Source organism: Symphalangus syndactylus, chromosome 4 (genome assembly GCF_028878055.3).
Source record: "Symphalangus syndactylus isolate Jambi chromosome 4, NHGRI_mSymSyn1-v2.1_pri, whole genome shotgun sequence".
In the NCBI taxonomy this organism is placed as follows: Eukaryota; Metazoa; Chordata; class Mammalia; order Primates; family Hylobatidae; genus Symphalangus; species Symphalangus syndactylus.
The window spans coordinates 112433626-112721983 of NC_072426.2; the positions used below are offsets into that span (position 1 = coordinate 112433626).

A 288358-nucleotide genomic window follows, 5' to 3' on the forward strand; every position below is an offset into this window, starting at 1 on the left:
AAAGAATATTTCCCCAGGAGCTGTGATACTTCTGTTTAGGTCTCATTGGCCAAAATTAAGTCACATATTTACCTACAACAGAATCTAGGAATGTATTTTTTCGGTTGGACAACAACATGTCATACCAATGAGGAAGGGAAGAAGGAATGTTGGGAGGCATTAAGCACATTTGGTCACAGATCATCAGTTAGAGTTCTTCCCCTCTAGAACTTAGCAAAGCCAAACTGAGATGGCAGCCGCTACCTGACTCACCAGCCAGGTGACTCACTCCTGCCCACCAGCCTGTCAGCGAAACTGTGTTTCTACATGTCACAGACCTTCCACATTGCTAAAAATATTCACACCTCTGAATGTTACATTTTTTAATGCAAAGGGTCTACTATTTAGCATGTTCTCTAAACTTTCAAATTATATGTTTTTATATAAAAATTATTATCTATGTCAGACACTGAAGGTAAATACACTTAAACATTAACCTAAAAGTTTACAGGGATTATTTCCGGGTAGTAGAATCACAGAACATTTTTCTTTGTTGTTGTTGTTGTTTTCATTCTTTTCTGTAGATAAAAATGTTTCTGTGACCGGGTGAGGTGGCTCACACCTGTAATCCTAGCACTTTGGGAGGCTAAGGCGGGCAGATCACTTGAGGCCAGGGGTTCAAGACCAGCTGGGCTAACATGGCAAAACTTCATCACAGCTGGGTGCGATGGCTCACACCTGTAATCCCAGCACTTTGGGAGGCCAAGGCAGGCAGATCACAAGGTCAGGAGTTCGAGACCAGCCTGGCCAACATAGTGAAACCCTGTCTCTACTAAAAATGCAAAAAAATTAGCTGGGCGTGGTGGTGGGCACCTGTAATTCCAGCTACTAGGGAGGCTTGAGGCAGGAGAATTGCTTGAACCCGGGAGGCGGAGGTTGCAGTGAGCCAAGATCATGCCACTGCACTCCAGCCAGGGTGACAGAGCGAGACTCTGTCTCAAAAAAAAAAAAAAAAACTTCCTCCAGTGTATACACATTGCTTCTATAATTGGGTGAAGCCGTAATTTCTTTTCAGTTTTGTTTTTTTGTCTTTGTTTTTTGAGATGGAGTTTCGCTCTGTTGCCCACGCTGGAGTGCAGTGGTGCAATCTTGGCTCACTGCAACCTCTGCCTCCTGGGTTCAAGCGATTCTCCTGTTTCAGCCTCCAGAGTAGCTGGGATTACAGGTGCCCACCACCATGCCCAGCTAATTTTTGTGTTTTTTAGTAGAGATGGAGTTTCGGCAAGTTGGCAAAGCTGGTCTTGATCTCCTGACCTCAGATGATCCACCTGCCTTGGCCTCCCAAAGTGCTGGGATTACAGGCGTGAGCCACCGTGCCCAGTCCATAATTTCTTTTCAAGAGCCCAGTCTTACAGCCCTATCATTCATTAGTTGAGGGATTTATTTATTTACAACCCACAGTAGCTGAGACCAGAGATAATTTAAGAAATCTCGTGCTTGAAATAGTTCTTTGCCCCTCAACCACTCTATTTCTTCTCAAATAATATTTCTGGGGTTAAATATAAAAATTACATCATGACTGTTCTTAATATTTCAAAATTATGTCTTGTGGTTTAAAGAGAGCCTGAGAATAAATGTAACCCGCAAACATTCTGAAGTTCTGATCTGCTATTGCAATTATATATGCGTCAGAAGAAGGGGAAAGTTCTACAATTAAGACTTTGTAAGGAAAAATGAATGTTTTTCTTCCCAGAAACTCCCCAGGAAGAATTCCCCTTCTGCACTTTTGACTTTGTCTATTTGCCAGGGAATTTTTTACAACTGAAAGTGAATCCAGCAGATCTGGAAATAGCTGACTCCCAGGGTGTTGTTCTGCACTTGATCTTAGCCAAAAGGCCGAGAAGCGATAGGGTGTTGTTCTGCTCTTCAATCCCCATCACCATCCAGCCCTTGACAGGACCACAGGAACTCAGGAAGGGGATGGTGGCCAGCGCTGGTCAAGGAAGAAAATTCTGACACAAGCTAAAACATGGATAAACCTTGAGACATTATCAGTCCCAAAGGCAAACAGCATAAGTCTCTGGCTTCCAGAGGGAGCTTGTTAATTATCCTACCCATCCCGCACTGCTTTTTCTCCAGAAGGGACATTTACTGAAAGGCAATTCTTTTTGATTTTTATGTTTGTGCTTGTTGTTCCTACCCTAGAGCCAAAAGACTGACAACCAATTTATACACACCAATCCTGCTAGAAAAACACCCAAAGGCACATGTATAAATACATTAACTTCACATACAAAGAATAGCCCAGTTATATTTACTGAAGATTTACACAGTGTGAGGCAACAGATAAAACGGGTCTAGACTGGACAGAAGGCTCAATTACTTGTCTCAGGGAAATAAAGAGAAAGCTAATGATTCCATTCACTTGAATCTACTCCACATCTAGCTATTGATGAGTACAAGACAGGTGGTGGATCCCGCAACCTTCCTTGTAGGGCACACAGTAACAACCTTTCGCAGTGCAGCCCGGCTGTCATATTTGCAAGGCATACAGTAGCACCAGGATAAAATACAAAACTTTCATGATCAGCAGAAGCAGATTATCCTCAAAGCTAAGGAAGCTCATGCTCAGGACCTCTTACTTACACAATTTCTTCCTATTCTCATTCCAAATAAATATGTGCTTCCTTACCTAATTTCCTATTTGTATTTTTTCTATAAAAAGAACTCCAAATTCCATAAGCTTCAGGCCCCACAAAACCTGGACTCTCCCCTGTAGCAAACAAAACAATGGGGCTGGGTGCAGTGGCTCAGGCCTGTAATCCCAACACTTTGGGAGGCCAAGGTGGGAGAATCACTGGAGCTTAAGAGTTTGAGACCAGCCCTGGCAACATAGCGAGAACTCGTCTCTACTAAACATCACAAAAATTAGCCAAGCATGGTGGCATGTGCCTGCAGTCTCAGTTATCTGGGAGGCTGAGGCAGGAGCATGCCTTGAGCCAGAGAGATCCAGGCTGCAGTGAGCTATGATCACACCACTGCTCTCCAGCCTGGGTGACAAGAGCGAGGCCCTGTCTCAAAAAATAATAATAATAATAAGTAAAACAATGGGTTGTGTGTTCTTACTTTTTTATTTTTTGTTGTAAATTGTGCCAAAAAGCAAATAAAATTTACCAACTTGACCATTTTTAAGTGTACAGTGGTATTAAGTACATTCACATTGTTGTACAATAATCTTTACTATCCATCTCCAGAATATTTTCACTGTGTAAAACTGAAACTCTGTACCCATTTAAAAAGTCACTCTCCATTTTCCCTTTCTCAGCCCCTGGAAGCCACTACTCCGTTATACTTTCTGACTTACAAATTTGACTACTTTAGGTCTCCGCTGTGAGTGGAATCACATGCTGTACTAGCTGTCTTTTTGTAACGAGTTTATGGTGTCTCAAGATTCATTCGTAGTTGTAGCATCCCTCAGAATTTTCTTCTTTTAAGGCTGGACGATATTCTTTGTATATGCTACATTTTGTTTTTCCATTCTTCCATCAATTTGATTCAAACTTTTTTTATTTATACATAAATGCTTGTAACCATTTGAAAAGTCATGTAAAAAGTCATTTGAAAAGCACATTCTCTAGAAGGTGCATAGAGGTCCCCTGTCAGTCTCATCTACATGAGGATTCAGAGTTCAAAGAGGAATCACAAAGGGACAGTTACCTTTTCATTGCCAGCTTATGAATAGCTTCCACTAACAAATAACACAGTCTACATTTTCTCACCTGGGCATCCCACATTTCTTTCTGCATATTCTTTAATCAACCAATACATATGTATTGAGATGTGTGTGAGTGTGTGTGTGTGTGTGTGTGTATATATATATATATATATATATTTTTTTTTTTTTTTTGAGACAGTCTCACCCTGTCACCCAGGCTGGAGTGCAGTAGCGCAATCTCAGCTCACTGTAACTTCCGCCTCCTGGATTCAAGCAATTCTCCCTGCCTCAGCCTCCCAAGTAGCTGGGATTACAGGCACGTGCCACTATGCCCAGCTAATTTTTGTATTTTTTTAGTAGAGACGGGGTTTCACCATGTTGACCATTGACCAGGCTGGTTTTGTTTGTTTGTTTGTTTGTTTGTTTGTTTTGAGACAGTTTTGCTCTTGTTGCCCAGGCTGGAGGGCAATGGCACAATCTCGGCTCACTGCAACCTCAGCCTCCCGGGTTCAAGCAATTCTCCTGCCTCAGCCTCCCAAATAGCTGAGATTACAGGCATGCACCTCTATGCACAGCTAATTTTTTTAGTAGAGACGGGGTTTCACCATGTTGGTCAGGCTGGTCTCGAACTCCTGACCTCAAGTGATCCACCCGCTTTGGCCTCCCAAAGTGCTGGGATTACAGCCGTGAGCCACCTCACCCGGCCTGTATTGAGAGATATCATAGCCTTTTATTTTCAACTACTTTCAGCACCTTCAGTGTTCTGAGTGTAATATTCCACTTTGGAGAGTGAAAAGAAAAAAAAATGAGTAAGAGTAAGCCTGGATAAATTCACTTTCCAGAGGAGGAGATACACCCACAAATCCTAATACAGTGTAATCAGTTCAGTAATAGAGGTATTTATGCACAAGGTGCTGAGGGAGCACATTAAGGGAAGGATTATTTCAGTATAAGTGAGTCAAGACTACCCAGAGAAGGTTACATTCAAACTGGGCATTAAAAAAGATATTTGCTTGGTGAAGAAAGTTGCCAAAGGTGTTCTATGCAGAAGAAACAGTGTGAGCAAAAGGCTTGAAAGCTTTGCTACCTCCAGAAGAAAGCAAGTATTCTGGTGGCTAGAGGGCGGAATGCATTAGTAAGAGTAGCAATGGATGGGGTGCAAGGGAGATCACAGGGCTAGGCTGTGCATGAGGCTTGCTAAGGAATTAGTACTTTTTCTGGTGAGCAAAGGTCTTTAACCTGGCGGGGAGAGTGGGCACGGAGGGGAGCAGTGGGCGGAAGAAGGGTGCATCCTGATGAAATGTGTGCTTTGTAAAGACCATCATTCCACCAATCAGGATAGGTTAGCGTAAGAAGAAATGAAGAAAGAGAGTGAAGGCAAGAGAAAAAACGACCAGGAGATCCCTAAGTTTGAGTGAATATTTGACCAAAGACAATGTTTTTTCCTCCATCAGCAGAAATGAGAGCTGATGAGCAAGTGGAATTCAATTTTAAAAAATATTATATTTCTGTGCTTCTGCATTTTAAAACTGCTACTGTGTGTGTGTGTGTGTGTGTGTGTGTGTACAATGTTATACAAGAGAATGGTAATGTTGGCCAGGTGCAGTGGCTCACGCCTATAATCCCAGCACTTTGGGAGGCCGAGGCTGGCAGATCACAAGGTCAGGAGTTTGAGACCAGCCTGGCCAACATAGTGAAACCCCGTCTCTACAAAAAATATAAAAATTAGCCGAGCATGGTGGCACGCACCTGTGATCCCAGTTACTCGGGAGGCTGAGGCAGGAGAATCGCTTGAACCCAGGAGATGGACGTTGTGGTGAGCCAAAGTCACTCCAGTCTGGGCACTCCATCTCAAAAGAAAAAAAAGAAAATGGTAATGTTGGCTATCATTGGGCGGGAAATTTAAGGACGGCTTTAATTTTCTTCTTTATGCCCTCCTCTGTTTCTCAATGTTCTGTACTCAAATATATTTCTTTTAACAATAGGAAAATAATATTTTTTAAAACTGTAATTTCTAATCATCCCTAGCTCTTTCATGTTGTGGAAGTTATCATTTGATTGTGTGGTGAGTTGGGGAGCTCCACTCATCCCTAACCAAGCCCCAGAATAGGGTCCCAGAACAATAGGTATTCCCAGATCTTACTGTACCCCCAAAATAAATGCATGTGAGTAATGGGAGGGGGAAAGGAATATACACAAAAGAAAATGTGTGACCCTTACATCCACATGGGGAATATATATATATATATGTGTGTGTGTGTGTGTGTGTGTATTATGTATATATATATATATACACATATACATACACACATATATATATACACATAAAAGTGGAAAATGGTGGGCTTTGTACTAGTTTACTTTTGAAGGATAGAAAAAGTGAAGGAGGCCGGGTGCGGTGGCTCACGCCTGTAATCCCAGCACTTTGGAAGCTGAGGCGGGCAGATCACGAGGTCAGGAGATCGAGAACATCCTGGCTAACACGGTGAAACCCCATCTCTACTAAAAATACAAAAAAAAATTAGCCGGGCATGGTGGCGGGCGCCTGTATTCCCAGCTACTCGGGAGGCTGAGGCAGGAGAATGGTGTGAACCCGGGAGGCAGAGCTTGCCGTGAGCAGAGATAGTGCCACTGCACTCCAGCCTGGGTGACAGAGCGAGACTCTGTCCCAAAAAAAAAAAAAAAAAAAAGAAAGAAAAGAAAAAGTGAAGGATAAGAGGGCGATATTCCAAGCTGGGTGAATGGTGCGAGCAAATAGGAATGCATGGAGTGCTTGGCAGAAGGTAAGGGGACAGGCCATTTGGAACAGAGGATTCAGGGAGGAAAACAGGCTGGAAAGGTGGGTTCGAGACCAAGAATCCTTGAGGCAGTGGGAATCAATAGTTGTGAGTTACAGTTCTGATGCAAGAAACACAGGACTTTAGGAAGATCAGTTTGAGGGTGGTGGGCAGGAAACACTGCCAGAAAGGAAATGGGGTTGGAGGTGCGGCTTCCTCATTGCCACACCAGGAAGACAGTGTGTAGAGCAAAATGTACATCGCCAATGCTGTGTCTTCACCGGTCCCTTTCAAATGTGCTGTTTCTTTCTTTAAAAATAAAAACAAATGTATTGAGATGTAATTCCTATGCCATACAATTACACATTTAAAGCATAGAATTCATTGCTTTTTAGTATATTCATGTAGTTGTACAAATGTCACCATAATTTAATTTTAGAACATTTTCATAAAAGAAACCTCATACCCATTAGCAGTCTTCTCCCATTCTCCCCTAACCCTCCAGTCCTAAGCAGCCACTAATCTATTTTCTGTCCCTACGGCCTTTCCTGGGCATTTCATATAAATGGAATATATAGTATGCAGTCTTTTGTGCCTGGCTTCTTACACTTAGCATGAGGTTTTCAAGGTTTGTCCGTGTTATATATCAGTACTTCATTCCTTTAATGGCTGTATAATAATATTCCAGTGTATGGACATACCACATTTCGCTTATCCATTCGTTAGTCATTCTAGTTATTTCCACTTTTGAGCTATTATAAATAATGCTGCTATAGGCATCCATAGTTTTGTGTGGATATAGGTTTTCATTTCTCATGGGTGTATAGTGAGGAGTGGAATTGCAAGATGTATGTTAACTAGATTCAGTTAATCTGAATGTTTCTGTTTCTGACCTATTCTCTTACAGGCTCTTTGATGAATCTTACTGTTTATTTGTCCATTCGTTTTTGAAGCTGGCTTCTCACCCAGTGTAACTTTGAATTTCATTCAGCCAGTGCAGCCTTCACCCTAACTTAACTCAGCCTTTCTTGTGATTTTCAAAGCTGAAAAGGAAGTAGGTGTGTGCCAGAGCCATCTGCTCTTCTCAAGAAAGCAGATTTGGCCATGGAGCAAGTCGACTCAGCCCACATTCAGGCTGCCCTGTGCCTCCTACACTTTCATGGTAAAGAAAACCAAACATGTCTCTCTCTCTTTAGTCTAGGTAAATTGGGCCAGGCACAGTGGCTCACACCTGTACCTCAGCACTTCGGGAGGCCAAAACAAGAGGATCACTTGAGGCCAGGAGTTTAAGACTAGCCTGGGCAACATAGTGAGAACCCATCTCTACAAAAAATTTAAAAAATGAGCTGGGTGTGGTGGCATACGCCTCTATTCTCAACTACTCTGAGGGGCTGAGGTGGGAGAATCGCTTGAACCTGGGAGGCTGAGGCTGCAATGAGCCATGACCATGCCACTGAACTCCAGCCTGGGTGACAGAACAAGACTCTGTCTCAAAAAAAAAAAAAAAAAAGAAGGAAACCTGGGTAAATCAGAAGCATCCTATATGGAAGCAGGAAAATTTTGCCCAATCAAGGATCTTCTGCTAGAACTCTTTTCCCCCGTTGATTGAGACAAGGATTCCTTAAGGAAGGATCTCAGGATCTCAAAACCAGTAACTGTCAGAGCAAAGGCTGAAGCTCAATGCTTTAGAAATGTGTGTAAAGTTAGAACTATCAAGAGGGTTTGTTGTTATTGTTGCTTAGGGTTTTATGCAGGAACACCTGAGAAATAAACGACAACCAGAAGGAAAGAAAAAAAGCAACATTTTGCAAGCCCTAGGTTAAGGTGATGTCATGTGAAACAAAACAAACAAGTTTTTTTAAATACAGCCAAAGGAAAGATAAGAGACAGTTATAATAAACATCTTGTATCTTCAGATTCCAGAACATCTCCTCCCCTAGGAGCCAATGTGATGGCAACCAAAGTCACGTACAGTACTAAAAATGCTGAGTTAGCCAAAACCAACTAACTGACCTATGATCGATACCGAAAGCCTTCAATGGGTAGTTAAGCAATAGCAAATGATTGACCTGTTCCGAAGACTTGACAATGGAGGGAGCGAGATTTATACCTCAATATTGTTCTAACAATATTTCAGCATCCCTGCCAGCACTGTGTGATTATAAATGGATTCTGCTAAGAGTAATAACCTTACTCCCAGAATCCTATATGTATGGGAAATAGGGTGCCAGGGGAACAGCCATACTGAGAGAGAGGTGTTATAAAGTTTGAGTTAGGAAAGAGATTAATGTTCCAGGGTTATAGAACAAAACATTCTGAGGAACACAAGATGATGGCCTGTCTTTCTGTTATTGGGAACTTGTAACCTACAAAGAAACATAAGAGGTAACAAGTAACTTGACATTAGAAGCAGTGAACTACCTGCCTTAAGAAAGTAAGGATTTAACTCTTATGGTACAAAGTATGGTATAAACTGGAAAGTGTTCTGTTCAATCAGAAGAGGCAGATCCCCTCCTCCTCTTGTTTCTGAACTCTTTCATGCTGATGAACCAGCACGTCTTCTGGAAAAATCATTCAACATGGCTATTTTTAAATGTTCTCAGAAAAGAATCTTTCCAGGGAATGGACATAGGCATGGGACATCTGGCAACAAAATATGCTTGGTCTCTGCTTTGGAGGAGACCCCAGACAACAGGTATGCCCCTCCCAACCTTTCTCGACCATGACCTCAGTCCGTCGCAAGAGTAAGCTTTACCACTCTTGTCCAAAGCAGGCTACACATGGATAAGCTCAGGTTACAGCTGGTGGGTGGGGATTAATTTTTGCTTCCCAGTTCTGGTATGCTCAGTAAAAGTTATGGACATCCATGCATCTGTTTCAGTTTCCCCCGGTGCCTACTCTGCCTGGAAGGTGTAGGCATGGAGACGAGGCCCTTCCTCCATTTCCTCATAGAGACTGTCATTATTCTGTCCTAAAACCAAATCTGTTCAGTTGAGGTTTTGATATCTGCCAACATCAGATGGCCCTATCCTCCACGGCACCCCTAAACTGTTAGCTTTTCAGTGAGGCTGTTATCAAAGCTGTCTGGACCACTTAGGATCACAGTTCCGCAACTCCTCTGTTGCCAGATATCAGTTCTCTTGGTCTTCTGTTGCAATGTGCCAGCTCCACTGTCCCTCCCCATTCTGAATCTTATACTTTGATCATCTGGACACCCCCACTGGGCTCTTCCTTTAGCCAGGTGCTTTCCCAATACCTTGTCCCAGCTTCTTCCCTTTACCTCCTGGCTGGCTGCCTCGAGACTGGGTGAGGTTATCACAGTGCACCTAAGTGTAATAGAAATTCAAGAAAATGCAAGTACACTGTGAGACTGACCTCTGACCTTGCACATGTGGATCCCAGTTGCATCACTTTAATTTCCCTGCCTTTTTTTCTTCAAGGAGCCCAAGACCAAAACTATTAAAAAGAGAGAAAGGAAGTATATTAGTCAGGATTCTCCAAAGAAACAGACCAATAGGATATACAATTGACCCTTGAAAAATGCGGGGGCTAGAGTTATCGACTCCTCCACAGTCAAAAATCCACATATAACTTTTGACTCTCCAAAAATTTAACTACGAATAGTCTACTGTTGACCAGAAGCGTAACTGATAACATAAACAATCAATTAACACATATTTTGTATGTTACATGTATTATTTACCGAATTCTTACAATAAAGATAGCTAGAGAAAAAAAAAAATGTTATTTTAAAAATCATGAGGAGGCCGGGGGCCGTGGCTCACGCCTGTAATCCCAGCACCTTGGGACGCCGAGGCGGGTGGATCATGAGGTCCGGAGATCGAGACCATCCTGGCTAACATGGTGAAACCCCGTCTCTACTAAAAATACAAAAAAATTAGCCAGGAGAGGAGGCGGGCGCCTGTAGTCCCAGCTACGCGGGAGGCTGAGGCAGGAGAATGGCGTGAACCCCAGGGGGCGGAGCCTGCAGTGAGCCAAGATTGCGCCACTGCACTCCAGCCTGGGTGAAAGAGCAAGACTCCGTCTCAAAAAAAAAAAAAATTAGCAGGGCATGGTGTCGGGCACCTGTAGTCCCAGCTACTTGGGAGGCTGAGGCAGGAGAATGGCCTAACCCAGGAGGTGGAGCTTGCAGCAAGCTGAGATTGCACCACTGCACTCCAGCCTGGGCGACAGAGCAAGACTCCGTCTCAAAAACAAACAAACAAACAAACAAACAAAAACATGAGGAAGATAAAATATATTTATTATTCATTAAGTGGAACTGGATCATCATAAAGGTCTTCATCCTCGGCCAAGCACGGTGGCTCACACCTGTAATCCCAGCACTTTGGGAGGCCGAGGCAGATGGATCACGAGGTCAGGAGTTCAAGACCAGCCTGGCCAAGATGGTGAGACCCCGTATCTACTTAAAATACAAAAAATTAGTCATGTGTCTTGGTGGGTGCCTGTAATCCCAGCTACTCAGGAGGCTGAGGCAGGAGAATCGCTTGAACCCAGGAGGTGGAGGTTGCAGTGAGCCGAGATTGCGCCACTGCACTCCAGCCTGGGCGACAGAGTGAGACTCTGTCTCAAAAAAAAAAAAAAAAGAAAGAAAGAAAATTTTAAAAAAAGTCTTCATCCTCATCTTCATGTTGAGTAGGCTGAGGAGGAAGAAGAGGGATTGGTCTTGCTGTTTGAGGGGTGCAGAGGCAGAAGAAAATCCACTTATAAGTGGATCCATCAGTTCAAATCTTTGTTGTTCAAAGATCAACTGTACACAGATATATAGAAAGAGATTTATTATGAGGGATAGGCTTACATGATTATGGAGGCTGAAAAGTCCTGTGATCTACAATCTATAAGCTAGAGGCCCAGGAAAGCCAGTGGTGTAGTTCCAGTCCAGACACAAAGGCCCGACAACCAGAAGCACTGATGTCTGAGGGCAGGAGAAGACAGGTGTCCCAGCTCAAGCAGATTGCAAATTAGCCCTTCCTCCACCTTTTTGTTCTATTTGGGTTCTCAACAGATTGGATGATGCCCACCCACACTGATGACGGTGATCTTTTTTACTGTGTTTCCTGATTCAAATTCCACTCTCTTCCAGAAGCACCATCACAGAAATACCCAGAAATAACATTAACCAGCTATATGAGCATGCCCTAGTCCAGTCAAGTTGACACATAAAATTAACCGTCACAAGAAGGAAGTGACGCGGAGAGGAGGGGAGGGGAGGGGTGGGGAGGGGAGGGAAGGGAAGGGAAAGGATCCTCACTAGTGACGTAGGAATTGTCTAACTATTCCTAATGACCTTTCAACCTGAACTTAGTTCTTGTTTTTACTCATCAGAATCACATCAGGAGGGAGGAAATGATGGGATGGGAGGGAGAAATCTACCTCTGGTGTTTGAAATTTCATCATAACCCATCATACTCTACAACAGAGTTCAACCAGCTAGTAATATCTCTACAAGTTTTTCTTTTAACACTAAGTTTCCGATAAGAGAATCTTGCATTTAGTTGAGTTCTGCCTATACTCAGATTCCTTTCTCAAGAGCCAGGGTTGAAGGCCCAGCAGGCAACTTTTCCAAGGAGAGAAATAGCAAATGAAGTTGACAGACATTAATGAAAGTAAGTATTTTATCAGTGAAAAAATAATTCTCCCACGTATGATGAAAACTATTTTTTTCAGCCTGATGGATAAAAATTCTAAATCATTTCATATACATTGGCTGCGTTCTAATGTCTGCTTATGAAAAAAAATGCTGTATACATTATATGAATTACATTTCTCTTTTCATAATTAATTTTTTATACAATGAATGTGCATTTATTGTCTAAAAATTCTAACAGTACAGAGGTATACAGAGTACAAAAGTCAAAATCTCCATTCATCTCTCCTCAGGCCCAATAGGGTTGAGACTCAACATACTTTTTTTTTTCCTGAAAACATGTCACGTTCATAAGCACATCATACTTTTTATGGGAAGCAATGATTAGCTGTTCACACTGGACCCTTCCAGACTTTTTCTATATATCTCTATCTATTTACACATATAGGTGCTATGAATCTTTTATGTTTTTATTACATATGTTGGATTGTATTAAACATATTGTTCTGAAACTTGCTTAATATTAAGTCAGAAACATCTCCTGTGTCAATACATCCAGCACTGCCTGACTCTCCTTTGCAGATGTAGAGTTATCACTGTACCATAAGTGTTTGGTAGCTGTTTTTACTTTTCCCAGTTCAGCTATTTTCAGATTTTCTTTAATGCCAACTATGCTGTAATAAATATCCATGTACATTATACATATGTTGCTGAATCAATGCGTGTGAGCATTACTGTTGTATTTTATTTTTATTTTTACTTTTATTTTATTTAAACAGCCTCTTACTCTGTCACCCAGGCTGCAGTGCAGTGGCACAAACACAGCTCACTGCAGCCTTGACCTCCTAAGCTCAAGTGATCCTCCCATCTCAGCCTCCCGAATAACTGGGACCTGAATAGGCATACACTATGATGCCAGGCTAATTTTTTCTATTTTTTATAGAGATGAGGTCTTGCTATGTTGCCCAGGCTGGACTTGAACTCCTGGCCTCAAGCAATCCTCCCACCATGGCCTCCCAAAGCACTGGGATTACAGGCGTGAGCAACCACATCCAGCCTGGGCATTACTGTTTTGAGAGATATTCCCAAAGTGCTCTCCACAAAGGGTTACAACAATGAACACTTCCATCAGCTGAATGTGAGATTATGTTTTTACTTTATTTTGGAGAATGAAGGTAGCGTATTATTGTTGTATTTATTCGTATTTCCCTAGTTGTGAGATTAAATAATTTTCAGATGTTTCTCAGCCATTTATATTTCTTTTTCTGTAAATTACCTTAAGTTTGCCCTTTTCTTTTTTTTTTTTTTTTTTTTTTTTTGAGACGGAGTCTTGCTCTGTCGCCCAGGCTGGAGTGCAGTGGCACAATCTCGGCTCACTGCAAGCTCCGCCTCCCGGGTTCACGCCATTCTCCTGCCTCAGCCTCTCCAAGTAGCTGGGACTACAGGCGCCCGCCACCACGCCCGGCTGATTTTTTTGTATTTTTAGTAGAGACGGGGTTTCACCGTGGTCTCGATCTCCTGACCTCGTGATCCGCCCGCCTCAGCCTCCCAAAGTGCTGGGATTACAAGCGTGAGCCACCGCGCCCGGCTCTTTTCTTTTGACTTACTTTTTCTTGTAATTTGAAGAAGCCCTTTAAATATTATGGTTCTGTGAAAACACTTCCTCTCTCTGCTATTTGACACGTAGCTTTAATTATGCATCATTCATTAAATGGAAGTTTTTAAAATAGTTATGAGGATAGATCTGTCCATCTTTTCTTTATGGTTTTTGTGGTTTCAGACTTTTTTGAAAGGCCATCTTTACCCCTAAGTTCGTTTAAAAAAGAAAAAAAAAAATACAGGCCGGGTACGGTGGCTCACGCCTGTAATCTCAGCACTTTGGGAGGCGGAGGTGGGCGGATCACCTGAGGTCGGGAGTTCGAGACCAGCCTGACCAACATGTAGAAACCCAGCTCTACCAAAAATACAAAATTGCCAGGCGTGGTGGCACATGCCTGTAATCCCAGCTCAGCTACTCAGGAGGCTGAGGAAGGAGAATTGCTTGAACCTGGGAGGCGGAGGTTGCGGTGAGCCAAGATCGCGCCATTGCACTCCAGCCTGGGCAACAAGAGCAAAACTCTGTCTCAAAAAACAAACAAACAAACAAAACAAAACAAAACAAACAAAACAACAAACAAACAAACAAAAACGCTTCTCCTATACTACCTTCTAGTGCCTTCATGGAAAGTTTTTAACATTTGAATTTTTTTTTTTTTGGAGACAGAGTCTCGTTCTGTCACCCAGGCTAGAGTGTGGTGGCGTGACCTCAGCTCACTGCAACCTCCGCCTCCCAGGTTCAAGGGATTCTCCTGCCTCAGCCTCCCAAGTAGCTGGGATTACAGGTGTCCGTTGCCACACCTGGCTAATTTTTTTGTATTTTTAGTAGAGATGGGGTTTCACCACATTGGCCAGTCTGGTCTTGAACCCCTGACCTCAGGTGATCCACCCGTCTCAGCCTCCCAAAGTACTGGGATTACAGAATATTTGAATTTCTAATTCATTTGGCATATGCTTCTGAAAACAATATGAAACAAAAATCCCTAACATGATGACTGTGGAATTCCTGTCCTGCTCCCATCTTCAATAGAAATCTTCTGATGTTTCACCATTATATCTACAGTGGCTTCTGCCCTTATCAAAGCTTGTTAATAGTTTCTTTTCAAATAAAGAATGTACATTGAATTCTATTGAGTGCCTTTTCAACATCTAATGAGATCATCATTTGAGCTCTTTCAATTTATTAACATGTGAATTGCATTATTGGATTTCCTAATGTTCACATTTTATTGTTTCTCTAAAAGTTATATTTCTCAATTTTTCAATGTGTCTCAAATTTCTGATATGAAAATGATATTTTTCAGTATGAACCATCTTCTAAAAAGCAAAAACGAAATGACATTTTTATTCTGCATTATTTAAGAAGATTTCAAAATGAAAACCTAATTATTCTGCTTTTTCAATATCCAAAGCCAAAGCCATGTAAGTAACACAGAAGAATATGTTTTTGTTTTGTTTCTTTCCAGAAAATAAGTACCGAAATTGGTATTGTAGCATATGGCCCCAGCATTAAATTTAATTTTTTTGAGATTCTTGTTTCCGTGATGCTTTTCATTTGCATCCAGTTGTAGGTTATCTTGTAATGCAGAACGCATTTCTTAAGTGGCTCTCAATGTGCCAGGTTCTGGGCTTGCTTACCAAGAGTCACAAAATTTGTTACAGCCAATCAGTCCTCAGTCCACTGAAGCAATAGAGAATCATCAGGGTCTCATATTTCTATCTATAAGCAAAAAGATGCCATGTTTATGCTAACCTCATTCACAGAAGGCACAACATCCAATGCTTTAACAGCAGCCACAATTTGTGTTCATGAGTATGGAGTCATCTTTGTGTCTTCCATGTGTACTACCATGTAGAGTTGTGTGATTAATAAGTTATTTTCAAATAATGCTGATGGTGAAGAAGGTGTTAAAGAATAACGAGAACTGGCAACCACAAGAACCATTACACAAATTAATGTATGACTGTATATGTACATAAGGTCATCTAAACCATCTTTGTATTCTCACTAGTGACGTAGGAATTGTTTCGAAATAGTCTCAATGACCTTTCAACCTGAACTTAGTTTTGTTTTAACTCATCAGGATCACATCAGGTTTTTTTCTGTCAAGTATTCAAATAACATGAACTGATTGATATGTTTCATTCTGTCAGTAACTGATTATGAAACTTCCTATATTTGCTGAAAATATATCCTAATAATTTGTATTAATACATAATTTATTAAACAAACCATTTTTTCAGGCCTAGTTATTTGTAAAAACTTTTTGTAACCTTTCAAGAAATATAAATCAAAAAAGAATAGTCTCTCATAAAGACCTTTTCTATAAGCCAATTGGTCTTGAACTCCTAGCCTCAGTGATCCTCCTGCCTCAGCCTCCTGAAGTGCTGAGATTATAGGCATGAGCCACCACACCCAGACCCTCTATAAGCCAATTGGAAATTAAATGAACGATAATAATAAAATGATATTAAACCACATGTTCTCACAAGTGGGAGCTAAACAATGGTTACCAATGGACATAAAGATGGCAACCATAGACACTGGGGACTACTGGAGGGAGGAGGGAGGTGGGGGCAAAGGTTGAATAACTATTGGGTACTATGCTCAGTACCTAAGTGACAGGATCAGTCCTACCCCAAACCTCAGCATCACACAACATACCCAGGTAACAAATCTGCACATGTACCCCCTGAATCTAAAATAAAAGTTGAAATTATTTAAATATAAAAAATAAAGTTGTTTTTAAAGAGTTTTTTTAATAAAATAAAAAGGTGTTGAAGTAAATGAAATAGGGAATTACATTTGTTTTCAGTTATTTCATTTCCCAGGTATATCGCTAACTTCCTAGTTTATCTTTTGTTTTTCTGTTTTTTATTTTATTTGTCTCTTTTAACACTTTTGCTGGTAGGAAGCTAGTTCTTTAATAAGTATTTGTTACAATGGTGATGAGTAAAATGGAAGAATCTGCATCTTTGAAAGCCAGCATACACTCTTTTTTTCAAAAGCAGACATTAAAGTTAAGACATGGTATGTGATCCTGAGCTATGCATTCTCTGAAAAAACAGAACGTGTTGAGAGATTTTTTACTTTTTGTAATTTTTTTTACAGAGCCTGTGAAAGCAGTTGTTGAGAGATTTTGAAATAAGTTCAAAACCAAACTGTAGAAAAAAATCATTGAGAAAAAAAGAAAGAAAATAATTGAGGAATCATTACTAAAGGCAACTTTCATCTAAAAAAAAGAGAACATTTGCTTGCAATGCAAAATCAGGTTTCAGCTGAAAAGTAAAGCCTGTTAAAAACATTAACTACAACAGCAAAAATCTCAAATTTTTTTCAGCAATTCTAATTAAAGTATGCATCTTTTCAAAGTTTCTTCTGCTGTTTTCTTTCCCTAAAAAGGAAGACGAAGATTGAGTCTCCGCTATCTGAATAAGATATTAATGGGTTTCCAAAAAAAATTATAACCAGAGACAATAAGAACAAAAGTTCCTCATTTTTACTTCTCTTTTCAAATAATCTTTTCTCTATAATTATCTTTTCCAATTAGCAAATGATAGAGAGAAAATGGTATAGGTAAATTGTTTAAATTCCCAACTTTCAAAGTACCTGCCTTTAAAATGGGTGCCGGCCAAGAGTGGTGGCTCACGCCTGTAATCCCAACACACTGGGAGGCCGAGTCAGGAGGATCATTTGAGGTCAGGAGTTCAAGACCATCCTGGCCAACATGGTGAAACCCCATCTCTACTAAAAGTATAAAAATTAGCCAGGCATGGTGGCAGGCACCTGTATTCCCAGCTACTTGGGAGGCTGAGGCAAGAGAATCACTCAAACCCAGGAGGCAGAGGTTGCAGTGAGCTGAGATCTCGCCACTGCACTCCAGCCTGGGCAACAGAGTGAGACTCCATCTCAAAGTAAAATAAAATATACAAAATAAAATAAAATGGGTGCCTTTCTTCCCCCTACTGCCTATATAATTGCAGAAGCTTTTGATTTGTTTCAAATTGGTTCTTTTTTTTTTTTTTTTTTTTTGAGACAGAGTCTTGCTCTGTTGCCCAGGCCATAACGCAGTGGCACAGTCTTGGCTCACTGCAACCTCCACCTCCTGGGTTCAAACAATTCTCCTGCCTCAGCCTCCCGAGTAGCTGGGACTACAGGCATGTGCCACCATGCCCGGCTAAGTTTTGTATTTTTAGTAGTGACAGGGTTTCACCATGTTGGCCAGGCTCGTCTCAAATTCCTGATCTCAAATGATCCACCTGCCTCAGCCTCCCAAAGTGCTGGGATTGCAGGCGTGAGCCACCACGCCTGACCTAAATTGGTTCTTTAAAAACTAGAAAAAGTACACACTTGTTGAAAGAAAATTTTAATACAAATGTACCTGTAATAAAATATGAATGTCCTTCTCTCCCCCGCATCAGTTTCCAGATGAATTCTTACTCAGCTTTACAGTTTTTGTGTTAAGGATCCTTCCAGATCCTTTCCTGAGCAGATATAAATACAGTTTTTCATGTGACTATAAACATATGCTTATTTTATATATTGTTCTACAACTCTTTTTTTTTTTTTTTTGAGATGAAGTCTCGCTCTGTCACCCAGGCTGGAGTGCAATGGCATGATCTTGGCTGACTGCAACATCTGCCTCCCAGGTTCAAGCAATTCTCCTGCCTTGGCCTTCTGAGTAGCTGGGACTACAGGCGCCCACCACCATGCCCAGCTAATTTTTGTATTTTTAGTAGAGATGGGGTTTCACCATATTGGCCAGGCTGGTCTCGAACTCCTGACCTTGTGATCTGCCCACTTCGGCCTCCCAACGTGCTGGGATTACAGGCATGAGCCACCGTGCCCAGCCTACAACTCTTTTTTAATATGCCAAATTGACACAGCTGGAAAGACCTGGTGCTGAGACGTGACTCCCTGTCTATCTGACTCTAGAACCTACTTTGTTTCCAGTACACAAAAATGCCACGTCAATTTGGGAAGACCAGTTGGGTATTGTATAGTTATATGTCAGTTGAATTCTTGCTTCAATCAAGACATTCCTCATCAGGGATTTCTGACTATTCAACAACCAAGAAATAAATAGTGGCACATTGACTAGATCATCTACAGACTGAAAATTATGAAAACTATGTTGCAACATGAAAAAGTAATTGTGGTAAAATCTTAAGTGGAAAAAAAAAATGGTATCTTCTGGTGATTTTTTTTCCCAAACAAGAGAATTTTGCACCAAACCTAAACTGATATCTTCAGTTCCTATTAAAAAAAAAAAACACAAAACACCAACTAGTTTAAATGGTAATTCCCTCCCTTTACAAAAAAATATTAAGTCCCCTCTCCCTGGGCAGAGATAATAAAAGCACTCTGTAAACTCTAAAGTCACTATACAACCATTAATTATTGTTTTCCTGCAGACAATGGGAAACATTAAGGGTTTGACTAGCGTCCTCAAAAAAAAGTTTGACACCCCAAAAAATATATTGACACCCTGTGAATGTGATCTTATTTGGAAATTAGATCTTTGCAGATGTAATCAAGTTAACATGAGACCATTAAGATGGGCTTTAATCCAATATAACTGGTTTTTTGTTTTTTTTTTTTTGAGATGGAGTCTCACTCTGTTGCCCAGGCTGGAGTGCAGTGGCGCGATCTCAGCTCACTACAACTTCTGCTGCCACCCGGGTTCAAGCGATTCTCCTGCCTCAGCCTCCTGAGTAGCTGGGACTACAAGCACCTTCCACTTCTCCTGGCTAATTTTTGTAGTTTTAGTAGAGACGGGGGTTTCACTATCTTGGCCAGGCTGGTCTTGAACTCCTGACCTTGTGATCCACCCACCTCAGCCTCCCAAAGTGCTGGGATTACAGGTGTGAGCCACTGCGCCTGCCCTAACTGGTGTCATTATAAGAAGAGAGTAACTTGGACAGAGAGACACTCAGGGAGAAGAACACCAGGTGAATACACACACACAAAGGGAAAGCTGAGGTATGAAGGTGGTTTGCTGCCACAAGCCAAGCATCACCTGAGGCTGGAAGAGGTGAAAGAGGCAGGGAAAGATTCTCCCCGAGTGGCTTCGGAGGAAGCATGGCTTCGCCAACACCTTGATTTTGGGCTTCCAGCCTCTAGAACTGTAAGAGAATAACTCTGTTGTTTGAAGCCACCCAATGTGTGGGGATTTCGTCATGGCAGCCCTAGGAAACTAATATAGAAATAATTGAAGATTTTTAAGATTGGGGGTGAGGGGACTAACATTTGCTGGGAACCTATGATGTTCCAGGCTATTTGCTAGATGATTTACCTATTTGATTTAATTCTAAAAATCATGAGAAGAAAGCATTTTACAGATGAGAAAATTGAAGGTTGGAAGTTGATATGTTGTTGGGGAGGCCAAGGCAGGAGAATCGCTTGAGGCTGGGACTTCAAGATGAGCCTGGGCAATATAGCAAGACCCCGTATCTACAAAAAAATTAAAAATTGTCCTGGCGTGGTAGTGTGTGCCTGTAATCCCAGACACTTGGGAACCTGAGACATGAGGATCGCTTGAGCCCAAGAGTTGGAAGCTGCAGTAAGCTATGATGGTGCCACAGAGCAAGACCGCAGAGCAAGCAAGACCTTGTCTCAAAAAAAAATAATAAAGTTGATACGCTGATGTTTCCTCAGCTGGAAAAAGCTGAGGCCATGGCTTTGCTTCTAAAGCCAACAATGTTTCCAAGGGCACAGCATTAGTTTGAGAGGACTGATTCAGCAGAATTCTGTATAATGATGTTAAGCATCAGTTACCACACAACCTTTAACCAGGTGAACCAGACCTTCACAGTTTCCCTGAAAGATACATCAACGTTTCTCTTTTTTTTTTTTTTTCTTTTAGAGACAGGGTCCTGCTTTGTCACCCAGGCTGAGGTGCAGTGGCATGATCATAGCTCATTGCAGCCCCAAGCTCCTGGTCTCAAGAGATTATCCTGCCTCAACTTCTCAAGTAGCAGAGACTACAGTTATGTGCTACCATGTCTATGTTTTTTTTGAATTTTTGTAGAGACAGGGTCTTGCTATGTTGCCCAGGCTGATCTCAAACTCTTGGCCTCAAACGATCCTCCCACCTCAGACTGCCAAAGTACTGGGATTACAGGCGTGAGCCACCACACTTGGCCTCCATTTCTGGTCTATCAAATATTTTTGCTTATAGTACTGACTTTTATAATTTGCCAACTAGCAGTCAAACTCTATGCCTTTAACCAAAAGTTAACTGTAATGCTGAGATTGTGAATAAATAACCACATCTATTACTGATCGACCTTCATATTGAATGGTGTACTGGGGTGAATGATTCCTTCTTCAGCAAAAACCAATCACAGACAATATCCTAATATGTATATCAATTTTTGGTTTTAAAAAGTTTGCTTCAACCTTCACTTCCTAAGGCTTCAGTGACTGCGAGCTGGTAGATGATAAAGCTGGTTTCCAGGATATGAAAGCTCAGTCAGCTATTAGTTTTAAAGTCCATATGGTGTGTAGTTAAGAATTCTACAGTCAGACTGGCTGGGTTCTGATGTGCACAAAGACACATGCTGGGCAACAGTGAGCTGGATTTCAGGCCTCATTTTCCCATCAGCTTGCATCCTTGAGCAGGGCACAACTTGCACAGCCCTGCATGGCAGCCCCACAGGTAGGTTTCCACCTCTCCTGACTATGGGTGGTAGTTACTGTTCTCCATGCCATGCCAACTGATCAAAACATCATACAGGTAAAAAGGAAGCAAAGCAATCTGTGAGTTTAAAACATTTAGTGTATTTGATACTCATGAGATTGCAAATGAAATCATGAATCCTTCCGAAAAGGAAGTAGAAATTGTAGGTATTTCCCAATCACCATAGCTTCCCTTAGGTGGGGCCACTTTGGGAGAAAATGAAAGGACTGCAGCCGTGTGATACTGAGATTTTAGTCCTCATGGCTCCCCACAAATTTATCTAATTCAGCTCAGCAAGCAGTAGTTGGAACATGACACCCTGGATGTGATTCGGGATATGTGTCTCCAGGAGGACTAATTAGCAGCTCGTAGAGAAGAAGCTGTTCTCTGGTGCCCCATTAATTACAGTGCTCCTGGCAATTCAGGCGGGCCCACATGAATGCATCCTGCACAAAAAGGTCACATCCTGGTGTTGCTAGTCAGATCGGTGCACGATCTTATTGCTGTTCATGGTTATTTGCCTGATAATCGCTCCCCAGAGGCCAGTCTGGCTACAACCTAGCATATTTGAGCACAGTAATTTGCAAGATTTATGGAAAACAATTTTTCAGAAATGTGCTCTCAATTTTCATTGGGCAAATTCCTCTTTCTCAGGTAAGTGCTGGAGCATATGGAGCAGGTAAAGGTTTTAATGGACAGCATAAAAGTAACATTTTTCTTCTGAGGTTGATGATTTGCACTTAGGGCTTCCAATCCCATTTGTTACTATAGCAAGTGTTCAGTGCAAATTAAAGAGAGAGAGAAAAACTCCAAGCCTTCAACCTTGCTATCTCCGTAGCTCAGTAATGACTGCATCATTTCACAGATTCACATCACCTCCCTTTAGAGTTCCCATCCTCCGGGAGGAAACTTTTATTGAATTTCTCTACCCCAGGTTTTAGTCTCCTATCTGTCTCTTGTGTTATATACAAGGAACTCATTCCTTTCTAAGATTTAATACAGTAAGATGAAAATGGCTAAGGGCAGTCTTTCTAGTCTCTGGGAGGAAAGATTAATGGTAGACACAAACACCTAATGAAAAGTTAAGGGAAAAAAATGTAGTGCAAGTAAACATTACCCATGTGAATGTATACAGTGCCTCGTTGTTCCTTAGAATCAAAACAATTGCAACCATTATTAATTTTCTTCTTCTATGACATGAAAGAACAATAATAAGGGTCTTGGCATCAGCCATCTAGCAATTCAAAGTTAGAATAACAGCAATATGATTCATTTTGTAAACCAAAAATAAAATTCTAAGCCCCCCAGCTGGCTGAATGGACCCTTCCTCTCAGCCAAAGGGATTCTACAGAAAGCTGAAAAACTAATTCAGGCTATGGTGGGAACGGGGAGGCGGACATACCTCATTATACTCTCCTACCTTTGGAATTCAGGCACAACTGACCAGCATTAACTTTAGAACAGAGATTTTAGGCTGGGTGTGGTAACTCACGCCTGTAATCCCAGCACTTTGGGAGGCCGAGGCAGGCGGATCACGAGGTCAAGAGATCCAGACCATCCTGGCCAACATGATGAAACCCCGTCTCTATTAAAAATACAAAAATTAGCTGGGTGTGGTGGCACACGCCTGTAGTCCCAGCTACTCAGGAGGCTGAGGCAGGAGAATCGCTTGAACCCGGGAGGTGGAGGTTGCAGTGAGCCAAGATTGTGCCACTGCACTCCAGCCTGGCAACAGAGTAACACTGTGTCTCAAAAAAAAAAAAAAAAAAAAAAAACAGAAGAGATCTTAAGACTGACGCAATTCACTCATATAACCTGCATATGTACCCCCCGAACCTAAAATAAAAGTTGGAAATAAATAAAAAATGTTAAAACTCTGCCATTAAAAAACAGACTCTGTAGCAATAAGATACCAAATTCCAACGTGCCTCTCGTACTCTCGTATAGCATTGTATGACAGATACTAGGCCCTGAGAGAAATCAAAGTATTTTGCCCCAAAATATATTTCTTTGACATATTTTGAAATAGCCCTGCACAGTCCTCTCTTGTGGGGAAAATGTATATTCGGTAGAAAATTCCCTTCCGTTTCCAGGTCTTCTCCTGATCCAAGAGAGATTCAACTAAGAGTCTGGCACTTTTTTTTTTTTTTTTTGAGATGGAGTCTCGCTCTGTCGCCCAGGCTGGAGTGCAGTGGGGCAATCTCGGCTCACTGCAAGCTCCGCCTCCCGGATTCACGCCATTCTCCTGCCTCAGCCTCTCCAAGTAGCTGGGACTACAGGCGCCCGCCACCACGCTCGGCTAATTTTTTTTTTTTTTTTTTTTGTATTTTTAGTAGAGACGGGGTTTCACTGTGGTCTCGATCTCTTGACCTCGTGATCCGCCCGCCTCGGCCTCCCAAAGTGCTGAGATTACAAGCGTGAGCCACCGTGCCCGGCTGAGTCTGGCACTTTTTAAGGTGTGATGAGAGACATTTACCATCTATTCTCTCTGCAACCTGCTACCTGGAGGCTTCATCTACATAACAAGAATGTTGGCCGCCTGGTGGCTCACATCTGTAATCCCAGCACTTTGGGAGGCTGAGGTGGGAGGATCACTTGAGCCCAGGAGTTCGAAACCAGCTTAGGCAACATAATGAGACTGTCTCTATCAAAAAAAAAAAAAAAACAAAAACAAAAAAAAAACACCTTGGTTTCCACAACTTCTCTTATCTTAACTCCAAACATTTATCTCTGTTGATTTCAAATCTTTAGGCAAAACTTAACTCTTTCAACCAATTGTCAATCAGGAAATCTTTGAATCCACCTATGACCTGGAAGCCACGCCAGCCACCCCCCACCCCTACCTTACCCCTGCCCGCCCCAAGATGTCTCACCTTTCTGGGCTGAACCAACGTAAACCTGACATGTATTGATTTATGTCTTTGGCTGTAACATCTGTCTCCCTAAAATGTATAGAACTACACTGTAACCCAACCACTCTGGGCACATGTTCTCATGACCTCCTGGGACTGTGTCACAGGTCATGGTCCTCACCTTTAGCTCACAATAAATCTCTTCAAACATTTTACAGAATTTGCCTTTTTTTTTTTGGCCAACAATTTATTCACTCAGTCACATCCACTTATTAAGTATCTACCATGTTTCTACCATGTTTTACCTGCTTACTTTTTTTTTTGAGACGATATCTCACTCTGTCACCCAGGCTGGAGTGCAGAGGCATGATCTTGGCTCACTGCAACCTCTGCCTCCCAGATTCAAGCCATTCTCCTGCCTCAGCCTCCTGAGTAGCTGGGATTACAGGTGCCCGCCACCACCCCCAGCTGATTTTTGTATTTTTAGTAGAGATGGAGTTTCACCATGTTGGCCAGGCTGGTCTTGAACTCCTGACCTCAGGTGATCTGCCCACCTCGGTCTCCCAAAGTGCTGGGATTGAGGCCTCCTGCCTGCTTTTTTATATCTCCAAGTGTAACCCATTATACTACTCATATATGGATTATGTGGCCTTCCTATATTCTCTCTTAACACTGTCTATATATCTTTAGCAAAGCATTTATTACTTTCTATTGCAATAATCCAATTCCATGTGTGTCTTCTAAGTTGACAGTGGACTAGGAGGGAGGGAAGCACCAACAGATCCTTTTCTCCTTTGACTATTCAGCACCTGGCCCAGGTGTTGAGTAAATAAAAGACAGTATGTGTCAAATAAAATAATAAGACCTCACATAATAGCAAAATAAACTCTATTCTACTAAGGCCTGCTCTGAGAGTGAATAGGAAAGATTGGGCACTTGTGAGGAGTTAAAAAGTTAACAAACACATTCTCTAACAATGAAATAACAGAGGGCTCTTTAAAAGCTACTCTTAGATTTTTTTTTAAGCATTGGAAGGAATGGTAGAGATCATCTAGTGGACTCCACCCAATACTCTGCCCTTTTCTACAGGTAGAAAAATGGAGGTTATAAGATCTCAGCTGGGCAGGGCAGGGTGGCTCATGCCTGTAATCCCAGCACTTTGGGAGGCCGAGGCGTGTGGATTATATGAGGTCAGGAGTTCAAGACCAGCCTGACCAACCTGGTGAAACCCTGTCTCTACTAAAAATACAAAATTAGCTGGGTATGGTGGTGCATGCCTGTAATCCCAGCTACTCGGGAGGCTGAGGCAGGAGAATCGCTTGAACCCAAGAGGCAGAGGTTGCAGTGAGCCGAGATCACGTCATTGCACTCCAGCCTGGGCAACAAAAGCAAAACTCTGTCTCAAAAAAATAAATAAAATAAAAATAAAATCTCAGCTGGGCACAGTGGCTCACACCTGTAATCCCAGCACATTGGGAGGCTGAGGCAGGCAGATCACTTGAGGTCAGGAGTTCAAAACCAGCCTGGCCAACATGGTGAAACCTGTCTGTACTAAAAATACAAACAATTAGCGCGGCGTGGTGGTGGGCACCTATAATCCCAGCTACTTGGGAGCCTGAGGCCGGAGAATCACTTGAACCTGGGAGGCGGAGGTTGCAGTGAGCCGAGATCGTGCCACTGCACTCCAGCCGGAGCGACAGAGCGAGACTCCGTCTCAAAGAGAAAAAGAAAAAGAAATCTGCTTAAAATCCTACACGCCTTCCTTCCTTCCTTCCTTCCTTCCTTCCTTCCTTCCTTCCTTCCTTCCTTCCTTCCTTCCTTTCTTCTCTTTCCCTCTCTGGCCCAGGCTACAATCTACTCCGCTTGCTGCTGCCCGCGCCGCGGACTGCCTGGGACTGCCGGCGCGCGCGACCACTCCCTGCCTTTTCTCCTTTCGCTGCACGCACGCGTTCGCCATCTTGGCCACGCTGGTCGCCAGCTCCTGATGCCGAGTGCTCTGCCCGCCTCAGCCTCCCGAGGTACTGGGACTACAGACGGAGTCTCGCTCACCCAGTGCTCGGTGTTGCCCGGGCTGGAATGCGGTGGCGTGGTCTGGCCTCGCGGCAGCCTCTGCCCCCCAGCCGCCTGCCTTGGCCTACCAGGGTGCTGGGATTGCAGCCCCTGCCCGGCCGCCGCCCCGTCTGGGAGGTGGGGAGCGCCTCTGCCCGGCCACCCCGTCTGGGAAGTGAGGAGCGCCTCTGCCCGGCCACCCACCGTCTGGGAAGTGAGGAGCGCCTCTGCCCGGCCACCCACCGTCTGGGAAGTGAGGAGCGCCTCTGCCCGGCCGCCCCGTCTGGGAAGTGAGGAGCACCTCTGCCCGGCCACCCATCGTCTGGGAAGTGAGGAGCGCCTCTGCCCGGCCACCCATCGTCTGGGAAGGGAGGAGCGCCTCTGCCCGGCCACCCCGTCTGGGAAGGGAGGAGCGCCTCTGCCCGGCCGCCCCATCCGGGAAGAAGTGAGGAGCGCCTCTGCCCGGCCACCCATCGTCTGGGAAGTGAGGAGCGCCTCTGCCTGGCCACCCACCGTCTGGGAAGTGAGGAACGCCTCTGCCCGGCCGCCCCGTCTGGGAAGTAAGGAGCGCCTCTGCCCGGCCGCCCCGTCCGGGAAGTGAGGAGCGCCTCTGCCCGGCCGCCCCGTCCGGGAAGAAGTGAGGAGCGCCTCTGCCCGGCCGCCCCGTCCGGGAAGAAGTGAGGAGCGCCTCTGCCCGGCCGCCCCGTCCGGGAAGAAGTGAGGAGCGCCTCTGCCCGGCCACCCATCGTCTGGGAAGTGAGCAGCGCCTCTGCCCGGCCACCCATCGTCTGGGAAGTGAGCAGCGCCTCTGCCCGGCCGCCCCGTCCGGAAAGAAGTGAGGAGCGCCTCTGCCCGGGCGCCCCGTCCGGGAAGAAGTGAGGAGCGCCTCTGCCCGGCCGCCCCGTCTGGGAAGTGAGGAGCGCCTCTGCCCGGCCGCTCCGTCCGGGAAGAAATGAGGAGCGCCTCTGCCCGGGCGCCCCATCCGGGAAAAAGTGAGGAGCGCCTCTGCCCGGCCGCCCCATCTGGGAGGTGAGGAGCGCCTCTGCCCGGCCACCCATCGTCTGGGAAGTGAGGAGCGCCTCTGCCCGGCCACCCACCGTCTGGGAAGTGAGGAGCGCCTCTGCCCGGCCGCCCCGTCTGGGAAGTGAGGAGCGCCTCTGCCCGGCCGCCCCGTCTGGGAAGTGAGGAGCGCCTCTGCCCGGCCGCCCCGTCCGGGAAGAAACAAGGAGCGCCTCTGCCTGGGTGCCCCGTCCAGGAAGAAGTGAGGAGCGCCTCTGCCCGGCCGCCCCATCCGGGAAGAAGTGAGGAGCGCCTCTGCCCGGCCACCCACCGTCTGGGAAGTGAGGAGAGCCTCTGCCCGGCCGCCCCGTTTGGGAAGTGAGGAGCGCCTCTGCCCGGCCGCCCCATCTGGGAAGTGAGGACTGCCTCTGCGCGGCCGCCCATCGTCTGGGAAGTGAGGAGCGCCTCTGCCCGGCCGCCCCGTCCGGGAAGAAGTGAGGAGCGCCTCTGCCCGGCCGCCCCGTCCGGGAAGAAGTGAGAAGCGACTCTGCCCGGCCGCCCCGTCCGGGAAGAAGTGAGAAGCGACTCTGCCCGGCCGCCCCGTCGGGAAGAAGTGAGGAGCGCCTATGCCCGGCTGCCCCGTCCGGGAAGAAGTGAGGAGCGCCTCTGCCCGGCCGCCCCGTCTGGGAGGTGAGGAGCGCCTCTGCCCGGCTACCCATCGTCTGGGAGGTGAGGAGCGCCTCTGCCCGGCCACCCATCGTCTGGGAGGTGAGGAGCACCTCTGCCCAGCCACCCATCGTCTGGGAGGTGAGGAGCGCCTCTGCCCGGCCACCCATCGTCTGGAAAGTGAGGAGAGCCTCTGCCCGGCTGCCCCATCTGGGAAGTGAGGAGCGCCTCTGCCCGGCCACCCATCGTCTGGGAAGTGAGGAGCGCCTCTGCCTGGCCACCCACCGTCTGGGAAGTGAGGAGCGCCTCTGCCCGGCCGCCCCGTCTGGGAAGTGAGGAGCGCCTCTGCCCGGCCGCCCCGTCTGGGAAGTGAGGAGCGCCTCTGCCCGGCCACCCCGTCCGGGAAGAAACAAGGAGCGCCTCTGCCTGGGCGCCCCGTCCAGGAAGAAGTGAGGAGCGCCTCTGCCCGGCCGCCCCATCTGGGAAGAAGTGAGGAGCGCCTCTGCCCGGCCACCCACCGTCTGGGAAGTGAGGAGAGCCTCTGCCCGGCTGCCCCGTTTGGGAAGTGAGGAGCGCCTCTGCCCGGCCGCCCCGTCTGGGAAGTGAGGACTGCCTCTGCGCGGCCGCCCATCGTCTGGGAAGTGAGGAGCGCCTCTGCCCGGCCGCCCCGTCCGGGAAGAAGTGAGAAGCGCCTCTGCCCGGCCGCCCCGTCCGGGAAGAAGTGAGAAGCGACTCTGCCCGGCCGCCCCATCCGGGAAGAAGTGAGAAGCGACTCTGCCCGGCCGCCCCGTCGGGAAGAAGTGAGGAGCGCCTATGCCCGGCTGCCCCGTCCGGGAAGAAGTGAGGAGCGCCTCTGCCCGGCCGCCCCGTCTGGGAGGTGAGGAGCGCCTCTGCCCGGCTACCCATCGTCTGGGAGGTGACGAGCGCCTCTGCCCGGCCACCCATCGTCTGGGAGGTGAGGAGCACCTCTGCCCAGCCACCCATCGTCTGGGAGGTGAGGAGCGCCTCTGCCCGGCCACCCATCGTCTGGAAAGTGAGGAGAGCCTCTGCCCGGCTGCCCCATCTGGGAAGTGAGGAGCGCCTCTGCCCGGCCACCCATCGTCTGGGAAGTGAGGAGCGCCTCTGCCCGGCCGCCCCGTCTGGGAAGTGAGGAGCGCCTCTGCCTGGCCGCCCCGTGTCTGGGTAGAAGTGAGGAGCTCCTCTGCCTGGCCGCTCCGTCTGGGAGGTCTACCACGGAGGCCAGAAGCAATGTGGGGGCTGGACGTGGTGGCTCACGCCTGTGGTCCCGGCACTCTGGGGGGCGAGGCGGGTTGATCACTTCGGGCTAGGAGTTCGAGACCAGTCCGGCCAACTTGGCAAAACATGAAGAATACAACAGACAAACCAACCAACCAACTCAGTGACAACAAAACAGGTCTACCCTGGAGTCATACTCTAATTTTTTCTATTTTCCTCCCTTTCTGATCCTTTATCCCACTTTCTTTTTCTTCCTCTTCCTTCTCCCTCTTCTTTGTCAAATAGAGGATTGAGTTATTATCACTGATCCATATAAAGTCCCTCTCTCATTTATTTTAACTCCCACCCCCCATTTCTATTCCCCAACTTCCCATGTGCAACCTTCCTAATATGTTTGATACGCATCTTTTTGTTTGTATGTATTTTTAGAAAATGTTTATTGTTTTTGTATGCAAAAAAAATTAATAAAAAAAAAAAAAGAAAATCCTACACGTGGTTGGTGACTGAGGCATAATTAGAGTCCTAGTTATTGGATACTGCGCCCCTCCCACTCCACAAGTGTTGAAAAACAGAGCTGACCAACTGTGCAAGACAGACCCTTCGAGCAGTAACTTCTGCTTTCACAAATGCAACTCTCCATTTAAAAATGCAAATCAGAGGCTGGGCGCGGTGGCTCACGCCTGTAATCCCAGCACTTTGGGAAGCCGAGGCGGGCGAATCACGAGGTCAGGAAATCGAGACCATCCTGGCTAATACGGTGAAACCCCATCTCTACTAAAAATACAAAAAATTAGCCAGGCGAGGTGGCGGGTGCCTGTAGTACCAGCTACTCGGGAACCTGAGGCAGGAGAATGGCGTGAACCCCGGGGGGCAGAGCCTGCAGTGAGCTGAGATCGCGCCACTGCACTCCAGCCTGGGCCACAGCGAGACTCTGTCTCAAAAAAAAAAAAAAAAAAAAAAAAGTGCAAATCAGAGAAGAAACATCTCATGAGTTCTGCTTCCTCTCCCCCCGCGTCAATTTGTCATTTATTTGACCTGGTCACGTCCGCTTCAGGACCTTTGCATCCTCCCCTCCCCAGTGCAAACATCACATCCCCAGGAAGCCCTTTCTTTATTATTCTCTCTCACACACACCCCGGGCCAGATCAGATTCCCCTCGATACACCAGCAGGACACCCTGTATTTCTTCTTCATGGGATTTGTCACAGCTTGAAGTAACACATTTGTGAGATTATTTAATTAACATCTGTCTAATGTATCCCCCATCAGATTAAGAGGTCATAAATTATGTCTCTAGAGATAAGCGTTATTCTAAAAGCACATCATACCAACCTGGGGGTAGAAATGGGATTGGTGTATTAATATCAAAACTATCCCTTTGAATCTACCCCACCTGCTGCTGTGGGTCCTTCAAAGGCAATTCCAGACCCCACCCATCCAGGGTTCTAGGAGTCCCAGCGTATGCCTCCCATGGGCAAACCTGAGCCCTCTCAGCTCTCTAAGGCATCTCACATTTCCTCCCTCTGGGGTGTGGCTCCCTGCAGCAATGAGCTGCTGAGGCCTCTGTGCGCTTAAAAGCCACCTTCGTATTGTCAGATATGATATCTGGGTTCCAATCACAGAGATTTTAATCAAATAGTTCTTTCTTGTTTTTACTCCCAGTCCCTGCTTCCTAGAGCTCAAGACTGGGGTTGGCAAAAAGAAAAAAAAAGAACTCCCCATCCGATCCTGAAGCAAAGGCTTGGATGATGCTTGGGTGCCTTGGCGCCCTTTAACCTTGAGACAAATTCTTTTCCAGAAGCTTTCTTGGTGGCTCATCTAAATAATCCCCAGTACAGCCTACCAAATGAATCTTCCAGTGACCCCAGGTCTGTGTGCATTAAAGTGAAACAGAAGCCAGGGCATCATAGTGAGACTCCATCTCTATGAAAGAAAATTTTAACAAGTTAGCTGGGTGTGGTCGCATGAGCCTGTATTCCCAGCTACTCAGGAGGCTGAGGCAGAAGGATTGCTTGAGCCCAGGAGCTCAGGTTTGCTATGATGGTGTCAGAGGTGTTCAAACCAGAGCAACTCCATCTTGAGTGAGGACTTGGAAAATGAGGCTGGGACTTGCTGGGCTGCATTCCCAGAAAATTAGGCATTCCTAACCTCTAGGTGTTTACAGTTAAGGGAACAGATTGATAATGTTTACTAAACAGACCCAGACTTGAGAGTGTCCTGATATCTTAATATCTTCAGAACAAAGGCATTCCGAATTTTGCTTTATTTATTTATTTTATTTTATTTTAATTTTTTTTTTTTTTGAGACGGAGTCTCGTTCTGTCGCCCAGGCTGGAGTGCAGTGGTGTGATCTCAGCTCACTGCAAGCTCCGCTCCTGGGTTCAAGTGATTTTCCTGCCTCAGCCTCCCTAGTAGCTGGGATTACAGGCAGGCACCACCACACCCTGCTAATTTTTTGTATTTTTAGTAGAGACAGGTTTCATCATGTTGGTCAGGCTGATCTCGATCTCTTGACCTCGTGATCCACCTGCCTCGGCCTCTCAAAGTGCTGGGATTACAGGCGTGAGCCACCGTGCCTGGCCCGAATTTTGCTTTAAAGATAATAATATTGATTATTGCAAAATATAGTAATTAAGAAAATTAATCCTTAATCACAAACCCTCATATCAGAGCACGTCTCCCCATTATATATATATATATATATATATATATGATAATTTTACCTCAGGTGGACGTGTTCCTCCCCTTACTTTAGGGAACACCCTACTCTGCCAATGGAGTAGCTGTTCTCTCACCACTTTACTTTCTTAGTAAACTTGCTTTTTCTTTGCACTGCAGACTTGCCTTGAGTTATTTCTTGCACGAGATCCACAAACCCTCTCTTGGGGTCTGGATCGGGACCCCTTTCTGGTAACAATGGTGCCACTGCACTCCAGCCTGGGTGACAGCAAGACCCGGTCTCTGAAAAGTTTTAAAATACAAATAACAAAAATAAAATATGAAGGGGAACGGAACTCAGTCTGAAGTTTGGACCATTGTTAAATTCAGAGAAAACAGCAGAATGTCAGTGCCTATAGTAATAGAGGAATAGCAAGGTCAAGCCCTTATCCCGGCTTGGAGGAGAAGAGAACCTCCTCTTGCACCCATTCATTCAACAGCTATACTTAAGAGCAAGGTTTTCTGGAAACGGCCTATGCACAGGCACTGAAAATCCCAGCCAAGGTCACTTCATGACTTGCAAATCTTGGCAGAGTCATCAGGAATATGCCCAGGCATGTTCATAGCTCCCTGCAGCCTTGACCTCCTGGGTTCAAGCGATCCTCCTGCCCCAGCCTCTCAAGTATCTGGGATTACAGGTATGAGCCACCATGCCTGGCCGCCAATTCTTTAGATGAGGAAATTATTATTATTATCCCCAGTTTACAAAGAGGAAACAGGCATCCAAGACTTAATAATTTGTTGCAAGTCCTATATCCTGGAGGTGCAGCCAGGTGATTTCAGAGTGTGTGATCTTAAACGCTAGGCTAGGCTGTCTCTCCATTTACAGAGGTATGAACCTGGACTACTGTCCATGTGTTCTTCCCACAGCAACATGCCAAGGTAGAAAGAGCACTGGACTAGGTTCAATTGATCCGGGTTCTGATCCTGATGTTTTCTCTGTGCATTTTTGAGCAAATTAATCACTCTAGGACTCACCTTCCTTATTTGTAAACTAAATTCATCACTCTAGAACTCACTTTCCTTATTTGTAAACTAACACCAACTAACATAGGTTGATTTTGGTGCTAAAATTCTATAATGTACATGATATCAGAATAAGTAACATAAGCAAATCAGTAGAGAAAATTTGGCCATAGACACTCTTTCTCATCAAAGAGACCATTTAAAACTCTAAGGCAGTTTGTTAACATTTCCCTAAGCTAGAAACTTAATTTTTTTTGTTTGTTTGTTTTTTGAGATGGAGTCTTGCTCTGTCACCCAGGTTGGAGTGCAGTGACATGATCTAGGCTCACTGCAACCTCTGCCTTCCGGGTTCAAGTGATTCGCTTGCCTCAGCCTCCTAGGTAGCTGGGATTACAGGTGGACACCACCACAGCTGGCTAATTTTTGCATTTTTAGTAGAGATGGGGTTTCACCATGATGGCCAGGGTGGTCTCGAACTCCTGACCTCATGATCCACCCGCCTCGGCCTCCCAAAGTGCTGGGATTACAGGCGTGAGCCACCACGCCTGGCCAAAATTTACTTTAAAACTCATGTTTTACCATCCTAGAGAATGCAATTAATATATTAATTTTTTTCATTTAAAATTTTTATTTATTATACACATAGATAGATGATAGCCAGATAGATAGATGATGATAGATAGATAGATAGATAGATAGATAGATAGATAGATAGATAGATAATAGACAGATAGATAGAGAGATACAGATAGAGATAGAAATTTTCAAAACAGAGTCTTGCTCTGTCGCCCAGGCTGGAGTGCAGTGGAATGATCATGGTTCACTGCACCCTTGAATTCCTGGGCTCGAGTGATCTTCCTTCCTTGGCCTCCCGAAGTGCTAGGATTACAGGCATGAGCCACTATACCTGGCCTTTAATACATAAATATGTTAATTGAGAATTTACGTGCCATCCAAGTGAAAGGGACAGTTCAGCATATATAACATGTAGATTTTGTCAGGTGCAGTGGCTCACGCCTGTAATCCCAGCACTTTGGGAGGCCGAGGCAGGTGGATCATGAGGTCAGGCATTCGAGATCAGCCTGGCCAACATAGTGAAACCCTGTCTCTACTAAAAATAAAAAATAAAAAATTAGCCAGCCATGGTGGCAGGCGCCTGTAATCCCAGCTACTTGGGAGGCTGAGACAGGAGAATCACTTGAACCTGGGAGGCAGAGGTTGCAGTGAGCTGAGATCATGCCACTGCATTCCAGCCCGGGTGACAGTGTGAGATTCCGTCTCAAAAAAAAAAAAAAAAATGTAGATTTTTTTGTTGTCTCACTTTTGGATTTTTAAAGTTAACAATTACATTATATATATGTAATTACATAAAAGCATTTGACCTCTTCAGGCTCGGGTAATACATAAATATGTTAATTGAGAATTTACATGCCATCCAAGTGAAAGCGACAGTTCAGCATATATAATAAATATATATATATTTTAGTTAACAAATATACACATATTTGTTAACTTCAAAAACTCAAGGACTGATAGAAAAAAATGACAAGGATTACAGAGAACAAACCAAAAGTGAATTTAAAAGAAGGATTTCTTAGAGGCCACCATCTGAATTCAAATGTATCTGCCAGTAGGGGCAGGAGCAGGAGAGGATGAAGTCACAGTAGGGTTGCAAAATGCTGCCAATCCACTTAGAGTTGTTTACTGACCTCTTCCCCACTTGCTTCCTCCCAGTCTTTGGAGAACATAACTGAGAGTTCTAAATTCTGATTTTCTTCTCATAGACACTCCCATGGGAAATCATGATGTAATTGACAAATGTCCCTGTTGCCAACTTTAGCCATTTAATATCACGGAAATCTGCTAAGGAAATGTTTGTGCTATTTCCCATCCAGCCTGGCAAAGGGCAGGCCCCTTTGACATATTGAGAAAAGTTGCCAGAGACATTTTGTGGTAAACTGACACAGTTCCTGGGGCTCAGAAAAAGAAACAGGTCCCTCTAACAGGCCAAGACAGGCACCAAGAAAGGGAGCCAGAGAACAAGGCAAGCAGATTTTGTCTTTTTTAATTGAACTTTTTCCTTTGACATTATTATAGATTTATATGGAGTTGCAAGAAATACTACAAAGAGATTTCCTATACCCTTTGCACACTTTCCCCAATGGTAACATCTTGCAGAATGATACTACAATATCACAACCAGAATATTGACAACGAACAGTCAAGACACAGAACAGCTCCATCACCACAAGGATCCATAATGGTGGTCCTTTATAGCATCGTACACTTCCCTCCCACCTTCTCCCCCTCCTTAACCCCTAGCAATTGTAGATAAGAAAATATAATTTCTTTTCTTTCCCTTTACAGGTTCATAGTTGAGACACTCTCCTAAAAATAAAAATCAGATTAACAGAAGAAAAATAGGCCAGGCACAGTGGCTCGCACCTGTAATCCCAGCATGTTGGGAGGCCAGAGACAGGCAGATTGCTTGAGCCTAGGAGTTCCAGACCAGGCTGGCCAACATGGCAAAGCCCCATCTCTACTAAAAATACAAAACTTAGTTGGGCAGGGTGGTGTGCACCTGTAGTCCCAGCTACCTGGGGGGCTGAGAATCACCTGAGCCTAGGGAGGTCAAGACTGTAGTGAGTCGAAATCGTGCCACTGCACTTCATTCTGATCAATCATCAGAATGAGACCTTGTCTCAAAAAAAAAAAAAAAAAAAAGGGAACAAAAGGCGGGGTGCGGTGGCTCACGCCTGTAATCCCAGCACTTTGGGAAGCTGAGGCGAGTGGATCACCTGAGGTCAGGAGTTCCAGACCAGCCTGGCCAACATGGTGAAACCCCATCTCTACTGAAAATACAAAAATTAGCTGGGCATGGTGGCACATGCCTGTAATCCCAGCTACTCAGGAGGCTGAGGTGAGATAATCACTTGAACCTGGGAGGCAGAGGTTGCAGTGAGCCGAGATCACGCCATCTGCACTCCAGCCTGGGTAACAAGAGTGAAACTCCATCTCAAAAGAAAAGAAAACAAAAAATAAAAGAACAGAAAAGCAGAAGTTCAATGTGTGCTATATCTACCCATCATGAGGGAAAGTCCTCTATTCAAAAGTATTTCTCTCTCTGGGCCGAGTGCAGTGACTCACACCTGTAATCCCAGCACTTTGGGAGGCTGAGGTGGGTGGATCACATGAGGTCAGGAGTTCAAGACCAGCCTGGCCAACGTGGTAAAACCCCGCCTCTACTAAAAATACAAAAATTAGCCAGGTGTGGTGGTGGGCACCTGTAGTCCCAGCTACTGGGGAGGCTGAGGCAGGAGAATCACTTGAACCCAGAAGGCGGAGGTTGCAGTGAGCCAAGATCACACAGCTGTACTCCAGCCTGGGGGACAAGAGTGAAACTCTGTCCCGAAAAAAATAATAATAAAGCATTTCTTTCTCAAGGCAGTGGCTTAGGGACCTTGCTTAAGTAGCATTTTAACAAAGAACCATAAATCTTACATAGTGACAAGACAAGGGAGAGAGCAGTTCTAGTCATTTATTTATTTTATCTATTTATGACAGGGTTTCTCTCTGTTGCCCAGTTTGGAGGCATTGGCGCCATCATAGCTCACTGCAGCCTCAACCTCCTGGCCTCAAGCAATCCTCCCACCTCAGCCTCCAGAGTAGCCAGGACTAGAGGCATGTGCCACCACACCCTTCTCATTTTTTTTTTTATTTTTTTGTAGAGAGGAGGTCCTGCTCTGTTGCCCAAGCTGGAGTTCTAGGGGTTTAAAAGGCGGGAAAATGTGGGAAGATAGTAAAGTCTTTTCCAGATTCCTCTGGTGTCTGCTGGCCCCTTCTCTGTGCCAATACACAAGTGCTGTCTCCAGTAAGGAAGGACATATGTCTCACCATCAGGCAAAAGAGGCTGAGGCAGAGTGTTCCCTGGCACTTTCAATGCCTTTAACGTAACAATCCTCAATATTTGGGGGAGAAATATTTTGGTTTCCTTCACAATCATTCATCTGTCCATTTCTATAATTTTATCAGCACAGGATGTTATATAAATGGAATCATACAATATATAACCTTTTAGAATTTAATTTTCTGGTGATAAATCCAGGTGGCTTTGTGTATAGTAGTTCTCTTTCTATTGCTAAGTAGAATCCCATAGTATGAATGTATCAACTTGAAACAACCCAGATGACCTCCAAAGGGTAAATGATGACCATTAGAGTTCATCTGGGTTGTTTCAAGTTTTTAGCTATTTACTAATAAAACTGCTATAAATATTTATGTACAGATTTTTGTACATAAGTCTTCATTTCTAGGATCAATACCCAGCAGTACAATTACTGAGTTGTAAGGTAGTTGCATACTTAGTTTTTTAGAAAACTGACAAACTGTTTTCTAAATTGGCTGTAACATTTTAAATTTCACCAACAATGAATGAGTGGATCCAGTTTGTCCCCATCCTTGTCAACATTTGTTGTTGCCAATATTAGCCGTTCTGTGTGATTTCAATTTGCATTTCACTAATAGTTAATGCTGTTGAGCATCTTTTCATGTGCTTATTTTCCACCTGTACATCTCTTTTGGTAAAATGTCTCTTCATGTCTTTTGCCCATGTTCTTTTTTTTTTTTTGAGACAGAGTCTTGCTCTGTTGCTCAGGCTGGAGTGCTGTGGTGTGATCATGGCTCACTGCAGCCTTGACCTCCTGGGCTCAAGAAGCATATCCTCCCCAAGTAGCTAGGACTACAGGTGAGCACCACCAGGCCTGGCCAATTTTTTTATGTTAGTAGAGACAGAGTCTTGCTTTGTTGCCCAGGCTGCTCTAGAACTCCTGGCCTCAAGCAATCCTCCTGCCTCGGCCTCCCAACTGCTAGGATTATAGGCATGAGCCACTGTGCCCAGCTCTGTGTTTTAAGTGAATTGTTCTTTTTAGTATTGAGTTATTTAGTATTCTTTTTATAGTCTAGATGCTAGTCCTTTGTAGAATATATGGTTTGCAATTATTTTCTCCCACTCTGAGCTTCTCTTTTTATCCTCTTATGTCATTTGCAGAACAATAGTTTTAATTTAGACCAAGTCCAATTTATCAACTTTCCTCCCAAAAATGTGCTTTTAGTGTCAAATCTAAGAATTCCTTGCCTAATCCTAGATCCTGAAGATTTTCTCTTATTTTTTCTAGAAGTATTACAGTTTTACATTTTATATTTAAGTCTGTGATCCATTTTGAGTTTATTTTTATATAAATTATAAGAATTATAGCCTGGGCCAGGAGGGGTGGCCCACGCCTGTAATCCCAGCACTTTGGGAGGCCAAGGTGGGTGGATCACCTGAGATTGGGAGTTCAAGACCAGCCTGACCAACATGGAAAAACCTCGCCTCTACTGAAAATACAAAACTAGCCAGGCATGGTGGCACATGCCTGTAATCCCAGCTACTCAGGAGGCTGAGGCAGGAGAATCACTTGAACCCAGGAGGCAGAGGTTGCAGTGAGCCAAAATTGTGCCATTGAACTCCAGCCTGGGCAACAAGAGCAAAACTCCATCTCAAAAAAAAAAGAATTAGAGCCTGGGCAACATAGTGAGACCTTGTCATTACAAAAAAAAATTTTTTTTAATTAGCCAGGATTAGCCAGGCATTGTGGCATGCACCTGTAGTTCCAGTTACTTGGGAGGCTGAGGTGGGAGGATCTCTTGAGCCCAGGAGTATGAGGCTGCAGTGAGCTATGATGGTGCTATTGCACTCTGGCCTCGGTAGCAGACCAAGACCCTGTCTCAAAAAAAAAAAAAAAAGAATTAGGTCATTATGTCACAGTACTTTTTTTAGCCAATGCATGTCCACTTGCTCTAGCACCCTTTGTTGAAAAGGCTACCTATCCTCCATTGAGTTGCTTTTGTATCTTTGTCAAAAATCAGTTGGCTTATGCCTGTGATCTCAGAACTTTAGGAGGCCAAAGCAGAAGGATCTCTTGAGCACAGTAGTTCAAGACCAGCCTGGGCAACATAGCAAGACCCTATCTCTTTTTCTTTTTTTTTTTTTTTTTGAGACAGAGTTTTGCTCTGTTGCCCAGGCTGGAGTGCAGTGGCGTGATCTTGGCTCACTACAAGCTCCACCTCCCGGGTTCATGCCATTCTCCTGCCTCAGCCTCCCGAGTAGCTGGGACTACAGGTGCCCACGACCATGCCCAGCTAATTTTTTGTGTTTTTTTAATAGAGACAGGATTTTACCGTGTTAGCCAGGATGGTCTCGATCTCCTGACCTCGTGATCCACTCGCCTCGGCCTCCTAAAGTGCTGGGATTACAGGCGTGAGCCACCACACCCAGCTTTTTTTTTTTTTTTTTTTTTTTGAGACAGAATTTTGCTCTTGTCGCCCAGGCTGGAGTGCAATGGCGTAATCTCAGCTCACTGCAATCTCTGCCTCCAGGGTTCAAGCGATTCCCCTGCCTCAACCTCCCAAGTAGCTGGAATTACAGGCACCCGCCACCATGCCCAGCTAATTTTTGTATTTTTAGTGGAGACGGGGTTTCACCATGGTTGGCCAGGCTGGTCTCGAACTCCTGACCTCAGGTCATCCAACCACCTCAGCCTCCCAAAGTACAGGGATTACAGGTGTGAGCCACCGCACCCGGCCATGAGACCCTATCTCTATTTAAAAATTTTTTTTTAATCAGTTGGGCATATTAACATTGGTCTATTTTTGAGTTCTTTATTTTGTTCCGTTAATCTATTTTCTATCCCTCTGCTAATACCACACAGTTGTGATTACTATAGCTATTTAAGCCTTGAAATAGGGTAGACTGATTTATCCTACTTTATTTTTCTTTTGCAAAAATGTTTTAGCTATTCTAGTTCTTTTGCCTTTCCTGATAAATTTTTAAATACACTTGTCTGTATCTACAAGGAATTGTTGGAATTTTTATAGGAATTGCATTAAGCCTACATATCAATTTGGGAAGAATTATCATTTTTGTTATGCTGAGTCTTTCAATCCATGAATGCTGTATGCCTTTCCATTTATTTAGATCTGCTTTGATTTCTTTCTTTAGCATCGTGTGGTTTTCAGCATACCAGTCTTGCACGTGTTTTGTTAGATTTACAGCTTTTATTTTTATTTTTATTTTTTTCTGGATTGTTTGTTTGTTTGAGACATCTATCACCCGTGCTGGAGTGCAGTGGCACAATCTCAGCTCACTGCAACCCCTGCCTCCCGGGTTCAAGTGATTCTCCTGCCTCAGCCTCCTGAACCACCACGCCTGGCTAATTTTTGTTTTTTTAGTAGAGACAGGGTTTTGCCTTGTTGGCCAGGGTGGTCTTGAATTCCTGACCTCAAGTGATCCTCCCGTCTTGGCCTCCCAAAGTGCTGGGATTACAGGCGTGAAACACTGCACCCAGCCTTTTCTGTTTTTAGTGACTATAAATGGTATTGTTGGCCGGGCGCAGTGGTTCACGCCTGTAATCCCAGCACTTTGAGAGTCCGAGGCGGGCAGATCACAAGGTCAGGAGATCGAGACCAGCCTGGCCAACATGGTGAAACCCCATCTCTACTAAAAATACAAAAATTAGCTGGGCATGGTGGCGTGTGCCTGTGGTCCCAGCTACTCAGGAGGCTAAGGCAGAAGAATCACTTAAACCCGGGAGGCAGAGGTTGCAGTGAGCCGAGATCATGCCACTGCACTCCAGCCTGGGCGACAGAGTGAGACTCTGTCAAAAAACAACAACAAAAAATTTTTTTAAATTGGTATTGTCGCCCAGGCTGGAGTGCAATGGCATGATCACAGCTCACTGCAGCCTCAGCCATCTGGGCTCAAACAATCCTCCCATCTCAACCTCCTCCCCCACTTCCCCTAGTAGCTGGGTCTACAGGAATGTGCCACCGCACCCAGCTAATTTTGGTATTAAATTCCTGAGCTCGCCGGGCGCGGTGGCTCACGCTTGTAATCCCAGCACTTTGGGAGGCCGAGGCGGGCGGATCACGAGGTCAGGAGATCGAGACCACGGTGAAACCCCGTCTCTACTAAAAATACAAAAAATTAGCCGGGCGTGGTGGCGGGCGCCTGTAGTCCCAGCTACTCGGAGAGGCTGAGGCAGGAGAATGGCGTGAACCCGGGAGGCGGAGCTTGCAGTGAGCTGAGATTGCGCCACTGCACTCCAGCCTGGGCGACAGAGCGAGACTCCGTCTCAAAAAAAAAAAAAAAAAAAAAAAAAAATTCCTGAGCTCATGGCTGCCTACCTCTGCCTCCCAAAGTGCTGGGATTTCCATGCCCAGCCTGGTGTTATATTTTTAATTCCAGCATCTACATGTTCATTGTTGGTATACAGAAATCCAATTGATTTTGTATGTTTATTTTGTATCTTGTGACCTTGCTGAGTTCACTTATTAGCGCTAGGATTTCTTTTTGTAGATTCCTTGGGATTTTCTACCAAGAATATCATATTATCTGCAAATAGGAACAGTTTTATTTCCTCCTTTGCATCTGTGTGCCTTTTATTTCCTTTACTTGCCTTATTGCCTTGGCTAGAACTTCCAAAATTATAACTGAATCAAGAGTGAGTGAGAGTGGGTATCTTCGCTTCATTGCTGATCTTAGAGGGTATTATGGGCTAAAATGTTTCCCTCCTACCCCTCTGCCCAAATTCATATGTTGAAGCTATAATCCCCTTTACCTCAAAATATGACTGTATCTGGAGGTAGAGTGATATGATTTGAATCTCTGTCCCCACCAAATCTCATGTCGAATTGTAATCCCCATTGTTGGCGGTGGGGCCTGGTGGGAAATGATTGGATCATGTGGGTGGAGTTCTCATGAATGGGTTAGCACCTTCCCCTCCGTGCTATCATTCTCATGATAGTGAGTGAGTGAGTGAATTGTTGTGAGATCTAGTTGTTTAAAAGTGTGTGGCACCTCACTCCTGTCTGTCTCCCTCCTGCTCAGGCCATGTAAGATGCCTGCTCCTGCTTTGCCTTCCACCATGATTGGAAGCCTACTGAGGCCTCCCCAGAAGCAGAAGCTGCCATGCTTCCTGTACAGCCTGCAGAACCGTGAGCCAATTAAACCTGTTTTCTACATTAGTGTCACTAAAGTGGGTATACAATCCCCTCCACTACTAAATTTGACTGGCTTTTTTAAAAAAGAGAAAAAACAACAACAACAACAAAACTATTTTCTTTAAAAATTACCCAGTCTCAGGTATTTCTTTATAATAGTGCGAAAACAGACTAATACATGAGGTCTTTAAAAGGTAATCAAATTAAGAAAAGGTCACTAAGGCGGGCCCTAATTTAATATGGCTGGAGTCCTTATAAGAAGTGATTAGACCATCCTGGCTAACACGGTGAAATCCTGTCTCTACTAAAATACAAAAAATTAGCCAGGCGTGGTGGCGGCTGCCTGTAGTCCCAGCTACTCAGGAGGCTGAGGCAGGAGCATGGTGTGAACCCAGGAGGTGGAGCTTGCAGTGAGCCGAGATCACACCACTGCACTCCAGCCTGGGGACAGAGTGAGACTCCGTCTCAAAAAAAAAATAAAAATAAATAAAAGAAGAGATTAGAACACAGACTCATAAAGGGAAGACCACGTGAAGACACAGGGAGAAGGCAGCTATCTACAAGTCAAGGAGAGAGGCCTCAGAGGACACCAACCCTGCTGACACCTTGATCTTGGCCTTCCAGCCTCCAGTACTGTGAGAAAATAAATTTCTGTTGCTTAAGCCAACCAGTCTGTGGTACTTCATTATAGCAACCCCAGCAAACTAAAGGTGTAAAGCATGCAGTTTTCACCATTAAATATGTTGGCTGTAGTTTTATTGTTTTTTGTTTTTTTTGAGAGAGAGTCTCACCCTGTCACCCAGGCTGGAGTGCAATAGCACAATCTCAGCTCACTGCAACCTCTACCTCCAGGGTTCAAGCGATTCTCCTGCCTCAACCTCGCAAGTAGCTGGGACTACAGGCATGCACCACCATGCTTGGCTAATTCTTGTATTTTTAGTAAAGGTGCGGATTCACAAAGTTGGCCAGGCTGGTCTTGAACTCCTGAGCTCAAATGATCTGCCCATCTTGGCCTCCCAAAGTGCTGAGGTTATAGGCTTGAGCCACCATGCCCAGCCAGCTGTAGTCTTTTTGTAAATATTCTTTATCAAATTGAAGGAGTCCTTCTCTATTCCTATTTTTCTGAGCATTTTTATCACAAATGGGTGCTAAATTTTGTCAAATGTTCTTTCTCCATCAATATACTTATGTGGCCAGATGCAGTGGCTCACGCCTGTAATCCCTGCACTTTGGGAGGCCAAGGTGCGCTGATTACTTGAGGTCAGGAGTTCAAGACCAGCCTTACCAACATGGTGAAACCCTGTCTCTACTAAAAATACAAAAATTAGCCAGGCATGGTGGTGCATGCCTGTAATTGCAGCTACTCAGGAGGCTGAGGCAGGAGAATCACTTGAACCCAGGAGGTGGAGGTTGCAGTGAGCCTAGATTGCACCACTGCACTCCAAGCTGGGCAACAGAGTGAGACTCCATCTCAAAAAAAAAAAAAAAATTATGTGATTTTTCTTCTTTAGGATGTCAATATAATAAATTATATTTGATTAATTTGAAATATTGAACTAGCCTTGCATCTCTGGAATAAATCTCATTTGGTCATGGCATGTAATTATTTTTGTAAATTGTCTAATTCTGTTTGCTAATATTTTGTTAAGAAGTTTTGCATCTGTATTCATGGGGGATGTTGGTCTATGGTTTTCTTTTGGGTATTGTCTTTGATTTTGGTGTGAGGTGTGAGAAGTGTTTCCTCTTCTATTTTCTGGCAGAAATTGCATAAAATTGGTGTTACTTCTTTAAATGTTTGGTAGAATTTCCCAGTGAAGTTATCCAGACTTAGAAATTTCTTTATAAGAAATTTTTTATTTAATTTAGTTTTAAATTTGTGACTCAGTTGATTTAATAATTAAAGGGCCAGGCGCAGTGGCTCATGCCTGTAATCCTAGCACTTTGGGAGGCCAAAGTGGGTGGATTACCTGAGGTCAGGAGATTAAGACCAGCCTGGCCAACATGGCGAAACCCCATCTCTACTAAAAATACAAAAAATTAGCCGGACATGGTGGCAGGCACCTATAATCTCAGCTACTCAAGAGGCTGAGGTAGGAGAATCGCTTGAGCCCAGGGAGTAGAGGTTGCAATGAGCCAAGATCACGCCAATTCACTCCAGCCTAGGCGAAAGAGCGAAACTCCATCTCAAATTATGATTCTAGGCTGGGAGCGGTGGCTCATGCCTGTAATCCCAGCACTTTGGGAGGCGGAGGCACGAGGTCAGGAGTTCAAGACCAACCTGGCCAAGATGGTGAAACCCCGTCTCTACTAAAAAACAAAAATTAGCCGGATGTGGTGGCGAGTGCCTGTAATCCCAGCTACTCGGGAGGCTGAGGCAGAGAACTGCTTGAACCCGGGAGGTGGAGGTTGCATTGAGCCAAGATCGCACCACTGCACTCCAGCTTGGGCGACAGAGCGAGACTCCATCTCACAAAATAAATAAATAAATAAATATAATTTAAAAATAAATAAATAAAAACAAAATAATAATTATAGGAGTATTCAAATTATCTGAATTGTGATAGTTGTGTTTTTGAGAAATGGTCATTTCATCTAAGTTGTAAAATTTATGTGTGTGGAGTTCCGCCTTGTATTCTCTATTTATCCTACTCATTTTTAAATATGCTGATCTATTTAATTTTTGTTCCCAGATGGAAAAGAGCTTTATTGTTTTCAGTACAGTAAAAAATAGAACATACCCACAGTAAAGAAAAATCATATAATATAGAATATTTCCCAGAAAAGGAAGTAAATCTAACCAATCAAAGATGTTAACTTTCTAGTAAAGAACCTTTCAGACATCCATCTATCCATCCACACAAATACATGAATGTATATATAGATATGTATTTTATATAAATAGGATCATATTATACATGCTCATCTGTAACCATCCCTTTCATTCAACAAATCTATGTTGGTGTAGATCTACACCATCATTTATGATGAGCACAAGGTATTCCATTGGGTGAATATATTATAATTTACTTAACCCTATCTGATATTGATTGTCAAAAGGCTAAGTTGTTTCTAGTCTTTTATATAAACAACACTGTGGGTGAATATCCTTGTTCATTTAGCTACAGATGTGTAGCTAACTCTTTAGAATTATTTCCTAAGAGAAAGATTACTGGTACATTCATTGAAAATTCTGATTGATGTTACATAGATATATTATGTAGGAAAAAGAAGAAGAAAGAGGAAGAAGAAAAGAAGGGGAAGAAGGGGAGGAGGAGGAGATGAAGGAGAAGAAGAAGAGGAAGAAGAGGAGGAGGAAGAAGAAGGAGGAGGAGGAGGTGGAGGAGGAGGAGGAGGAGAAGGAAAAATTCTGATACATATGATCAAACTACATTCCACAAAAATATATTACCCTATCATCACCTTGCAAATACCGTACTTTTTTTTCCCCTCCTTGCCAAAATAATTTGTGAAAAATAATCAGGTTTTTTTGGTAGTACTGTAGTTGTTGTTTTGCTTTTCTTTGATTACTTATGAGATTGATGTGTTTATGGGGTTTTTTTGTTTTCTTTTGTCTTGTCATTTGTGTTTCCTCTTCAAGCACTACCTAGAAGCAGAAGGTTTCATTAGGCAGTCTGGAGCAGATGTCCCCAACCCCCAGGCTGCAGACCCATATAGTCTGTGGCCTGTTAGGAACCAGGCAGCACAGCAGGAGGTGAGCATGGGCGACTAAGCATTACCGCCTGATCTCTGCCTCCTGTCAGATCAGTGGCAGCATTAGATTCTCATAGGAGCACAAATCCTATTGTGAACTGCATGTGCAAGGGATCTAGGTTGCATACTCCTTATGAGAATCTAATGCCTGATGATCTGAGTTGGAACAGTCTTACCCCAAAACCATTCCCCAACCCCATCCATGGAAAAATTGTCTTCCATTAAACCAGTCCCTGGTGCCAAACAGGTTGGGGATCGCTGCTATAGAGGGTTGATTTAAGAAGCCCTCTTGGCCAGGCACAGTGGCTCATGCCTGTAATTCCAACACTTTGGGAGGCTGAGGCAGGAGGATCATGAGGTCAGGAGTTCAAGACCAGCCTGGCCAATATAGTGAAACTCTATCTCTACTAAAAACACAAAAATTAGCCGAGCATGGTGGTGCGCATCTGTAGTCCCAGCTACTCAGCAGGCTGAGGCAGCAGAATTGCTTAACCTGGGAGGCGGAGGTTGCATTGAGCTGAGATGATGCCACTGCACTCTAGCCTGGGCAACAGAGTGAGACTTCGTCTCAAAAAAAAAAAAAAGAAGAAACCCTTTTAAAGAAACCCTCTTATTGGAAAATAAGATCCAGCTTTAATACCTTTCCTAAAAACCATGGCAGCTTAAGTAGTTTCATGTTTTTCTAATTTTTCGTTGTTGTTTTTGTAGAGACAAGGTCTCACTATGTTGCCCAGGCTGGTCTTGAACTCCTGGGCTGAAGTTATCCTCCTGCCTTGGCCCCCCAAAGTGCTAGGATTACAGACATAAGCCACCAAGCCCAGCCCTCATGTTTTCTAATTTTACTGAAAAGTAGTCTTATATCCTTGATATAAAAGAATAAAATAAAAACCTAATTGGGGATGGATGGGTGATGATGATTGCATGACAATGTGAATATATTTAATGCCACTGAACTGTACACTTAAAAGTTGTTAAAAAGGTAAATTTTATGTTTTATATATTTTACCATAGTTTTTTTTAACCCAGTTGGGGAAGATAGATACAGATATAGATATTTTTGCATACAGACAAGAACTTTTACTTCATTAGTTTATGACAGAAGAATTGACTCTCAGTCTACTCTCCTTATAAGAAAAACAATGAGATTAAAGAAAGCGTGGCTAATATTCCACTTTCATGTTCCATATGCTAAGAAATATGAGTTTCTTAAAAATTTAAATCTATCCTTGTTTTATTTTGAGATGTATAAAACAGTAAATAATATCATCAATAAACTTAATAAGTAAAGTGTACATTAGGGAAACATAAATAAATGATATCCTCATCTTAAATACTTTGTTTATATGCCACAAATTTACTTCCAAAAATAATGATACTATATGTAAGTTCATTTATATATCAAACTATGTTTGAGACAAAATAATTTATCAAATCTACTGGGATGATGGCTTTTTTTTTTTTTTTTTTTTTGAGACAGAGTTTCACTCTTTGTTGCCCAGGCTGGAGTGCAATGGTGTGATCTCAGCTTACTGCAGCCCCCATCTCCCGGGTTCAAGCGATTCTCCTGCCTCAGCTCCCAAGTATCTGGGATTACAGGCATAGACCACCACGCCTGGCTAATTTTGTATTTTTAATAGAGACAGGGTTTCTCCACGTTGGTCTGGCTGGTATTGAACTCCCGGCCTCAGGTGATCTGCCCGCCTCGTCCTCCCAAAGTGCTGGGATTGATGGCTTTTAAAGTTCCTTTTATGCTTTGGTTCTAGTTCAAAAGGCTTAGAGTTCCTCTTCCTGCCACTTGCTGATGTTTTTTGGTAACGTTATTCAGTAATTTGCTCACATTTCATTATTGACTGTCATTTTCATTAATATCTACTAATATTTCCCCAGCTCCTGTTAGAGACTGACTACCTGGCTTGGTGACACAGGTCCTGTGGCCAGATCATTGAGTCATCACATGCAACTAGGACCTTCCAATAGTCTAGGAAACCACAGGTGAATTGTGGGAAAGTCTGGAAAAGGACTAAGAGAAGACCTTGCCCTTGCTTTGGGGGCTCTGATGCCCAAGTTCTCTTGTGGAACCTCTGCTCTCTTCACATATACACAGAACCTTCCTTACAGTGCTGGGACCCAGGAAGAAAGGATTCTTAGGGGCATGGAAAGGGGGTTGGAGGTGGAGTCTTCTGCTCCTGCTATTTGCCTGGTACCCACGGTCTTCAGGTAAGAGGTCGCTGAGGAGATAGCAGAGTCCAATTCCATTCTGACCACCTCCCCTTACAACCCATTCTCCACCCACATGCCAAATGTTTTATGTTTCATATTTTATGTTTCTTGATTTGCTTTATATTTAAAAACATAAATCAGGTGTAGTCATTCCTGTGTTCCTTACCCTCCAATGGCTTTCCATTGCTTTTAGAATGAAATCCAAACTCCTATGACAGCTGTGACCTGGCTCCGGCCACACTGACTCCCCTTTCTGTCCTTCAATGTCACCAGATGCTTTCCCAGCTCCAGCTCTTCCTAAAGGTAGGCTCATTCTCACCCTCCAATTCCAATTCAAATATCACTCACTCTCTATCACATTGTCTTATTTACTTCCTTCACAGCACTGACCACGCTCTATATCTATCATGTTTATTTTTATTTTATTGGATTATTGTCTGTCTCTCCTCCCTCAATTAGAATGTAAGTTCCATACAGACACCTTTGTCTGTCTTGTGTATTGCATCCCCAGCATCTAGCACTGTGCCTGGAATATGCTAAGTGAGCAACATGAGTGTTTGTGGAATGATCCCTATACCCTCCACCCCAAATCAGCATAATTGTCCATGAAACTGAGTTCCCCAGTACATACCACCTTGTGGAAAAACCAGTACTTTGCAATCCTAGAATTTATAATCTAAGGTTCATTCTTAAAGAAAAAGACAAATAGTTAATGTGCTAGAAGAGTGTCTCTGTCCTACCACCAAAACAGATAAAATCGAGATGAATTTACCATTTTGAAAGGAAAACACATAGTGGCCTATACCCACATCTTCCCAGGTGTGGAAAAGACCATATATTTGCTGAACTATGTAGGCTGTATCCTCAGGAAGATATAACTGGAATGTAGAGATGTAAAGCATAAACCTCTTTTGAGTTGTACTCAAAGAGACGTGGTTTGAATGGAGTCTAGAAAAATGCACACGAGAAGCAAGAATCCACCTGTGTGTATCAAACACTGTACACTCTAGAGGAAGGAATATCTGTTTTTAAATAACCTTCTTTAAACATGATTATTCCCAAATGCTGAAAAGAAATCCTTTCATAGCGAGCACACCAACAGGAACTGTGACACGCCCAGATGGCTCCCGTGCAGTCCCCTCCTGCTCTCCCTTCTATCCTGTTGACCGAGGCAATACAGCCAGCGGTAGCTTCTCCCCAGTTGCTCTAGGCAAGCTCCTTCCAAGGAAGCTGTAAGTTACCCAGGAGGTGGGGTGCTGGAAGTGAGGATGCTTTTTTCTCTCTTGTTTGAATGATTGAATGTCTTAAAGTGAGACTGTACTCATCTATTATTTAGATCAATTTTTTTAAATAAGAGAACATAATTTTACTTAAAAAACAAACCTCTAGCTTGCCTTCTCAGAATGAGACTCTCTGTCTTCCTGATTGACAACCACTTGAAAAACATTTTGTAAGTTTTTTTTTCTTTATATATATACATATTTTTTGGACAGGGTCTTGCTCTGTCGCCCAGAATGGAGTGCAGTGGCACGATCTTGGCTCACTGCAACCTCCGCCTCCTGGGTTCAAGTGATTCTCTTGCCTCAGCCTCCCAAGTAGCTGGGATTACAAGGCATGCACCATCATCCCCAGCTAATTTTTGTATTTTTAGTAGAGGTGGGGTTTCACCATGTTGGTCAGCCTTGTCTCAAACTCCTGACCTCAAGTGATCCTCCCACCTCAGCCTGCGAAAGTGCTGGGATTACAGGCGTGAGCCACCACTCCTGGCCAGAAGGGAACTTTTTATGGTGATGGAAATGTTCTCATCTGTATGTTGTGGTGATTGCATAAGTATATATGTTTGTGAAAACTCAGAGAACTGTGCACTTACAAATGGAGGCAAATTTTGAGATCACTGAATTGCGAGGTATGTCAGTTTAAGGCTGCTCATTTGGCAACTTGAAATGATCAGGAATCTGGCTGGGCACGGTGGCTCACGCCTGTAATCCCAGCACTTTGGGAGACCAAGGCAGGCGGATCACAAGGTCAGGAGATCGAGACCATCCTGGCTAACACGGTGAAATCCCTTCTCTACTAAAAACACAAAAAATTAGCCATGTGTGGTGGCAGGCGCCTGTAATCCCAGCTACTTGGGAGGCAGAGGTAGGAGAATCGTTTGAATCTGGGAGGCAGAGGTTGCAGTGAGCCGAGATCGCGCCACTGCACTCCATCCTGGGTGACAGAATGAGACTCCATCTCAAAAAAAAAAAAAAAAAAGAAAGAAAGAAATGATCAGGAATCAAGAGTCTTCCTGGATTGCAGACATATACTCTTGAAAATTTGGTTTTAGTAATTAGGCTTTCCCCTCATGACTGGTTGTCATTTTCAAAGTATATAGAAATAAAACTTTCCGCTCTCCAGCCCTCCCCTTGCTCCCTGTTAGGGCTTCTATTTAATTGATCTGATTGGGCAGTCCATGATCACCTCTCTAGTTAAGATACTGCCTTACTGATGTTGAGGATCCCCTAAACGAAGACTTTAACTAGAATCTGAGCCTTAATCTTAGAAAGGCAGCATTGTGGTGACTCGGGGTTGTCGCTTCAAACAGAAATTCTTGCCTTAAGGTTTTTTGGGATTGTCATTGTTTTGTTTTGTTTGTTTTTGAGACACTTCATTCTGTTGCCCAGGCTGGAGTACAGTGGTACCACTTATGGCTCACTTTAGCCTCCACCTCCGAGACTCAGGTGATCCTCCCACCTCAGCCACCTGAGTACCTGGGACTACACGTGCATGCCACTACGCCCAGCTAATGATTTTTTTTTTTTTTTATTTGGTAGAAATGGGGTTTCACCGCCGGGTGTGGTGGCTCACGCCTGTAATCCTAGCACTTTGGGAGGCTGAAGCAGGCGGATCATGAGGTCAGGAGACTGAGACCATCCTGGCTAACATGGTGAAACCCCATCTCTACTAAAAATACAAAAAATTAGCTGGGCGTGGTGGCGGGCGCCTGTAGTCCTAGCTACTCGGGAGGCTGAGGCAGGAGAATGGCGTGAACCCGGGAGGCGGAGCTTGCAGTGAGCGGAGACTGTGCCACTGCACTCCAGCCCGGGCAACAGAGCGAGACTCCACCTCAAAAAAAAAAAGAAATGGGGTTTCACCACGTTCTCCAGACTGGTCTCAAACACCTGGGCTCAAGCGATCTATCCGCCTTGGCCTCCCAAAGTGCTAGGATTATAGGCATGAGTCACTGCACCCAGCCTTAAGGTTTTTTAAATTAATGTTCGTAAATGGGGAAAGCATACCTGAAATTGAAATAGAGGATACTGGAGTAGATGTGTGGTTCAAATAAACTGGCTTACAGCGTAACAAATTGGCAGCCTTTTGTTGCCAATTTACTAGATCTGTATTTTGGGGTGTTTTTGTTTGTTTGTTTGTTTTTTGAGACAGAGTCTCGCTCTGCCCCCCAGGCTGGAGTGCAGTGGTGCGATCTTGACTCACTGCAAGCTCCACCTCCCGGGTTCACGCCATTCTCCTGCCTCAGCCTCCCGAGTAGCTGGGACTACAGGCACCCGCCACCACGCCTGGCTAATTTTTTTGTATTTTTATTGGAGATGGGGTTTCACTGTGTTAGCCAGGATCGTCTTGATCTCCTCACCTCGTGATCCGTCCATCTCGGCCTCCCAAAGTGCTGGGATTACAGGCGTGAGCCACCGCGCCCGGCCTGTTTTTTGTTTTTTTTTAGACAGAGTCTTGCACTGTCACCAGGCTGGAGTCCAGTGACATGATCTCAGCTCACTACAACCTCTGCCTCCCGGGTTCAAGTGATTCTCCTGCCTCAGCCTCCTGAGTAGTTGGGACTACAGGCACATGGCACCACACCCAGCTAATTTTTGTCAATTTCAGTAGGGACGGGATTTCACCAAATTGGTCAGGCTGGTTTCGAACTCCTGACCTCAGGTGATCCACCTGCCTCAGCCTCCCAAAGTGGTGGGATTACAGGCGTGAACCACCGCGCCCGGCCCTGATGCTTTTAAAGTTTGAAAAAGGCCAATGATCCCATTGGGATGGAGCTGCTATGTAATAATATTATTACTACTAGAAAATTTAATTTTCCAGTCCATTCATACAGGTTTAAGAATATTTGCTGATTTGCAAGAAAGGGTCTCAATTCCAATGTAAATAATTCTATGTCACCCTGAAGCCACACAGTTTTAACTCATGGCTACATGTACAGCCTAGCAGTTCCTTTGGTGCTAACCTTCCAGACAAAGTTCTCTGAGCTAGATCATTCAAGGGTGAAGCTCTTAATTGTGTAGCTTCGTGTCACTGATGTGATCCTATTATGGTGTCTGCTTGAAGGTTGTGGTTCAATTTTAAATAAAACCTTAGAATTACTAGCAATTTTAGTGTTTGCTCCCTACAATTATTTTACCAGCTAATGAAAAGTTTAAGAACACAATTTGGAGGACTATCAAATTGGTTCTAGACATCTGATAGATGGGTATGCAAATGAGTAGATTTAGAGACACACATGAAAAACATATTTCCTTTTTCTTTTTTTTTTTGAGACAGAGTCTCGCTCTGTCACCAGGCTGGAGTGCAGTGGCGCAATCTCGGCTCACTGCAACCTCCGAATTCCTGGTTCAAGCGATTCTCCTGCCTCAGCCTCCCGAGTAGCTGGGACTACAGGCACACGCGAGCATGCCCAGGTAAGTTTTGTATTTTTAGTAGAGATGGGATTTCACCATGTTGGCCAGGATGATCTCGATCTCTTGATCAAGTTTTGCTCTTGTTGCCCAGGTTGGAGTGCAATGGCGTGATCTCAGCTCACTGCAACCTCCGCCTCCTGAGTTCAAGCCATTCTCCTGCCTCAGCCTCCCAAGTAGTCGTGATTACAGTCATGCACCACCGTGCCTGGCTAATTTTTGTATTTTTAGTAGAGATGGGGTTTCTCCATGTTGGTCAGGCTGGCCTTGAACTCCCAACCTCAGGTGATCCGCCCACCTCAGCCTCCCAAAGTGCTGGGATTACAGGCGTGAGCCACCATGCCCAGCCCATATTTCCTTTTTTACAGATATACATATATATATATAGTATCATCAAGGTGTATCAACATTTGATTATAATGAGATACATGAAACATTGACTATTATTTACATGGACAAGTAGGTCAGAGCCTGACTCTCTAATATCAACAAAAATCAGGGTGGTTAGTTTGCCCTAGCACTAACACAGTTTGCTAGGTGACTGAACAGCAAAAAGGAGGGGAACAGGGATCTGAAATCTTAGACACAGGGAACTTCATTTTCTAACAGCGTGGTCTCTTCCAAAATGATGATTTATTTATTTATTTATTTATTTATTTATTTATTTATTTATTTATTTATTTTTGAGACAGGGTCTCTGTCTGTCACCCAGGCTGGAGTGCAGTGGCGTGATCCCGGCTCACTGCAACCTCTGCCTCCCAGGATCAAGCGATTCTCCTGCCTCAGCCTCCCAGTAGCTGGGATTACAGGTGCCTGCCACCACTCCTGGCTAATTTTTTCATTTTTCATAGAGATGGGGTTTCAACATGTTAGTCAGGCTGGTCTCAAATTCCTGACCTCAGGTGATGCACCCACCTCAGCCTCCCGAAGTGCTGGGATTACAGGCGTGAGCCACTGCGCCAGCCCTGATGATGTTTAAACCAAACAAAAAAGTAAGACTGGGGCCACCACGCTTGCTACACTGGAGGACAGAATATTTAGACACTAGGTTAAAAGCCTGTGAGAACGTCCTGAAAGTTAAAGAACTGTCATAGAACAGGTTCTATGATGAGCCTAGGCTGGTCAGCATAGGGCAGGGAAATCATAAACTTCCTAGTCATTATTAGGTCAAGAAAAGCAGATCTTGAAAAAGAATTAGAAAATGACTAGCTATAATTTTTACCTTTGATGAATGTAATTCTAAAATGTTGTTGAATTTAAGAGACCATTTTAATTTACAAGATGTTAAAATGTGAAAACAAACAAACATGAGTCTTAGAATTAATGACAGGCAGCTTGGTAGATAAGGGCTGGAATGAGGAACACATTTCTTTAATCTGGAAAGAAAAGACAAATGCATGTAAAAACATAATGACCGGCTGCCGGCACGGTGGCTCACGCCTGTAATCCCAGCACTCTGGGAGGCCAAGGCGGGTGGATCACCTGGGGTCAGGAGTTTGGGACCAGCCTGGCAAACATGGTGAAACCCCGTCTGTACTAAAAATACACAAATTAGCCGGGCATGATGGTGCACGCCTGTAATCCCAGCTACTCGAGAGGCTGAGGCAGGAGAATTGCTTGAATCTGGGAGGTGAAGGTTGCAGTGAGCCAAGATCATGCCACTGCACTCCAGCCTGAGTGACAGAGCAAAACTCCGTCTCAAAGAAAAAAACAAACAAACAAACAAAAAACATGATCACAAGAGCTGAGTTTAAAAAAAAAAAAAAAAAAAAAAGGCCGGGCATGGTGGCTCATGCCTGTAATCCCAGCACTTTGGGAGGCCGAGGCAGGAGGATTGCTTCAGGCCAGGAGTTCAAGACCAGTTTTGTCAATGTAGGAAGACCTCACCTATGCAAAAGAAAAACTTTTCTTTTTTTTTGAGACGGAGTCTTGCTCTGTCGCCCAGGCTGGAGTGCAATGGCGTGGTCTCGGCTCACTGCAACCTACGCCTCCCAGGTTCAAGCAATTCTCCTGCCTCAGCCTTCAGAGTAGCTGGGATTACAGGGGCCCGCCACTATGCCCAGCTAATTTTTGTATTTTTAGTAGAGATGGGGTTTCACCATGTTGGCCATGCTGGTCTTGAACTGCTGACCTCGTAATCTGCCTACCTCGGCCTCCCAAAGTGCTGGGATTACAGGCGTGAGCCACTGTGCCAGGCCAAGAAAAACATTTTTTTAAGATGACATCTCTAGTCATTAGAGAAATGCAAATCAAAAGCACCATGAGATACCATTTCACATCCACTAACTAAGTTGACCATAAACAAATAGACTGATAATAACAAGTGCTGGTGAGCAGGGGAGAAATGGGAACCCTCCTACACTGTTAATAGGAATGTAAAATGGTATAGCTGTGTTGGAAAACAGTTTCTCAGAAAGCCAAACAAAAAGTTCCTATATGACCCAGCAATTCCACTCCTATATACACCCAAGGGAAATGAAAACATATTTCTACACAAGAATTTGTATGTGGACAGGCACGGTGGCTGACGCTTTTAATCCCAGCACTTTGGGAGGTTGAGGCAGGTGGATCATCTGAGGTCAGGAGTTTGAGACCAGTCTGGCCAACATGGTAAAACCCCATGTCTTTGAAAAATGCAAAAATTAGTCAGGCATGGTGGCGGGCACCTGTAGTCCCAGCTGCTCAGGAGGCTGAAGTGGGTGAATCACCTGAACCAGGGAGGCAGAGGTGGCAGTGAGCCAAGACTGCACCACTGCACTCCAGCCTGGGTGACACAGTGAGGCTCTGTCTCAAAAAAAAAAAAAAAAAAAAAGTATGCAAATGTTTATGGCAGCTTTATTCATAATAGCCAAAAAATAGAAATAATTCAGATGTTCATCAACTGATTAATGGATAAAGACCACATGGTGGCCAGGCAGGGTGGATCATGCCTGTAATCCCAGCACTTTGGGAGGCCGAGGCAGGTGGATCACGAGGTCAGGAAATCAAGACCACCCTGGCTAACATGGTGAAACCCTGTCTCTACTAAAAATACAAAAAATTAGCCAGGCGTGGTGGCGGGCGCCTGTAGTCCCAGCTACTCGGGAGGCTGAGGCAGGAGAATGGCGTGAACCTGGGAGGCGGAGCTTGCAGTGAGCTGAGATAGCATCACTGCACTCCAGCCTGGGCGACAGAGCAAGACTCTGTCTGAAAAAAAAAAAAAAAAACACAGTATATTCATACAATATATGAAGTGGGTGAATCACCTGAACCAGGGAGGTGGAGGTGGCAGTGAGCCAAGACTGCACCACTGCACTACAGCCTGGTCTACAGGAAGACCACACCTCAAAAAAAAAAAGCCTATAGAGTCAAAAAGTAGATTTATGGTTGCCCAGGCATGGGGGTTTGGGGAGAAATAAAGAGTGGCTCCTAATGTCTATAGGGTTTCCTTTTAGGGTGATGAAAATGTTTTAAAACTGTCCTATGAACTCTTCCAATATATTAAGCACTATTAAATTGCAAACTCTAAATGGGTGAGTTGTATGGTCGATAAAGCTATTAAATCACAATCCAGGGGCTGAGATTAAAAGAGAAGAAAAAACAATCCATATAGTGTCTGTTTATAATTTTCATTTTTTCCTATACCCCCACCCCCCCATCCTCCTCCTTTTGTTTGAGACCAGATATCGCTCAGTCTCCCAGGCTGGAGTGCAGCAGCTGATAATAGCTCACTGCAATAAGCTGAAAATTGTAATATTAGTAGAATAACTATACCTTTTCTGTTTATTAGCTCCTTCTCCTCAACTTATAAATATTTTGAGGTTGAAATTGCCTTTGCAAAATTATGACAACTAGAGAAATCTGACATAGTTGACTCCATCTTGCTTCAGACCTCCAAGCTGTCCTTGGTCATTTCTGTGCATAGGCCTAGCTAACCTTGGGAAGAATTTAGTTTATAATTTAACTTGAAAGCAAGGATGATAACAGTCCCTCCCTAAAACTAATACCCTCCTTGCTTAGGGACCAAAAGCAGCCTTTGCAAGACTTTGGTTTTTGTTTTTTGTTTTTTGTTTTTTGAGATAGAGTCTGGCTCCGTTGCCCAGGCTGGAATGCAGTGGCACAATCTCGGCTCACTGCAGCCTCCACCTCCTGAGTTCACACGATTCTCCTGCCTCAGCCTCCCGAGTAGCTGGGATTACAGGTGAGTGCCACCACTCCCAGCTAATTTTTGTATTTTTAGCAGAGATAGGGTTTCACCATATTGGCCAGGGTGGTCTTGAACTCCTGACCTCAGGTGATCCACCCACCTCAGACTCACAAAATGCCAGGATTACTGTTGTGAAGGCCACAAAAATAGGATTATTGGAGGGGCCTGAGTTCTGCTAAAATGTAGGAGTAGTTTCTACAATCTCTTACTGCCCAGGAATCATGTGGCCAGAGATCACAAGATTTGTGACTTCCATAGATAACATCACTATTGTGGAACCTAAGATTGGTTTTTAAAGATTTTTTTCAGACTGACCCCACCTGGACTCATGACTCATGACTCAACTGATCCTTTGGCCCCACGAGAGCAGGACTCAGTGCAGGAGGCTTGTTTTCCACATCCCTATGATCTCAACCAGTCAGTAGCACTCATTCCCTAGCCCCGCCCAACAAATTGTCCATAAAAACCCTAACCTCTGAGCCTTCAGGGAAACTGATTTGAGTATTAGCTTTAGTTGAGCCTCACGGGCTGGCTTTGTGTCAAGTAAAAGCTCTACTACAATGCCATCCAGTAAATTGGTTTTGTCTGTGCAGCAGGCAGGACAAACTCTTCTGACGATTATAAGGTTGCTTCAATCTTAAGAGAAAAAAAAATTACCTAGTTCTTTCTCTCGTTGTTCTTTGATTGGTGTCCTTCCTTCCCACCTCATTAACCAATGCAGTCTGATTTCCACCACCAGGGCCCCTACCTGCAACTATTCATACTGAGGTTGAAATGGCCTTCAGGGCTGGGCGTGGTGGCTCACGCCTGCAATCCCAGCACTTTGGGAGGCTGAGGCAGGCCGATCACCTGAAGTCAGGAGCTCGAGACCAGCCTGACCAACGTGGAGAAACCCTGTCCCTACTAAAAATACAAAATTAGCTGGGCGTGGTGGCACATCCCTGTAATCCCAGTTACTCAGAGGCTGAAGCAGGAGAATTGTTTGAACCTGGGAGGCGGAGGTTGTGGTGAGCCGAGATTGCGCCATTGCACTCCAGCCTGGGCGACAAGAGCAAAACTCTGTCTCAAAAAAAAAAAAAAAAGGCCTTCTAGCCAGGCATGGTGGCTCATACCTGTAATCACAGCACTTTGGGATACCAAGGTGGATGGATCACCTGAAGCTGGGAGTTCGAGACCAGCCTGGACAAAATGGCAAAACCCTGTCTCTACTAAAAATACAAAAAAAAATTAGCTGGGCGTGGTGGCACACGCCTGTACTCTCAGCTACTCGGGAGACTGAGGCATGAGAATTGCTTGAGCCTGGGGGGCAGAGGCTGCAGTGAGCCAAGATCAGGCCTCTGCACTCTAGCCTGGGCAACAGAGTGGATTCTGTCTCAATAAATAAATAAATGACAAAATCCAAGGGATTCAGTCCCCATCTTGACCTCTTGGGATAATTTATCACTGTTACACCCTTCTAGAAGCTGTTTCCTTACTCCTATAAACCAAAAAGTATCTGAGACAGGTATCAATCAATTTAGTTTTTTTTGCCAAGGTTAAGGACATCCAAAACAAATAAAAACGGAATCAAAGAAACAGTCGGTGGCCTGTGCCTTTCTCCAAAGATGATTCTGAAGGCTTCAATATTTAAACGGGAAATGTGGGCTGCAGGGGACAGAGGGAGGGTACGGTAATCTACACGTTGCAAAAGAAAAGGAGCAGGGAGGGGAAGGGTCAATTATGTATTCATCTCACACTCAATAAATGGGCACTTTACATAAGATGAGGCCGGGGGTGGTGGCTCATGCCTGTAATCCCAGCACTTTGGGAGGCCGAGGCAGGTGGATCACCTGAGGTCAGGAGTTCGAGACCAGCCTGACCAACATGGAGAAACCCCATCTCTACCAAAAATACAAAATCAGCCAGGTGTGGTGGCAGGTTCCTGTAATCCCAGCTACTCGGGAGGCTGAGGCAGGAGAATCACTTGAACCTGGGAGGTGGAGGTTGCAGCGAGCCGAGATCGCGCCACTGCCTTCCAGCCTGGGTGACAGAGCAAGACTCTGTCTCAAAAATAAATAAATAAATAAATAAAAAATAAGGTGAATATACAGTAGCTACCTGTGGAGATATTTAACCTTTTATCAGTAGCTATCTGCTTAGGAACAAAAGCAAGCCAGTTTCTTGCATGACTTAGCTTTCAGCTTAATTTTTTTCTTTTGGCAGAGTGAACTGGGGTCCCAAGTTTATTTTCCTTTCATACTCTCAAGACACCAATCTCTCCTTGTTCTCCTCTGGCCAAGTCTCAAGTCTCTTTCCCTTCTACCAGCTCCTCAAAGGTACAACTTTCATAGGATTTTTATCCCTAAGGTTTTTTCTATTTCACTTAAGAGAACTTTTTCTGGGTCAACTCATTAGTCATGGCTTCAATTACTGAACTCCCAACCGAATTTGGCTCTGACCCTGCTATGAACTTTAGGGCAATGGCTTATTCTTATTTATTTATGTATTTGTCTATTTATTTATTTATTTATTTATTTATTTAGACCAGTTCTGGCACTGTCACCCAGGCTGGAGTGCAATGGCATGATTGTAGCTCACTGCAGCCTGGAACTCCTGGGCTCAAAGGATCTTCCTGCCTCAGCCTCCTGAGTAGCTGGGGCTACAGGCACACATCACCACACTGGGCTAATTTTTTTATGAGACAGCGTCTCACTATGTTGCCCATGCTAGTCTCAAACTCCAGGCCTCAAGTAATCCTTGAGCCTCATCTCCCAAAGTGCTGGGATTACAGGCATAAGCTACCATACCGGGCCCATAGTTTCAATTGTTTACAAAGTGACTCCACCTGTATGTTCCATGGACACATCACAATTATATGTTCACATATCAACTCACTATCTTCCCCTGAGAGTAGCATCTCCACCTGTTATCCCCATTTGGTTCCATTATCCATCAGTTACCAAAGTCATCACTACATTCCATTATCTCCTGCCTCAGCCCCGAGATTCAATGTCACTCAACCCTATGGTTTCTGTCTCCTTCGCAGTTCTTAAATCCATCTCCTTTCCACCATCCTGACCCCAGTTTATTTATCTGGGAGGTGGCATTGAGGGAGGAAGAGGGATGTGCATCAGAACCACCTGTGTAATGTTCTTAAGGAAATATACAAGCCCAGCGTGGTGGCTCACACCTGTAATCCTAGTGCTTTGAGAGGTGAAGGCGGGATGATTGCTGGAGGCCAGGAGTTTGAGACCAGCCTGGGCAACACAGCAAGACCCCATCTCTACACAAAATTTTAAAAATCACTTGGGCATGATGGTGCATGCCTGTAGTCCCAGCTGCTTGGGAGGCGGAGGCAGGAGAATCGTTTGAGCCCAGGGGTTTCAGATTACAGTGAGCAATCATCGCACCACTGCACTCCAGCCTAGATTACAAAGTGAGACCTCTCAAAAAATTAGATAATAAACACACAACCATTACGTACCCCACCCCATCTCCAGAGATTCCGAACCTGTATATACTCTTCCTCATCTTCATTGTCCTTACCCATTTTCAACACTGCTGGCAGAATGATCCAATGATCCTTCAAAAATGCAACCTGTCTGTTTAGCCTTTCAGTGGGTCTCTAGGATGAAAGTCCAAACTCCTCTCGAACCCGTTACCTTGGGTTATTGCCCACAGCTTCCACCTCATCTGCAGCCACTCCCTATGGACATCCTGCACTCAACCCTTATCAGATTGTAGTACTTGCTGTTCCTGGAACACGCCTTCTTTCCTCGCCTTAGTGTTCTCTGTGGATATCCTCTGTGATACCTTTCCACTTGGTAGTCACTTTGTTCAAAACGCCTCTCCTGATTTCTCTAGGCAATTAGTTATTTCTGTCAGAGGTGTTGGAGCCAGAGCCACTCTATTTTGAATAGAGGCTGAGACCTACTGGGCTGCATTGCCAGGAGGTTAGGGATTCCTAGTCACAGGCTGAGATAGGAGGTCAGCACAAGATATAGATCATAAAGACTCAGCTGATGAAACAGGGTGTGATAAAGAAACCAGCCAGCCGGGCGCATTGGCTCAGCAGACGGATCACGAGGTCAGGAGTTCAAGACCAGCCTGGCCAACATGGAGAAACTCAGTCTCTACTAAAAAAAATAGAAATTTAGGCAGGTGTGTTGGCACTCGCCTGTAGTCCTAACTACTCGGGAGGCTGAGGCAGGAGAATTGCTGGAACCCGGGAGGCAGAGGCTGCAGTGAGCCAAGACCGTGCCATTGCACTCCAGCCTGGGTGACAGAGCGAGACTTCGTCTCAAAAAAAAAAAAAAAAAAAAAGGAAACCAGCCAAAACCCACAACAACCAAGATGGTGATGAAGGTGACCTCTAGTTTTTCTCGCTGTTTATTGTACGCTAATTATAATGCATTAGCGTGATAAAAGACACTCCCACCAGTGCCATGACAGTTTACAAATGTCACAGCAACATCCAGAAGTTACCCTATATAGTCTAAAAGGCGGAGAAATCCTCAGTCCTGGGAAATCCTTGCCCCTTTCCTGGAAAATTCACGAATAACCCTCTCCGTAGTTAGCATGTAATCAAGAAATAGCCATAAAAATAGCCAACAAGGCCAGGTGCAGTGGCTCACGCCTGTAATCTCAGCACTTTGGGAGGCAGGTGGATCACTTGAGATCATGAGTTTGAGACCAGCCTGGCCTACATGGCGAAACCCCATCTCTACTAAAAATAAAAATAAAAAAATTAGCTGGGTGAGGTGGCACACGTCTGTAATCCCAGCTACTCTGTGGGCTCAGCAGGAGAATCACTTGAACATGGGAGGTGGAGGTTGCAGTGAGCCGAGATCGTGCCATTGCACTCCAGCCTGGGTGACAGAGAGAGACTTCATCTCAATTAAAAAAAAAAAAAGAAAAAGAAAAAGCCATCAGGAGCCCTCAGTGCTGCTCTGCCTATGGAGTAACCATCCTTTTATTTATTTACTTCTCTAATAAACTTGGTTTCACTTTATGAGCTCGTCATGAATTCTTTCTTGTGCAATATCCAAGAACCCCTCTTTTGAGGTCTGGATTGGGATCCCTTTCCAGTAACATTTCCTCTTCTCTGTTCCCACAATACTTTGTCCATATAGTGATTCTGTATTTATTAGCAGATAATTACAAGTATTTTTGTTTATACAATGTCTTACCCCCTAAACTGTCAATAGATTTTGTTCAATTTATTTTTGTATGCTCTAATATAGAGCCTGGCACATAATGTATATTCAACAAATGTTTACTGAATACATTTTCAAGGGAATAAGTTTTAATTTCTATCTTTCTGATTGCTTAGTGTTAATATATTATAAAAAATATGATTCAGGTGGAGCATGGTGGCTCATGCCTGTAATCCCAGCACTTTGGGAGACTGAGGGGAGGGGATCACCTGAGGTCAGGAGTTTGAGACCAGCCTGGCCAATATGATGAAACCTTGTCTCTACTAAAAAATACAAAAATTAGCCGGGCGTGGTGGTGTGCACCTGTAGTCAGAGCTACTCTGGAGGCTGAGGCAGGAGAATGGCTGGAACCCGGGAGGTGGAGGTTGCAGTGAGCCAAGATCCTGCCACTGCACTCCAGCCTGGGCAACAGAGTGAGAGACTCCATCTCAAATAAATAAATAAATAAAAATAAATAATATGATGCACTTTCAGGATAGCATGCTCTTTGAATCTCTTTAAATAGTGACAGTTTATATTTGAACAGTTATTTTTTCATTTTTCAAAGCACTTTTCCCCAACATTTTATTATGAAAATCTCCAAATATATGGGGGAAAAATAATTGTAAGTGAACACTCGTGTTGGGACTCAGAAACTGATACCCCAAAATATGGGGCTTTGACCTGTTGAATGGAAGCCTCAAGGTCTCTCTGACCTCACTGCCCCGCACCATCTCTCCCAAAGCACAGGATGAAGTTGAAGTTCCTTTATCTGGCTATGATCCAAACCCACCAAAAGGAACAATTGTTTTTTCTTCCCTTCCTTGTAAGACTAAAAATGTAACCACCTGAACAGACCCTTTCACAAGATAATGTGCAAGTTCATCCCTGCGCCCTGATCCATTCACTTTCCCTAGTCATCTCCTCAACAGAATGCCTCTGCTCCCCTCTCCCCAAGTCTGTTTACCAGGATGGTATACAAGCTTCTGAACCCCGTTGGGGGTGTGTAATCACTCTGTGACTCTCCCCGTGCACACATTAATAAATGCATATGCCTTTTCTCCCATTAATCTGCCTTTTGTGAGTTGATTTTTCAGCAAACTTCAGAGGACAAAGGGAACATTTTTCCCGTGGTCCCTATACCCATACATACCCACTACCTAGATTCAAAATCAACATTTTGCTATATTTGCAAAACACTTTTCATAGGCTAATTTTATTATCACCTTTTTAAAAAAATTCTTTTTACAAGTACTGCTCCTTATGGAGCAGGGCTACCCCATAGGCAGTGTGCCCAGAGTAGCTTATTATCACTTTTTATTTCACCTAATGACTAAGGTATGATTCTATGTTTTATAGATAAGGAAACTGAAACTGAGGCTTTAATGACTTCCAAGGAGCTTGTCTGCCAGAAGTTGTAATCAACTTGTGCCAGCTGATCTGTCCACACCCTCTATCCACAGGTGTTAGATATATAACCTAGGTCTGAAAAATATTTAGAATATTCTTGTGATGAAAAGCTTGCAATTCCACAATACAGGGGAATCAGCAAAATCATGGGAAAACCAATAGAATACATTTCTAACTCATGAATCATTCAGGGAAGAATCCAGTCTTGGGTTTTCCCTCCCCCTCATCCCATTTCTATTCCTGATTAGTCATCATTTCCTGCCCAGCCTGTCTGAGATGTTTCTTCCATCCTTTCTTTTCCAGTAACAGTAACCTGGTGCAGGTCTACAGTATCTGTTATCTCAGCTGATTTCCCTTCTGCCTTTTCATGAACCAGAGACATGTGATTTCCAATTAAAGCACAGCCCTGACCATATCTTTGCCCAGCTTACAAAACGTCAACGGCTCGCAGCTATCTACCGAATTAAGCCTACTATAATCCCCTTCCTTCTACACTACAACCTATCCACGCATCTGTCCTCTTACTCCTTAGCTTCCATCTTACATGACTAAGAGTTGTTTCCCCAAATACACCCTTATTTACTTTTTTCATTTATAACTCACCACCACCGCCTCCAAAGTTTCACGTGGGTAAATTCTAGACCTCCACGTCATAGGCCAACTCAAATGCCAATCCTTCTAATGAACTTTCTGGAGATCCCGGGCCTGTTGTCATCTCTATCGCCAATCTTTGGCATCTTGTGGCAATAATCTCATTCTACCTTGTAGAGCTTTCTGGTCTGACTTCCCTTGCCACCTTCTGCTCCCTTTGCCTAAGTATAACACCTTTGAGGAAAGGGACGCTGTTTTAATCAACGTCGCCTCGCACACAGGCGGTGCTTTATTGTGCTTAATATCGTTTAACGCAACACACCCTGCCGAGGGGGTCGGAGGCGGACGCCTTTTGCTGTATCCACACAGACCCGCGCAGGCACACACGGACGCCGTCTGCCACTCTGACAGACACGTGTCCCCTGGGCCACAGCCCTGGAACTGTCTCGGGATTCCCAGCCTGTGGGCGCTTCCATGCTGGCCAGCGGAAGGGGACATTTTTCTTCGGAACCGCTTCAACGGATACCTCTTATTTTAGTCCGCCTACGGATTCTACCCTATAAATCAGCCTAAGCCCTGCTTCCTTTTAAAACAGGATTACGCCGGGTCGAGGGAGCCTGGCGTGGTCGCGCAGTGGCCGGGTCCCGCGGATCCCCCCTCCAGCTCCCGCTTGGTAGCGCCCGCTTTGTCAGCGCGCAGCGCTTGCCGGACGCCCTGCAGGTCTCGCCAGGTCTCACAGCAGACGGTGCCGACGCAGCGCTCTTGTGCCTCGCTCTCGGGCTCTGCTGCCCGGGATTTCCCCAGGACCTGCGCCGCGCGAGAAGGAGCCTGGGAGCATCTGCGCAGCTGCCCGGACAGTCGGTTCGACTCGCTGCCCTCGGCCCCAGCCGGGCTCCGCTCCTCGGGCGCGCGAGGGGCCGCGGTGGTGGCGGCGGCGCCCGGCATGTTTCATAGTCCGCGGCGGCTCTGCTCGGCCCTGCTGCAAAGGGACGCGCCCGGCCTGCGCCGCCTGCCTGCCCCAGGGCTGCGCCGCCCGTTATCCCCGCCGGCGGCTGCTCCCAGGCTCGCATCCCCCCGGCTGCTGGCGGCGGCCTCGGCGGCCTCGGGCGCCGCGAGGTCGTGTTCCCGAACAGGTGAGTGCACCCCAGTTCCGGGCCGAGAACGCCACGGCCGCTGACGCGCGGCCGCCACCTGGAGACAGCGCGGAATGAATGGGAAGCCCGGGGCTGCCGGTCGTGGTGTCTGGCCTGAAAGTGGGTCCTTTCCCGGAGCAACCTTCTCTGTTCCCTTTTTCCTCTTTCCCTGTTCCCCGACTTGCCTGGGGCTTGCATCAAAGCTGGTAAGAACTGGGAGACTGTATTCAGGTTCCTGCTTGACGCTTAGAGGCCGTCTTTCAGAATTTCTTGCTCTTGACCGTTAAAGTTCCCCTTTCCGAGGCCTCAAGTTACTATGTTGGTTACACGTTTTATTGCACGACTTAACGGAAATTTTTATGGAAAAAAAATCTAAATGATGCTTATTTGCTCATATGGCTTTCATGGTCTAGATATTAAGTTTTTTTTAAGTCGTGATAATAACACATTGATTCATTTTACTTTTTTTTTTTTAAGACGGAGTCTTACTCTGTCACCCAGGCTGGAGTCCAGTGGCACGATATTGGCTCACCGCAACCTCAGCCTCCCGAGTAGCTGGGATTACAGGCGCCCGTCACCACGCCTAGCTAACTTTTGTATATTTAGTAGAGACGGGGGTTTCACCATTTTGGCCAGGCTGGTCTTGAACTCCTGACCTCGTGATCCACCCGCCTCAGCCTCCCAAAGTGCTGGGATTACAGGCGTGAGCCACCGCGCCCGGCCTATAAAATTTTTAAAAATAGGCCGGGCGCGGTGGTTCACGCCTGTAATCCAGCTCTGTGGGAGGCGGAGGCGGGTAGATCACCTGAGGTCAGGAATTCGTGACCATCCTGGCCAACGGGCTTGGGCGTGGTGGCACTCGCCTGTAATCCCAGCTACTCCGGAGGCTGAGGCAGGAGAATCACTTGAACCCGGGAGGCGGAGGTTGCAGTGAGCCGAGGTCGCACCATTGCATTCCAGCCTGGGCGACAAGAGTGAAACTCCGTCTCAAAACAAAATTAATAAAAATTTAAAAATACATATATATATTTTTTAAAAATGATCATCTGGAATGTGATCGAAGCCAAGACTTTAAACTCTTTTCGCATTGTTGGCGGATGTTTAGGTATTTCCCAATCTAGTATCAAACTCCTGGCCTCAAGTTATCCTCAGACTCTGGAGTAATTGAGATTTGCAGGTGGAAGCCACCATGCCCAACTTAGTCATTTTAAAATTAGGATGTTGAATTGGTTGCTGGAGACTCTGAACTATATTGTTCCTTAGAGTGAACTTGACAGTTAGATTCCCCACCCTCACCCCCAATTTCGTAGGAATGTGGCACATTGTGAAATAACTGCCAGAATGGGTATACTGCCTGATAACTTTTTTCTTGCTGGAAATTTTAAGAACAGCATTGTTAGAGGTTTGAGGTAGGAAAAGTAAAAGAAAACCAGGTGATGTCTTCTGTACCAGCTTATATCTTAAATTCCCTCAAAGTCTCAGAGGCAGGGTTAGTAGGTACCTCCTCATGGGAATACAGTTAGCTTGTGTAAAACAGAGATCGCTGTGTTATCTGAGTAATTACTGTTATCTGAGTAATAATATCAGGTCAGATTGGAATGTTGGGCTTTTGACCCAAGAAAGTGTTTAATGAACTTTTGAAGAAATTCCCTGAAACCCCCTAGTTTTACAGCTAAGGAAATTGAAGGACTTTATGGTACTTAAACTTTTGTAGGCAGTTACTGTAAAGTCTAGACAATTTTCCTGTTCATGCATTTTTAGCTTCAGCAGCTTGTTGGAAGAAACATGCATGCATTGATTCATTCATTGCTTGTTCTCTCATTCCAGATCTTTACAGAATGTCTCACACAATGTAGGTGCTTTATTATGGGAGGTAAAAACATGAGCTTTAGTCAGTCCCTAAGGAGTTTACTGCCCAGTAAGAGATGAGATTTGCACAAAGAAATGGCTGTTTAATGAAATGAAACACCTTTTATTCTCTCGACTTGGAAATGGCACAAGGGTGCAGGAAAGCAGGAAGTCCCTTTTAGGCTTCTAGAAGTGGGTGGCATTTCAGCTGGCTCTTGAAGCATGGTTAGGATTGGAAGAGATTACTATAAAGCATTTTGTTTGGAAAAAGCAGGAGTAAATGCAGAAAGTCATGAGACACAGATGAGGAAGGGTGAGAGAAGAGGCACTTTGCAAAAATGGACATTGTTTTCCAAAGAGCCTCAGAACCAGCACTAAGTGCTTTTTAATTTTAATTTTAATTTTTATTTTTTGTGGGACAAGGTCTCTCGCACTGTTGCCCAGGCTGGAGTGTAGTGGCGCCACCTCTGCTCACTGCAGCCTCCACCTCCCAGGCTCAAGCAATTCTCCTGTCTTAGCCTCCCAAGTAGCTGTGACTACAGGCACACGCCACTGTGCCGGGCTAATTTTTGTATTTAGTAGAGACGGGATTTCAACATGTTGCCCAGGCTCGTCTCAAACTCCCCAGCTCTGGTGATCCACCTGCCTTGGCCTCCCAAAGTGCTGGAATTACTGGCGTGAGCCACTGCGCCCAGCCTATTAAGTGCTTTTTTAAAATGCAGATTCTTGGATCCTACTGTAGGCCTATTAAGTCTGAGTCATTCATGATGGGCGCTGGATTCCACATAACCAAATGAAATGACAAAAAGAATAACTCTAGATTGTTCTTCTGTGCCCCCAAATTTGGACATCTGGCACCCATATGTGAGAGAGACATTGAAGGGGCCGAAAGCTCCTCTCCACTTCTGAGCCTTGTGGTGGGGAGTAGTTGAGTCCCGACAGCTGTCCACATTTGCTAATCAGTTCCTGCATAACTTATGCCCCTTGGCAATTGGTAGTTATTGGGAAGATAAGTACAGTCCCTTTGGAGTTATCAGATTCCATGTTGTTAGAATTAAAAGGTGACCTTGGGGATGATCTTGGTGTTGGCTTTCTTTTCTCAAGGATAGCAGCCCCCATAAGAAGTAGCAGTTGCCACAGTTACTGTACTAGATGAAACGCAGTTGGAAGTCATCCGTGGGTTTATAAATGCTATCCTCCACATCCCTCCTCCTCAGAGAATGAAGACTTGGCTGAACTACTGTTCTCTACCATTAGAACATTTGCTTTTTTTCATGGTACAATTTTAAAGGCAAATGCCACCAGCTCATTTGAGAAGGCAGCTTTATTTAATATGTCCTTTATGTGAGTAAACTGCTTATGAGAGAGAAGAAACTGGAAAGCTTGTAATTATCAAGCTGCTATGGAATAAATTGCTTTCCTTGTGGGAAAACTAATGTATGATTTTTCTGTTAGCATTCAATGGCAACAGTTTAAACATGGTGAACTGGGGTTCTTTGGGATTAATAACCATGGCTCCAGATTCACATTCCACACACTTCTAACATTTGTAAATCATTTAACCTTGCTTGCTGTCTCAACACTAGACTTTACCTAGAACAAATGAATAAGATGAATTGATAGCAATTTATCCACAAGCTTTATTGAATAGTCCACGTAAAAGGTGACATGACTAATTGCAGCGGGAGTTGAGAAGAAAGAGAAATCAGTGTGGCTGAATTTGTCAAGAAATGCTTTGCTTCGAATAGGTGAAAAAGGAGGGTGCTTTGGAAGGGGACAGGTTGCGGGGTTGTGGGGGCAGGCAGAGAAGACCACACACACAATGCCTGGAAGAAGGTGGCGCATGCAGGAGCTGTGGCAAGCATCTTAGGAAAGGGGGTAGAGGCAGAATCATTTGGGACACTTGTTAAAATGCAGATTTCTGGCCTTTCACCCATCTGCTTGATCAGTTTCCTGTGGAGAAGGCTGGTGGAGTGCATATTTAACAAGTGCCCCAGGGGATTCTGAAAAGATTAGGGAGTGTTTATGAGCTCTGCCCCTCCTTTCCCCAAAGGTACTTATTCCTGGAAAGCTTGAGAAGCTCTGGAGAGGATTCTGGAAGAGCCTTAAGACCTTTGGCCTGGCCGGGCACAGTGGTTCATGCCTGTAATCCCAGCACTTTGGGAGGCCGAGGCGTGAATCACTTGAACTCAGGCATTCAAGACCAGCCTGGGCAACATGGTGAAACTCTGCCTCTACTAACATTAAAAAAAAAATAGCCAAGTGTGGTGGTGCACACCTGTACATCCCAGCTGCTTGGGAAACTGAGGCAGGAGAATCACTTGAACCTGGGAGGCAGAGGTATCAGTGAGCCAAGATTGCGCCATTGCACTCCAGCCTGGGCGACAGAGTAGGAGCAGTACTCTGTCTCAAAAAAAAAAAAAAAAAAAGGATCTTTGAGCTTGGGGCCTAAGGCAATTCAAGAGACCCCTGAGAAGGAACATTGACCCCCAACAAAAGCAGCTTTAAAAAATTGTATATTTTGTCGAGATGGGTTTTGCCATGTTGCCCAGGCTGGTCTCGAAATCCTGGGCTCAAGCAATCCTCCCGCCTCAGCCATCCAGAAGTGCTGGGATTACAGGCATGAGCCATCACACCCCGCCAAAAGCAGCTTTTAAGAAAGGGAAGAAATTCCAGTGCCGGGCACAGTGGCTCACGCCTGTAATCCCAGCACTTTGGGAGGCCAAGGCAGGCGGATCACCTGAGGTCAGGAGTTCGAGACCAGCCTGACCAACATGGAGAAACCCCATCTCTACTAAAAATACAAAATGAGCCGGGCGTGGCGGCACGCGCCTGTAATCCCAGCTACTCTCAAAGAAAAAAAAAAGGGAAGAAATTTGCATATTAAAGTTCAGTGAGAGGAAACTTGAGACTGACATTGTAATGGGAGTGTATCCACGTAGTCGCACAACTTACAGAGTGAGTAAAATAAGGAGGTTTCTATGATGTTTACTAAAAGAAAAGTGAGGCAATTGTGTTCTGGCTTCTTGGAGTTAGGAAGGGAGATACAGCATCTGTATTTGCTGTCAGGAGTCACTGGTGACTAATTAGAGTTTTTTTGTTTTTTTTTTTTTTAGAGTTTTGCTCTTGTTGCCCAGGCTGGAGAGTGCAATGGCGCAATCTTGGCTCACTGCCACCTGTGCCTCCCGGGTTTAAGCAATTCTCCTGCCTCAGCCTCCCAAGTAGCTGGGACTACAGGCATGCACCACCATGCCCGGCTAATTTTTTTGTATTTAGTAGAGACAGGGTTTCACCGTGTTGGTCTCGAACTCCTGACCTCAGGTGATCCACCCCCCACTTGGCCTCCCAAAGTGCTGGGATTACAGGCGTGAGCCACCACGCCCGGCCACTAATTAGAGTTTATAGGGCTTTGATAGCCACTTAAGTGGTGGTTATATACTTCAGTAAATAATTAGAAATTTGAAGGACAGTGTGCATGGGCATTTAGCCTCATAGTAAACCTGTTTGGACTTCCATGGAAAGCAGCTAAGATACTTTTTATTTATTGTTATTCTTAGAATGGGAGAAAATCAGCCTTCCCACGGAGGGAGTGAGACCTCAAGTGAAAACCTTAGCTGTCCTCTGTCTCTATGTGGCCTCAAAGCAACATTTGAATCATATATTAATACTTAGCAAGAATTCAGTGTCAGGGATGTGGGCAACAGTGCCCAGGGGAAAGAAGGCTAAACAAAATTGGTACTATCCAATTTGAATGTCCCTATAACAATTTTTTCTTCTTCCAGTATATAAAAAAATGCATGGGTCCCATTCAGATCTTCTGGATTTTAGTATCTCCAAGTGGGGCCTGAGCATCTACTGATTCTGACATACGCCCCGGGTAGACAACAGCCACATACTGACAACACAGGCGGACACCTGTGAGGTGGCTTGTTTTACTAAATGCTTAGAAGCCTATTCTGAGTCTCTCAATGATGTGATTCTCCTGTCCAAAAGTTAGAGACCACTGTTGGATTGTGGAGAGTTGTGCAGAAAGGAAAATATTTATTTTATTTATTGTAGAGACAGGGTCTCACTATTGCCCAGGCTGCTCTTGAGCTCTTGGCAAGTCCATGAAAATAAGTGTTTAGAAGTTACGATGCTGCCCGGGTACAGTGGCTCACTCCTGTAATCCCAGCACTTTGGGAGGCCAAGGAGAGGGGGATCACTTGAGGTTAGGAGTTCGAGACCAGCCTGGGCAACATGGCAAAAACCCCATCTATACTAAAAATGTAAAAATTAGCCGGGTGTTGGTGGTGTGTGCCTGTAATCCCAGCTACTCGGGAGGCTGAGGCAGGAGAATTGCTTGAACCAGGGAGGTGGAGGTTGCAGCTAGCTGAGATCGTACCACTGTACTGCAGCCTGGGCAACACAGCAAGACTCCATCTCAAAAAAAAAAGTTATGATGCATCCAAAGTGACAATAAGAATTGTTCTGGAAGGATATCTGGGAAATTCCTTGGTCTTGGTACATCCTCTCCAGCTGTCTTCCTTTCCCTTTTCTATCTTTCCTCCAACTCTGAGGTTCCGGTATTTAAACAGCTCTGTTTGCCGGTCTGCAAATATGCTTGTGACTACAAATATCTTGTCTAGTACAGGGTGCAAAGTAAGTTACACTGCAGATTCTAATAATACCTGGGATATTATACTTTTCTATTTCCTCTTGTGTGTTTTGCTTTTATGGATGCTAACTATCATTGAAGGTCTGCTGAAGGAAAATGTTTATCTTTCAAATCTTGTAGGTCAGATAGACTCACTGAGACTTATTTCTAGAATTAGTTTAATATTTTATTTTTTTGAGTTGGAGTCTTGCTCTGTTGCCCAAGCTGGAGTACGATGGTGCGATGTCAGCTCACTGCAACCTCCGTCTCCCGGGTTCAAGCGATTCTCCTGCCTCGGCCTCTCGAGTAGCTGGGGATTACAGGCCCTTGCCACCACGCCCTGCTAATTTTTTGTATTTTTAGTAGAGACGGGGTTTTGCCATGTTGATCAGGCTGGTCTCGAACTCCTGACCTCAGGTGATACACCCGCCTTGGCCTCTCAAAGTGCTGGGATTACAGGTACCACGTCCAGTCTTTCCTCTGAACTTTTAAACACCATTGTGAGTATTGATTATCTGTTGAGGCTTACAAGATTTCCTTATCTTTGGTATTCAAAAGGTCCATCAGGATAAATGTCTCAGCATCTGATGCGCCCATCCAATCTAAAGACATGCCTTAGCACATTAAAAGTTTGTATCATTTCTCGGGTTATTTTGTCTACTGTATTGTCTCTTGTTCTCATGTTCTTGAACTCCTGTTAGATTGTTGGCCATATGGATCTTTCCTCCGTGTCTATTCATCCTTTTTTTTTTTTTTTTTTTTTTAATTATTTTAGAGACAGAGTCTCCACTTTGTCACCCAGGCTGGAGTGCACTGGCGTGATCATAGCTCACTGTAACCTCCAACTCCTGGGCTCAAGTGATCCTCCCACCTCAGCCTCTGAAGTAGCTGGGACTATAGGTGTGCTCCACCATGCCTACCTACTTTAATTTTTTTGTAGAGACAGGGGTCTCAGCTCAGACTGGTCTCAAACTCCTGGGCTCAAGCAGTCCATCTGCCTCTGCCTCCCAAAGTACTGGATTACAAGCATGAGGCACCTAGCCAGGCCTCCATTCATATTTTAGTGTTTTTATCTCTTCTCTGTTGCATGAGATTTTCTGAAAATTTTTGTTCTGCAGTCATTTTAAATTCCTAGACATTTCTAGTTGTTTAATTGCTCCTTTTTTCATAGAAGCCTGTTTTGTGTCTATAACGTCTCTCGTACTTTAAATATATCGAGATGTGTGTGCTTGTTTCTCCTTTAGGCCTCTTTCCTGGAGAGGAAGGGAGTTTTGCATGCTGTTTTATTTGTTTGTTTGTTTTTTGAGACGGGGTCTCACTCTGTCACTCAGGCTGGAGTGCTGTGGCGTGATCTCAGCTCACTGCAGCCTCCACCAACCTGGTTCAAGCACTCCTCCCACCTCAGCCCCCCAAGTAGCTGGGACCACAGGCGTGCGCCATCATGCCTGGCCCAATAATACAACAGCTACTGTATTTTTAGTAGAGACAGGTTTTCCCCATGTTGGCCAGGCTGGTCTCGAACTGCTGAGCTCAAGTGATCCGCCCACCCCGGCATCCCAGAATACTGGGATTACAGGTGTGAGCCACCGCGCCCAGCCAGTTTGCATGTTCTGAGTGGGAAGGTAATCTAGAGAGCGGGCAGCCAGGCTTCCTTGTTGAATGCATGAGAGGGAGCAGGCTGGTACAGCCTTTGCCAAAGAAAGGAGGGTTTCCTTCTGTGTTCTTCAGTCCAACCCCTTCTCCGCTTTTTAAAACCATCCTTGAGTTTCAGAGTTAGCTCCTGATCTGGTCTGCTTCTCTTTCAGGTCCATTCACCCTTGCAAGCCACTCTAAAGCTATCACCCATTTTCTTTGGGGTATTCTTTGGTTCTATGGAGCAGGCAAAAGCCACCCTTCCCGGCTTTGTCTGTGAGAGAGGGGACACGTGTAACTAGTGCCACCGTTCACTTTCATTCTTGAACGAATTGCCCTAACAGTTACCCCCTCAGCTTCTCCTGCCCTTTCTATTTCTTGATTCAGCTTGGAGTTTCTTCAGGGTGCTCTTGGGAAAACCACGTTTACCTTTGGTAACTTGTACTGCCCTTTCCTTCACTCTGGTTTCTCTGTTAATTCAAACTTGTTTCTGTCTTCTTGGAATTCCTCCAAAATTTTTGCTCCATTGATGTCATGCATCCCTTCTTGTTTTCAGTGTTATTGATGCATTCTTTAAAAAATTTTAAATAGGCCAGGCGCGGTGGCTCACGCCTGTAATTCCAGCACTTTGGGAGGCCAAGGCGGGCAGATTGTCTGAGGTTGGGAGCTCTAGACCAGCCTGGCCAGCATAATGAAACCCTGTCTCTACTAAAAATACAAAAATTAGCCGCGCGTGGTGGCGGGTGCCTGTAATCCCAGCAGCGACTCGGGAAGCTGAGGGAGGAGAATTGCTTGAACCCGGGAGGCAGAGGTTTCAGTGAGCCGAGATGGCGCCATTGCACTCCAGCCTAGGCAACAGAGCGAGACTCTGTCTCAAAAAAAAAAAAAAATTTAAATACAGGTACTTTATTTCTTCAAGATCTTAGGAAGGAGAGAAAATAAATGTATTTTCTACTTTGCTATCTTGGCCTAGAACCAACCTGCCCAATGATATGCAACATATTCTTTTTTGAATATGTGCCTTAATTATTCAAGCAATGCTCTGGGAATTTGTATATGAAAATTGTTTCCCCTCCTTTTTAAGTGACTAAACATCTTTTATTGGTTTTATGATATATATACAAATGGACTAGTGGTGAGCATAGCTGCCTTCCAAATGGCCTATACAATTTTATTTTTAATTTTTTTTAGATGGAGTCTTACTCTGTCACCCAAGCTGGAGTGCAGTGGCACAATCTCTGCTAACTGCAACCTCCACCTCCTGGGTTCAAGTGATTCTCCTGCCTTAGCCTCCCAAGTAGCTGGGATTACAGGCATGCGCTAGCATGCCCAGCTAATTTTGTATTTTTAGTAGAGACGGGGTTTCACCATGTTAGGCTGGTCTCGAACTCCTGACCTCCAATGATCCACCCATCCCAGCCTCCCAAAGTGCTGGGATTACAGGCATGAGCCACCACGCCTGGCCAATTCTTTTGGGGATGGGGGTCTCTTTATATAGCCCAGGCTGAACTCAAACCCCTGGGTTTAAGGGATCTTCCTGCCTCAGCCTCCCGAGTAGCTGAGACTATAGGCATGTGTCACCATGTTTGGTTCATTATTTAAAAATTTTTCATACTTTTTTTTGAGACAGAGTTTCACTCTTGTCACTCAGGTTGGAGTGCAGTGGCATGATCTCGGCTCACTGCAAACTCCACCTGCTGGGTTCAAGTTATTCTCCTGCCTCAGCCTCCCAAGTATCTGAGATTACAGGTGCCCACCACCACACCCGACTAATTTTTGTGTTTTTAGTAGAGATGGGGTTTTTGCCTTGTTGGCCAGGCTGGTCTTGAATTCCTTACCTCAGGTGATCTGCCTGCCTCAGCCTCCCAAAGTGTTGGAATTACAGATGTGAGCCACCATGCCTGGCCTTTTTTTTTTTTTGAGACAGGGTCTTCCTCTGTCACCCAGACTGGAGTGCAGTGGCGCAGAGACAGCTCACTGCAGGCTCAACCTCCTGGGCTCACACAATCCTCCTGTCTCTGCCTCCCAAGTAGCTGGGACCACAGGCCCATGCCACCATGCCTGGCTAAAGGCTCATTTTAATATAATCTAGAGCAGAGATTGTCAAACTTTTTCCATAAAGAGCCAGCTAGTAAATATTTTAGGCTTTCTGGGCCATATATCTGTTGCAGCTACTCAATTCTGCTGTTGTAGTGTGAAAGCAGCTATAGACAATACGTAAACTTTATTTATGGACTTTTTTTTTTTTTTTGAGACAGAGTCTGGTTCTGTTGCCCAGGCTGGAGTGCAGTGGCGCAATCTCGGCTCACTGCAAGCTCCGCCTCCCGGGTTCACGCCATTCTCCTGCCTCAGCCTCCCGAGTAGCTGGGACCACAGGTGCCCGCCACTAAGCCCGGCTAATTTTTGTATTTTTAGTAGAGACAGAGTTTCACCGTGTTAGCCGGGATGGTCTCGATCTCCTGACCTCATGATACACCTGCCTCGGCCTCCCAAAGTGCTGGGATTACAGGCTTGAGCCACCGCGCCCAGCCTATTTATGGACATTAAAATTTGAATTTCATATCGTTTTCACATGTCATTAAATATTACTGTTCTTAAGGTTCCCCCCCCCCCAACCATTTAAAAATATAAAAGCCTTTCTTAGCTTGCAGGCAGCACAAAGACAGGATGCTGCCAGTTAGCTCATGGGTCACAATCGGTAGATCCCTGATCCAGAGAGGACTCTGTACAGTCAGCAGAAGGCTCCGTATAGTTTCATATTTCCACTCACAACTGTAAAAACACGTCATTTTTCCAAGTGTCCCAGAAATGTTAGTGATGGGGGATCATCAGATTTTTAGGTTTTGCTTTTTCATGTTTTTATTGCAGAGGATTGTGCTAGAAAAGCCCAGCTTGTGGAAATGATTTGTCAGCCAATAGACAATTGAGCACCAGTCGAACATGTTAAACTAAGCATTTATCATGGAGGGATTTCCTTCTCTTTAGAGAGCTTTTCCATATGAGTGTCCTGGCTGAAGGTATGGCTCAGTCTTGTCTGGATGACGCTTCAGCTTTGTCTGGTCTGTGACTGCCACCTGGCAAAGAGAGGTTGTTTGGATTGTCACGCTTAGTCTAGGTGCTTGTATTTTTAGACACGTTAGGTTGAGAGTTCTGACCTTCACTTGATATCTCTGGTAATGCCAAGCGGGTCGTGACACTGCTTTGTACACTCTGTGCTGTGCCAGTGTGTGTGTGCTGTGATGACAGTGACATTGACAGATGGAGGAGATGGAACTTGACCTCTTCCTGGCCTGAAGAATGGGCTGCTGTGTGCGCCTGGGGCCAGGCAGGACAGCTGCATCGCAGTTGCCCTGAGGCAGTATCAGCACGGCTGGAGATGCTGATGAGCAGCAGTCTAAGGTGCAGGTAACTTTCTCCAGGGCCAGCCCCCTTACTAGTTGTTCAATCTAGAGAAAGCTGTGCAGATACCCACTTCACCAGATTTGGGACAGAATAATGAAAATACATGGAAGCAGTCTGGCACATCATCTCGAATGTTAATAATAGCCTTCTCTTTTTGTTTTGTTTTGTTTTGTTTTGTTTTGTTTTGTTTTTTGAGACGGAGTCTTGCTCTGTCGCCCAGGCTGGAGTGCAGTGGCGTGATTTGGGCCCACTGCAACCTCCTCCCAGGTTCAAGCAGTTCTCCTGTCTCAGCCTCCCGAGTAGCTGACATTACAGGCACCCACCACGATGCCCAGCTGATTTTTGTATTTTTAATAGAGACATGGTTTCACCATGTTGGTCAGGCTGGTCTCAAACTCCTGACCTCAAGTGATCCACCCACCTTGGCCTCCCAAAGTGTCGGGATTACAGGCGTGAGCCACCATGCCCAGCTGAATAATAGCCTTCTCTTTATGCCTAGGGAAAAAAGTGAGTTTTACAGAATGAAACAGAATAGCTAACATTTAGCTAATCACTTAGGATGTGCCAAGTACCTCTAGTTTAACTCAGTTAATCCTTACAGTAACCAAATAAAATAGGTTATACTTACCTATATGAAGAAGATAATGAAGAAGCAGAGAGGTAAATAAGTTATTCAGGATCCTATTAGTAAAAAGTGGAGCCAGGAATTGAATTCAGGCAGCCTAACTTGAGTCCTTGCTTTAAGACTTCCTTGCCTCTGCGGAACCGCAGGCCAAACTTCCTGGAGAGAGCTGAGGCTTTAGCTATAAGGCTCAGTACTCGAGGCAGGCCTGTCATACTCAGTCAGTGGCACTCAATAACAGACTTGGAGACTGGTCGGTCACTAACTAAAATATTTGACTCATGCCAGAAAGTAATATCTTCTTAACTTGGCACTTAGTTTATTTTTATTTTTATTTTAAATTTAATATAAGAGATGGGGTCTCACTACATTGCCCAGGCGGGTCTTGAGTTCCTGGGCTCAAGCGATCCTTCTGCCTAAATTGGCACTTAGAATCCAGTCTCTAGGATCTGGAAATTCCTGTCATACAAGCCCACATCATGCAAAATTTGAAGGTGGCTGCATTCATTTGCCAGGTGGACCTTCAAGGGACGTGCCACATTGTTTGAGTTTCGATTTTCTAGCTGATGGGTGCACACCACAGTTTCACAAAAATTTAGAAAGATAGAGTTACTTTTTTTTCTTTTTCTTTTCTTTTTTTTTTTTTTTTTTTTTTTGAGACAGTCTTGCTCTGTCACCTAGGCTGGAGTGCGGTGGTGCAATCTCGGCTCACTGCAACCTCTGCCTCCCAGGTTCAAGCGATTCTCATGCCTAAGCCTCCTGGGTAGCTGGGATTACAGGCACCTGCCACCACGCCCAGCTAATTTTTTTGTATTTTTAGTAGAGACAGGGTTGTTGGCCAGGCTGGTCTACTGACCTCAGGTGATCCACCTGCCTTGCCTCTCAAAGTGCTGAGACTACAGGCGTGAGCCACCACGCCTGGCCTAGAGTTACGTTTAATGATGACTTAGGACCTCATTTACACTTCTGAACCTTAGTGTTCTTATCTATAAAGTGGTGTAAATAATGGCCAACGAGTTCTTGAGCAGGTAACTGGTTACAGCAATTAAAAATGCTTGGTATACCATAAAATGCTCCACCAATAAAAGGTGGTCCTCCATCAATGTTCGACAGAATTTCTTGGTACTTTGCTGTCACTTGCCATCTTCTGTTAACATTGTTTAAAGCACTGGGCTGGATCCTGGGGGAAACAGTAAATAAGGGAAACGGTCCCTGCCCTTGGGAGGCTTAAAGTCTCATGAGTAAAGGACAGAGATTGTAGTTCAAATATCCAAGGGTACCCTAAGTAGGAAAAATGGGCCAGGTATAAGAAAAGGAGAGCCATTTGTTTTTTTTTGGTTTTTTTTGTTTTTTTTTTTTGTTTTTTTTTTTTTGAGACGGAGTCTTGCTCTGTCGCCCAGGCTGGAGTGCAGTGGCGCAGTCTCGGCTCACTGCAAGCTCTGCCTCCCGGGTTCACGCCATTCTCCTGCCTCAGCCTCTCCGAGTAGCTGGGACTACAGGCGCCCGCCACCACGCCCGGCTTATTTTTTTTTTTTTTGTATTTTTAGTAGAGACAGGGTTTCACCGTGGTCTTGATCTCCTGACCTCATGATCCGCCCGCCTCGGCCTCCCAAAGTGCTGGGATTACAAGCGTGAGCCACCGCGCCCGGCCGAGAGCCATTTGTTGATCCATAGAGCTAAGCCTGGTTGCTATGAATCTTTATTGATTCCTTCAGTATATATTAAATAAATATATTGTATATCCAACATCCAGGCTGCTTTATGTTGGTGGTTATCTTGTGTGAATTCTTGTTTGTATTGAAGATGGCCAGGTATTCTGGAACCTACTCTAAGAAGGCTAATGAAAATCAGATGCTAAATTAGCTTAGTTTTTGTGTGGTGTTCAACACGCATGGCCAGTAGATGGCAGCATTGGATTGTTGTTTCAGGGATGCCTTCCTGTGCTGTTGATGGCTTAGTTTTTGTGTGTTGTGTGTGCTTCAAGGTTTCCTCGGGTGGAGGTTGATCAGCTTCCATAGCTTCCCAGGTGCGTACTCAAGATAATCCTGGCTTTTGCTTGGTTTTTAATCAGCGTTTTTGCCAGCCCTTCGTTTCAAGATACTAAACGCAAACTGTGAGAGAAGTAATTAGACGCTGAATGGTTTGGGCAAAGCCTAGAACAGGCAGCTGCTGGGCAGCTAGAGGAAGGAACCCTGTGTGGAGCTGTGGAGAGCGGTCGGCCCTGAGTGATTCCTTTTTTTTTTTTTTTTTTTTGAGATGGCGTCTCGCTCTGTCACCCAGGCTGGAGTGCAGTGGCGCGATCTCAGCTTATGGCAAGCTCTGCCTCTGGGGTTCACGCCATTCTCCTGCCTCAGCCTCCTGAGTAGCTGGGACTATAGGCACCCACCACCATGCCCGGCTAATTTTTTGTATTTTTAATAGAGATGGGGTTTCACCATGTTGGCCAGGATGGTCTCAATCTCCTGACCTTGTGATCCACCTGTCTTGGCCTCCCAAAGTACTGGGATTACAGACTTGAGCCACCACGCCCGGCCGGCCCTGAGTGATTCCTTAGTGCTATTAGGAGTGCTTGGAACGGTGGGCCCAGTCAGTTTGGGTCTCGACTGTTGGGGTTGTCATCCAGCATTCTAATTATTGATGTGAGGGTGTTTCCTTGCAGCCCGACCGTTTTCCTTATGGTCAGCATTCTTAGGAACTTAAATTGTGATCTGCCTAGATTGCTTTAGAAGTGTGTAGTAATTGGTAGTATTAAGGGTGTACCTATATTCAAATATATTTGTGATTAGCCCACTTGTGGGTTTGGTTTTGTTTTGTTTTGTTTTAGAGGGAGTCTCGCTCTTGTCGCCCAGGCTTGAGTGCAGTGGCATGATCTCAGCTCATTGCAACCTCTGCCTTCCAGGTTCAAGCAATTCTCCTGCCTCAGCCTCCCAAGTAGCTGGGAGTACAGGCGCCCGCCACCACACCCGGCTAATTTTTGTATTTTTAGTAGAGATAGGGTTTCACCATGTTGGTCAGGCTCGTCTCGAACTCCTGACTTCAGGTGATCCACCCACCTTGGCCTCCCAAAGTGCTAGGATTACAGGAGTGAGCTACCACGCCCAGCGTCCCACTTGTGTTTTTTAGGAAAGTAAAGGTATTACCAAATGGGAGTTTACATACTGCTATTGTATTTCAGAAATCTAAATAATCTGAATTCTCTGGCAGTTCTTTAAAGACTGTTTAGAAGAAGAGTTATATTCTTATACAGCAAAATAGCAGTAAGGTTTTAATAATAGTGGTACAAGGAATTAAGACATCCAATTCTAAATGTATGTAAAAATGTGCTTATAGAATTAGTCAGTGGCAGGGGATGGGGTGATGTTGCTAAATGGACACTAGGCAGAAGAGATAAAGCTATTTTGATGTGCCTGTTAACTATATGAATTCTGTAACTTGTGTGTTGCATTGAGAGTGATGGCTGGCCCATTGCAGTGACTCATGACCAATCCCAACACCTAGGGAGGCTGAGGTGGAAAGATCACTGAAGGCCAGGAGTTTGAAGCCAGCCTGGGCAACTTAGTGAGATCTCGTCTCTATTTTTTTTAAAAAAATTTTTAATAAAAACATAAAATGAGAATTACTGTTGTTTGTGAAAAATGAATTGTGAGCAGAAGCCAAATATGTGTGGAATCAAATCCAAAATTTCCAAGCACATAAAATTAGACCTGAAGCCAATTTGAGTGCCAAATAGAGTTCAGCAGAGGTTTTGTCAAGATTTGGTACTTTTCAGTATCTTGATTGCCACATGGGTGAATTATTTGTGCTGTCTAGCCTTAGGAAATAAGCTTTGAATATTGAGCTATTGTTAATGTTTGAAAATCTTTTTAAAGTCCTGAATAGCAACTCCTATTAAGGCATAAAACTTAGGTAGATGGTTTGAAATCCCGGAAATCAACATGTATTTATGTATGAAAGGAATTTTTTTTAATGGTTGATACTCGAAAATTAAAAAGTGAATGTGAATTAGCCGAGCGTGGCGGCGTGCACCTGTAGTCCCAGCTACTTGGGAGGCTGAGGCAGGGGAATTGCTTGACCCTGGGGGGCGGAGGCTGCAGTGAGCCAACATCGCGCCACTGCACTCCAGCCTGGGGAACAGAGCGAGACTCCGTCTCCAAAAAAAAATTGAGTGTGGCCAAGGGCGGTGGCTCACACCTGTAATCCCAGCACTTTGGGAGGCCAAGGTGGGTGGATCACTTGAGGTCAGGAGTTCAAGACCAGCCTAGCCAACATGGTAAAACCCTGTCTCTACTAAACATGTAAAAATTAGACAGGTGTGGTGGTGTGCGACATAATCCCAGCTACTCAGGAGGCTGAGGCAGGAGAATTCCTTGAACCCAGGGGGGCGGAGGTTGCAGTGAGCTGAGACTGCGCCTTTGCACTCCAGCCTGGGCAACAGAGTGAGACTCCATCTTAAAAAAAAAAAGTTGAATGTTAAGCCGCATGTGGTGGCTAATGCATGTGATCCCAGCACTTTGAGAGGCTGAGCTGAGAGGATTGCTTGAAGCCAGGAGTCCAAGACTAGCCTGGAAACAAAGTGAGACCCCTGTCTCTACAAAAAAAAAATTTTTTTTAATTAGCCGGGGTGGTGGCATATACCTATAATCCCAGCTGCTTAGGCTGAGGCAGGAGGATTGCCTGAGCCCAGAAGTTAGAGGATGCAGTGAGCTATGATGGCACCACTGCGCTCCAGCTCCAGCCTGGGCAATGGAGTGAGACCCTGTCTCCAACAATAAAGGGGAATGTTGTTTTTTAAAGTAGGTGAGAAACAATGAGACTTGTTACTCAGTTATTCTCTCATTTTGTTTTTTTTGAGAGCTGGAGTGCAGTGGTGCAATCATGGTTCACTGCAACTTCCACCTCCCAGGCTTAGGTGATCCTCCTGCCCTAGCCACAGGCACATGCCACCATGCCCAGCTAATTTTTTCTTTTTTAAATTACATCTAGATACGGATCTCTCTATGTTGCCCAGGCTGCTCTCAAACTCCTGGATTTAAATGATCCACCCACCTCAGCCTCCCAACATGCTAGGATTACAGCACGTTTGAAATTGGCATAATAAGTGTATCTGCTTCCTAGGATTGTGATGAGAACTGAAAATATAGTTAAAGTTCAGGAGGCTGGGAAGTCCAGTCAAAGGGCTGGCATCTGGTAAGGGCCTTGTTGCTGTGTCATGCCATGGCCAAAGGTGGAAGGTCAAGAGAGGTCTGAACTCACCCTTTTATAAGGAACCCACCCCTGGAACAGCACTGTGTCTCCCCCGCACCATATTGGTATTAATCCATTGATGAGAGCCATGCCCTTATGACCCAAACACCTCCCATTGCCCAACTTCCAACACTGCTGCTTTGGGGATCAAGTTTCTAATACATGAACTTTGGGGGACATGCATTCAAACCATAATAAAGTGAGGAGAAGAGAAAGGTGCCTCTCAATCTTCAGTCTTCTTTAGTTTACAAATTTAAATAAATAGACTTACTACATTATAGTCCCTAGGTGGTTCTTAGTAAGCCTTGGCACTGTGCTATAAGTATAAAAATAATATGTAAAGTCTATCTAGTATTTACTTTGTTATTAATTCCCTAGCCCTGGTTTGTTTGCTGTGTTGTTGTTGTGACAGGGTCTTGCTATGTCACCCAGGCTGGAGTGCAGTGGCGTGTCTCACAGTTCACTGCAGCTTCAAACACCTCGGCTCAAGTGATCCTCCCTCCTCAGCCCCTCAAGAAGCTGGGACTATAGGCACGCACCACCACACCCAGCTAATTTTTGTGTTTTCATGTTCATCATGTTGCCTAGGCTGATCTCAAAATCCTCAGCTCAAGTGATCTGCCCACCTCAGCCTACCAGAGTGCTGGGATTACAGGCTTGAGCCACTGTGCCCGGCTCATGTTCTCCTACTTCTCTGGCCATGTCATTTCACGTTGCTTTTGCAGATTTCCCAGATCTCAATCCTTTGATCTCCTTTCTCTCGCTCAATTCAGTCTTTTCTGTGCATTAACATCTCCCAATGTTTGTTTCCAGTTTGTAACTCTCTCCTGAATGTCAGTCATCTAATTGTTGAACTCCTATTTTCTGTAAACCCTGTCAAGTCTTCCTAACCACTGTAGTTCGCAACTCCATCCTTCTGGTCGCTCAGCTGGAAACTGTGGACATTTTTTTTTTTAAGAGATAGATAGGGTCTTGCTCTGTCACCCAGGCTGGAGTGCAGTGGCATGATCACAGCTCACTGCAGCCTCAATCTCCTGGGCTCAAGTAACCCAGTTCAGCCTCCCGAATAGCTGGGACCACCAGTGCATATCACTACACCTGATTAATTTGTTTTTGTTCTGTTTTTTTTTCTTGTTGTTGTAGAGACAGGGGCTCCCAATGTTGCCCAGACTGGTCTCGAACTCCTGACCCTAAGTGATCCTCCTGCCTTGGCCTCCCAAAGTGTTTTGATTACAGGCATGAGCCACCACACCCAGCCTCCAGGCTCCTTTTTGACTGCTCTTTGTCACAAATCACATCTAAGTTATCAAAAATTGTTGGATCCAACTTTAGATTTATTGAGAATCCAACCACTTTCACTGCTGCCCCCCAGTTCACCCCTGCTGTCTCTTGCCTAGATTATTGTACATTTCCTCAAATGAGTTTCCTCCTGTCTGCCCTTATGTCCCTGTAGTATAGTGTAGTTTAAATATATCAGCCAGTGATATTTTCAAAATGTCAATCAGATTCTCCTCTTGAGTAGAATTCTCCAGCTGCTTCTCATCTCTGATAAAGGCCAAAGTCTTTAGATAGACCAGCAAGGCCCTACCCAATCTGCTCCCTCTCACTGCTTTTTGTCTGACCTCATCTCCTTTTATTCAGACTGTTCACACCACCATAATCCCCTCTGTTTATCAAGCTTGCCACGCATGTTCCTCAGGGATTTTGCACTTGCTGTTCCCTCTGCTTGGAATGTTTTATCAGGTCTCCAGTGAGGCTATTTCCTTACCACCTCCCGGTCTCTGCTCAAATTCCATCTTTTGGCGAGGCCTCCTTAAGCATCGCATATCCAATAACAGCTGCCTGCCCACAAGCATTCCCTATTCCACCTTTTCCCTTTTTCTCCAAAGCACTTTTCCATATATGACAGACTACACACACATGTATATATGTTTCTATATAGGGTCTTGTTTGTCTCTCCCCACTAGAAAGTACAGAAGCTCCATGAGGGCAGAGATACTCATCTGTTTTGCTCAGTGATATATCTCCAGGGTAGTGTCTGGTACACGGTAGGTACTAAAACTTTTTTCTTTTTTTCCTGGAGAGATATTTAATTTTTTTTCTCTAGAGAGACAGAGTCTTGCTATGTTGCCCAGGCTGGCCTCAAGTGAGCCTCCTGCCTCAGCCTCCTGAGTAGCTGGAATTATAAGTGTGAGCCACTGTGCCTGGCTCCAACTCAAAGATTTGACAAAAAATGAATGAACAGCCATATGTGTCTGTGGTTTGAGTGGGGCAGAAGATGAGAGTGGCTACCCATGATGGACCAAGTGGTACAGTCACAAATTAGAGCTTCATATCTAAATCCTATTTCTTTGAAGTCCTTTTCTGGTTACTCTTACCCATCCTGATTGTTTTAACCCTTATTATACCCTAGTGATTCTGCATAGTTAGCACCCAGTTTTTCTCTCATGAATTCATGAGTATTAATGTTTCCCCAAATACTTGCCAATTTTTTTAGGGAAAATAATCAGCACATACTTTATTGGCATAACTCAATAAAACTACATTGGCATAACTCAGTGACTTAACAAAACTCAGAGAATAGAGAAATAAAAAATGTAAAATTAACATGGAGCAGAGAGATTATCCCAAGGATTATGGGATTGGATTAAATTAAGAAGATTAGAGTGTTGCCAGTGATGGTCCCACTGTTCAAGAGAGTAAAGTGCAAAGAAGATGAGTAAATTGCAGGGAGCACAGAACAGCCTGGCACAGGGGAGTCCCTCAGTAAGCTGTCTAGAACGAGGGTGGATGAGTGGAAATACCTTTCAGGACCATCTGTATCTCTCTGTCCTAACTTCATGCTCATTATGCAACAGACTAATGTTTCCCAGGTACTTTAGTATTAGAGGGCTTGTCCTATGTCATGTTGTGGTTAAATACTCTGACAGTCAGTGTGCACCAGTCCACCTTGGGGAATATCTTTGGGTTTCCTGTAAGGTCTAAGGGGGCAGAGACAAGACTGTAGTAAACACTTCCTAATGATTCCCCTCTACCTAGTCTCTATTCAAAATGTAGCCTAATGTTATCTTTCTCAGATGAGCTCATCTACAGTGAAACAAGTGCAAAAGAGCTATGCCAATAAAATTTGAAAGGCAAATTGCGGTGTATTATTCCATACATGAGTAGTGTTATCACACCTGACAAGAATGATTCATTGTTTTTCAAATATGAGAATAGAAATTCTGAGTGAAACATCCTTTTTCAATAATTATTATTTTTTATTTTTGTAGAGACAGGGTCTCACTATGTTGCCCAGGCTGGTCTCAAACTCCTGGACTCCAGGGAACCTCCTGCCTCAGCCTCCGAAAGTGCTGGGATTACAGGTGTGAGCCACCATGCCTGGCCCAAGTTTTATTAATAGGAAGATATGTGTCTCTACTGCAAACAGTAGAGCTGTTATATGAGGAACATAGGAACATAGATTTGAAAAGTCTCCCCCGTTCTAACCCAGATGCCTTTTCCACCTGATCTTGGAGAAATTAAGACCATGTAAGCCCTCATTTTAAAGAGAAGTAAGCAGATCTTGGCTGGTATGGTGGTGTGCACCTGTAGTCTCAGCTACTCGGGAGGCTGAGGTGGGAGGATGGCTTGAGCCCAGGAGTTTGAGGCTGCAGTGGGTTATGATCATACCACTGCACTCCAGCCTGGGTAACAGAGTGAGGCCCTTAACAAAAAACAGGCCCTTTGGGGGAAAAAAAAAAAAAGAAAAAAGGCTAGATGTGGTGGCTCACGCCTATAATTCCCAGCACTTTGGGAGGCCAAGGTGGGTGGATCACTTGAGGTCAGGAGTTTGTGACCAGCCTGGCCAACATGGTGAAAGTTTGTACTAAAAATACAAAAATTAGGCAGGCATGGTGGAACACGCCTGTAGTCCCAACTACTCGGGAGGCTGAGGCAGGAGAATCGCTTGAGCCTGGGAGGTGGAAGTTGCAGTGAGCCGAGATCGTGCCACTGCATTCCAGCCTGGTGACAGAGTGAGACTCGTCTCAAATAAATAAATAAATAAATTTTAAAAAGGTAAGCAGGTCTAGAGAGTTGTGGCACAGCTAAATAGTCATAGAACTGGGACTAGAATTGCTCTTTTGAGGCCTTAGAATTTGGTCACGCTGCAGTATATCTTGCACCTCAAAAGCTTTGTCTTCTGAGGGTGAATTTGCTGAAAACCACCAAGAGGCTCTGAGGCCAAATAGATGACCAGATTTGATAATCTGCTATTAGTCCAAAATGAGCTGGCTTTAACAAGAATGTTTTCCTTGAGAATTGTAGCAAATAGCCTATTAAATGCATCTCAAAATCTAGATCCCCCTAAAAGACAACAGGGAATGATAGACTATCCCATTTGATTCATCTCATATATACACAGCAGTCTCAGAATTGCAGTGCCAGTACCACCACTAATTATGATCACTTAGACATAATTACTAATTATGATTGCTACTATGAAACTTATGAAAAAAGTTTAAAATTTTTAAATTGAAGATGCTTTTCTCATCCTGCCCCCTCCTTTTTTGGTGTACTACATCTTCATGTTCATTGTTGGGCCATATAGCCATTACATACTGAATTCTCCCTGCAAGTCTTCTTTAGAATTGATTTGCTAAGTAGCTCTGTGTTTAGTGCGCTGCACCAGTTCTTATACCAATGTTTCTGGTCATTTTGGTCTGAAGCTTGTTCTCCAGTTCTATGTATGGCAAATTTTTTTTTTGAAGAAGGCTACATAGTAAATATTTAGGCTCTGTGGGCCAAAAATGGTCCTGTTAATGTATTCGTGAGTGTGTATGTACTTAACACATTTTTTAAATGTAAAAATCATTCTTAGCTTGTTGGGTGTGGTGGCTCATGCCTGTAATCCTAGCACTGAGATGGCTGAGATGGGAGGATTGCTTGAGCTCAGGAGTTTGAGACCAGCCTGGGCAACACAGTGAAGACTCCATTTCAAAAAAAAAAAAAGAAAAAAAGCCATTCTTAGCTTGAGGACTGCCAATCCTTGCTCTAGTAGATTCCTCATAAGGGGCTCATGGAGACAATATTCCAGTTTTGCTGGATATAAAATCCTTGGCTTACACTTTATGTATTTTAAATATGTTACTTCATTTTCTTCTCACATAAAACATTGCAGTTGAAGTCTGATGATAATCTGATTTTTTTTTACTAGACCACTTGGTGTTGGTCATTCTGGGTTGATACTCTCAAGTTTGCAATGTGTTTTTTTCAATATCTACTTTTTAAGTATTTTTTTAAAGTTTTTTTGATTTCTTTTGTTCCCTTTCGTTGGTCTTCATCTATAAGAACTGCTATTACTCATATTTTGGGTCTTTGCTCATTTTTAGTATTTGTCACTTTCTCCCTTTATTTATTTATTTATTTTTATTTTTTTTTTATTTTTTTTTTTTTTTGAGACAGACTCTCGCTCTGTCGCCCAGGCTGGAGTGCAGTGGCGCGATCTCGGCTCACTGCAAACTCCGCCTCCCGGGTTCACGCCATTCTCCTGCCTCAGCCTCTCCGAGTAGCTGGGACCACAGGCGCCCACCACCACGCCTGGCTAACTTTTTGCATTTTTAGTAGAGACGGGGTTTCAACGTGTTCTCGATCTCCTGACCTCGTGATCCGCCCGCCTCGGCCTCCCAAAGTGCTGGGATTACAAGCGCGAGCCACCACGCCCGGCACTCCCTTTTATTTTTAAAAAAATGCAATCCTTAGGTTTGACTCTGATCTTTTTCTCATTTCTTTTTAATTTTTATTGCTAACTCTTTTTGGTGTCTCATTTCTGAGTTTTCTAATTCTGATTTAGGTTATTCTTTCATGTCTTGTATCTTCTTGTTTTGTTTTGAGATGGAGCCTCGCTCTATTGCCAGGCTGGAGTGGAATGGCGCCATCTTGGCTCCCTGCAACCTCCTCCTCCCGAGTTCACGCGATTCTCCTGCCTCAGCCTCGCGAGTAGCTGGGATTACAGGCGCCCAACACCATGCCTGGCTAATTTTTGCCTTTTTAGTACAGACGGGGTTTTGCTACGTTGGCCAGGCTGATCTCGAACTCCTGACCTCAGGTGTTCCGCCCGCCTCAGCCTCCCAAAGCGCTGGGATTACAGGCATGAGCCATCGCGTCCGGCCTCTTGTATCATTTTCTAATTTTTTTTTTTTTTTTTTTGAGACGCAGTCTCGCGCCCAGGCTGGAGTGCAGTGGCGCGATCTCAGCTCACTGCAAGCTTTGCCTCCCGGGTTCACGCCATTCTCCTGCCTCAGCCTCCGGAGTAGCTGGGACTACAGGCGCCCCCCACCACACCCGGCTAATTTTTTTTTTTTTTTTTTTTTTTTGTATTTTTTAGTAGAGACGGGGTTTCACTGTGTTAGCCAAGATGGTCTCAATCTTCTGACTTCATGATCTGCCCGCCTCGGCCTCCCAAAGTGCTGGGATTACAGGTTTGAGACACCGCGCCCAGCCTTGTATCATTTTTTTAAAGACTTAGCTCACTCTGCAATAGGATGCAGTTTGATTTGCTTCCTGGGCACGTTTCTGGCATGCTTTCACTGTCTGATATTGTTCTATTCTTTATTCTCTTCATGTGAAATTGATTTTTCTAAATTTTTAGAAGGAAGTGTGGTTCAGGATTGCTTTTCTGATTTCACGTACTCCTCAAATGTTTGACTCCCATTGGACATTATCATCCTTCTTTCTCCACATTCATTTTTGCTTGGTAGCTTTTTCATATAACCACCCTAAAACTCAGCTTGGCAAAGATAAAATGTCATCAAAAGGAATGTAGGGCAGTCCTATTGAAACTGAGCTCTACATCAAGATAGTACTCTGCCCGGAGCCTGATAGGTGTCAAACGTCACTGTTTATTTCACATTTAAAATGTAAAATATACCATGGTGTCCCTGTGAGTTTGCTGTGGTTCCCTGGGGCACGTTAGCTCACAGTTTGGGGATCACAATACCAGGTGATGCTGACATTGCTGATCAGGAGACCACACTTGGATGTTTGGCTGTTTTTTGTTTGTTTTCCCCAAAAAACCTACAGGAAGTAAAAAAAAAAAGTACAAGAAGAAAGACTTTCAAAACTTGTACTGCCAGCCATGAAGAAAATTTCTTCCTTTGGACCCATGTACTCAGGCGGAGATCAATTAAAATGAAATTATTGAAATCAAACAGTTTGGAAACAGTTGTATGTGTGTGTTTGTGGGAGAGCATGCTTGCTTGCAGATGCACACACATCTGCCGTGTTTGTTGGGAAAATTAGTATGTGTTCATTTGCTGTAGTCTAGCTTTCTTACTGGAGGGAAAACTACTTTGAGTAGACAGGAAGGAACAAAAAAAGCATGCTTGCATCCTCATTGACCTTAATGTTTAAGGACATTTGGTGGTAAATAATTGAATTTCCTTTGTAACCTGCCATAGTGAATTTGATTGACTGCTAGTTTGAGATGTGATTGATAAGCCTGCCAAATTTTATAAAGAAAACTTTATATAATATTTACATTTATAAAATGTTTGTTTTATAAAGAAAACTTGGTATCTCTCAAGAGAGGGAAATCCAGATTGCCTGGTACCAGCATTTATCATACACAGAATCTTGGATGTTACTCCCAGTAAAATGTGCCCCTAATTTATACTATAATGAAAATAAAACATAGTTGTCCTCTAAAAGAGCAGTCAACTGCTTTCAAGTGAACTGCCCACATAATGATAATTAGTTGAAGATTATGCTCTGTTCTCCTTAATGAATTATAAAAAGCAAAACACTAAAAATTAACTCAGGAAGACAAAGTAACTGGTGCTTCCTGCATTTTTTCTTGTTCTTTGTCTTTCTAGGATCCCAGGAAATGTGGGCAACTCATGAGAAGGTAGTGCCCTGGATGGAAGTTAGCTGAACAAAATCACCTTACTCTTAACCCCTTCTGGCCTCAGCCCCTTTTCTGGATTTTAAGAAATCCAGCAATTGATACAAGATTATAGACTATACCACTCAATGAAGTTCAGAGTTCTACTACAGAAAGCCCAAGCCTTGATTTACACTTAACATCTAAGAGAAATGGGAAAGAATCTAGCCATTACTTTCCCCAACAGAGGGATCTGTATAGATGAGATGACCAGTGTAGCAAGCAGTCTGCTATTACCTAATCTCTCACCCAGGATTAACATTAACATGGGCTTTCTAACATTTCTCTTTTTACAAACTAGTCTTCAAGATCTTTTTTTTTGAGTCTCGCTGTGTCACCCAGGCTGGAGCCCAGTAGAGTTACCTCAGCTCACTGCAACGGCCATCTCCCTGGTTCAAGCAGCGATTCGCCTGCCTCAGCCTCCCAAGTAGCTGGGATTACAGGCGCACACCGCCACACCCGGCTAATTTTTTATATTTTTGGTAGAGACAGGGTTTCTCCATGTTGGCCAGGCTGGTCTCGAACTCCTGACCTCAAGTGATGCACCTGCCTCAGCCTCCCAAAGTGCTGGGATTACAGGTGTGAGCCACCATGCCCAGCCTAGTCTTTAAATTCTTAAGATATATAGAAAAAGGAATGTAGATTTTGTTAAGCCTTGCTCTGCTTTTAAGACTGGTTTTATAAATTACAAAGACAAATTCTAGGTTAGAAGAGGCCATCAAGATCAAAGTATTTCTTCCTTAAAAGGATGAGTTTTCACTGTTAATCAGAGACTAGTTTTAACGGTAGTACTAAATTAACTGTCCTGGTAGAAAGCTGGAACCTGATAACTCCTTTATTCTGCCTCTGTAGAAACGGCTTTATACGCCGGGCATGGTGGCTCATGCTTGTAATCCCAGCACTTTGGGAGGCTGAGTCAGGCGCATCACCTGAGGTCGGGAATTCCAGACTAGCCTGACCAACATGGGGAAACCCCATCTCTACTAAAAATACAAAATTAGCAGGGGGTAGAGGTGCATGCCTGTAATCCCAGCTACTTGGGAGGCTGAGGCAGAAGAATTGCTTGAACCTGGGAGGTGGTGGTTGCAGTGAGCCGAGATTGCGCCATTGCACTCCAGCCTGGGCAACAAGAGTGAAACTCCATCTCAAAAAAAAGAAAAAAGAAATGGCTTTATACACGAATATGGCAACAATTGAGCTCCTGGTTTCGGTGGACAATAAATGTTAATCTTACAGTTGTGCTGGGTGAGAAGTCAGGAAAAGGAGCTGTGTGTAATTGTGATTTCCTTTTCTGTAGCGTGTTCCATGGGAACCGGTACAAGCAGACTCTATAGTGCTCTTGCCAAGACACTGAACAGCAGCACTGCCTCCCAGCACCCAGAGTATTTGGTGTCACCTGACCCAGAACATCTGGAGCCCATTGATCCTAAAGAGCTTCTTGAGGAATGCAGGGCCGTCCTGCACACCCGACCTCCCCGGTTCCAGAGGGATTTTGTGGATCTGAGGACAGATTGCCCTAGTACCCACCCACCTATCAGGGTTATGCAGTGGAACATCCTCGCCCAAGGTATGCCGGATTCTTTTGTGCCTTTGCAGTCAAGTTTGCTGTGACTGCCTTTCTGCTTCTGCACATCTTCAGTGCACTGATGTTTTAAAATGTTTTATGTGGAAGGAAGAGCTGTGGGCAGATGGAGGTGACTACAGCAGCATGGAGAGCTCCTAGAAGAGGTTAAGACAGGGAATCATCTGGTTTTCACTTTTTTTTTTTCTAAAAAAAAAAAAAAAGACAGACTTTAATTGTTCTTGGATAGTCTACAAACATGGAAGGTGTAAAGAATAAACCATGAGTTACTTGCTTTAATTGTAAAAACCAGGTCAGGTGCGGTGGCTCACGCCCGTAATCACAGCACTTTGGGAAGCCAAGGTGGGTGGATCACCTGTGGTCAGGAGTTCGAGACCAGCCTGACCAACATGGAGAAACCCCGTTTCTACTACAAATACAAAATAAGCCGAGTGTGGTGGCGCATGCCTATAATCCCAGCTACTCAGGAGGCTGGGGCAGGAGAATCGCTTGAACCTGGAAAGCAGTGGTTGCAGTGAGCTGAGATTGCACTATTGCACTGCAGCCTGGGCAACAAGAGTGAGGTTGCAGTGAGCTGAGATTGAGCCACTGCACTCCAGCCTGGGCAAGAGTGAGATACTCTGTCTCCAAAAAAAAAAAAAAAAATTTATATATATATATATAAAATATATTATATATATATATACATTTTGTTATGGTAGAAAGGACTTCTTTCCTGGGTCTGCCAAATTAAAAAACAGATGTGTCAATCAACTCTATGTAGCATTGCCTTTTATGTAGCAGTTGCGATTTTAAGAAAAACAAGGGCCTGATTTTTTTTTCCTGGAAAATAAGGGTAGATTCCGTGACTTACCAATCTTTGATTCTTTTTCCCTAAGTAGGAAAAGCTGCCCATTTAAAATAAGTTACATTCATTCTGAGTAGTGTCCATAATAGTCAGGGTTAAAACTAATACTTGGTGTTTAAAAAAACCAAAAAAATTTAAAAAGAAAATTGGCATTTATTTCATTTGATATAGCTTAGATCCCTGGCACTGCAAAGCAGTTTCCTTAAGTAAGATCTTAATATCCTGGAATATAGTTACATGAAATCATTTCGAAACAAAAGATCTGTTGTTTGCTTCATCCACGTAGTGAGAGGTGATTTAGTTTGGATGGGGTAATACAGTTTGGACAAGAAGCACTCCAAGCATTTGAAGCAGAGGAAACATTCTGAGGGTCTTGAGTGATGCCAAACCTCCTGGGTACTTTGAAGTCATGGTTCTGTAGGAGCTGACAACTGACTAGCTTTTTCTTTTCAGCTCTTGGAGAAGGCAAAGACAACTTTGTACAATGCCCTGTTGAAGCACTCAAATGGGAAGAAAGGAAATGTCTCATCCTAGAAGAAATCCTGGCCTACCAGCCTGATATATTGTGCCTCCAAGAGGTGGACCACTATTTTGACACCTTCCAGCCACTCCTCAGTAGACTAGGCTATCAAGGCACGTTTTTCCCCAAACCCTGGTCACCTTGTCTAGATGTAGAACACAACAATGGACCAGATGGTTGTGCCTTATTTTTTCTTCAAAACCGATTCAAACTAGTCAACAGTGCCAATATTAGGCTGACAGCCATGACATTGAAAACCAACCAGGTGGCCATTGCACAGACCCTGGAGTGCAAGGAGTCAGGCCGACAGTTCTGCATCGCTGTCACCCATCTAAAAGCACGCACTGGCTGGGAGCGGTTTCGATCAGCTCAAGGCTGTGACCTCCTTCAGAACCTGCAAAACATCACCCAAGGAGCCAAGATTCCTCTTATTGTGTGTGGGGACTTCAATGCAGAGCCAACAGAAGAGGTCTACAAACACTTTGCTTCCTCCAGCCTCAACCTGAACAGCGCCTACAAGCTGCTGAGTGCTGATGGGCAGTCAGAACCCCCATACACTACCTGGAAGATCCGGACCTCAGGGGAGTGCAGGCACACCCTGGATTACATCTGGTATTCTAAACATGCTCTGAATGTAAGGTCAGCTCTCGATCTGCTCACTGAAGAACAGATTGGACCCAACAGGTTACCTTCCTTCAATTATCCTTCAGACCACCTGTCTCTAGTGTGTGACTTCAGCTTTACTGAGGAACCTGATGGACTTTCATAAATACTTGCTTTTGTCTTTTTAATCACAAGAGTCTTTTTGTTTTGTTTTGTTTTGTTTTTTTGAGACAGAGCAGTGGCCTGATCTCGGCTCACTGCAAGCTCCGCCTCCCGGGTTCATGCCATTCTCCTGCCTCAGCCTCCAGAGCAGCTGGAACTACAGGCGCCCACCACCACGCCTGGCTAATTTTTTGTATTTTTAGTAGAGACAGGGTTTCACCGTGTTAGCCAGGATGGTCTCGATCTCCTGACCTTGAATCACAAGAGTCTTAACGGAATGTTTCGGGAAACAAATAGGATAAGACAATGCCAGAGGAAGGATAGAAACATGGGAAGTTTCTATCATTTCATTTTCTGTGTTTCCAGCATGCCCTTGGAAAAGAACTCCCTTTAGTTCACAGATCTTTTCAATTAAAACCTATAGCGAAAAAGGTGTTTGCACTCCAATTTTGGCTTGTATTGTTTTCTTTTCCTTAATATTACATTTTGATCATTTAAGGGCATTAAATTGGCTTGTTTTGGTCAGGTGTGGTGGCCACTCATGCCTGTAATACCAGCACATTGGGAGGCCAAGGTGGGAGAATCACTTGAACCTAGGAGTTCGAGTCCAGCCTGGGCAACATGGCACAAGACCCCATCTCTATTTCTAAAATAATAATAAATTTAGTTATTTTGAAGCTTTTTCAGTTTGAGGATGCTATAAAAACTCAGACTTGCTTGAATCTTCCATAATAGTATGTAGCAGCAATTTCTTTAAACAGCATTTTAAGTTATTTGTGGGTTTTTAAAATGTAAACAATATGCATGGCAACATTTATTTTTTATATCTTCATATAAAATTAAGTAAATAAGTTATAGCATTATGAACATTTTAGAACCATGCAAGAGAAGTTATAGAGAAAGTAATTTATGGTAATTTTCATAAAGCTTTAAAATATTTTCAATTGGGCTGTAACAAAATGAGTACAAAGGAACTATTTAGCCTGGAGGGGCTTTTGTTATTTAAATGTCAGATTTCTTTGATACATTCTTCAAAAATAATCCTTGTCCTGCCTCTATGTTCCCTGTTATTGTGTTTCTTGAAGAGATTCCAATTAGTTTTCAATTATTTAACCAATTAGTTTTCATTATTGCTGTTATATATTTAAACTTTACCACTGGAATAATACTGGTATACATTTGATATCAGTCACTCGATGTCATCATTATTTGTATTGGAATGTGCTATTCACAATAGGTTATTTAGAAGCTGTATGTGGCGGTGGCCAAGAGAGTCAGTAGGACCTTCTTTTCAGAGATACGAAACTTTCTAGAAAGCCTGTTAATGGGCTTTCATTGAAATTTCCTAAGATAACCAGATACTGTGATTCAGAATATCTAGAAAGAAGAATGTAAAAAGCTAGATAACCTGGATCAGGTGTGGTGGCTCATGCTTGTAATCCCAGCACTTTGGGAGGCCAAGGCGGGCGGATCAACTATGGTCAGGAATTCGAAACCAGCCTGGCCAACATGGTGAAACCTCGTCTCTACTAAAAATACAAAAATTAGCTGGGCATGGTGGCAGGTGTCTGTAATCCCAGCTACTTGGGAGGCTAAAGCAAGAGCAATCGCTTGAACCTGGGAGGTGGAGGTTGCAGTGAGCTGAGACCGCACCATTGCACTCTATCCTGGGCAACAAGAGTGAAACTCCATCTCAAAAAAAAATAAAAAATAAATAAATAAATTTAAAAACCTGGAATTCTCTTCCATCAGAAATAAATGTAAAAATTACAGGTAAAGCCTCTTCCAAACAAAATAACTTATTGGTAATAGATATTTTAATTTGTGAGTTATAAATACATAAGATTAATAAATGGTCTTTTAAAGCTAGTGCTTTTAATGTCTTTGTGCTCCAAAAAGAATCTGGGAGTAGATTTTCTCCTTTAATACTGTTGTATCATATCCACATATATCCATTCACACACGGAGCCTTCACTGTAAAAGTGAACGAACATAGATCTGTAGCTGCAGGTTGATGGCACTTATGCTGTATGTATGTGGTAGCTGCAACAACGTCCACTGAAATGGATCACTCATTCTGTAATAGAACCACTTTTAAAACAAATGAGGTTTTCAAAAGTAACATAGTATGCACACAATTTTGGGGACAAGCACAGGAACATCTACCAAATGTAGAATTGGTTAAGATTTTAGCATGACTAATTGCTAGTCATATGTTGTTGAGAACAATACTGATTAGAATACTCATTAGTGCAGGTACATTGTTTACCTACCCCAAAATACTTCAACCAGAAGAGAAACCATGGCAGCCTTAAATAAATCTGGATGAGAATGAAGGCCAAAATAATGTTTGAGTTTCAAGTGTTGTCTGCCAACAAAATTAACAGGGTATGAGTTGAGGGCGGGCATATGGGTGCATGGGCATGCCACCAGACAAAATCAGTTCTGGAAACACCAACATATGATTGGTATGTTACTATGAGTTAAGGGGATTGGAAAAAATCCAGTGAAACTCTGAGTTATCCTTTCTAGTTATCACTGCAGGAGATTGAATCCTTCACTGATGCATTACCAGGAACTGAAAAAGAAAATTTTTTTAAAGTCATATATGAGCCTTCTAATTTTTTAGTAGTATATAAATCTTAATAGGTTGCTTTTTTCTTTTGAGACAGGGTGTTGCTCTGTCACCCAGGCTGCAGTGCAGTGGTGTGATCATAGCTCACTGTAGTCTCTACCCCATGGGCTCCAGTGATCCTCTCACCTCAGCCTCCCGAGCTGCTGGGGCCACAGGCACATGAAACCATGCCCAGCTAAAATTTATTTTTTGTGGAGATGGGGTTTCACCATGTTGCCCAGGCTGGTCTCGAACTCCTGGACTCAAGTGATCCTCCTACCTCCACCTCCCAAAGTGCTGGGATTACAGGCATGAGCCACTGTGCCCCACCCTAAGTTGCATGTTCCTTGCATAGATCCCTTATTCCATCCATATGTACCTTTCATCTGCTTTTCCTATTATACCCTATATACTATTGTTTCTGGTTTTTATTTTTCTATTTTCCTGTACACTATTTTGTCATTGAGTCTCAGAAGGTAAATTGCAAATTTGAAGAGGGAGTAGGAATGGCATGAGTTTTGGTTTTCTTCATGCCACATTTCAGTAGATACCGTAGTACGTGGTGGTATTAATGACTGACCGGGTTGTTTATTTAAATAAGGCATTATGGTGTATACATATGATGAAATTAACATTTGAGTTCCTTTGACTCCAAGAGCTTTACATATGATCTTAAAACTATAGACAGGGGCTCAAAAGGTCAACTAATTTGAGCAAAGTGATAGCTAATAAATAGTAGCTGAGTCAGGATTCAAACTCAGGTCTGTCTTGACTCCAAAGTGCTTGCTTCTTCCCTACCACCGTTTCTTTGGCTTTGAGTGAACACAAACAGGGAGAATAGACATTGCAGTGTAGCAAGAGATTTGTTAAACATGGTCAAATGGTCAAACATGTAAGTCAAATACACATGCAGTATCATACATACAGTATTAGACTAGAAGCAAGATGGTGGCTGAATACTGGAATATAATGGATGGAGTCTCACTCTGTTGCCTGGGCTGGAGTGCAGAGGTGTGATCTCGGCTCACTGCGACCTCCGCCTCCCAGGTTCAAGTGATTCTCCTGCCTCACCCTCCCTAGTAGCTGGGATTACAGGCATGAGCCACCACGCCCGGCCTGGATTTCCAGTTTTCTGATACAGTGAAGTCTAGTTTTGCCCAAAGTAGAACATTTGATACTGTTTGCGTACTTCAGTCATAGTTTTTAAAGGAAGCAATAAGAACAGCTACTCTAGTATTTCAAATTAAAGGAAAAAGTTGATGCAAATATTCTGTATTCAAACCATTTTTTAAAACAGCCAAGATTAATAATGAAGGGAATGTTGCATATAGTTACATATATATGCATTATTTATCACGTGTGTTAGACTTGAAAGATTCCCAAGAATTAAATTCTAAAAACAGAGAAAACTAAAACATGATTTAAAGGAAAGGCATCCAAGAAATGAATGTGCATGCATAAAGAGCTCTAATCAACTTTCTTTAAAATGACATGTATAAAAATATAGGACAGGCAGATTTTTTACCTGGAGTGGATAGATATTAGCAAGAGATTTGTGAGCCATGGTCAAACACCAGAATGGCAAAGGCCTGGAACTAGGGTATGTAAAATAAGGGGAGAGGAAAAAAGCAACATGTCAAAGGGCACAGGCTGTAACTGAAAAGACTTAGCTGTCACCAGTGTGACCCTGAACAAGTCGCTCCATCTCTATAGCCTAAGTTTTCTCATCCATAGAGTATATCTGCCCTCTCAACCTCATAGATTTGTGAGATCTGTAAAATAATATAAATTTTAAAATACATATTGTAAGTCACAGAATAATAATGGCTAAGTTTCAAAACAAAAAAGGGAAGGGCCCTCTGTATTTCATGTCATAACAACCCACTCCTAATTTTTCCACCAAAGAGAATAACCCTTCAATTTGAAAGGGCAGAACTAAGTGTTTAAGCCCAAAATAGGCAGAAGGGCTGACTGAAGGGCAAAAGATTGGTTGGTTGGTCTTTTCTACCCAGTTGTTCCTCTAGGCAGATGTGAGGTTGTGGGCTAGTGCTTAGGTTCTTCAATTTCGAGAGGTTGTCAGTTGTACTTTGATTTGTAATGTAGAAAGATCTGCCTTTGAATGACAAAACAGAATACCCACAACTCCAGCCCCTTGTTACCATATTTCTTTGGAAAACTCAATTCTGGGAAAACATTCATGTAAGATTAGTCACACAGGCAGCAAAACCCTTCCTGACAGAATGCTAGGCAAAGCTTTGCGTCTCCTAAGCATCTGGTAAACTTGGACTGTATGAATCTCAACTGGTTATCTTTATGGGCTGCCAATATATTCAAAGCTAGTATATAGCTGGATTTTAATGACTGTGTAACACTTTACAGCATATATTCTCTGTATTGGTTTTCTTTTGTAATTTATTTGAAATTCCTTTTTTCTTCACAGAAATTTCTTGTACCTGTTTTTGTTGACTTCCATTTATTCTTTATTCTTTTTTTTTTTTTTTTTTTTTTTTTGAGACGGAGTTTTGCTTTTGTTGCCCAGGCTGGAGGGCAATGGTGCGATCCCGGCTCACCACAACCTCCACCTCCCAGGTTCGATCAATTCTCCCGCCTCAGCCTCCCGAGTAGCTGGGATTACAGGCATGCGCCACCATGCCTGGCTAATTTTTTTTCTATTTTTAGTAGAGACGGGGTTTCTCCATGTTGGTCAGGCTGGTCTCGAACTCCTGACCTCAGATGATCTGCCCACCTCGGCCTCCCAAAGTGCTGGGATTACAGGTGTGAGCCACCATGCCTGGCAATTTATTCTTATATGTAAACTATCTGAAACTCTTGTAGCAATAAAGCAGGATACTGATTAAATATCTTGCCATATTAAACAGGTTCAGGCTTCAAGATCCAGACAACTTGCATACAGGAATGGAAACCATAGAAGTAGAAATGGGCCGGGCGTGGTGGCTCACGCCTGTAATCTCAGCACTTTGGGAGGCCGAGGTGGGTGGATACCTGAGGTCAGGAGTTCGAGACCAGCCTGGCCAATATGGTAAAACCCTGTCTCTACTAAAAACACAAAAATTAGCCGGGCGTGTTGGCAGGCGCCTAATCCTAGCTATTCCAGGGGATGAGCTGGGAGCATTGCTTGAACCTGGGAGGCAGAGGTTGCAGTGAGCTGAGATCGTGCCACTACATTCCAGCCTGGGTGACGGAGCTAGACTATCTCCCGAAAAAAAAAAAAAAAAAGATGGTGGAAGACTGGACCTAAGGTATATGTCTGACATCTGATTCTGGTTTCCACAGACTGGTAAACCTGCAGAGAACACCCATCAAAATTCTGCAATATTGTAAAATTCAGTTTGTGGGAAACTTGTTTCCCTCCCTGCAACCCTCACCCCCACTTGTTTTTGGATGGGAATGAGTGGGAGTTCAGGCTAAAACTCAACTGGGAGTCAGAGGGTGAGTTCTTTGCAGTTCTGCCGGTGACTATCTGAACCAACTGATGAGTCAAAAGTTTTCCTGAACCTTAGGTTCTTCATTTGTAATAAAGGAATAATCTCTAAGGTTTCTTAAAATTCTGATTTGAATTTTAAAACTCTGAGTTACTGCTGCCACTGCCCAAAAATGTTTGGGAAACTTTTTGGAACTGCTTCCATATGTTTGATGAAGCTCTTAAGAAAACTTGTGTCAATCTCATAGCCACATCTCCATTTGAACCAAATATGACATTACCTAGCTTGATTCACATCGCATTAACTTCAAATGACGCAGCTCTTTTTAAAACTAAAATCTTCAACAGGAAATTTGTCTCTGTTAAATATATGTAAAATTTAGATTTTCCTCTAAAAAGCCATTTAAAAGTATTTTGAATGGTAACATTATTAGAATTAGCATATAGCTTTCCAGAGTAATTTCTTTGAAGAGACAAGGCACATTAACTTGGTATACTGTTTCATAAGACTCTTATAGAGTCATCCTAATTAAAGACATGTTAAATATAAGAAAAAGGCTTTAGAATCGATAAAATACACAGTATGTAGGTTTTTAAAAAGCTATTTGTAATAATATATCTCAAACTACCTTTTTCCATTTTTGGAACACTTGGGTTGGAACACAGAACCCTAAATTTTTTTTTTTTTGAGACGGAGTCTCACTCTGTGGCCCAGGCTGGAGTGCAGTGGCGCAATCTCGGCTCACTGCAAGCTCCGCTTCCCAGGTTCACGCCATTCTCCTGCCTCAGCCTCCCGAGTAGCTGGGACTACAGCCGCCCGCCACCACGCCCGGCTAATTTTTTGTATTTTTAGTAGAGACGGGGTTTCACTGTTTTTTAGCCAGGATGGTCTCGATCTCCTGACCTCGTGATCCGCCCGCCTCGGCCTCCCAAAGTGCTGGGATTACAGGCGTGAGCCACCGCGCCCAGCCTAGAACCATAAATGTTAACGCTTTCTTATTGTAACTATAAGGCAGTGGTTCTAAAATGTTGCTGCACAATGAAATCACCTAGAGATATTTTAAAAATAAAGATGCCTGGCTCCCTTTCCCAAACACTGACTTAATTGGTATGGAGTAGGAGCTAAGACACAGGCTTATGAAAAGCTTCCCAGCTATTTCTAATGTGAGGCAAAGTAACCACTGGATTCAAGTGAATTAATGTCCTACAATTCAGAAATAATTTGCAGATTATATAGATTAGTATTTTTCCTTTTTGGGCAGTGACAGTATCACTTACCTAAATAGACAAGTTTCTCAAAGTTAAGGTAAGAGTGCAGGCTGGGTGTGATGGCTCACGCCTATAATGCCAGCACTTTGGGAAGCCGAGGCAGGTGGATCACCTGAGATCAGGAGTTTGAGACCAGCCTGGCCAACATGGTGAAACCCCGTCTCTACTGAAAATATAAAAAATTAGCCAGGCGTGGTTGTGCGTGCCTGTAATCCCAGCTACTCAGGAGGCTGCAGCAGGAGAATCGTTTGAAGCCAGGAGGCGGAGGTTGCAGTGAACCAAGATGGCACCAGTGCACTCCAGCCTGGGCGACAGAACGAGACTCTCTCAAAAAATAAAGATTCTACAGTGCAATGGATGTGAACAATTATCTTGGGAGAAAGTAACTCTGCTGTTAGTTTACAGCCTATTTATAATTCACAGCTTTGTTTTGTCTTTGATATGCAGTATTTTGCATTAAGCAATCACAGGGTTTTTTTTGTTTGTTTTTTTTTTGAGACGGAGTCTCACTCTGTTGCCCAGGCTAGAGTGCAGTGACGCCATCTCGGCTCATTGCAACCTCCGCCTCTCAGGTTTAAGTGATTCTCCTGCCTCAGCCTCCTGAGTAGCTGGGATTATAGGCGTGTGCCACCACACCCTGCTAATTTTTTGTATTTTTAGAAGAGATGGACTTTCACCGTGTTAGCCAGGGTGGTCTCGATCTCCTGACCTCATGATCCACCCGCCTTGGCCTGCCAAAGTGCTGGAATTACAGGCATGAGCCACATGCACGGCCAAGCAATTATGTTTTACTTGTATTATATTTTCACTTTGGAAGCTGTGATGTATTGTTTTTTAGTCTTGAACCCAAAGCATTACTACTGAGTTGCAGTGTTCAGAAAGATAGTTATGGGTGCTCAAATAAGTCTCCCTGCTGCACGTGAGTGTTTCAAAGGTTTGGTGGTGTGACACAGATAGGAGGCATATCAGTGCCCTTGTAAAGGGTGAGCAGTATCTTATTCTACCATCAGGGCTGGCATCACAGTGTACTGAGTTCCTACAGAGTATGTTCTAATTATGGGGGACAGTGATTTTAACAAAGGGGCTGAAGACTAGATGAACCACAACCACTGAAGACTTGCAGTACTGTGAATGGTTAAAAGCTACATTAAAAGGAAAAGTTGCTTTGATAGCTGTGGAATTAAAGGGTTACTCTTGCCTGCCAAAAATAAAGTGCTCCGTAGTACCCTCATAAAGGTAGGATAGGAGACTTAAAAGCAAAAGAATCATAAGAGGCCTTATAAACAACTCCAAGGCCAAAATTTTGTCTTTAGTTTGTCTTAGTAATTAGACATGACTTGTTAATGTGATCAGAAATGTACACTCCTGAGTGTATGCGGTATCAGACAGGCCACTAAGTAATGTACCAAGTGCCCCATCCCTTACATTCTGGCTTCACTACCACAACTCACTGGAACTGCCCTCTCATGGTCAGTGTAATCTCAGTGGCTTTTTTTTTTTGAGACGGAGTCTTGCTCTGTCGCCCAGGCTGGAGTGCAGTGGTGCGATCTCGGCTCACTGCAAGCTCCACCTCCCAGGTTCATGCCATTCTCCTGCCTCAGCCTCCCGAGCAGCTGGGACTACAGGCACCTGCCACCACGCCCAGCTAATTTTTTGTATTTTTAGTAGAGATGGGGTTTCACCGTGTTAGCCAGGATGGTCTTGATCTCCTGACCTCGTGATCCACCCTCCTCGGCCTCCCAAAGTGCTGGGATTACAAGCTTGAGCCACCGCACCTGGCCTTCGGCCTTTTCTTTAGCCTGATTTGCTTTGCCTTTCTGCACTTGATGTTGCCGCCATATCTTGAAATGTTACCTTATCTGTCCTGTTTATTCTCTATGAATAGTCCTTGACATCCGTTGCTGATTCTTTTTCTTCTTCCCCAACCTATCTTTATATACTTTATTCTTTCTACTCTTTAAGTTCTGAGCTCGCTCACTCACTCCCCAACCTGAATGATTTCCACGCCTATTTCAGAAACTTTTATTTTGATGTCTGTCACCTCATATCTCAGTAAATAAAACTGAACTCCAATGTAGGTGAAGGAGGAACGAGTTGTCCAGAAAGAAGCCATCAATGGATGGCTCATGAGGCATGAATGCCTAGAATATTTGGGAAAAAATGAAATATTATGGCCCAGGTAAGTCTAAAAGAGGAGTAGCAAGAGCATGAGGCTTGGGGAGATAGGCAGAGCCCAGATCAAAGGACTGTAATTGCTATGCTTAGGCATATCTTTTTAGCAAGAGATGCCATTGAAGAATCTGAAGCAATCACAAAGGTTCATGAGTGATGAAAGCTGCTAATTTAGAAAGCTCTCAACTGGTAGCCTGGAGAATGGATTAGAGGGAGACTTGGTGAGACAAAGAAAGACAGGGAGGATGGAAAAGAAGGTATTTAGAAGGTACCATGAGTAGAAATTTGGTTAATGATTAGAAGAGGTAAAGTATCTAGGATGGCCCCCAGGTTGTTTCTTGTATGAGTAATGGGTTGCTGGTATTTTTTTTTTTTTTTTTTTTTGAGACGGAGTCTCGCTCTTTCGCCCAGGCTGGAGTGCAGTGGCGCAATCTCGGCTCACTGCAAGCTCCGCCTCCCGGGTTAACGCCATTCTCCTGCCTCAGCCTCTCTGAGTAGCTGGGACTACAGGCGCCCGCCACCACGCCCGGCTAATTTTTTTTTGTATTTTTTAGTAGAGACGGGGTTTCACTGTGGTCTCGATCTCCTGACCTCGTGATCCGCCCGCCTCGGCCTCCCAAAGTGCTGGGATTACAAGCGTGAGCCACCGCGCCCGGCCGGGTTGCTGGTATTTATTGGGCTAAGAGAAACAGATTTTGGAGGGAAGAGAGCTCAATTGAATACTCAGGAAGAAATAGACAGTGGCAATTAGATAAACCCACCTAAGATACAGTAGTGCCTGCTTCAGCAGCACATATCCTAATACTGGAATGATACAAGGATTAACACAGCCCCTGCACAAGGGTGACATGCAATTTCATGAAGCATTCCAATAGAGAAAATAAAATGACAGCGTAAAAGTCTAGGCTTTAACAATAGATTTGGTAGTAAAAACCATAGGCATGGATGAGATTATCTAACAATTATGTTAGTGAAATAATAGTAGTAAACATCTAATAAGAGTGTTTTCTATGTGCCAGACACTAGTTACAAATCCTTAATATATTAACTCATTTAATCCTGACAACAATTGTATGAGGAAAAGAAGAAAGAAGCCCACAAGCAGAAAGAACAAAGAAAAAACAAGTTGGTTAGGCAGGAAGTAAACATGGGAAACCAAGTAAGTTTTGAGAAGTAGGCCTAAGATTAAGTGAACCAAAGTGTCCGTTTGACAATTGGGTTACTGGAGATCTCACGGAGAACTGTTTCTAAGCAAGAATTCAGACTGCAGGCTATTTGAAGAAAAAGAAGGGACAGAAAGATAGGCTATCAATTGTTGGAGCAAGGAGACCAAGTAGGTGTGAAAGGGAGATGCTGAGTACAGGAGGAAGGGCACCCTCCTTCCTGAGACAGGTGGTAAGGATGGATGTTGGAGTAAGTAAATCATCTGTAGCAAGGGGTCCAGGAATGGAGGGAATTCACAGCTCATGACCATGTCCTCTGTATAGAGGTATACTGGTTATCTGGTGAGAAGGGTGGTGAAGGCTGGAATTGATGCTGGAAAGTGGCCTAAAGAAAAATTGATAGACTACTGATCATAATTTAAAGATCAAGTGAGGCTGGAAAATGTAGTAGCATCAAGCCAAGGTTATGTGGAGTTTTTTCCCTCTAATACACTGAACACAAAAAAGCAACTATAAATTATGTTGATTTATGGTTTGGAAGGACTGAGATTAAAAGCCATAGCATTAAAAGGGCAGGAAGGATGGGGGTGAGGCACATCATTAATTTCAATCTGCAACATTCTGATAAGTATATACTGTCAACATGTATGTTTCCAAGTCTAGACTTTTTTTTTTTTTTTTTTTTTTTTTTTCAGACAGAATCTCGCTGTCACCCAGGCTGGAGGGAGTGCAGTGGCATCATCTTGGCTCACTGCAACCTCCACCTCCCAGATTCAAGAGATTCTTGTGCCTCAGACTCCTGAGGGGCTGGGATTACAAACATGCGCCACCACTCCCGGTTAATTTTTGTATTTTTAGTAGAGACGGGGTTTCACCATGTTGGCCAGGCTGGTCTCAAACTCTTGGCCTCAAGGAATCCACCCACCTTGGCTCCCAAAGTTCTGGGATTACAGGCGTGAGCCACCACACCTGGCTCCAAGTCTAGACTTTAGATGTGCTTATTCTCAAAGAGAAAAAAATTTCCAGTAGAGTAGCAGAGGTAGCTAGATAGCCCTGGTTTAACCCTGTTAGAACTGATTAAGAATCCAGCATAGAAGCAAAGTATTTAAGCATGTGACTTATATTCTCAGCAAATGTTCCTAAAATCAATAAATGTCTGACCTGAGTGTCTAATATGCTCAGCACTTGGGGAGAGGGGTAGGTATAGCATAAAATATAATCGTTGCTCTAAATGAGTATTATGGAAGACATGACAAACAAATGAAGTCACAGTGCAATAAACAAGATAATACAATTAAGTGCCAAAGCACTTAATATTGCTTTTCAAAGCTGAAATATTTTGGAAATGTTTTAAAAGGAGATAGAATTTGAGAGTAACTCCCAAATGGGAAAAGAATCAAATGAGTTTTTCTTTGAGCTTTTGTATAAAAGTATCATCAATATATTTATGGAAAAGTTTAAAAGATTACAAAGGGAACTGTTATAAACAATCTCTGACCTTAGTATGTGATCAAATACACAATTAAAAGACAAAAAATATTATGTATGAGTTCATCTACATTTCTAAAACATGTAAAAATAGGTAACTTTTCTTTGTAGTAGAAAGAGCATTAAGATATGGAGTGACAGACAGTATTGAAATTACATAGTTTATGTAATCCTTCAGATACCTTAACTTCCTAATCTGTAAAAGGGTTAGAAGAGTAATTGTTCTTTTTATCCACAAAAGGTCTGATTGTGAAACAAACGGTTTGAAGTGTTTTACAAATATAAATTCTTTAAGTGCAGCCAACTAAAATACTAAATTCATTATGTTAAGCAGAACATTATAGTTCATCATTATAATTAGAAAGAAACTGGCAACATGCAGATATTTGCCAAATATTAATATAATGGAACAAAACAGAAGTAGAATTTCTTCATGCAGTAGTTGGGAAGGAGAATAGAGATGTTTTATCACTTCTTAACTAAAACACTTCTATACTGGCTTTTAAATATTGTTTAAAATATCACCAGAGACCAAAACAGAAGATAAATTTCATTTCTATATTTCAGAAAACCTACTTGAATACACTTTGAAACAAGAGTACAACAAAATAGAATATACTTCAAATGTTGAATATACAAACTATTATAGTTCAAATCTGAACACTGGTATTTCCCTCATAAACTTCAACTAAAAAACAAAACAACAACAAAAAAAAAAAAAAAAAGAAAGAAAGAAAGAAAACTCCAGGTATTAGAGCTACCTGACAAAAATTCATGCTGAGCCTGAACTTCCAAGTGACAGCAGAACTGAAAATGATATGTCTGCACAAATGCCAGGGCTAAGTGAGTGACACAGGCATGTTACAGCAAAAGGCCAGAGCCAACTGTTAATTTGTCCACAATTAAGAAACTGACAGACTGAAACTACCATATAAAATGTTACATGTAAATTCTATAACAATACTGTGCTAGGTACAAGATTTTTAAAATTTTTCTTTTAATAAAAAAGCTTTACACAAACAAGCCATTAGCTTATTTCAAGAAAGAAAACCGAAAATTAGTCTAAGGCCTTTGTTTTAAATCAGCTTAAGCTATATGATATATATATATGTATATATATATATATATATATATATATATATAAAAAAAATCGCACTAGATCTTTTTTTGCTATCCTCTTTCTGAAGTTTTTGGGATCCATTCTTCAATTCACATTCTAAAATACCTATATTAGCAGAGTCTTCACATAGCACCAGTTAAGTGAGAACTGTGCGAACACAGTAATAATTGCTGGTATGCATATAAAATGCATCAAAAATTGCTATATGTAACAATGAGATTACCCATCCCAACCCCTCCCACTGAAAACTATATAACCTCTTACAGAATGTTAGTGTTCCAAGTCTTAGTGTAACTTGATATCGTAGTGAGCTGCTTGGTCCCTTTCAATCCTTTTTCTTATTGATGGGTTCAGTTGTTTCCTACTGTAAGAGGCAGTTTTCTGTCAGCATCTCAATATGTAGTTCATTTCCCACTGAAACATGGGATAGGTAATTTATTTCCAGTAAGTCTGATTGTTTTCGAATATGCATTAAAAATGTTTTAAAGTCTTCTTTGACTTTTCTTGATGACTTCCCTTGCAAATGTTTATGTCAGTACTGCCACTAACAGCCTGAAGTCCATGGTGGAGCTGCTATTTTATTTCTCACATGTCACTAGTCCTTCTGTTTTCATAGTTACAGGAAGGGCAATAGCTGAAGGCGCACTGACAACCACTACGTGGGTAACTGTCTTATTTCCATCTGCTGGTTTTTCTTCTACTAGCTGCAAAGTTTTCACATCATGTTCTTGCTTTTTTGCCACCGCTTCCGATTTAACCTCTGGCCCCTTTATGACTGCACTGATAACTCGAGGAGGAGTCTGGCCAGATGCCTGCTGAGTAGGCATTGATAGTCTCATTACAGGTGTACCATGTGCTATTGAAACAGGGGTAAGTGCTCTCACAGCCAATGGGGTTCCAACAATGTTAATGCTTCCTGATCCAGTCAGATTTGACTTTGTCTGCAGTTGACACTGTGCAAGCTGTGTAGCTGGGATGGTAATAATTTTGGCAGGCTGCATGGTGATTTTGTCTCCATTTTCAGTAGAAGCTGGCATCACAGTAGGGATTGTCTGAATGACTACCTTTGGAGAGGTCGCTGTTGTTGGACTAGTGCTGGTTATTAATGGTGCACCTGCATTAACTGACTGAACTGCCACAGTTGAAATTTTCTGACCCAATGATGTCATTACAACAGGTACCTGCATTGCCACACGAACTGTCCTAGTACATTAGAAAGAAAAAAGCTGATTATATTTAATGCCAAATGAGAAAATAGGTCTCCTGGGTAAAAGATGAAAACAAATCCAAAATGTGTAAAATTAGTGCTCCCAAATTTTAGAGGTACTGGCAATCCCTGATGTTTGACACAAACATACCATGACACAAATATATTTTAAAAACTAAAGCCTACATTAAGCTCCATCGATAAAACCATAAAAACCAATTCAGGTTATTTAAGACATCTACTTTTTTTTTTTTTTTTTGAGATAAGGTCTCAGTCTGTTGCCTAGGCTGGAGTATAGTGGTGCAATCTTAGCTCACTACAACCTCCAACTTCTAAGCTCAAGTGACTCTCCTGCCTTAGCTTCCTGAGTAGTTAGGACTACAGGTGTGTGCCACCATGCTCAGCAATTTTTTCTTTTTATTTTATAGAGAGGAGGTCTCACTATGTTGCCAAAGCTTTTGATGACCTCCTGTCCTCAGGCAATCCTCCTGTCTTGGACTCCCAAAGTGCTAGGATTATAGGCGTGAGCCACTGAACCCAGCAAGACATCTACTTTAACAACAATAAAAATATAATTAAAACATCAAGCACTTTTCAAAGTCCTGACAACACTGGGTTCTTAGAACACTAATATTAAGCAAAAGGACATTTTGTTTTCACCACAGAGACTTTTTAAAAAAGTAAATACATTATAACTAATGGTTTGCTTCACTTACCTTGGAGCTGCTGTTGCTGACACAGATGCAGTGGTAGTAGGAGACCTGGATGAAGTATCGTGCCCAGGGGAAGTGATATTCACAACTCTAGCTACACCCTTCTCTGCTCTGGAGCAGTTTACAGGGGATGAATTTTTTCCACTGCGAACAGAGGATGCTGCTTTCAGGAGACTTTCTGCAGACAGTGACACTCGTTCTAATGATTTTTCATCAGTAGTTCCTGCTAAATCTTCATTACAGGTTTCACTTTTGTCATCATCTATGACCACTATGTTTTTGGGCATATCCTTGAACTGATATACAAGCCTCTGTCCTTCAACCTTTGCAAGAATTCCCCTTTGGTAGTAGTATCTGTAAGAGGAAAATGTGCCAAATTAATCAAGTATATTATTTCTCCACCCCACTCCACCTCCGCCAAAAAGACCATGTACAGTGGATAGTAACAGAAAAATTCCCTTATCCCTAATAACAGATGAGAAAAAAACAAACTCTTACTGCCTAGACTGCTCAAAAGGTTACAAATTTAGAGTAGGAATCAAGTTGGAACCTGGGGCCAAGGTCCTACAAACTTAAGATCTATAAACTGGCTGAAAGTTCATTCTTTTTCTTAAAAGAAATAATTTACCTTACCATTGAATATTTTACTATACTGACAATAGTAGAAATTATTTTCTGATTTACATAGGTTATAAAAACAAACTGATATTACTGGAAAAATTACCTAAGCCACACTTACTTAGTAGAGATATGCGAATACTGTCACATAAACCATGTGTTCACTTAAAAACACCCTTAATTAGAAGAAGCCATGTACTTCATGTACTTTACAACGAAAGAATTTTGTGGGTTTATCAAACTGATAATTTTTTTTTTTTTTTTGGAGACAGAGTCTTGCTCTGTCACCCAGGCTGGAGTGCAATGGCACATTCTTGGCTCACTGCAACCTCCGCTTCCTGGGTTCAAGCAATTCTCTTACCTCAGCCTCCCAAACAGCTGGGATTACAGGTGAGCACCACCAGGCCTGGCTAATTTTTATATTTTTAGAAGAGACAGGGTTTCCCCATATTGGCCAGGCTGGTCTTGAACTCCTGACCTCAAGTGATCCGCCCGCCTCAGCCTCCCAAAGTTCTGGCATTATAGGTGTGAGCCACTGTGCCCGGCCAAACTGATAAAACTTAAGATAAATTTTCCTATCAACATAAATCCATTTATAACAAACTCCTAAAAACTAAAAAACTAACTATAAGAACCATAATTTGTTGAGGTTTAGTTTTTTTAAGCCTACAACTTCATAATTTCTATTAAGAAACAGTCCTAAGTACAAAAGCACATTTTCTGCAAAAATGAATTTTCCAATTATGTTAAAATTATAAGCACGTAGACCAAACTCCTATCTCCCCACCTACTTCCAAATCTAAGAAGCTCCTCTAGAATATCCCCCAAAGTTAAAAGTTGTAAAGGTTTTTCAGCTTCTCTTTAAACAGCTAATAGACAATATAAAGAAATACACAAATTTTGTTTGAATACTAGCTGAGTTTTTACCTCAAAGCTCGTCCCATGGTTTCATAGTTCATGTCTGGTTTGTTCTTATGCTTTCCCCAAAGCTTAGAGACAGCCTTTGAATCCACCAGCTTGAATATGCCTTTTTCTCTCTGAGTCCATTTAATATACCTGGGACAAGTATTTTTATCTTGAAGTAGATCTAAAAGAAACTCCCACAAATAGGTTGTGTTTCCTTTAAAAACAATGACAGACATTGATTAAAAATTCATTAACATAATTAAATACATAATTAAAAGCAAATAAAGTGTCCTTCATTGTAACATAAAAATCCTGAATATACTTGTTTCTACTTTTTTTTTTTTGGAGACAGAGTCTTGCTCTGTTGCCCAGGCTGGAGTGTAGTGGCACCATCTTGGCTCACTCCAACCTCCACCTCCCAGGTTCAAGCAGTTTTCCTGCCTCGGCCTCCCGAGTAGCTGGGATTACAGGCACATTCCACCACACCAGGGTTTCACCATGTTGCCAGGCTGGTCTTGAACTCCTGACCTCAGGTGATCCACCCGCCTCAGCCTCCCAAAATGCTGGGATTACAGGTGTGAGCCACCGTGTCCGGCCTGTTTCTACTTTTAAAAAAAGGTATCCCCTATGTATGCTTACAGTTATGATGCTAAAATACAGGTTCTGGCTTTTATACTATTACACATCACCCTATCCTAGATATGGAGTTCAGTAAAGGCAAAGGCATAATTGCTTAGGCAAAGTTAACCTGAATTAAACAGAATCAAATTTATTAGTTTATACAGATTTAAACTGAATAAATTTATTTACACCTTTCTTTATCATATGATAAGCCTAAATTCCATGATCAAAATTCATCAAAAGGTACTTAGTAATTTTATTGGATAGGCAAGCAAAATACAATGAAATGTATAAAACTTTTAGGCGTCAGACCTAGGGTCTTTTTGTAAGAAACTTACTTTTCTTTGATTCACCTACAGGCATGAACTCTGAGGTGTATGTATTGTAAGTGCAAACTACCCTCAACCCTTTAAGCGTTTTCTTATCATTTTCCTCTGTACTACCAGTCAATTAACACTTGATAGCAAAGAACATTACTGTTGGCTGGGTGTGGTGGCTCACACCTGTAATCCCAGCACTTTGGGAGGCCGGGAGGTGTGCGTATCATGTGAGGTCAGGAGTTCGAGACCAGCCTGGCCAACACGGTGAAACCCCATCTCTACTAAAAATGTAAAATTTAGCTGGGAATGGTGGCACACACCTGTAATCCCAGTTACTTGGGAGGCTGAGGCATGAGAATCGCTTGAACCCAGGAAGCAGAGGTTACAGTGAGCCAAGATCGCACCACTGCACTCCAGCCTGGGCGACAGAGTGAAACCCTGTCTCGAAAAAAAGAAAAAAAAAAGAACATTACTGCCTCTAAAAACAGATTTAAAAAAAAAAAATTTCTAATCGCTTTCTACTGATTACACCCAGTAGACAGAAGATAATGTTTAAAGGATTTCATTATACATACTTGTATCTTAAAATCTGAGGTCCTAAAATGGAAAAATATGGTAATTCCTTAAAATTAGTCAAGTATTCATCAAATGTTAACTGTAACATTAGCTCTGGATCACACTACTAGTAAAATTTTAAAATGAGGAAATATTAGAATATTTCTGCAGAATAAAATGCTTATTCATCGCCTACCATGCTTAAGGAGATGAATTTAAAACCTGGTCCCTGCCTCAAGGAATTTATAATTTAGTTGAGAAGGGAAAAGAAAGTAGATGACAAGTTAAACAACAATGTAAGAAATAAATAACAATTTGAAACAATATAAGGTCTATCACAAAGCAATGCATAATTAATTACATTCCAAATAATCATAGAAAATATGTCTGTGGGATTCCAGGAGTGAAAATAAAGTGGACTGGGAGGCCATCATGAAGTCTTGGAAGATGGCTAGGATGTGCATAAAAGAACAAAAAGGAAATCTGGGCAAGTAAAATAAAAAACTTGATCCCCAAAAGAAGAAAGTATCACACTCTTTTTTCCCTTATTAAGGAGGACAGAGTAGTGGGCAGCAGTCATTAGAAGAGGCTTTTCAGATTGTTTTTATTTTATTCCTTCATAACCTCTAGGTGCCAAGGTTCTTATTAATAGAACAGAAGGCTGGGCAAGGTGGCTCACGCCTGTCATCCCAGCATTTTGGGAGGCCAAGGTGGGTGGATCACCTGAGGTCAGGAGTTCATGACCAGCCTGGCCAACATGGTGAAACCCTATCTCTACAAAAATACAAAAATTAGCCAGGCATGATGGCGGGTGCCTGTAATCCCAGCTACTCACGAGGCAGAAGCGGGAGAATCACTTGAACCCAGGAGGCGGATGTTGCAGTGAGCAGAGATCACGCCACTGCACTCCTGCCTGAGCGACAGAACGAGACTCCGTCTCAAGAAAAAAAGAACAGAAAAGAGTCCTGAGACGAAAAAGATAGGTCATCTGTAGGATTCCATGCACTATTCATTTACTATCCTTAAATCCAGATCTAAGATACAGGCTATGTGGGAAGCTTCCAAAACAAGCTACCACTACCCCAACACCTTCAATCAAAGTACTGATGTTTTTTCTCTGGCATTTCACTTTCATTGTGGCTTTCCTTGAAAATCCAGTAAGTTTATTAATAACGCAGAGTTCAACCCATTATGCATCTACTGACCTAAAAAAGCTGACCTTTGGCCGGGCATGTTGGCTCATTTGTGTAATCCCAGCACTTTGGGAGGCCGTGGCAGGCGGATCACCTGAGGTCGGGAGTTTGAGACCAGCCTGACTGACATGGAGAAACCCCATCTCTACTAAAAATATAAAAATTAGCCGGGCGTGGTGCCACATGTCTGTAATCCCAGCTACTAGGGAGGCTGAGGCAGGAGAATCACTTGAACCCGGGAGGCAGAGGTTGCGGTGAACTGAGATCACGCCATTGCACTCCAGCCTGGGCAACAAGAGCGAAACTCCATCTCAAAAAAAAAAACAAACAAACAAAAAAATGACTTTTAACTTTACAATGTTACATTTGTGTCTCTAGGACCCTATTACACCAGCATCACTACCTAAAAACTATTAAAACAAATCATGTATAATCTTCAGTTACATAAACATTTTTTTTTGCATTTTTATTTTGTTCACATAGTAGTAAATGTGAGCAAAGATTTTACTCTACAAGAAATGTTCGTATAACACAGACAATGCCCTGTACATAAGGTTTCCATGTTTTGAATTAAACTCATCCAAAAGCCCTCAGATTATCTTTAAACACTCACTGCACCCATGTTGCCATCCCCAAGTTAAAATGAACAATTCTAAGGAGGCCAAGGCTGAAGGATCACTTGAGCCTAGGAGTATGAGAAATGAGAACAGCCTTGGCAACATAGGAGGACCCGTCACTACAAAAAATTTTCAAATTAGCCAGACATGGTGGTATGTGCCTGTGGTCCCAGCTACTTGGGAGGCTGAGGCAGAAGAATACTTTAGCCTGGGAGGCTGAGGCTGCAATGAGTTGTGATCATGTCACTGTATTCCAGCCTGGGTGACAGAGTGAGACCCTGTCTCTAAAGAAAAAAATTATTAAAAATTATATTTCTGGTTTTAGGGAAAACAGGATTCAGAAAGAGAAGCTTTCTTTACCAGGTAATAAGGAATTTGCCTATGACAAACATAATTATCACAATTTTACAGAAGAAAAAACACTGGCTGGATTTCGAATACAGGTTTGAATGTAATAGCTTTAATTAATTATATTATAACACACCGCCTCAAATTTAATACAAGACTGAAATTGTAATGAGATGCGATTTTAACTGGTAAAAACTGGTCACAGTTTTTCTCCAGTGTTAGGCAAAAGATGTTCGAGTATAAGTGATACCACTGAGGATAAGAATTATTTAAAAGACAACAGTAATAACTGTATATTTACAGTTTAGTTTTCTAATATTTACTGCTATGTAACTTTTAAAGTTTTCAATATAAATTAAAAGAAGAAACCTAAGATGTTAGAAGTGTACAACAACCAAAGACAAACAAGGAAATAAGAAAAGTATCCTAAGCCTCTCCCAAATTGGGTCACCAGTTCCTGAATAAGTGTTCAATGTCACCTTTTTTTTTTTGGCCTAACGAAATACCAAGTTTCTTGGTAGGCTTACTGGTGACAATTTTTTTTAAACTAGACTTAATAATTTAAGTCAAACCACCTGATAAGGACAGAATAAATTTAAATATATTAATGTAAAATTTATCCAACTATTGAATATTGGTCTGAAAACACTTATTCATGAAAGTGATACATTTTTGGTTATCAGATTGGCAGACAGAACACATCTAAAAGCACTACTGAAATGAGACTTTATCTGTCAGAATCTGAGTGACAAGAAAATTAAAGGCCAGGTGCGGTGGCTCATGCCTATAATCCCAACACTTTGGGAGGCCAAGATGGGAGGATCGCTTGAGGCCAGGGGTTTGGGACAAGCCTGGGCAAAACAGGGGCACCCTGTTTCTACAAAAGATTTTAAAATTTTTAAAAAAAAAGGATAATAAAAAAGTAATAAAAATAATTTTAAAAAGAAATGTTACTTGAAATCATCTTACTCAACAATTTAGGAAAGCACAGAATGGGGGAGGGTTTGGTGCTGTTTTCATTTTTAATCAGGATACACAAATTCTAAAGCAAAAATAGGCAAGGGGCAGTGGCTCATGCTTATAATCTCAGCACTCTGGGAGTGTGAGGTTGGAGGATCTCTTGAAGCTAGGAATTCGAGATCCACCTGGGCAACAAAGCACAAGACCCCATCTCTTAAAAAAAAAAAAAAATTAGCTGGGTGTGGTGGTGTGTGCATGTAGTCCCAGCTACTTGGGAGGCTATAAGCACAGCAGCGCAAGGCTGCAGTGAGCTATGGTCACGCCACTGCATTCCAGCCCTGTCTGTAAAAATAAGTCAATAAATAAGCAAAAACATGGTTTTGTTCTGAATTGTGACTGATGTGACTGACATTTGTTGATTGGAAAATTAAATTTAGCTCGCCTTGAATTCTTCTAAACAGTTAAGAAGTTATGTATCAGGCTAGGTGTGGTGGCTCATGCCTATAGTCCCAGCACTTTCAGAGGCTGAGGCAGAAGGATCACTTGAGCCTAGGAATTTAAGACCTGCCTGGGTGACATAGTGAGACCTCATCTATACAACAACAACAACAAAAAAAATTAGCCAGGCATGGTGGCATGTGCCTGTGGTCCCAGCAACTCAGAAGGCTGAGGCGGGAAGATTGCTTAAGACCAGGAGGTCAAGGCTGCAATGTGCTATGATCACACCACCACACACCAGCCTGGGCAACAGAGCAAGACACTGTCTCACAAAAATAAGAAAAGAAAGAAATTATTAGAAACAAGGCTTAGTTGTAAACCCCTTTGAATTATGGGTAGCTATATATGAGGATGGGTGCTATTATCCCGTAAGTCAATGGTTCTTAAGGAGGAGATGTATCAGACATCCTTAGGACCTTTTCCAAAACTCCCTATATCCTCCATGATACAACTATGGCTACAGAATCTCTGTGGTGTAGAACTGGGCACAGATATTTTGAAAAAGCTCCCCACATGATGCTGATACATCCCTTATTAAGAACTATTACCAACGACAGTATTCTCATATGTGCATGTATTAGAAATAATTTTCTTACAAATACAAAAATGTCACCTAACTGAAAAAAAATCATCTCACTTCCAAAGCAACCCTCCCCAAATTACCTTTTCCTTCTCTTGGTTTCTTCTTTATACCTAACTCAGGAGACCCATTGGAAATTGGTGATTGCTGGGTCTTTGGTTTACGGCCAACTGAAAAAATAAGATATTGAAACCATACGTTGAAAACAAGAAAAATATCAGAGGCACGATTAGCAGATTTTCTGATTACACATTATTCATTTAAATGGATACTAATTTGTAGATGAATATACTCTGTATGAAAAGCTGCTTCTAAAAGGAGTATTACACTTTTGTATTTTAGATTACAGCAGTTAGTAGTAATCTGTCATACACATTGGCAGAGCCTTGATTGCCATATACATTGGTCAGAGCCTTGATTTGCCAATCTTTTTTTTTTTTTTTTTTTTTTTTTGAGACAGTCTTGCTCTGTCGCCCAGGCTGGAGTGCAGTGGCATGATCTCCGCTCACTGCAACCTCCGCCTCCTGGGTTCAAGCAATTCTCCTGCCTCAGCCTCCCAAGTAGTTGGGACTACAGGTGCCTGCTACCACACCCAGCCAATTTTTTGTATTTTTAGTAGAGATGGGGTTTCACCATATTAGCCAGATGGTCTCGATCTCCTGACCTCGTGATCTGTCCGCCTCGGCCTCCCAAAGTGCTGGGATTACAGGCGTGAGCCACTGTACCCGGCCTTGCCAATCTTTTATATTAGTGTAGCAATAGAAACAAATCCTAGTAAAAACTTAATTTGTTTTCTGTCCTACAGGATGGTGAGAAACAGCTTTAGCAACTTATTGCAGAAGATCTGATAATCTGCAAAGCCCTTTGAACTCAAATGAGGAAAAGTAAAAAATATCAAACACTCTCTACTGCTTTGGATCAGTTAATTCACCAGAATGTAAGCATAAGTGTTTCAATTTCCCCACTTCCACATGCAGATACATTACAAGGCTAAAAAAACTTCCAAGTGATTTCATATGTCTAATAAAGGTTTGTGTCCTTCCCTTTTGTTCCTCCTCATTTTTGCCATAAGGCTCTCTCAGACAGACTAGCATCCACAATGAATAGAAAAAGTAAGGGCTATATACTTTTCTACACGAAAGAGGATTAAGCCTGAAATTAGTTATATTCAATGCCGAGCACAGATAGATGAACACTGGCAGGTGAGAGGCAGACTCAACAAATAAATTGGGAATACTTAAGTATGTTGTATTTTAAAATCAAATACATATATATACACACGCATAAATACTTTTTTTTTTTTTAAGAGATGGAGTCTCACTCTGTCACCCAGACTGGAGTGCAGGGACACAAACACAGCTCCCTACAGCCTGGGCTCAAGCAATCCTCCCACCTCAGCCCCCTAAGTAGCTGGGACTACAGGCGTGCACCACCACGCCCGGCTAATTTTTGTATTTTTTGTAGAGACGGGTTTTACCATGTTGCCCAGGCTGGTCTTGAACTCCTGAGCTCAGGCAATCTGCCCGCCTCAGCCTCCCAAAGTGCTGGGATTATAGACACAAGCCACAGCACCCGGCCATATTTTAGGATCAAATATATTATTACTGATTTGGTGACTGTTCTACATCTGAGATTTCTGATGTCACTCTATTCTTCATTAGGAAACATTAGATTAACTATATAAAGAGCTAATTAAAGCATCTTAACATCTGTATTTCAAAATGCACAGATATACTTTAGAATTTTGGTAATTGTAATCAAGAAGTCTGTTTTAACAAAAAGTAAAACAGAAAGTTCACTGGTCTCTGTTAGAACACAGCTTAATTACTCAATTTAAATAATATTTACACATATGAATCAGACAGTAATAAAACTAATATCTTCAGCATCTTCTAAATTCTAGCACAAAAGCCCAACTTAGTAGAAAAGTTGGTGCAAAAAGGCTTAATTTATTTTCTCATAAAGCGGCACGTCCAAAGTCATGTTCCTTAATAAATTTCCTCCGTAGGAAAATGGGTTCTATAGTCATATTAAACTTTAGAACACCATATGCTATCTTCTCTTGGAAGACAGCAAGATCCACCATGCACATTAGTATATTAAAGGCTCTCAAAATAAAAAGAGGGACTGCTATTAAAAAAGAACCTAAGTTTGTATATCCCAAATGTACTTAACCACAAAAATATAAATAATGATACTCACGCTTCATTGTCTCCCTTATGGTAGTAAGTATAGACAGAATGGTTACATGTATTTTGTTTTTCTTTGAGACAGGGTCTCACTCTGTCGCCCAGGCTGGAATGCAGTGGCACGATTATGGCTCATTGTAGCCTCCCAGGCTTAAGCGATCCTCCTGCCTCAGCCTCCCGAGTAGCTAGGACTACGGGCATGTGCCACCATACCTGGCTAATTTTTTTTTTATTCCTCAAGATGAGGTCTCACTATGTTGCCCAGGCTGGTCTTGAACTCCTGAGCTCAAGCAATCCTCCTGCCTCAGCCTCCCAAAGTGCTGGAATTACAGGCCTGAGCCACCACACCCAGCCTTGTAATTTTTAAATGGTCACTAAGAGCTTTCACGGAAATAAATAAAATTGTATTAAACTGGCAAAGTATTTCCTGGTTTATATCATATCACATCCTGGCTCCCTACATGGCCCGTTTTTCATGGTGTTTTCCATCTTCTTTTAAATGTGGTTCTTTTTTTTTTTTTTTTTTTGAGACAGTCTTACTCTGTCACCCAGGCTGGAGTGCACTGGTGCAATCTCGGCTCACTACAACCTCCGCCTCTCAGGTTCAAGTGATTCTCCTGCCTCAGCCTCCCGAATAGCTGGGACTACGGGCATGCAACACCACGGCTGGCTAAGTTTTGTATTTTTAGTAGAGATAGGGTTTCATCATGTTGACCAGGCTGGTCTTGAACTCCTGACCTCAAGTGATCCACCCACCTCAGACCCCCAAAGTGCTGGGATTACAGGCGTGAGCCATCATGCCTGGCATTAAATCTAAACAAACATTTCTTAAGTATTTTGTGACAGCTCTCATTGGATGCAACCAGCCAAGTGCTATAGCAGGCTGTGGGTAAATAAGGCTATTTATATGTATGCCTTTTGTTTTTAAATGCTAACATCAGGAAGTAATTCTTCCTCCTAAATTCTCTCCTGTATACCTCTCTTGAGATGCATATAATCTACATGTATTGCAAGTGGGAAGACACTGTCTTATTCTCATCTCCCCTACAACAATGACCACAGAATGGTACACACTGTGGCAATCTGAAACACTGTATTTAATGAAGAAAAGAAAATACCATTATTTCAAACCCACCTTTATTTTAGCATTTTACTCTAAAATGTGAAGAATTAAGAAAAGAAAGGAGAATTAGATGAGTACCCAATTACTTAGAATGTCATTTCTTTCCAATTTTACCTTTGATTTCAACAGAAAAAGACCCACTTACTGCCCATTTCCTCATGATGTTGAAAATGTGCTACTGGGATGAAGGGAGCAGAAATTTCAGCAGGAGTCAAATAGTAAGTGGAAATGCTCTTTACCCACTGGTGAGTTTATGTCAATCAGAAGTCTCTATCAGCAATCTTAGTGTTTCAAAGCAGAAGGTATAAGGTAAAAATAGCATGATATATAATAAATATGAATATTGTATATAGTATGATATAAATGATATATATATTCAGTATGACATATATATATCACTGTTTATTTAGTATGACATATATATATATATCACTGTTTGTTTGGCTTTTTTGAGATACGGTCTTGCTATGTTGCCCAGGTTGGCCTCAAACTCCTGGGCTCACGCAATCCTCTCACCTCCTGAGCAGCTGGGACTAAAGGCGTGCCTGGCTTTTTAAAAAATATCCATGAAAGCAAGGGAAGACAAGTCTTTGTAAAATAAAGAATAAAATGTTGTGCGTGTTTTTGTTTTTGTTTTTTAAGTAACCAAGTACCCATAAAAGGATCAACAAGGAGAAGATGGAGTAAGACAAGGTGCAGGGAATCTCTGATCTGCCTTCTGTGTGTCGAACACTTGTTAAATATCATTGTCAGGCAATTATCCTCAAGCCTTACATACTAACTCCTTTAAACAGTATGAGTATGTTAAAACACTAAATTTAAAATCTTAATGTTGATTCTTTGAGAATATGTGGTTAAGATAACATCAATCTTATATCTATAGCATATACCACTTTCTATGTCCCTTGATGAGGAAAAAGAGAAAAATTTTCACCTGCCTTCTCAGAAATGTATAAATATAACTCTACCTTTTTTCTTTTTCATTGGTTCATGGTTATCTGGTGATGTTGGAATAGGAGAGGTATCCATGGGTTCAGACTCTTCAGTTGACACCTCCACTACAGTTTCTGTAATGACATCTGGCCTCATAGCAGCATGGATAAATTCTGGAGTTGATACACAAGGAGGAACAAACACTTCCACTATAAAAAAAAGTTGAAAAATTAAAATTTCCCACCCCCATCAATGTTTCTCACGTGGACAGTTCAATATTTAGAAGAGGTGAGGTTTATTAAGAATTAATCAAAGCAGGATAAGAGCTTAATACTGAAGAAGTTAATTTGCTGAATATTCAATATGATTTAAACTACACGAGGAAAATAAATGCACGGAAAATCAACTTAAAGGGAAAATGTTAATCCTCTGGGTAAGGCAAGGACCATGAGTAGTCACTCCACTCTTTCACACTTATACTTTCAAACTCATTGTGGAAAAATTCTAAATTATTCTAACAGTTGTGAAAACATTTGAAAATAATAGTATAATAGTGAGTTAGTTAATAATTACTTTCCATCCACATATCCATCATTATTTTTTTAACAGGTAATATATGCATGTGGCTCAAAATTTGAAAGATTTATAAATATGTACTCAGTAAAACATAAGCACCTATAGTTCATTTTAGAATATGAAAAGGAAAACTTGCTCATTACAGACAAGAAATATATCTTTCAGTATTTAAAGTTTTATTTAATGTAAGAGTCCTGATGTTTTAGTCACTGAAACAGTAGGTACAGATTGTTATCTGGTATTCTAGTACATAAAATAATGTTGCTCTGGCTTCCTTCTAATATGCACAAATAACCAAGATATGACATTTCTATTTCAATTAAGAGATACAGTTAATACATACTATCTTAGATTAATAGATTGATCAAAAATGCTGCAAATTTATTCTCATATCTCTGAGTAATACACAGGATTCTATTCAAATTAAGAAGTATGGTTGCTCTTATTGTAAATCCCAATGAGAAGGTGAGCCAGTCTTTTTGTATCAAGTCAAATTAACATTTGGGCATTAAATTAAAATTAGGACAAATCAGAATTGGACAAAATGACTATCAAAGTTGTTCTTAAAGACTAAGAGGGACCACAAAAAAATAAAAACTCACACTCTGAAGGATGTTGAAAAAAATGGCAAAAGCTCCCCTCTCTCTCTACCATGTGTGGTTCTCTGGAGTTACTGCCTATTTATCACTGAATAAAGGATTGAACGTGGTCCTAACAGGCAACTGCTCCCATCTATCATACTCTGAAGGACTATGAAGGCTTATAACTTGCCCAGAGTTAAGGAAATAGACATGACAGTATAAATAGCTATTTAATAAGTATTTGTCTATCTATAGTGGGTATTTTCTGTATCATTTGTTATGAAAATTAAGTATTTAAGACTCGGAGGCCTTGACAAAGTTCAATTACTGCTGTCATATATTCATGTGTAATATACCTTTGAGAATTCCCAACAATTCCATTGGATTAAAAAAAAAACAAAACTTTATTTTAGACATATGAAGTAGTATGACACGTTTAACATAAGAATGAACAGTTTACATACCAGGACTTCTTGAATCCCTCAAGCAGGTAGGAGATTCCATATGAAGCAGGGCTTCAGCAGCTTCAATTGTCTTATCTGTACAGTGCGCATTACTGCTATGAACTGATGCTTCCACTGGAGGAAAAATAAGTTCTACTCAATTAAAAATACACGAAACACATGACTAAAACATATTACTAAGAAATAAACATATTCACTCCTGAAAGAGAAATGAAAAATAAATAAAGATAAAATAACACATGAGTAATTCTAAGCCGCTGATATCTATTCGTCTATATAAACTACAGAAATAATTTTTAAAAAGCTAGGATCTACATTTTATAAAATGAATACTGATATAAAATGAATGTTAATTATAAAGTAACCAATGACATTGATTAGAAATTACTGAGAAGTTAGCCAGGCATGGTGGGTCACACCTGTAATCCCAGCACTCTGGGAGGCCAAGGAGGGTAGACCTTGGTCAGGAGTTGAAGACCAGCCTGACCAACATGGTGAAACCCCGTCTCTACCAAAAAATACAAAAATTAGCTGAGCATGGTGGCACATGCCTGTAATCCCAGCTACTTGAGAGGCTGAGGCTGGAGAATCGCTTGAACCCAGGAGGTAGAGGTTGCAGGGAGCCGAGACTCCACCACTGCACTCCAGCCTAGGAGACAGAGTGAGACTCTGTCTCAAAACAACAACAGAAGAAATTACTGAGAAGTTTTTGAATCTTACTCAAAGGAAAACAAAGAAAGATCCTTGAAATTTGAACCCTGCATCAATTTTAGGCCAATACTAACTTGTGGGAAGGGAGGAAGGGTCAGGGAGAGGCTGGTTGTAGATTAACAACCCTGTGAGGGCAATTATATATTTTGACATATTGCCATTAAAGCCAGGGCACCTAACAGAATCATGCTGCGCTAATTTAATCAATTAATTCAATTCTTACAGACCCTCTTGAATGACTGAGTAGAGTATGCCCTCCATGTCCAAGGGTTCCGCATCAGCAGATTCAACCAACCTCAGATTGAAAATATTGCGGGGGGGCCGGGCGTGGTAGCTCATGCCTGTAATCTCAGCACTTTGAGAGGCCGAGGCGTGCAGATCATGAGGTCAAGAGATTGAGACCATCCTGGCCAACATGGTGAAACTCTGTGTCTATCAAAAACATAAAAATTAGCCAGGAGTGGTGGCGGGCACCTGTAGTCCCAGCTACTTGGGAGGCTGAGGCAGGAGAATCGCTTGAACTTGGGAGGTGGAGGTTGCAGGGAGCCAAGATCACACCATTGCACTCCAGCCTGGGCGACAGAGTGAGACTGTCTCAAAAAAAAAAAAAAAGAAAGAAAATATTGCAGGGGAGGGGGAGGCAATAAAAAAATACAACAATTAAAAATACAGTGTAAATACTACAGCATTTTGTATAAGGGACTTGATTGAGCATTCTAGGATTTCAGTATCTGCCAGGTGGAGGAGGCATCCTGGAACCAATACCCCAGGTATACTGAGGGACGACTATACTCTCCAGGCAGGGCTGCCTAAAGATGGATAACAACATGCATTATATTTACTGCCAGAGTACTTGGGAACTTTCTTTATAATTAACCTTGCTCTCTTCAGAGCCTCAGTGGGTTTTAACCTAAGACTTTTTCTTAGAGTTTATTCTTCCCATGAAGCCTTCAAATTCTACCACCCTTTGTATCTCTCTTCTTCTAGCACTTCCTTTATGCTTTGCTGATTATGTTACTTGTAAAACAATGTGTACAGCAGTCAGTGGTTTGGGCTTTCAGGTCCAACAGCTTGGGTTCCAGTCTCTGCCACTTATTTCTGTTACCGGAGGTAAGCAACTTAATCTCTCTCAGAAACTTCAATTTCCCCTTTCATAGAGCAAGAATATGATAATTTCTTATCATTCCTGTAAGATTATAAACTTCTTGAGGTCTGGGGGGCTAGCTTAACCCATTTTTACATATGCCATGGTTCCCAACACAGACCATTCATGGAGCGGACATGCGGATTTTTTTTTTTTTTTTTTTTTTTTTGGAGACAGAGTCCGCTCTGTTGCCCAGGCTGGAGTGCAGTGGCATGATCTAGCTCACTGCAACCTCCACCTCTCAGGTTCAAGTGATTCTCCTGCCTTAGCCTCCTGAGTAGCTGGGATTACAGGCACACGCCACCACGCCCGGCTAATTTTTGTATTTTTAGTAGAGACGGGGTTTCATCATGTTGGCCAGGCTGGTTTCAAACTCCTGACCTCAGGTGATACACTTGCCTCGGCCTCTCAAAGTGCTGGGATTACAGGCAAGAGCCATCACACCAGGCAGATATTTCTTTTATGTACTGAATTAAGGACAACCCACTGATCTTACAAGAAAATCAGCAATTCAAGAACAAATTTTATTATCTTAATAATATATTAATTTCACATCCTGACTTAAAATATTGAACAGTTAACTTAGTAAGATGTTCTGAAACATGAATATTTAAGAGTGTCTAACTTGACAGATTTTTTTTAAGATGTCCCCTAAAGGAACTAAAAGTAAATGTTTATACAAATTTCATAAAGTCATATTACAAATTCATAAGCACTACACACTAACGATATGAATCTTTTAAAATTGTTTCCAGGAAACTTTTAATTAGAGGAAAAAATCCAGTTCGTCTCAAAGTTCCCTAAATGCTAAAGCCTCAGTCTTAAACAACAGTCATTTGGAAAGCATTTATTTTAAAAATCCAATGACTGTTTTACCACCTGTTGCACATCATCCACAAGGTACTGGGTCTCTCCAGTTGCTCTTTCCATTTATGGAAATCTGTTCAAAGCTAAATGGTTCCAGAGAGGCAGCCAAACCTCTAAGTAAATCTATCTTTAGGTGACCCTGCTTACTCTTATCTGCAGCTTCACTGAGGCAAAGGATTCAATCAGCCTGTGTAGCTCAACTTTAAGAAAACTTAGCATTATTAAGTATAAGACATATTATCATTCTCAATTACTGTTTTCAAAGTGCCTCCCTACAATACTCACATACACTAAGAAAAAAAAAACCTTGAAAAGCAAATTCTCCAGTTTTTAAAATTTATTCTAGCAAGCATTCTCTTTAAAGCCTGCTTGTGTTGCAATTTAGCTCTTGTCTTAGGTGCTATTAATAAACTATGCTGGGTAAACTAATTCCTTATGTAATTGTATTAAGAAACACCCTAAAACTTTACCATATTAAAATCAGAGCTTCAAGTATTCAATAATAATACAGCAAGAGAATTTTACCAGATTTTTTAATGTTTCAAGTTATAAAAAAAATGAAATTTGCCTAACAGTTACATATTACATGCCCTGAATTCTTACGTAGTTTGAGGCACATTTTCAAAACCATGATTTTGTGTTATTAAAATTGTTATGTCAATGCAAGTTACTTCTTCAAGGTGTAATTCTTGCACATATTTCTGATCTCAACTTCCCCTTCCCCCGTAAAATTCAACATATTATATCTCAGAAATATTTTATATTTAGAGTAAAATACATACACTTAGAATCATACTTTAAATTTACGATGACAACATAAAGCACCTAAGACAAGAGCTAAATTGCAACACAAGCAGACATAAAACACGCATAAATTACCTATGAAGTTATCAGCCAGAAGATCTAATACTCTATGTACAACTGACAAATGGTTGCTGACATTTACCATGTGCCCAGACCCTGTGCTATAAACCTGACAGAAGTGTGAACAGATCTCTGGCCTCATGAAGCTTATACTACTATAGGCTGGGCATTGCCTTATCCAAAATGCTTAAGACCAGAAGTGTTTCAGATTTCAAATTTAAAAATATATATATCTGCACTATATATTTCCAGTTGAATATCCCAAATCTAAAAATCCAAAATGCTTTAATGAGCTTTTCCTTTGAGTGTCACATCAGTGCTCAGTTTTGGATTTTAGAATGCTCAATCTACAGTTCAGAGAGCATCAAAAACATAAATGGAAGATATTTCAGAACTAAATAAAAATGTAAAATAAACTTACTTTGTAAGTTACAAGCATGTTAAGAGGAACACTGATTACTTTTTTGCTGCTTACTAATTTTATCTCTTGTCATTTTTATTTACTAAGTAAAATAATGCAAAACACAAAAATCTAACAGCCTGTTCTCAGATCAATTTACAATAATGTACTAATGCTGGTTTCCAAAACTTACACATTTTGTAAAGGTGAGCACTATCTTTTTATTTTTGTTTACATAAGTCAAGTAACTTTTGACAACAGAAATTTAAGAAATATTTCTCCTACTTGTTTCTGTAATTCAAAAAAATACTGCTTTGTTCAGATCAATAATTCAAATAAAATTTCAACTATAATTTTGCACATTTCTTAAGAATACGCATGAATTTAACAGTGTTGTGCAATCAAAGTAAGCAAGCTACAAGCAAGAGCTGAAAAGTAGAATTCCTTATCTTACTTAAAACTTGACTTACTGGTATCTTTCTGTATCTATGAAATTTATGGAAGGAAAAAATAAATAACTCATTTTAAAAACAGAAGCAATGAAGCTAAAAGTAGTCTGACAGTTATCATTTTCTAGTCACCACTGGTAGTGGCTATTGTTGGTCAATCCCCCTTGAAATAAATTTCAAGAACTGTTCTACTTTTTATTACAGTACCAAAAATAATATTTGCTTGTACCTTCATTTAATATTGGTAAATATCTTCTTGTTCCATTTCTTTCTAATCAACTAGTGTTTGTATGGTACTGCAGACTATTCCAGACTCACTCAACAGCTGTTACAAAATACCAAACTTGGTAATTAAGTCTGACAAGAGGCATACCTCTCAGCTTTGCATAAGAGAATGCTGGCAATGGATCTAGTTCATAAAAATGTTCTCAAGTCAAAAATAAAATTGAGTAGCAATTTAGTTTGAGAGCAGTGAAAAAAAACTAGAAAACACTTCATTAGGTGATAGTGGTATTCTCCTATAAGCAACACTATAAACTAATAGTACAAGGTCTTCAGTCAACTGCAGAACCCGATTTACCACTACTTATCCTCTAATGCCCCAAAGCTATACCAGTAATAGGTAAATGAAGAATACAAATGAATGCAATGAAAAGGGGGAAAAGGTATTAAAGGTCTGGAATACTCCATCTTTACCTTTTCCCCCTTGACCTTTTAATCAATATACTTGCATTATAAAGTATAAAAAGGAAAAAGAATGGCAATTCTTGTTTTTTTTTTTTTTATACTCTCGGAGGGGGAGAGCGAACTGCCCTCTGCAAGATGAGATCAGCCAGAAATTATTTTCTAAACCAGAGTTGTCTGATAAAAATAAAAGCCACTATAATTTTAAATTTTCCAGTAGCTACATTTGTAAAAGCACAAAGGTGAAATTAATACCTTCATTTAACCTAGTACATTCGAAATATTTTTATTTCAATGTGTAATCAATATAAGGAATTTTTCCACTGCTTGTTTTTAAGTTTAATTAAAATTAAAAATTGAGTTTCTTAGCTACATTTTAAGTACTCAGATACATGCAGCTAGTGGCTACCATACAGTACAGACCTAAACAACACTGTAATTCAGCTATCCTCCAACCTTTTTTTATCAGAGGACACTTTTACACTCAAAATGCTGAAGACCTCAAAGAGATTTTATCTGTATTTATCATATTTGAAATTACAAAGAAAACTTCAAAATTATTAATTCATTTAAAATAATACACCCATTACTGCAACCATAAATAATATTTTTTATGAAAAATAACTGTTTTTTGAGACAAGGTCTCGCTCTGTTGCTCAGGCTTGAATGCAGTGGCATGATCATGGTTCACTGTAGCTTAGACCTCCTGGGTGTGATCCTCCCACCTCAGCCTCTCAGGTAGCTGAGACCACAGGCACGCACCAGCACACCCAGCTAATTTTTTTATTTTTTTTTTAGAGACGGGGGTCTCACTATGTTGTCCAGGCTGGTCTCAAACTCCCGGACTCAAGAGATCCTCCTGCCTCGGTCTCCCAAAGTGCTGGGATTACAGGCATGAATCACCATGCCTGGACAAAAATAACTTTAAAAAAACAAAAAGTAAGTAGCTTTTTTACATTTTTGCAAATCTTATTATACTTGATTTAATAGAAGGCAGCTGAATTCTCCTTCCTCTTTCAATCTATTGGAATAACCCATCTATACATAGCTCCTAACTCCTCTGTACACTTTTGAAAGTGACAAGGCAAATAATGTCTTAGTATTATTTTCAAAACAGTTTTGTCTTTACAGATCCTGTGAAAGGCTCTTGGGACTCCCAGAATCCAGGTCAGAGAGTTTGGTTTTTGAGAAGCGCTGCTGTAATTCATCATCAACTGTAACTAATAACAACCAAATTCTATCCTCATGCTTATATAAGTTTTAGCTTCTAAACATAAACATCAGTGTGTAGATGACAAATTATGATTCTAGCCTAGGAGCTGTGGCTCACGCCTATAATCTCAGCACTTTGGGAGGCCAAGGCGGGTGGATCACCTGAGGTCAGGATTTCAAGACCAGCCTGGCCAACAAGGTAAAACCCCATTTCTACTAAAAATACAAAAATTAGCCAGGCATGGTGGCTCACACCTGTAATCCCAGCTACTTGGGAGGCTAAAGTGGGAGAATCACTTGAACCTGGGAGGCAGAGGTGAGCCAAGATTGTGCCACTGCACTCTAGGCTGGGTGACAGAGTGAGACTCCATCTCAAAAAATAAAACAATATAAAAAAAAGAAAAATTATGATTCTGTAAGTAAAACAGTATTTGTCTACTCACAGATAAACAGTTTTTAAAAAGCTTTTCTTAAGCAATTCTTTGCATCCTTTTGAACATTTTGCTATAGACGACACAAGGAATCATTTTAAACAATTATCAAACATGAGGAATTATTTTAAATAGTTATCAAGAACATTCGGATGCCTGCCCTTCTCCACCAACCAAATTTGTTTCTGAAATAGTTTGATGTTGAATGATTCTGATTGGCTATTTAGACACTGACTGATGTGACCATGTAACTCAGTTTTTATATGAATTTTAGTACCAATGCTGCCATGAACTGTGAAGGGTAATTTCTTAAATTCATTTTCAAATGAGCTTTTTAAAAAGAAAATTAGTGTTATTCCTTGAGTTTCATTTTAATGCATCTATTCACATACTGCTTTTAACTTCTTTTCATACTGCTAATTTTTTTTTCAATTTGATCTTTTCAAGATTGAGACTACATATTCCAATTTACAGTAAATCAGAAATGAGATTTTCAATTTCATAATGAACTTTAATAAAATAGATTTGTTTTGTCAGTGAAAATATTTAGGCTAAATTTCCAGCAAAATTTCACCTTCATTTAATAACTGCATTGTTGACCAAAACTTCTGGTTACCTTATTTCGCAAATGTAAAAAAAATAAATAAATAAAATAAGAAAAGACAAAGGAAAAAGTCAAGGAAGGTATACTTGAGAATAAGGCAGAAATCTTCCAGAAAATCCAGACTGTTCATACACAACACTTTCACATAAATACTAGGAAAGTAATAATGCTAGACATTTGTTTTTCCTATATTAAGCTATATACACTAGAAATGAGCCTAAATTATTAAATATACTATATTACAGACTTAAACGTACGAAGAGCCTCAAGTTCCAATTTGGCACACATTTTTATTTTCTTTTTTTTTTTTTTTTTTTTGAGACGGAGTCTCGCTCTCTCACCCAGGCTGGAGTGCAGTGGCGCGATCTCGGCTCACTGCAAGCTCCGCCTCCCGGGTTCACGCCATTCTCCTGCCTCAGCCTCTCCGAGTAGCTGGGACTACAGGCGCCCGCCACCACGCCCGGCTAATTTTTTTTGTATTTTTAGTAGAGACAGGGTTTCACCGTGGTCTCGAACTCCTAACCTCATGATCCGCCCGCCTCGGCCTCCCAAAGTGCTGGGATTACAAGCGTGAGCCACCGCGCCCGGCACACATTTTTATTTTCAAAGACTGGATAAAAGAAGTTAACCTAACAATTACATAATGAACTTATAGAAATATTTACTCACATGGTGTAATATTAGAAAAAAAAAAAAAAACCCAAAGAGAAGCCCTACCTTTCCATTAAGTATTTCCAAGCCACTTATTTTAGAGCTTTAAGTCATTAGAAATCATCTAGTCAACCCTGTCTTCTTAGAGAAAATGAAGCCCTAAAGAGGTTAAGTCACTAGCTAGTTTAGTGACAGCTAGATATAGATCCTCAACTCTTCAGGGTCAAGGCTCGTTCTCATACATCATATTGTCCATGAAAGTTTTCTAAAGTATGTCGAGTCTTTACTACAAACATACTTTGTAAAATGACAGTGAGGTTTAATAAATAAGCTTATTTATTTCATCCTTTACTCAAACTGACAGCATAAATGTTTATAGCTAAAAGAATGCATACATGATACTTAACGCCTCTCAAGGAAGAAAATAAAAGCAAAAGTATATTCGAGCTTAACATGTACCTTAACAGGTAGCAACAGTGGTAATATTACGTGTTATATACTTGCTTAGAAACAAGTTATGCTGAAAATATTAACCTAAGGCTTATCTCCTCTAGAAGTTGTATAAATATCATTCTACACTAATCATCAATCCATTATAGCAATCACTGGAGCTATTTTTTACATTTATACATTATATAGATTTTCACCTGTCTCCCGAGACTGTAAAATCTTTGTGAGGAAGAATTCTCTGCCACACTTGATGACTTCCCTCAAGGAGATAAAAAGGTATTCTGTCCATTATACAAATACAAACTTTAGAAACATTATCCTACCAATGCTATTGAAAATTGGCAGCAATAAAAATTTAGAGTCATGATTCCCAATCTTCTGGGCCATCTTTCCTCCCTAACTTTTAACACACTGAATAAACCTTGGGTAAATGAGCAAACCTCTCTCAAGTTTCCTTCTAAAATAAGGCTTTTAAGGGAGCTTCAGATTACATGAACATAATTGGTGACATAACTTGAAAATAACTGTACGTAAAACATATTCTTTACAGAACATTATTATCATAAACTTTAAGATTCGTATATAGTACAGAAATGCAGTAGAGCTGGAAAACAGCACTTACCTTTTTAAAACCCCTTATCAAAAGAAGACAAAACTTTTGTCTTTTCAAACCAAAGACAGTCTTTTATATATACACTCCAAGGAAAATACCTACAGGCCATATTCAGTTTCACTGGTAATTCCAAAAGCTTACGAAAAAATAGTTTCCAATGGCAAAGTGAAGCGCTCCTACCTTTACAGTATTTTTCAAAGTTTTGATGCAAAGGCATTCTAAGGTTCTTTCCGAGTGTTCGCAGCCACTGGAAACAACATCTCTTGAACTGTACATATTCAATATTCACAGAAATATCATTGACCCAACAACTTCACATATCATTAGTACCAATAATATAAAGCCAAAAATTCCATCCCTTAATTCATACTGTAGTAATGGACAATATATACAAAGGAATCAAGTTCTCATTGTGCTCTCTTACTAAAACTTAAGTTCTTGTTCTGACCAGAAAGCAACTGTCAAACAGATGTGTTTTAATCACTACACAGTAAACTGTATTTTCCTTTGGAACCTCTGAAATACATATTTTTACATTTTATAGAATAAAAGACTGGTCACCACTGTATAGTATTCAATACGTACATATTATTTCAGACTTTGTTTGAACCTAGAGCGCTTCCGTTAAATTTAGATACCTGTGTGTTCATGATTTCCCCCAATCGAACTGAGTCAGAGTTTTGCCAAGCAAACTACTAATTTCAAGTCCCTTACCTAAAAACAATGGATGCAAGACTGTTAAGATCTTTTACAGAATTACTGTTCCCTGAATATTTCTCATCGCCCACTTCCCATCCATGGCAATATGAAATAGGAACCGGGAAGAGGAACATGTATGCTTACTATTACAGTAAGTAAATAGTATTCAAGCAGTGCTACATCGATCCAGGGCCCTCACTGCGCTGTCTGCTATTAAGCAAAGCTGCTTTTTCTATGTAACTTAAGTCCGTGCCCTTCCGCTGCAGCAGTGGCGCCGCACATCCCCCACCCCTGCGGCCACTTCCGTGTTTACACTCCTCTTCCCTCCAATTCCATGCGTACATTGTCAGCTTCACTCCCGCCCAATCTTCATTGGCCCAGCGCGGGCCCGTAGTCCCGCCCCCAGAAATCAACGTTCTAATTTGGAACACCTCAGAGAGCAGATTGGAACCAGAGGCCTGTCAATCCCGTCTGTTCTGTCCTTTCCGAGGCGCTTCCGCTGTGGTGGGAGGTTGGCGGGGGGAGAGGGGAAGGGGGCAATTCCGTGCTGAGACTTCCCTAGGGCCAAGACTCCCTCCCTCTCGCCTCGCTCCTTAACATTCACCCACTGTTTACAAAAATAAATGTTCTTTTCTGACGCCGCAACCCTCCAGGTCAGGGGTACAAATATATTCCGTGTTCTTCCCATTCTCCCCCTAAAAAAACAACCCACGAGGGAAGGGGCATAAACCTAGTTTCTTCGCAGCCACCCGTTAAATGAGCAAAGGGAGGCGGGCCCCTGAAACAACATCCCGGTTACTCAACATTATTAAGTGACCCTGTCCAGGACCGTTACTCCTGAGACTGCATAAGGTGGGAATGTGCGGAGGAGGGAGGGTCAAGAGCGTTTTTTTTTTGGCGGGTATCGGTCCACCGGACATCGTCCCTGGCTGCCTGGTCCATGCGGAAGTCATGGAATTGTGGACGAAGTCTGAAGGGAGAACCGAGCGGGGGTGGCGAGCGTTAGACGGAGAAGCCCGCCGCCCCCGACCGCGGGCAGCAGCGGCCTCTCCGGCCAGACAGCGTGGCAGGCGCAGCCGAGAGACAACAGCCTCACTCACTTCCTGGTTCCTCAGCAACTGGGGTGAAGCGCAAAACTCGTCCGCCCCCGAGTCCCCAACTTAACCGCGGCTCCGTTCTCCAGCACCCGCTGCCAGCGCTCCGCCCGGCAGCTGCTGCTGCTGCTCGCCAAACCCACCCTGAAGCGACAGCGCCGGATTCGAGGCAGGTTACTCTCCAAGGTGATCACTTCCTGATTCGTCGCCTCCATTACTTCATTCACTCCCCCCTTTCCCCCAGCCGCCCCAGTGACTGTGAGGTGGACACTCTACCCCCAGACACTGTACCCCCAAGCACAGACTGCTACAGGGGAGTCACCCCGCCTTCTGTGCACCCCCTCTCCTGCTGCACCGATGCACGGGAGAAAAGTTCCCCTGTCCTTACCGGCCCGGATGAGCAGATCCAGCTGGTTCGTGGGTCCCTCATGCAGAGACGTCGCCATGTTTATCCCGGGGCTGGAGCTGCTGCTTCACATTGACTTACACCGTGAGCAGCGGCAGCAGGGTAGGAGGCGGAACCCGCGGCCGGAGACACACGCCGTGCGACCGACACACACTCACGCACTCGCACACACTCCGACGCCCGGATCCTTGCGCGTCCTCCGACAGGAAGCCGAGGCCGGCCCGCCTCCCGCCGCCGGGCTGAGAAACCCCACCACCTAACGGCAGGGGCAGGGGCGGCGGCGGCGGCGGCTGTGGCGGCCGCCCCAGCTGGCAACGCGATCCTTCCGCCCCGCGCCCAGACAGGAAGTCCCGGACGCTCGCTCCGGAGAGCGGCCGCAGCCTGCGGCGAGAGACACCTGAGGCTGGGAAACGGCTCCGGGAGCCGCGCGAGGGCACAGCCCCTCGGCAGGAAGAGGCACATTTCACGCTCTGCGGAAGAAAAGTCTGCAATTGTCCCCCCTCTGGAAAAGAGCCATTAATCGTATTTTCTTCCTGGAAGCAATCTAATACCTAGTCCTGCAGCTGTAAATAAAGGTGGCTATTTAACTTCTTTTGGCTTTTTCAAACCTTATGCGACATGTAACCAGTTCACTTGAAACATCTGCACTTTTAACACAGGAACACCAACAAAAAAGTCATACCTAGAACATATTCTGAAAGCATTACTTGGAAAGTAAGGAGTTTCCAACTACTTTCTGAGACCAACTTCCGTCCTTTTCCCTTAACAGAAGTGTCAAAGAGCACATTAAACGGGTATTTAGTAAACAGAACACACCAACCTCTGGAGATTAGACTCCCCCAATATGCTAATCATGAAATTCATGTACCCTTTCATTTCTGTTTGGTTCATTTGGAAACACATTTATATTGTCATTTACTTCAAAAAAAAGTAATTCTTGCTGAAAACTAACCTTATTACAAACATATTAAAATACAATGGACGAGGGAGATAAATCGCCAATTTAATGACTATAAATTTACTGAACACAGGAAATCAAACCAATATAACGACGAATAACGCTTCATTAAAATGCTTCCCTGGCTTCAGAATTTAATAATACATAAATTGTTTGAAACAAAAGGTTATGCTAAAGTTGTTTGCACACAAAACTTACATAAAGGAACAGTGCCTCCTACAGAGTACGTGCTCAATAAGTATTTGCTGAATAAACAAAAAGATCTGGCAGTTACAAATTTAAAATAACAAGGTGACAATTTTTATCATCCGAATTAACTGAACTGTGTAGAGAAAAAAGTGTTTTCAGTGGTAACATTAATGCGATATCATTTTATAAAAGCTTGCCCAACATGAGTGTAGCATCAGAATGGATTTACATAGCCCATGACTATTTTTTCTCATTTCTCCTAATATTCATTTATTCTCTTGGTCCTTTTACCCTACCCCTATCATCACCATGATCCTCACTCTCCCAAAAAAGAACCTACATGCTATTTCCAAAGTACAACTCCTCTTTAAATAAGGATCTCTTTCTTGAATTAGGTAAACCTGCCATGTATGGGACAAAATGAACTACATGGTAGCTTTTATATTTTATTGTCAATCAATTTAAAGTAAGCATCATCCTTAGCTGGGCATTGTGGTGGGCCTGTGCACCTAGTGACTCAAGTCTGAGGCAGGCCATTTTCTTGAGCCCAGGAGTTTCGGGTTGCAGTGAGCTGTGATCGCACCACTGCACTCCAGCTAGTTATTTGAGAACCACAGAGTTAGTCCACTCCTTCACTTTACACATTGGGAAACTGAGGCCCCAAGAAGTTACTTAACAAAGGTTACAAAGTATCTTATTACTTTAAGGTCAAAACTCTTACAAAACAGTCTTCTATAAAATTTAGAAGTTATAAAAAAAGTTAAATCCATTTTACTATTATATTTATAGTATTATAAACTGCAAAATGGTTGATTTTTTTAAATGTCAAAGGTAAAGCAATGGGAAGTTAAGAGAAAAATGGAAGAAAAAAGTTTTGAGAAGTGAATGAGAGAATAGGAAGAGGCCAAGCTGTCTTAAGTTTTTCTCATACAACTAAACAATGAAATTCAGCCGGGCGCGGTGGCTCACGCTTGTAATCCCAGCATTTTGGGAGGCCGAGGCGGGCGGATCACAAGGTGAGGAGATCCAGACCACGGTGAAACCCCGTCTCTACTAAAAATACAAAAAAATTAGCCGGGCGTGGTGGCGGGCGCCTGTAGACCCAGCTACTCGGAGAGGCTGAGGCAGGAGAATGGCGTGAACCCGGGAGGAGGAGCTTGCAGTGAGCCGAGATCGCGCCACTGCACTCCAGCCTGGGTGACAGAGCGAAACTCCGTCTCAAAAAAAGAAAAAAAAAAAACAATGAAATTCAAAGTTGGTACCTTGAGCATGTTTAGGGAAAAAACAAGGTCAAGAAAACCGTAAGAAAAATATGTCTGTAGGCCGGGCGCGGTGGCTCAAGCCTGTAATCCCAGCACTTTGGGAGGCCGAGGCGGGTGGATCACGAGGTCAGGAGATCGAGACCATCCTGGCTAACACGGTGAAACCCCGTCTCTACTAAAAAATAAAAAAAATTTAGCCAGGCGTGCTGGCGGGCGCCTGTGGTCCCAGCTACTCGGGAGGCTGAGGCAGGAGAATGGCGTGAACCCAGGAGGTGGAGGTTGCGGTGAGCCGAGATCGCCACCGCACTCCAGCCTGGGGGACAGAGAAAGACTCCGTCTCAAAAAAAAAAAAAAAAAAAAAAAAGAAAAATATGTCTGTGAAGGACAACAAGCTGAAATCATATAATTTAGGAGCACCAAGTAAAGTTTGGTCTGTCAACATCAGAAAATAGACAATAATTACAGAAGTACAGTCTACAGATGTAAAAAGAAAAAAGATGAATTATTTCATATATTTTATACTACTGTTTAAATGTCTATTTGAGCTTTTTATGTTACTGATTTATTTAAGTCAGGTTTTATAAAATATTATTAAAATAAAGATCTTCGAACCCACAGTCATAAACTAATTCACTTATTCAACAAATTATTATCCAGTACTTACTTTAAGCAAGTTTCTGTTATAGGTGCTTATTAAGCTGGTAGCACTAAATTATGTAACAAAAGGAAGAAATTAAGCCTTCTCAATTCATACAGAACTCCCCACCCACCAAGGGTGAAAGTCTTAGAGATAATATGATACACAAGACTGCTTATATATGAAATTAAATAATAGGGCTGTATATAGAGTGGGTATAATTACCACCCAAGGATGTTAAATTATTTGTAATTATAAAAGCCTTCATAAAGCATAAATTTTTAATAGGGGTTCAAAGAGGCAAATTTTTCTTAATGAAATGTTTATTTTTTCAGAGGAAAAGGACTACGGCTAATTTTAGATTCTCAGAGGATCGTAACTCCTAAAAGTAATTTTATTGTAAGTCCTTCTGTTATATGTACAATAGCATTCATTTTGAGGCATGAACCATGAAAATCTTCTGACAAGGGTCCAGAATGTACTGTTTTTGATACAAACTTAGCTTAGGTGTGATCTGACTTAGGTTCATGTTTTTTGCATTTTAACTTATCCCTGGGCCAGACTCTCCTTGAGACTTGTTGATTCTTCACTTTATGATTTATACTAGACAAACCATTCCGTCCAATTCTTAGCAGCCACTCTTAGAAGACTGTCAGCTAAGTATTGCAGCTAGTCATTAATTAATTCATTAATTCATTCATTTATAGAAACAGGGTCTCACTATGTTATCAAGGCTGGTCGTCAACTCCTTGCCTCAAGCAATCCTCCGTCCTTGGCCTCCCAAAGTGTTGGGATTACAGGCATGATCTGCTGTGCCCAGCCCTGCAGCTAGTCTCTTCTAATGGGTGTTAGACAAACACGTTTTTCTTGTTTGTTTTTTGTTTTTTTTGAGACGGAGTCTCGCTCTGTCGCCCAGGCTGGAGTACAGTGGCGGGATCTCGGCTCACTGCAAGCTCCGCCTCCCGGGTTCACACCATTCTCCTGCCTCAGCCTCCCGAGTAGCTGGGACTACAGGCACCCACCACCACGCCTGGCTAATTTTTTGTATTTTTAGTAGAGACGGGGTTTAACCGCATTAGCCAGGATGGTCTCGATCTCCTGACCTCGTGATCCGCCCTCCTCGGCCTCCCAAAATGCTGGAATTACAGGCGTGAGCCACCACGCTCGGCCACAAACAACTTTTTAAAATAGCATCTATTAAGCACCCAAATGTATATGAGTTAAAATAGTTAATGATCTCTATAGTTTAAACAACATTTATGACAACTGATTTCATGGGTTTGAGTTGTTTATTATCATCAAAGAATATGTAGTATCTTGAATACACTGGGAAAAAAATTTGCAATTCTTGTGAAACTTTACAAGGGCCCATATATAATTCTTGTTTAGCATGTTTATGAAAAATTTTAGGCTGGTCACGGTGGCTCAAGCCTGTAATCCCAGCACTTTGGGAGGCCGAGGCGGGCAGATCACGAGATCAGAAGATTGAGACCATCCTGGCTAACACGGTGAAACCCCGTCTCTGCTAAAAATACAAAAAATTAGCCGGGCGAGGTGGCGGGCGCTTGTAATCCCAGCTATGCGGGAGGCTGAGGCAGGAGAATGGTGTGAACCCCAGGGGGCGGAGCCTGCAGTGAGCCGAGATGGCGCCACTGCACTCCAGCCTGGGCGACAGTGAGACCCCGTCTCAAAAAAAAAAAAAAAAAAATCACAATAAAAGTTTTAACTGAAAATATACTAGTCAAATCTCATTTAATTCCAAAAGGAATATTTAGATTAACTAATTTCTTATAATATTTTCTGAACTCTACCCACTGAAAAATTCTTCAAATGTCAATACTGAGTTTTTAATTGCCAAATCCAGTGACCTCTTCTCAGTCTCCATCTTACTACTTCTCCAAGTATTGTTGACTACCCCTTTATTGAAATCCTTCCCTTCGTTTGATTTTCATGATAGTAAACTGTCTGACTTTTGTTTCTTCCTGTTTCTTTTCAGTTGTCTTCACCCACTTCTACACAACCGTTAAATGTGACTGTTCGCCCAAAGTATGATCCTTAGCCACCTTCTCTCTTCATTCTCCACTCTCTCCAGAATGGTATTATCCACCCCCACCTACGACTTTTTTTTTTCTTTTTCTGAGACGGAGTTTCACTCTTGTTGCCCAGGCTGGAGTGCAATGGCATGATCTTGGCTCACCGCAACCTCCGCCTCCCAGGTTCAAGCGAGTCTCCTACCTCAGCCTCCAGAGTAGCTGGGATTACAGGCATGCACCACCACACCCAGCTAATTTTGTAGTTTTAGTAGAGACGGGGTTTCTGCATGTTAGTCAGCTGGTCTCCAACTCCTGACCTCAGGTGATCCGCCCACCTCGGCCTCCCAAAGTGCTGGGATTACAAGCGTGAGCCGCTGCACCTGGCCAAGGACTTTGAATACTATTTCTACACTGATTCAAAAATCAGCATATCAAGTCTTGATTTACTTTAAAAAAATATATATAGGTCCTAATTTCCAACTGTATAAAAACATCTCTACTTGAATAACCAACTGATAACTAAAGATCCTTTATCTACAGATTTCATTTATTTACTCTATCAATAACCATTATCTTACCAGGTTAGAAATCTTAGTCATCTATGTTCCTAGTTTAAGAACTCATCTCTTATACATTTTTAGGGGATTTAAACCATACAGGAAATTGCTAAAAATAATGTAACATAGTCATATCCCCTTCTCAACCAGAACCTACAACTACTCATTTATGCTATAAGATTGTTTTCCCCCAAGAAATAACATATAACAGATGAAGATAGCATTTCTGAATACGACCCCCAGACCCCATTCCATCTCTCCAGAGAAACTGCTATCATGAGTTTAGTGTATATTCTTCCATTCTATTTTTTATACTTTTACATGTGTATATATTTACATACGTATGTGTTTGTGTATGTATCCCTGAATGACATACAGTATTATTTTACATGCTCTAGGTACATAAATGACATTAAACTATATATGCCATTCTAAAATGTATTTTTTATCATTCAAGATTTACATTCTATCCATGTCAGTATAAGTAAATATGGCTATTCTTTTTTAAATGCTACAAAGTATTCCAGTGTATGCATTTACACCATTTTATTCATCACATTATCTAAGTTATTCATCACATTATCTAATAAAGTTATTCACCACATTAGCAAAGTTTCCATTTCTTACTTTTATAAATAATTCTGCAAAAAAAATTACGTTTTCTTAAACATGTATGCTACAGTCTCTCCACATCATATACCGATAAACAGAGTTTCTAGGTCATAAAGTAAGTATTTTGTTTTTTGCTTTTCTGGTATGGGTCTCACTCTGTCACTGAGGCTAGGGAATAGTGGCATGACCATAACTCACTGCAGCCTTGAACTTCTGGGCTCAAGAGACCCTCCACCTCAGCCTCTTAAGTTAGCTAGGACTACAGTCATATTCCATGCCTGGCTAATTTTTTAAAATAATTTTAAAGACAAGGGTCTAGCCATGTTGCCCAAGGTAGTCTTGAACTCCTGGTCTCAAGATAACCTTCCATTTGTCTCCTGAGTAGCTAAGACTATAGGCACACACCACCACACCCAGCTTATCAGTACAATTTTAATTTGACGTAATTCTGTCCAAAGTGGTTTGGTAGAGTTACCATTTTTCTCACATGCTTGTCAATTCAAGATATAGGCTGACTTTTTAAATTTCTGCCATGTGTTGAGTAACAAGAAATTTTTCATTGTTATATTAATATGCATGTATTTAAGTATTAAGGATAAATACTTTTTCAAATACTTACTGGCCATTAACATTTCCACTTTGAATAGACTATTCATGTCCTTGGCCATTTTTCTATAAAGGCATGTTTTGTCTTATTGATCTATAGAATGTTAATATATTCTAAATAACAATTCAGATTTATGTTGCAAGTATCTTCTGCCAGCCTGCTGTTTGACTTTTTTATTCTTGAGACAGGGTCTGGCTCTGTCATCCAGGCGGGAGTATAGTGGTACGATCTTGGCTCACTGCAACCTCCGCCTCCCAGGCTCAAACGATTCTTGTGCCTCAGCCACCCGAGTAGCTGGGATTACAAGCACATGCCACCATACCCAGTTAATTTTTGTATTTTTAGTGGAGCTGGGGTTTTGCCACGTTGGCCAGGCTGGTCTCAAACTCCCAGCCTCAAGTGATCCTCCTGCCTCGGCCTCCCAAAGTGCTGGGAAAAATATCAAGTTTTGATGTAGTCAAATTAATGTTTTCCCTTATAGTATATATATATTTTTTATTTTGTTTTGGTTTGGTTTTTTTTGAGACGGAGTCTCACTCTGTCGCCCAGAGTGGAGTGCAGTGGCGCAATCTCGGCTCACTGCAAGCTCCGCCTTCCGGGTTCACGCCATTCTCCTGCCTCAGCCTCCCAAGTAGCTGGCACTACAGGCACCCACCACCACGCCTGGCTAATTTTTTGTACTTTTAGTAGAGACAGGGTTTCACCGTGTTAGCCAGGATGGTCTCGATCTCCTGACCTCGTGATCCGCCCGGCTCGGCCTCCCAAAATATTGGGATTACAGGCGTGAGCCACCGCGCCCGACCTTCTTATAGTATATGTTAAAGAATCCTTGGAATAAAAAGGAAATCATAAAGAAACTAAGAAATATCTAGAAATGAATTACAATAAAAAATGCAACATGTCAAATTGTGTGATTTAATTAAAACAGTACTTAGTAAAGAAATAAAAGGTTTAAAAATAAACAAGCTCAGCATTTAATTCACAGATGGAAAATGCAACATAGCAAACCTACAGAAACTAGAAGAAATAAATAATAAAAAGCAGGAAAAATGAAATAGAAAATAGTTATTTTTTTTGAGACAGGGTCTCACTCTGTTGCCCAGGCTGAGTGCAGTGCTGCTATTACAACTCAGTGCAGCCTCAACCTCCTGGGCTCAGGTGAACCTCTCACTTCAGCCTCCCAAGTAGCTGGGACTCCAGTTGTGTACCATTGCACCCAGCTAATTTTTTATTTTTTTGTAGAGGTGGGAGGATCACTTGCCCAGGCTGGTCTCAAATTGCTGGATGCAAGCGATCCTCCCACCTTGGCCTCCTACAGTGTTGGGATTACAGGGATGAGCCACTGTACCTAGCCAGAAAATAATACTTTTCAAAAATATAGAAGATTCACAAAACCAGAAGATGACATTGAAAACATTAATAAAATAAACAGACTTTGGCAAAGGTTGTCAAGAAAACAGAATATACACATTATTTAAATATAGAGAATATATATATGTATATATATAACATGGAACAAAAAGGGGGAAATAACCACAGATACAATTGATATTTAAAAATAATAAAATAGGCTGGGTGTGGTGGCTCACTCCTGCAATCCCAGCACTTTGGGAGGGCGAGGCAGTTGGATCACCCGAGGTCTGGAGTTCAAGACCAGCCTGGCAAACATGGTGAAACTTTGTCTCTACTAAAAATACAAAAATTAGCTGGGCATGGTGGCAGGCGACTTAATCCCAGCTATTTGGGAGGCAGAGGCAGGAGAATCGTTTGAACCCGGGAGGCGGAGGTTGCAGTGAGCCGAGATCATGCCACTGTACTCCAGACTGGGCAATAGAGTGACATTCCATCTCAGAAATGACATGACATGACATGACATGACATGACATGACATGACATGACATAACATAAATAAAATAAAATAGGGCCGGGCACGGTGGCTCACACCTGTAATCCCAGCACTTTGGGAGGCCGAGGCGGGTGGATCAGCTGAGGTCAGGAGTTTCAGACCAGCCTGTGCAACATGATGAAAACCCCATCCTGGATCGAGACCATCCTGGCTAACACGGTGAAACCCTGTCTCTACTAAAAAACACAAAAAATTAGCCGGACGTGGCGGCGGACGCCTGTAGTCCCAGCTACTCAGGAGGCTGAGGCAGAAGAATGGCGTGAACCTGGGCGGCGGAGTTTGCAGTGAGCCCAGATTGCGCCACTGCACTCCAGCCTGGGCGACGGAGAGAGACTCTGTCTCAAAATAATAATAATAATAATAATAATAAAAGTATTATGAACAATTATATGCTACTAAAGCTGACATCTGAAACATATGAACTACTGGAAGTATATGAAATTCCCAGTAGGCACACACATACAAAATTGAATAGAATAGTAAATAGTAAAGAAATTTTTTTTTTTTTTGAGACAGAGTCTCCCTCTGTTGCCCAGGTTGGAGTGCAGTGGCACAATCTCGGCTCACTGCAAGCTCCGCCTCCCGGGTTCACAACATCCACCTGCCTCAGCCTCCCGAGTAGCTGGGACTACAGGCACCCACCACCACGCCCGGCTAATTTTTTGTATTTGTAGTAGAGACGGGGTTTCACCATGTTAGCCAGGATGGTTTCGATCTCCTGACCTCGTGATCCGCCCACCTCAGCCTCCCAAAGTGCTGGGATTACAGGTGTGAGCCACCGCGCCTAGCCAGTAAATAGTAAAGAAATTAAAACATAATACAAAACCTTCCCTCACAAAAAACAAACAAACAAAAAAACCCAGGCTTGAATATTTTTTATGCAAATTCTAGCAAATTTCAAAATTAATTCTTAACTTATGCAAGCTGTTTGCAGTAGAAGAGAAAAATAAGTGAAAGCTAACTGGATTATTTTATGAGCCTAGTGTAATCTTGATTCCAAAGCAGATAAAGACAGGAAAAGAAAATTATGGTTCCACTTCACTTATGAATAGATTCCAAGACTCTTTAACTTAAAGCAACGCAAAGCAAAATGATGACTAACATTTATCCTCAAACGACAAGACTTCAACATCTGAAAATTCATCAACTGACCATATTAATAGAGTAAAAGAGAAAAATGACTTCTCAAATGCCAAAAAAGCACTTGATAGGACTCATAATTGACACAAAACAAAAGGAATAGAAGATAATTCCTTAACTTGGTATACATTATATACTAAAGCCTATAACAATTTCAAGTTGAAACTTCAGATACATTCCTTTCAAGATTAGGAACAAAACAGGGATGGCCATTAATATTATTGCTCTTTTTAAAATATCACTTTCACATAATACTGGAGTTCTTGACTAACATCTTTTTTTTTTTTTTTGAGACGGAGTTTCACTCATTGCCCAGGCTGGAGTGCAATGGCATGATCTCTGCTCACTGCAACCTCCGCCTCTCGGGTTCGAGTGATTCTTCCGCCTCAGCCTCCTGAGTAGCTGGGATTACAGGCATGTGCCACCATGCCCGGCTAATTTTTTGTATTTTTAGTAGAGACGGGGTTTCTCCATGTTGGTCAGGCTGGTCTCGACCTCCCAACCTCAGGTGATCCACCGCCTCGGCCTCCCAAAGTGCTGGGATTACAGGCGTGAGCCACCGCGCCCGGCAACTAACATCTTAAGAAACGAAAAAGAAACAAGATAACTGGAAAGGCAAAAGGAGGGCTGAGTTGTCCTAGCTAAGGCCCTCCTAGACCAGTTAGTTCCCAGCTGATCCACAGATGACCATAGATACAGGACCAAAGCCATCACAGCAGAGTCACACAACTAGCTCATAAGTCTGAGGGAAACAATTAACTGGTTCTTGTTTCAAGTCAATAAATTTTGGAGTGGTTTGTTATGCAGCACGAAGATAAAAGTAGGGACTGAAGGTTATTTATTGCTGAGTAAGTAGAAAGGTAAAATGTGGTGGATGTTTAAAAGGGAGTACTCTGCAGCAGTGTGAGCAACAAATAAGATATACACAAAGCAACATGCAAGGATATTAGGAACAGTGCTTACTTTAAAAAGTAGGAAACAGAATAAGATACATAACACCATTTATATAAATTTTAATTATGTACAACAGGACATACAACCTCAACACACTAAGAAAATATACATTAATCATTATGTACAACAGGACATACAACCTCAACACACTAAGAAAATATACATTAAATGTGATGCTTATTTGGGAGGGAGGAAGATAAGACTGTTGTGTAAAAAAGATTAATGTCATTTTAAAAAATGAGTAAAATGAGGGGATATGAAATAGGGATCTAATTTTAGATTTCTTTATTTATCTTTATATATCTTAGAGTTATTCTTAGGTCCCCAGTAAAGGGTGTTTTGTTTTGTTTTTGTTTTTTTACTATTATCAATGGGATCTTTTTTGTTTCATTTTCTTATTGATTATTGCTCGTGCATACGGCAAACCTGATGAAACTTCTTAGCAACGTTAACAGTTTATCTGGATAATCTCTTAAATTTTATGTGTTAAGTCATCTGTAAATAATAACAATTTTGTTTCTTCTCTTCTGATCTTTATGCCTTTTTTTCCCCATCTCATTGCATTGGCTAGGACCTCCAATAATAATTCTAGTTAGTAAAGTTGATAGCTGGCATCTTCTTTCTCCATTAAGCATGATATTTGCTATAGATTTTTTTTTTTTTTTTTTTTTTTTGAGACAGTTTCGTTCTGTTGCCCAGGCTGGAGTAGAGTGGCACAATCTCACCTCACTGCAACCTCCACCTCCCAGATTCAAGCAATTCTCGCACCTCAGCCTCCCAAGTAGCTGGGATTACAGGTATGCAACACCACGCCCAGCTAATTTTTGAATTTTCAATACAGACAGAGTTTCGCCATGTTGACCAGGCTGGTATCAAACTCCTGACCTCAAATGATCTGCCCACCCCGGCCTCCCAAAGTGCTGGGATTACAGGCATGAGCCACTGTGCCAGCCTGCTATAGATTTTTAATATATACTCTTTATCAGGTTCCAATCCAGATTAAGAGTCTTTTATCCTCAGCAGATTTTAAATTTTAACAAATTTTTTTTAATCTATAGAGATGATTACATGAGTATTCTCCTTTAATCTAGTCGCATGGCTACAATAATTAACTTTTTAATATATAGCCATCTTTGCCTTCCTATTATGAATTTAGTCATTATGTATTTTTAAGTCAATGATGGATTTCATTTGCTATTCTTTATTTAGAATATTTGTAGCTATGATTGGCCAGGCACAGTAGCTCATGCCTGTAATCCCAGCACTTTGGGAGGCTAAGGCGGGTGGATCACTTGAGGTCAGCAGTTCAAGATCAGCCTGGCCAACATGGTGAAACCCCGTCTCTACTGAAGTACAAAAATTAGCTGGGCATGGTGGCGCACGCCTGTAGAAACGGTGAAACCCCGTCTCTACTAAAAATACAAAAATTAGCCATGTGTGGTGGCATATGCCCGTAATCCCAGCTACTCGGGAGGCTGAGGCAGGAGAATCACCTAAACCCGGGAGGTGGAGGTTGCAGTGAGCCGAGATCATGCCACTGCACTCCAGCCTGGGCGACAGAACAAGACTCTGTCATACATACAAAAAAAGAACATTTGTAGCTATGAGCATATATGAGTTTGACCAAAAAAAAAAAATTCTGTTTTTATATTGGATAAGTTTCAAGGTTAAGGTTATACTAACTTCATAAAATGAGTTGGAAAGCTTTCCCTCTTTTACTATTCTTCTGTGATAGTTTATATATAACAACTATTATGTATCCTCTGAAATTTTAGTAATAAATCTGGCTCTGATGGGCTTTTTTTTATACTTTTTCCACATGTTATAATGGACTTTATTTAAATGTGAATATGAGGAAGATGCATATGTAAGATTAAAGAAATTGAATGGTTATTAATTTGTCTGGGCTTTCTATTTCTTCTTGAGTCACTTATAAATTACAGTTTCGTTTTGTTTTTTGAGACAGGGTCTCACTCTGCCTAGGCTCTACTGTAGTGGTGTGATCTCGGCTCACTGCAACCTCCATCTCCCAGGTTCAAGCGATTCTCCTGCCTCAGCTTCCTGAGTAGCTGAGACTACAGGTGTACACCACCATACCTAGCTAATTTTTTTTTTTTTTAATTATTTGTAGCTAGGAGGTCTCACCATGTTGCAGGCTGGTCTCGAACTCCTGGACTCAAGCAATCTGCCCACTTTGGCCTCCCAAAGTGCTAGGATTACAGGCGTAAGCAACAGTGCTTGGCCTAAACTATAAAATTTTAACATTATCCTTTCACGGGTTTTTAAAGTCCTTGTCAACAGATTTTTCATAGTATTCTTTCATGGTTTTTAAACTTTTTATTCCATTGGCCATATTTTTGTTCTCCAGTGCTCATTTTTCTTTAATCTGTCTTTACAGAGGTTCTTCCATTTTATTAGTTTCTGGTTTTATTAATAATCTAGTACTGTTTTATTTTCTATTTACTAATATTGACTTTCTATTTATTAATATTAATATTGTAGATTTAGGTATATGATCATTGTATCAATCTTTCTTATTTTCCAATAAATACATTCAAAGCTATTATATTTCGTAGTGAGTTCTGCTTAAGCGAAATTCCAAGTTTTTTATTTGTCTGTTTGTTTGTTTGAGACACGGTCTCACTCTGTCGCAGAGGCTGGAGAGTACAGTGGCACAATCATGGCTCACTGCAGCCTTGAACTCCTGGGCTCAGGTGGTTCTCCCATCTCAGCCTCCCAACTGGGATTACAGGTCTGCATCCACACCCAGCTACATTCCAAGTTTTAATGTGCAATATTTTTGGCCAGACGCAGTGGCACTTTGGGAGACCAAGGCGGGCAGATCACTTGAGGTCAGGAGTTCAAGACCAGCCTGGCAAATATGGGTGAAACCCCATCTCTACTAAAAATACAAAAATTAGCCGGGTATGGTGGCATATGCCCGTAATCCCAGCTACTCGGGAGGCTGAGGCAGGAGAATCACTTGAACCCAGAAGGCAGAGGTTGCAATGAGCCAAGATCACGCCACTGCACTCCAGCCTGGGTGACGGAGCAAGACTCTGTCTCAAAAAAAAAAAAAAAAGAAAAGAAAAGAAAAAAATATGCAATGCTTTCAATGTTATTTAGCTATAAGTATTTTAACATTTTCATTTCTTCTTTGATCCACTAATTTTTAGTTTCCAATATTATTATTTTGGTTGTCTTTTCATTGTTTTCTAATATTCTTGCATCATGACAAAATACTTTGATTTTCTTTTTAGAGAAAAGGTTTAGCTGTCACCCAGGCTGGAGTACAATGTGGCCTATAGGTGAGTGCCACCATGCCCAGCTAATTTATTTTTTACAGAGACAGAGTCTCACTATATTGTCCTGTCTGGCTTGAAACTCCTGGCCTCAAGTGATCCTCCTGCCTCAGCCTCCCAAAGCACTAGGATTACAGGCATGAGCCACCATGCCTGGCTGAAATAACCTATTTTGTATGACACTGATTTTCTAGACATTGTTAATATTCCTCTATGGAATAGTACATGGTTAAAAACTGACATATATAACTAAAAAATGTTTAAGTTTCTATTAGGTTAGGTACAATGTCCTATATATCTCCAATTTACAAAGTTTGTTAAGCCCTTTGTAGTTGAATTCTTTGATACCACTTTTAATTTCATATATGCTTGATTTTTTCCACTTTGACAAAGATAGTCCCACTATTTTGTAGACATGTCTAGTTTTCCTACAAATTTTTGTTTTAAGTGGTATTTCAAGGCTGTGTTGCTAGATGCATATAAGTTTATGATGATTTTGTTTTCTAGATTGTTCCTTTTAGCAGTATAAAAAGTATCTCTCTGTCCCAATTAAAAAAGTTCACTCTAAATTCTATTTTATTATACCAGCTCCCTTTGATTAGTACCTTTCTGGTAAACAGATTTTTCTATTTTTAAAACTTTTTTTTTTTGAGATGGAGTTTCACTCTGTCACCCTGGCTGGAGTGCAGAGGCACGATCTCGGCTCACTGCAACCTCCACCCTCCGGGTTCAAATGATTCTCCTTCCTCAGCCTCCTGGGTAGCTGGGACTACAGGCGCCTGCCACCGTGCCCGGCTAATTTTTTGTATTTTTAGTAGAGATGGGGTTTCACCATCTTGGCCAGGCTGGTCTTGAACTCCTGACCTCGTGATCCACCCGCCTCGGCCTCCCAAAGTGCTGGGATTACAGGCATGAGCCACCGCACCTGGCCGATATTTTTAAAACTTAATTTTGGTTTATCTGTTATATATTAGCTGTTTCCACTCATTTAATTTTGCTTTATGCATCTAATATAAATAACACAGATTCTTGTCTTGTGATCACAATAGGTAATTTTAATATAATTTCTGATATATTTTGTACTTACTTCTACTATCTTGATTTATTATTTCTATTCCATCATTTTATTCTCCTTTGTTGCCTTTTGTTAAATTGGTCAAGTTTAGTTTATTCCCTAACCTATCCCAAAGTTAGTATTTTGAAAGTTACATCTTCTATGTTCTGGATGTTTAAAATAAATGACCCTCTTTTCACTTCTCATCTTTTCCAAATAATGTTTCACACAGTTCCTCACTATTTTATTCAAGGGCCATCACAATCTGGTCCCACTGTACCTTTACCTGTCTAGCCTTATCTCTCAACCATACCTGTCTATATAGCCTAAACTCTAGTTAAACTACACTGACAAGCAGTAAACTACACTGACGGGCAGTGTCTAAATAAAATACAAAGTTCTTGGCAATCCTTTCTGGTTCATGATGTGTTCTCATTCAATAAACAAATATTTTATTGAAAACCTACTGGGTTCCTGACCCTGAGAAATTCCAGTAAACACAATGGATATAGTCTCTGACTTTATGGAGCACAGTGTGGAAACATTAAGCAAATGAGCACGAATATAAATATAGTCAAGTAAAACTTCCTAAATACATGAATTCAGATAAGTCAACTGATAACTGGCTCCCATCTTCCATCCTATCCTCAAAAAGCTGTCACAGGAGTACACAACCACCACCAGGTGGCACCAAACCACAGCTGGACCTTAGACTGATTTTGGATACCTTAGTCTGAATTCTGGAACCCATTTCATACACACACCTCTTCCTCCTATACCCAGACTGACCCAGGCCATTTCATTAACCTCACATTAATGCCAGGTTTTATGTGATTTGAATTTCTTGGAAGGTATTTACTACCTAATGGTGGGAACTGAATGCATGACAAGTTGTAGGTGCTAACAACAAAACACATTAAGTAATGGAGGGCTATGATAAAAAATAACAGAACAGTCCTAATTGAGATTTAAGAATATCAGCCAAGGCCTCTTTCTCTGTGAGAAAGTGACATTTAAACTATAATCTAAAGGACAACCAGGAGTTAGAAATTGAAAACTAGAAAATAATCTACTCCAGACAGAAAATGGCATGCGTGAACACCCTGTGGAGGTCAAGAGTTTGGATTAATGGAAGGATGAAAGGGGCACTGTGATTACAATAATTTGTATTGTGAGGGGAAGGGATATTATATAATTCATCAGAGTACAATGCTTGAGCTTGGGCTCTGGGTTAAATCCTTGCTTCTACCACTTAAATAGCTATCTAGCCTTGGAAAAGTTATTTGGCCTAGGGTTGAGAGTGTGAAATATGTATGTTAATATGTAAAACCCTAAAAACAATTCCTGGCAACATAGTAAAGAAACTTTAAATGTTAGAGCTGTCTTTTTTTTTCCTTTTTTGCGGGGTTGCTATTATTGTTATTGTTTCTAGATGAATCTGAGAAGCCAAATTATTCAGTGTCTTAAAGACCATGTTAAAAACTCCTGCCAGGTGCAGCAGCACATGCCTGTGGTCCCAACTACTTGGGAGGCTGAGGCAGGAGGATCGCCTGAGTCCAGAAATTCTGGGCTATAGTGCACTAAGTCAATTGGGTATCTGCACTAAGTTCGGCATAAATGTGAGGGACTACACGGTTGCCTAAGGAGAGGTGAACCAGACCAGGCTGGAAACAGAGCAAGTCAAAACTGCTGTCCTGATAAGTAGTGGGACTGCACCTGTGCATAACCACTGTACTCCAGCTTGGGCATCATAACAAGACCATAACTCTTTAAAAAAACATTTTTTTAACTGCATCCATTGAAATACAGAAAAAAATTAAAATTAAGTGAAAACAATTTTAAAATACTTCTCAATTTTATCTTAAGTGCAATTAGAATCCACTGAAAGATTTTAGGGAGGGAATATCACTATTCCACTTACAAATTTATATTTTAAATCACTTTGGCTACTATGGTGAGCATAGATTGCTGGGATAGGAGAGGAGGCAATAATGAAAACAGAAAGGCTGATTAGAAGGCCAAAGGCCATCAACATAGCTCGTGTAAAAAAACTACGGAGTGAAATAGCCTAGTAGCAATGAAGATAGGAAGACTCAAGATATACTTTGGAGGCAAAATTAACATGATTTGGTAATGGACTGGGAGAAGGTAGGAAAAGGTATAAATAAATGACTGACTTCTCAACTAGAAAATTCTTTTCTTCCAAATGAAATTTTATTTATCCTCCCAAACTCAACTAAAATGTAAACTTCCCATCAGAATAGCTAAGATCTCTCTCCTTCACTCTTATAACACTAATATTATTAAATCTTAGGTTATAAAGAGTTGTTTCCTTATATATTTTCCCCACAAATGAGTGAGCTTCTTTACAAGAGGGACCATATCTAACTTCTTGCTCTAGTTCACATAAAAAGAACACAGTGCCACACACATCACAGGTCATCTCAGGTAACCCCACTAATGGTCTCAGATCCAGGACAACTCCTTATTCTTTTGTTCTTCCTTTGATAAGCACAAGAATTCAGTCTGCTTTCTTCTCCTTTCAGCTATTCTATTTTTTGGAGTTTGTTTTCCCCAAGACTAGCTGCAGAATTAACTGGAGTCTCTCATTAGCCTTCCCATTTCTTGTGGCCTCCAAAAACAAATATATGGGGATTCTTTTTGTAAAGTGCTTGGTACTAATTATTATGGAGAAACGGAGGATAACAAAATGAGACATAGGATTTATATGATCTTACAAGAGTGGTCTCTGACCTATACAATACTTGGCTCCTTTTGTAAGATGGTAAACTGAATACACTGGCTTCTGATCTTTACTTTTATGCCCAAGGATAAAGGTCACTAAAAGTTCTTCCTTTTTTATGGAGGCCCCCCTTCCCAGAACATAGGCCTTCAGATGAAGCCTAGCCAAAATAATCGGTGCTTCTTGTCTCAAGTAAATAACTTGCACCTGATAGCCTCCTAAGTATGTAATATTAGCAATGGAATTAAAAACAAATGTAATTCTGCCATCCTTGTTTTTCCAAACAAAATGAAAAAAGCTTAATGTTGTAAACCTAGATACTAACTGTAGACCAATGTCCCTAGAGAAAAAGATAAATAGAAAAAAAAAGGGATGTCAAGTTTATTCAAGAAAGTAAATGTCTCAAAAAGAAATTACCGCCTTTTAATTTCTTTCTCCTCTTGAACCAAGTTCTTGGTTTCCTCTTCAAAAGAATTTTTTTCTTTTTTTTTAGTTTGTTTTTTTTTTTTCTGAGACAGAGTCTTGCTCTGTCTCCCAGGCTGGAGTGCAGTGGCACGATTGCGGCTCACTGCAAGCTCCGCCTCCCGGGTTCACGCCATTCTCCTGCCTCAGCCTCTCCGAGTAGCTGGGACTACAGGCACCCGCCACCATGCCCGGCTAATTTTTTGTATTTTTAGTAGAGACGGGGTTTCACCGTGGTCTCGATCTCCTGACCTCATGATCCGCCCGCCTCGGCCTCCCAAAGTGCTGGGATTACAAGCGTGAGCCACCGCACCTGGCCTAAGAATTTTTTTCACTCTCAGTAATTATTCTAAATCCTGCCTTTATTTTCCAACTATTACACATCAGAAAAAAGGTGATATGGGGAAAAAAATTCAGATTTTCCTGAAAGACTTGTCAAACACCATATATAAGAAGTATCGGAGCCCGACGCAGTGGCTCACACCTGTAATCCCAGCACTTTGAGAGGCCGAGGTGGGTGGATCACGAGGTCAAGACATCGAGATCATCCTAACATAGTGAAACCCCGTCTCTATGAAAAAAAAAAAAATACAAAAAATTAGCCGGGCATGGTGGGTGGTGGCGGGCGCCTGTAGTCCCAGCTACTCAGGAGGCTGAGGCAGGAGAATGGCGTGAACCCGGGAGGTGGAGCTTGCAGTGAGCAGAGATAGCACCACTGCACTCCAGCCTGGGCGACAGACGGAGACTCCGTCTCAAAAATCAAAAATAAAAAAAATTTAAAAAAGGAAGTATCAGCCAGGCATGCTGGCTCACGCCAGAATTCCCAGCACTTTGGGAAGCTGAGGCGGGCGGATCACCTGAGGTCAGGAGTTTTAGACCAGCCTGGCCGAGGTGGTGAAACCCCATCTCTACTAAAAATACAAAAATTAGCCAGGCGTGGTGGCGGGCACCTGTAATCCCAGCTACTCGGGAGGCTGAGGCAGCAGAATTGCTTGAACCCAGGAGGCGGAGGTTGCAGTGAGCTGAGATCGTGCCACTGCACTCCAGCCTGGGCGACAGAGCAAGACTCCGTCTCCAAAAAAAAGAAGTATCTTTTTGCTAACTAGATCGGAGACATAATTTTTTTTTTTTCCCCTGAGACAGGGTCTCGCTCTGTCAGAATGCAGTGTCGGGATCACAGCTCACTGCAGCCTTGACCTACCAAGTGCAAGCAATCGGCCCACCTCAGCCTCCAAGTGGCTGGGACTTCAGGCACCTGCCACTATGCCCAACTAATTTTTGTATTTTTTGTACAGATGGGGTTTTGCCATATTGCCCAAGCTAATCTTTTCTTTTTGATGTAAAACTTTCTCGTGATCTTTTGCAAGCTCATCTAGTGATAAGAAAATCTCCCAAGTTCTAGCTGTGATATTGTGAAATATGTGTGAAATATATATATTTAGTCTTGCTCCCCATTTCCTGGCATACAAGTCCTAAAATCCTTGGAATCTCCAAAGTAATAAGTGACCTTTTGTGTGCTAAAGATTGACTAATGGCTGGCAGCCCCTAGGTATCTTCAGGATAGGGGCTGGTCACCAGAAAGAACAAGGCAGGATTATAGGGTTGGGACTTTCAGCCCCACTCCCAACCTCTGGGCCTCGGGAAATAGGGCTGAAGGTTAAGTCAACCACCAACAGCCAATGACTTAATCAATCATGCCTACTTAATGAAGCTTCCATAAAAACCCAAAAGGAATGAGTTCAGAGACTTTCCTGAGAGCTGAACATGTGGAGGTTCCTGGAGTGTGGCATGCCCAGCAAGGGCATGGGACCTCCATGACCCTTCCCCAATACTTTACGCCCTATGCATTTCTTCATCTGTATCCTTTAAATATCCTTTATGATAAACTGGTAAATGTGTTTCTCAGAGGATCTGATGCTATCTCCAGGTAGACAGTGTCCGAACTGAACTGAATTAGAGGACACCCAGCTAGTGTCCACTACAGAACTGACTGACTAGTTTATTGGTCGAGAGAAATCCAACACACTTCATGGTAATCAGACGTCCCAGGGGTCTTCTGTGTTAACTGTTGAGAGTATAGTGAGACAAAGTTTGTTTTTCTACTCACTAACAAATAATTGTTTAAAGATATTCTTAAGTCCTGAAAAATAATTGCATATTATCACCACCCAGTTTAATATAAAACATATGAAAAGTATTTTAGTTAAATAAAAAATGTAATTGCTCATTCTCTTCAAGTAGTGTATATATTTTGGCTTATTTACAAAGTGAAAAGAAATCAAACACCCAATTATGACCAAACACTGACTTTAAACCAGGAGAAAACAGCATAGGACTTCTTTCATTTAAAAACAAAAACAAAAACAAAAAAACAACTGTTACTCTAATGAAAATAAAGGCTATAAAGCTACATTTGTCTCTTGATATACTCAGTGAAAAAAATATACAGGAATGTTGGCTGGGCACAGTGGCTCATGCCTGTAATCCCAGCATTTTGGGAGGCCGAGGTGGGAAGATCACTTGAGGTCAGGAGTTCAAGACCATCCTGTCAACACGGTGAAATCCTGTCTCTATTAAAGATACAAAAATTAGCCAGGCGTGGTGGTGCCCACCTGTAGTCCCAGCTACTCAGGAGGCTGAGGCAAGAGAATCACTTGAGCCCGAAAGGCGAGGCTGCCGTGAGCTGAGATCGTGCCACTGCACCCCAGCCTGGATGACACAGTCAGACTCTGTCTCAAAAAAAAAAAAAAAAAAAAAAAAATATATATATATATAGGAATGTAAAAAATTTAAAAAGTCATAGTTAATCCTACTTCATCTCCTAATCCCACTCCCAAATCATAACCAATTACTGCAAACAGGCTGAGTTCTGAGCATTGTTCCCTGATTTTTCCATCAATGAGGACAGGAAAATCTGATTTTTTATGGTATTGTTACACACATAAAAAATTAAAAATAATGAGATTTAGGAATACTTAATTCCATTTGACTTGTTCCTCTGCCTCTAACCAGAGGCCTTCACTGTCAACTCTCATGATGACATTTAAATGGGACCTACCACAATAGCAATAATGTAATCTGGAACATTTGAATTCACTACCATACTTGGCAATTCTTTCTCTCACCTTTCCCCAACCCTATCTACTCTATAATACTATTAGTTGCTTGAATGCTCATTTTTCTCAACTTAGTAAGCTTCTTTGAGGCTACAAAGCATGTCTTATTCAACAACGAATTGTTCACCTTCTAGGAGCCATGGCAGTAATATAGGTAATGTGTACATGATAAATGTTAAGTTTACGAATTAACTATCTCAATTGTACCTAATAACTGTCATATGGAAAGGGAGAGGAAAAAAAACTATCCACTGCTTTAACTGCTCGAAAAGAATAATTCATGAGTTTATTATTTTAGCTTAATTCTATATATTTACTTTAAAGAACAATTTCAAAAGTTATACAATTTGATTTGTGACAAAGTAATTTTACTGTAGTGCAAACTTATATGTTTTGTCCACTAGATTCTAAGTACCATAAATGTAGAGACTTTGCCTTTCTTGTCTACACTGTAGCCCCGTGCCTTAAAATAATGCCTTGCATTTACTAGGTGCTCAATGAATGCTTAATGATGAATAGTAACGATGCGTTACACTATTTCATACACCTGAAAGGACTTTACCATCCTTTTACTCCCCAAAAACAATTTTTTATGATGGGTATAATATAGTAAGAAACTACCGAGTTAACTGAATTTTAACAATGGCAGAAACTCCCTTTCTGTGCTATCATTTCCAACACTCTAGGGATAATGACTGTCAAAAAATGATCCTGGCCAGGCACTGTGGCTCATGCCTGTAATCTCAGCACTTTGGGAGGCCAATGTGGGAGGATCACTTGAGGCCAGGAGTTTGAGACCACCCTGGGCAACATACAGAGATTCCATCTCTACCAAAAAAAAAATAAAAAATAAAAAAATTGCTGGGTGTGTTGGCTCACATCTGTAGTCCCAGCTACTTGAGAGGCTGAGGTGGGAGGACTGCTTAATCCCAGGAGTTCAAAGTAGCAGTTAGGTATAATGGCACCACTGCACTCCAGCTTGGGCAACAGAGTACGACCCTGCCTCAAAATAATAATGATCCCTGGCCAACAGCAGCCTTATCACCTAGGGACTTGTTAGAAATGCAAATTCTCCAGTTCTACCACAGATCCAATGAATCAGAAATCCTGGGGATGGGTCCAACAATCTGTATTTTAACAAGGCCTTCTGATAATTCTTCTGTATGCTTAAGTTTAAGAACCATTGGCCATGGAAATTTTTGTCATGGAGATAGAAGGGATCTCAAACCAACAAAGAGGTCATTAAAATATTTAATAAACTTTTTTTTTTTTTTTTTTTGAGACGGAGTCTCGCTCTGTCCCCCAGGCTGGAGTGCAGTGGCGCCATCTCAGCTCACTGCAAGCTCCACCTCCCAGGTTCATGCCATTCTTCTGCCTCAGCCTCCCGAGTAGCTGGGACTACAGGCGCCTGCCGCCACGCCCGTTTTTTTTTGTATGCCCGTTTTTTTTTTTTTTGTATTTTTAGTAGAGATGGGTTTTCACCGTGTTAGCCAAGATGGTCTCAATCTCCTGACCTCGTGATCCGCCCACCTCAGCCTCCCAAAGTGCTGGGAGTACAGGCATGAGCCACAGCGCCCGGCCCAAAATATTTAATAAATATTTAAAGAAATATATTAAATGTTCAGCCAAAGAAATTAAATTCTCACTCCATTAACGAATATGAAAAATTACCACTACATATTTGAGAGGCTTTTTTCATTTAAAAAAAGAATACAGCAGGGATCATAAAACTGTACTTAAAATGTGACATATTTAAACTGGCTTTCAGATCCCTAGTATGGATTATTAGAGAAAAGAGAATGGAAGTAGGGCAGAACATAGAGGAAGAAAGGATGATGAAAAAGGTAGATGACATTAAAATAATACATGGGTGAGACTTGGGAACAATAGTTTTTTAGCTTCTAACTAAAATTTAGCTCTTTAGTTTTAAATAAAAGCACAAACCACAGTTGTTTTAGTAGTATCTGTGATTTCATGACCAATATAAATCACAGATATTTTCATATCACATTACAGTTGTTTTTTTTCTTTGAGACAGGGTCTTGCTCTGTATAATTTATGGTCATCACTACTTTGAAATTATAGCAGTAAATTATATCTGTCACTAGATCTCATTATTTATTAATACAGAAACACACGCATTGATATATGTATCACAATTTAAAATAGTTTGATAACTATATATATATCTATATATAGATATATATAGATATATAGATATATATATTTTTTTGAGATAGAGTTTTGCTCTTGTTGCCCAGGCTGGAGTGCAATGGCGTGATCTCGGCTCACTGCAACCTCCGCCTCCCAGGTACAAGTGATTCTCCAGTCTCAGCCTCCCAAGCGGCTCAGATTACAGGCATACGCCAACATGCCTGGCTATTTTTTTTTTGTATTTAGCAGAGAAGGGGTTTCACCATGTTACTCAGGCTGGTTGCGAACTCCTGACCTCAGGTGTTTCACCTGCTTCGGCCTCCCAAAGTGCTGGGATTACAGGCGTGTGCCACCATGCCCAGCCTTGATAACTATATTTCAATATATACGGTTCCTTTTTAATCCTAGATATTTTACTTTATATTTTAAAACAATGCTCCGAGAGAAAGTTCATGGGCTTCACCCTATGGCCAAAACGGTTCATGACACAAAAAGGTTGAAAAACCTTACAATCTAAGAACTGACCACTGAATTTTAAAAAAGGAAAAAAACAAAGGAAAACCTTATAAAATTTAACAGGTAAGAGCTATTAAAAGTTCTGTTGACCCCCTCTGAGTGATAGGCCTCTTTATAAATAGACATTCACAGACAACTACCCTCTTCACCACTACTACCACCTCCTTGAAACATGTGTTAAAAACCTCTTGTTAAAACAATAAATGTTTGAGGTGATGGATATCCCAATTACTCTGACTTTATCATTACACATTATAGATACGTATCAAAATATCATACGTACCCCAAAATATGTACAACGATTATAAACCAATTTTAAAAATACAAAGAAATCAAACTAAAATACAACACTAAGGGTAATAACAATCAACAGCTAATAACTATAGTTAAAAGAGACAGAGAGGCATCTTTACCATGCAATCAGAGAATTTTCACATTTTAGGGGAATCAAATAAAAGTACCTCTCAATAGCTAAACAGACTTCTATTAGTAAGTCCCTTAATCTTCTTGTAGTAAACATTTGGGTATTCTAGATTTAGAAACGTGTGAATGTTGGAAAGGTAATATGATACACATACCAAATATAACAACTCTCACAAGTATGGGATAGCACCACATGATAAAACTGATAAATACCAGAAAGATCAAGAAATCCTTCCTAGAGAAATGTCTGATCACAGATAAAAACAGACGGGCTGGCTTTTTAGGCAAAGTGTAAACCTTACCAAGTTGTGGAAGCTAGAGAGCCAGGAGAAGAGAAAAAAAAAAAAGGCATGGTAAGAGCTAAAACTGAAAAAGTGAGAATGTGTATCTTTAAGGCATTTGATTTTATCCAGAATGTCATGATAATTAATACAAGGGCTTTATGAAAGAAAATGACAATCAATTTGTCGATGATAGGCTGTCATTAAATTTTTTAAAAAAGAAAATGATAATCAAAGTACATTTTAGAAAACTTATACTAGCAGCAGTATGAAGAATGTATTGAGCTTTCTTCATGCCAGGCACCATGCTTAACACTGGGAATACCTTATTATTAGTTTTCAGAACAGTGAGAGACAATTACTGTATTCTTCATTTTGCAGACGAGGAAACTCGTACTAACAAAAAGTAAGTGGCTTCCTCAAGGTTATACAAATTAAATTAACGATAGAAGGGAGACACAATTCTCTTTTGATTTCTGGTAGCAAAATGGAAATTCAGAACATTTTATTAATAACTATGTTATGGAAGCTTATTAAAAAACAAAAACTACAGAATCTCTCAGGCCCCAAAGCAGTACTCTAGAACAGAAACAGTCCCATCCTAGCAATCAGGAGACCAGGGTTTCTGGACCTGCTCCATTGCTAGCTAGCCCTTTTGAAGAGATGGACTAGATTACCCTAAAATCCATTCATATTCTAAAAAAAAAAAAAAAAAACTGTGCTTTCTAAAAATGCCATAGAATGACTAAAAAGCACACTCAAAATAGCAGACTAGGGTTGTGGGGAGGTGGTTAATGGATAGGAAGGCAACAAAACATACCCTGCTCTGAGAACAGACTTGTCTTTATTAAACAGGTAAATGTCCGTGGGTAGAAAATAAGAAAAGATAAAAGAATTGAGCAACTGGCTGTTAAGGAAGGTCACAGAAGACTCTCAAATGAGGGGAACAGAACAACCTTCAAACTCACACATCTGAACATTTTAAGATCGTGGGCCCAAATAAGTAAGTATGCTTCCTGCCCCGTGTCTAGAACTGTTAGAGTAACTCTGATGCAATGATCTGCAATGATCAAATGAGGAGGCATCATAGCAACTCTTCTTTATTTAAAGAAAAACATCATGGAAAGTATCTTCTGCCAAAGATACTATGTTATCTCCCTGAAAAAGCCCTCATATACCTTAAGGAGAGCATGGTAAACAAGCATCATTGCCACAAATAACCTGCTGGTATAAATCTAACTTTATTTTTTTTTTCAGGAAGATGCTTCAATAACTTCAAAAAGTAAAGCTAACAACATCTTAGTTTCTTGGTCCAACAATTATTTCTGGTCACTAATGTAAGACAACTTGGGATCTGGCCAGTACTCCTAACCCACAGTATTTAACTGTCTGATTTACAAAATTAAAAAATTAAAACCTAGTTGAGAAAAATGCACTACCACAGCATGAGACAAGCAGCATTAAGAAGTAGCAGACTTAATGAGGTAAACAGCTGAATATAATACAGTTTATTAAATGAGAATTTTAGTCCCTTGGCTATTTATGACTGTGCCAAAGTAGTACTAACAAGCCAGGTGGTCCTGCTCTAAAGGTATAAGGCTGTCTATTAGACATTTAGTCTTAAGAGATAATCTCTTAAAAGAGATACCTCTTTAGAATCACATTTGTATATTAAAACATCTGAGAAGTCTTCCTGTAAATAAATCTGTTTAATTTTCCTTCACCTAGCATTTTCTAAACTTATTTAATCAAAAACCCATTTTTCACAGCCATAAAAAAGAATGAAATCGTGTCCTTTGTAGTAACATGGAACAGCCGGAGGCTAACGCACAGACAAAAACCCAAATATCACACTTACAAATGGGAGCTAAATTTTGGGTTCATACAATACATAAAGATGGGGATAACAGTCACCAGGGATTCCAAAAGGAGGGAGGGAGGAACGGAGGGAGGGAGAAGGGAGCAAGGATGTTTTTAAAACTTCCCATGTGTACTGTGTTCACTATCTGGGTGATGGGATCAATAGAAGCCCAAACCTCAGCATCATGCAGTATACTCTCGTAACAAACCTGCACATGTACCCCCTGAATCTAAAATAAAAAGAAACATTAAAAAATATTTTTGTGTTATAATTAATATTGTATAGGCCGGGCGCGGTGGCTCAAGCTTGTAATCCCAGCACTTTGGGAGGCCAAGGCGGGCGGATCATGAGGTCAGGAGATCGAGACCACGGTGAAACCCCATCTCTACTAAAAATACAAAAAAAATTAGCCGGGCGTGGTGGCGGGCGCCTGTAGTCCCAGCTACTCGGAGAGGCTGAGGCAGGAGAATGGCGTGAACCTGGGAGGCGGAGCTTGCAGTGAGCCGAGACTGCGCCACTGCACTCCAGCCTGGGCGACAGAGCGAAACTCCATCCCAAAAAAAAAAAAAAAAAAAAAAATTGTATATTAGAAATCGCTTCGAAAAAGAATGCTATTTTTTGATGTAAGCATCTTGTAAGTACTAGCCATATCAACTAATCAGAAAAACTTTTAAGAAATTTACACTCAAAGCTATGTCTGTGCTATTGGTGTAAAAGAAGAAAAAGCGACCTAATCACAACAACAAGATTAAGACTCTTTAAGTGGCAAAATAAGATAAAGCTGCTGACCATAGCAGAGCACATGCTCTGGTGTCCTGGTCCTTCTCCCAAAACAGTATGATGGGCTTACGTCACATTTTCTTGCCCAATTCCTGTTGTGACCAAAGACGGACATCTGTAAGGCAGCTATCCAGGGACAAAATGTTTGAGAATGGCCATGGAATAAAACTAACTAAAGATAAAACCTGGGTACTAAAAAAAACTAATCTTTGTTTCATGAAACACCTTTCTAATCGGGAGACTGAACTGATAACCGTATCATAGACAATCATGTTTTTTCGTGCTTTTACAGAATGAAGTTATTAAGAAACAGCATCTCAGAATTGAAAATCGTAAAAGAAACCTAGTTTGAATACCTACCTGACACTTGAATTCTCTTTACAATATCCTTAAGTGGCATTCTAGTTCATGCTTTAAAATCTCCAGTTGTAAAGATACTCACAATCTCTCATTTCATCTTAAACAACTGTACTGCTTAGGAGCTATGATTTGAATCTTTATCTAAATCCATATAAAAATGAGAACTTGTCACTAACAGGCCAACCTACTCCAAAACAATTGTTGTTAAACTAAAAGATCACTTCTTTTTGGCAATTAAAAAACACACATATCCGGAATCTTCCATACTTCTATTGTAAATATTCCATTATATCATTAATAAACAGGATAGTAATTATCTTAAGGAAGAAAGAAAGGGGAAAATTAAATTGGGGAACATAAGACGTATTTAAATTAACACTGCTGCCAATATTTTATTAATTTTAGTAGTACACACACATTAGTTGAATTTTCCAGTTTTTTTAATATTCTAAATATTGTGTATTACATTTTTTAAAAAGAAAAAAATCCATTATAAAGCCCTTTGATATATATTTAGTTGTGAAGGCTCAAATCATAGCTCTTCTGTATATAATTGTCTCTACAGTATCTACTACGACACCTAAGGCCTAGAACACTGTCAATGATGCCAGTGGAAATAAAAACCAGCAGTTGTTTGTATGCAGCGCTGAAAATACAGAAAGAGTTTCAAGATAACTTTTACTTATAAGTTAGTCCTCAAAGACATCAAGACCAAAAGAAATATATTAACTTATGCTGTCTAGTCCAAATGATCAAAATGATATACTTTTTTTTTTTTTTTTTTTTTTTTTTTTTTTTTTTTTTGAGACGGAGTCTTGCTCTGTCCCCCAGGCTGGAGTGCAGTGGCGCAATCTCGGCTCACTGCAAGCTCTGCCTCCCGGGTTCACGCCATTCTCCTGCCTCAGCCTCCTGAGTAGCTGGGACTACAGGCGCCCGCCAACACGCCCGGCTAATTTTTTGTATTTTTAGTAGAGACGGGGTTTCACCGTGTTAGCCAGGATGGTCTCGATCTCCTGACCTCGTGATCCGCCCGCCTCGGCCTCCCAAAGTGCTGGGATTACAGGCTTGAGCCACCGCGCCCGGCCCGATATACTTTTTTTTTTTTTTGGAGACAGGGTCTTGCTTGTTTGCCCAGGCTGGAGCAGTGGCGCCATCACAGCTCAATGAAACCTTGAACACCTGGGACTGCAAGGAGTAGCTGGGACTACAGGTCCATGCCACCATACCAGCCTTTCTTTTTTTTTTTTTTTGTACAGACGAGGTCTCAATATAAAATAATACTCCTATTACACAATTGACTTAAAGGCCACCAGCCTAGATAAATACCTAACAAATTCAACAAATAGGCATGGCATTCAATCACGACTCGCTGTTTTGAGTCTCACCCAGGTCCTGGAAAAACCCACAAGTTTACACAAATGGGCATGGACAATGGATAAGGGACAATGATTCCTCCTCCTGAAACAGCACCGTACAAAGCACCTACCTTGTTAACTCCAAAAAGAAAGGCTGGCTGAGCAACTATCTTAATCTCTACTACTTTTAGCTTAGTGTAGGCAATGAGCATACCTATACCCCAAATCTGGAGAGGTAGACAACTTAGTGGAAGGTGAAAAAGAACAGTTAGCTAGATATCAGGGAGCTATGAATGAGAAACCAAGGAGTTGAGACTTTAAGTAATTCTTTGACTGTCCTATTCCTTTTTTCATTTACAGCACTTACTATTTCGAAAAAAACTAAATTTGTATTTTTCAAAACTGCTCAAAACTTTAAAAAGGCTCCTCACTGCCCTTTAGACTTAATTGATCCAAGAAACAGATACAAAGCTTTAAAAGCCCTCAGCAATAAGATTTTTTTCTGTTTTGCCTCTTACACCTCATTTTAATCCCCTTTCTTTCTCATAATTCATACTCTAGCCCTACTGAATCTCTTTCAGCAACTCAAATAAGCCTTGTGTTTCTTCCTCCAGACTGTCAACCTTGCTATTCTCTGCCTGAATAATTACTTCAGATGTCACATCCTCAGGAAGGCATTCTCCTGCTGTTTACTCCCATAAACTTTTAATTAATCCTATCATAATTCTCATCACATTTTATCATAATAACATGTTTAATAAATTGTTCATCTACACATAGCTGAAAGCCTGATGAGGGCAAAGAGAAGGTCTTGTTTACCACAAGATATTCAGCTCCGAGGCTGGGACATTGCAGGTCCTCAGTAAGCACTGACAGATGGCTGAATGGATGTATGGATTTGCCTAGAGATATGTGTTAAAGCATTCCTATTTGTACATCTAAGAAAATCTTAAAAACTATCTCTACTTGGCAACACTTGTAACCTTCTTTGCTACTCATTTAAAATTCTATATAATCCACAGTTAGCCTTCTCCTCAGTCTGAATTAATAAAATTGTATTATTTAGATACACTGTTATATAGCAAAATTAAAAGTTAACTAGTGTTTCTTTAAAAAGTCTCTGTGAATCACTTGAACCAGGAGGCGGAAGTTTCAGGGAGCCGGAATTGCACCACTGCACTCCAGCCTGAGTGACGGAACAAGACTCCCTATCAAAAAAGATAAATAAAAAAAAATTTTAAAGTCTCTCTGAATACAAAGGAATGAATGGCTACTAGTTTCCAAAATCAAACAAATATCTTTTAATGATCTATCGTCTAGATATACTTTTCTTTCCTTTACATAAAACAGATGTTTCTTGGTATACAAACATCATTTAAAATCATTCCTTTTCATCCAGGCAGGGTGGCTCATGCCTATGATCTCAGCACTGTGCGAGGCCAAGGTGGGAGAATTGCTTGAGCCCAGTAGTATGAGACCAGCCTGGGCAACATACTGAGATCTTGTCTCTGCAAATAATAAAAAAGTTACCTGAGTGTTGTGGCATTTGCCTGTAGTCCCAGCTACTAGGGAGGCTAAGGTGGGAGGAGCACTAGAGCTGGGACAGTCAAGGCTCCAGTGAGCCATGATCATACCACTGCACTCCAGCCTGGGTGACAAAGAGAGACCCTGTCTCAAAATAAAATAAAATAAAATTGGCTGAGTGCAGTGGCTCACGCTTGTAATCCCAGCACTCTGGGAGGGTGTGGTGGTGGGTGCCTGTAATCCCAGCTACTAGGGAGGCTGAGGCAGGAGAATCACTTGAACCTGGGAGGCACAGTTTGCAGTGAGCCAAGATCGTGCCACTGCACTCCAGTCTTGGTGACAGAGACCGTCTCAAAAAAAAAAAAAAAGTTGGCCGAGCGCAATGGCTCATGCCTGTAATCCCAGTACCTTGGGAGACCAAGGAGGACAGATCGCGTCACTTGACGTCAGGAGTTTGAGACCAGCCTGGCCAACATGGTGAAACCTCATCTCTACTAAAAATACAAAAATCAGCTGGGCCTGGTGGTGGGCACCTGCAATCCCAGCTACTCAGGAGGCTGAGGCAGGAGAATCGCTTGAACCCGGGAGGCAGAGGTTGCAGTGAGCCAAGACTGAACCACTACACTCCAGCCTGGACAACAGAGAAAGACCATGTCTCAAAAAAAAAAAAAAAAAGTTAAAAGTAAATAAAATCATTCCTTTTCATTTCTGCTTTATTAATTGACAGAGTAGGTTTTGCTTTTGGCCACTATTTTCTCCTTCATATAATTAATAATCTGTAAAACATACATTCAAGTGCACTAAAAATCGTGCTATTTTAACGAGCCCTTAAAGGATCCTGTTTTTAAAAGACAGCTTAAAAAGCAGAAGCTTCATTTCATTTTCTTTTTAGATCTCAAAGTTATACTAATTAAGTGATATTCAATTAGCATAACACTCTATTGAAGTAAATATGTCATATTAAAATGGATTTTCTTTTTCTATATACTCCATAATCTGATACCTTATAGTTATTTTGTATAATTTTAAACAATATGGTTATATGATTTTTTTACTTAAATATCTTCTCTTAAAAGACATTAAAGAATTGAGAGGCCGGGCATCGTTGCTCACGCCTGTAATCCCAGCACTTTGGGAGGTCAAGGCAGGCAGATTATGAGGTCAGGAGATCGAAACCATCCTGGCCAACATGGTGAAACCCCATCTCTACTAAAAATACAAAAATTAGCCAGGTGTGGTGGTGCATGCCTGTAATCTCAGCTACTCAGGAGGCTGAGGCAGGAGAACCGCCTGAACCCAGGAGGCTGCAGTGAGCCAAGATCGCGCCACTGCACTCCAGCCTGGCAACACGGCGAGACTTCAGTCTCACACACACACACACACAAAATTTAGAGACCATGCTCAGCATTGATATGGATTTCTATACCACAACTCACCTCCATTTTTCATAAGCCTCATATTTTAATGTTTAATTCCCAGTAAATGAGTTTCAGGAAAGATTCATAATTGCAAATCATATTTCATTAATCTTAAGATACACATTTTTTCACATTTGACATCTCTGAAATCAGTACCTATCTTAAAGTTGATAGTCTCTTAAAGTTTATATTTGGCAGCATTTTTTCCTTTAGTGGTATAAAAATAATGTTTCTTACCATTGAAAGCATCTCAGGCTAAATGAAATAGTTTTTTGTTGTTGTTGTTGTTTTTGTTTTGTTTTGTTTTTTGAGACGGAGTCTGTCTCTGTTGTCCAGGCTGGAGTGCAGTGGTGCCATCTCAGTTCACTCCAACCTCCACCTCCTGGGTTCAAGCGATTCTCCTGCCTCAGCCTCCCCAGTTGCTGGGATTACAGGCGTCCACCACCACGCCTGCCTAATTTCTTGCATTTTTTAGTAGAGATGGGGTTTTGCCAAGTTGGCCAGGCTGGTCTTGAACTCCTGACCTCGGCCTCCCAAAGTGCTGGGATTATAGGCTTGAGCCACTATACCTGGCTGATAGTTACTAAAGTATTAAAATTTTTTATCTAATAATACTGTCTGATCTAAATCACAGTACAATTACAATTCAAACAATTCTAGAGTAAAAGCTAAATGAACTTAAGATTCACATTTTACCATTTTAGAAAACTTAGGGCTAGGCTAACCTCAAGAAAATAAATAATTGGGGGAAAAAACACTTACTAAAAATTTAGGAAAAGATGTAGATTAGAAGCAAAAACAACAGAAATGACAAAAAAAAAAATGACTTAAAGACGTTCAGTAAACAGTAGCTTCCAAGGAAGTAGAGGCATGAAATAGCCCCAGAGCTTTATCTATAAAAAGAAACAAATATTAAGAATATGGCAAGGGATAACTCAGCAAACTATCTTGGAGGAAAAATATTATCATATTACTTCTCCTTCCTTAAGGAGGAATCATTGTCACCCTTTAAACAAAAATATGGTAAAGGTAGATGAAATAATTTTAATGAAATATAAAATTATAAACATTCTTAATAAATTAAAAACCAACCTACCAGCATTGTCCTCCTTCTGGCTCAATCTGTTTCACCTTCAGGTAATCCTAGGATAGGGGCTCCTTTTCAGATCCCCAGTTTTTCATGTCGATCTTCTACCTCCCTGTGGCAACAATATTTTCTAATTAAAGGAGTCCTTTTGTGCCACAGGGAGGATTTCTGATGGTATAACAAATATAAAAGTTATGACAGCTCATCATGAAGTCAAATTAGTCCTGAGATTCTTCAAGAAAGAAATTTGGCTCCTTATCTTATTTTTCATGAAGGAAATCTGGTTTTATTTTTTAAACTGCATTTTAAAAACCTAAACTTTCATTTTTATTTTTAAAAAGCACTGCTTTCTCATTGAATTATATAAAAATTCTCATAATCATCATCTATCTTTTCAACTAATGTTTAAACACAATTTTGTTGATCACTAAAAATGGTTTAAGTTTTCTTGATAATTAACTAATATGACTAAATGTTAATGTCTTGATACATGGTTAAGAAGCAAAGTCCTGTCCCCAGTGGTCAGAAGACAGAAGTAGGAAGCTACCAACCAGACCACTTGACAGCCAATGTTTATTAAAATTAGCAAAGATTAATCAGTCTGCTTGTATTATATAATATTTTATGATTAAAACGCATTTTTTAAAAAAGACTAAAAGGAAATGTTTTTTAAAAAAGCAACAATCTTTGTGTCCTTGTTGCTAAGATTAGGGGTGATGATTTTCAGTTTGCTTATTCTTTGCAATACTTTCCAATTTTTTCCATTAAGCATGTATTGCTTTTAAGAAAAAAATCAGGCCTGTAATCCCAGGACTTTGGGAGGCTGAGGCAGGCAGATCGCATGAGGCCAGGAGTTCAAGATCAGCCTGTACAACAAGGAGAAACCCCATCTCTACCAAAAATACAAAAATTAGCCATATATGTGTGGCGAGTGCCTGTAATCCCAGCTACTGAGGAGACTGAGGCACGAGAATTGCTTGAACCCAAGAGGCAGAGGTTGCAGTGCCACTGCACTCTAGCCTAGGCAAGAGAGCGAGCTGGGCACAGTGGCTCACGCCTGTAATCCCAGCACTTTGGGAGGCTGAAGCAGGCAGATCACGAGGTCAAGAGATCAAGACCATCCTGGCCAACCAACATGGTGAAACCGCATCTCTACTAAAAATACAAAAATTAGCTGGGCATAGTGGCACACACCTGTAGTCCCAGCCACTTGGGAGGCTGAGGCAGGAGAATCGCTTGAACCCAGGAGGCGGAGGTTGCAGTGAGCCGAGATCGCACCACTGCACTCCAGCCTGGGTGACAGAGTGAGACTCCACCTCAAAAAAAAAAAAAAAAAAAATCAAATTATTAGATACAAGCAAGAATGATGAACACCAACTGTGATTTTTAAAATGAGACTTAAGTATGACTTTACATAGATGGTTCTTGATTATACTACAATACTAACTCAGAACTCAATCTGTTTCCATTTGTATTTTCCAGCTAGTTATTATATGTTCAACAGTATATTTAACAAAAGAAAAAAGTATGGTCTCCGTCTTCAAGGTCCTTATACACTCACTGGGAAAACAATAGGAGTATATACAACAAAAATAATATAAGCGATAATAGATAAAAATAATAAAATAATACAAGAAAGTACCTATATCCAGATGGTATAACAGATCAGGTAAGGGAATGTTTACTGTAGACCACCATCATTTTGGAAATCTTCATGTAGTTGGGCCTTAAAGGATGGCTAATACCTACCTGAACACATTATAGATAGGAGGAAACTGTCTTTGAGCAAACGCTCAGAAGCATAAATAGTGCAATCCATGCAAAGGTCAATAAGAAAAATAACTAGGAGAATACAGTGTTTCAGCAGATAAGAAGGCCAGATTATGAAGGATTACTTCTGGATGATTCTATGGGTCACTGAATTTGACAGAAGAGTGGCCAATGAAATCTGATAAAGAGCTTCAGTAGAATGATAAATGGAGATGCCAGAGCACAATAATCAAGGAAGGAATGACAAGGAAAAAGTATAAACTGAAGGTATAAAGCATTTGCTTTTTTTAAAAGTGGAAGCAAAAGGAAGGAGAAAACAAGAGACATAAACAAAGTTAAACAAATATTCCATTCTAATGTATAAAAGTCCTGTCCATACTTGAAGTCACAGGGAAGGTGCTAATGAAGTTAAAGAAACTCTATGTCACAAGCACTGTGCTTTATGTATTTATTGTATGTAATCTTCACAATCCTGAATTCCTATTTTCTGAGAGTGAAACACTCTGAAAAGGTTAAATACTGCCAAGTAAGTGATAAAGGGGAAATTTGAAATCAGAACTAACTAACCCAAGTCAATGTTCTTCCCCTTCCTACTAAAGAGAGCTACTTAAAGGACAAAAAAAAAAAAAAACTCAGAAATAGTCACCCAGGATTTTCTATCATATTTGACTACTCTTTGTTTCTTCTCCACTCTTTACAATGTAAACATTCTCTAAGGTTAATTCCTTAATTCTATGTCCTTTGTTCTCTATCACAGAGAGACAAATATAGAATTTACATACCTGCTTCCTTGGGAAAAATCTGTGAAATACGTTTCCCCTTGGAAATTTATTTCCACGGCTTTAAATGAGGATGATTCCCAAATCAGTTTCTCCCTGACCTTTCTTTACTAAGCTTTAGTTGTACTAGATATCTTCCATTTGCCCCTCCAGATTTATTCTCCACCCTTCTTCAACTTGCTCTCTGTCCCTGGAGACTGACTTCATCAACGGGATTCCTATGGCTTCAGACTGAGTTTGGTCAATGGCGTACCTTAGCAGGATATTATTGGGAAGAGGCATTGCCCTCCAGCTAGCTATGTCCTTTGATCAAAGGTTCCAGAATCTCCCAAGGTGACTCCCTGTTCAGGGCTCTATTCTTCAGGATTCTGGTCACCCTTCCTTCCCCTTGGCCCATGAGCCAAAGGACAGAAACAGCAGTTACTGCTAGGTCTGCAGTACTGCCCTGTCTCTTATGGTTATCTTATATTTGCCTACGTGTTTGTAACTAGCCTTTTATTAAAACATTCCTTAAATTATCCTAATTTGAGCATGCCATCTCTTTTGTGATGGGACCTTGACTACACATTTGTGTATCTTTTTTGTTTGTCTGATTGTTTGTTTTTGAGATGGAGTTTCTGTTGCCCAGGCTGGAGTGCAGTGGCATGATCTCAGCTCACTGCAACCTCCGCCTCCCAGTTCAGGCAATTCTCTTGCCTCAGCCTCCTGAGTAGCTGGGATTACAGGCATGCACCACCACACCCAGCTAATTTTTGTATTTTTAGTAGAGATGGAGTTTCACCACGTTGGGCAGGCTGCTCTCAAACTTCTGACCTTAAGTGATCCGCCTGCCTTGGCCTCCCAAAGTGCTGGGATTACAGGCATGAGCCACTGCACTCGGCCACATTTGTGCATCTTTAAATGCCTAAATATTCATCTTTAAAGTTCTGCTTCAACTCAAAATCATCATGACTACTACCAAACTTATCTGCTTCACCAATCTTGCCTTCCTCAAATCGTATGTGCTACTATCACCATCACCAAGCGTCAAAAAGCAGAATATTTTACCTAATTGTGCCTCTCCCCTTATACGTCATATAAGATCACATATAGTAATATGGTTTATACAAGCCTTTTCTGTTCCTGTTGCTACTACCTCGTTATATTTCTCAAGTCATCCTTCAACTCATACTACAACAGCTAGTCTTCCTGTCTCATCTTTCCCCCTACAATTAATCCTATATCCAACTGAAATACTAATTGCATAGTACTTTCTTTTTAGAGACATGGCTCACTGTCACTCGGGCTGGAGCACAGTGGTACTACAATCATAGCTCACTGTAACCTCAAACTCTAATCTCAAAGGATTCTCTGGCCTCAGACTCTCAAGTAGCTAGGACTACAGGTGCACACCACCATAGCCGGCTAATTTTTAAATTTTTTTTTTTAAGAGATGGAGTCTCACTATGTTGCCCAGGCTGGTCTTGAATTCCTGGCCTCAAGAGATCCTCCCACCTCTGCCTCTGCCTCCCAAGGCACTGGCCCCCTAGTATTTTCTACTTAAAACCTTCCAAACCTTTCTGCTTCCTTATGTGCCTAATTACTAACTCTTGAGATTTAATTCACAATCTAGTCACAGCTCTTAATGAAATCTCCTGCCAATGTCTTATTTACTCAAGATCTTCTGAACAAGTATTGAATTTCAATAGTCTACCCATTTATTAACTCTATTTCCCTCAGTTTACAATGCATTTCACCTACCTCCTATTTGTCCACCTAGATCCTATCATGTGTCCTTTACTCTCTCTAAAACATTCCCTAATCCTGTAAATTGAACTTTCCTCTTCAGAAAATTCCTTTGAATTTGTAAATAACGCTCATTTGACTATTGACTGCTTTGTATTTTGAATATAACATAGATTTTTTTTTCATCTCCACAACTAAATTGCCCCTGAAAAGAAACATGTTGAAAACAGTGCCTCACATATAACAAATGCAGACATAACCTGGTCTCACAAACTAAACTGGAAAGTTAAAGGGATAAATATAGTAACAAGTATTTAAGGTGAAAAATGAAGAAGCAAATCCTAGACAGCTCAGTCGCCTTAGTCCAGTCTTTTTTTTTTTTTGAGATGGAGGCTCACTGTGTCGCCCAAGCTGTAGTGCAGTGGCACGATCTCATCTCACTGCAACCTCCGTCTACCGGGTTCAAGCAATTCTCCTGCCTCAGCCTCCTGAGTGGCTGGGATTACAGGCGTGCGCCACCACGCCTGGCTAATTTTTTGTATTTTTAGTAGAGATGGGGTTTCACCATGTTGGTCAGGCTGGTCTCGAACTCCTGACCTCGTGATTCACCCGCCTCGGCCTCTGAAAGTGCTGGGATTACAGGTGTGAACCACCATGCCCAGCCTAGTCCGGTCTTAAAAGATTTCTATCAACACTTATTTATTATTGAGTTCATTGGTATAAACGTGATGCTTGTTAAATGGTAATTTGTAACAACCTTTTAAATTTATATTATATATAATTTTTATAATTTTTTAAAGTGAACATAAAAACTGTACTTTCAAACTCCTGTAGGGAATCAAAAAAACTCCTTCCCTCCCCTCATTCACCATACCAGTCTATCCAGCAGGTCCCTAGAACTGATGGAGCCTGCAGCCACTGGGGAAGATATTTTATACCTGCCAGAGTCAAGACCACCCTTCACCTATATTTCATCGCTCTTCCTCAAAGTCTCTTTATAATTACTAATCTGCAAATGTTATCACAAGCAATTTACTGTATGTTTAGATGAACATGCCTATTTTTAAAGTTTCAAAATATATTTGGTTTCTCCTATACAATTTAAGAGAACATTAGTATTACACATAGCTCTGTGAGGGAAACGTAGACTGTTAAATCTACAAAAAGGAGAAACAAACAGCCCATAATTACTACTAACAAAAAGAGAAATTCTTTTATATACAAAATAATAAAGATGGCTACATGCAAATCATAATATGATTTTAGTACTCCAACACAAATGACAATAGAACACTGTTTATGACATGGACACATACATATGGGTATTTAGGAATAAAAGGGAAAAAACACTCCAATGAGAACATGCAGATAACTGTCAGAACAAGCCAATAAATATAACATTTTTTAGACTGACATAATCTAAATTATAACGTAGGAGCATTCCATGAAGTTTTCCTAGACATACACAGGGAAGTATTCTATACAGATCTCAATTCCCCTAATTCACCAAATAAAATCTGCCATCTTATAAGTATTCCTTTTCTTCCCAGTCAGCTTCTTCCTTAAAACCTACATGTATCTGTAATCTGAGTTTCAATTTTATATTATAAGAAATGAACCTAATCCTAATTCACTACCTAAAAGGAAATATGCATACCACTCTTTATTCATTTGTATATGCCCTAGATGTCAGAAGAATGAAAACTTATTCAGATTTTAACTCATTTAAAAATGCATTTGATTCTTTTTTTAGTTTTTGTTTTGTTTTGTTTTGTTTTGTTTGAGACAGAGTCTCGCTATGTCCCCAAGGCTGGAGTGCAGTAGCACTATCTCAGTTCACCACAACCTCCGCCTCCTGGGTTCAAGCGCGTCTCCTGCCTCAGCCTGCCAAGTATCTGGGACTACAGATGCATGCCACCACGCCCAGCTAGTTTTTTGTATTTTTAGTAGAGATGGAGTTTCGCCGTGTTAGCCAGGATGATCTAGATCTCCTGACTTCGTGATCCACCTGCCTCGGACTCCCAAAGCTCAGCCTGATTCTTAATAGAAACAATATTAAGCTCAGATTAGCTGATTTGAAAACTAATCTATGAATATTAACAATCTTTATAAAGTTACATTAAAATCCATAAGCCAGGCTGGGCACGGTGGCTTGTGCCTATAATCCCAGCACTTTGGGAGGCCGAGGTGGGCAGATCACGAAGTCAAGAAATCGAGACCATCCTGGCCAACATGGTGAAACCCCGTCTCTACCAAAAAATACAAAAATTAGCTGGGCGTGGTGGTGTGCACCTGTAGTCCCAGCTACTCGGGAGGCTGAGGCAGGAGAATCATTTGAACCCGGGAGGCGGGGGTTACAGTGAGCCAAGATTGCACCACTGCACTCCAGCCTGGTGACAGAGCGAGACTCTGTCTCAAACAAACAAACAAACAAAAATCCATGAGCCAAGATGGAACATGTACAATGAATTTTTGAGGTGCTTTTATACCATTTTAGAATGATATAAGTAATATGCTTACATTTTCTTTTTGTGTTGAAGTAAATTTTAAAATTATCAAATATTCAAAAACCACTTACAAAAAAAAACAAATCATAAAAGTAACTGTTATTTTACCCAGACTTCCCATATCCTCCTTTTCACAATCACTAATATCTCTGCCCAGCAAATGATATCATTACCCTCAGAGTTCAAGAAGACTAAAAAAATAAAATCCCTTAAGTAGATTACATTCGCTTCCTATTCTGAATTGGTTTCACCTGAATTAATCTAAATTAATAAAACATTTACAGTCAATTATACCAATAATAAGATTCGACCAATCTGCTCTGGTATTTTAATGTGATAAACATCCTAATTTACTTACTTATGCAAATTTGGTGCTATAGTTTATCTTTTTTAAAGTTTCCAATTTGCTACCAAAATCATAGTTTTCCTTATTTTTTGACCAAAACGTCATCCAGAAATTTCAAACAGGTTCTACTTTTTTGCTTTCAACTTAAGCTACCATACTTTTTTTCTTCTGCTATTAGTGTTCTGTTTAGTTATGCTCTTGTAATAAAATCAGTTACAATATATAATCCAAAACATCATCCTACAAAATACTTTCAACTGTTCTACCTATCCTTTTCCTCAAGAAGAAAATTCATCTCTGCCACTATACTTCTAGCTTCAGACTGGAAAATTCTCCAAACTCTCATAAAGATATGTACTATGTACTGTAAATCAGATCCCACTCCAGACTACAGTCACAAAGCCCATATGAAGTCGTTGGATGCCTGGTTTTTTGTTTATTTGTTTAGAAATGGGGTCTTGCTATGTTGCCCAGGCTGAACTCGAGCTCTTGGCCTCGAGCGAGCCACCTGCCTCATGCCTCAGTCTCCCAAGTAGCTGGGAGTACAGGTGCACACCACCACACCCAGCTTGGCTGCCTATTTTGATAAATGAATTTTCCACTACACCCGAGGTTTGCTAGCACTGCAATCATCAGTACTATGAAAAGCAAGGTAACTTTCAATCCCTTAGCTCCACAAAAAATAAAATTAGAGGAAGAATAGTTTTAAGCTGGAAGAGGCTAATAGCCCTAAGGGGTACTACTGGACCTCATAAGCAGAAATACATCACATACTCAAAATTTTAATCATGAAAGTTTCCTACATTTATAAAAATGTATCAAAATAGTAAAGAATTTTTACTAGGATTAAACAACAAGTATAATGATTCTTTTTCTCCATTAACAGCTAAAGATGATACATTCGCATGTTTATTATTATGTAAGAGTCACTACAATCCTTCTGATAAAAATACTCTATTTTCTTCATAATCAATGGCAAAAACTAGAAGATTTCTCTACGAATTATAGATACTAATCTCCAATTAAACATATAGCTATCTCACCAGAAATAGACTGAAATACTAAGATCTCTAAGAAGACAAAAAGCAAAGAGGAAACTGATAGAACACTACAAAGATTCTTCTGATATTAACGAGAAGAAATCATATTGCTCCATCAATATTAACTCAAAGAAACTCATAATCAATTAGAGAATGATAGAATACCATATTTATTTTTTTAATTTAAAAAGTTGTCCTCATAATACTAGCCTATTGACTTGTATAAATAACAGCTAGGATTTACACCCTCAGAAAAAAAAATAACTTTATCATTATGTGAAGCTGTAATTTTGTGCATAGAGTCCATGATATGAGACTGTTAAACCTCATAGAATTATACTGTAGAACTTTTATATCTACACAAATTCCCTTAAACATAGATGTTTCACTGGTTTCCAAGCTATACTAAATAGCATTAAAAAGGTTTTTCAGTATATTTTTCATCTGGCAATAGTATTGTTGAAGCTTACAAAATGAGAAAGTTATAAATAATGAACATTTTATGAGATGTCTACCTGTTTCCACATTCTCGGTCTCAACTTCTTGTTCTTCTGCCACATCTTGCATCATATAAGTCTCATCATCATAAACCAGAACCTGGGCTGCATAGCCCTGCTCTAATCTGGCACTTGGAACTGGCTCCACAATCACTGCTGGATATTCAGAAACCTTTTCACTTTCCTATAAGAGCAAATTTAAAGAACAATCAACCTTTGTATTTACAAATTCTGGATTCACTTATAAATCCTTGAACTAATACAGTCTCGAGCAGTCCACATAATGAGTTTCAAATATTATAAATATGAATGTAAAAACCAAAACAAGAGATGAAAAGGGCTAACTTTAATAATCCTTTCAAGTCTCAAGAGGTAAGACATAGATTAAATATTTTAAATAATCTGTGCTTTAGGATTAAATTGGCAGATTAAAAACATGCATATAATTTCACTTAATCATGAAAGTTGACTAAAACAACAGTAAAAGACTCTTTTATACCTAAACACAAGGACAAGAGGTGAGAGCAACAAACAAGAAGAGGTAAGAACAACAAAATCCTGGAAGACTGAAAGTGTCTGGATGAGTATTGAGTGGGTTAGCAGACCCAGCAAAGCCAAATCAGCCTGGCAGCAAAAAAAAAAAAAAAAATCTGAGAAACAACACACTGTACAGTGGAGAATCTACAGAAAGCAGCAACAATTACACCCACTTTTGATTCCTAGACATTCTCTCTCCTTCATGATGCTAAGCAACCAGACCTCCTCCACCTCGGCGGCAGACAGGTTACTTTCCAGAGAGAAACAACAATAGCATCTTTGAGGCATAATAGGCACAGTTACTAGCATCATACTCTACCCAAAATGGAGTTTCCAACTAGCTTTTTAGTCCATCACTTTTAGTCATGAACAAAAAGCCAAATATTCATATTCCACACAGAGAGAAGATATTATAAAGAACAGATCACAATTCAGTAAAGAACATTTTAAAATACAAGTAAAAGAATTTTTGGAAATTAAAGATACAATAGCTGAAATGAATAAAGGCTTGGAAGATAAAATTGAGGCAATCTCCAGGAACCAGAGAAAAAAAGATAAAGCAATAGAAAACAGGAGAGAAAAGACAGCAATATTAGATGACCAACCAGTCCAGGAGTTCCACTATCTGAATAACAGAGTTCCAAAAATCTAAATCATAAGGAAAAAACAAGAAATAAAAAGGAAAAAAAAGGTTTGGAAAGAAATCAACAAAAAAGAAGTAAATCAATAAAATTTTCTAAGACTGAAGGATATAAGCTACCCATTTGAAAGGACCCACTAAGTGTCTAGTACAAAAAATTAAGGAACACATACATTGAGGCATATCACTGTGAAATGTAATATTGGGAACAGAAAAGATTCTACAAGCTTCTAGAAAGAAAACACAGGTTACTACAAAGAATCAGGACACAGACTTCAGTCTTCTCAACAGTCATACTAGAAGGAAGATGACAGTTGAGCAATTTCTTCAAAATTATGAAGAAAAATTATTTCCAATCTAGGATTCTTCACCCAGTCAAATCATCTTATAGAAGTAGAATAAAGATATCTTCTCAGATATGAAAGATCTCAAACATTTACCTTTCATGTATCCTTTCTCAAGAAGATACTGGAGAATGTATCCCATCAATAAGAGAGAGTGAATTTTTTAAAAAAGAGAACTATTGCAAATACAGGATACAAGAGATCAACATAGGAGAGAAACAATGGGAATCTTCAGGAAGACTGTGAAGAGAGATTCCAGGATCCTAGCTATGTACCAGATTTAAAGGGCAACCAGTCCAAAATATAGCAGTGTGACTCCTGAGACAGCATGAACTGTCATTACTAAGATAACCATTGACATTGTTCCTAAGGACAGAATGTCCAGATCAGTCTGTTCTAGATTTTTACTGACATTTGGCTTGCCTTGATGTACCTACTCACTCCACCTGCCCTGCTGCCTGGATCAGCTAAGAACAGATTTCACCCCCCAGATGTGTTCTGCTTTGATCTACTATGTGTTGGAGGAAGATTACCATGGGCTTGGAAATAAAAGATACAGAACAGCACTCTTCATGTGACCATATACCTGCTGAACAAATATGCATATACCATATTTGTTTGGTATGTACAGCCCATACCATACTGTAGCACTGCCAGATACCAGAGCAGGATGTGCCTTACACTTCTAAAAACCCATGGCATTGCTCACTGACTACCTGAAGACAAGCTCATGACACTCAGTGAACCGGACTATTCAGCTATCTTCTCCTGGAAGCTTTCATCTATCTATGATAATATTGCCCTTTCCTAACTCAACTAGCTTGGTAAATTATTTTTTCAAAATAAAATATTGTTTAGGACTATTTTCATAGGTGGCAAAACTATAAAGAAAAGTAAAGAAATTATAATACATAAGTCAAAACAATAGCACCTCCGGAAACAGCGCCCAGCCGGGTTTTAATATTTCAATGGTTCCTTCTCTTTGACCATAAAAAAGCTAAAATCATTTTGCATTAAAAAATTCAGGGCTCATGCCTGTAATCCCAGCACTTTCAGAGGCTGAGGTGAGCAGATCACCTGAGGTCCGGTGTTCGAGACCAACCTGGCCAACACGGTAAAACCCCATCTCTACTAAAAATACAAAAATTAGCCAGGCATGGTTGCATGCGCCTGTAATCCCAGCTACTTGGGAGGCTGAGGCATGAGAACTGCTTGAACCCAGGAGGCAGACATTGCAGTGAGACAGGATCACGCCACTGCATTCCAGCCTGGCTGACAGAATGAGACTCGGTCTCAAAAAAAAAAAAAAAAAAATTCAGACCAGGTTCAGTGGCTCACACCTGTAATCCCAAAACTTTGGGAGGCCAAGGCAGGAGGACTGCTTGAGCCCAGGAGTTCAAGACCAGCCTGGGCAACACAGGGAGACCCTATCTCTACAAAAAATAAAAAATAAATATCAACCAGGTGTTGTGGCTCTTGCCTGTAGTCCTAGCTACTTGGGAGGCTGAGGCAAGAGGACTGCTTGAACCCAGGAGGTCAAGGCGGCAGTGAGCCATAATCATGCCTTTGCACTCCAGCCTGGCAACTGAGAACAAGTCTCAAAAATTAAAAAAAAAAAAGAAAAAAACTAAACTCTCATTTCTTTTAACTGAACTTTTAACTGATCTTTAACTGAAGTTAAAAGGCAACAAGTCCAATTAAAGAAGTTCTTTAACTGAACTTTAACTGATCGATTGAGACATATACTTGTAAACATTTCTCAAAAAAATAGTCTAACTCCTTGACTCATCTATATATACCTTGTAATCTATGTTCCACCACCTCATGAAGCTATTCTCTAAAAATATTTTTTTGCTTTTTATTTTTGAGACAGGCTCTAGCTCTGTCGCCCAGGTTGGAGTGCAGTGGCACAATCACGGCTCACCGCAACCTCTGCTTCCCAGGCTCAAACCATCCTCCCACCTCAGCCTCCTGAGTAGCTGGGACTACAGGTGTGTGCCACCACTCCCAGCTAATTTCTGTCTTTTTGGTAGAGACAGGGTTTCACCATGTTGCCCAGGCTGGTCTTGAACTCCTGGACTCGAGCAATCCACCTGCCTCAGCCTCCCAAAGCGCTGGCATTACAAGCATGGGCCACCACACCCAGCCTCAAAATGTTAATAACTACCAAATTCTATTTCAGTTTTCAATTTCTACCGCCTCCCCGGAGACTCATACATTTATTATCACCCTCATTTAAAAAATTCATTCTTCCAACTTTCTCTACCACTCCACTTTCTTTTTTGAAATAAAGTTTCGCTCTTGTTGCCCAGGCTGGAGTGCAACGGCGTGATCTTGACACACCGCAACCTCTGCCTCCCGGGTTCAAGTGATTCTCCTGCCTCAGCCCCCCGAGTAGCTGGGATTACAGGCATGTGCCACCATGCCCAGCTAATTTTGTATTTTTAGTAGAGACAGGGTTTCTTCATGGTGGTCACGCTAGTCTCAAACTCCTGACCTCAGATGATCCGCCCGCCTCAGCCTCCCAAAGTGCTGGGATTACAGGCGTGAGCGACCACGCCCGGTCTACCACGCTACTTTCGCTACTTTCAATCGTTTCCTCTGACTCTTCTTTCATCTCCATAGACTCAAGTCTAGCCAACTTAGTGAGGTTCTATCTTCAGTGTCTCCTTTCTTTTTGCCCTATGCTACCTTCTCAAACAAGCCCACCCATTCTTATGGTTTCAAATAGCACCTCTATGCTGATAATGACTAAGTATTTGTCCTCTACTCTGACTCATCTTCTGAATTCCAAAACCAAATTTTAAACTACCAACTTTATCACTACAGGAATACTCAGCCAACAACACTTCAAGCTTAACATGTCTAAGTGGCACAAATTATCTACATCTGTCCCTGTTTCCTCACTCTGTGTTCTTTAAATCTTGGTTTCTTCATATTTAAAAAAGAGATTATAATATTTCTATCCTTTAAAGTCCCATGACTTTATATGCACAAAGTTCTTAGCATAGTATAAGTACACAGCACAGAGTAAGTTATTCAATTAGTGATAGCCGATATTATATTTTAACAATAGAAATAGTTTTCAAATCTACTATTTGCCCTCAACTTTAGAGGGCACCTTTTCACATCACAATCAGAACTGTTTGTGTTACTTCCTTGCATAAAAAGCTTTAATGACTCCCCTTTTGTCTAAAAGCAAAGTTTAACATATTAAACAATGGCTTTAACACTCTGAAATATAACCCCAACCCACCTGTCATGGGCTGAATTGTATCCCCCAAAAAGATGAAGTTTTAATCCCTAGCTTCTGTGAATGTGACCTTATCTGGAAATAAGGTCTTTGCAGATGATCAAGTTAAGACAAGATAATTAAGATGAGCCCTAACCCAATTTGACTATGTCCTTACAAAAAAGGGAAATTTGGACTCTGAGACACACAAATGGGAAGGAAAACCATGGAAAGACACAGGGAGAACACCATCTACAAGCCAAGGAATGCCTGAGGCTACCAGAAGCTAGGAGAGAGGCATTAAAGAGATTCTCCCTTGTAGCCCTCAAAAAACAAACAACAACAACAAAAAAAACCTCTATCAACACCTTGATTCCTAAATTCTGATCTCCAGAACTGTAACACAATAAATTTGTTGTTTAAGCAACCTAGTTTACAGTACTTTGTTACAGTAACCCCAAGAAACTAATATACCACCTTTATGTCTTATTTCCCTACATTACTTAACATAAACTAATTAGTGGCATTGCTTCTAATTCCTAAATGTGAACATTTCCAAGACTTTTGCTCATGTTATTTTGTAGCCTTCACATCTGTCCAAATCCTTTTCATCTACTGAAGGGTTTTCATCTAGTTCCAGGGAATCTTCTATAATCCTCCAATCTGAATTAATTTTTCTAGCCTACATATTTATAGAACAAGTTGTTTGCCTAATATTACCGCTGTTCATTGTCCCATATTATAATTATGTGTTTACATATACAACTCCTTGACTGGCTAGTAGGATATTTGAGAGTAAGAGTTATATCGGAGTCAATTTTTATACCCTCCTCAATAACACACGCTTCATATAAACTAAAGTGGCATTTAAGTACAGATATTTGTAGCTTGGCTCAAAGAATAATAAAGTCAACAAATTTTAATATTAACAAGTACATTTGCTCATCTATGGAGGCAAGTAACTTCATGAGCCTTTTTTCTGCCAATGATACAGACCAGAGGACACTGCATGCAGCTATTCAGATAATTATTGCCTTGTACTGTGTAGAAGAGTAGCTATTTTTATGGGAGAAAGGGGATAGAAGAGATGAAACCAGGAGTCTTTGCTTAAAAATAAAATAGTAAAAAATAACACATGCACAGGGTTATTTTACTTAGCATTACTTTGCTCAAGTCACCATGGATCTTGGCACAAGCTGTCTAATTCCCTACAAGCTAGGGTGCAAATAAAAAAATACAGGATACCCAGTTAAATTTGAATTTCAGAGAAACACTGAATAATAACTGTAAGAATGTCCCATGCAATATTTGGGACATACTTAAAGTAAAAAGTCATTTGTTGTTTATCTGAAATTCAAATTTAACTAGACATCCTGTATTTTATCTGGCAACCCTACTCTAAGTATTAACAGCAATCTCAAAAACTTCCATTTAAGGAGAGAGATTGTTAGTTTAAAGAGGCAAGACAAGTGCAATGCTGCAGTGTTTACCTAGAAATTGCCTTTATATGCACTCAGTCATTGCTCTCCAGGTATCAAAAGTTTCCAAAGACAAGTACAATGAAATGGCTGAAAGCAGTAGTACTGTAATCCTTTTCTCAATGTACTTTAGGAATATATAGAAAGATAGCAAAATTCAGGAGTATGTTAAAAGTACATAAATTTGTTCCACATTTTTGTTTTGTGGTAGAGTAAGGCTACCTTAAAAAATCTTATCAAAACTGAAAAATGCTGTTTGGCAGCCCTTTAGGGAGGACTCATCTCCCCTACCTCTCATGATTTAACCCCAGAAACCATTCCAAATAAATATGTCACTAGAATAAATAATGGTGCACTTGCTATGCAAACCCAGTTTTAAGACAAGTCCCCTAAGCTAGATGTTCATAATGCCAAAAAAAAAAAAAAAGAGATAGAAAACATACACCCACACTAACAAACATCCATACAATGAGAGACTGTTCAATATCAATTTAAAAATTAACGCAGTTAGAGCTATATACTGGCATGGAAAAATATCCATGATACAAACAAGAGGGGGTGGAAAGAGGAGGAAAATGAGCCATAGAATAGTACTGTTGTCTGATTCCATTTATATATTCATTTTACATATACATTTAAAAGTCTGGAAAAAATACACCTCAAATTATTAACCTGGTGAAAGAGAGGTGAGCAGACAAAAGATGGATTTTCATTTTCTCAGTATGTCTGAGTTTACTGTTTTTTACAATGATCCTGATAACTAAGAAGAAATATCAAAATACTTTTTTTCATTTAAGAATAACAATTGGTACAAAAACCAAAAAATAAAAATAAAATAAAGCCAATAACAGGTAATTTGACAACTTTAAAAAGGAATTCATTTGCAAAATATAAAACTTGTGGAAGAATCTGCCTCACCAGATGAAAATCTTATTTTTCTTATGAATTTTCACAAATGTAAACATCCCTGTAACTACCATCACAGTCAAGAAATAGAACATTTCCATCACCCCAGAAAGTTCCCTCATACCTACCTTACCCGTCAATCCCCACATGTGCATGCGCACACACACACATACATGCAGACCTAGGCAACCACTGATCTATCCCTATAGATTTCTATCCCTATAGATCTGCCTTTTCCCAAATTTTACATTGAAATCAACAGTTCTCTTTTGTGTCCAACTTCTTTACTGCTGATATTTATACATATTGCTGCATGTATCAATAGTTCATCTCCCTTCATTGCTGAAAATTCTACTGTAGATATGTCAATTGCTTATCCATTTGCCTGTCTTCATATGGCTGTAATGCTCCTATGAACATCCTGGTCTTTTCTTCCCTTCCTTTCTGTTCCATTCCATATTTACCTAAGAGTCAAATTACCAGATCATATGGCAATTGTATATTTAATTTTGAAAGTACTCAATTTTCCAAAGTGGTTATATTACTTTACATATATATATTTTGTTTGTTTGTTTGTTTGTTTCTGTTCGGCGGGGAGGGAGAGACGAAGTCTTGCTCTGTCCCCAGGCTGGAGTGCAGTGGCGCAATCTCCACTCACTGCAAGCTCCGCCTCCCGCAATCTCGGCTCACTGCAAGCTCCGCCTCCCGGGTTCACTCCACTCCTGCCTCAGTCTCCCGAGTAGCTGGGACTACAGGTGCCCGCCACTACGCCCGGCTAATTTTTTGTATTTTTAGTAGTGACGGGGTTTCACTGCAATAGCCAGGATGGTCTCAATCTCCTGCCCTCATGATCTGCCAGCCTCGGCTTCCGAAAGTGCTGGGATTACAGGCGTGAGCCACCACGCCCAGCCTACATTCTTAGAAGCAATGTATGAGAGGTTAGCTGCTCCTTAACCTTTCCAACGTGTGGTATTACTCTCATCAATTTTCCTCATTCTGTTTGTTTAGTTGGATCGCCTTGTGGTTTTAATTTACATTTCCCTGATAGTTAATAATATTGATTATTTTTATATGTATTTAACGTTCCATTGATCTACATGTCTGTTGGCACACCAATACCACACTGCCTCAATTAGTGCAGCTTTATAGAAAGTCTTTTTTTTTTTTTGAGACGGAGTCTCGCTCTTTCGCCCAGGCCAGACTGCAGTGGCGCTATCTCGGCTCACTGCAAGCTCCGCCTCCCGGGATCACACCATTCTTCTGCCTCAGCCTCCCGAGTAGCTGGGACTACAGGTGCCCGCCACCACGCCTGGCTAATTTTTTGTATTTTTAGTAGAGAGGGGGTTTCACCGTGTTAGCCAGGATGGTCTCAATCTCCTGACCTCGTGATCCGCCCACCTCGGCCTCCCAAAGTGCTGGGATTAAAGGCGTGGGCCACCACACCCGGCTATATAAAGTCTTTAAATCAGATGTGTAAGCCCTTCAACTCTGTTGTTAACCACAGTATGTCTTCCAATCCATAAACTTGGTACATCTCTCTATTCAGGTCTTTAATGTGTCTCAACAGTATTTATAGTTCAGTGTATAGAGGTCTTTTATATATTTCATTAAACTTTTCCCTACCTTTTTTTTGTTTTTTAAGAGAGGGGGTTCACTATTTTGCCTGAGCTGCACCTGAACTCCTGGGCTCAAGTAAGCCCCTCACCTCAGCCTTTAGTGTAGCTAGGACTATATGCACATGCCAGTGCACCCAGCTGCTTTTTGATGCTTTATTGAATAGTATTGCTTCAGTTTCCAATTGTATATTGCTAGTATATATAAATAATAGCTTCTTATACACTCACCTCATACCCTCTGGCTATTCTAAATTTATTAGTTCTAATAGTTGTGTGGATTTCATAGGAATTTCTAGGTACACAGTTATATCATCTAGAAATAAAGACAGTTTTACTACTTCTCAAAGCTGTGAGTCTTTTATTTTTCTTGCTGCCTTGTGGTAATGTTGCCAGTGCAATGTTGAATAAAGGTGGTTAGGGCAGACATCCTTGCCTTGCTCTCAACCATTAAGTATGATGTTGCCTGTGGGTTTTTCACAGATTCACTTTACCAGGCTGAGAAAATTGCCCTTTATTGCTAGTTTAGAGAGTTTGTATAATGAATAGGTGTTAATTTTTGGCAAATGGGTTTTCTGTAACTGCTGATATAATCACCTAATTTTTCTCTTTCACTCCTGTTGATATGGTGAATTACTTGATTCATTAAACTTACCTTCATGGGATAAAAAAAATAAAATGGTTATGGCATCCTACCATTTATACACTGCCAGATTTGACTGCTAGTTTTTTGGTTTTGCTTTTTTGTTTTTTCATTGTTTTTGTTTGTTTGTCACCCAGGCGGGAGTGCAGTGGCACCATTATGGCTCACTGCAACCTCTACCTCCCAGGCTCAAGCAATCCTCCCACTTCAGCCTCCCAAGTACCTGGGACTACAGGTGCATGCCACCATGCCTGGCTAGTTTTTTGTATTTTTTTTTTTTTTTTTGAGACAGAGTTTTGCCATGATGCCCAGGCTGGTCTTGAAGTCCTGAGCTCAAGAAATCCATCTGCCTTAGTCTCCCCAATATGGAAATGGGGGTCTCCTGTGTGGTTTAGGCTGGTCTTGAACTCCTGTCCTCAAGTGATCATCCTGCCTTGGCCTCCCAAAGTGTAGGGGTTACAGGTATGAGCCACCACACCAGGCCCAATAGTTCTCTCAGTATTAAATTATTAAATTATCCCTATATATTTAAGTCATATTTGGTAGTTTGAATTTTTAAATATATGACTACATTTTATATATTTATTACTATTTTGAAAAATAATTTTTGCAACTATACTCATTATAGTTTACTATTCTGGGGCATCATTTTCAGAAACAGAATAATCCTAATTGTATTAAATGTATTACTTTTATAATCACGGGAAAAGTTACAAAGAAAGCCTAAAAATAGTGATAATAAAACTCCAGATACCTACCACTTTTTAAATATTTATTTTTTCTTTAGGTTCTGGGACTCTGATTACAAAATCTTGACAGGTCAGTTTTCATCTCATTCTACATTTTAGAATATATATACTATCATACATATACTACTTTATATATATATAAAGTTTAGGCTGGTCTTGAACTCCTGTCCTCAAGTGATCATCCTGCCTTGGCCTCCCAAAGTGTAGGGGTTACAGGTATGAGCCACCACACCAGGCCCAATAGTTCTCTCAGTATTAAATTATTAAATTTTTTTTGAGACAGAGTTTTGCCATGATGCCCAGGCTGGTCTTGAAGTCCTGAGCTCAAGAAATCCATCTGCCTTAGTCTCCCCAATATGGAAATGGGGGTCTCCTGTGTGGTTTATATATATATAAAGTAGTATATGTATGATAGTATATATATTCTAAATATATATATACACATACGAATGAAACATTCCTGAAAAGCTGCTCCTAAGACAAAAATCTATCTTTCAAGTACCACCATTCTCAAATCTCCCTTTGTAAAATCAAACCATGTTTCCAGTATTAGTGGCTTTTCTCTCTTCCCGCAATTCTCTTCCCCTAAATATTTCTATTGCCCCACCCCTCACCTCATTTAGCTCTAAACTAAAATGTCACCACTTTGGTGAAACCTTCCTTGGCTGCCCTAATTAAAGTACTCCCTACCAACTTCTCTATCCAGCTCTAGTCCTGAATTATTTTTCATAACATTTCTGAAATATTTATCCCCAGTGCCTAGAAAAGTACTTGATAGACAGTTAAGTGGTGAATTAGTATTAGTCAAAGGAAAAAATGAATGAAAATAAGTGGCCACTTATGTAGCATAAACAAAAAACTCCCCAGAATAGTTTGCCCTACTCTAGGGCCACACTACCTGACATGCTCATTAAGGATACAGTCAGCCGGGCGCGGTGGCTCACGCTTGTAATCCTAGCACTTTGGGAGGCCGAGGCAGGCAGATCACGAGGTCAGGAGATCGAGACCACGGTGAAACCCCGTCTCTACTAAAAATACAAAAAAAATTGGCCGGGCGTGGTGGCGGGCGCCTGTAGTCCCAGCTACTCGGAGAGGCTGAGGCAGGAGAATGGCGTGAACCTGGGAGGCGGAGCTTGCAGTGAGCCGAGATCGCGCCACTGCACTCCAGCCTGGATGACAGAGCGAGACTCCATCTCAAAAAAAAAAAAAAAAAAAAAAAAAAAAGGATATAGTCTTCTTCTGACTTCCTTTATAAAATGTGATCACCCTGTAAGACTACCACATAAATTACTAGTCAATAATAACTTGGTAAAGTCATTTCACTTATGAGATTATTTCTTCCACGATAAGTTCTCCTGGCCGTGAACACTGAAGTTCCATGCAAAGGAAGAAAAATATAAGCAGTATTCCAGAAACAAACTGTTGTCCTCATTTTCCCCATATTAATGATATCTTTTAATCAACACAAGGTAAAGATATTCTGCCTATTGCTTTTGGTGGCTCCCCTCATAGGGTTAAAACAGAGCAAAACTATATGGCAGGAGAAAGCATTTGCGGAAAAAGCAGTATTTGGTCTGGATAATCTAGGAGGGGATGGCAGTTCCCCAATCCCTAACGTCTTTGCTGAGTCATTCCTGGAGGTGATCATACAGAAAGTGAATCTTGAGGGAAGAAATAAGACATTGACGATGGGAAGACAGTATGTTCTGCAGCTGTGGCTTCTCTTAATGGACTTTGTACCAGTTTTGGATTTGAATACAAAAGAAACAAGAGTTTTTGAGTCCACTGAGAAAAGAAAAAGAAGACCTTCACTTTATCCTGTTCCCAGTGAATTTGCCCATAGCTGATCTGGATCTTAGAAAAATGAGCAGACACCAAAGAGGCAAAAAAAAAGAATCCAGACTACAGAACACACAGAATGATGTCCTAACTTGTTTCTCAAACATGCCATTCTACCGTTATACTGGTAGGAAGCACAAGTAATGCAGCATCTTTCACAGGAAATAGAGAAAACAGATTTTTTTTTTAAAATATAGAAAACTCCATTTTCCCACCTCAGCTCTGAACAAATATTGTCCATTATTATGACAGCTATTGAATTATAATTAGATCCCTTCCAATATTCACTTTTTTTCCTTTTTTTCCTTCTTTTTTTTTTAATTTTATTACTATTATACTTTTAAGTTTTAGGGTACATGTGCACAATGTGCAGGTTTGTTACATATGTATACATGTGCCATGTTGGTTTGCTGCACCCATTAACTCGTCATTTAGCTTTAGGTATCTCTCCTAATGCTATCCCTCCCCCCTCCCCCACCTTTTTTTTTTGAGACAGAGTCTCGCTCTGTCGCCCAGGGTGGAGTGCAGTGGTGTGATCTCAGCTCACTGCAAGCTCTGCCTCCCAGGTTCACACCATTCTCCTGCGTCAGCCTCCCGAGTAGCTGGGACTACAGGCGCCCACCACCACACTTGGCTAATTTTTTGTATTTTTAGTAGAGACAGGTTTCACCGTGTTAGCCAGGATGGTCTCAAATGCCTGACCTGGTGATCTGCCCACCTTGGCCTCCCAAAGTGCTGGGATTACAAGCGTGAGCCACCGCCCGACCGGCCCCAATATTCACTCTTTACTGAATGCTGAGAACAGAAGCCAGGACCTAGAAGCCCCTGTATTTCTACTACTGTTATTTTTTTACTCTCATCTAATTCTTCAATGTTATCAATAACAAAATAACCAAATATGCTAATGATTCAAAATCCTACATGCATAAAATTTCAAAACCTGAATTCATTTTCTGACATACTAATTATCTAAATTCGTGTTTATATGAGATTAAAATACAATGGATCTCCACACTGATTTAGATATAAAATAATCAAGAAACAAAGATAATAAGTACAGCACATACAAAATTCTAACTTAGAATGAATCTAATTTAGGTATTTGGGCATAGTATATACCTTACCGTATAATCCAAGACAATGGGTTTTATGAGGGATTTAAATTTAACTCTCAACTAATACTATAGTGTTCTTTCCATTTCTTTCCTCCCTCCAAGTTCATTCTAATATATGTGTGTTCCAACAATTCACGTGAGCCCTGCAGTACCTTCCTTGACCTTCTGTTACCTAAATTATATAAGGATACACAACATGTACATGTATAATTTCATGCTTTGTACATTTCTACTCTCAAATATCTGTTTCCTATTAATTTCAAAATTAGTTCATGCACAAATTTCTATGAAGAAAATAGAAATGTAATTCATTGAATGCCTAACCTCTTGATTTTCTACTCCATTGCTGGAAAGCTCCAAAATAGTACCTCCACTGTCAACCACTGCTGATGTCATTGTTATTCCCTGAGGAAGCTTCAAACGCTATTAATCAATGAAATTAAAGGTTCACTGATGGTTGCCAGTGTTATAGGTTTGCATTATCATGTTTTAAAAGTCAATAGAGATGGAATGGAGTAGATATCCAGAAATCCAGTCTTCTAAAGATGATTAACCAGAAAGCCTAAAAAGAGGAAGAATTTGAAAAGTTATTTTAAAAATTACAGGAAGGACATAAATAAAGCATAACTTATTTTGCAATCTAATTTTAACACTTAACTAAGAAAAAGAAGATAGGCTTCTACATCCCCGTGTCAAAAGAGGGCAGTAATGAACATTCTACTTCTTAAGAGTTAGTAATCAAGTTCATGAACATACTGAATAAGTTCTTAACAAGCAATTGTACATAGGTAGTATTATGATATTCATATTCTAGGAGATAAAATGTTATAACTGTGCCAAGTGCAGTGGCTCACGCCTGTAATTCCAGCACTTTGGGAGGCCAAGGCAGGCGGATCACCAGGTCAAGAGATCGAGAGCATCCTGGCCAACATGGTGAAACCCCACCTCTACTAAAAATACAAAAATTAGCTGGGCATGGTGAAGCGTGCCTGTAATCCCAGCTACCCGGGAGGCTGAGGCAAGAGAATCGCTTGAACCCAGGAGGTGGAGGCTGCAGTAAGCCAAGATGGCGCCACTGCACTCCAGCCTGGCGACAGAGCGAGATTCCATCTCAAAAAAAAAAAGTTGTAACTTTCTCCCTTTATAAAGATGTTGTTTTATTCCTGAAATACGTTAGTTTCTAGAAATGTTAAAGATCTCTTATTCATTTAATACATAAAATGTGCCAGACTGAGAAAACTTTTAAAACTATTTGCCTATTTAACAAATCAAAAGATTATTGATTCTTAAATATTTCATTCTTCTTCTTTGCCTCATCTGGTTTGTTTGAACAATCAGAACTGTCTTTTGCTTATGGCAGCAATCTCATTTTGTATTCACACTTTGAATACAGGAAATGTATGTAAGACAGATTCATTTGAATTGCTTATATTTTCAAATAAAGTAGTTTAAAAATAAAGTAGTTACCACTTGGAATGCCTTCGATATTATTTTATCATACTTCCTTCAATTTTTTTGATATTAGTTCTATCATACTTTCCTCAATTGTTTTGATATTAGTTCAAGATGCAATATAGCAAATGGTTTCAAGTAATTTCTTAACCTCTTACATTTTTTCCCCTTCCTATATCATCGGATTTATGCATTAAATTACTCTTAAAAAAATATTTTATTTGATTTCATGTATGCAAAATTTTTCATACAGAGGAAGTATAGAGATTTATTACTAACAGAATTTTTCATGTCAAAAAGAATGCAGAAAAATCAAGCATATTTGAAGACAAAGTATATAGTTCCCATAAATCATTCCATTAATATTATGCCCTTGTATTATGTTTGCCTGCTGGCAATATACAGATATGGAAATAAAATAATAAAGAATTTCCAGAAACTTCTAGAATAAAATGAAATACCTGAAAAAAAGCAGAAATTTCATCTTACTGATCAGTACTATTAGCCTCCTTTTTGATCTTATAAACATAAAATGGAATAGAAAGTCTTTGTATCTTAAGAAGAAAAATTAATAAAATTCCACAGTCCCATCATACTATCACCACATAAGGTACTATTCCCAATATATATAATAATAGCAGAAATAAATTTTACTTACAGTTTGTATGTTAAGTAGTCTAAGCATCCTTCACTATTTTCACAACTTGGGAAGAGCTAAAATCTGAACCAGTAGTTCTTTGGAACTACCAGCGGGAGGAGAAAAAAGACAATATTAATATAATTATATTAAAAAGCACTATGCTCAAATAGATGTGATTGAGATAGTAAATACTTAATAAAACAAATCACTTCCAAAGCCATATGTCACACATTCACATAAGGAATATAATAAATTATTTCTAGGTTTTTGAGAAATCAGAAGTTTTTATCAAACTTAAAATTTTAACTCACCACTACACAACAACTATTGAGTGAGGACAGAATCAACGTATGAAGCCTATGCTCCATATTATGGGCTGCATTTCAAACAGGTTCTTCTTTTTTTTTTTTCTCCACTGGGCAAGTTCTAATAACAGGTTCTTAGTAAGTGGCTACAGGTATAACCCCTGCTCCCCAGGAGTATAAAATCAAGTTTGAAAAATAGGACTAGCCCAAAAAACTACTATAAAACAATATTTAAGGAAAAAAAATTTTTAGAGTTGAGGTCTCACTCTTGTCACCAAGGCTGGATCGCAGTGGTGAGATCACGGCTCACTGCAGCCTCAAATTCCTGGGCTCAAGCTATCCTTCTGCCTCAGCCTCCTGAGGAGCTGGGACTATAGGCATATGCCACCATGCTCAGGTCAGTATTTCTTATTTTTTACTTTTATTTTTAAATATAAGATATTGCTATGTTACCCAGTCTGATCTTGAACTCCTGGCCTCAGGTGATTCTGCCACCTCAGCCTCCTGAGTCACTATTAGACATGTTCCTGCTATCTCACCCCACCGACTTAGCATCAGCACCCATCCAAACACCCCAAACCCTACTTCTAACTCCAAAGCCTCCTCAAATAGTCCTTCTTTCAAAGGCTAATGTACTGACTTAAGCACTTGATCGTAGGCCTTGTTCCATCAATTATTCCCTTTTTCCTTAACCATCTCTTACTACCATTGGACTTCTTTCCCTCAACATGTAAGCGTTTTCAAGATCCTCTCATCTTAAAAGTAGAAAAGTTGGCTGGGAAAGGTGGCTCAGGCCTGTAATCCCAACACTTTGGGAGAGGGAGGTGGAAGGATCACTTGAGCCCAGGAGCTCCACACCAGCCTGGCCAACATAGGGAAACCCCTGTCTCTACAAAAAATAAAAAACTTAGCCGAACCTGGTAGTGCAAACCTGTAGTCCCAGCTACTTGGTAGGCTGAGGTGGGAGGATCGCTTGAGCCCAGGAGGTTGAGGCCACAGTGAGCTGTGATCCTGCCACTGCACTCAAGCCTGGGTGACAGAGCAAGACCCTGTCTCCAAAAAAAAAAAAAAAAAAAAAAAGTCCTCTTCCATTATCCTGCATACCCTTCCAGCTACTGCTCCAGTTCCTTCCTTTCTCAGGTAAGTTTCTAGATAAGAAATCTTTTATATTTTATACTCTGTCTCCACTTTCTGATTTCTCAAGTACTCCTCCTTCTATCAAAGTTTGGCATCCATCCCCATTCAACTGAAACTTTTACTAAATTCTGCTTGTAGAATCCAATGGATACATTTCTGTCTTCATAGGACTTGATGCCTCTGAAGCATCTGACACTGTTAATCACTCCCTTCTTGAAACTCTACCTTGAATTTTTCTTTTCCCTCTCTGGCTACTCCCTTTCAATTCCCTCTTGCAGGCTCAACCCTCATTTTCAAGGGGCCTGGGACAAGAATACAAATGGAAGCCTACATACCATGTGTCTAAGTATTTTTAAAAGTTCTAAATCAAGCTGTTAAATTATTATTCCACCCTCCTATCTTGACTAATAATAACCTGAAAGGCCAAGTTCTATTTTTGAGTTCTCAGGCTCCCTTCATGTTATGTAGGGACATAGGAAGGAAAGTCCATACCCCTTTCCCCTCATCTGCAGCCAACTCCTTTTCTCTTCCCACTTTTAGCTCCACTTTATACTACGAAGAACTTCATATGCACACATATATAAAGCCTACAGGTCCAAGCTCTGGTCACCTGACTGCAAACAGCTGCTCCTTGGCCATCCCTTAAACACAGGGGATCCCATATGTGTTGTACAGTCGAGAGAGGAAAGAATCAGAGAAGAGAGTTGTGAAGGGACACATGGGCAGGAAATTCTAGGATCAAATATTCAAACACTGATCTAGAAAGAGACCAGGTAGACTAGTCTAGTCACCTTGGCCCTCCCAAAGTCTTCACTCTATGGGTAGGGGTGTAGCTGCTGGATGAAGGCCATATGAGGACCTTTAAAGCACAGGTCTTTTGTTCCCAGTTAGTGAAGTCTTAGGACAGTGCTGCTCTCTGGTCAACCTACAGGTGGGTGTTTCCAGGATCCCATCCCTAGTCCTTTTCTCTTCAGATTCTTTACACTCTTTCTAAGGTATGAAATCTACTCCTACAGCTTCACTCAAATCTCTCTTTCAGATTTGTCTACTAGATGTTTTATTGCCTCTACTTCACTGAAATTAGATAAAGTATACATAAATACTAAGCACTGATGACAGGATAACCCAAGTACTCCATTCATTAATTCAATCACACAACAAATACTAAATGAGCACTATTATATGATAGCACAATTTTAGGTGCCCGGGCCCAGTAGTGAAAAAAGGCGAAGTCCCTGTTTTTATGGATCTTACACTGCAGAGGAGAGAGAAAAAATTAAAATAGTATACCATACATGTAGATGGTGATGAAGGCTAAGGAGTTAAATTAACCAAAGAGATAGGGATTATTTGGCAGGGAGAGCAGCCAATTCAGATTGAGTGGTCAGATAAGGACTCACTAAAAAAGTGACATATGAGTAAAAACCGAAAAGTGGAAGTGAGTTGTGGCAATGCCTGGTGGAAGAGCCTTCTAGTCAAAAGAAATTCAACACCCTCAAGAGGATGTATGCCTGACTAGTTAAAGGATCGGCAAGGGGACCCAATACAGCTGAAGTGCAGTGAGCAAGAGGAAGAAAGGATAGTTGAAGAAGAGGACAGAAAGGTAAGGGAAGGAAGCCAAGTAGGTCCTCTGTAAGGACTTTGACTTCAGAGAGAAGAAAGGTTTTACACAAAAAGATGATCTGATTATTATAAGGATCATTCAGATGCTGGGTTGAGAACAGACAAGGGGACAAGAGCAGAAACGGGTCAGTTAGGAGGCTGCAATAATATATGTTGTACAAAAATAATTGCAGTTTTGCCATTACTTTTAATGTAATGCAAACTACTTTTGCACCAACCCATAATTAGATGAGAAGTGATACTGGCTGGGACCAGAGTGGTAGTTCTGGAGGTAGTGAAAAGTGATCATAGCCAAGCGTGATGGCACACCCCTTTGTCCCAGCTACTCGGGACGCTGGGCAGGTTGAAGCTGCAGTGATCCAAGATCTCACTGCTGCACTCCAGCTTGGGTGACAGAGTGAGACCTTGTCTCAGTTAAAAAAAAAAAAAAAAAAAAGTGGTCAATCTTTAGATATATTTTGCAGATAAAAGGATGACATTTGCAAGCAAAATTGATGTGGATTGATTGGTATGAGAGAAAGAAGTCAAGAATGAATCCAGGCTGGAGGATTCTCAGAAGATGATGGAGTAGGATGCACCAGGAATCTGTATCCCTATTTAGACAACAACTGCACTGGCAGAATCTACCTAATGTAATTATTTTGGAACTCTGGAAGATACTAAAGGCTTACAACCTCCAAGGGAAGGCTTGGACAATAAACTGTGGTTAATTTCAGTCATTCTAGCTCTCAGCACAGTAACAGCTACCCATTCCCCCAACTCGAGGGTAGACAGCTGTGCATGTGTTCCTGGAACAGTATGCATGCAACTTGTGAGGGCCATGGTAAGCAAAAAGGACTATTTTCCAAATATCAGAGATCTGTGCTCTGATCACTGATTATTGTTTCTGATCACAGAGAAGCACACAAAGAAATGAGTAGATATTATTGTTATGCCTCCCTTCACTGTTGCAAGCCTCTCCCCCTCTGGCTGAAGTCACTTCTAGGGGATTTAAAAGGCCAGCAAACCCCATTTTACTCTTTTTTCCCTTTTGAGAGCCACACACTGAAGACTAGGACATTTGGCTGGGCGCGGTGGCTCACATCTGTAATCCCTGCACTTTGGGAGGCCAAGGTGGGCAGATCACTTGAGGTCAGGAGTTCAAGGCCAGCCTGGCCAACATAGTGAAACCCCATCTCTACTAAAAATACAAAAAATAGCCCAGCGTGGTGGCAGGCACCTGTAATCCCAGTTACTCGGGAGGCTGAGGCAGGAGCTTGAGCCTGGGAGGCGGAGGTTGCAGTGAGCCAAGATCGAGCCATTGCACTCCAGCCTGGGCAACAGAGAAAGACTCTGTCTCAAAATAAAAAATAAAATGAAGACTAGCACATTCAAAAACTATATATATGGAAAAATGTGGAAAGTGACCACACATGCCCAGGCTCAGAAAAGACCTGAGAAGACCTTAAACACACCTTAGGCTGATTCTTGCCACAGAATCAGCCTACAAAAATTTAAATTTTAATTAAAAAAAAAAAATCCCACCCTCCCCAAGATGGTAGACTGGAGGCAGTGTTGGCATGCCTCTCCCACTTGGAAAGAAAAAATAGCGGGTAGAGACACAAACTGTGAACTTTTTTCAAAGAAGCAATGCAGGAACTTAATGGAAAAATGGAAAGAAACCACAGATCCTTTGAAAGAAGGGGCAGGCTGCAGTCTACACCATGAGCCATGTAAAAAACTGTAAGTCCCCAGAGTGTGAGACGGAGAGAGATTACCTCCAGAGTATACACCCCCACTATGAAAACTGGAAATCCGGCCCACAGAGGAAGGCTTTAACCCCACCCAGTGCTAAAACTGACATAGGGAGCGGTGGAGAATATACAAGAAGGACCAGGGGCGGGAAGAGCCTTGTGCATATTCCCAGTCTCCAACACAAACCAAGGGAAGCTATTCCTGATTCTATGTCACAGGAGAGTTCACAAAGTTCTGCCAACTAACTCAGGCAGTGGTTGCAGGTTGAAAGAAGCTCCCAATTTGAAATTCAAAATATAATCTCAAGTGGGAATGAACTGCCTTGGCTGAACTGGGCGGACAACTGGGAAGTGTGCTGTAACCACAGACACAGGAGTTGGGTGCTCTGGCATTGCCAGTGGATGAAAAGGGGCGTGGCCTGAAAGCTCAGGTTCCTGTATGTAAACAGCTTGGAATTTAGCTAGCTGCTGCTAGTGAACACTCTGAGTGAGAGACCTGCCTTGCCAAGTGTGTAGGAGGAGCTGGATGAGACTTACTCCCACCTGCTACTCCCCACTCCTTGCATGAACTCTTCTGTGAAGTAGAGGCAGCTAAGCCTTTTCCTGGAACGTTACTCCAGTGGCCAGGGAATGGCTCCAAAAGCCCAACATGGGTCTGTGCTTACACCACACATGCAGAGCCAAAGAGAAGGCCTGCCTGACGAAGCCCCCACCTGGCTTTGCCCTCCACCTGCCCTGGTAGGTTAACACAAAAGAGAAACTTTTGGGAGCTCTATGGCGAGCTCTATGGCCTCACCCATCATCTGATAAACCAAAATACCTCCCATGGGTAACACAGGACAAGCACAAATCCCACCTGTTCAACCACAGCTGGCACTCTTTTGCAAGCACCACCTCCTGGCTGGAGGCCAACAGACACAGTTTATTACAGCATCTACAGGTAAAATAACATTGCACCCAGGAAGGAGAAAACTTATGCATGACCTCAGCTATCAGCACTGTCTGCAGTACCGTGGCTAACCAGGATGTCCTGAGTCTGTCCACATGACCAGTTTATTAATACTACAACCAGCATTTAAGAAAGCCAACGCACTATGGCTATTTACAACCAAGGAATCTCACAATGTATGTCATTCCCCTGTTACCCCGTAAGAGGTGATGCTGGTACACATTGCTGGGAGACTTGAGGACGGATAACATCACTGGATCCCTTGAAGACATTCCCCAGAATCAGCCTGGAATGTGGCAGCCCCACTGGGCAGCTAGAGGAGCAGCAGTACTCACAGTAGTCCAGCTCTCAGGGACTCCTACTCCTAGGGGAAGGGGGACAGCACCACATCAAGGAAGCAACCTGTTCTTCATTCTATGAAGTCAGTATCACCCTGATACCAAAACCAGGAAAGGATATAACAAAAAGAAAGAAAACTATAGACCAATATCCCTGATGAACACAGACGTAAAAATCCTCAACAAAATACTAGCTAACCAAATCAAATGGCACATCAAAAAGATAATACACCATGATCAAGTGGGTTTAATCCCAGGAATGCAGGGATGGTTTAACATATGCAAGTCAATAAATGTGATATATCACATAAACAATTAAAAACAAAAACCACATGATTGTTTCAATAGATGCAGAAAAAACATTCAATAAAATCAAGCATCCCTTTATGATAAAAATACCCAACCAACAAGGCACAGAAGGGAATTATCTCAAAATAATAAAAGTCATATATGACAAAGCCATAGTCAACATCATACTGAATGGGAAAAAGTTGCAAGCATTCCCCCTGAGAACTGGAATAAGACAAGGATGCTCACTTTAATCACTTCTTTTCAACATAGTACTTTATGTCCTAGCCAGAGCAATCAGGCATGAGAAAGAAATAAAGGGCATCCAAATTGGAAAACAGGAAGTCAAACTATCGCTATTTGCTGATGATACGATCGTATACCTACAAAATGCTGAAGATTCCTCCCTCCAGACTACTAGATTTGATAAGTGAATTTAGTAAAATCTTAAGTTACAAAGTCAATGAACACAAATCAAGTAGCACTGCTATACAACAACAATGAGCAAGCTGAGAATCAAATTAAGAACTCAATCCATTTTATAACAGCTGCAAAAATATATATAAAATACCTAGGAATATACTTAACCAAGGAGGTGAAAGAGCTCTACAAGAAGAACTACAAACTCTGATGAAAGAAACCATAGATAACACAAACAAATGGAAACACATCCCATGCTCTTGGATTGGAAGAATCAATATCATGAAAATGACCATACCATCTAAAGCAATCTACAGATTCAATACAAATTTGATCAAAACAGCAACATCATTTTTCACAGATTTAGAGAAAGAAAATCCTAAAATTCATATGAAACCAAAAAAGAGGCTGAATAGCCAAAGCAATCCTAAGCAAAAAGAACAAATCTGAAGGCATCACATTATTGGACTTCAAATTATACCAGGCTATAGTTAACAGAACAGCATGGTACTGGTATAAAAGCAGACACATGGACCAATGGAACAGATTAAAGAATCCAAAAATAAAATCAAATATCCACAACCAACTCTCTTCAACAAAGCATGAAAAACATAAATTGGGGGAAAGACACCCTATTTAATAAATGGTGCTGAGAAAACTGGCTAGCCACAAGTAGAAAATGAAACTGGATCCCTGTCTCTCACCTTATACAAACATCAACTCAAGATGGATCAAAGATTTAAATCTAAGATCTAAAACCATAAAAATCCTAGAAGATAACCTAGAAAAAAACTCTTCTGGACATTGGCCTAGGCAAAGAATTCATGACTAAGACCCCAAAAGCAAATGCAACTAAAACAAAAATAAATAAATGGGACCTAATTAAACTAAAAGGCTTCTGTACAGCAAAAAATAATAATCAGCATCATCATCAGAGTAAACAGACAACCCACAGAATGGGAGAAAATATTTGCAACTGTGCATCCAACAAAGGACCAATGTCCAGAATCCACAGGGAACTCAAACAAATCAACAAGAAAAAAAAAATAATCCCATGAAAAAGTGGGAAAATGACATGAACAAACATTTCTCAAAAGAAGATATACAACTGGCCAACACACAAATGAAAAAGTGCTCAATATCACTAGTCATTCAGGGAAATGCAAATGAAAACCACAATGACACACCATCTTACTCCTGCAAGAATGGCCATTATTAAAAAGTCAAAAGACAATAGATATTGGCATAGACTTGATGAAATGGAAACACTTATACACTGCTGGTGGAAATGTAAATTAGTGCAACCTCTATGAAAAACAGTATGGAAATTTTTTTTGTTGAGACAGAGTCTCACTCTGTCGCCCAGGCTGGAGTGCAGTGGCACGATCTCGGCTCACTGCAACCTCCTTTCCCCGGGTTCAAGCGATTCTCTTTCCTCAGCCTCCCAAGTAGCTGGGATTACAGGCACCTGCCACTGTGCCCAGCTAATTTTTTTTTGTATTTTTAGTAGAGACGGGGTTTCAACATCTTGACCAGGCTGGTCTTGAACTCCTGACCTCATGATTTACCTGCCTTGGCCTCCCAAAGTGCTGGGATTACAGGTGTCAGCCACCACGCCTGGCCAGAGATTTCTTTCTTTCTTTTTTTTTGAGATGGAGTTTCACTCTTGTTGCCCAGGGTGGAGTGCAACGGCACGATCTCGGCTCACCGCAACCTCCACCTCCCAGGTTCAAGCAATTCTCCTGTCTCAGCCTCCCGAGTAGCTGGGATTACAGGCATGTGCCATCACACCTGGCTAATTTTTTTGTATTTTTAGTAGAGACGGGGTTTCACCATGTTAGCCAGGATGGTCTCGATCTCCTGACCTCGTGATCCACCCGCTTCAGCTTCCCAAAGCGCTGGGATTACAGGCATGAGCCACCACGCCCGGCCAGAGATTTCTTAAAGAACTAAAAGTACATCTACTATTTGATCCAGCAATCCTACTACTGGGTATCTACCCAAAGGAAAAAAAGTCAACATATCAAAAAGACATCTGTACATGTAGGTTTATGACAGCACAATTCACAATTGCAAAGATTTGTAACTAACTGTGTGGCTGTCGATCAATGAGCAAAGAAAATGTGGTATATATGCACCATGGAATACTATTCAGCCATAAAAAAGAACAAAATCATGTATTTTGCAGCAACTTGGATGGAGTTGGAGGCCATTATTCTAAGTGAAGTAACTCAGGAAAGAAAAACCAAATACCATATGTTCTCACTTATAAGTGGGAGCTAAGCTCTGAGTACACAAAGGCATACAGAGTGATATAATGGACTATGGAGAAGGGTGAGGGTAAGAGTAGAGGTGAGGGATAAAAAGACTACACAGTGGGCACAATATACACTACTTGGGTGACAGGTGCACTAAAATCTCAGATTTCACCACTATACCATTCATTCATGTAACCAATAATCACTTGTACCCCAAAAGTGATTGAAATTTTTTTTAAAGAACCAAAGACAATAAAAACACAATAACAATAACAAAAAACAGCAAATCCTGGGGAAGAAGAAGACTCTATTTCCAGAGTAACACATGAGATTCAAATGTCCAGTTTTCTCCAAGAACTCATAAGGCAAACAAAAAACCAGGAAAGGATGGGCCATTCAAAGGAAAAAATAAATAAATCAACAGAAACTGTTCCTGAAAAACATCTGATGGCTACACAAAGACTTTAAAACAACTATCTTAAATATGCCCCAAGAACTAAAGAAAGATGTGGGGAAAGTCAAGAAAACAATATATGAACAAAATTAAAACACCAATAAAGAAACAGAAAATCTGAAAAGAAACCAAAGGGAAATTCTGGAGCTGAAAAGTATAATTGAAATGAAAAATTCACTAGAGAAATTCAAAGGCATATTTGAGCAAGCAGAAAAGAATAAGTAAACTTGAAGACAGATACTAAAAGTTACTGAGTGTAAGGAACAGAAACAAAGAAAGATTGGAAAAAGACTGAAAAGACCTAGAGGATCTGTGGGATACCATCAAGCTAACCAACATATGAATTTTGGGGGTCTCAGAGGGAGAAAAAAAAAGAGGCAGAGAAAATATTTGAAGAAATATTAGCTGAAAACCTCCCAAATTTGATGAAAGACCCTAATAAAAACATCCAAGGAGCTCAACAAACTCCAAGTAAGATAAATTCAAAGAGACCCACACCAACACATGATATAATCAAATTTTCAAAAACTGAACACAAAGAGAAATGGTTGAAAGCAGCAAGAAAGAAAAGATTTATCACATGCAAGGGTTACACAATAAGATTATCAGTAGATATCTCATCAGAAACTTTAGAGGCCATAAGGCAGTAGGCCAATATATTCAAATTGCTAAAAGAAAAGAACTGCAGCCAATAGAGGTAGCGGGCACCTGCTGTCCATTACTCAGAAGGCTGAATTGAGAGGATTACTTAAGCCCAGGAGTTCAAGCCCAGCCTATGCAACATAGCAAAACCCTGTCTTCAAAAAATGAATAAAAAATACGGCCGAATGCAGTGGCTCACACCTGTAATCCCAGCACTTTGGGAGGCCAAGGTGAGCAGATCATCTGAGGTCAGGAGCTCCAGACCAGTCTGGCCAACATGATGAAACCCCATCTCTATCAAAAATACAAAAAATTAACTGGGCTTGCTGAAGCGTGCCTGTAGTCCCAGCTACTCGGGCAGCTGAGGCAGGAGAATCCCTTGAACCCAGGAGACGGATTGTGAGCCAAGATTGTGCCACTGCACTCCAGTCTGGGTGACAGAGCGAGACTCTATCTCAAAAAAAAAAAAAAAAAAAGGAATAAAAAATAAAGAAAGAAAAAAGAGAAAGAAAACACCTGCCCACAAAGGATCCTATATCCAACAAAACCATCCTTTCAAAGTGAGGAGAAAGACTTAAATGGAAAACCCAAAACTAAAAAAACCTGGAAGACAACATAGGCAATACCATTCAGGACATATGAAAGGGCAAGGATTTCATGACAAAGACACCAAAAGCAACTGCAACAAAAGCAAAAATTGACAGATAGGATCTAATTAAACTAAAGAGCTTCTGCATGGCAAAATAAACTATCAACAACAGACAACCTACAGAATGGAGAAAAATTCCACAAACTATGCATCCAACACAGATCTAATATCCAGCATCTACAAGGAACTTAAACAAATATAAAAGAAAAAAAAACCTGATAAAAAAGCGGGCAGGCCAGGCACTCCCACAGCGCCAGGATTGGGAGGCCAAGGCAGGTGGATCACTTAAGACCAGGAGTTCGAGATTATCCTGGTCAATATATAGAAACCTCATCCCTACTAAAAATATAAAAATTAGCCAGCTGTGGTGGCACACGCCTGTAGTTCCAGCTACTTGGGTACCTGAGGCATGGGAATCACTTTAACCCAGGAGGTGGAGTTTGCGGTCCAGATCACGCCACTGCACTCCAGCCTGGGTGACAAAGCGAGACTGTCTCAAAAAAACAAAGTGGGCAAAGGACATGAACAGACACTTCTGAAAAGAATACATGCGGCCAACAACGATATGAAAAAAAGTTCAACATCGTGGATCATTAAAGAAATGCAAATCAAAACCATAATAAGACATGATCTAACACCAGTCAGAATGGCTACTGTTAAAAAGTCACAAAATAACAGATACTGGTGAGGCTGTGGAGAAAAAAGGAATGCTTATACACTGTTGGTGGGAGTGTAAATTACTTCAGCCACTGTGGAAGACAGTGTGATTCCTCAAAGACCTAATGACAGAAATACCATTCAACCAAGCAATCTCATTACTGGGTATATACCCAAAGGAATATAAATCATTCTATTATAAAGACACATGCATATGTATGTTCACTGCACCACTATTCACAATGGCAAAGACATGGAATCAACCTAAATGTCCATCAGTGATAGGCTAGATAAAGAAAACATGGTACATATAAACCATGGAATACTATCCAGCCATAAAAAAGAATGAGATCATGGCCTTTGCAGGAACATGGATGGATCTGAAGGCCATTATACTTAGAAAACTAACACAAGAAGAGAAAACCAAATACCACATGTTCTCACTTATAAGTGGGAGCTAAATGATGAGAACACATGGACACATAGAGGGGAATAACACACACCGGGGGTGTTCTGTGGTTGGAGGGTAGGAGGAGAGACAGAATCAGGAAAAACAACTAATGGGGACTAGGCTTAGTACTTGGATGATGAAATAATCTGTAAAACAAACCCTCATGACACAAGTTTACCTATGTAACAAATTTGCACTTGTACCCTGAACTTGAAAGTTAAAAAAAAAAAGAAAGAAACAAACAGACTGGAAATGAAAGAATGGAAAAAGATATTCCACACAAATAATAAGCACAAGACAGCAGGAGTAGCTATACGAATATTAAACAAAATAGACTTAAAATGAAAAAAGTTTAAAGAAACAAAAGACATTATATATTAATAAAAGGTACAATAAAGCAACAAAATATAATGACTATAAACATTTATATGCCTAATGACCATCAAAATATGATACAAAAACTAACAGAATTGAAAAGAGAAATAGACAGTTCTACAACAATAGTTGGAGACTTCAATACTCCTCCTTTCAATAACGAACAGAACCCCGGACAGAAAATAGCTAAGAAAAGAGAGGTCTTGGCCGGGCGCAGTGGCTCACACCTATAATCCCAGCACTTTGGGAGGCCGAGGCGGGCAGATCCCGAGGCCAGGAGATCGAGACCATCCTGGCTAACACGGTGAAACCCCGTCTCTACTAAAAATATAAAAAATTAGCCAGGCGAGGTGGCGGGCGCCTGTAGTCCCAGCTACTCGGCAGGCTGAGGCAGGAGAATGGCGTGAACCCCGCGGGCGGAGCCTGCAGTGAGCCAAAATTGCGCCACTGCACTCCAGCCTGGGCGACAGCGAGACTCCGTCCCAAAAAAAAAAAAAAAAAAAGAAAAAGAAAAGAGAGGTCTTAAATAACACCATAAACCAACTAGACCTAACAGACATATACAGAACACTCTAACAACAACAGAATACACATTCTACTCAGGGTATGAGGGACATCTTCTATGACAGACCATATGTTAGGTCACAGATTAAGTCTCAATAAATTTTAAAAGACATATTAACTATGTTCTCTGATCATAATGGGATGAAGTTAGAAATCCATAACATAAGTAAAACTGAAAAATTCACAAAACAATACATGCTTTTTTTTTTTTTTTTTTTTGGGGGGGGGGGACGGAGTCTTGCTCTGTCACCCAGGCTGGAGTGTAGTGGCGCCATCTCGGCTCACTGCAAGCTCCACCTCCTGGGTTCACGCCATTCTCCTGCCTCAGCCTCTCCGAGTAGCTGGGACTACAGGCGCCCGCCACCACGCCCAGCTAATTTTTTGTGTATTTTTAGTAGAGACAGGGTTTCACCGTGGTCTCGATCTCCTGACCTCGTGATCCGCCCGCCTCGGCCTCCCAAAGTGCTGGGATTACAAGCGTGAGCCACCGCGCCTGGCCAACAATACATTCTTAAACAACCAAAAGATTGTAACCATGATCAAGCAGGATTTATTCCTGAAATGTAAGGATGGTTTAACACATAAAAATGGATCAATGGCTGGGCTTGGTGGCTCACACCTGTAATCCCAGCACTTTGGGAGGCAGAGGTAGGTGGATCACCTGAGTTCAGGAGTTTGAGACCAGCCTGGCCAACATGGTGAAAGCCCGGTCTCTACTAAAAATACAAAAATTAGCCAGGCATGGTGGCGCATGCCTGTAGTCCCAGCTACTTGGGAGGCTGAGGCAGAAGAATCGCTTCAGCCCAGGAGGCAGATGTTGCAATGAGCCGAGATCATGCCACTGCATTCCAGCCTGGGTGACAGAGTGAGACTCCATTTCAAAAAAAAAAGGATCAATGTAAAAAAAAAAAAAAAAAAAAAAAAAAGGATCAATGTAATATACCACATCAACAGATGAGAGAAAAAAACCACCTGATCATCTCAATTGATATAGAAAAAGCACTAGACAAAATTCAACCCCTTTCATGGTAAAAACACTCAACAAACTAAGAATACAAGGAATCTACCTCAACAAAATAAAAGCCATATGTGAAAAACCTACAGCAAAAACCACATTCAACCTTGAAAAACTGAAAGCTTTTCATCTAAAATCAGGAATAAGCAAGGATGCCCACTTTCACCACTTTCTGTTTGTTTGTTTCCCGAGACGGAGTTTCACTTTTGTCGCCCAGGCTGGAGTGCAGTAGCACGATCTCGGCTCACTGCAACCTCCGCCTCCCGGGTTCAAGTGATTCTTCTGCCTCAGCCTCCTGAGTAGCTGGGATTACAGGCGCCCACCACCACATTCGGCTAATTTTTGTATTTTTAGTAGAGACGGGGTTTCACCATGTTGGCCGGGCTGGTCACAAACTCCTGACCTCAGGTGCTCTGCCTGCCTAGGCCTCCCATAGTGCAGGAATTACAGGCATGAGCCACCGTGCCTGGCCTCACTTTCACCACTTTCATTCAACATAGTACTAGGAGTTCTAGCCAAAGGAATTAGATAAGAAAAAGAAATAGGCCAGGTGCAGTGGCTCACACCTGTAATCCCAGCACTATGGGAGGCTGAGGCAGGTGGATCATGAGGTCAGGAGTTTGAGATCAGCCTGGTCAACTGCCCAAAAAACTACTTTTTTTTCTTTACCATTGTGAATGCTATTCTGAAAATTCATGCACAAGACATATGTTCTGTGTGAATGTTTTCATTTCTTTCGCATATATAGCTAGGAGAAGAAGTGCTAGAGCACAGTAACTGTATGTTTAACATTTTGAGGAAATGACAAGCTTTTCCAAAGTGGCTACACCATTTCACATTCCCACCAGCAGCATTTGAAGACATCCAGTTCTCCATATCCTCACCAACAAAATGTTTTAGGTAATTTGTTATGCAGCAATAGATAACTACTACATCATTTTGGTAGATGCGGTACAAATGTCTTCATAAAATTCAACATCCTTTTAAAATTTAAGAAAAAAATTCAACCAAGACTCAAAAACAAGATATTTTAAACTTTCTCCCAGTATTGAGAACAAACAAATTTACCTACAATTACCACTTAATTCAACACTTGTACTGACAATCCTAACCAATTCGGTAAGAAAAGCAAATAAACAGCGTAGGAATTGGAAAGGAAGAAATGATGCAACACGTAAAATATACTATCTACATGGGAAATTTAAAATAGTCTTCAGATATCAGAAGAAATAAGAGGGTTTGCTAAGTCTCTCAACATAAATCAATAGATGAAAATCAGCTGTTTTTCTATAGGCCAGCAACAAAGCATAATTTTTTAAAAGAATATCATTTATTGCTGGGCATTGTGGCTCATGCCTGTCATCCCATCACTTTGGGATGCTGAGGCAGGCAGATCGTGAGGTCAGGAGTTCGAGACGAGCCTGGCCAACATGGTGAAACCCCACCTCCACTAAAAATACAAAAATTAGCTACGCGTGGTGGCACACGCTTGTGGTCCCAGCTACTTGAGAGACTGAGGCAGGCAAATCACTTGAATCCAGGAGGCAGAGGTTGCAGTGAGCCAAGATCGCACCACTGCACTCCAGCCTGGGTGATAGAGTGAGACTCCGTCTCAAACAAATACAAATAAAAATAAAAAACCAAACAGTATCATTTACCATAGCCATAAAAACTACAAACCTAAGAATAAATCTAACCAAAAGGGTATATATGATTTTTATAAAGAAAATCATAAAATTCCTTGAAAAAAATTCTACATGGGCAAATACCATGTTCATAGGTAGGTATACTCACTATCTTAAGGATGTCAATTCTCACCAAATTAATCTATCAAAAAATTCAATGTATTTCCAGTTAAAAACCCCAAGAGGGTTTTACAAAAATCTTGACAAAGATAGTAAAAAAATGTATCTGGGTCAGGCACAGTAGCTCACACCTCTAGTCACAGCATTTACAAAGGCTGAGGTGGGTGGATCATTTCAGGCCAGGAGCTTGAGACCAGCCTGGGCAACATGGTGAAACCCCATCTCTATAAAAAATATAAAAATTAGCTGGGCGTGGCCAGGCACAGTGGCTCACGCCTGTAATCCCAATACTTTCGGAGGCCGAAGCAGGTGGATCACCTGAGGTCAGGCATTCGAGACCAGCCTGGCCAACATGGTAAAACCCCTAAAAATACTAATAAAAATACAAAATGTCTCTACTAAAAATACAAAAAATTAGCCCAGCGTGGTGGCAGGTGCCTGTAATCCCAGCTACTCAGGAGGCTGAGACAGGAGAATTGCTTGAACCCGGGAGGCGGAGGTTGCAGTGAGCCGAGATCGCACCATTGCATTCCAGCCTGGGCAACAACAGCAAAACTGCATCTCAAAAAAAAAAAAAAAAAAAAAATTAGCTGGGCGTGGTGGTGCACACCTGTAGTCCCAACTGTGGAGGTTGAGGTGGGAGAACCACTTGAGCCCAGGAGATTGAGGTTGCAGTAAGCCGTGATCACACCAGTGCAGTCCTCCCTGGGTGACAGAGTGAGACCCTGTCTCAAAAAATATATATATATGTGAATAAGCAAAGGGCAAAAGTCAGCCAAGACCCTCCTCAAGAACTGCTCTAGTCTATACTAACTAGGCAATAAGGTAATGGTGTAGATATACTCAAATATGCCAATGGAACACAATATAGAGCCCAGAAAAAGACCCATGCATATTGAAAACTTAATACAGGAAAGAGGTAAATTAAAATCAATGAAAAAGAGCTGGCTGGGCGTGGTGGCTCATGCCTGTAATCCCAGCACTTTGGGAGGCTGAGGCGGGTGGATCACGAGGTCAGGAGATTGAGACCATCCTGGCTAACACAGTGAAACCCCGTCCCTACTAAATAAAATACAAAAAAATTAGCCAGGCTTGGTGGCGGGCACCTGTAGTCCCAGCTACTCAGGAAACTGAGGCAGGAGAATGGCGTGAACCCGGGAGGCGAGCTTGCAGTGAGCCGAGATCGCACCACTGCGCTCCAGCCTAGGCGACAGAACGAGACTCCATCTCAAAAAAAAAAAAAAAAAATGAATGAAAGAAAAAGAGAGCTATTTAATAAATTGTGCGGGTACAAATGATTGGCCACACAAGATTTAAAATTTTTAATTACTGCCTCTCATCAATCACAAATTACAGATACAGTAAAGATCTAAATATATGAAATGTCCCTAAAAATTAGAAGAAAATATAGAATATCTTAATGAACTCACAATTAAGAAAAAATTATTAGATGAGACACTGAAAGCAAAAAGCAAAGAATTAGTTTTGACTATACCAAAACTGTTTAAATTTTATTGTTTGGTTTCTAACAATATAAACCAAAACAAGGCTGAAAATCAAGAGACTAGCAAAAGTTATTTGCCTCTCCCACTCCAAAAAAGGTGGGGATTGGGGGATTCCTACTAATTAAAACATAGGCAATGTAAATTCTGTTTTGTATTAAGGCCCACATGGGTAAATCTGATGTGAGTTCTTGTCAAGGTTCGAGTTCTCACGTGGAATGATGGATTCATGTGTTTGTTATATTATTAAAAATAGGCAACTGCCATGCTTGAGCTATTATTTGTGTCATGAATCAAGGATTATAAATTACCTAATTTTTATAACTAGGGTCCAAAGAGGAGCTTAAAAAGGGTACTGATTTTATTAATTTCCCACCCAATATGTGAAAACTGATCACGTGAATTGGTTCTTGAAAGTTTGTCGGGCCAGGCGCGGTGGCTCACGCTTGTAATCCCAGCACTTTGGGAGGCCGAGGCGGGCGGATCACGAGGTCAGGAGATCGAGACCATGGTGAAACCCTGTCTCTACTAAATGTATTAAAAAAAATAAGCCGGGCGCGGTGGCGGGCGCCTGTAGTCCCAGCTACTCGGAGAGGCTGAGGCAGGAGAATGGCGTGAACCCGGGAGGCGGAGCTTGCAGTGAGCCGAGACTGCGCCACTGCACTCCAGCCTGGGCGACAGAGCAAGACTCCGTCTCAAAAAAAAAAAAAAAAAAAAAAAAAAAAGAAAGTTTGTCATGAAAACTGAATAGTTTGTCATGAAAATATGAAAATTAAATACTATTTACTAACCCTTTGACAAATTCTCTTTTTATAATTTTCTAACAGGTTGTCCTTTTTTCTGATTTAATTGCCTCATAATACAAGTCTTAATTTGTGAGCAAGCTGTATCAGCATGAGGGTCAATTATCTTACTTGCTATTGCACCAATCATATCTGAAACACCTAACAGATCAGAAACAGAAAGGGTGACTCTATTTTATATGACATTCAAGAAAAGATAAAATTATAGAAATAGAAAATAGATCAGTTGGAAGGATTTAATCTCAAAAGGGTACAACGAAACTCTCTGGGGTGAAAGAAATATTGTATTATCTTCATTGTGGTGGTGACTGCAAAATAGTACAAATTTTCCACTCATAAAAATATGAGTGAATTTTACTACACGTAAATTAAACTTCAGTAAACTTGACTTTAAAAAGGACAATGTACAAAATTAGAATTAAGGAGACATCTGTATTCAAATATTAACAGTATTATCGTGACACTGAATGAGAAGAATTGTAGTTTGTAGTCTACACCATTTTTTTTTTTTTTTGAAATGGGATCTCACTCTGATGCCCAGGCTGGAATGCAATGGCTCAATCATGGCTCACTGCAGCCTTAACCTCCCAAGCTCAACTGATCCTCCCACCTCAGCACAAGTAGCTGAGACCACAGGCACACACCACCATGCCCAGCTAATTTTTTTTATTCTATAGAGATGGGGTCTCCCTATGTTGCCCAGGTTGGTCTTGAACTCCTGGGCCCAAGCAATTCTCCTGCCTCAGCCAACCAAAGTGCTGGGATTACAGGTGTGAGCCACCAGGCAAAGCCTTGTAATTTACACTTATGTATAGTTTAATTCACAGCTGGTTCCTGCCTACAGGATCAGTGAAAAAGCTCCATTACCCTTAGTCATTTAGCTGATGAAATTAAATATTTTTAATAATGAAATCAATGCTTTAAGTACTTCTAATTCACATTTTAGTTGTCCTGTTTCCCTTTTGAAATTATCAAGTCCGACAGGAATTTTATATAGTTTACATAGTTGTAATATTAATATAAATACAACATCAATAACAATAGTCTCATACTTTTTTTTTTTTTTTTGAGACAGAGTCTTGGTCTGTCGCCCAGGCTGGAGTGCAGTGGCGCGATCTCTGCTCACTGCCATTCTCCTGCCTCAAAAGTCTCATACATTTTTGTAGTTATTGAAACAAGCAGTTTTATGCATTATTTCCATCCTTACAACAGCCCTATAAAATAAGCATAATTATCCCCTTTATTACATAAAGACTATTTTGACAATACTCTATATACTGTGAAAGGATAATAAAATGAAAAGAAAAGGCCAGGCACAGTGGCTCACACCTGTAATCCCAGCACTTTGGGAGGTCAAGGAAGGCAGATTGCTTGACCCCAAGAATTCAAGGCCAGCGTGGGCAACATGGGGAGACCCCATCTCTACTAAAAATACAAAAATTAGTCAGACACGGTGGCACACGTCTGTAGTCCCAGCTACTCAGAAGGCTGAGGCGGGAGGATCACTTGAGCCTGGGAGGCAGAGGTTGCTGTGAGCTGAGATTGTGCCACTGCACTCCAGCCTGAGTAACAGAGGGAGACCCTGTCTCAAAAAATAAAAATAAATAAATAAATAAATAAATAAAGGAAAAAATCTTGGAACCTCCAAACTCACCATCCCAAAGGGAAAAGTTAAGCTTGGAAACTGAGTCATGCAAAACTGCCTCCCACTTTGTTCCTAAATAGATAGCTGCAAAGATAAAAGGCTACATACCTCACCAGGGGGCCTCTTTCACAATTTGCTCTCAAGTAAATTCCTTCTGGGCCCAAGATCTTTACCCTAAAACAGAATTCTATTTAATTTCACCCTGACAATATAAATTAAAAGCTTATCTTCACAGGTACAGGACAAACACAGGACTAGAAGTTATTCCTCCACTCACCCAAAACAAGGGCATACTTGACTGCTTCCTCTGTTTACTTTATCTTATGTAAAATGCAGATTCATAGAGTGCCAGAAGAATGCATAGTTGACTTTCAGTCTACCCACTCCTTTTCACATGCAACATGTGGATTTAGTGAGCTCACAAGAATGTGACTATACTCTCCCCCTCTTTATTTTTTCTTTCCCCTTTCCCTACTGTCCCCTTTTTCCCCTTTAAAGGTTGAAGCCCTCAAAACCCTCTTTGGAAAAAGCACAGGTCACAGCTGTTCTGTGATTTTTGTGTTCCTTTTGCCTGGGCACATCCTCAACCTTGGCAAAATAAACCTCTAAATTCAAACTTGCCTCAGTCATTTTCTTTGTGTTACAATACTAAAGAGCTAGTATGATTTAACAGTTAAAAGCCTATCAGCCACTGTATCTTCAAAACACAATAGGTGCTCAATACATATGTTTTATGTTTTGGCTTATTTAATGCTGAGTAATTACCTGATGTTGGGCAGTTACTTAATCTCCTTTAACTTAAATTTTCTCATCCATAAGATAGTATAAAACAACTCCGAGAAGTAGATGTATCTAGTTCTTTTCATTCTTTACATAAACTACCTGACACACTATAAGCATTAAATGAATGTCATTTGATGTGTTATTATCTTTTTAATAATACAAGACCCTAAGATATTAGTTGTGAAAGGGAAAATAAATCTCAGGACCCCCAAATCACTAAGCCAAAAGGAAAAACTAAGCTGGGAACTGTGTCAGGCAAACTTGCCTCCCATTTTATTCCTAAATAAGATAGCTACAACAATTTAAAAAAAAAAAAGCTACATACTTCCCTCACAATTTGCCTACTAGGAAATTCCTTGTGGGCCTCAAGATCTTTACACTAAAATGGTTATGTTGAATTTTACCCTGATAATGTATTTTGATAGCTTATCTTCATGAGTGCAGGACAAAAGAGCTCTAAGTCATCCCTCTGCTAACCTGACACCAATGCATATGTGACTCTTCCTCTGATGTAAAAATGCAGATTTTCGCTGAGCTAGACGAGGCTTAAGTGGCTATTCCTCTACTCCCCTCTCACAGGTAAATTGTGTATTCAGTGACAGGCTGATCAAAGACTCAAAAGAATGCAACTGCTTGTCTCTTATCTACCTACACCTTTTAAAATTTTCTTCCTCTTTCCCCTTTAAATATTGAAGCCCTCAAAATCATCTTTGGAGAAAGGCACAAACCTACCTCCCAGGTGTGCATCCTTCATCTTGGCAAAAGAAACTTTCTAAATTGATTGAGACCTGTCTCAGATACTTCTTGGTTCACATGGTATAGGGGCAGCATCAGAGCTGTATTAAACTGCTAAAGATTCAGATGAGAATATAGTACCAGATGTGGTGGCACCCCCATGCAATCTCAGCTACTACAGATACTGCGGCAGGAGGATTGCTTGAGTCCAGGAGTTCTAAGCTGTAGTTCACTATGCCAATCATATATCAACACAAAGTTCACCATCAGTACGGTGACCTCCAAGGAGAGGGGGATCACCAGGTCGCCTAAGAAGAGGTAAACCAGCTCAGGTCAGAAACTGAGCAGGTCAAAACTCTTATGCTGATCAGTAGTGGAATCATGCCTCAGAACAGCCATTGCACTCCAGCCTGAGCAATTCAGCAAGACCCATGTCAGAAAACAACAATTAAAAAGGCCGGCAGAGTGTATCACACCTGTAGGGCCAAGACTTTGGGGAGGCCAAGGCAAGAGGATCACTTGAGTCCAGGAGTTCAAGACTAACCTGGACAACATAGTGAGACTGCATCTCTATAAGTAATAATAATAAATAATAATAATGAAAAAGATAAAAGCAATCTAATCTAATTACAACTCATGAAAAATTTAGATGTCATTCTTATTTGTTAAGACAAACATTAACACAGCATTTTACAAGGATAGAAAGTAAACTAATGAATTGTTTGAAGAAAGAATTCGCTTTTGAAGGAGAATGAGGTCATTTTGAGGAAAACCAAGTGTAAGGACTATATAGTTTTTAACAATTTAGGCTTATAGGCCAGAACTGAGGATAAATAATTTTGGCAACAAGCACTGATATCATGAGACTTACTTTAGGACTAAATAATTAATCCAGATATTTAAAAATGACGCTAGAAATTAACAGGATAAGAAAAGTTGCAGGCCGGGCGCGGTGGCTCACGCTTGTAATCCCAGCACTTTGGGAGGCCGAGGTGGGCGGATCACGAGGTCAGGAGATCGAGACCACGGTGAAACCCCGTCTCTACCAAAAATACAAAAAATTAGCCGGGCGTGGTGGCGGGCGCCTGTAGTCCCAGCTACTCGGAGAGGCTGAGGCAGGAGAATGGCGTGAACCCGGGAGGCGGAGCTTGCAGTGAGCCGAGATCGCGCCACTGCACTCCAGCCTGGGTGACAGAGCAAGACTCCGTCTCAAAAAAAAAAAAAAAAAAAGAAAAGTTGCAAGAAAGCTCTTTAACCTGGAAGAGATCTTACAGCTCATTTTACAAGAAAAAATTGATTGAAGAGGCTAATTGGAAAGTGATATAACTTGCCAATCATAAAAATAACTTTTCATTTCAAGAGTCTCATACCATAACTAACAATATCTCAAAATCCTTATTTACTCATGGCCTTGACACTGAGTTATCCAGTTAATATGTTATTAATCTTATACACATATTCTTTTTTGGCGGGGGGGGGGCAGTCGTTGGGGGATGGAGTCTCGCTCTGTTACTCAGGCTGGAGTGCAGTGGCGCCATCTCAGCTCACTGCAAGCTCCGCCTCCTGGGTTCACGCCATTCTCCTGCCTCAGCCTCCCGAGTAGCTGGGACTACAGGTGCCCGCCACCACACCTCGCTAATTTTGTTTTTGTATTTTAGTAGAGACCGGGTTTCACCGTGTTAGCCAGGATGGTCTCAATCTCCTGACCTCGTGATCCACCCGCCTCGGCCTCCCAAACTGCTGGGATTACAGGCGTGAGCCACCATGCCCGGCCAAACTTATACATATATTCTTGTGTGGTATACACATGGTTTCATATCATGACTAATAACAGCTAAAATATTCATGGCCTTGACATTGAGTAATCCAATTAACATACATGTTCATTCATAGATAGATATATATTTTTTGTTGTTGTTGTTGTTGTTAAAGACAGAGTCTCACTCCATCACCCAGGCTGGAGTGCAGTGGTGTGATCTCAGCTCACCGCAACCTCCATCTCACGTGTTCAAGCAATTCTCCTGCCTCAGCTTCCCAAGTAGCTGGGATTACAGGCACATACCATGCCCGGCTAATTTTTGTACTTTTAGTAGAGACAGGGTTTCACCATGTTGGCCAGGCTGGTCTCGAACTCCTGACCTCTAATGATCTACCCTCTTCAGCCTCCCAAAGTGCTGGGATTTCAGGCATGAGCCACCGCACCCAGCCTTAATCTTATACATATATTCTTATGCGCTATACACATACAGTGATGCATTGCTTAATGGCAGAAATACATCCTAAGAAAGGCATCCTTGGATCCTTAGGCAATTTTGGACCCAAGGATTTTGTCATTGTGCAAACCTTATAGAGCGTACTTACACAGACATAGATGGTGTAGCCTGCCTACACACCTAGGCTACACAATATGGCTTATTGCTCCCAGTCTCCAAACCTGTACAGCATGTTACTATACTGAATACTATAGACAAGTCTAACACAATGGAAAGTATTTGTGTATCTAAACATATCTAAATATAGAAAAGGTACAGTGAAACTATTATTTTTTGCACACAAAACAATAAACATTTTCTAAAAATATATACAAACAAAAAGATGCATATCAAACATATTAGGAAGGTTGCATATGGGAAGACGGGGAATAGAAATGGGGGATGGCAATTAAAGAAAATAAATGAGAGAGGGACTTTGTATGGATCACTGATAATAACTCAATCCTCTATTTGACAAAGAAGAAGGAGAAGGAAGAGGAAGAAAAAGAAAGTGGGATAAAAGATCAGAAAGGGAGGAAAATAGAAAAAATTAGAGTATGACTCCAGGGTAGACCTGTTTTGTTGTCGCTGGGTTGGTTGGTTTGTCTGTCGTATTTTTCATATGTTTCGCCATGTTGGCCAGGCTGGTCTCGAACTCCTAGCCTCAAGTGATCAACCCGCCTCGGCCTCCCAGAGTGCTGGGACTACAGGCGTGAGCCACCACATCCAGCCCCCACATTGCTTCTGGCCTCCGTGGTAGACCTCCCAGGCGGGGCGGCCGGGCAGAGGCGCTCCTCACTTCCCAGACGGGGCGGCCGGGCAGAGACGCTCCTCACTTCCTAAACGGGGTGGCGGCTGGGCAGAGGGGCTCCTCACTTCCCGGACGGGGCGGCCGGGCAGAGGCGCTCCTCACATCCCAGATGATGGGCGGCCGGGCAGAGGCACTCCTTGCTTCCCAGACGGGGCCGCCGGGCAGAGGCGCTCCTCGCTTCCCAGACGATGGGCGGCCGGGCAGAGGCGCTCCTCACATCCCAGAAGGGGCGGCCAGGCAGAGGCGCTCCTCACATCCCAGATAGGGCTGCAGGGCAGAGGCGCTCACTTCCCAGACGGGGCGGCCGAGCAGAGGCGCTCCTCACTTCCGAGACGGGGTGGCAGCCAGGCAGAGGGGCTCCACACATCCCAGATGGGGCGGCCGGGCAGAGGCGCTCATTTCCCAGACGGGGCAGCCGGGCAGAGGCGCTCCTCACTTCTTCCCAGACGGGGCGGCCGCGCAGAGGCGCTCCTCACTTCTTCCCAGACAGGGCGGCCGGGCAGAGGCGCTCCTCACATCCCAGACGCTGGGCGGCCGGGCAGAGGCGCTCCTCACTTCCCAGATGGGGCGGCCGGGCAGAGGCGCTCCTCATATCCCAGACGCGCAGAGGCGCTCCTCGCTTCCCAGATGGGGCAGCCGGGCAGAGGCGCTCCTCGCTTTCCAGACGGGGCGGCCGGGCAGAGACACTCCTCACTTCTTCCCAGATGGGGCGGCCCGGCAGAGGCTCTCCTCACTTCCCAGACCGGACGGCCGGGCAGAGGCGCTCCTCACTTCCCAGACGGGGCGGCCAGGCAGAGGCGCTCCTCACATCCCAGATGATGGGCGGCCGGGCAGAGGCGCTCCTCACTTCCCAGACGGGGCGGCCGGACAGAGGTGCTCCTCACTTCCCAGACGGGGCAGCCCGGCAGAGGCACTCCTCACTTCCCAGACGGGGCGGGCGGGCAGAGGCGCTCCTCACTTCCCAGACGGGGTGGCGGCCGGGCAGAGGCGCTCCTCACATCCCAGACGATGGGCGGCCGGGCAGAGGCGCTCCTCACATCCCAGACGATGGGCGACCGGGCAGAGGCGCTCCTCACATCCCAGACGATGGGCGGCCCGGCAGAGGCGCTCCTCACATCCCAGACGATGGACGGCCGGGCAGAGACGCTCCTCACTTCCTAGACGAGGTGGCGGCTGGGCAGAGGCGCTCCTCACCTTCCAGACAGGGCGGCCGGGCAGAGGTGCTCCTCACATCCCAGACGATGGGCGGCCAGGCAGAGACGCTCCCCACCTCCCAGACAGGGCGGCGGTCAGGCAGAGGCTGCAATCCCAGCACCCTGGGAGGCCAAGACAGGTGGCTGGGAGGCGGAGGCTGCAGCGAGCCAAGACCACGCCACCGCACTCCAGCCCGCGCATCACCGAGCACCGAGTGAGCAAGACTCCGTCTGCAGTCCCAGCACCTCGGGAGGCCGAGGCAAGCAGACCACTCGAGGTCAGGAGCTGGAGACCAGCCCGGCCAAGATGGCGAAACCGCGTCTCCGGCCAAAGGAGAAAAAACAGGCTGGGGTGGTGGCGCGCACTGGCAATCCCAGGCAGGCCGCAGGCCGGGGCGGGAGAATGACGGGAGCCGGAGGCACGAAGTCTGTAGCGAGCCGACTATACTCCAGCCTGGGCGACAGAGGGAATAAGAAAGAAAAAGAAAGGAGAGAGAGAGAGAGAGAGACAGAGAAAAGAAAGGAGGGAGGGTAGGAGGGAGGGAAGGAGGCAAGGAAGGAAGGAAGGGTAAAACTAAAGTATTATAATCTTACAGTACTGTTGTGTATCTGATCCATCATTGACTAAAATATCATTAATCTCTCTCTTATACACACACACAGAGGTAAGAAATGAACTTAGATAATTTGTGACATCATCAAAATTCTGTATAATTTTTTTTTTTTTTTTTTTTTGATACTGGGTCTCACTCTGTCAACCAGGCTGGAGTGCAGTGGCATCACATTACAGCTCACTGCAGCCTCAACCTCATGGGCTCAAGCAATCCTCCTGCCTCAGGCTCCTGAGTAGCTAGGACTATAGGCACATGCCACCATACCCAACTGAGGTTTTTTTCATTTTTTGCAGAGATAGGGTCTCATTATGTTGCCCAAGCAGGTCTGAAACTCCTGGTTTCAAGCAATACTCCCATCTCAGCCTCCCAAAGTGCTGGAATTACAGGCATGAGCCACAGTGCCCAGGCCTTTGGAGATATTTTGATGCTTCCCTTATCAGGCACGTTTTGACATTTCTAGAAATCCTCAACCAAATAACTGGACTAGTCAGGTTCCCAGGCATAACCTAATCGACGAAGACTTGTTCAACCTGTTTTATGATGGTGAAAATTGAACAGCAAAGTATCATCTAAATATACTCTGGATAAGCTCGGGGCCAGTGGTGCAATGGATCGAACGCGTCTGACTACGGATCAGAAGATTCTAAATATACTCTGGATAGAAATACAAGTTAAAACTTTAACTCACATCTGTGTGAAGAGACCACCAAACAGGCTTTGTGTGGGCAACAAGGCTGTTTATTTCACCTGGGTGAAGGCGGGCTGAGTCCGAGAAAGAGTCAGAGAAGGCAGATAGGGGTGGCAACGTTTTATACGCTTTGGGTAGGTAATGGAAAATTACAGTCAAAGGGGGTAGTTCTCTGGCGGACAGGGGTGGGGGTCACCAGATGCTCAGTGGGGGAGCTTTTGAGCCAGAAGGAGCCAGGAGAAGGAATTTCACAAGGTAATGTCATTGATTAAGGCAGGAACAGGCCATTTTCACTTCTTTTGTGATTCTTCAGTTACTTCAGGCCATCTGGATGTATACGTGCAGGTCACAGGGGATATGATGGCTTAGCTTGGACTCAGAGGCCTGACATTCCTGTCTTCTTATATTAATAAGAAAAATAACATAAAACAAACTAGTGGTAAAGTGTTGGGGTGGCAAAAATTTTTGGAGGTGGTATGGAGAAATAACGGGCAATGTTTCTCAGGGCTGCTTCAAGCAGGATTAGGGGTGACGTGGGAACCCAGAGTGGGAGAGATTAAGCTGAAGAAAGATTTTGTGGTAAGGGGCGATATTGTGGGGTTGTTAAAAGGAACATTTGTCATATAGAATGATTGGTGATGGAAACATTTGTTGTACAGAACTATTGGTGATGGCCTGGATACGGTTTTATATGAATTGAAAAACTAAACGGAATAAGAGAAGGAGAAAAACAGGTATTAAAGGACTAAGAATTGGGAGTACCCAGGACATCTAATTAGCGAGTTTCCAAGGGGGTCCAAGGGGGTTTAGCGTAATTACTTGCTTGGTTGGCAAGTCTGTAGGCTCTATTCTTGACAGAGTCCTTTTTTTTTAAGTTGGAGGCTGAGCTTGGTGAGGTGTGTTTTTAAAAGACCATTAGTCCATTTTACCTTTCCTGAAGATTGAGGACTGTAAGGGGTACGAAGGTTTCACTGAATACCAAGAGCCTGAGAAACTGCTTGGGGGATTTGACTAATAAAGGCCGGTCCGTTATCGGACTGTATAGAGGTGGGAAGGCCAAACCAAGGAATTATGTCTGACAGAAGGGAAGAAATGACCGTGGTGGCCTTCTCAGACCCTGTGGGAAAGGTCTCTATCCATCCAGTGAAAGTGTCTACCTAGACCAAGAGGCCTGTGAGTAAAGTCAATTTGCCAGTCTTGGGCAGGGGCAAATCCCCGAGCTTGATGTGTAGGGAAGGGAGGGGGCCTGATAAATTCCTGAGTAGTAGTAGAATAGCAGATGGAACACTGAGCAGTGATTTCCTTGAGGATAGATTTCCACGACGGAAAGGAAATGAGATGTTTTAAGAGATGGGCTAGCGGCTTGTAACCAACATGGAAGAGGTTATGAAATGATGACAGAATAGAATGGGCCTGTGAGGCTGGAAGGAGATCCTTGGTCCTGGAAGGAGATCCTTGGTCCAAGAACCATTTGCCTTATGTGGGAAGAGATTGATAGGTGGAAGTTTCAGTGGAGGAGTAGGTGGGAGTGGCCAGAGAAGGAGAAAAACTGCCCTGAGGGATAGAAGTTGGAACTCCAGCTGCTTTTTTAGCTACCTTATCAGCATAAGCATTGTCCTGAGCGATGGGATCTCATGTCTTTTGATGGCCTTTGCAGTGAATGACTCCAGCTTCCTATGGAAATAAAGCGGCCTCGAGAAGAGTTATTAAAGTGGCATTAACGAAAGAGGACCCTTGTGTGGTAAGGAATCCTCCTTCTGCCCATATAACAGCATGGTGGTGCAAGATACGGAAGGCGTATTTAGAGTCAGTATAAATATTGACGCATAGTCCCTTTGCTAGACTGAGGGCTCGAGTTAAGGCAATGAGTTCGGCTTGCTGAGAGGTAGTGGAGGGGGGCAGAGTAGTAGCCTCAATGACAGATGTGGAAGATACTATAGCATAGCCTGCAGGCCAGGCGCAGGCAGAGGCAGGAGAATTGTTTGAAAGCAGGAGGCGGAGGTTGCAGTGAGCCGAGATCGAGCCATTACACTCAACCTGGGGGATAAGAGTGAGACTTCTCTCTTAAAAAAAAAAAAAAAAAAAAAAAAAGAAGGCTTAAATTTTATTTTTCTTTTTTTTTTTTGAGACGGAGTCTCACTCTGTCACCAGGCTAGAGTGCAGTAGCGCCATCTCAGCTCACTGCAACCTCCACCTCCTGGGTTCAGGTGATTCTCCTGCCTCAGACTCCCGAACAGCTGGGACTACAGCTGCATGCCACCATGCCCAGCTAATTTGTGTATTTTTAGTAGAGATGGGGTTTCACCATGTTGGCCACGATGGTCTCGATATCTTGACCTCGTGATTCGCCCACCTTGGCCTCCCAAAGTGCTGGAATTACAGGCGCAAGCCACCACGCCCAGGCTGGAGTGCAGTGGCGCAATTTCGGCTCACTGCAACCTCTGACTCCCGGGTTCAAGCAATTCTCCTGCCTCAGCCTCCCAAGTAGCTGGGATTACAGGTGCACGCCACCATGCCCAGCTTATTTTTGTATTTTTAGTAGAGACGGGGATTCACCATGTTGGTCAGGCTGGTCTCAAACTCCTGACCTCATGATCCACCCGCCTTGGCCTCCCAAAGCACTGGGATTACAGGCGTGAGCCACCGCACACGGCCTTAAAATATCTTAAATGGAAATTACATGTATCTTATCTAGGTAAGCATACAGATTTTTTTCCCTTTCCAAAAAAAAGGTTTGTGTGTGTATGAGAAAATTCTTTAGCTCACTAATTCTCTAATACAATTTCTGAAGGCCTTAGGGACAGAGTGGCAGTATCAGCAATTCTCTTTCTCCTTTACTCTTTTAAGGGTTGAGCTTGTTTGTTTTCTAGAAAGAAATGTTGGTCTCAAATTCTGCATTATCAAGAAACAAAGATTATCAGATATAGGTCTTATACCCTAAATCAAGTTCACCCATATTTCAAATAAAAGAACTAAAACATAATTTTTTTTTCCATGATTCTGTGAAGTAAAAAAGTCCCCTGCAAAAGCAACTAGGGGGCAAAAGTACACCTACTTTCCCAGTTAGAGGTCTAAACTATTTACACGATTATCTCCCTTTATCTAATGAAGCCAAGGTTTAGTCTTCCTCCACATGGCCCAGAACACAGGCACTTATGGGTCTGTAGAATATATGATGAATGAATCAATGAACAAAAGTATGCTTATTCTTATTTGAAGGACTAACTATGATCTCTGTTACACTTGGGACTCTAATCACCAGGCAAAAGGAAATAAACCTCTTCACAGTGGTTAAAACCTCTTCCACAGAGGTTAAATCTTCAGCCTCAGCTGGACAGGATCCCTTTTAGTCTGAAGGGGTGTGTCAAGGGTCTCACAGATCACCCCTACACTTGGAGATTTTCTAGGACTTACACAACTCAGCATATAGTTGTACTTATGGCTGTAGTAAGAATGTACAAGTCGGTCAGGCAGGGTGGCTCACACCTGTAATCCCAGCACTTTGGGTCAGGAGTCCAAGACCAGCCTGGCCAATATGGTGAAACCCCATCTCTACTAAAAAATACAAAAGTTAGCCAGGTGTGGTGGTATGTGCCTGTAGTCCCAGCTACTCAGGAGGCTGAGGCAGGAGAATTGCTTGAACCCGGCAGGCAGAGGTTGCAGTGAGCCGAGATCACACCACTGCACTCCAGCCTAGGCGACAGAGTGAGACTCCATCTCAAAAAAAAAAAAAAAGAAAAAAAAATGTACATGTCAGGTGCAATGGCTCATGCCTGTAATCCCAGCACTTTCGGAGGCCAAAGCAGGAGGATTCCTTGACCTCAAGAGTTTAAGACTAGTCTCGGTAACATAGCAAGACCTCATCTCTACAAAAAAATTTTTAAAAATCAGCCAGGCATGGTGGTACATGCCTGTAGTCCCAGCTACTCAGGAGGCTGGGGTGGGAGAATCACTTGAGCCCAGGAGATCAAGGCTTCAGTGAGCCATGATCGCACCACTGCACTCCAGCCTGAGTGACGGAGCAAGATCTTCTCTCATATATATATATATATATATACACACACACACACACACACACACACACACACACACAGCAGGTCCTAAGGGAAAAATTCACAGGTGGAATCTGGAGGAACCATTTACAGACTTCCTTATGATCTCTCCTTCCCATGAGAGATCACACAGAGCTTACTTTTCCCTTAGCAACAAAAATGCAGCAACATGGCCAGGTGCGGTGGCTCACGCCTGTAATTCTGGCACTTTGGGAGGCCAAGGCGGGCAGATCACGAGGTCAGGAGATTGAGACCACCCTGGCTAACACGGTGAAACCCTGTCTCTACTAAAAATACAAAAAATTAGCCGGACATGGTGGTGGGTGCCTGTAGTCAGTTACCGGGAACACTGTGAGAGCCAAGTTCTCAGATGCCAGCCAATGGCCAATCTTGCAAGCAGACCTTTCTAAGAATAGCTATCTCAGACCTACTATGTTAACTCTTTTCTGCACAGCAAGGTATTTATCTTCTCCAGATCTCAGACTCATGTGTAAAAAGAGAATAATAATAGAAACTATTTCATGGAGACCATAGTACAAGTAATTTGTAATCCTGTACGAAATGACAAGACTTCATGACCTGAAGATCAGTTGATGGTAGTGATGAGGAAGATTACAGAAAGTTACAAACAAGATAAAACAACTCAAAACATAAATTTCAACCCCGCAGCAACTTTTAGAGGACAATAAAACCATAATCATCAGGAATGATCTTGAAAAAGGGTCATTGGAAGAAACACTGACCCTGTCTTTCCCTCACAAAATATACGGGAGATTTAAAATATTTTATCATATTTGCCTGGGGTGGTGGTTCACACCTGTAATCCTAGCACTATGGGAGGCCGAGGCGGGTGGATCACTTGAGATCAGGAGTTTGAGACCAGCCTGGTCAACATGCTGAAACCCCAACTCTACTAAAAATACAAAAATTAGCCAGGCATAGTGGCTCACACCTGTAATCCCAGCTGCTCCAGACGCTGAGACAGAAGAATGTCTTGAACTCGGGAGGTGGAGGTTGCAGTGAGCTGAGACAGTGCCATTGCACTCCAGCTTGGGCAACAGAGTGACACTCCATCTCAAAATAAATAAATAAAAGAAAATAAAAATAAAATTCTAAAGTGAATGCAGTAAGATCTCTCTGTGTGTGTCTCCATGTGTGCATACACACACGTGTGCCTAGATATGTTTAGCAGTGTTTATACCTATGTACATATATTATGTTGCGTATTGTGTATACAGCCAGAAATTCCTTAAGGAATTCTATTCAGATTGGTTTAGATAAGTGAGTGCTTACATAGGAATTAACCCAAATACCTTTTTAATTCACATAATTTAAATCTTTGATAAATAAGCTGGTTTTAAATTTGTTGATGAAATAAAAATAGGAACATCTTCAGAACTGTCAGCATACATTTTTGCCTGGTTTTACTAGTTAGAATTTGTTTCTGCTAAATGTTTTAGGATGTCATGATTGACACAGGTTACAAAACTATAAAACCAGCCTAAAAACAGAAGTCTTTTATTTGTGAAGCTCTTTGATAAGACTAATTAAATAGTGTTTATTTAATGAAAACAGCTGTATCTTCTGAGTTATCAACAAAATCTCCATACATTTAACTTTAAGGTTCTTTCTTAGGTTAACATGTGATATTCTTAGGCTATGAAAAGGGCGAACAGGAAAGTAACCTGAATGACGACTAGCTTTGTCTAATATCTCAGTTCTCACAAATAGTCCACGTAAAACTGGTAAAAAAAAAAAAAAATTATGAGTAGGTCGTGCGCGGTGGCTCACGCCTGTAAACCCAGCACTTTGGGAGGCTGAGGTGGGCGGATCACCTGAGGTCAGGAGTTCAAGACCAGCCTGACCAACATGGAGAAACCCCATCTCTACTAAAAATACAAAATTAGGCCAGGCGCACTGTAATCCCAGCACTTTGGGAGGCCAAGACGGGTCAATCACAAGGTCAGGAGATCAAGATCATCCTGGCTAACACGGTGAAACCCCAACTCTACTAAAAATACAATAAATTAGCTGGGCGTGGTGGCGGACGCCTGTAGTCCCAGCTACTCAAGAGGCTGAGGCAGGAAGAATCGCTTGAACCCGGGAGGCAGAGGTTGCAGCGAGCTGAGATCGCACCACTGCACTCCAGCTGGGGCAACAGAGCGAGACTCTGTCTCAAAAACAAAATTAGCCGGGCATGGTGCGCATGCCTGTAATCCTGTGGTGAGCCGAGATCATGCCATTGCACTCCAGCCTGGGCAACAAGAGCGAAACTCTGTCTCAAAAAACAAAAAATTAAAATTAAAAAAATAACAAATTATGAGCCAGGCACGGTGGCTCACGCCTGAAATCCCAGCACTTTGGGAGGCCGAGGAGGGCAGATCACAAGGTCAGGAGTTCACGACCAGCGAGTTCAAGACCAGCCTGGCCAACACGGTGAAACCCTATCTCTACTAAACATACAAAAATTAGCTGGTGTGGTGACGGGTGCCTGTAATCCCAGCTACTCGGAAGGTTGAGGAAGGAGAACTGCTTGAACCCAGGAAGTGGAGGTTGCAGTGAGCCAAGATGGTGCCACTGCATTCCAGCCTGGGCGACAGAGCAAGACTCCGTCTCGGAAATAAATAAAGTATGTAAATGCAAATGGGATAAATGTTTATAAATGAACTTTTCACACAATTTGAAATATTAAAATTATGTTAAATTTAGTGATAAATACTCATTAAATGTCCAGATCATTTCCAAATAAGGAAAAATACTGAAACACCAATTGCTGAACATAAATACATTTGTTCTTGCCTTCTTAAATCTTATAGAAAGACTGAATATATTTCGGTCTATTAATACACACAAAATTATGTTATGGAGAATGTTTGTAAAAAATATTTAAAAGTCTAGGCATAGTGGCTCACACCTGCAATCCCAGCACTTTCAAAGGCTGAAATAGGAGGATTACTTAAGGCCAAGAGTCCAAGACTAGCCTAAGCAACATGGCAAGACTCTGTCTCTACAAAAAAAATTTTAAATTAGCCAGGCATGATAGCACACTCCTGTAATCTCAGCTACTCCAGTGGCTAAGACAGGAAGATCCCTTGACCCCAGAGTTCAAGTTATAGTACGCTATGATCATGTCACTGGACTCTAGGCTGGGCAATAGTGAGAGACCCTAACTCAAAAAATAAAAAAATATATAAAATGATTCTCATCTATAAAATACTGATATATGATAGACAGTTCAAAATTTCTTGCTTTCTAGGTTTTCATTAAAAATCAAGATTACTAAGTTAGAAATTCTAACTAATGTATATAATTCTGTATATGAAGTGTAACAAAAAACATGTGGCTTTGATGAGAAAAATTATGAGAAAAGCATAAGAATGTATTATTCATTGAGAAAAAAGAATAAATTCAGAGGTTATTTAAGGTTATTTCAAAACATAATATTTAGGAAGGAAATAATATAAAAAGGACTCAGTAAGCAGGACAGAGAGATATAAAAAAAGTTATAAGGATGTAATTTTGGTGAGGAGGGTTAAAAGGAGAATAACTTTTCAAAATGATAAGGAAAAAATAAAGTAAACTGTGTCCTAAAGTAAAATAACAGGTTATTTAAGAAAGTATAGGACAAAGCTAAAGGCCCAAGAATGTTGTGGAAGATCTGATTAAGCTGTGGAAGGCTTGTGAAAGATGAATTTATTAAAGAAATTTTGTGTGTGGGCCAGACACAGAGGTTCATGCCTGTAATCCCAGCACTTTGGGAGGCAGAAGCAGCCAGACCACTTGAGCCCAGGAGTTCAAGACCAGCCTGTTCAACACAGTGAAACCCTGTCTCTACAAAAAATACAAAAACTAGCCAGACACACTGGCATGTGCCTGTAGTCTCAGCTACTCAGGAGGCTGAGGTGGGAGGATCACTTGAGCCCGCAAAGTTGAGCCTACAGTGAGGCGTGATCGCAGTGGAGACAGAATGAGTCCCTCTATCAAAAAAAAAAAAAGAAGTAGGAAGGAAGGAGGGAGGGAGAGACAGAGGGAGGGGTGAGAAAGAGAAACGAAAGAGAGGAAAGGAAAGGAAAGGAGGAAGGAAGGAAGGAAGGAAGGAAGGAAGGAAGGAAGGAAGGAAGGAAGGAAGGGAAAGGAAAGGAAAGAAAGGAAAGAAAGGAAAGAAAGGAAAGAAAGGAAAGAAAGGAAAGAAAGAAAGAAAGAAAGAAAGAAAGAAAGAAAGGGGCAAGGGCAAGAGAAAGAGAAAGAAGGAAGGGAGGGAGGGGTGAGAGAGAAGGAGGGAGGGAGGGAGAGAGGGAGAGACAGAGAGAGAGAGAAAGGAAGGAAGGAAGAAAGAAAGAAGAAAGAAAGAAAGAAAGAAAGAGAGAGAGAGAGAAAGAAAGAAAAGAGAAAGGAGAGAAAGAAAGGAAGGAAGAAGGAGAAGAAAAAGAAAAAGAGAAAGAGAAAGCGGGGGGATGGAGGGAGGGAAAGAGAGAAGGAAGGAAGAAAAGAAGGGAGGGAGGGAGGAAGGAAGGAGGAAGGAACGAAGATCTTTCATATGATTAAGTTGGCTATAAATAAAAGAAAATTAGTTGCAAGTCTTTCTAAAAGTTTAGCTTTGGTCAGGCACGGTGGCTCACGCCTGTAGTCCCAGCACTTTGGGAGGCAGAGGCGGGTGGATCACCTGAGGTCAGGAGTTCGAGACCAGCCTGGACAACATAGAGAAACACCATCTCTACTAAAAAAATACAAAAATTAGCTGGGCGTGGTGGCATGCGCCTGTAGTCCCAGCTACTCTGGAGGCTCAGTCAGGAGAATCACTTGAACCTGGGAAGTAGAGATTGCAGTGAGCCAAGACTATGCCACTGCACTCTAGCCTAGGCAACAGAATGAGACCCTGTCTCAAAAACAACAACAAATACCTAAAATTTTGGTCCCCTGTGTTAAAACAAGCTTTTCTTGAAGTCTTGATCTGTTCTTAGTAAAAATTGCAAGAGGTTTCTATGTTTATTTCAGAAATCTGTTTCTTTAAATTTTTAAACATCTTCTGAACTGCAGCTTTACAGTTTAGAGCAATTCTGTATTGGCTTTTCATGATGTGTCTGAATTGCTCCATTTAACCCAGAATTTCCCATGATTTTACTAAGAGCCATGTATTTCCTGCTCAAGGTACTAGTTTTCTTGTTTACATTTCTCTATAATATGGTGTACACTCATAACCCTGGACACACATTCTTCCTGTGTCAAGTAATTTTTCATCAGGTCCAACTGCCAGATTATCTAAATGGGTTTCCCATTAGGAGAAGCGATCTCATTGCAGGCAGTTTTCTTTGCCTTTTTGTTAACTGGCCCAAGAAACAAAGATTTTGCAGTTTATGAAGATAATCCCTATATTTCATGCTGTCTTTATTAGAGTTTTTGGTTACTTAGGAAAACTGGGCTTTAGAAGGGTTAAGGGTTTTGGTTTTTTGTTTGTTTGTTTCCCATCCATGTAACTTTCTGTATTGCTTTTGAAATCTTTTGATTATTACTGTGGTTAAATTAATGACTATTATTTCAGTGACCTATGATTCTGTTTTGATCAGGTGTTTTACACCTTTTGACATCTTTGGTAAACTTCCCCAGGATGAAGTTCTAAATTAAGTCTTCTGGCTTGGCGCGGTGGCTCATGCCTGTAATCCCAGCACTCTGGGAGGCCGAAGTGGATGGATCACCTGAGGTCAGAGTCCGAGACCAACCTGACCAACATGCAGAAACCCCATCTCTACTTAAAATACAAAATTAGGCCAGGCGCAGTGGCTCACGCCTGTAATCCCAGCTACCCGGGAGGCTGAGGCAGGAGAACCACTTGAATCCCGGAGGCAGAGGTTGCAGTAAGCTGAGATTGCACCACTGCACTCCAGCCTGGGCAACAGAGCAAGACTCCGTCTCAAAAAAATAAAAAATAAATAAGTCTTTCTTGACCTCAAACTAAGGATGTTCCACAAGGCACTGGACCTTCTCAAAGATTTCTGAAACAGAGACACTGAACTAAATCAGGCTTATTTGATATGCTGAATTATATGGAAAGCATTGACAAATAAGTGATTCTAGATCTTCTTTCAGTTACATTTATTTATATGATATTAATATGAATATTCCAAAAGTATATAAAACTCTTGGAAATCTAGTATGTCATCAGTCATAATTCTAGTATATGTTACATGCCACAAAAATAACTGAATTTCTTTGTCAATTGCTGATTATAATGAACTTCATCAGATTTTTAACCATGGCTATTCTAAACCTTCATCATTCACAGTTTTGATTCTTCTCTAAAAACAGGCTGGGCATGGTGGCTCACGCCTATAATCCCAGCACTTTGGAAGGCCGAGACGGGCGGATCAACTGAGGTCAGGTGTTCAAGACCAGCCTGGCCAATATGGCTACTAAAAATACAAAATTTTAGTCTTTAGTCTCTGGTCTTTACTTAAATTTTAGTCTTTAGTCTCTACTAAAAATACAAAAATAAGCCAAGGTAGTGGTATGCGCCTGTAATCCCAGCTGCTTGGGAAGCTGAGACACAAGAATCACTTGAACCCGGGAGGTGGAGGTTGCAGTGAGCCGACATCAGGCCACTGCACTCCAGCCTGGGTGACAGAGTGAAACTCTGTCTCAAAAAATAAATAAATAAAATTTAAAAATAAATAAAAATAAAAATATCTGCAATCAGATTCACGGAAAAGACTTGTACTCTTAAATATACATTTCCAATAACTTTAAGCTCAATGGACTGAAAATTTTCCAGAATTCTAATGAAGAAACTGATTAGTTAGAAAAACTGCTAATTAAGATTAAGCAACACAAAATATGAGATTAGGCCGGGTGCGGTGGCTCACACCTGTAATCCCGGCACTTTGGGAGGCCGAGGCGGGTGGATCACAAGGTCAGGAGATCGAGACCATCCTGGCTAACATGGTGAAACCCCGTCTCTACTAAAAACACAAAAAATTAGCTGGGCGTGGTGGTGGGCACCTGTAATCCCAGCTAGTCAGGAGGCTGAGACAGAAGAATGGCGTGAACCCAAGAGGCAGAGCTTGCAGTGAGCCGAGATCGCACCACTGCACTCCAGCCTGGGCGAGAGTGCAAGACTCTGTCTCAAAAAAATAAAATAAAATAAAATATGAGATTAAATAATCAATGATGTTTTTATGACTTTTATTTGAAACATTGTTGGTTCTTTACTTAAATGTTCAATTTTCCAGATTTAAGAAAACTTTTTCTCTTAAAGTATCAATCATTTACAGTAATTTGGTAAGATAATACTTACCTCAACAAAAGTGAAAGCATTTACTTTTTCTCCCTACTTGATCCCTCTGCATTAGATATTGGTTAAGTAAAATTCAGAAACTATTCATGAGTCTTCTTATTTTTATGATAATATAGGGTTGTTAGCACAAGTTCATAAAAATTTGCTCTCTTTGTAACAGGATACAGTTAGAAACATTAGTTATATCACCAAGACTTTGACTGGAATATCATATTTAAGAATGCACACACAACGTCTGGGTTCAGGTGTTCCCATCCCTACAGTGAGAGAATATAATCTGTCACTTCTTGGCCAGCCCAGGAACCTTAAGGCTGTAGGCGAAATCTAATGCCTGCCTCGGTTTGGCTTCCTAGTCTTGAAAGGTTTGTAAATCTGAGATTTCTTTGTGGTCAACAGCTATTCTTGCTGCATTTATGTAAATAATCAGACAAAAAATTAATAAAACTATTTTATAAGCAAATTTGTCTTATTCTGATTATCTCTGGTAGAAACTGGCATGACTATAAAAAGTTATGTTTCTAAAGAAAAGCTATACTGTATCTGTTATTAAGACTGTAGCCCTGTACACTGTATTTGAGTTTTTATTATCTACCTGCAAACTAGCCTAGATCCTAAATTATTCTAGGTTCCTCCAATCCAACTTTCTTCCACAGAATTATTAAAACAGAAATTGCTCTGTTCCTGAGGCCCTATAAGCTGAAACTCGATGAATTTTAAGGGACAAGTCTGGTACTCGAAGTCTGAGCCACACAGAAAAGTTCACCGAACTGCCCAATGCCTTAACCAGAGACATTCAAACTGCAAGCCAGGATGAGAAGTCGATGGTTCCGCACTGTAGGCAGCTTTTCCCAAGATAACTGAACAAGGGGAGACTCTTACCCCTCTTAAGGCGTAGCTTTTTCACTTGGCAAGATAATGTTGTAACTGAAATTTCATAATCAGTAGCTTCTGCTGGTAACTTGACAGAACTTGACCTAAGAGATCCTTCAGTCCACCTAGTGGGTGACTCTGGCAACATCCCTAAAAAAATTATCCACACTCTGCTTTAATTCAACCCAGTTATGGAATACCGAATGATAACATTGCTCTGCATTAGCTATTGGTTAAGTAAAGAAATGTCTGTGCTATTACTAATACTACATGATTTACCTGGACAAATTCCTTTGAGGAAGTTGAGACTCATATGCAAAATAAGAAAACAGATCACATGGTTACAACAGGTCTGATCTAGTTCTCCATGGTCACTTGGTTTATTCAACTGACTGCCTTTAGGTCTAGCTTCATGGCTCAAAACCATTATGTAAACTGGTATTATATTACTATTAATTTTACTTTGTATTTTCCTTTTTAAACTTTGTACATGTTATTTGTTACATTTCTGTAGAAGTACAGAACTATACTGACCCAACAGAATTATACTGGGCTGGCCCTAAACCCTGCGATGATAGCCTACATTTAAGGAACAGACAAAAACTGATCTTAATAATGGATTCCCGGCAGACTTAGCCTGAGAATCACTCCCTGCAAATTTCCTTTGTTGCTCAAATGTGACTGAAAGGGTCCTGACACTGACTCCTAGTTTGACAAGCACTCCCTCCAACATGGGACCATACCAACAACCCAGGACAGGTCCATCCTGGCATCTAAAGATAATTAAAACCTAACTACAAGATGATTGATCAGTGATGCTTCCAAAGAAAGATCCCTTTTGTTTTATTTGTTTTTTTAGAGACAGGGTCTTGCCATGTTGCCCAGGTGGGTCTCAAACTCCTGGGCTCAAGCAATCCTCCTGCCTCTGCCTCTCAAAGGCGCCAGGATTACAGGCATGAGCCACTGTGCCTGGGTCCAAAGAAAGATTTTAATCAAAAGGGGGAAAAGTGAAAGTTGTTAGAATTAAAATTGGGTCATTTGTGTTAAAAGCCCTGACAAATGGAGCCAGGGAAGGCCATCAAAGAGGGTTCTCATGCATGAATAACTGATTTAAAAAAAAATAACTATTGCCCGGGCATGGTGGCTCACGCCAGTAATCCCAGCATTTTAGGAGGCCAAGACAGGCAGATCACGCTTGTAATCCCAGCACTTTGGGAGGCCAGGGCAGGCAGATCACTTGAGGTCAGGAGTTCGAGACCAACCTGGCCAAAATGGTGAAACCCCATTCCTACTAAAAATACAAAAATTAGCCAGGCGTGGTGGTGCAGGCCTGTAGTCCCAGCTACGTGGAAAGTTGAGGCAGGAGAATCACTTGAACCCAGGAGGCAGAGGTTGCAGCAAGCCGAGATCACACCACTGCACTCCAACCTGGGCAACAGAGCGAGACTACATCTCAAAAAGGAAAAAAAAAAAAAAACTATCACAAAAAAACCCATAAAGGCCACAACCTACACAAAGGCAATCAGGCAATCGCAGTCTTACACAAAAAAATACTTCTGCAAGGATATCTGCCCAGTAACTTCATGTCCAACCTCAGACTGGCACCACTCTTGTCACTGATCTTTATAGCCAAACACAACTGATTTAAAACAATGATGTAATCTTCCTCATTTTTCCTTTAAAAATCTATGTCTTGGCCGGGCACAGTGGCTCATGCCTGTAATCCCAGCACTTTGGGAGGCCGAGGCGGGCGGATCATGAGGTCAGGAGATCGAGACCATCCTGGCTAACACGGTGAAACCCTGTCTCTACTAAAAATACAAAAAACTAGCTGGGCGTGGTGGCAGGCACCTATAGTCCCAGCTACTCGGGAGGCTGAGGCAGGAGAATGGCATGAACCCGGGAGGCGGAGCTTGCCATGAGCTGAGATCTCGCCAATGCACTCCAGCCTGTGCGAAAGAGCGAGACTCCGTCTCAAAAAAAAAAAAAAAACTATGTCTTCCTTTACTTCCCTGAATATGCACATAGTTTACTTGAATATGCACATAGTTTACTATGATATGCATATTCCCATTATAATGCCCATTCCTGAATAAATATTGTTTTCTTTCAGAGGGACTGTCTTTTATTTAGGTTGACAGAACAATCTGTATGTAAAAGATGAATTTAGAACCTTATTTCTCACCATACACAGAAATTAATTCAAAATAGATGATAAAATCTAACTGTTAAAACTATAAATCTTCTAGAAAGCAGAAAAATCTCAAGATCTTGGATTAGGCAGAGTTCTCACATAAGACAACAAAAGTATGATCTATAAAAGAAAAAATTTAGATACCACACTTCATCAAAATTTAAACTAATTACACTTTAAAAGCTCTCAATCACCCTTTTTTTTTTTTTTTTGAGATGGAGTCTCACTCTGTTGCCCAGGCTGGAGTGCAGTGGCGTGATCTCAGCTCACTGCAATCTCTGCCTCCCGGGTTCAAGCGATTCTCCTGCCTCAGCCTCCTAAGTAGTTGGGGCTACAGGTGCACACCATCACACCTGGCTAATTTTTGTATTTTTAGTAGAGATGGGGTTTCACCACATTGGCCAGGCTGGTCTGGAATGCCTGACCTCAAGATCCGCCCACCTCAGCATCCCAAAGTGCTGACATTACAGGTGTGAGCCACCACGCCCAGCCACCAATTTTTTAAGCAATGAAAAGACCAGCAACAGACTGTGAAGAAATATTGGCAGATCATATATCTATTAAAGAACTTATATCCAGAATATATTTTAAAAAAAACTTCTTACAACTCAATAAGTCAAACAACCCAATTTTATTATATTTTATTTTATTTTTTTGAGACAGAGCCTTGCTTTGTCGCCCAGGCTGCAGTGCAGTGTTGCAATCTCAGCTCACTGCAACCTCCGCCTCCCAGGTTTATGCAATTCTCCTACCTCAGCCTTCTGAGTAGCTGAGATTATAGGCATGTGCCACCATCTCCGGCTAATTTTTGTATTTTTAGTAGAGACAGGGTTTTGCCATGTTGACCAGGCTGGTCTCGAACTCCTGACCTCAGGTGATCCACACACCTCAGCCTCCCAAAGTGCTGGGGTTACAGGCATGAGCCACCGCACCCAGCCCAAACAACCCAATTTTAAAAGGAGCAAAAGATCTGAATAGCGATATCATCAAAAAAGATGGGTCAGACACGGTGGCTCATGCTTGTAATCCCAGAACTTTGGCAGGCCAATGCAGGAGGACTGCTTGAGCCCAGGGGTTCAAGAGTAGCCTGGGCAATGCAGTGAGACCCCCATCTCTACAAAAATGGCAGGGTTAATAAAAAATTAACCACATATGGTAGTATGCACCTGCATTCCCCATTCCCAACTACTCAGGAGGATGAGGCAGGGGGACTGCTTGAGCCCAGGAGGTCAAGGCTACAGTGACCTCTGGTCGCACCACCGCACTCCAGCCAGCCCATTTATGCCAAGTGTTCCATTATTGGAATGCTAAGCTTGTAGGAATTATTAATATCCTACTGCTCAAGGTCATCGCCAAGGTCTGATTTTTCACAAAAAAAATTGCAACTTCAGGCATAAATGGGTTAAGAAAAAAGATACATGCAAAGATGCTCAATATTATGAGTCATAAGGAAAATTAAAATTAAAATCACAATGACTCCACTAAACAGTATACAGAGAAAAAAAGAAAAAAAAAAAAACACAACGAATTAACAAAATCAGGCCGGGCACGGTGGCTCACGCCTGTAATCCTAGCACTTTGGGAGGCCAAGGCGGGAGGATTGCCTGAGCTCAGGATTCAAGACCAGCCTGGGCAACATGGTGAAACCCCATCTCCACTAAAAATACAAAGAATCAGCTGGGTGTAGTTGTGCTCGGCTGTAATCCCAGCTACTCCTGTAATCCCAGCTACTCGGGAGGCTGAGGCATGAGAATTGCTTGAACCCAGGAGGGAGAGGTTGCAGTGAGCTGAGATTGCGCCACTGCACTCCAGCCTGGGCGACAGAGTGACTCAAAGACAAACAAACAAATTCATATCCATTAGAACAGCTATAATTTTAAAAAAAGACAATAATAAGTGTTGGCAAAGATGTGAAGAAAACTGGAACTCTCAAACATTGCTGTTAGCAATATAAGATGTTATGGCCACTTTGGGAAACAGTTTGGCAGGGTCCTAAAAAGCTAAACGTATGATGCTGTAATTCTACTCCTGGATAGCTAACCAAGAGAAACAAAACCATATGTCCACATAAAGACTTGTACTCAAATGTTTCAGTATTATTCAAAAGAGTCAAAAACTGGAAATAATCGAAACAGCTATATAAACTGGTCAACAGCTAAAGTGTGTTACAGTAATCTCCCCTTACCTACAGCTTTACTTTCCAGTTTCAGTTACCCACAGTCAAACATGGTCTGAAAATGATAAATGGAAAATTTCAGAAATAAACAATCTATGTTTTAAATTGAGTGCCATTCTGAGCAGCATGATGAAACCTCATACCATGCCCCTCTGCCTCGGACATGAATCATCCCTTTATCCACCATATTCACGTTGTCTACACTACCTGCTCGTTAGTCACTTAGTGGCCATCTCAGCTATCAGATCAACTAGTATCGTAGTGCTGGTAACCCTTATTTTACTTAATAATGGCTCAAATGCTCAAGAGTAATGAGGATGACAATTGGATATGCCAAAGAAAAGCTGTAAAATACTTTTTAAGTGTAAAAGTGAAAGTTCTCAATTTAATAAGAAAAAACTTTATGCTGAGTTTGCTAACATCTACAGTAAGAAATCTTCTATGAAATTGTGAATAGCATATTGTAACTATTCTATCGTATTGTTTTTAATCTCTTATTATGCCTGATTAACAAGTTAAACTTTATCACAGGTAATACTACCTGAGATTTCAGGCATCCACTAGGGGTCTTGGAATGTATCCCACACAGATAAGGGGGGGACTATCATATACCTATACAAAGAAATACTATTCCAAAGTAAAAAGGGACAAAAAACTGATAAAAACTACAATACGAATGAATCCCAAAAACATTATGCTAAGTGAAAGAAGCCAGATACAAAAGACTACATATTGTACAATTCCATTTATACAAAATATCCAGTAAAAGCAAATGGATTAAGACAAAACCAATCAGTGATTGGCTGGGGGTGGGAATAAGGGTTAACTGCAAACAGGCTGGAGGGAATTTTGGAGGCAATGGAAATGTTCAAAAACTAGCTCAAGGTGATAGTTTCACAATTCTATAAATTTACTAAAAATTATTGAATTACTCAAAATGGATAATTTTTTTGGTATCAGGTAAGTCAAAAGCTAATTTATTAAGAAGTGTACATACCCAAAGAAATGACAACACATCTAAACAAAAACATGAATATTCATAGCAACATAATAGCCCAAAAAAATAGAAACTTAAATGTCCATCAACTGATGCACAGATAAATAAAATGTAATATATCCATAAATAGAATATTACTCATGAATAAAAAAAAAAGACTATAGGGTGGGTGCAGTGGCTCACACCTGTAATCCCAGCACTTTGGGAGGCCGAGGCGGGCAGATCATGAGGTCAGGAGATCAAGACCATCCTGGCTAACACGGTGAAATCCCATCTCTACTAAAAATACAAAAAATTAGCCAGGCATGGTGGCACGCGCCTGTAGTCCCAGCTACTTGGAAGGCTGAGGCAAGAGAATCGCTTGAATCCGGGAGGCGGAGGTTGCAATGAGCTGAGATCATGCCACTGCACTCCAGCCTGGGCAACAGAGCGAGACTCCGTCTCAAAAAAAAAAAAAAAAAAAGACTATAAAAATTTTTTTTAATTAAAAAGGATCAGGTGCAGTGGCTCACGCCTGAAATCCCAGCATTTTGAGAGGACAAAGAGAGAGGATTGCTCGAGCCCAGGAGTTCAAGACTACCCTAGGCAATATGGTGAAATCCCATCTCTATAAAAACTAAAATAGATTAGCCGGGCGCGGTGGCTCACCCCTGTAATCCCAGCACTTTGGGAGGCAGAGGCGGGCAGATCACGAGGTCAGGAGATCGAGACCATCCTGGCTAACATGGTGAAACCCCATCTCTACTAAAAATACAAAAAAAAAAAAAAAAACATTAGCCAGGTGCTGTAGCATGCGCCTGTGGTCCCAGCTACTCGAGAGGCTGAGGCAGGAGAATCGCTTGAACCGGGAGGCAGAGGTTGCAGTGAGCCAGATCGCACCAGTGCACTCCAGCCTAGGCGACAGAGCGAGACTCCGTCTAAAAAAAAAAAAGAAAGAAAGAAAGGAAATAGATTAAGTTAAAAAAAAAAAAAAAAAAGAAATGAAGTACTGACACATATTACTTTGTCATGGATATACTTTGAAAGCATTAAGCTAAGGGAAAGAAGCCAGTCACAAAAGACCACATATATGGTTTCACTTACATAAAATGTCCAGAACACTCTAATCTATAATGATAGAAAGTCGATCAGTGGTTGCATAGGACTGGGAGTGCTGAGGGAAAATGAAAAGCGACTGTTAATGGATATGGGGCTCTTCCAGGGGATGATTAAAATGCTGTAAAATTGATTATAGTGATGGCTGCACAACTTTGAATATACAGTCGGCCCTCCATACCCGTAAGTTCTGAATCCACGGATTCAATCAATGAGGTACAGAAACTACTCAAAAAAAACTATGTCTGTAAATGAACATGTACAGACTTTTTTTCCTGGTCATTATTCCCTAAACAATACACAGTATAACAACTATTTACATAGCATCCACACTGGATTAGGTAGTATGAGTAATCTGGAGATGATTTAAAGCATACAAGAGGATATGCATAGTTTACATGCAAATACTATGTCATTTTTATTCATTTTTCCTAAGAGACAGGATTTTGCTCTGTCACCCAGGCTGGTGTCCAAACTCTGGCCTCGAGAGATCCTCCCACCTCAGCCTCCTGAATAACTGGGATTACAGGCACAAGCCACTGCACCCAGCAACTATGCCATTTTATTTTAGGGACCTAAGCATCCATAGATTCTGGTATCTGAGGAAGGCCCTAGAGCAAATCCCCAACAGATACCGATGGACAATTGTACTAAAAACCACTGAATTGTTCACCTGCAAAATGGAGTAATTTTTTAAAAAATTAATAAACCCACCAAACTCTACACTTTAAACTGAACTGAGTATGTGAACTATATCACAGTGAAGCTGTTACCCCTCCAAAAATGGTACACAACATGAGCAGGTAAAGCCATTAACATCAGCAGACCCTACAGGCCACAGGTATCAATCTGTTTCCTTAGGATAGAAAAATCCCAAAGTTACAAATTGTTTCCAACCATACTCAAGCTATTTTGTAAATGAGTATTTATGTCTGAACTGAGAGGCAATAATAAATCCAATGAGTTATATCACTAAACTTAAAAATAGGTTGACATAAATATTCAAATTTCAAATGCCCAGGATATTCCAATTTTCTATTTCATGTGTTTAACTACTAGATATCGTCTCAATAATATTTACATGAATGTACTCTGTAAACTGTAATGCTCTATAAAAAGTTTTATTATTCCTAAATTCCCTTAAATGTAATTTAATGGTTTCCAGTCCTATATAAGTCATTCTACCTTTTGAAGAAACTCTGAAACACAAATATCCAATCCTTTCTTAGTAAAGCATGCATCCTTCCATGATTCTGGCACCAAAGAAAGTGCATAATTTACTTCGGGATAGAGAATCACAGATAAAAAGGAAAACAAACCTGATTATCAAACACACGATTACTATTCTCTCATCACCGGATTACAATTTAAACCATTAAGCTGAAGTAAATGTTCATGAACACAAGAAAGGGGGGAATTTTTAAGTTTTACAATGACGTGTCCTCCTCTTCCTCATTTAATGAAGTACTAAGAACTTAAAGGCTATTCTGCAGCGAATTTGACTCCTAGAAAGAGTCCACCCAGGATGCTGGCAGAGGGAAAAGATTAGAAACTGTGCGATCTGGATTATTCTTGGTGTTACCGAATATTTTTTCGGTCCTTTATGGACATGGAGTAAAAATGCCCAAATGGAGCAGGAGAGAGAGCTCGGCTGCCCTGATCACAAAGCTCCTGGGGTAGAGTCAGCATCCAGCCCTGGCAGAGCCCTCCCTGTCCTCCTTCCGCGCCCCTAGACCATCCCGTCGCGCGGTCCCTGAAGGCCAGCTTCGCGAGGATCCAGAAGGCGGTCACTGGACGTGCGTGTTTCGAGCCCGTTTTTGTTTTAAGAAACAGATTCCGATCCGAGCCAAGCCTCCCTACCTCCCGGGGAATAGGGGGAGATGGCAGCACGGTGCCGGCGTGGAGAGCGAGAATAAAAGAACTGCCGAGTACAACCTGTCGTGCAAGCTAGCAGCGCCGGGAAGGAAAGGTACGCGGCGGCGATAAGGCACGACAGGGAAGGAAACTGGTGTCCAGCCCCCGCCCCGCCCGCCACCCAGAGCGGCCGGAGCCTCCCAGGTCCCGCCCCGAGCTCGCCGCCCAGCCCCGGCGCCGGCCGCAGACTCCCGCCCTACACAAACCCTCCCAGGACGCGCTTCCTCCGGAGCCGGACCCCCGCCCTGGCCTCCCTGCGGGATGAGGCGGGTCAGTTCAGTCCGCTTCTCGGCAGAGGTGACTCGCGCAGAGATGTAAACACGGCAAGATCAGCTGCGCTCGGCCCATCCCCCCCGCCGGGGTCTGTAACCTCTTCCCTCAGCCCTGCCCCGCGCCCCGCGCTCCCCGCGGGCAGGCGCGCAGCGCGCCTTCCCCTTTCTCGAAGTCCCGCTCCGCGACCGTTGCCCGGGGACACTCAGCCCCCTTCCCCCAGCCCCCCGCCGGTGTCACCGCCGCAGCCGCTGGAAAACCCCTCCGCAAACCCCGAAGCAAACAACACAAGCGCGGGGCGGGGGCGCGGAGGGAGGCGCCGGCACTCGGGACAGCCAGGCTTTATCGCCGCGCCCTTCGCGCTCCCTCTCACCAGCCTCGGCTGCCCGCGCTCTTACCTGCTCTCCGCGACGCCTGGGAAGACCGCGGCGTCCTTTTCCCTCTCAGCAGGGCCGCGGACTAGCAGCCGCCGCCGACGCCGTTGGCCGAGCGTCCGGAGGGAGCCGGGGCCTCCCCGGCAGCCAGAGCCGCTCCACAGGGAGAGGAGGAGACAAAACAGAGGCCCGCCGCCCCGCGCAGCGACCCCCGCCCGCGCCGCCCCACCGACCCCCAACCGCCTAGGCGACGGCGGCGACACAGCTCGGCGCGGGGAGCAATGGTGGCCCCCGCCCCGCTCCGCTCCGCTCCCGGCCCCCTCCCTCCACCCCCCGCCTCGGCTCCTCCCCCTCGGCCTCCTGCCGCCGCCACCAGGACACTGGAGTCCGCCTCCCCCTCCCTGCCAGCTCAGAGTGCTCCTCCCCTCCCCACGCGGTGGGGGGGCGGGGGCGGCACCGCCAGTCACCGCAGCGCCTGTCAAACGCGGGCCGGCTATTTATACCCCGCGGGGTCCCCGCCGCCCTCGGGCCCCCACCAGCCCGCCGAACCTGCCTCTTTTGGTCTCTTGAATCCCGCCCTCCTCTCCTCGCCCAACTTCTCCCAAACCCGCCTTCCCAGGTAAAGACGCTCGTCACTTGTCCGGCTCCCTGCCCAGGGCTCCCCGATCTCGCTCTCCACTCCAGCCCTGGATTGGTGCAGGGGGCTCTGCCACACGGGGCAGGTGTGTGAGGACGACGGGGCCGCGCGTGCACCTGCAGCGCCCGCCGGCTGGGACCGCACGCACACACCCTCGCCACTCAGGGCCCCCGCAGGCCCCGCCGTCACCGCATCCCCAACTCAGGACTCTCGCCCTTCTCCGGAGAGGGCCCCATAGTCGGGCAGTCTGACAGTTACGGGGGGACGAGGTTTTGCAAAAACTCCTAGCCTGGTCCTTCCAGTCCCCACTCCTCAGCCTTGGCTAAGTGAAAGGTGGGGGTTCGGGCAGGAGCGCGACGCCCGCCAGGAGCACGACGCCGGCCCCGCCCCGGCCGGTGACGCACGTGGCGCACCGCCCCACCAGCCTCGCGCCCCTCGGCGCCGCCAGCTCCTCCTCCCCGCTAGCAAAAGCCCAGCGTAGTACACCCGCGACCCCGCCCCATTCCCAGAAATTACCACCCGCCCAACAGCCCGGCCGCGCGGCGGTTGGTGCTGGCGTTTGCTGGCGGTCGGGTGGCGGGGCCCAGCGCGCAGCTGCGGAGCGCGGCGGGCGGCCCCTTGGCGCTGCCCGGGGAGCTGCGGGCACCCGCACCGAGCCATTGTCGCTCCTTGCGCGGTCCGCAACGGAGAAGTAACTCAAGTCTTGAGTGTTGTTGGTGCGAGAATGAGAGAGTGTTTTGGTGTGGGAGTATTTTGGCCCAAGTGCCTGCGAATTCGAAAACGAAAACCCAGCAGTGGCTGCACGCTTCTGGTTTCCACACTTTCACACAAAGGGGAGCCTTCGAGCGGGGCACTCTCACGCGCCTTCAAGTGCACAAAAGCCAATGACACGGTGCCGTGGGTTGCCCTGTGTAGAAGCGTCTCTTTAATGGGCTTTCTTAGGCACAGTTAATGCATACAAACGCCTCAGTCTATTCCTTCATCACCACCATTCCCCGCTGCGGCGTTTTCTGTATTTGTTTAACAAAGAGCACAGCCTGTCCGGTGCGCGCGGGGCTGATATTGCTCCCCTCCCGGGCTCCTGCAGCCTCGCCGCGATGGACCTGGCACCTGGCGCGGTATTCACCAGCTGATTTCTGGGCTCCAGCGTTACCCTTTTTATGGCTTCACAAACCAGTCTGGAGCAAAGAAGAAACACTGAGGAATATAGGTGATAGCTGTTTTCTTGAATGGGACGTGGGAACCGTGGAAATCACCCTAGAGTAAGGCTCAAATGTCAGAAAGCTGCAGGAGGCTCCAGATTTAAATCCCTGAAGAGCCTGAGAATGTAACGATCTCTTTCTTTTGTTAATACTGTTGTTGCCTCTATTTTCTTGGGGGTGAGTCTTCTCTTCCTTTCTTAAAAAGCAACTCTGGGCCGGGCGCAGTGTTTCATGCCTGTAATCCCAGCACTTTGGTAGGCCCTGAAGGGTAAATTAAGAGGTCAGGAGTTCGAGACCAGCCTGCCTAACATGGTGAAACCCCGTCTCTACTAAAAATACAAAAATTAGCCGGGTGTGGTGGCACACGCCTGTAGTCCCAGATACTCGGGAGGCAGTAGAATCGCTTGAACCCAGGTGGCAGAGGTTGCAGTGAGCCAAGATCGCAACACTACACTTCAGCCTGGGCGACAGAGCAAGACTCCCTCTCAAAAAAAAAAAAAAAAAAAAGAAGACCGGGCGCGGTGGCTCACGCCTGTAATCCCAGAACTCTGAAAGGCCAAGGCGGGCGGATCACCTGAGGTCAGAAGTTCAAGACCATCCTGGCTAACACGGTGAAACCCCGTCTCTACTAAAAATACAAAAAATTAGCCGGGCGTGGTGGTTTGCGCCTGTAATCCCAGCTACTCGGGAGGCTGAGGCAGGAGAATCGCTTGAACCCGAGAGGCGGAGGTTGTAGTGAGCCCAGATCGCGCCATTGCACTCTATCCTGGGCAACAAGAGCGAAACTCCATCTCAGGAAAAAAAAAAAAAAAAGCAACTCTGAGGGCTCCTATTCTTATTTAAGAAATTTTTGCTCTTGAACACAGAGGAAACCTGGAGACCATGATTGTTAATCAAAGATCCTCTTAACTCTTGACAAAGTTTTCTGGATTCCTGAGTTTTAAATCATGGGACTATTGACACCCTTTTGAACTAAAGAATTTGTAAAGCTTTGGTAACATTCAAATCTTTAATACACAATAAAAAGGATTCTGCAAACAGAGCACCCTAAGGGAGTCTTTTTATCTCACTTCTTGTGAAATAACTTACCACTTATGGGAACCATTGCCCACTTTGATATTTGTAAGGAATTAATTAATAATAATATTGTATCTTCATAACATAACATAGCATACTAAGGAGCTGGCAAAGACAAAGCCTGATTCCTGTTGTTAGGGACAGATATCACCTGCCAAGTCATATAGTTTCTGTTGTCAGCCACGTTGAGAAGAAATTCTCTCCCACTGCCAATTGGCAGTAAGCTGGAAAGTCCCAGGTGGATAACAGTGGTAGATAACATTACTGTTCTCAATTTTTCACTACTCCATGCACGCATGCCCTTTGAAATACGGGCATGCATCCCTTTGTAGTTCCTCTCAGTAGAGATAGGATGTTTCTCCACCCTGTTCCTGTTGGGCTTAGATCAGTCGATTTGCTTTTGGCCGAAGGAAGATAGGCAGAAGTGACAGTGTGACAGTTCTGAGCCTGGCCTCAAGAGGTATTTCATGTTTCTCCTTCCCTCTCTGGCACTCTTGTTTTTCACAATGTGAAGAACATATCTGGCTAGTTTGCTGGTCGAAGAAGTATGAAGCAGGTCTGAAGCCAGTCCCAGCTTGGGGTCAGCAACCCAAAGAATAAAGGATTGTTTTTTCAAACCCTGTTTTGGAGTAATAGCGTTTTGGAGTAATAGTGTTTTGGAGTAGTTGGTTCCCGGAATTAGTGTTGTGATAGCTGACTGAAACAACAGCAGAGAGAGCAATCTGCTTCCTTCGTATTGGCCTGCAAGGTGCCTAATTTGATGTCTCTCAGGCAGCTCTTTGGCTATGGTTCTTAGACACATCCCTTATGGAGGCCAGCAGAGTAAGGAACCCAGAAATTTTACATCAAGCTTGTCCAACCCAGGGCCTGCAGGCTGCATGCGGCCCTGGACAGCTTTGAATGCAGCCCAACACAAATTTGTAAACTTTCTTAAAATACTTTTTTGTGATTTTTTTTAAGCTCATCAGCTATCATTAGTGTTAGTGTATTTAATGTGTGGCCCAAGATAATAATTCTTCCAGTGTGGCCCTGGAAAGCCAAAAGATTGGACACCCCTGGTTTACAGTAAAGCATTCTAGAGAACAGGGGTCAGAAGGAAAAGTCTAGTGTGGCCAGTAGTCCTAGTAGCAAGCTAATGATCATGGAATAGGAAATCTCTGTGTTGTAACTGGATTGCTTTTGCTTTTGTTTTTTATGTTATATAGTTTGTTTTTTAATTATACAAGTGATTCATTAATACATTCTCATCATCAATTTTCAAATAATTCAAAATAAACTTTTTAAAACCCAAGTTCCCCTTCCCTCTCCATTTCCCTTCCCACTCCTTACTTACCCTTCACACTTACCCAGCCATCCCCTACCTCTACTTTTCCACAGATAACCATAAATGAAAATTTAGCCTGTAAGCTTCTAGACCTTTTTCTGTGCGTGTATATACATATACATATATTAAATATAAATATGATTATATGTGTATTAGGTATAATGCTTTTATACTTCTTTTCTCTGTGTTATTTCTCCCTTTGTTTTCTTCAATATATAGGAAAGTGGTTGTTTTTTTTTAATTATTTCATCCTTGGCTGGGTGCTGTGGCTACATCTGTAATCCCAGCACTTTGAGAGGCCAAGGTGGGAGGATCACTTGAGCCCAGAAGTTCGAGACCAGCATGGGCAGGAGGATCACATAGTTTGAGACCCCATCTCTACAAAGAAAATAAAATAAAGTTAGCCAGGTGTGGTGGTATGGATCTGTAGTCCCACCTACTGGGGAGGCTGAGGCAGAAGGATCACATGAGCTCAGAAGTTTGAGGTTGCAGCGTGCTGTGCTCACACCACCCCACTGCAGCCTGGGTGACAGAGTGAGATCCTGTCTCAAAAATAAATAAGTAAAATAAAACAAATAAAATTTCATTCTGCCTTCAGTATAATAGACTAACCAAAGGAAGAGATTTTCCTGCTTTTATATCAGAATATTAAATGGTAGGAGGACACTTTAGGGCTCAGTATGGGGGTGGCAGTGACGATCAACATGAGGAACAGAAGAGAAAACAAAATTCTGAGTAGTGGCCAGTAAGTCATTTCCCTCTCCCGACCTTTCAACTTCACATTCTCAGGCAATCCTTGGAAGTACTGAGTTATGTTTGATTAAATGAGGTAATTGTCCCTTATGACATTCCAAGTCCAAGAGAATATAGTGGAAGCTATGCTGCCTTTTCTGACCTAACCTCTGGAGTCACATACCATCACTTCTGTGGTATTCTCTTGGTCACACAGATTGATCCTAATTCAGTGTGGGAGAGTACTACACAAGGACACTCATACCAGGAGATGAGGATCATTGAGGGACATGTTGGAAGCTGGTGGCCACAAGGGCATTCACTCAGTAGTGAATTTTGAGTGATTGACACAATCTTTAAACAGATTCCCTCATCACAGGTCAGCAGATTCCCTGGTTGACAACTACTAGGTAGATTTTAGAGGAACAGCCAGAAAAATCTCTTACTTGCCTCTCCTTAAGGAAAGAGAAGTTCTGGACAGCTATCCAACAGCAATATTCTGTCGTTAAACTATCTTATTTGTGAAACACTATATCCAATCCTCCATACAAAGATTATTCATACCTCTCCCATACTATGGGTCTGCAAAGTAATCTAGTCCCCCAAACTCACTTTTTCTTTTAGATATTGTTTTGCCTTTTAGAAATCAGAATCTTTTAAACATTGTATATTAAATATGTTATAAGAGGGCTGCCTTAGAATAACCAAACCCAAAATAATTTGGAGGGCATGGGTTAAGTTTCCGGAATCCAATGAAGTAATTTTGAGGATGAAATTTGAAGCATCCAAAAAATAAATAGTAATTTGTATCATCCAATGCAATCAGATAGATAAGCAGAAAGTATAAACTTTTGAATATAGAAGGAAGTTAAATCCTCATAAGTTGCATCTGTAACTTCATCCTGTAATGTTTTCTAGTAAAATAAGTACTTAAAGCCATTTCATAATTTCAGTTTTTGATATATTTTAAAAGCAACCTTCTCTTTAAAATAGTGCCTTAGTTGGAAGAATTCTATTAATTCTGTCTACAAATTAATTACTTTTAAAGAATATTTTATTGCTTTATTAAAATATTTGAAATGTTTAAGATGAATTACACTTTATTCTAGTTAGACTTTTTAATGTTTTTGATGTTAAAACCAACTTTTGTTAGCAGATTTCACTTTCATATCTTTATTATAAGTTTAAAAGTCAAAATTAAATGAACATCAAGACATTTTATTAGTGATTTAAGATCATGTTAATCTTTTTTTTTTTTTTTCCGAGGCAGTTTTGCTCTTGTCATCCAGGCTGGAGTGCAGTGGCACAAGCTCGGCTAACTGCAACCTCTGCCTCCTGGGTTCAAGCAGTTCTGCCTCAGCCTCCCGAGTAGCTGGGATTAAGGTGCCTGCCTCCACACCTGGATAATTTTTGTATTTTTAGTAGACACGGGGTTTCACTATGTTGGCTAGGCTGGTCTCGAACTCCTGACCTCGTGATCTGCCTGCCTCGGCCTCCCAAAATGCTGGGATTACAGGCGTGAGCCACTGCGCCTGGCCGATCAGATTAATCTTTACAGTTTCTGAATAAAATAGTTTACTTAATAAAATTCAGGATAAATGCTATATTAGCTAATTAAAGCACAAATATAAATATCTTCCATGGGAAACTACTTGAAACAAACTTTCATATTTGTGCCACATAATTTTTAAAGGCATTTAACTGGCCGGGTGCAGTGGCTCACGCCTGTAATCCCAGCACTTTGGGAGGCGGAGGCAGGCGGATCACCTGAGGTCAAGAGTTTGAGGCCTCTACTAAAAATACAAAAATTAGCCAGGCACGATGGCGGGTGCCTGTAATCCCAGTTACTCGGGCAACTGAGGCAAGAGAATTGCTTGAACCCGTGAGGCAGAGGTTGCAGTGAGCCAAGATCGTGCCATTGTACTCCAGCCCAGGCGACAGAGAGAAACTCGGTCTCAAAAAAAAAAAAAAAAAATTAATAAATAAATAAGGCATTTAACCCTGACTCTCCCACGCTTCTAAGTTAAAATGAGTTAATAGAAATGTGTCTTTCCATTCACTTTCAGATCACCCTAAAAAAAAGAAAAACCAAAAGGCTTTCCCATTATTTATTTGCTTTCTTTTCTAGGGGTTTTTCCTGTTTGTCAGCTAACTACTGTAGGTAGCATTATTTTAATAAGAGTAAATAATAATGACAGTAACACAATAATATTGACCCTCTATTCATATACTGCTAGGTTTTCTGTGTTTATTCATCTTACGAGTATTATCACCATTTCATAGTTGATGCTGAAACTGAGAGAGGTTAAGTCACTTGTTCAAAGTTATACAGTAGGTGGCAGGGTTGGATATTGAATCCATCTCCAGAGCCTGTACTCTTAACCACTAGTACAGCATATTATTAAAATACTGTTTTCATTTTCTTTTCTTTTTCTTTTTTCTTTTGTTTTTTTTTAGATAGGGCCTATCTCTGTTGCCCATGCTGGAGTGCGCTGGCTTCACCCTCCAGAATGGCTGAGACTACAGGTCATCATGCCCAGCTAATTTGTATGTATGTATGTATGAATTTATTTATTTATTTATTTTAGAGACAGGTTGGTAGTCAAACTCATGGCTTCAAAAGATCTTCCTGCCTCATCCTCCCAAAGTGCTAGGATTACAGGTGTGAAGCATGGCACCCAGCCTAAAGTGTTTTTTTGACACATGTAGGGCAGTCCTGTTGTAACTGTTCATGTCCAAACATAGAGAATGAAAAGCACTGGCCGGGCGCAGTGGCTCACGCTTGTAATCCCAGCACTTTGGGAGGCCAAGGCGGGCAAATCAGGAAGTCAGGAGATCGAGACCACAGTGAAACCCCATCTCTACTAAAAATACAAAAAATTAGCCGGGCGTGGTGGCGGGCACCTGTGGTTCCAGCTACTCGGAGAGGCTGAGGCAGGAGAATGGCGTGAACCCGGGAGACGGAGCTTGCAGTGAGCTGAGATCGCGCCACTGCACTCCAGCCTGGGTGACACAGCGAGACTCCGTCTCAAAAAAAAAAAAAAAAAAAAAGAGAATGAAAAGCATTGCTCTCTGTTTTGCCTCTTGTCCTATTCCCCCAAATTTACAGGGGGCTGCTGTCACCTCGTATTCTGACTCACTTGTTTGGCTTTTTTTTTTTTTCCTTGAGACAGGGTCTGTCTGTCACTGTCACCCAGGCTGCAGTGCAGTGGTGCAATCACGGTTCACTGCACCCTCGGCTTCCCAGCCTCAGGTGATCCTCTCATCTCAGCCTCCCAAGTAGCTGGGACCACAGGCACCTGCTACCATGCCCAACTAATTTTTGTATTTTTTGTAGAGACAGGGTTTTGCCATGTTGCCCAGGCTGGTCCTGAACTCCTGGGCTCAAGTGATCTTCCTACCTTGGCCTCCCAAAGTACAGGCAAGAGCCACCATGCCAGGTGTGTTTGGCCTTTATGTTCTGCCTAACATGCCAGGCACTGCCAAAGTGCTCGGGTGCTTCTGACCATGATCCTTATATCCCACTCTCCAGACATTCCCTTCACTAGTAGATGCCAACTAATTCCCTCTACTCCAGCCTGTGGCTTCTGTATGCTGCTCTCCCTGCTTCCCTTCTTGTCTGCCACTTTAAGTTTGAGCAGACTTTCCATATCTGCTGGTGACACTGACTACTAAGCAAAAGAGAAAGAGAGAAATTTAAAGCCAGGACAAGAAACCAATCAATATGGAAGGTAAAAGGGTCATAGAAGGACCATTATTAAAATGTGAATACCAGCCAGGCGGTGGAGGCCCACCTGCAGGCTCAGCTACTCAGGAGGCTGAGGCAATAGGATCGCTTATGCCCAGGAGTTCTGGGCTGTAGTGTGCTATGCCCATCAGGTGTCTGCACTAAGTTCAGCATCAATATGGTGACCTCCCAGGAGCAGGGGACCACCAGGTTTCCTAAGGAGGAGTGAACCAACCTAGGTCAGAAACAGAGCAGGTCAAAACTCCCATGCTGAGCAGTAGTGGGATCACACCTGTGAATGACTAGTGCTAAAGTGCTCTCCGGTCTGGGCAACATAGTGAGACAACTCCCTGTAAATAATTTTTTTTTTTTTTTAATTCAGACAGAGTCTTGCTCTGTCACCCAGGCTAGAGTGCAATGGCGTGATCTCAGCTCACTGCAACTTCTGCCTCTTAGATTCAAGCAATTCTCCCACCTCAGCCTCCTGAGTAGCTGGGATTACAGACATATGCCACCACGCCCAGCTTTTTTTTTTTTTTTTTTTTTTTTTTAGTAGAAGCAGGGTTTTGCCATGTTGGCCAGATTGGACTCGAACTCCTGACCTCAAGTGATCCGCCCACCTCAGCCTCCCAAAATGCTGGGATTACAGGCATAAGCCACCTCACCTAGCCTCCCATAAACAAATATTTTAAAATGTGAATACCAGAAAGTGGAAGATGGAAGGCTGGGCATGGTGGCTCACACCTATAATCCCAGTACTGTGGAAGGTTGAGGTGGGTGGATCGCTTTTGCCTAGGAGTTCGAGACCAGCCTGGGCAACATGGCGAAACCCATCTCTACAAAAAATACAAAAATTAGCCAGTGTGGTGGCATGCACCTGTAGTTGCAGGTACTCGGAAGGCTGAGAAGACAGAATCACCTGAGTCAGGAAGTGGAGGCTGCAGTGAGCCGTGATCGTGCCACTGCATTCCAGCATGGGCAACAGAGCAAGACCCTGTATCAAAACAAAATTTTCTAATTAAAATAGAAAAGGAGGACAGGCGCAGTGGCTCACATCTGTAATCCCAACACTTTGGGAGGCCGAGGTGGGTGGATCATTTGAGGTCAGGAGTTCAAGACCAGCCTGGCCAACATGGTGAAACCCTGTCTCTACTAAAAATACAAAAATTAGGCCAGGCACAGTGGCTCACGCCTGTAATCCCAGCACTTTGGGAGGCCAAGGCAGGCAGATCACGAGATCAGGAGATGGAGATCATCCTGGCCAACATGGTGAAACCCTATCTCTACTAAAAAAATTAGCTGGGTGTGGTGCAGACGCCTGTAATCCCAGCTACTTGGGAGGCTGAGGCACAAGAATCACTTGAACCCAGGAGGCAGAGGTTGCAATGAGCCGAGATCGTGCCACTGCACTCCAGCCCGGAGATAGAGTGAGACTCCATCTCAAAAAAAAAAAAAAAAAAAAAATATATATATATATACACACAAAAATTAGACAGGCGGTAGTGGTACACACCTGTAATCCCAGCTACTTGAGAGGCTGAGGCAGGAGAATCGCTTGAGCCTGGGAGATGGAGGTTGTTGTGAGCCAAGATCACGCCACTGCACTCCAGTCTGGGTGACGGAGTGAGACCCTGTCTCAAAAAGAAAAAAAAGAAAGAAAGGAAAGGGGCCGGGTGCAGTGGCGCACGCCTGTAATTCCAGCACTTTGGGAGGCCAAGGAAGGTAGATCACCTGAGGTCAGGAGTTCGAGATCAGCCTGGCCAACATGGTGAAACCTCATCTCTACTAAAAATACAAAAATTAGCCGGGCATGGTGGCGGACGCCTATAATCCCAGCTACTCAGGAGGCTGAGGCAGGAGAATTGCTTGAACCGGGAGGTGGAGGCTGCAGTGAGCAGAGATCGCACCATGCACTCCAGCCTGTGTGACAGAGCTCCATCTCAAAAAAAGAAAAGAAAGAAAGAAAGAAAGAAAGAAAAGGATGGAATAAATGGGAAGAGGAGAGGAGATGAGAGTTTAAAAATACTGTAAATCCACATACAGACTGGAAACTCCCATAATAGAAAGGAAAATGGGAAATGAAAATTGGTTTCTGGTTAAAATTAATATCTAAGAGCTCATGAATAGGTATAGGTTGGGCGCGGCAGCTCACACCTGTAATCCCAGCACTTTGGGAGGCCGAGTCGGGTGGATCACCTGAGTTCAGGAGTTTGAGACCAGCCTGACTAACATAGTGAAACCCTGTCTCTACCAAAAATACAAAAATTAGCTGGGCATGATGTCGCATGCCTGTAATCCCAGCTACTCGGGAGGGCGAGACAGGAGAATCGCTTGAACCTGGGAGGTGGAGTTTGCAGCGAGCCGAGAGATCACGCTATTGCACTCCAGCCTGGGCAACAAGAGCAAAACTCTGTCTCAAAAAAACAAATAAAATAAAAATAAAAAATGAATAGGTATAGTAATTGATAATATCTATAATTATATGTGGTCAGAGGCCTAAATGCCAATGAAATACTTTTGAAATTTAGCATCTTCTTAATAGGTGCACTTTCTTTTTTTTTTTTTTTTTTTTTTTTTTTGAGACAGAGTTTTGCTCTTGTTGCCCAGGCTGAAGTGCAGTGGCGTGATCTCGGCTCACTGCAACCTCTGCCTCCCAGGTTCAAGCGATGCCCCTGTCTCAGCCTCCCGAGTCGCTGGGATTACAGACACGTGCCATCATGCCCAGCTAATTCTGTATTTTTTAGTAGAGATGGGGTTTCTTCATGTTGGTCAGGCTGGTCTCAAACTCCCAACTTCAGGTAATCCTCCCGCCTCGGCCTCCCAAAGTGCTGGGATTACAGGCGTGAGCCACCGGTGGTGCAGTGGCGTGATCTTGGCTCACTGAAAGCTCTGCCTCCCAGGTTCACGCTATTCTCCTGCCTCAGCCTCCTGAGTAGCTGGGACTACAGGCGCCCACCAGCCACCACGCCCGGCTAATGTTTTGTATTTTTAGTAGAGACGGGGTTTCACCGTGTTAGCCAGGATGGTCTGGATCTCCTGACCTCATGATCCACGTGCCTCAGCCTCCCAAGGTGCTGGGATTACAGGCGTGAGCCACCGTGCCCAGCCATGCACTTTCTTTTAATCCTCACAATCACCCAATCAGGAAGATATTATAGTATTATATTTTAGATTATGAAACTGACCTGGCTAGGCATGGTGGCTCATGGCTGGGCACGGTGGCTCTTGCCTGTAATCCTAGCACATTGGGAGGCTGAGGCAGGCAGATCACTTGAGGTCAGGAGTTCAAGACCGGCCTGGCCAACATGGTGAAACCTTGTCTTTACTAAAAATTCAAAAATTAGCCGGGTGTGGTGGCACGGGCCTGTAATCCCAGCTGTTCATGATGCTGAAGCAGGAGGTTCGCTTGAACCTGTGAAGAGGAGGTTGTAGTGAGCTGAGATCGCACTACTGCACTCCAGCCTAGGTGAAACAGCAAGATGCCATCTCAAAAAAGAAAGAAAGAAAAAGAAAAGAAAAAGAAACTGACTTTTCCCAGGATCACCAGTAAGTGAGCAGGGGAAACTAGCTGACTCCAGGCTCCAAGTTCTTAACAGTCTGCCCATCCTCTTCCTCCTCCTCCTCCTCACATCCCCAGGGCGTCAGGCCAGCCTCTCCCTATAGTGTGGTCTCCTATGGATAGATAATACCTCTGCCTAATACAGCTGAGCAAAAATGGAATTTGAATCCAGTTTTTCTTATTTTCACAGGCTCCCTTTTTGAGGTCACTGAAGTGAAAAGTGGGAAAGAGGAAGGTCTTAGGTGATGCCCTTGAGCCTAGAGGAAGGGATTTAGCAATAACAGGCTCTCTTTAATTAACTTGCTGAGTCAGGGCAGGAGGCAAGCAAACTAGCGAAGCTGAGGGGAAGAGAGGAAGTCAAGAATAGATTGACAGAGGCAGGCTTGGATCTAGTGAGGCAGGGAGAGATTAGGGAAATTAGGAAGCTAAGGAAAATAGGAAAGAGCTAAAATTCATTAGCCAACAGTGGACTTGAATGTGGACAATTATCTACTTTATAACTTGGGGGTTTTTTTGGTTTGGTCTGATTTGGTTTGGTTTTGTTGATAGAGTCTCACTCTGCCACCCAGGCTGGAGTTCAGTGGTACGATCATGGCTCACTGCAGCCTGGATCTCCTGTGCTCAAGCAATCCTCCCACCTCAGCCTCCCAAGTAGCTGGAACTGCAGGTGCATGCCACCATCCCTGGCTAATTTTTTATTTTTTATGGAGACAGGGGTCTCACTATGTTGCCCAGGCTTGTCTTGAACTCCTGGACTCAAGGGATCCTCCTGCCTCGGATTCCCAAAGTGCTGGGATTGCAGGCATGAGACACCACACCCAGCCTACTTTATAATTTTGACTATAGCTAGCCGTGTCTCTATGTTCAAAATTATTTTGCTTTTCAGTTTTTCCTCAGAATGTCTTGTGTATTTTTATATGGTAGTTGACATGTACTATTAGCCAATTTTTGTATTTTTCTAATATTTATGTGATAGAAAATTTAATTATTTTTATATTATTTATTAAAAATTTCAGTCTTTAATATTTTTTATTTATCATTAGCCCAAAGAGCCCTTCAATCATTAATGTAATACTTGTTAAATTAGGCAGGAACTAGATATTAAGGTGTGCCTATAACATCATTCCCAAATATCCAGATTAGATAAACTATTAGTGCCTCTCAGGCCCTAATATACTGAACTCCTAAATGCCAGTATGCTGAGAACAGCAGCAGAAAAAGTTTTACAGAAGATGCACATGTGGTTATCAGCAACAAGTGAATAGCCCTGAGCTTTTTTTTTTTTTTTTTCTTTTTGAGACGTAGTCTTGCTCTACCCCCAGGCTGGAGTGCAGTGGCATGATCTCTGCTCACTGCAACCTCCACCTCCCAGGTTCAAGCGATTCTCCTGCCTCAGTCTCCCGAGTAGCTGGGACTACAGGCACGCACCACAACGCCCAGCTAATTTTTGTATTTTTAGTAGAGACAGGTTTCACCACGTTGGCCAGGATGGTCTCGATCTCTTGGCCTTGTGCTCCACCCACCTTGGCCTCCCAAAGTGCTGAGATTACAGGCATTGAGCCACCGCGCCCAGCCAGCACTGAACTTTTTGAGTGTAGAGTTTTCAGATGACACAGAAGGGTTTTGGTCTAAATGGTCTAGATACCTTGAAATGAGATTAAGAAGTAGTATCACGGACTGTAATATAAGTGACTGAATTTGTGGAATTCTCTTCCCACTGCAACATCTTTACAGTGATCCTGTTTTCTACAATCAGATTTTTGGGATGAAATGAATGGAGTGAAAGGATGAAAAAGTAAGACAAAAAAGCAAGACTTTTTTGTATATTCCAGGTATTCTAGCTGTTTTTATTTTTGTAGGATAAACATTTCAAAGATGTGATCAGAGGAAAAAAAGAGAAGACAGATTACAATAAACATACATATATTTACCAGGGCTTAAGGCCATTTAGTCTACCAGGTAACAAACATTTTTTTTTTAAGATTTAGAATTTACAAAGTTCACATCAGTCTGAAACAAACATTTTATTTTTTTAAGCTTTAGAACTTACAAAGTTCACATCAGTCTGAAATGATAGCATTATAAGGGTAGCATATGAAAAATCTCCTTTATAAAATTTTATTTATTTATTTTTTATAGAGATATTGGGGTCTCACTATGTTGCCCAGGGTGGTCATTGAATTTTTTTTACTTTAAAGAACCAAACGGGCTGGATGCAGTGGCTCATGCCTGTAATCCCAACACTGGGAGGCCGAGGCGGGCAGATCACGAGGTCAGGAGATTGAGACCATCCTGGCTAACACGGTGAAACCCCATGTCTACTAAAAATACAAAAAATTAGCCAGGCGTGGTGGCACACACCTGTAGTCCCAGCTACTCGGAAGGCTGAGGCACGAGAATCACTTGAACTTGGGAGATGGAGGTTGCAGTGAGCCGAGATTGTGCCACTGCACTCCAGCCTAGGCGACAAAGCGAGACTCCAACTCAAAAACAAAAAAAAAAGAAAGAAAAAAAAGAACAGAAAAAAGAACCAAACTTGCAGTGAGCTGTTATTATGTCACTATACTCCAATCTGGGTGACAGAGTTGAGACCGTGTCTCTAAAAAGAAAAAAAAACAAACCAAACCACGGGACAGGCAAGGACAACTGTAATAAAACCTTTCATTTTCGGGATGCTCCCTCCGCATTGTTCTCTGCTTCTCTTGATAGCTTCAGTTTTTTCTCTCAACCCAGCTTGCTACATAAGAGATGTTAAACCTTGGCTGGTCGAAAGGTAGTGTAGTTATTAATATCTCAACTGATTGTTCAGAGGCAGTTATAGATCCAACTTCTTGTTCTCCTCTCTCCCTCCTTCTCACTACTACACTTGACTAGTCTTGAAGTTTAAAAAGAGATGTTACAGTCCTCAGACCCACATCCTCACATGGACCTTGTGGATAGGGTGAGAGTGGATCAATTCTCACCAAAAACAGGAGTGTTATTTCTAGAAGAAAAGAAAAATGTAGAGAGGGAAAAAAAATGTTCAATAAAGTTTGTTCCTTGGCTGCACGCCCCCCTCCACCATCACCCACACTCATAGACATACACTTTATCCCATACATACAGTTTCAAAACTTCCTTGTCTAGCCACTATGGGGCCACCCGTATTCTTGTCCCAGCTCCAGAATCTTTATGTCACGTCAATTCATGGTCAAGATGGATGAATTTCCTTACTTCCTTACAACCTACAAATAAACAATAAATCTGAATATTCTCAATGAACCAATATATACAATGGTGGAGAAAAAAATAAGCATTACTTCAAAAGGAATGTCCAAAAGGGGAAAATGGAAAACTACACTGAGAGCGTAGACCACTTCTTTCTGGAGAGGGATAGCATGTATTTTGTAGACTCACTTAGACTATCTAACCTTGGAGAGAGTTTTGTAGAGGATACAGTTAAGGTTCTAAATGTCTACAGATATCCTAGTTCAATGGGAAGAATCACAAATTTATAGATAGGTTACAGTTGCCGCAGTTTACCTGTGGTGACTTTTTGAATCCCAAATTTTTCAGAGGCTGCTTGGACATTACTGAATCCAGTGGCGTTTAAATTAAATGGAGATTAGAAAAGCAAAGGAAAAAAGTGAAGGAAAGAAAGAAGAAAGGAAGAAAAGACGGGCCCAAAAAAAGGAAACAATGACTTGTTATCTTTTACAATGATGGGCATCTTAACTTGATTTTTTTAACAACACATTATTTTATTGTATGCAAGATTTTAGGCAGATTGACGTACAGGGCAAAGAAACTTCTATTTTATTTATTTATTTATTTATTTTTAAAATTTGCTTTGTTCAAATGGAGTCTCAGTCTGTTGCCCAGGCTGCTCTGGAATCCCTAGGCTCAAACAATCCTCCCACCTCAGCCTTGCAAAGTGCTAGGATTACAAGCATGAGCCACTGCATCTGGCCTAAAGAAACTTCTAAAAGAAAAATAGGAAATCCTTCTTTTTATCAAAGAAATTCTTTCGTGTTCCTTCTTTGTTTTTATGAAGTAACAAATTTAAAAAATTGTTGGTCAGTATGAATATTGACCAAAAAAAAGGCAAATCCATGAAATGGCCATTATCAAAAGAGCATCTTGAAAAAAAAGAGACATGTTAAGGTGGCAGCAAAGGCAAGCAGATGAACAGTATAGTCAAGTATTTATTTCTAGATTGACCCCTTTGGTTTTTAGATGTAAGTTCAATGAGTTCATTTCAAGCCAGAGCAACCAGCTAAAGGGGTGCTGGACCATATTTAACCCAGAGATTCCTGCTATTAGAGAAGTATCTGTCCAAACTAAAGGATTAGGGTGGAGGGAGGGGAATGGAAACAAGCATGTTGAGTAATTTCTTATTTAGAATTTTAGGGTCAATGGATTCATAAATCATAGTAACCTGCACAAAGCATCATGAGATGGCAAAACTTATTACATACAATTCAAAAATATCAAAATTTTATGAAAGTTTATACAACTTAGAAAACATGTTTTTCAAATAAAGTTGACTACTACATTATTCACATATAATTCATTCAATTTGGCCAGGCACATTGGCTTACACCTGTAATCCTAGCACTGTGGGAGGCCGAGGTGGGCAGATCACCTGAAGTCAGGGGTTCGAGACCAGCCTGGCCAACATGGCTAAACCCTGTCTCTACTAAAAACACAAATATTAGCTGGGCGTGGTGGTGTGCACCTGTAATCCCAGCTACTTGAGAGGCTGAGGCAGGAGAATCACTGGAACCCAGGAGGCGGAGGTTGCAATGAGCTGAGATTATGCACTGCACTCCAGCCTGGGTGACAGAGTGAGACTCCATCTCAAAAAATAATAATAATTCATTCAATTCTAAGCATAAAATTGTAGTTAAAATTAAAAATAGAATTGGATTTATAAAAAAAAAGGTTAACTGGATTATTGGTGCCAAATTTTAAAACTCTGACTATTGTAGCCTCATTTGCATTTATTTAAGAAGAAAAGAATGTAACCAAATGCAAGTCGGTTGCTCACCACTTGTACATACATGAGAAGTAAGATGTAGTGAAAGGAGGCCAGGCACGGTGGCTCACGCCTGTAATCCCAGCACTTTGGGAGGCCGAAGTGGGCAGATCACCTGAGGTCAGGAGTTTGAGACCAGCCTCAACATGGAGAAACCCCGTCTCTACTCAAAATACAAAAAAAAATTAACCGGGCATGGTGGTGCATGCCTGTAATCCCAGCTCCTCGGGAGGCTGAGGCAGGAGAATTGCTTGAACCCGGGAGGCAGAGGTTGTGGTGAGCTGAGATCGCGCCATTGCACTCCAGCCTGGGCAACAAGAGTGAAACTGTCTAAAAAAAAAAAAAAAAAAAAAAAAGATGTAGTGAAAGGAAAGCAGCTTTATTATCCAAACGCTAGCAGATGAGAAATGGCAAGGCTGATGCCTCCAAATGACTGTTTCAAGTGTTAGGCTGAGGGAAGGGATTAAAAAAGCAAGCCTTTATATGGGAAACATTCGAGAGTAACACAGGATACAGATCTGTATGTCTTGTTCTAACAGCTATCCTGAGTTGTGGTCTACCTGGAGCATAGGCTAGTGCCATCTCCATGTGGCCAGGGTGTAGATTACCCATTTTGAGGCAGTCTGTAAGTGGGAGCAAATTCTGCAGCTGGGTTTCCATGCTGGGTTCATTTTAAAATTAGCCCCTGGAATTTCTTAACAAGCATACAGTTAGATAAGTGTACACAGTGCAAGGGAGTGTATGCTGGCAAAGGGAGAGATATGGAACTTAAAGTACACTTAGTAGCTATATATATACATATATATAGTTTTTTTTTTTTTTTTTTTTTGAGACAGAGTCTTGTTCTTTCACCCAGGCTAGAATGCAGTGTTGTGATCTCCACTCAATACAACCTCCCCTTCCTGGGTTCAAGTGATTTTTTTTTTTTTTTTTTTTGAGATGGAGTCTCGCTCTGTCACCCAGGCTGGAGTGCAGTGGCGCAATCTCGGCTCACTGCAAGCTCCGCCTCCCGGATTCACGCCATTCTCCTGCCTCAGCCTCTCCGAGTAGCTGGGACTACAGGCGCCCGCCACTACGCCCGGCTAATTTTTTTTTATTTTTAGTAGAGACGGGGTTTCACCGTGGTCTCGATCTCCTGACCTCATGATCCTCCCGCCTCGGCCTCCCAAAGTGCTGGGATTACAAGCGTGAGCCACTGCACCTGGCCAGGTTCAAGTGATTCTCCTGCCTCAGCCTCCTGAGTAGCTGGGATTACAGGAGTGTGCCACCATGCCTGGCTGACTTTTGTATTTTTAGTAGAGACAGGGTTTTATGTAGGCCAGGCTGGTCTTGAACTCCTGACCTCGAATGATGCTCCTGCCTTAGCCTCCCAAAGTGCTGGGATTACAGGCATGAGCCACTGCACCTGGCTTTTTTCTTTTGTCTTTTTTGATATAGAGTCTTGCTCTGTCACCCAGCTGGAGTGCAGTGGAGCGATCTCAGCTTACTGCAACCTCGGCCTCCCAGGCTCAAGCAATTCTCATGCCTCAGCCTCCGGAGTAGCTGGGATTACAGACGTGCACCACCACATCTGGCTAATTTTTGTATTTTTAGCAGAGACAGGGTTTCATCATGTTGGCCAGGCTAGTCTCGAAGTCCTGGCCTCAAGTGATCCACCCGACTCGGCCTCCCAAAGTGCTGGGATTGCAGGCATGAGCCACTGCGCCCAGCCTTCATGGCTGTATTTTAAGACTAAGGAAAAAAAATTTCCGTAGTTTGCTTCAAGGTTACATCTTGAGACTAGAGAGAAAGGAAAAAATAATTTTAAATGCATTTTGAATCTATGCTACTAAGTTACTAGAATAGAGAAACTGTAGCAGTTAAAAGAAAAATTGCGACATTATGTTGATCTGTATGGAGAAATGTGCATAATAGCATTGTCACTATAAAATATAATTTCAATATTTACAAAAGTAATGTAAATCACTTAAATTTTTTTTCCTGTACTTCTGTTTTTAGGCTATAAAACAACTGCTATTCCTCAGACACCAGCCTCTCAGATGTGCTTTTGAATATTGTCTTTGCAATTATTAAAGACAGTGTGCAAATGACTTCCCTGATCCCCAAATACATATATCAAAAGTAGTTTAATGACTTTGTTGAAAATGAAAATAAAATTACTTTCACGTTGAAACTTCCCTTTCTTATTCTTATATCCAAAGGCAGGTGGCGGGGGAAGGAATCTGTAAACATTTGGAGTGAAAAGGATATTCAGTAATTTTAGTAACTGTTAATAAATTATTGTAAAAGTTAACATAAAATTGGGCTTATTTAAATTAGATGGCTGTGCATCTTAGACACATTATTAAATTTGCCACTTAACTGATTGGTTGCATATTTTTCCATGACCAAAAAATATGTTCTGGACGTATGATGTCCACTAGCAACTTAGCCATATGTGGCTTTTGAGCAGTTTTAACATAGCTTGTCCAAATTGAGATGTGCTATAAGAGTAAAATACTCCATATTTCAAAGACTTAGTACTAAAAAAAGAAGGTAAAATAGGTTATTAATAACTGTTCATTGATGACTTGATGTCAGGTAATATTTTGAATTACTGAGTAAAGTAAAATATACTTTAAAAATTAATTTCATCTCTTTCTTTTTACTTTTTAAAAAATGTAGGCCGGGTGCGTTGGTTCATGCCTGTAATCCCAGCACTTTGGGAGGCCGAGGAGGGCAGATCACGAGGTCAGGAGTTTGAGACCAGCCTGGCCAACATAGTGAAATCCCATCTCTACTAAAAATACAAAAAATTGACTGGGCATGGTGGCAGGCACCTGTAATCCCAGCTGCTTGTGAGGCTGAGGCAGGAGAATCGCTTGAACCCGGGAGGTGGAGGTTGCAGTGAGCCAAGATTGTGCTGTTGCACTCCAGCCTGGGTGACAGTGCAAGACTCCATCTCAAAAAATAAATAAATAAATAAATAAATAATAATTAATTAAAAATGTGACTATTAAAACATTAAAAATTACCCACAGAGTTGGCATTCCATTTCTGCTGGACAGTGCTGCTCTGAACAGGCTTTCTTACAGCAGGAAGAGCTTAGCCCTTGTTCAAATGTCCTGCAGTGGGGAACAGTATGGGCAGTTCTCTCGGAGAAGGAAAATCTCAGATGTAAAAATCAAGAAATTATTCTTACAATGGGATATTGAAATATTTGTTTTGAACTGTATGACCCTAAAATTTGTTCTATCATGTTATGAAGTTTTACTTTATTGATTTAACCAGGAAAAACCAAATTCCCTGACCCTCCTCCCAATAATTTACCTACAATATTTGAAAAGTAATTTTCCAATGTAGAAAAAAAGCATAAACTATGATATTTTTCCTTCTAGAATAGAATTTTATAAAATTTGTTGAAAGACTTTCATGTTAAAAAAAATTAAAATGGAAGGAAATGTCAGTAAGACCAAAACTATTTGCTTCTTCATGGTCCAGCCTTTTTTGTCCATTTCTCTAGAAAATGAAACACAGAGCTGGGCACAGTGGCTCATGCCTGTAATCCCAGCACTTTGGGAGGCCAAGGCAGGTGGATCACTTGAGGTCAGGAGTTCCAGACCAGCTTGGCAAACACGGTGAAACCCCGTCTCTACTAAAATTACAAAAATTAGCCGGAGGTGGTGGTGCACGCCTGTAATCCCAGCTACTCAGGAGGCTGAGGCAGGAGAATCGCTTGAACCCAGGAGGTGGAGGTTGTATTCAGCAGAGATCACACCACTGAACTCCAGCCTGGGTGGCACAGCAAGAGTCCATCTCAAAAAAAAAAAAAAAAAAGAAAAGAAAAGAAAATGAATAAAAGAAAAGAAACACAGAAAGGACCTTTTTCAATTACTTGTTTCTTTTGTTTACGCTTGGCACTTATATTTTGTGTGCAGTCTACCTCTTTCAGTTCTCTCAAATCCACCCCTCCTTTGCAACATCATTCACAAATTCTACCTTATGCACCAAATCCCAGTTGCTTTCCAGCATGGAAAGAGAAATCACACAAATATTCACTTCCTTACTGACTTGCAGTTTTCCTTTACAAATTGCAATTGGGTTTAATTATAAATCCCCATCCACCAATTGTCCCTCTATCTTTCTGCTTCAGTTTTCTCCCTCTCCCTCCCCTTCATGCCATCTTCTCTCTCCTTCTCCCCTCCCTCTGGTGAGCATGGTGTTTGAAGCTCTCTGACTTGGTGCCCTCTTCCGTTTAAATCTTTCAGTACACACCTAGGCAAGTTATTCTCAAGCAGCCTGAAAGAGCTTTAAACTGTTGGAAACAAACCTAGTAGAATTCAAAAGGACTTCATTCGTATTACCCTGACAACACCATGTCTGAAAATTAGATTTGTCTCAGCCAGGCGTGGTGGCTCACGCCTGTAATCCTAGCATTTTGGGAGGCCGAGGTGGGCGGATTGCCTGAGCTCAGGAGTTCGAGACCAGCCTGGGCAACACGGTGAAACCCTGTCTCTACTAAAATACAAAACATTAGCTGGGCACGGCAGCATGTGCCTGTAGTCCCAGCTACACAGGAGGCTGAGGCAGGAGAATTGCTTGAACCCAGGAGGCGGAGGTTGCAGTGAGCTAAGATTGCGCCACTGCACTCCAGCCTGGGTGACAGAATGAGACTCCGTTTCAAAAAAAAAAAAAAAAAAAAGATTTGTGTCATTTTCCTTTTCCAATATCTTTTAAATTCCTAATATTTCTGATTTAGTGACTGTCAACAGTCTTTTATAGGTCAACAAAACCAAGTTTGCTTGCTTTCTCCCGAGACAGGGTATACTACCTATCTTGTTACATCAATGTTGAAATTTCTTAAAGTTGTTCTGACAAGAGAATGCTTGTTTAAATTTGTACCATGTCTTTTTGATGACAGTCCCATTGCCTCCTCTCTTTATTTGCTGCAGTGGTGGAGGGGAACAGAAGAAAACATATTTCTTTCTAATCGGACTATAACTGGGTGGGAAGGGGTAAAAATGCTAGTTCGGAAGCATGTGGGGCAGAGACACTCATAAAATAGAGAATGGAAGTGCTGTCAAGGACACACTGTGAATGGCCACTCAGAGTTCCTTCCTCAGCATGCCCTTGACTTCACTTCTGTCCTCCATGACCCAAACTCAAATGGACAAAGCAGATTCCCAGAACTGACAATCTGCACTGTGAGAAGTGAAGGTAAATTAGCCATCACTTTACAGGTTTCAGTTTGTAAAGTGTCCTTGACACTTGACCAAATTTAACTATGTTGTCAACAGTGGAACCAAGGTGTCTTGGTTATGTCTTAAACCCAAAAAGTGGTAATTCCTATAGATAATGTCAACCTAAATAAACACAGAGAGGCTCTCTAAAAGAAAATGATGTTTATTCAGGAATAGGACATTGCAGTGGGAATATGCATGCCATAGTAAACAATATGCATATTCATGGAAGTAAAGTGTATTAGGGTTCTCCAGAGGGGCAGAACCAATAGGATACATATATGTAAAAACAGGAGTTTATTAGGGAGAATTGGCTCACACAATTAAAAGGCAAAGTCCCACAATAGGCCAGAATAGGCCCTCTGTAAGCTGGGGAAAGAGAAAAGCTGGTAGTGTGGCTCAGTCCAAGTCTGAAAGCCTCAAAACCGGGAAAGCCAAGAGTGCAGCTCTCAGCCTGAGGCCAAAGGCCCAAGAGCCCCTGCAACGCCACTGGTGCAAGTCCCAGAGTCTAAAGGCGAAGATCTTGGAGTCTGATGTCCAAGGGCAGGAGGAAAGGAAGCAAATATCTGGTATGTGAAAGGAGAATGAGAGAGAGAGAGCGCTCAGCAAGCTGAACATCCCTTCTCCCGCCTGCTTTGCTCTAGCCGCTCTGGCAGCAGATTGGAAGGTGCCCACCCACATTGAGGGTGGGTGGGTGGGTGTGCATCACCCTCTTCCAGTCCACTGACTCACATGTCAATCTCCTCTGAAAACACCCTTCAGAAATAATGCTTCACCAGCCATCTAGGCATTTCTCAATCCAGTCAAGTTGACACCTAATATTAACCATCACATAAAGAAAGACAAAGGTTTTTGAAGAAAACATGAGAAGGATTACATAATTGTTTTGAGATAATTATCCTTGGTTACAAAGATCAATAACAAGGGTGATGTCAATCCAAGTTTGGAGAGGCAGTTGCTGAGCAGATGTCCTCACAGAACATCTGCATGATGGCCTTTGTGCAAGATTGTGGTTTTTGCAGAGTCTTTTGTAATAGTTTCTGTCATCCAGCATTTATTCATGAGAAAACACTTCCTTCATGGCCTTTCCTAGCCCTCTTTGTCAGGGTTTGGTTTTTTGGGGTTTGTTGTTGTTGTTGTTGTTTTCTTTCTTTTTTTTTTTTTAACAAAAGTGACTCCATTTTGATTCTGACAGTTTTCACAATAGGATTCTCATGGTTAAGAGATAAGTTTGCTTTCTTTTTTTTTTTTTTTTTTAACAGAGTCTCACTTTGTCACACAGTAGCATGATCAGGGCTTGCTGCAGCTTTGCTTCCACCTTCCGGGCTCAAGCAATCCTCCATCCTCAGCCTCCCAAGTAGCTGGGACTACAGGGGTGCACCACTATACTTGGCTAATTTTTTTTTTTTTTTTTGGTAGAGACAAGGTCCCACTATGTTGCCCAGGCTTGTCTTGAACTCCTGTCCTCAAGCAATCTTCCTGCTTCATCCTCCCAAAGTGTCAGGAGCTCTACCACTGTGAAAGTAATAAGTATAGTACACAATGGTTAACATCATTTTAGCAATCTTAAAGTGTGTATTTTGGTAAAAGCCACAATTTCATAAGAAAGCAGTCAGGCATAGTGGCTCACACCTATAAATCCAGCACTTTGGGAGGCTGAGGCAGGAAAATCACTTGAGCCCAGTAGTTCAAGACCAGCCTGGGCAACACAGTGAGACTCCTTCTCTACAAAAATTTTTTTTAAAAATTATCCAGGCACAGTGGCTCAAACTTATGGTCCCAGCTACTTGGGAGGCTGAGGTGGAAGGATTGTTTGAGCCCAAGAGATCAAGGTTGCAGTGAGCCGTGATCCCATCACTGCACTCCAGCCTGGGGAACAGAGCAAGACCCAGTCTCAAAAAATAAAATAAAATAAAAATAAATATGAATAATTTAAATGTTTTAAATTATGGTAAAAAAATAGATAATATAAAATTTACCATCCTAACCACTTTTAAGTGTTAATCAGTTCAGTAGGGCTAAGTAGGTTCACACTGTTGTACAACAGATATTCAGAACTTATTTAACTCACGAAACTGAAACTCTATACCCATTAAACAGTAACTCCCCATTCCCTCCTCCCCCTAGCCTCTGGCAGCCACCCTCTACTTTCTGCCTCTATGAATTTTACTATTCTAGATACCTCATATAAGTGGAATCATACACCAATTGTCTTTTCGTAACTGGCTTATTTTACCTAGCATAGTGTCCTCAAGACTTATCCATGTCGTAACACGTGACATAATTTTCTTCCTTTTTAAGGCTGAATAATATTCCATTGTGTATATATATATATATATATATATATATATATATACCACATTTTATTTATCCATTCATCCATTGATGCACATTTGGGTTGCTTTCACCTGTTCTATGTAAGATTTTTTTGTTGTTGTTTTGGTTTTTTGTTGTTGTTGGTTTTTGAGACAGTGTCTTGCTGTCACCCAGGCTCAAGTGCAGTGGCATGATCATGGCTCACTGCAGCCTCAACCTCCCAGGCTCAAGTGATCCCTCTGCCTCAGCCCCCCAAGTACCTGGGACTATAGGCGTGTGCCACCATACCCGGCTAGTTTTTGTATTTTTTGCAAAGATGGAGTTTCGCCATGTTGCCCAGACTTGTCTCGAACTCATGAGCTCAAGCAATCTGCCCACCTCTGGCTTTCCAAAGTGCTGGGATTACAGGCGTGAGGTACCATGCCTGCCTGGCTATAACATTTTTTGTTATAGCAATATTATTAGTATGTTCTGAATTAGCTAGCTTGTTTAAGATTGAAGGAACACATACATGGGTTATCATCAATGACAGAGTGTATTGCAAGGATATATAAGGATTTGGGGTTTCAAGAAAGGCAGGTAGCTCTGGAAATTGCCTCATCCAGCTGCATTATATTTCATGAGATTGTGCAAAAGGTACTACAGGAACCAGGATCTTTATTCATAACAACAATCTTATCTAAAACTATTCATCTTCTTTGTGGTATATCTAGTATTTACATTTCCCAAAAGAGATGTTTTATTTGAGTGGACTTGTCATCATTTATTGCAGAGTATCATCCTTGGACAAGAGTGCCTGCCAGACTGCTGCAAAGCCAGCTGGCCCTCATCATGCTTTATGCTACTGCCTTCAGCCTGTGCTTCAGTCCTTAATCCCATTTGCTATGACTAGGAGAGTGGAGATGGTTTTTCTTTTTTCCTTTCTTTCTTTTTTTTTTTTTTTTGAGACATGAGTTTCACTCTGTTGCCCAGGCTGGAATGCAATGGCACGATTTCACTCACTGCAACCTCCACCTCCCAGGTTCAAGCAATTCTCCTGCCTCAGCCTCCCAAGTAGCTGGGATTATAGGCATGTGCCACCATGCCCAGCTGATTTTGTTTTTTTTTTTTTAATTAGAGATGAGATTTCACCACGTTGGACAGGCTGGTCTCAAACTCCTGACCTCAAGTGATCTACCCGTCTCAGCCTCCCAAAGTGTTGGGATTACAGGCGTGAGCCATCGTGCCCAGCCTAGGGCATGGCTTTTCTTAAAGAGCATACCATAAGCCAAAGTAGCTCAGACAGGAAGCAACAATTTAGTCTCTACTTTAGGATGGAGCTCTAAATTTGTGTGCCTATACCTTATAGAATATACACACACACACACACAAATTTGAGTCTTGTGTTTCCCCCATTCTTCCCCTTAGCACCTAACATTTATTTATTTATTCATTTATTCACCTATTTTATTTGTACTGACATTGAACAAAAATATGTCAAGTCCTCTGGTGTTCAGTGCACTTTATTAACCTCCTCCCACCCATGCTCTCAGAGACCCTGGGAGGCAGGTAGTATTCATGCTGTCAACCTAGTCAGGATGTTTTTCCACATCAAAAATCAGAGATTTGGCTGGGCACAGTGGCTCACACCTGTAATCCCAGCACTTTGAGAGGCCAAGGTGGGCGGATCACCTGAAGTCAGGAGTTCCAGACCAACCTGGCCAACATGGCGAAACCCCGTCTCTACCAAAAACACAAAAATTAGCTGGGTGTGGTGGCACATGCCTGTAATCCCAACTACTCAGGAGGCTGAGGCAGGAGAATCGCTTGAACCTGGAGGTCAGAGGTTGTAGTGAGCCAGAGATCGCACCACTGCACTCCAGCCTGGGTGGCATAAGACTCCATCTCAAAAAAAAAAAAAAAAAAATCAGAGGTTCTATGCTTCAATCCTTCAGAGTGCTGATTTCTTAATTAATTAGTTAACACATTAATTAATGTGATAAAATGTGAATGTGTTAACTAGTATATTATTAACATGGTATGTTTTCCAGGTAAATTATTTGCTCTTAAAATAAGGCCCTTCTGGGCCAGACGCGGTGGCTCACGCCTGTAATCCCAGCACTTTGGGAGGTCAAGGCGGGTGGATCACCTGAGGTCAGGAGTTTCAGACCAGCCCGGCCAACATGGCGAAACTCGGTCTCTACTAAAAATAGAAAAAAATTAGCCAGGTGTGGTGGCAGGCGCCTGTAATCCCAGCTACTTGGGAGGCTGAGGCAGGAGAATTGCTTGAAACCAGGAAGCGGAGGTTGCAGTGAGCTGAGATCACACCATTGCACTCCAGCCTGGGTGACAAATCGAGACTCTTTCTCAAAAAAAAAAAAAAAAAAGACCCTTCTGAAGACAATGCTTTCACCCAAAAGACTGGCTACATAATTTATGGCACCTAAGGCAAAATGAAATGCAGGGCCCCTTGTGTACTAACTCAAAAATTATTAAGAATTTTAAGATATTGGCCAGGCACGGTGGCTCACGCCTGTAATCCCAGCACTTTGAGAGGCTGAGGCGGGTGGATCATAAGGTCAGGAGATCAAGACCATCCTGGCTAACACGGTGAAACTCCATCTCTACTAAAAATACAAAAAAAAAAAAAAAATTAGCCGGGCGTGGTGGCACACGCCTGTAGTCCCAGCTACTCGGGAGGCAGAAGCAGGAGAATCGCTTGAACCCGGGAGGAGGAGGTTGCAGTGAGCTGAGATCATGTCACTGCACTCCATCCTGGGCGAGAGAGCAAGACAGTGTCTCAAAAAACAAAACAAAACAATACAAAACAAAAATTTTAAGATGGCAACAGCAGAACACTAAACCAAGTACATGGCAACAGCAGAACACTAAACCAAGTACAGGGTCTGTCTAAGCATGGGGACATGTGCAACCACACAGGTTGCACACCCATGAGGCCAGTTCTGCAGAGGAGTGATGTCAAGTTGGAATGCCATGCAACATGGCAGGTCATTACAAAAGTTGGTTTGCATGGGTAGTTCTTTTGCTATCTGTTAAATTCTATCACATAGGCAAGTCTCTGTTTAAACAACTTATAAGGCCGGGCGCGGTGGCTCACGCTTGTAATCCCAGCACTTTGGGAGGCCGAGGCGGGCGGATCACGAGGTCAGGAGATCGAGACCACGGTGAAATCCCGTCTCTACTAAAAAAAATACAAAAAAAAATTAGCTGGGCGTGGTGGTGGGCGCCTGTAGTCCCAGCTACTCGGGAGGCTGAGGCAGGAGAATGGCGTGAACCCAGGAGGCGGAGCTTGCAGTGAGCCGAGATTGTGCCACTGCACTCCAGCCAGGGCGACAGAGCGAGACTCCTCCTCAAAAAAAAAAAAAAACAACTTATAAAACTGTGTTTACCAGGATAAAGAAAAGAGTAAAACTCTCTGGAGATCACTACAATGTATGGTGAAAGAAGAATCAAGCAATAATAGAACACAGAGAGGTTAACTTGCCCAAAGTTACATATTCATTATTCAATATATGTATTCATTATTCATTATGTATTTGAGCTAAGACTACAGAAACCCTGTTCACTTCTCTCCATCTCCTGACTGCCTCGAGCACTACAGTGTCCACAAAGCTTGGAAATACAAGGAAAATAGTACATTTATTTTGGTTTGCTCTGATTAACGTTTGGACCCATTGCTTTAAATGTAGAGGTCCTTTACCTGAAATGGTATCTGGAGGTTGAAAAAATATATTGAGAATATTATTTGAAAATGTAAATTACCTGCTGTCTAAAAATAAGTTTATCTTGGTAGTGATAATTGCACATTATGAATGTACTTAATGAACTGTTTGCCTAAAAATGGCTAAAAAGGCAAACTTTAGGTTATGAATATTTTACCATAATTTTTTAAATAAAATAAATTTATCCCAGATTTCCCAACTTTTTAGACACCCAGTACACGTTTGACATTGAAAGACATCTAATATATGTTATTGAGTGAAGAACCATATTATTCCACACTATAGATAGGTTGTATCTTTTTTTTTTTTGAGATGGAGTTTCATTCTGTTGCCCAGGCTGGAGTGCAGTGGTGCGATCTCGGCTCACTGCAACCTCCACGCTCCAGGTTCAAGTAATTCTCCTGCCTCAGCCTCCTGAGTAGCTGGAATTATAGGCACCCACCAACTCACCTGGCTAATTTTTGCATTTTTAGTAGTGACAGGGTTTCACCATGTTGGCTGGGCTGGTCTTGGACTCCTGACCTCAAGTGATCCGCCCGCCTCAGCCTCCCAAAGTTCTGGGATTACAGGTGTGAGCCACTGCGCCCAGCCAGGATGTATCATTTTTATGTAAGAATACCGAAACAGAGAGTAGACAGGAGCAGACAGTCTTCTTAGTTCACATACTTTTGCATTATTCTAATTGTTTATAGGGTGCATATATACTGCTTTAAAAATCATTTTTGACAAGATATTTCTGTTTGGGGGATGGAAAAAATGAAGAAACAAATACAGTAGAAACAGTCCTCATAGTTAGGAGTTAGAGAGAGCCTTGATCTGCGGGTGTCTGGCTGCCTCATGGGCCGCTGTTGGCCACTCTGAGATCCACTTCATTACTGTGAACACAGACCAAGGTCCTGCATTCAGAGCACGCTCTAACCAAAAAGCCAGGTTCTGGTGAAGGCTCTCTTAATGGCGTTTACATGTCTGCCTGCTTGGCGTGTCTTCATATGGCCTTGCCTCTGGGTGCATGGGAAGAAGCAGAGCTCAGGTTTCTCTTCCTCTTCTTACAAGGACACCAGTCCCATCAGATTAGGGCCCCACCTTCTGACCTCATCTAACCTTATTTACCCTTTAAAAGCCCTGTCTCCAAATATAGTCACACTGGGGTTAGAGCTTCAACATATGAATTTGTGAGGGGTGGTGGGGGACACAATTCAGTTAATAGCAAACCTTTTATCAAATTGTCTTTCAGAAAGATTATACAAATTTATACTCCCTTTAACAGTATTTGAGAGTGGCTATCCTGCACTCTCAACAAAGATTTTAACATTTTAAAAATCTAGATTATTTTGAAAATGGATTTTGAGGACCTCCAAGGACAAATGTTCATAACTGTACAAATAGGAGGCTTGGCTAAGTGACTTGGGTCAGGATAAATATTTCAATATTAAATACTTCAGAGACTCTCAGATTCATTTCCCTGCCTGTGGATTACATAACATTAAGAACCTTGGTTCGTCTTTGAGCCTGGGAGGTACCCATGCTTCATAACTAGGAAAAAGCTTACCTGTGCACGTACATACTTTGCTAAAACCTAATGGAAGCAGTGTCCTAGTGCAAGGTTTAGAGAAAATGAAAATGAGTTGCTGAGAAAGGAACTAAAAGTATTCTGGTAGAACAATTGGGCGGAATGTTGAAAAAATGTGAAGGGAGAAGTCATCTTGAGTACTGGGATTGAGAAGAATTCTTTGATATTAAGTTCCATAGCCTTTGGGTACTTATTTGATCACAGCTGCTTTTCTAATCCCTAGTGGTAGCTGAGCCCTAGAGAATCTTTTTTTTGCTCAAATCAACCAGGGAAATGATGACCCCTTTCTCTGTGTATCTCCTTGTCAGGCAGGAATAGACCACATCTTCCAAACTACCAGACAAGAAGAAAACAATAGATTTTTTTTGCGTGTACACTAAAGTCCTACTACAGACTGCAGGAGCTCAACTGCTTACAAAAGAGGAAAAAGTACAACCATGGTCTGCTCTTTCCTTGCTTGCCCTTTGCTTCCAGGTGCAATGATTTCATAGACTTCTTTGCTAATGGATAGAGACCAGGGGGAAACAGAATGAACAAAAAACCTTGCATTTTTTTAGCGTTTATATTTAAGCATAGCTTTAATTTTTTTAATGAAACATGCCCATTTAAACCAATCTAAATACAGAAAAGTATAAAGTACAAAATAAAAATCACCTAGAGTATTATTACCCAGAGACAACCGTGGTCATAATTATAGATATAGTAAAATGATTTTATATAAAGAGCTCATATATACATTCTGTAACCTATTTTACTCAATCACAAGAATAAAATTTTTCTAAGTCAATAAATATGAAGGAATATCATTATTCATGATTTCATAGAATAACTCTAAATATATAGTATCATAATTCACTTAGCCAGTCAGTCCTCAATTAAGTCATTTACAATTTGTGAAGCTACTATAAGCAATGCTGAGATAAACATCTTTCTGAATATATTTTTTACCACTTTTAGAAATATTTGTATAAGCATGTCTAATGTCTTTGGGACTAACAAGACATTAAAAATTATGAAGTCGCACTTAGAAACAAAATATCTCAGATGAAAGCATGAAATTTTTAAAAAGAAAACATGTATAGCTTCTCTATTTCTATTTATGTCTACAAAAAGTAGCTATCACTACCCCTTTTGCAGAATATAGGGCCTTGAAATTCATTAATTTGACCACCCCTTCATCCTCTCTCCTGTCTTATGTGATACTGTGTTCAGAATTTGAGGTTTATATTGTTGTCATTTTTGTTGCTATTTTACTGTTTTTTTATTTGAAAATTTTCAAGCCCACAGCAAAGAATAGTTTAAAGAACACCTGTATACACGTCATTTAATTTTTCAATTATTATTAACAATTCAAATTGTTAATAATAACAATTTTCTTTTTCTTTTTTTTTTTTTTTTTTGAGACAGTTTCGCTCTTGTGGCCCAGGCTGGAGTGCAATGGCGCAATCTCAGCTCACCACAACCTCCACCTCCTGGGTTCAAGCGATTCCCCTGCCTCAGCCTCCCAAGTAGCTGGGATTACAGGCATGCACCACCACACCCAGCTAATTTTTTGTATTTTTTTAGTAGAGGTGGGGTTTCACCATGTTGGCCAAGATGGTCTCGATCTCCTGACCTCGTGATCTGCCTGCCTTGGCATCCCAAAGTGCTGGGATTACAGGCGTGAGCCACCGTGCCTGGCCTAATTTTGTGTTTCTTTTTTTTTTTTTTTGATTCCTGACCGGGTTATATTTATTTATTTATTTTTCCTTAGTATTTATTGATCATTCTTGGGTGTTTCTCAGAGAGGGGGCTGTGGCAGGGTCATAGGATGGATAATAGTGGAGAGAAGGTCAGCAGATAAACACGTGAACAGAGGTCTCTTGCTTTCCTAGGCAGAGGTCCCTGCGGCCTTCCGCAGTGTTTGTGTCCCTGGGTACTTGAGATTAGGGAGTGGTGATGACTCTTAACGAGCACACTGTCTTCAAGCATCTGTTTAACAAAGCACATCTTGCACAGCCCTTAATCCATTTAACCCTGAGTTGACACAGCATATGTTTCAGAGAGCACGAGGTTAGGGGTAAGGTTATAGATTAACAGCATCCCAAGACAGAAGAATTTTTCTTAGTACAGAACAAAATGGAGTCTCCTATGTCTACTTCTTTCTACACAGACACAGTAACAATCTGATCTCTCTTTCTTTTCCCCACATTTCCGCCTTTTCTTTTCGACAAAACCGCCATCGTCATCATGGCCCGTTCTTGATGGTCACTGTCTCTTCGGAGCTGTTGGGTACACCTGCAGAAAGGCTGTCACTTCACACTTGGAAGGTTGCACAGTGGCCAGGCAGAGGCGCTCCTCACTTCCCAGACGAGGCAGCCCGGCAGAGGCGCTCCTCACTTCCTAGACGGGGTGGCGGCCGGGCAGAGGCGCTCCTCACTTCCCAGACGATGCGCGGCCAGGCAGAGGTGCTCCTCACTTCCCAGACGGGGCGGCCGGGCAGAGGCGCTCCTCACATCCCAGACGATGGGGGGCGGGGCAGAGGTGCTCCTCACATCCCAGATGGGGCGGCCGGGCAGAGGCGCTCCTCACATCCCAGACGGGGCAGCCGGGCAGAGGCGCTCCTCACATCCTAGACGATGGGCGGCCAGACAGAGACGCTCCTCACTTCCTAGACGGGGTGGCGGCCGGGCAGAGGCTGTAATCTTAGCACTTTGGGAGGCCAAGGCAGGCGGCTGGCAGGTGGAGGTTGTAGCGAGACGAGATCACGCCACTGCATTCCAGCCTGGGCAACATTGAGCATTGAGTGAGTGAGACTCCGTCTGTAATCTCAGCACTTGGGGAGGCTGAGGCGGGCAGATCACTTGAGGTCAGGAGTTGGAGACCAGCCTGGCCAACACGGCGAAAGCCTGTCTCCACCAAACATGCAAAAACAGCCAGGCGTGGCGGCGCGCGCCTGAGGCAGGAGAATCACGGGAGTCTGAGGCAGAGAGGTTACAGTGAGGCGAGAGCATGCCACTGCACTCCAGCCTGGGCAACAGAGGGAGACTGTCTCCAGGAAGGAAGGGAGGGAGGGAGGGAGGGAGGAAGGAAGGAAGGAAGGAAGGAAGGAAGAAAGAAAGAAAGAAAGAAAGAAAGAAAGAAAGAAAGAAAGAAAGAAAGAAAGAAAGAAAGAAAGAAAGAGCGGGCCAAATTTTGTGTTTCTAAGTAGAGATGGGGGGGTTTCTCCATGTTGGTCAGGCTGGTCTTGAACTCCCGACCTCAGGTGATCTGCCCATCTCAGCCTCCCAAAATGCTGGGATTACAGGCATGAGCCACCGCACCTGGCCAATAATAACAATTTTCAATAGCTAATATTCTCACTCTTCTTTCTCTTGCCACCTCCTTTCCCTTACAGATATTTCTTTCTTTTGCAAAAGTTCAGCTATGTATTTAAAAGAACATCTGGCTGAATGCAGTGGCTCACATCTGTAATCCCAACACTCGGGGAGGTCAAGGAGGGAGGATTGCTTGAGCCCAGGAGTTCAGGACCAACCTGGGCAACATGGCAAAACCCCATCTCTACAAAAATTTAAAAACATTAGCCAGGCGTGGTGGTACATGTCTGGTCCCAGCTACTCAGGAGGCTGAGGAAAGAGGATCACTTGAGTCCAGTAGATTGAGGCTGCAGTCAGTGGTGTTCACGCCACTGCACTCCAGCCTAGATGACAGAGAAAGACCTTCTCTCAAAAAACAAACAAGCAAAGAAACAAGCCCAAAAAACTCCACCACATTTATTATATTTTCTAGATGTTTTATAGTAAAAAGTTTTTCAGGATATACAGTTAGTTGTACTGCCAGAAATGACAGTCCAATTTCATCAATTTGTATGCTATTTTTTCACAGAATATTATGTATTAATGACTTTTTCATGGTTCCTGCTATGAACTGACTTGTGTCTCCTTCCAAATTCATATGCAGAAGACTTAATCCTCATGGGACTGTGTATCTGGAAATAGGGTTTTAGGAGATAATTAAGGGTAAATGAGGTCATAACGGTAGGTTCCTAATCTGAAAAGAATGGCCTTCTAAAAGGAAGAGATCTCTCTCTTTCTTGCTCTGTGCCATGTGAAGACATAATGAGAAGGCAGCCAACTGGAAGCCAGGAAGAAGTGTTCACCAGAGCCTGACCATCATGCTGGCATCCTGGTCTCAGACTTCCAGGCTCTAGAACTGTGAGGAAAGATTTTTTTTTTTTTTTTAACTTTTTCATGAAACAGGCTCAGAAGGTAAATTTCTATTTTTATTTATTTATTTTTTTGAGACGGAATCTTGCTCTGTCATCCAGGCTGGAGTGCAGTGGCACGATCTCGGCTCACTGAAACGTCCTCCTCCCAGGTTCAAGCAATTCTCCTGCCTCAGCCTCCCCAGTAGCTGGGATTACAGGCGCCCGACACCATACCCAGCTAATTTTTGTATTTTTAGTAGAGACAGGGTTTCACCATGTTGGCCAGGCTGGTCTTGAACCCCTGACCTCAAGTGATCCACCCACCTCAGCCTCCCAAAGTACTGGGATTACAGGAGTGAGCCACCGCACCCAGCCTCCAACTTTTTCTATGTGTGACTTGTGTGATACTATTTTCCTTCAGTATTTTAGATGCCTATTTATACTTTGTACATGTTTTAAATTTTTATTTTTTTAATTTTTTATTTTTTTGAGACAGTCTCGCTCTGTTGCCAGGCTGGAGTGCAGTGGCACGATCTTGGCTTACTGCAACCTCCACCTCCCGGGTTCAAGCGATTCTCCTGCCTCAGCCTCCCAAGTAACTGGGATTACAGGTGCATGCCACCACACCTGGATAATTTTTTGTATTTTAGTACAGATGGGGTTTCACCATGTTGGCCAGGATGATCTAGATCTCCTGACCTTGTGATCCACCCTCAGCCTCCCAAAGTGCTGGGATTACAGGCATGAGCCACCGTGCCCAGCCTAAAATTTTATTTTAATAAAAGGTCTGCCCTCTGACCTATATTTTGCTTAATTTTTTTTTTTTTTTTTTTGAGACGGAGTCTCACACTGTCACCCGGGCTGGAGTGCAGTGGTGCAATCTCAGCTCACTTTGACCTCTGCCTCCCAGGTTCAAGCGATTCTCCTTGCCTCAGCCTCCCAAATAGCTGGGATTACAGGCGCCCGCCACCACGCCTGGCTAATTTTTTTGTATTTTTAGTAGAGACGGGGTTTCACTATGTTGGCCAGGCTGGTCTCGAACTCCTGACCTCATGATCTGCCTGCCTTGGCCTCCCAAAGTGCTGAGATTACAGGCATGAACCACTGCACCCGGCTATTTTGGTTAATTTTTAAAAAGAAGAATTGCATTAATTGATGGAAATTTAGACTATGTTAAATAAGGAAAAACAAGCAAACACACACCAACTTGGGTCATGCAGAATTTCTCAGACATAGAATGGATTTGAAAAAGTCCCCAGGCCGAGGCAAATGCATATTCAAAATCCTGCGAAAGGGAGAAACAAGGAACGTTTTCTAGGAATAGAAGGAAGACCACTGTGTTAGATCACAGTTGAGTGAAGGGAATGAACTTAGGCTGAAGAGGGAGATGGGAGTGATCCTCAGGATCTTGAAGATGATGCCAACAGCTTAGATGTGTATCTTTTTTTTTGTTCTGAGTCGGAGTTTCATTCTATCGCCCAGGCTGTATCTGGGCTCACTGCAATCTCCGCTTTCCAGGTTCAAGTGATTTTTGTGCCTCAGCCTCCAGAGTAGCTAGGTCTATAGGCACCTGCTACCATGCCTGGCTAATATTTGTATTTTTAGTAGACACAGGGTTTCGCCATGTTGGCCAGGCTGGTCTCAAACTCCTGAGCTCAGGTGATCTGCCCACCTCAGCCTCCCAAAGTGCTGGAATTACAGGTGTGAGCCACTGCGCTTGGCCTACGTGTGTATTTTAAGAGTGATGTTGGGTTCGGCGCAGTAGCTCGTGCCACTTGGGAGGCCTTGGGAGGCCGAGGCAGGAAGATCACTTGAAGTCAGGAGTTGAAGACCAGCCTGGGCAACATGGAGAAACCCTGTCACCACTAAAAATACAAAAATTATCCAGGAATAGTGGCACATGCCTGTAATCTCAGCTACTTGGGAGGCTGAGGCAGGAGACTCGCTTGAACCTGGGGGGGTGGGGATGGCAGTGGGCCAAGATCGTGCCACTGCACTCCAGCCTGTGCAACAGAGTGAAACTCTGTGTCAAGAAAGAAAGAGAGAGAGGAAGGAAGGAAAGAAAGAAGGAAGGAAGGAAGGAAGGAAGGAAGGAAGGAAGGAAGGAAGGAGAGAAGGAAGGAAGGAAGGAAGGAAGGAAGGAAGGAAGGAAGGAAGGAAGGAAGGAAGGAAAGAAGAAAGGAAGGAAGGAAGGAAGGAAGGAAGGAAGGAAAGAAGAAAGGAAGGAAGGAAGGAAGGAAGGAAGGAAGGAAGGAAGGAAGGAAGGGGAGAAGGAAGGAAGGAAGGGAGGGAGGGAGGAGACACAGAGAAGGAAGGGAGGGAGGGAGGGAGGGAGGGAGGGGTAAGGAAAGAAAAGAAAAGAGAAAAGAAAAGAAAAAGAAAAGAAAAGTGGCTGGTAAATTGGAGCCTTCTCTGCTCTGGAAGCCTTTAAAGCTCAATACTTGGCTTTTCCTTTCAAGAAAAAATCTGTTGTTCAGCTGCAAGGAGCTTATTCACCTCAGCTTTCAATTTGAGGCCATGCTCTTCATGGGCAGCCCCAGACAATAATCGTGCATGGCAAGGGTAAGTAGGACTGGTCGTTTCTGCCCAAAGCTGGCCTCTTCTAACAATCTTTGCTCTGGAGCTCCCTGCTGAACTGACTGAGACTTTGTCAAATCTGCAATGGCCTAAGGCTCTCTCTGCCCCATCCTGCTTACTACCTCTTTTATCTCTCACAGGCTAAATTTACCAATAAACCTCTTTCATTCCTGTCTCATTTTCTGATTTCCATAGGCCTGTTTACACACCTGGTAAATAATGAGGTTAGGAATATCTGATCAAGGATATCTGATTGCTAATGACTGAAAGTTTGTCTCCCCGAAATTTATATGTTAAAACCCTAATCCCTCATGTGATGGTATTTGGAGAAGGAAACTTTGGGAAGTAATTAGGTCATAACCCTAATGAGTGGGATTAGTGCCCTTAGAGGAAGACAGGTGAAAGCATCCTCTTTCTCTGCTCTCCACCATGTGAGTATACAATAAGATAGCCATCTATGGGTAGGTGCTGGCTCATACTTCTAATCTCAGCATTTTGGGAGGCTGAGGTGGGAGGATCACTTGAGGTCAGGAGCTTGAGACCAGCATGGGCAATATAGTGAGACCCTGTCTCTACAAAAAAAAAAAAAAAAACACTGTGTTTTTGTGTTTTTGGTTTTTTTGAGATGGATTCTCACTCTGTTGCCCAGGCTGGAGTGCAGTGGCATGATCTCGGCTCACTGCAACCTCTGCCTCCCGGGTTCAAGCAATTCTTCTGTTTCAGCCTCCCGAGTAGCTGGCACTACAGGTGCGTGCCACCACACCTGGCTAATTTTTTGTATTTTTAGTAGAGATGGGGTTTCACCATGTTAGCCAGGATAGTCTCAATCTCCTGACCTCTTGATCCGCCCGCCTTGGCTGGGATTTTGTGCTGGGATTACAGGCGTGAGCCACCGTGCCTGGCAAAAAAAACAAAACAAAACATTTTTTAAGAAAATTTAGCCAGGTGTGGTGGCATGTGCCTGTGGTCTCAGCTACTCAGGAGGTTGAGGCAGGAGGTTGAGGCTTCAATGAGCCATGATTGCACCACTGCACTTCAGCCCGGGCGAAAGAGCAAGATCCTGTCTTTGAAAAAAAAAAAAAAAAAAAAAGGCCAGGCGCGGTGGCTCACGCCTGTAATCCTAGTACTTTGGGAGGCCCAGGCGGGCAGATCACTTGAGGTTGGGAGTTCAAGACCAGCCTGACCAACATGGTGAAACCTCACCTCTACTAAAAATACAAAAATTAGACGGGTGTGTTGGCGGGCGCCTGTAATCCCAGCTGCTCAGGAGGCTGAGGCAGGAGAATCGCTTGAACCCAGGTGGTGGAGGTTGCAGTGAGCCGAGATCACGTCACTGCATTCCAGCCTGGGTGACAGAGCGAGATTCTGTCTCAAAAAAAGAAACAAACAAAAAAAAGAAAACATTTAGGCCTAAAGTCTTCAAGCAGAAAGAAAGGGAAAGAAAGGATCTGGAGGAGGCTTGATATAGTTCCCTGTGGATTGTTTATCAATTGTTTTTTCATCCGTGATGTTATTTAACACTACATAGCCCAGACTTTTGAAAAATGTACTTTCATACTGCATTGTAAGCTGAACCACAGGGGCTGGGAGCGGTGGCTCCTGCCTGTAATCCCAGCACTTTGGGAAGCCGAGATGGGTAGATCACCTGAGGCCAGGAGTTCGAGACCAGCCTGGCCAACATGGTGAAACCCTGCCTCTACTAAAAATACAAAAATTAGCCAGGTGTGGTGGTGGGTGCCTGTAATTCCAGCTACTCGGGAGGCTGAGGCAGGAGCATCACTTAAACCTGAGAGGCGGGGGTTGCGGTGAGCCGAGATTGTGCTACTGACAGAGCGACACTTCGTCTCAAAAAAATGAAACAAAACAAAAAACAAACAAACAAACAAAAAAACAACAAAAAACAGACAAACAAAAAAACAAAACAACTATAGGGCCAGAATTCACACTTACATATGGCAATGAATTTTTCTCTGAAAGAAAAATATGTTCCCACTGTCGCTCAATTTGGAAAGAGGTCAGTTCCAGGACAATAATTGAGGATTTGGAGAGGTGAGCTGTGGCTCAGAGGAGAGATGGTCTTCCTCTTCTCCATGGCACTCAGCATGGTCTGGCTGGTTGGTAGGGTCTAGATTCTGAGGCAGAGATGCTAGAGATTACAATGGCAAAGTAGGTTTGCGGGATAGCGTGAGCTGCTTCAGACTAATTACAATGGTGCAAGAGCCAGGCAGAGAGCTAACTTGGCCGGAGACTCCCAGGGAATATCTGGACTTGAGCCATAGTTACAAGTTATTTTCCGTTTTCCACTCCCTCCCTGAGCCTCCAGTGAAACCATGGTTTAAATTGTATTATGGAGAATTAGTTAGAAGTTGTGCCCAAACGTGGCCACATCTATGAAAGAAGTACAATATTCAAACCATATGCCCTCGTGAACCTCATCCACCTTGCATGCTAGGACTTAGAGGGCCCAGTGAATGATATCCCTGTTTCATGTCTGTATGTGGAACCAACTGAGAGAAAAGTGAAAGAGTAAGGCAACAGGAGAGCAAAAACTATCACCTCTACTGCCATGAAAAGCAGTTGAAGGATGTCGATTAGGTGTGTTAGCCAAGTGGGCTACCTATCATCTCACCCGTGAATCGAACTTACCTGCCTCATTGCAGGCAGTAGTGGACAACCACATGGAAAAGCAGAGCAGATTGTGTACCCTGCAGACAGGCAATACTCAAAGAGAAAAGGAGGAAGAACCTGAGCGTGCTCAGCTCCTTCTCCCAAACTCTCCATTCAAATCCTTTGCTGCTCCTTTAGGGACCAGTAAGTGAAGGAGGTTGAGAAAGGCCAGGAAGACTAGACATGGAGTCAGGGGAAAAGGAGATTTCTGTGTTCCCCAAATGGTATGCAACAGTCAGTGTCAAGGCTAATAATTGCTGCTCAGGGCATATAAAAACATTGATTTCCTCAATACAGCCAATCCTGTTTATCTTCTTCACTCTATTATTCTTTTTTTCACAGAACCTGGACAATGAGTCCACTTGCAGTACCAGCTTTAGGCCCAGGTGAGTGGTGGCCTCTGCCCTGGGCCCTGCGCTTTAGACGGCCACACATATCACAAAGGCACATGTATTTGTTAAAGAACACATGAGTGCCTCTGGCACTTGGGATCCAGTGTTCAGTGCACTAGAATATCCATTCTTCTGACCAACAGTGTTCAGGCCCCAGGGCCCATTCTGTCCCCATTCTGCATCTCTTGTGCCATATGCTTGAAACAACACAACTGCCTCTAAATGCTGACAGATTAGCCAGGTGCGGTGGCTCACGCCTGTTATCTCAGCACTTTGGGAGGCCGAGGCAGGCAGGTCATGACGTCAGGAGATCGAGACCATCCTGGCCAACATGGTGAAACCCTGTCTCTACTAAAAATACACAAATTAGCTGGGCATGGTGGTGCGTGCCTGTAGTCCCAGCTACTCGGGAGACTGAGGCAGGAGAATCACTTGAACCCAGGAGGCGGAGGTTGCAGTGAGCCGAGATCACGCCGCTGCACTACTCCAGCCTGGCAACAGAGCAAGACTCCGTCTCAAAAAAAAAAAAAAAAAAAGAATGCTGATTAGATTTATGTGGTGCTGCTGCTGACATTGGAGATAGATGATGCTCTGTGCTGTGGGGAGGATTTGAGTAACAAAAGTTCTTAAGTAAAAGAAAAGACAAATTAATTTACCTTTCAGATATTTTTTTTTCTCAACCGCATGAATGCAGTAAATTCCTTCACTAAAAAAGCATTGGTTCACAATAGAATAAAAATGTATTTGTCCTGCTTTTACTCAAGTTTCAGTGTGTGGCTCTGGAGCTATTCATGAATTGGTGTTTTATTTGCAGTAGTTGCAATGGCAGCTGAGAAACATTTTGCAATGAAAAAAATTCATTTTACTCATATATGAATATGTGTGAGTTATGTTCATTATCTAATGCTGCATGACAAAATCATCCTGTAACCTAGTGTCTTAAAACATCAATAATCATTTATCATCTCTCACCATTTCTGATCATCAGAAATTCAGGAGTCGTTTGGCTGCAATATTCTGGTTTTAGATGTCTCATGAGATTGTAATCAGATGTCAACTAAGTCTATAGTTATCCGAAAGTTTGACTGAGGCTGGAAAATCTACTTCCAAAATGACTCACTGACATTATCTGGCAAGTTGGTGCTGGCTGTTGGCAGGAAGCCTCAGTTCTTCTCCGTGTGGGCCTCTCTTCTTGAGCTGCTTGAATGTTTTCATTTCTTGCTTGCCAGCTTCCCCCAGAGCAGGCAATCCCAGATTAAGAGAGAAGCTTCAGTGAATTCTATTATCTTGATTTGGAAGTCATGTAGCATCTTTTCCACCATATTCTATTGGTCATACAGAACAGCCCTGATTCAATGTGGCAGTAGACTACACATGGTATGAATACCAGGAGGCAAGGACAATTGGAAGCCATCTTAGAAGCTGGTGTATTAGTCAGAGTTCTCTACAGGCACATAACTGATAGGATAGATATATATATGAAGGGGAGTTTATTAAGGAGTTATTATTGACTCATGATCACAAGATGAAGTCTCACAATAGGCCACCTGCAAGTTGAGCAGCAAGGAAGTCAGTCAGAGTCCCGAAACCTCAAAAGTAAGGAAGCCAACAATGCAGCCTTCAGTCTGTGGCTAAAGGCCCCTGGAAAACCACTGGTATAAGTCCAAGAGTCCAAAAGCTGGAGAACTTGGAGTCTGACGTTCAAGGGCAGGAAGCATCCAGCGTGGGAGAAAGATGAAGGCAGGAAGACTCAGCAAGTCAAGTCCTTCCAACTTTTGCCTGCTTTATCCTAGCTGCGCCGGCAGCTGATTAAATGGTGCCTACCCAGATTGAGGGAGGGTCCGCCTCTCCCAGTCCACTGACTCAATGTTAATCTCCTTTGGCAACACCCTTACAGACACACCCAGAAGCAATACTCTGCATCCTTCAATCCAACGAGTTGACACTCAGTGTTAACCATCATAGCCAGCTATTGCATAGGTTTAGATACAATATTAACCATGACAACAGTTAAAAAAAAAATCTTTTTAGAGATGAGGTCTTGCTATATTGCCCAGCCTGGAATGCAGTGACTATTCACAAGTGCAATCATAATGCACTACAGCCTCAAATTCCTGGCCTCAAGTGATTCTCCATCTTCAGCCTACCAAGTAGCTGAAATTATAGGTGCACACCACCATGCCTGGCCTGACATCAATTTTTTATATGGGAAAATAGATATTGAGCACAATAATATAAAATATTAGCTGGGCCTGGTGCATGGACCATAGTCTCTGGTACTCTAGAGGCTGAGGTAGGAGGATTGCTTGAGCCCTGGAGTTTGAGGGTGCAATGAGCTATGATTGTGCCACTGCACTCCAGCCTGAGTGACAGATCAAGACTCTGACTCTAAAACAACAACAACAATAATAATAAATAATTGATGATTTGCTCAAATGAACGCCAGAAAACAAATATACAAAATATATGAATTATTATTATCTTTATTATATCATTCCTGGGCTCAAGTGATCATCCTGCCTCATCCTCCCAAAGTGCTGTGATTACAGGCGTGAGATTGCCTGTACCCAAATGCACTCAACCTCAAGTTGTATTTGTATATTTAATTTATAATTGTTGATTCAAATGTACTCAAATTTTGTATACTTTGAATGCAGTTACATTTTATTTTGAATCTTTTTTTTTTTCTTTTTTTTAGAAACAGGGTCTTGCTCTGTCGCCCAGGGTAGAATGTAGTGGCACAATCTTGGCTCACTGCAACCTCTGCCTCCCGGGTTCAAGTGATTCTCATGCCTCAGCCTCCCGAGTAGCTGGGATTACAGGCGCCCGCCACCATGCCTGGCTTATTTTTGTATTTTTAGTAAAGATGGAGTTTCACCATATTGGCCAGGCTGGTCTTGATTTCCTGACCTCAGGTGATCCGCCCACCTCAGCCTCCCAAAGTGCTGGGATTACAGGCATGAGCCACTGTGCCCAGCATTAGTTTTGAATCTTTTAGATCATGGTTATCATTAACATACAAATTTTGTTAAAATCTTGATTATAACAACATAATTGGCTGGGCACAGTGACTCATGCCTGTAATCCTAACAACTTGGAAGGCTGAGGCAGGAGGATCACTTGAGGCCAGCAGTTCAAGACCAGTCTAGGCAACACAGAGAGACCCCATCTCTATAAAAAATACAAAATATTGGCTGGGCGTGGTGACTCATGCCTGTAATCCCAGCACTTTGGGAGGCCAGGGCTGGTGGATCACGAGGTCAGAAGTTCGAGACCAGCCTGGCCAATATGGTGAAACCCTGTCTCTACTAAAAATATAAAAAATTAGCCGGGTGTGGTGGCATGTGCCCATAATCCCAGCTACTCAAGATGCTGAGGCAGGAGAATCGCTTGAACTCGGGAGGCGGAGGTTGCAGCAAGCCAAGATCACGCCACTGCATTCCAGCCTGGGTGACAGAGTGAGATTCCGTCTCAAAAAAAAAAAAAATTACCTGGGTATGTTGACATGTGCCTGTAGTCTCTGCTTCTCAGGAAGCTGAGGCAGGAGGATTGCTTGAGCACAGGAGTTTGAGGCTACAGTCAGTGAGCTATGATTGTGCCACTGCACTCTAGCTTGGGTGACAGAGCAAGACCCTGGCTCTAAATAAAATAGTAAAAAATAATTGGTGATTTGCTGAAATGAACCTCATGAAATAAATATATCAAAATTTGTGATTATTGTCTTCATTATATCACTTATCAATAGACTACCCAGACAATAACAATTAGATGGCAAATGTGCAATAATAACTAAATTCAGTCATCTAATAATTTGCCAATTTGGCCAGGCGCAGTGGCTCACGTCTATAATCCTAGCACTTTGGGAGGCAGAGGGAGGCAGATCACTTGAGGTCAGGGCTTCGAGACCAGCCTGGCCAACATGGAGAAACCCCATCTCTACTAAAAATACAAAATTAGCCTGTAATCCCAGCTACTCGGGAGGCTGAGGCAGAATTGCTTGAACCCAGTAGGCAGAGGTTGCAGTGAGCCGAGATCGTGTCATTGCACTCCAGCCTGGGCAACAAGAGTGAAACTCCATCTCAAAGTAGAAAAAAAAAATTGCCAATTTGTGCTTGTATGAAAAACCACAGCTTTATATACGTTTCAATTTTATTGCTCTGAAGGTATATTTTCCATGGAAAGAGGATAGACTTTATTAAACAGTCTGTTAGCTTGGTTTACATTTTACACATATATAGATAAATAGTATGTGGGCATATGTTTGAATTTTTTTTTTTTTTTTTTGAGACGGAATCTCACTCTCACCCAGGCTGGAGTGTAGTGGCGTGATCTCGGCTCACTGCAACCTCTGCCTCCTGGTTCAAGTGATTCTCTTGCCTCAGCCTCCCGAGTAGCTGGGACTACAGGCCCCTGCCACCACGCCCGGCTAATTTTTTTGTATTTTTAGTAGAGACGAAGTTTCACCATGTTGCTCAGGCTGGTCTCGAACTCCTGACCTCATGATCCACCTGCCTTGGCCTCCCAAAGTGCTGGGATTACAGACATGAGCCACTGTACCCAGCATATTTGAATTCTTGAGCCGCTTACCTGACTTGCAGCCCTCTTGGGGTAAGGGATGGAGGATTAGAGCCTTTCCTGGTCAGTTTACCATGTGTGAACACTTATGGAGGGACAGGGCTAGGAGAGGAAATAGACCTATTATATGTTTTTGTGGCAAAATAAAATCTGCACCATGGAATTTGCCCAATCACGTATGTCTAAATTGAGGGGGCATAAGCCCCCACAATACCCAAGGAATTCTAGTTTGGCAGGCAGGGCATATCAGCAGGCATCTCCTGGCAGGAAGATGTTATTCAGAGTTAGGTAAATGGCAGTATTGGGTGGTCTGTCTAGCTCCAATAGGACCCAGATCAATTATACGGGATGAAGACTCAGTCCAACCCCAGGGAAAGAAAAGTGGCAAAACTTAAGCATATAATGAATAGCCACATCCAATAAGTTTTTGGTTGTTTTTTTTTTTTTTTTTTTTTTTGAGACGGAGTCTTGCTCTGTCACCCAGGCTGGAGTGCAGTGGCGCAATCTCGGCTCACTGCAAGCTCCGCCTCCCGGATTCACGCCATTCTCCTGCCTCAGCCTCTCTGAGTAGCTGGGACTACAGGCGCCCGCCACCACGCTCGGCAAATTTTTGTTTGTATTTTTTTTTTTTTTTTTTTTTTTTTTTTGAGACGGAGTCTTGCTCTGTCGCCCAGGCTGGAGTGCAGTGGTGCAATCTCGGCTCACTGCAAGCTCCGCCTCCTGGGTTCACGCCATTCTCCTGCCTCAGCCTCTCCAAGTAGCTGGGACTACAGGCGCCCGCCACCACGCCCGGCTAATTTTTTGTATTCTTAGTAGAGACGGGGTTTCACCATGGTCTCGATCTCCTGACCTCGTGATCCGCCCGCCTTGGCCTCCCAAAGTGCTGGGATTACAAGCGTGAGCCACCGCGCCCGGCCTTGTTTGTATTTTTAGTAGAGACGGGGTTTCACCGTGGTCTCGATCTGCTGACCTCGTGATCCGCCCGCCTCGGCCTCCCAAAGTGCTGGGATTACAAGCGTGAGCCACCGCCCCCGGCCTTTCCAATAAGTTTGTAGTCAGGAAAGATTCTACTTCCTGTAGAGGATCCTGGTGCCTAAAGCAGACACTGCAGTGAAAGTCTAGGGACATACAACCTGTGCAAGCACAGAAGGTTATGAGAAGGATGAAACTTAGAGGGTGGGTACTAGGGTCCCAAAGCTAGCACAGGAATGCGGAAGTAGTGGAAGTACAGGGCTGCTAGTCGAATTAATCTCAGATACCACCTGTGAGTAAAAATAGGTTCTTGGTGAGGGCTGTCTCCAAAATTGGGGAGGCAGTGGTTACAGGGCTGGCTCTGGAAAAGCAGACTGTCAAGCTTCAACAGTTGCCTAGGAAGGAGCTTTTTTTTTTTTTTTTTGAGACGGAGTCTCGCTCTGTCGCCCAGGCTGGAGTGCAGTGGCGCAATCTCGGCTCACTGCAAGCTCCGCCTCCCGGATTCACGCCATTCTCCTGCCTCAGCCTCTTTGAGTAGCTGGGACTACAGGCGCCCGCCACCACGCCCGGCTAATTTTTTTTTTTTTTTGTATTTTTAGTAGAGACGGGGCTTCACCGTGGTCTCGATCTCCTGACCTCGTGATCCGCCCGCCTCTGCCTCCCAAAGTGCTGGGATTACAAGCATGAGCCACCGCGCCCGGCCGGAAGGAGCTATTTTTGAGTAGAAAGCCTTTCAGCACCCATCACACACGCATCTGAATAACTCACTCACACAAAACCCTAGTTTTTGTTTTTGTTTTTTGAGACAGGGTCTTGCTCTGTTGCCCAGGCTAGAGTGCAGTGGTGCCATCATGGCTCACTGCAGCCTCAACCTCCCAGGCTCAAGAAATCCTTCCACCTTAGCCTACCATGTAGCTGGGACTAAAGGTATGTGCCACCATATCAGGTTAATTTTTTTATTTTTTGTAGTGTAGTGATCTCATTACATGTCCAGGCTGGACTTGAATTCCTGAGTTCAAGAGATTCTCCCACCTCAGCTACCCAAAGTGCTAGGATTACAGGTGTCAGCCACCACACCTGGCCAAAACATTAGTTTTAAGCAGAAACGAATTCTGGTTTGTGTTTTTAAAATACTTTTTTTTTTTTTAAATACTCATGTTGCTGAATGACAGTATGCTTCAGTGGTACTATTCTAGGAGTTCCATGTATCTTAATGTATTTAATGCTCACAACAACTCCATAAAACAGGTATTATTATCATCCTCATCTTACAAAAGAAGAAGACACTTAAGGCCGGGCACGGTGGCTCATACCTGTAATCCCAGCACTTTGGGAGTCTGAGGCAGGAGGATCACAAGGTCAGGAGTTCGAGACCAGCCTGGCCAATATGGTGAAAGGCCATCTCTACTAAAAATACAAAAATTAGCCAGACATGGTGGAGGTTGCCTGTAGTCCCAGCTACTTGGGAGGCTGAGGCAGGAGTATTTCTTGAATCCAAGAGGCGGACGTTGCAGTGAGCCGAGATAGTGCCACTCCACTCCAGCCTGGGCAACAGAGCAAGACTCTGTCTCAAAAAAACAAAAACAAAAACAAAAACAAAAAGAAGACACTTACCTGCTGAGTAAGGTCCCCTAACTAGCAAGTGACAGAATTAACATTTGAATATGGGCAAGTTGTTACCATACCTTAAGCTCTTAACTACTATTCTTTTTTCTTTTTTCTTTCTTTTTTTTTTTTGAGACAGAGTTTCGCTCTTGTTGCTTAGGCTGGAGTGCAATGGCGCAATCTCGGCTCACCGCAACCTCCACCTCCCAGATTCAAGCAATTCTCCTGTCTCAGCCTCCCGAGTAGCTGGGATTACAGGCATGCACCACCACGCCCAGCTAATTTTGTATTTTTTAGTAGAGATGGGGTTTCTCCATGTTGGTCAGGCTGGTCTCGATCTCCCGACCTCAGGTGACCTGCCCGCCTCGGCCTCCCAAAGTGCTGGGATTACAGGTGTGAGCCACCATGCCCAGCCTCTTAACCACTATTCTAAATCCCTCTTTAAGGAGAGGCTGGTGGATTCAGCAGTGGGAAGAATCACAGAGAATGATTAATTATGCCTCCCAACAAATTTGCCTTATAAAAAAAAGGCCTCCAATAAATGGAAAGGAAATATCTTTCATATAAAAACTCCAAGTGTAAAATACCTCTCACTTAGCAGCACTTGAAGAATCTGAGATGCTTCCTAACAAACACAATATACAGTACTCTTTTTGTCCTGGCCACTAGGGGGAAGAGTGGAATGTCAAAGAATTTAAATCTCTTCCACAGATTCACAATAGTTGATAACTGGTTTTAGTTCTTTCCCTATACCAGAATATAAAAGTTCTTTTGTATTTTTTGCTTGTGAGAGATCGTTTCAGATAAATTTATTAAGCATCCATATTTTTCTCTAGTTTCTTTTTAGAAATAAATGGATTATGCTGAGGGAAAGAAGGCAGACAAGAAATCTATACTGTATGATTCCATTTATATGAACTGTCCAGAAAAGACAATTCTATAAAGACAAAAAAAAGATTAGTAATTGTCTAGGTTAAGGGCTCAAGAGAACAGGGGTTCACAGTAAATGTGTATGAGGGATCTTACTGAGTGACGAAAATATTCTAAACTGACATGGTGATGGCTACACATGTAAAATAGAATAAATGTACTAAAAATTATTGAATTGTACACTTGAAACAGTGAATTATATATAATATGTAAAATAAGCCTCAACAAAGTTGTTAAAAAACAAGAAATGTGCCGGGCACGTTGGCTCACGCCTGCAATCCCAGCACTCTGGGAGGCCGAGGCAGGTGGATCACCTGAGGTCAGGAGTTCGAGACCAGACTCAACATGGAGAAATCCCATCTCTACTAAAAATACAAAATTAGCCAGGCGTGGTGGTACATGCCTGTAATCCCAGCTACTTGGGAGGCTGAGGCAGGAGAATTGCTTGAACCCGGGAGGCGGAGGTTGCAGTGAGCTGAGATTGCACCATTGCACTCCAGCCTGGGCAAAAAGAGTGAAACTCCATCTCAAAAAAAACACAAAAAACAAAAAACAAAAACCAAGAAACGTATTATTTTTTGAGTCAAACAAAAACCTATTTATTCAAAAAGTTTGAAAATATGTTTAATAGACACATAAAACTGTCTACAGGGATAACAGTGATTAACTCAGAAATGCTGTTGTGGGGGAAACTGGGAAAATTTTTATACTATATGTCTTTCTACATGATTATTTTGATGATAATGAAAAATTTAAAAATGTAATAAAAACTGATTTTTAATAGATGGGAAGTTAAGATGTGTAAAATGCAATGAAATTTGTAAGTATTACCTTTGGATGGTAGAATATGGCTTGTATTTTTTGTCTTTCTACGTTTCTTTCTTTTCCAATTTTATGTTTTTTTTTTTACTTTTAAATTTTTAAATTGACATAATAATTACATACTTACGGGATACATAGTGATGTTGTGACACATGTGTATAGCGATCAGATCAGCGTAGTTAGCATACCCATCATCTCAAACACTTATGATTTCTTTGTGTTGGAACATTCAATACCCTCCAGCTAGCTACTTGAAACTGTATAATATATAACTATTAACTATAGTCATCCTACAGTGCTACAGGAAAATACAGAAGGCTTCACGAATTTGCATGTCATTCATGCTAATCTTCTCTGTATCATTCCGATTTTAGTGTTTGTGCTGCTGAAGTGAGTACATTTGCCAATTTAAAAATGATTATATATTACTTTTCCAACAAAAACTGAATGGGTTTAATTTAAAATAAAAGGCCAGGAAACATCTGAAGGTTTTTGTTTTTTTTTTTTGTTTGAAACAGTCTCGCTCTGTCACCCAGGCTGCAGTGCAGTGGCGCAATCATGCTCACTGCAGCCTCGACTTCCGAGGCTCAAGCAATCCTCCCACCTTAGCCTCCCCAGTAGCTGGGATTACAGGTGCCCACCACAAAGCCCAGTTAATTTTTGTATTTTTTGTATGAGTTTTCATCATGTTGCCCAGGCTGGTCTCGAACTCTTAGGCTTAAGTGATCTGCATAACTTGACCTCCCAAAGTATTGGGATTACAGGCATGAGCTACCACGCCCAGCCTTGCATCTTTTTTTTTTTTTTTTTGAGACAGAGTCTTGCCTTGTATGATTTTTATTTATTTTTTATTTTTTATGTTTGAGACAGAGTCTCTCTCTGTTGCCAGGCTGGAGTGCAGTGGCGCA

The 288358-nt window shown here is 42.2% G+C and overlaps 2 protein-coding genes, 1 non-coding gene and 1 pseudogene across 16 annotated transcripts; 2 read left to right on the forward strand and 2 right to left on the reverse strand.

The window, feature by feature from the left end:
* The first annotated feature begins 61994 nt into the window (after positions 1 to 61994).
* Positions 61995 to 95880, forward strand: NOCT (nocturnin). The gene is made up of 3 exons (XM_055275947.2): positions 61995 to 64992; positions 91595 to 91864; positions 93180 to 95880. The coding sequence occupies exons 1-3, from the start codon at positions 64803 to 64805 to the stop codon at positions 94013 to 94015; spliced, it is 1296 nt and encodes a 431-aa protein (XP_055131922.1). The 5' UTR covers positions 61995 to 64802; the 3' UTR covers positions 94016 to 95880.
* Positions 95881 to 104282: 8402 nt separating this feature from the next.
* LOC129481412 (U6 spliceosomal RNA) lies at positions 104283 to 104386 on the forward strand. Its single transcript, XR_008657413.1, has one exon. It is a non-coding gene; the product is annotated as a U6 spliceosomal RNA (small nuclear RNA).
* Positions 104387 to 106698: 2312 nt separating this feature from the next.
* Positions 106699 to 238927, reverse strand: ELF2 (E74 like ETS transcription factor 2). Of its 14 annotated transcripts, XM_055275937.2 has the most exons (11): positions 238647 to 238905; positions 229612 to 229752; positions 190722 to 190806; positions 188936 to 189173; positions 175534 to 175699; positions 122282 to 122395; positions 120696 to 120833; positions 116499 to 116585; positions 110745 to 110937; positions 109203 to 109553; positions 106699 to 108482 (listed from the first exon to the last, which is right to left on the reverse strand). In XM_055275937.2, the coding sequence occupies exons 4-11, from the start codon at positions 189005 to 189007 to the stop codon at positions 107858 to 107860; spliced, it is 1746 nt and encodes a 581-aa protein (XP_055131912.1). In that variant the 5' UTR covers positions 189008 to 189173; positions 190722 to 190806; positions 229612 to 229752; positions 238647 to 238905; the 3' UTR covers positions 106699 to 107857. The 14 variants fall into 14 exon arrangements, with proteins under 14 accessions (XP_055131912.1, XP_055131911.1, XP_055131909.1 ...); XM_055275936.2 differs by lacking the exon at positions 229612 to 229752 and having other exon boundaries at positions 238647 to 238927; XM_055275934.2 differs by lacking the exon at positions 229612 to 229752 and having other exon boundaries at positions 120696 to 120869; positions 238647 to 238927.
* A 48827-nt stretch (positions 238928 to 287754) lies between these two features.
* Positions 287755 to 287848, reverse strand: LOC129481410 (uncharacterized; annotated as a pseudogene).
* Positions 287849 to 288358: the final 510 nt, after the last annotated feature.

Excerpts from the sequence above, each read along its gene's own strand:
- NOCT (XM_055275947.2), top strand. The coding sequence starts at position 64,803 with ATGTTTCATAGTCCGCGGCGGCTCTGCTCGGCCCTGCTGCAAAGGGAC. Across the intron at positions 64,993-91,594 it reads GAGGTCGTGTTCCCGAACAG|CGTGTTCCATGGGAACCGGT; the intron begins GTGAGTGCACCC and ends CCTTTTCTGTAG. Across the intron at positions 91,865-93,179 it reads GTGGAACATCCTCGCCCAAG|CTCTTGGAGAAGGCAAAGAC; the intron begins GTATGCCGGATT and ends TTTTCTTTTCAG.
- ELF2 (XM_055275934.2), bottom strand. The coding sequence starts at position 189,007 with ATGACATCAGCAGTGGTTGACAGTGGAGGTACTATTTTGGAGCTTTCC. Across the intron at positions 120,870-122,281 it reads GAGGGATTCAAGAAGTCCTG|TGGAAGTGTTTGTTCCTCCT; the intron begins GTATGTAAACTG and ends TTTTTTTTATAG. Across the intron at positions 110,938-116,498 it reads GAAACCAAGAGAAGGAAAAG|GAAACACAACCTATTTGTGG; the intron begins GTAATTTGGGGA and ends TTGTTTTTAAAG.